Source organism: Lagopus leucura, unplaced genomic scaffold (genome assembly GCF_019238085.1).
Source record: "Lagopus leucura isolate 7727_CA_CO unplaced genomic scaffold, USGS_WTPT01 Super-Scaffold_100055, whole genome shotgun sequence".
Lineage (NCBI taxonomy): Eukaryota > Metazoa > Chordata > Aves > Galliformes > Phasianidae > Lagopus > Lagopus leucura.
Genome location: NW_024962301.1, coordinates 746,863 through 1,035,220, shown reverse-complemented (window position 1 = coordinate 1,035,220; position 288,358 = coordinate 746,863). Strand labels below are relative to the sequence as shown.

The 288,358-nt window shown below is 42.4% G+C and overlaps 1 protein-coding gene across 2 annotated transcripts; it reads left to right on the top strand.

Moving 5' to 3' along the window:
- Positions 1-59,448: 59,448 nt before the first annotated feature.
- On the top strand, positions 59,449-240,270 carry MED13L (mediator complex subunit 13L). 2 transcript variants are annotated; one of them, XM_042886174.1, is made up of 32 exons: positions 59,449-59,572; positions 76,233-76,261; positions 76,337-76,470; positions 145,184-145,268; positions 149,328-149,411; positions 187,447-187,592; positions 188,871-189,065; positions 189,443-189,634; positions 194,156-194,318; positions 195,128-195,232; positions 198,147-198,875; positions 200,965-201,187; positions 202,138-202,243; positions 202,443-202,567; positions 203,563-203,662; positions 206,288-206,508; positions 209,445-209,647; positions 211,732-212,678; positions 213,142-213,321; positions 214,673-214,896; positions 215,752-215,944; positions 217,624-218,068; positions 219,659-219,878; positions 221,730-221,918; positions 224,492-224,715; positions 225,183-225,325; positions 227,205-227,363; positions 228,398-228,574; positions 230,779-230,933; positions 233,805-233,966; positions 236,111-236,223; positions 237,414-240,270. In XM_042886174.1, exons 1-32 carry the CDS (start codon positions 59,501-59,503, stop codon positions 237,544-237,546), a joined length of 6,576 nt encoding a protein of 2,191 aa, XP_042742108.1. In that variant the 5' UTR covers positions 59,449-59,500; the 3' UTR covers positions 237,547-240,270. The 2 variants fall into 2 exon arrangements, with proteins under 2 accessions (XP_042742108.1, XP_042742107.1); XM_042886173.1 differs by having other exon boundaries at positions 76,233-76,470.
- Positions 240,271-288,358: the final 48,088 nt, after the last annotated feature.

Below are 288,358 nucleotides of genomic sequence, written 5' to 3'. Positions count from 1 at the left end.
GTAGAATCTCCTCCAGACCTGAAGTACCTTCTGTTTGCAATTGTTCACCAAAGCGTACTGCCTTTTTATAGAGTTTTCATATCTACTTGTAATAAAGAAGAGAGATGGCTAACAAGCAAAGATGAAGGAGCAGACCCTGTGTTCATGGTGGACAGACTAATTTGTCTACTATCAAGCTACACTTAGACAATTTTCAAAACAACAGCTTTTTGCTTTTAAGAGCTTTACTCATCAGTAGGGAAAGATGTGGAGAGTCTCAGCGCACCCTCTTGAAGTTATTTCTTTTCCAAGGAGACAGAGTAAATGTAGGTTATTTGTGTTCTGAAAGAAAATGACTTCTGCCCCTTTCTTTTCTATAGGAGACTTGCACCCACTCGTATTCCTCTATGTCTGTAACAACAGTGAAATTCCATAATCTTTATAAAATCCCGAGTTTCTCAGCTAAAGAAGGTTAGGACATAACTACAAAGATTCATTATAATCTGGGACGGTCTTCATTAGGAGATTGATATTAATTGCCTATTGATGCTGGCAAATGTTTTATATGTGGGTTTCTTTTCTCTCTAGTGTTGACTTGCTGGTGCATTCCTAGAGGCCACTAAGATCTCATGCCTGTGTGGCCAGCTCTACAGAGAATATACTGGCATTTTGTTCAGTAGAGAGAAATAATTTGAGGGTATTTTTGTACAAGAATTGTCATTATTGATCTGGCAAGGCAAAGAGAGAGCATCATGGCATGCTGCAAAGCACCAAGGAGCTGGAGGCTTACTCTCAATAAGTCGGGGGACAGACCAAGTGCATGGGCTGGCAACACCTTGAGTAACTGCAGACTGCCTTACCTATGGATCTGAGAGAATTCTTAGAGAGAAAGTAGTTTTCATTCAAGGAAAGCTTTGGCAATAAGCAGAATTGTGTTTTAATGGGGTTCATATTGATAGAATAGAAATCAAATTAGAGTCTAATTGGCATATGGAAGATGGAAAGAGAAAGCAGAAAGCACAGAGCTGCAATGGCTGTCTTGAGCTGAGCAGCTCAGCAAGCAGTGCGCATGCAGCCAGCATCCATTAAGATCCTATCCATAATGCATAAGATGTGGAAACCCAGGAGACCGTCCAACAGAAAGGGAAGAATCCTCCCAACTACCCTTCAGAAAGTGATGGGTATGCTGTCCCAGAAGGGCCCGTCTGCAGAGCACTTTGAGTAAGTAATGGCTCACTTTGGCAGTGGAGGTGATAGAGCACTAATGCACTGCCAGCCAAATGCTGGCTCTCCTTCCACTGTACTCTAACGCTCTGCTCTTCCAGGATTGCTATAGATTGTAGCATTTTCATCAAGATCACTGTTATATTTATTTCATTTTCAGGAGGCCATCCGTGCCTTACATTTTCTCTCACGTCAGGAATCCCAGTGTTCCCCGTTAATCGGTTAAGCCCTTAAGTGTTTATCTATCAAGTCTTTATTATTCTTTTGTATGTCTGAAAATAAAGGTGTTTAATTCAATAATTCTGTAGTTTAGAAGAATTGACACCTACAGTTGAGCAAGGAATTCTGAGTCAAGGTTTTGTGAAATCTTTTCTAATGACAGAGGTAATAAAGCACTGAAATAAACTCCTTAGGAAAGCTGGAGGACTTTAATTTGAATAAGCACCAATTGATCTTGCTGCAGAGCAAGGAAAGGACTGCATGATGACACTTTTCCAGGCCATGATCACATGATTTCAGACTGGCTTATACCTGTGAGCAAAGTCCTGGGATTCTGGTGGCTGTTCATAAGATGTTATGCTCCAACTCTGATCATCTACCATAGAGAGGGCAGGAGAATAGTGGAAAAGTTTATTTTTGTGCATCTTTCTTTCGTATTCCTATATATTTTTCCATTTAAATAGAAAAGGGATTCTTGCTCCATGCTGGGATCAAAAGCTCCGTGCACTGAGATTCAAAAGGCTGAAATCTAGAAAGAGCCATTTCTAAACTTCAAATTACATATTTGGCCTGTTCCCATGTTGGCACATGGATCCTATAAAGCCAAGGTAAACGCTGAGCAGGACTTTCTCAGCCTTTATGCCAATGCTTGGAAGTCTGGCAGTAGTCTTCAGTGGAACATCCATGCAACTCCATCAGATCACCAGGAGTGCCAGGTAAATCAAGCCGTACTCCTCACTGCACTTGTCAAGGGAAGTTAATGCACAAAGTAGTGGTGCACTTAATCATACTTTGTTTTAGGTATATTTTTCTTTCTTAGTGCACTGTTGTCAGTGCATAGATTCTATTCCATCCTACTCATAGATTCCTAAGTATGTATAACCTATGGATCTGTGTTCTGCCCATAGAAATTGTAGACTCTTTCTACGTGTTTACATACCCTTAGATTCTTATGTGACTGTTGGTCTGTCAGGGAGAGACTATTTTTTTTTTTAACCTCATGGGGGCTTCATTTGATATATTTAAGGAAAAGCCCCTAAAGCAGTTCTAACTCTCAGCTGTGCTGTGCATTTTTGCAGAGATCATGTTACTTGCAGTTCATGGGTGCAGAAGGTCACCTTGTAGGAGCAGCCAATGCAGCCAGTGGGCACTGACCTGCCAGGTAACACTAACATCAGGAAAGTTAATGACATTTCTAAACCATACTCTTACAACATGTGTGTTCCTCTTATGAAGCCACTCAGCCCAAGGATCAACCAACTGGACCATTCCCACATGTGTGTAGCACTTCTCTACAAATCTCTCTCTTTGAATATTATTGAGAGACCTGCAGTCAAATTATGTTTCTTTTTTTCAAGCCCAAAATATTTTCCAGAATTCCTGAGAAAAGCCTCAGAAATCCTGAGGAAAGCTATCCTCTGATGGCGTCACCTAATGCTCCTTCAGGTATTTTATTTCTTAATTGATAAACCTTTGCAATCTTCTTCATGCTGTCTTTGAAAATGCATACGTGTCAGGCCTGGAGTCTGCTTTGCTCAGAACAGAATGCCTTATGTCTATTTGTCATTCTCATAACCTTTGTCTCTAGATGTCTCTGCATGGCTCTTGGGTTCTGTAGCACTGGAAGCTTTTCTGTTGTTATTGATTGCTGTTGGCTGGCTGTGACCATGCTTTCAATGTGACTAAACAGTTTTTTCTTCCACCATCTCTGCATACTGCCAATTGGAAACAGACCACCTAGGAGAAACAGATGTGAATTAGGAGAGTTGAGCTTCTCAGGGTTGTGTGCAGGCAGACTTAGAGGAACTCGTCTCACTGTCTGAGATGGGAGCAGAAATTAAATCAGGCTTTTTGAAACTGGGTCCTTTGGTTGTTCTAGACATGATTTTGAAGAAAATCCAGTGTTCAGATTGCTTTGAAAGCAGATGCTCTTCAGCAATTATTGCTGAGCTGGGGAGATAAATTTGTTAGTATGTCAGTTGTGATGATGGAAGAGCAGAAAGGCCAGCTGTAAGGATGAGAAAGACCTTTGTATTTTAGATTCAGACAGTGAGGCTGTTGTTCCATAGTGATGCAGAATGGTTCACAGAACCATAGAATGGCTTGGGTTGGAGGGAACCTTAAAGATCATCTAGTTCCAACCCCCCTGCCTTGGGCTGGTTGCCAGCCACCAGATCAGGCTGCCCAGGGCCCCATCCAATACACCCTTGAATGCCTCCAGAATGTGTCAGTGGTTGAGAATATCCTTTCTATATGAACTGATGTCACTGTTTTTATGAAAGAGTGAGACACGTGAGCCAAATGTACACTGAATGTGTTTGCAGATGATACCAAATTAGGAGGGGGGACAGGGCCTGAGGGAACTGTGTCAGGGGAGGTCAGGTGAGTGTTGGGGAAAGGTCCTGCACCAGGGGGTGGTGAGCATGGCACAGCTCCCCAGAGCAGTGTGCAGGGTCCCAAGCTGCCAGAACTCAGCATTGTGAGGATGTAAGGACTTAAAAGGATTGGGGTTGTGTGTTCCTATGTGGGGCCAAGGGTTGACTCCAATATCCCTGTGGGTCCCTTCCAACTTGGGATATTCTGTTCCGTGATTCTACGTTAAAGATTGAGTATTGGGCTGCTAGGCTTTGGCTGTCACTGTGGCCAATTAGAATCACTGAAGAGTGAATTGGAAGGTCCACAGAGACTAAAACATGTGAAGAATTTGCAAAATGCATAAACACTGTGAACTCAGAACTGCTCTAATCTATAAGGAATTTCCTTTAAATGGTACCATCATATTCACATAAAACATACAGTAAACGCATCTCATTTTAGTAGGACCCATACAGAACAGCATCATCTGCTCTGATGCCTGAGAGCCAGCAGAGGGAGTGAAAGTTAACCACTAAACCACCTCGGGCAATGCTCAATTGAGACCAGGAAAAAGCCGGAGCACGAACAAATTTCACATCATATTCCTTTCAAGTCCCATTAGAAATGAAGACTGAGTAATCAGTCTGCCAAACAGAAAATATGATAGCAGTAACAGAAAGCATTTTAATTCCGTGCTTCTAAGTGGGTATTAGCAACAATAACACTAAACACAATTAAGCCATAGGAAAGTATTCCAGAGTATCCTATTTGCAGTCAGCATATAGAGTCTGATGAGACTTCTGCTGCACTCTCTCCATTACAGACGCTGGTATGAAGGAAGAGAAAAATCTCTGTGTTGCCCCTGGCTCGCTCAGGTCATCGCATTGTTTCTTTCTATGACATTACTCTGCCTCTCTCAATAGCTCATGGGTTTCAAACGCTGTTTTGCTCAGTCACAGTGAAAGATGCTTAATGAATCTTCATTAATATGCATGAAATGCTGTTACTGCTGGGGAGTTTGCTGTGGCTTTTCCATTGTGGGTCTCAGCACAGGAGCTGTGCGTGCAAGAGAGAGAGAAGGAAGCAGTGGAAGTGGAAAAGAGCTTTGTGCTGTGAGCATTCGTAGGTAGCTTTAAATAAAAGATCTGCCTTTGTCATTCTGGTAGAGTGTATTTTATATATTCAGAAGGCTCTAAGCAAAGACTTGTGTCAGGTGTGGTGGAGGAGAATGCTGGAATTCAGGTCCAGGAAATGAGTGGCAGCAAGGAAACTTATCCAAGTTTGTACCGAGACCATATTTTCCTCTACAACTTACAAATGTGTAGTAAATCATGAAGAATGGGGGATTTCTTGAAAATGTTAAATTTTAAGGGCTGCCAGTCAGCTCCTCATCAGTCTGGTGTATGTCATGTTGGCTTCTTAATAATAACTTCCTGCTATAGCAAATCAAATGTCTTCTCCAGCCATGAAGCTGGTGAAAGAGCTCCCTGCTCTTGGTTTGCATGGCACAGCTCACACTGGCATAGAAATCAGTGAGTGAGGTCAGTGCAGTAATACATCAGCAGAAGAGTAACAACAATAACAGGACATTACATACATTATTAATCATATAACCAGTGCAGTTAACCTACCTCTTGGTCACGTCTACTGCGTTTTTTATATCAATAAATGCTGAGATTTTTGGTATCCAAGTGAATTCTGCTGTTTCCTCTTCTCAAAACAGGCAGATGAGTACACCAGCAGGTTGGCTTTGAAGTTACAGCCATGTGGTGATGATAAATCATTTAATGAAATGAAAACATCTTTTTCAGTGTCAGGAACACCGACTTCTCTGGGTAAAGCTGATTTTCTCTTTCATTTGCATCTTTCCTCCCCAGAATTTGTGCCTTGCAGTCTATTTACAGGTCGCAGCGTAAGAAAGGTTTTTAGCAAGTAGGGGAAATTCTTATCAGCATCAGCTCAAAGGATGAAATATCTGAAGGTTTGATTCATGAAGGCAGATCCAAAGAGCTTTTTTATGTACGGCTCAGAAGAGGAACATAAGAGAGAAGTGGTTGGGTAATCTCAAACGTTTCAGAAAGTTTCAAATGCTGTGAGGCTGCAAAATGAAGCCCAGAACGTGCAGCGCAAAACCTGGGGAAAAACCATTAAGGACGGTGCAGAGGAGTGCAATTTCCAGAGGTGAAATGAGATGATGAAATTTGTTCTTGAGGATGAGTCAGTGTACGGAGCAGCACATTTCTAAGAAATGTTGTGGAGGCACAGTCACTGGCTAGGGCAGAGCAACGTTCTTGGAATACACTAATTGCTGCTCTGATCAGGACTACGGTCTAGGCAGTCTTTTCTATCTCTAATTTTTGCAATTCTATGGATTTGTTCACTCTTTCTGCCCACGCCATGTAATATTCCACATTCTTGCAGCCTCTTTCAAAAAATAGCTGTAATTAATACTTAGAATTCCCTACTGAGATCAACAAGTGCTCAGTTTGCTGCACGCAAACAGGTGAAAGGAGAGAGGCAGGAGGTGAAGCTCTGTGCAGGTGGGCACCTATGGGATCTGTGCACTGTGCTGCTGCTGGACTGAAGGTGTGAGAACAGCTGAGCTGCGTAACAGAATGGCCCAACCTGGCTAGGACATAGGAACAGTCCAGCCAGAGCTGTCAGTAGATCACAGACTGTGCAGTGAATGCTTGCAAATTGTTCCAATAAAGTGTCCATTCAACAATTTGGTATGCAGTACCTGAAGAAAGTCCAATTAATTGCAAGCTTATGCTGAGTTGTAAGAAATGTATTTGGGTGTAGTTGGTGGGGAGGGCTTTAGTGATGGCAGAGCATTATTTGGTGCTATTTTATGCATCCCAGGTAAAATCTGGAGTGCTGCTCTGAGGAACGCTATGATTTGATAGAAAAGTGAGGGATGTCAGAGTCTGAGTTAATGTTTGAAAAGAATCAAAGACTCTTTTATCTGTGCTGAAACCTGATACACAGAGTTCTGCACCCAAGATTTCCACTTCCAATGCATACAACTGCTGTAGGCTCTGTTTCCTGCACCAGCTATCGAGGGAGTAAACCTCTCCAATTGTTCCAAACTGCGTTGATGCATCATACCAGGAGGAATGTGCAGAGAATGGATAAAATGTGAAAAATCCACAAGGCTGAAAATAAAAACTAAACACCCCTCTGATCTGCACGCGTAATCCCGTGGTGCAGCTGACCCAGAATTGTAATGCAAATATTGTAGTTCAATCAGGCTATTTTAAGACAGGATAGGAATGAGGCTTCTACTTCCCCCAGAAGGAATGTAAACCATTGCCTCTTCTTTAATTTCCTTTTGATTAAAAAAATATCAGACTGTCTGAAGAGCAAGTGCTATCTTTTCTGTGCATTGGGAAAAAGAGAAAAATCAAAAGGAATGGGAAATACAGGTGAACTTGTTGATTCTGGTTCAGTGGGAAAAGCTTAGAACTTTTTGTGAGATGCTTTTTGTGGGATTTGGTGTGGCTGATTGCAGGATTCAATTTCTTTCCTTCCTTCTTTTTAAAATTCTGAAATCCACATCTGAGATTCCAGCTAAGGCACTGAATGAGGGGACAAGGGAACGAGGGTTACATTTCTGGGTATTTCTTCCCTTACTGATGGTTCAAGGCTTATCTACAATAGCTGTGAGTTCAATGGTTGGGTTGGATTTCTGGAAGAATTTCTCCCCTGAAATAGTGGTAATGAATTGGCACAGGCTGCCCAGGGAGTGGTGGAGTCACCATCCCTGGAGGTGTTCAAGGACAGGGTAGATATAGACTTAGGGACATGGCCAGTAGGTGATATTGGTGGTGGATGGATGGTTGGACTTGATGACCTTAGAGATCTTCTCCAACCTTAATGATTGTGATGCCTGAAGCATGCCAGAGCTGAGCTTTATTGTCACCTCGTTTACTTCAGCCAACAAAAACAAGTGGTGGCCAAACCTTTATTTTTGAACTTCAATTGTTGTTGATCTTTTTTGAGATTTGCACAATATTTGCAAAATGAAAGCTGATGGAAAAATTCTAAATGGTTTGTTTTTATTATTTAACTGACTGTGGTGACCATTTTCCATGTGTTCTTTGGTTTTGAGCCTATTGGTTTAGCTTACTGTGGTTGACATACGACTTTTGACCAGGTATAAGGATGGCTAAACCTATTCAGTCTGCTTCCAGCAGAAAGCATTTTTACACTTTTTGAAGTTCTCTACAAAGCATTTGGGAAATGTCAGTTGCAGAAAGCACTCTGTAGATGACCATCCAAGCTTTAAGCTTATTATGGGGAGAGTGGCTTTCCTGACAGCTTCATGGAATTACCAGAGAAAGAAAATAACATGTCAATGATTATATATATATAACAATGAGAATAATGAGAGGTTTCCCATTAAGAAGGCAGTATCAAAGAAGGGTGAAGAAAGAGAACTTCTGACACAGAAAGAGAGCTGTAGGCTTTATAAGACAAACCCTTAAAGAACCCAGTGTTGAACTTGCTGGAGCTGGTGACTTTCTATTCTTGTATCCAGATATACTGTCTCATTTTGCATTGCGTTGCTGCAGATTGACAGTGGAATGAATACGATGCTGATGTAATAACTTTATATCAATGAAAGTTTGAGTATGGTAAGTAGTGGAAAATCAGACCCTGTGTTGTGTGAGTATAGGCTTACACACAGGTAAAATGACATATAAAGCTTTTTAGTCCCTGACTTGAGAGAGCATTATTTTCCATTGACGTGGGTTTCTTCTGTTTTATATGCACCATTATGTAGCAGTTTCTATTACTCTCTTTGTGAATCTGTCAACCCCACACTTCTCTCCCAAAGCCAGGGAAGATGGCTGTCTTGCACACAAAGCTTTAAAATATGAAATCCCGATAAAACATGAAATCCTGATAAAATATGAAATCTTGATCTTGTCATGGCTTTCAGGAGCTGATCTCCCTCACCAGATACAATCGTTCCATTTGGTACAAGCTCTATACATTTTCAGGGATTTCAAAGTTTTGCACTGGTAGTTGGAGAATGGAGAAAGTCATTCTGGTGATTCTGCATGCTGGTTCACTGAAATCAAGGGAATATAATCTTTGTTCAGTGGAGCTCAGGCACACATAGTTGTTGTAACTCTGAGCACTACAGGACTGTCTGGTTAAATCATTGCTGTGAGTTGAAGTGGTTATATCCTAAGTGAGATGGTGCTGGTAGCTCTAGACTACTAGTGGCCATAAGGCTGTGCCTGCGTTCTTCCCATTATGGTTTTGTTTGGTTTTGAATTTTAATTTATTTTTAAAGACCCTTCCTTTGTTTAGTCTTAATCATTTTTTAGGATTTTTTTTTAAGTCTCTTTTTAGCTTCTTCTTCTCTTTTGCAATGCATTAGTTACTATAGTAACTATGCTGTGAATGGTATGGAAAGAGGCTAGTTCACCCCAGCAGTGAAGTATAAAGCCACTTTATATAATAGTTTGAAATTTATATAATGATTTAGAAAATACAGCAGTTTTTTGTGGTGGTTTCCATGACCACATATGTGATATAAGTATATATAGCACTCTTAGGTCATCGCTGGTAATTATCCTCTTCTGCCAACATCGAAAGGGTGATAACAGCCTTGCTTACATTCTGCTCCCTGGACAGAGCATTCTGAAATATGTGCCTGTGTGCTCCACCACCATCCCTATTCGCCTTCTGAATATGCTTAAGGTTGTTATGGGAGATCTGCACCTGTAGGCACAGCACTACACAGTGTTACAGCTGATTTAACTTACAGTTCTGAAATAGGCAGTTGGAGAGGGACTGTGTCTGGAGCAGTGTTTATTTGAGGTGTGCTGAAGTACTCTGTATTGCTTTATTGCAGCCCACAAGCACAGCAGCCGCTGTGTTTGCGCTGTGATCCTGTTATCTCCTAAGCTACCCTGCTCTGAGTCAGTATTTTCACAGCCGAATGCCAAACATTGCAGAAAGTATCACTGAAGCCAGCTCTGACCCCGGGCTTCAGCAGAGCTCTGGGAGACACTGAAGTATGGGCTGCGGGCTGATGGTGATGTATTGCACACCCGATAACTCTTGTTTCTTCTGGTCATTAAGAGATGTGGCAGGTTTTTGTCGTGTGACTTTTTTTCCCCCAGAGAGCATATTTAAGCAAAGCCTGGTATGAATCTGTACTTTCGTAATTGCGTTGTACCTAAATTCTCCCTGGAGCTCTGAATGAAAGCATTACCATTCATTGCTTCCTGTCCTAAAAGCAGTGCTGCCAACACTCATGATTTTATCGAGTCTCAGGATAGTTGTTGCATTTCTGAGAAGTTCCAGCTCCTGAAGTAATGCAAATATGGGAAATCCTTAAAGGGTGCACTTTTGGTTTTCTTAGTGGAGGGAAAACTTGAACTAGAAATTAAGTGCGCTGTTAAGGCTAGAAAAAAAATAATAATTTAAACACATTCTTTTTAATACAGTCTCTAATTTAAGCAAATGTCTTTTCAAGTTCCTGATTCATGAATTTTGGATGCTTGGACTTGCCTATAAAGCATTATCTGTCTACATCATAGAATCATAGATTCATTGATTCATTGAATCTTTGAATTGTGGAGCGGCTTGGGTTGGTGGGGATTTTACCTAAAAGTCATTGAGTTCCCCTGCCCTGGGCTGGTCGCCCCCATCAGCTCAGGCTGCCCAGGGCCCATCCATGGCCTGGAGCAGCACTGGAGATGGGGCACACACAGCTCTGTGCAGCCTGGGCCAGCGCCTCACTGCCATCTAAGTTATTAATTTCTTTCTAACATCTCTCTTAAATCTCCCTTCTTTTAGTCTAAATCCATTCCCCCTTATCCTATCAGACGGTGTGAATAATTGCTCCTCCTCTGCTTATAAGCTCCCTTCAAGTACTGGAAAGCCACAATGAGGTCTCCCTGGAGCCTTCTCTTCTCCAAATTGAACAAGCCCAACTCCCTCAACCTTTCCTCATGGGAGAGGTGCTCCATCCCTTGGATCATTTGCATGGCCCTATTTCTGCTGCTGTGCTTTATTCCAAAGACCGAGTATATCTCTTACTGAAAAATTTCCATTGCATTACCTAAGAAAAGAGCAAAGTCTACATCAGAAACCCTTTTAAAGATGTCTTGAGAAGGAAACTGTGAAACAAACCACCTGCACTCTTAAATACACATCAACATATAAAGCAAATTAAAAACTCAGTTCTTAAAACCTTCACATGATCTGAAAGCCCGTGGAGGTCTCTCTTTGGCTGGGCCAGCAGGTTCCTGAAGAGGTGGCTGGTTCCATGGTTAAGTTCTGCTCCATCTCTGCCTGACTTCCTTGGCTGGATGGGCCTGAGGAGCCAGGAAGGCTGTGTGTATGTGGGCTTCTGCTGCTGACACTCCTTTTTTGTTACCATACCTCGGGTTTTCATGGCATGCTGAGGAAAATGCAGTAGTTGTGAGAGAAAAACAGCTTGGTTCTACCAAGGTGTAGAGAGGAAAATGGAAACCAAAGTGTGTAAATATGCGTGCATACATAGGTGTGTGTTGACCATGGACTGCTAAAACTCATGAGCGTGTTGTTTGAGCACTACCTGCTTTCTGCAGGCTTTCTTGGCTCTTCCCTTTGAAATGCCTGGAACTGACTGCTGTTGGCTGACAGTCCCATCTCTCGTGCTCTGCTCTGCTCCGCTCTGTTGGCCGTACGCTGCATTTCGGGAAGCACTACAGCAGATGCAACCTCCTGTTTTTTCATTTCACAAAGCAAGTTGTTTAAAGCATTCCTCACCGTGCGGTAGTCGGATGTTTATTTCAATAACATGACCTGTTGGATTCCTCTGCCTTAAAGTCCAGAGGAGGGGGAAGGAGTAGAGCTGGAGCTGGAATGTTTCTTGCAGACTTCACAACATTTCCAAAGCTCTGTCAGATTCCAGCCAAGTTATAGGAGGGTTCGGAGGCTTGGAAGCTCCATGCAGGCTTAGGAGGAACTTGTCTTGTTCACATTATTGCTGGTATTCTGTTTTCTGGGCAGCAGCCAACAGGAAATTCCTGAGACAAATCTTTCCGCTGTTTCTTTCTTTCTTTCTTTTTTTCTTTTTCTTTTTTTTAATTTAAATAATGAAATTACTTATTTTAATATTAAAAAAAAAAAGAAAAAAAGAAAAAAAGAAAAGAGAGCGAAACTGTCAGAGAACAAAGAAGCCAACATTAACCCCAAATATGTATAGTTTTGGGCCTCCTTTGTGATTTTATTTTCCCCTCTGAAGGATTTATGACCTCATGTTCCCCGTTTCTGTGACATCCGATGGTGTTGCCACAGGAACCATTTTACTGCCAAAAACAAAAGAATTCTGAGGAGTTCCATAGCAGCACAGGACACACTGCACAGAATATATACATATGTATTTAGTCCAAATGATAAATCTGATTTATTAGGACCTTGATTTTTAAGTTCTGCCCACTACACACAGAATAAATCTGGCAAAAACAACAATTGCACCTGTTAATCCAGGTCTGCTTTTGTCTCTACACTTAAAATCTTGGGAATTTCCCTTCTTGTCTACCTCCTCCATTTGACTGATAGTTTCCAAATGCTTTAACATGAGAATAAACAACAATCTGCTCATATGAGCTGTACAGGAGCAAAACTGTGGTAATAGGAAGTTTGATTTGAATTAAAGTCATAAAGTACGAGCTATTGAGGAGTCGTATTTTGCTTCCGTAACACCTCCAAAATCAAAGGCCATGAGAGATTTCATTATACAAAGTACAGAACTCTCTAGCTGGTATCGGAGAAGGGTAAGACTTGCTGCTCTCAGCTGGGATGGTGGAATCCCCACCAGTGCACCCAGAGGTAACAAATGAGCAAAAAGCTGTGAGTGAGCACAGCTGAAGCATAGAAGAAAGCCTGACTCCTAGTTTAAGCAGCACGGGATAAACCTGCTGAAAACTGTCACTATGAATGGAGGAAGTCTTGAGTTTTTATGGCCATAAAAACAGCAAGTGTGTATGATATATATATATATATATATATATATATATACACACACCAATAAAAAGCACTGATAAGCCTTACAATCAAATCTATATGCATATCTACAAAGGGAGTTTATCGTGTAGTAGCAGGGAGAGAGCCTAACTTTCCTAAAAGAAAAATGAACGTGGGCTCCCGAAGAAAGTTGTTAGAGGAAATTTTAAGAATTCCTTCCACATATGCATCCTGCTCTAGTTAAGATTCTGCAGCTGCTGAACTGAGTGCCCCAGAACTGTTGCTGTATTCCAAAAGACGAGTGATCTCATTGCCGTGCATTTGCTAGAGTAAAAGTAATACACCCAAGGGGATGGGTAGGTTAAACGCCATATGCTTAACCCCAACATTTCTGCATGAAATGGTTCCCCGTGTTTGGCTGTTTATCAGCGTTTTGAAATGTTTTGCTGATCTTTTCTTTTCTAACAAGGTAACCTGGGGAGGGAGGGAATGGTAATAACTTTAATTACTACTGATTTTATCTGTTCCTTGTCCGATCCACCTCCAAAACGTACTCCCAGAGCCCCGAGCAGCTTAGAGGCAGATCTGAGGGAATATCGCGGATGCAGAAACCCGGCATGGGAAGGAGAAGCAGAGTGCTGCCTTAAACATTGACACATTGCCAGATGTAGTGCTTTTTAGCATTGGTGTGGGCTTGTTCACACTTGTCAAATCATACTGTGCTCGCTAATGTTGCGTTTTCCTCAAATACATTAGCTCTTTCTCTGTTCCCACTCTTCAGCAATTGTTTTCATTTATCTTTTTTTCCCCTCATTCCAGCAGCCTTTGTTCTCCCCCCCCCCCCCCCCCCCCCCCTTTTTTCCCCTTTTCCTGCGGCTCTTTTCTTTCGTTCTGCCCTTCTCACATGAAAAATCAGTCTGACCCAACCGACATTTTTTTCAGAACACGTAGGTTAAGCAGATGCCTGCCTGGAGGAATTTACAGCCTCATCCTGATGTACAACATGCGAGGAATAAATAGGCTGACATCCAAGAGGGGGAGTAGTTAGCTGTCAATTGGCGATTGAAGGATACGGGAAAGAAACATGTTAGGGATTTTCTCAAGAAAATGAGGAGCAGCAACGGAAGCCTGACCTGAAGAAAAGGGATGCTTTGTTTGGTGCACCAGGGGGGCAATGTGAATAAAGAAATCAAGTCCAGCATGCTGTACAGAGTGCCAAGATGAACAATAAATGGCAGATTACAGTAGGTGGGAGTTTCTTATAGGTGAAAAAAAAAAAAATAGGCTATTAGATTAGTGGAAAAATAGATGAGATTTATGACAGGATTAAGAAAAATTACATGATCAGAATAGCAGAACATCCCCTTTGTTTTAAATCTATGCAGCAGGAGTAAGCAGCCTGGTCCCCTCTGCTCTTCTTCGCCATTTCCCCTCAAACCGTGGAAGGATAAAAAGATACATCATGGATCTCAGAGCATTTGATTTGGTTGGACAGGAGGAATACTGAAGGGATGTTTGCTGAGGGCAAGTCTATAGGCAGAAACAAGGGTGAGGGAAAGGATCTGTCCTGAAAGGGTCTTATCCTGGATCTCATCTCACTTCCCCCAAGTGGGGGCTGTGCAATGAGTGCAGACAGTTCGGCAAGGCTGGCGTCAAACCAGACTGCTGCCCTTCAGTGCTTTGAGTGCTGCTGCTGGAAGGAGAGTGTTAAGCAGCACAGAATCCAGAGGGATCACTAAGATAGCCTGAGCTATGCAGGTTATGCTGTCTGGTTGGTACTGGATGCTTTTAGTGGCAGGTATCATATGATCATTTTTTTTTGGTCTAGGTTGGAAAAATGGTAACGGGTCTAAATCTTCTCTTCAGGTAGGTGATGTTATACAAAGCTTGAAAGAAGATTTTGCCAAGGAAGTATTTCACCTCGTTGTCCCCTAGTAATATGTCCCCTTGTTCAATATGAATGTGTACATTTGTCCAAGAAAACAACCCAACAATAAATGAGTTATTCTAGAAGCAAAGCCAGGACCCTGTCTGAGTTGTCCCATCTTCTTCATGGACCCAACACCTGTGCTGAGTGGGTCACAGCATTGGGTTTGGGCTTTGGTATTTTTCTGTGAATCGGTATGGTTAGCTCTTACTGCCCTATGGCTGTTCTCCCTCATATTGAGGAGCAGAAGCTGTGGGCTGGGATTGGATTCTGGTAGGTACTGCTGTACTGGAAGCCCTGGGAAAGCTCTGTCCAGACCAGTTTTCCTACGGGAACAGAGGAAGCTGCTCCACCAATATTGTGGAAGAAGAGCTTCAGTTCTCCTCTACCTTTCTCTCTTTCTGTCCTTGCGATGGATGATCACTGGTTTTGTTCCAGCTTATCGTGTCGTATCCTCACACGATGTGACATAGAATGTGATATTTATCAACCGCAGCCAGGACTGTATATCTTCGAGTCTTTATGTCCTATGCACAGCATGAGAATATAACTAACTACTTTTGAAAAATAAATATGTTTCTCCCCATTGTTCAGGCAAAGGATATGGTGCTCTTGGGGAAGGGATCAGGGATGGGCTTACCATAAGCCATCCATCTTTCCACCGTATGTAATCTGAGGCTTTCCTGTGTTTGGGGGAAGATTTGCTGGGGAGTTAAGTAAATTAAGGATAGCTACGTTTTATAAGACATAGAGCTTCTGGTATTCATTGTAATGGTTGTATGAATGACAACTAACCCTTATCAGAACCCCACTTGTCCAGGACCCTGTATCAGTGATTACTTTTCATCTGAAAGAAGCTTTGCCTCAATTAGTGTTTTGATTTGGAGCAGTAGTGCAGTTCTGAAGTGAGTGCCCTAATCACCTCTATTTGCCATGCAACAGCGTGGTTTGAGAATGCATTAACTGAGCTTCTCCTGGCAGTACTCAGAGCTCTGCTCTATAAGCACCACATCCCCCAGCTGGGATACAAAGACCCAAAAGAACGATTGGTCTCTGGGGTATCCCTGAGCCAAATATACATCAGGGGTACTCAGAGCACTTGGTGCATGCAGCCACGCTCAGTCTCGTCCAAAGCTGAACTCCAGGCCTGCATTTAGTGTTTGCTTTGAGTGGCTAACCTGCTCCCGTTGTACAAAGTTACTTGCAGGATGTGGTCAGAAGTGGCTGGGGTTTAAATATCAGAATTAAATGTAAAGATGAGAAACAGAAAAATCAAGAACACCAATGCCAATATATTGTTGCATCGCTCGTCCCAACAGTTCGCAGTCCGAGCAGCCCTGTACCTGCCACAGAGCTTCACTTTTGCATTAGCAGATGCAGCATGTTCTGGTCTTCTTTGCTTACCAAATCCATGCAGTGAAGACAACCACAACCCCTCTTTTCCCCAGAAGCAGTGTGACAGCCAGCAGAAGACTTGTGAAAATTCACATAGCGGAGAACTAAAACTAAAACTTTCTATCAAGTAGTGAAAGCAGTAGATTGCATGGTATGGGAAGTCAGTATGTCCTACAAGCTCATGCAGTGCACGGCAGATTGGTCTCCTTGCTCTTCAAAAGATGAAGATACCTGAGACAACCTCAGAGAACTTTAATTTTAGATTCCCTCCCTTCCCCACAAAAGGTTTTTTTCTATGAGGAATAAAGCTGGAGGTGAACATTCGTGCTTTTCATCTGTGGGGTGAGGCAGCAGCCCTCAGCCCAGGGCTGCGTACCATCATTTTTACCACTATTCTAAAACAGGAAAGATTTTAAAACTTTCAGCTTTGAATTAGAGAACAGCTGGGGTGACTCCAGCTCTGTGCCCGTGGCTGTCCGTAATTTCCTCTTTCTTCATGATGAGCACAAGCATAATTGTTTGGTTCTTTAGAGGAGGGAATGTCATAGTTGCTTCTCCTTAATCTTTAGTACACATCCCTCAGATCCTGTGGTGGATTTTTGGCCAGAGAGAAGAGAACCACAGATCAAGAGCAGCCCTCAGACATGGGCAGAGATGGAGCCATGGGCTGGAGCTGTACAGCAGACAGGAATCCTGTTAGAGGACAGGGGGTTCTGCTGTATGTGCCAGCTCATTTGGGGTGAGGAAACAAAGGAATTCTTACAGAAAAGCAGCGCTGACATTGTATTCAAGTTAAGTTTTTTGTTCCCATTAGTTCTATGAAATTTCATGATGTACCAGCCTGAATTATTACCTCCTAATGCTATTGTTATTTGGCTTGTTTTTGTGAGAATGCTATAAATCTTAATTGTTATGATGCTTTGCTTGATAATGCATGGTTGTTTGGCCAAATGATTTCCAATGCAAGGCGGTGCAACTGTTAATACTGTGTTATATATAATTAAAATGCATTAATATTGACCATGCATAGGTGTTTCTATATCCTTAGCTGAAATCTTGAACTCAATATGCACAGAAATAGAAGTTTTCTGCACCCTATGTGCATGTTGGAATAAACTGGAAAGTGCTGAACATTTTAGCTTAAAGCTGTTGCTGGAAAAACCTAAAACACTGGAGTTCCACTCCTTCATACCAATTTATAGCTCATATTTTTAAAGGAGAGGAGAATCTCCAGCTGACTTCATGTGTTTCTTTATACGACTATGGAACATTCGGAGTGCACGAAAGTCATAAATCAGATCCCAGAAACAAAGAGGTTGTCCTGGTTTCCTTTTGCTTATTAGATGGCTTTAAATGATTCAGTTTCCAGATCTTTCTATGCATTTCAGAAGCTCTCTCTTAATTGGCAGTATCGACTGCTATGTAATTCCCTGATTCCAGAGGTGGTGCTCTGTGGAAGATATGAGGCACGAGGAGCCCCAAATTCACATTGTTTGCATATAGTTGGGTTGCATCTTGGTTTTTGTAGTCTGATACATTCTGTACTCTCTTGAATTTATTCCACCTTAAATTCTCCTCTGTGATCTGGCTTATACGCATCTAAAATAATCATTTTCTCCCATCACAGTAATCAGGATGACATGGGTCTAGGGAGGAAGGCACAAGGACAGTGCGGTGGAAGCCCTGCCTTACATTTAATTTGGGTGAAATTCGTTCTGACATTTTCCTCCTTATCTCACTGCTTCTCTTCTCCTGTGAAAGGGGAATGAACGCTAGGATTTCCAGGTCAGAGTACAGGAACATGAATCACACCAGAAGCTGTGGGAAGCCTGCCAGTGCCTGCCTCCTCCTCGCTCCTGTCTGCTATGCTGTGATGCATGTGATCACTAGATACTACTTTAAAACAAGGAGTGGAATAGGACAGGTCTATCTCTGCCTGGAGAGGGGTGGGATGAGAATGAGAGTGGTAAAGAACACTCCCGAACGCTGTGCCTGAGAGATCCGGTGCTGGCTGCAGCTGCTTGCACGCACCCAGTTCAGCCCGTGGGGCAACATCAGGGTTTGGCCTTATTCCCTAACTCCATCAAACAAAGGATCCATCCATCTGTGGAAGTTTTCAAGGGATCTGCTCATAATAATTACTACTATGTGCAAGAGAAAAGAATGTGCAGGGCTGCCCAGCTGTCCCTTGCTGTATGCTGGCCCGGCAGAGCTAGCAGCCCCGATCTCCCTGATTAAAGCAAGAATAGCTCTGCATTGGCCTGCAAAGGAGTGAGATGGGTGTCAAGTCCACGAGCTGCTCCTTCCTCACCTGTTCTTAACAGGGGCTGTGCAGCAGGTAGACTCCCAGTTCCCATGCACCAAGAGCTCAGCAGTTGCTGTGGTGCTCTGTCCCCCTGCACTGCTGTTCTCATGCTGGCTCCACCAGCAGCCCCTCGTGCCTCCTTAGTTGAGGTTAGAGGCAGGAAAGTGTCCCCTTTCTGTCAGCAAATAGCACTCCTGTGTGTCTCTCAGCTGGTAGCCCCCATGCCCTGCAGCATCGCATTGATTCAGCGCAGTGCAAGAAGGGTAATTTCTGTTCAGGGGGTGCAGAGCCACGTGTGTTCCTGCAGCCTGGGAAGAGCCGGCTGCACATCAGCTGCCTGCTGCTCGCTCCTGCACAGGGCTGTCAGCTTGACTTTGCTTCAAATCTGCCTCCGTTTAACGAGTCTGTTTGTAGACTGCAAATTCAAGCACAAGTTTTTGAGCAGAAGAACACAGGCAGGTATGTTGTGTGTATGAGTGTTAGCAGAACACGATGCCTCTGGGCTTTTCTCAGAGCTCCCATTCACCTTCACCCTCATCCTGCTGTGTGAATGACCTCTCCAGAACCTGCCAGTGCCCAAAGGCATACTGAAGTATGGATGGAACATGTGTGTTAACAAGAGGAGCCCTCCAACGGGTTTTGCTGCAGCTCTGGCAGCCTGCCCCACGGTGCCTATAGCAGGCATTCAGGGCGAGAAGTGGAACATCAGCTTTCCTGCAAACACACAGAAAGAGCTTAAGCTTAGGGGACCATCAGCTCCTCTGACACAGAAAGGCAGGATATTTTGTTAGTAAGATTCTGTGCCGCCTTTCTGGAGCCTTTTCTGAAAGGAGCTCAGTGGGAAGTGGCTGGTGCACTCTGGAAATTGAAAGGTATAATATCCTTTTCAGAGGATCTCAGAACTACTGTAGTCGCATGCTGGGAATCCCATGAAGTCAACCATGCTGAGGCTGGGGTTGGCCTCTTCTGCCATGTAACAAGCAATAGGATGAGAGGAAATGGCCTCAAGCTGTGGCAGGAGAGGTTCAGGTTGGACATTAGAAAATACTCTGAGAGTGGTCAAGTGATGGAACAGGCTGCCCAGGGAGGGGATGGAGTCACCATCCCTGGAGGTGTTCAAGAAATGTTTAAATGTTGTACTGAGGGATGTGGTTTAATGGGAAATACTGGTGATAGGTGTACAGTTGGACTGGATGATCTTGGAGGTCTTTTCCAACCTTGGTGATAGTATAACATTATGTACTTCACTTTCCAAATGAGGAAACAAAGTCAGGCGTTGGACAGACTGTCAGGTTGTCCCACAAGGCTGCCCTCATACAGGCCAAGCAGAAGGATGTGTGGTGCCTTGTTTTCATTCTTCCCATCTGTAAACTGCTGGTACACAACCAAAGAGCCCGTCAGTAAGGAAACCTTGTTTCTTCTGAAGAAGAAGGTATGGTTTTCCAGAGTATCTGAGTCCACCTTTTTGGTGCCCACAGCTCACCAGCTGGGGCAGGTTTCCAGTTCTCAGCTCTACCATAGTTGGCCATAGTGATGGTCACCTGTCCTCAGTACTTCTTAGATGAGCAGGAGCTACCGCAGAGCTGCTCCACAAGTGCCCCAGTTTGCACACTGAGTTGCTACAGGTTTGCCTCTCCCTGAGAGTTATTTCCTGCTGTTGCATCTCCCTGTTCATTGGTCTGTGCCCAGAGCTTTTGGCATGGAGGCTGTTTGGTGAAATACTGGTTTGTTTTTACACTGCACTATGTTAGGCCACCTAAGGTACATCATATCTTGTCTGCTTCCCAAGTGGAATTTTCTGAACAGGATGATGGCAAACGTTGTCGTTTGGGTGTAAGCATTCGTATCCACCCTTATTTGAGTCAGACATGACCGTGCATAAACTAATGTCCTTATTACAAATTCCAGCAACCAAAAAACTTCAACCAGGACATTTAAAATATGAATTCAAACAAACAAACAAACAAACAAAGATGGAATTAATTAAACTGTGGTTCTTTGTTTGTTCATTTGCTCCACTTTTTACTGTTATCCAGAACTGGAAAAATCTAAGAAATGGACTTTTCTCTTCTTCTAAGGCAAAGTTGGCCCTGGGTTGTCCTGTGGCCTCAGAAACCTGGATGTTAAGAAACCTTTGTAAAAGCATGAGATCACTGCAAGATTTTAAGCATGGACAAGGCACTTATCCACATATAACAGCTCTGGCTGTAGGCAACAAGGACAAAAAGCCAAATACCTCATCCAATGGAAGGGAGAAAATTTTGTAATGTTTTTCACTCACATATGGAACTCAAAAAGCAGAATCCCAAATCAGTTATCTATATTATTGTTCCCCAGCTGCTTTCCCACTGGCTAATCCTTCTAAACTACTCTGAGGTTCTGGGGTCAAATGCAAAATGAGGAATAAATCATACAGAGTGTGGGGAAAGACAACGTTACTGTATATGAGAATAACTAATGGAAAATTGTGACAGTAAATGATTTATCTCTTTCACTGCTCTCCTGCTCATCTTAACATTGTGTCCCTCTTTCTTTTCAGAATCTGAATGGATTTATTATAATAAATGATGTGACTCTGAAGATAACCTTGCTAATGTGTTTTTACTTGTAAGAGAAAAGGAAGAGATCTTTCTCCATTGCAAGTGAGCTCGCAATGTTTCAGCTCTGTCCTGGCATGATTGATCCCATTCAGGTTCCCCAGGGCATCGTAGACACCCTTGGTCTCCAGCAGTGCAGCCACTGAAACCATGGAATCTGGGAACTGCTGCTGCCTGTCCCATGTAATTAGTAATTATAAAGCTCTGTTATGGTTCTAGCAACTGATGGCTCCTTCCTCCCCTTCTGTTTTTACTTCTTGCATCCCCCTTCACTTTTACTAACCTTCATTGGTTTTGTCTTTTTTTTTGAGTTTCCCTGTAGTGTGACACTGTCCTACAAATTTGCTGGTGCACCCTCAAGTCCCCAGCTGCAAAGCAAACTTGTGATGTTGTGTGAGGGTCACCTGAATTTGGGAGAGGTCTCATGTCTACATTGTGATTTTTTTCTTGTAGTTTTTCTACATAGGTTCATGAAAAATGAATTGAGATGTGAGTTTGCCTTCATCCCTTTGGTTGCCTTACCAGTGAAGCTGCCTTGCTGCTTCAAGTTTTGGGATGTGAGGGTGTCTGAGGGAAGAATGATCTCCATGTAGTGTTTGTACCCTGGGATGTGGAAGTTGCTCAGGCAGCTACACACGTCCTACTGAATGCCAAGGTAAATAATGACAGAAGACATGCATGCACTATTATTCTCATAATTTCCTGCTGCCCTCAGGCAGTAATATCTTACACACCCTATTCTCCAAATGTTTCTGATTTATTTCTCATGAGCAGAATTATCTCATATATAAAGGTCCTCCCCACTGCAACCAACCATGCCTCTTTTTTTAGACATCCACAAACGAGGTGACCAGTCTTGGGTCAAGACTGCAGATCTCATACTGTTAGCCAAGGCACAGGATGGCATGGCTGGAGCATGCTTTGGTCTCCGCATAACTCTGCTGGTTACTCTGCAGCTCTTTGGTTCTGTCTTTCCAGCATTATTTCTGCTTTTGCTGCAGTTCTGCAGACAGATTTCACTCCTCCTAATCCTGCATGATGGCTCTCATACAGCCTGTGCTTTGTACCTGAATCTCAGGCTGTGACATCCGTGTTATTCCAGTCCCACTTCTGTCATGTGCACCTTGAGCTTGATTTGCAACATGCCTTTTCTATCAGCTGCTGACCCTCTCTTGAGAAAGAACTGCATATGGAGGGAGTAGCCTTTTTTTAAGATTATTTTTATTTTTTTACATTAGGTCAATAGAACTACAGACCTTCAGCATTCCTGTGTGAAGGGGCATCTGTCAGTATCTAAAAGGAGGTCATAAGAAGGAGGGGGACAGGCTCTTTAGCAGGATGTGTTGTGGTAGGGAAAGGGGAAATGGTTTCTAACTTGAAGAGGGGAGAATTGGACTATATATAGGATATAAGGAAGAAGTTTATTACAATAATGGTGGTGAGGCACTGACACAGGCTGCCCAGAGAAGTGGTGGTGCCCCTTCCCTACAGACACCCAAGGTCAGGCTGAGTGGAGCTCTGAGCACTGATGGATCTATGGGTGTCCCTGTGCACTGCAGGAGAGTTGGATTAGGCCTCCAAGGGTCCCTTTGAACTCAAATGATTCTATGATTCTGTGATTATTTTTTTTTCCAATATTTTTTTCACTCTTACTGTCTTCTAAGTGGGCATCTGTGTTGGTTTTCAGAGTGCAGCAAAGAGGTACTAATGGTTATAAAATAATTGCAAAAGTAGTGGACTACGTGCCTCAAAATTAGATCCTGGAGATTGGTTAAGCAAATAAAATTACTCAAAAACACCATAAAACCATTCCAATGAACGCTCAGGTTAAATTGCACTTTGAGAAGGATGTTCCTCTCTAGGCTGTAAATCCCACTTTATGAGTCCACTTTCAGCTTGAAGGTCAGCAGTGATTTTCAAGCTCACGAATGAGAGAATCTATCCTGGGTAACACTGAAAGTATATATTTGCATCTTCAGTCTTTCTTTTTACATTTCTGTGGAACTCAAATAAAAAATACTATTTGCAGAACGTATCTTCACAAGTTAGTTCTGTACATTAGTTCTGAACTGTGGTGCATGAGCACTGCATCTCCATATGAGAGCACCATGGATGTGTCTTCACCCTCAGTTTGCAGCCGTCCTTGAAACAACAAAGTTTCTGTTCTTCCATCCCTGCAGAGGTCTGAGCAACCAGAAAGGTGCAGCGCTCAGAAATAGATACCGAACGTTCATTTTGATTTTAGGCAGTTGCTTCTGTGCTAAATAAAGCAGCAATTAATTATTAAAAGTATACCTTTTGTGGCTCAGCATTCCCTTTTACAGCTCCTAAACTCTGAGATATGTTTTGCTTTTTAATTATTCTATTTTGTGAGCATACAGTAAGTGCATGTCTTACAGTGCCAGGGTAAGCACAGGCACAGCTTGAGTGTACGGTGTGTGCAGGTATGAAAAGTTATGTGCTCTCCTTCTCTTTCCCCACTGACACCCTGTGAATCAGAGCAGTACAAACCCAACATTTTTGCATGAACTCAGCCACCGTAGCTTTACACTAAGAAAAACTGGTTTTGAATGACAAGAAAAATGGCCAATTTATTTGCTTAACATTTTAAAAGTGATTTATGAGTTTGGTAAGGAGGAAATTTCAGCTGTGAGCAAAGCCTTCTGCGCGGGGTGCTCTGTGACCAGCACTGCTCTGACTATCCCAAGCAGTTTTGTTGCTTTTTAATGCTACACTGGAACTTTGCACAACTACCATTTTCCACTCCAAAAAGGACTGCACTCCAGTGGTAAAAGCACCATTAGTTTCATGTGTATGGAAACAATGGATGGAATACTGGAGTTGATGGAGAGGGAAAATTCATCCTCCTTCAGTAGGGTTTGTGAGATCATTCCTTAGGGCTAGCTGTGGTTAAGAGATTTTATGAACTATTCACTGAGTGCTGTGGACTTGGAGAGCAGTGCTAGGAGCAGGGATGGGCGCCCAGGACTCCTGGCCATAACGACCAGGATGCACAAAGCAGACCTCTAGACAAACAAGTCTCCAACGATTCCCGCACAGAACTGCAGCTGTATGGAAGGTGAGTAAAGGTGAGCACTGCCTGTCAGCGCTTCAGAGCGCTGTTGTGAAATGAAAGTCAGCTCTGCCTCATCAAAAGAAGAAATGAAAACCTAAAAGAGCAGAGATTTAGGTGAGACCTTAGCAAGAATCTCTTCATGCAGAGGGGGTGAGGCCCAGCTGCACAGAGCTGTGTGCCCCCCCCTCCCCCCAGTGCTGCTCCAGGCCACTCCTGGGCCCTGGGCAGCCTGAGCCGGTGGGTCAGCCAACCCAGGGCAGGGGCTGGACTGAGATGAGTTTTAAGGTCCCTTCCAGCCCAAACCATTCTGTGACTCCGTGACTCTAAAAGAATATGGCTGGAAAAGCTTGAGATGGAAAAGCTCTGGATGAGGCCTTGCCAGGTTACAGATCCTTGAAGTGCCTTCTTTGGCTCTCAGTCTGAAGCTGGGCCATGAGTATTAGAAAAGGGAAGCGTCTTTGTCCTCACTGATCACACCTGATTGGCGTCAGGCAGGAGATTTCTTGGATAGCTTGGGGCCTTAGCATCCATCCAGAACAAAAATCCTGGGCTCCATCCGCATTCTGGGAAAGCTGGAGGGAAAGTCATCTAATCTAACACAGAGATTGTCTTTGGATCATTCTGACTTAGATCCTGGGCTACGATAAAAGAATCCCATCCTGGAAAGCTGAGACTTAGGGATTGTGAGCTGATTGCTGAGAAACAGAGGAAGGTTTTTTTTTATAGTTTTGGAAACAAAGAGTAAATAGGAAAAAGGTATTTTACATGGGAGGTAATAAATTACCAAAGAAGACGCTGAAGCAGAAAAAGCGAATATCTTCAGGAAATACCTGCAAAAGTATAAAAACATGGAAGTCGGAATAAGAGCAATCAAATCAGGCAGATCTGTAGTCAAGGATGGCCAAGATCTTTTCCTGAAATTTCAAAAGGATTTTCCTGTGTTGTTAACATTTGAAGTGCTGAAGTATTTAACTAACCAAACACACTCATTACAATGAAAAGGCACTGAGCGCTCCAAGGCTGAGCCCACCGAGGGACATCAAAATAGCAGTCTCTTTCCAGAGGAACCTATAGTTGATAAGAAGTCAAATGGTTAAAAATAAAATGAATAAGGAAGGTAAGGGCAGCAAAAATGATGCTTGTCGGTGATTTTTTTTGTTTGGATAGGAGACTCTGGAAGTGGATCAGAGGTAGAAAAAGGCAATAAACAGGAAAGGAAGGCAGGAACAAGTATGAAATGAACCTGAGGTGTAAACACTGAGAAAACCTGGGTGTGAAGAGTGACCAAACAGCAAAGCATGAAGCCTCTATCAAACATAGAAAATACTGTATTCATTGCTACATATACTTTTCTGTCCCTTTTCTACTTCTCTGCAGTTTCTCTACTAACACTTTTCTTCTGCATTGTGGTTAAGATGCATACTGCTAACTGATTAATTTTCTTTAATCATCAGAAAGAACAAAATGTCTCTATTCTCTCATCTAGCCCAACAGGGCATTTTTGATAACTGTAGGAAACTGCTGAGTCCCAGCCTGAAGCACTTATGGAGCAGCTGGGGAAAGGAGCCGGTCAGCCCTGGGAGCACAGGTGAAGGCAATTCAGCTGTGATAGGAAGGGATGGAGCCTGGCTGCACCTCTCTTAGGCCTCATTGAAGGGCTGGCTGCCCCTGGGGAAAGGTGTGTGGTTGGAGATCCCTTGCTGGTGATGCTTTCCCCTATGAACCTGGAATCTTCTAATATAGGTGAGCAATTTTCTTCCCTTCTTTTATAGCACAATTCTATCGTGCTGATCTTCCCATCGTGTCTGTCCAATTGCTACACTAACACAGTGGCATACCTGTGTGCTCATCTCCAAGTCTACTTGCCTTGAGCACAGGGTTTCTGTAGGCATGCTGAAAGCATTCTGCTCAGGCCATTGCTGGAGGTAATTCATTGCAAAATACTCTTCCTGTGCCGATGCTGAATCATGCTTGTACATTCCTAGGCTCATTAAGTGATATCTCAATAGAGGCAGAGAAAACATGAGAAGAAAACTCAGGGATTCTTTCATTTCATTATTTCATGACATCTGATTCAGGGTAGTCTTCGATACAAATAAACAATATTAAGAGTAATTACTTAGGTTCTTGCTGTAACAGGAAGGGTGGATGACACTGGCTGTTGGCAAACACCAAGGAAGAATTCACTGTGCAGGTTTCCCCAAGAGTTTATGTTGACGCAAATACTGTACTTGTCTTGTTACAACTCCCCTTCCAGATTCTGGTTTCCAGTTCAGGTCTTGTCTTGAGCAAGATTCAGTCCTTCACCACAAAGGGCTCTGTGCATGATGTGCACATAGGACAGTTAGGGTGAGGCTTCTGGATCAAGTTTTCTGTTCAAATATATAAAACACGTACTTCAATCTCTTTCTGGAGATGGAAAGCTAAAGAAATAAGTCACAGTGATGTGACAATAATGGCAGTGGTGGTATTATACCTCTACCTTCCAAACAACTGGGACAAATTTTGTGGAAGTCTTGAAAGCTGGAGATCAACACATTCCATGAGGACTCTTTATTTTTCCTTAGCTATATCTGCTTTCATGCATTCTTATAAAAAAAAAAAAAAAAAAAAAAAAAAAGCCTATTTCTGAGCCTGCTGGGAAAAACCTTCATTCAAGAGGACAGTTAAAAATGAACATGGATTCTTACAGTGCTGACTTCTGTTCTTGGTGTCACAGAATGGCTTAGGCTGGAAGGGACCTTAAAGGATCTGTTATCAGATTCTTTCAGTCCAACTTTGTTCTTCTGAATGCAGCGGGGTCTTTGGTTGGGCTGTACTTGGTTTTTCTAGCACCCGCTTTACCCAGCAGGCGTGGTCTTCCTATGGTAGCTGAGCTTTGAGTGCTGGAGCTTCATGTTGCCAACTCATCCCACACATCACGTGATGCCAGAATTTCAGAATCATTCTGACTTCCAGATCAATGTAGAGACACAAGATATATGTAGGGAGCTGCTGAGTCCCAGCCTGCAGCACTGATGGAGCACCTGGGGAAAGGAGCCGATCAGCCCTGGGAGCACAGGTGAAGGCAACTCAGCTGTGTGATAGGAAGGGATGGAGCCTGGCTGCACCTCTCTTAGGCCTCATTGAAGGACTGGCTGCCCCTGGAGAAGGGTCTGTTGTTGGAGATCACTCTAATGTGAAATTTTCCCTGTGAACTTCAGAGGCAGGTGAGCACTATTCCTTTTTTCCTTTTTATTTGTAACACCTTCTCATCATGCTAGTCCCTTTGTCTTGACACCTCCTGTACCACCATTCCGCTGTGTGATCTTTCTGATTGTTACACAAGGTAACTCAGTTTTGGATTATTATTTTTTTTTTGGATGCAGCCTTTGATATTTCCTTTGGTTCTTTCCGTCCTTTGGTAGAACCTCATCATGCAACAGAATTTCCACGTGTGCAATTTCACTGGCATGAGTGCTTTCCATTTCAGTGGTTTTATTTCTTGTTTGCATGTACTTGGCTTTTTTAATATCCTTCTCTTTGAGAAGACAGAAGACTTTCTCTATAGTAATTAGGAAATGCTTTTGAATGTGTATTCTAGAGACCAACTCTTGATGTAAATGATTATCCTACACTACATTCATTCAAAAGCAGTGATATTTCATGTTACAGGGGCAAGCGGAGACACGGGTTTAGTTAAAATAGCACACTGCATTTGGCAGGAACATACAGAGTAATGCTGATCAGACTGCTTATGAGAGCAGCCAGTCTGGAATGTATGCTGTGGAAGCAAGGAATATTTCAGCTATCTTCAGCCCAAATTAATTAGCATTATGTAAGCAAAGGGAAAAGCAAAAATTGACAGGGAATGGAGACATCTGTTATATCTTGGAGTTTTCAGGCTTGCCTGCAAATACAGGTCTCCTGGAAAGACAGGAGTATCTCTCTGCTTTTGCAGCAGTGAGGGGAGTAAGTGATGAGGAGTCACTGGCTGAAATCCAGCAGTGTGGTTAGTGCTAATCCCAGCTCTTTTTTACTAGGGCTGGTTTGCTCCTGCGACTCTGTCACTGTTTATTATTGTATCACGATAAGGATTATATAGGAACAAAATGTAAGGACAGGCTGTAACCCCCAAGCCCTCTCCCAAGAGATCCAAGCAGAGTGGCAGAGACCATCAAACTGGTGGATAAAATTCCCAAACACCCTTATCTATAGGAATAAGGAAGTTTTCTGTGATATCAGGAAACTGTTAGGCAGGAATGTGTTCTGTTTGCTCTGAGTTGCTGCTGGCAAAAGTTGGCAGCTCATGAATACTCTTGGAGATGTACCATGCAAAGGGCTGGTTACAGTGGCGAGGTGGGAGGTAATGTTCCAGCAATTTGGAAATCACTGTTGAGAGTTATAATGTTTAGCTAAGGAAACACTTCTCTGAAGTAAGATGTTGAGGCTTGCTGACTACTTCTCCCCCCACCGCTTTCCCCTGGTGGATTCTATTAAAGAGTGTTGGGAAGAATAAAAGGAGTGGGGTCAGGTCAGTCTGTGTGGCAGGGAAGGTCAGACAGGGTTAAGCAGGTCAGGTCACATTTTTGTGTCTTCTGTAGTTCTCCAAGAATTTGGGGTCACTGCTTAGAAACTGTGCTATTTGATCAGCTGTTGGTAATTTGAACATTACACAAGAGCAAGCAGAATCAAAGATGATTCTTGAAGGTGAATGATTAGAAGAGGAATGAATAGGACACTTACATTAAAAAAATTAAATATGCCAGCCTTTTATTTTATCCCTATTTCAGACAAGCAATAATGGCGAGTTGACCTAGAAACAAGCTCTGTCTGGCTTAGCGGCCAGAAGCATGTATTTCAGTGTGTGTAAGAAATAAAATCAGAAAGGGCTTTGTGTCTGGGAAAGGAGGACATGTGCACAAGGTGATGCTCTGCAGAGCAAATTAGCTTGTCATTCCAGAAGTGGCTGGGCAGCGGGCTGGGACAATAGGTACTTTGAATGTCTGGCAAGAGATGGAATCGTGTTGAAGGGCTAAAAATAATCATTACTCAGTAATTGCGGGGTATTTAATAACTTTTTTAAAGAAAGTGTGTTATCATGAAATAGTTTTCATCGCCATTCATCAGATGGGTGAACTGAGACTTCAGAGGTTAAATAACTTGCCTGAGGTCGCAGCAGACCAATAGCAGTGCTGGCAGCAGGACCTGCTTCTCGGCTGTGCCAGTTGAAATTACTGTCTCTGAAAGAAAGGAAATTCAGGGTTGATAAATTAACTTTTCTTGAATGATGGCCATGTCAGTGGGATCAAGTAAGGGGAGAAAAAGTATGATGTCGGTAGCTCAGAGAAAATAACTTCAGGATGGTTCCCTTGCTCACAGCAGAATGGAAGACAGAAAACTCTCTCAATACATCTATTTTTTTCCCCCAAAATGACATTTGAGTCCTAGACAAGGATTTGGCTCGGATGTTCTCAAACCTCCTGCTCTCTGTGGACAAGACTCCTTATAAAGTAGTATTTTCAGGCTGAAGAGTAGCAATGTACATAGAAAAACAGGCCCATCTGAGATCTAATTAGGAAGTTCTCTCCTAGTTGCTCTGGGCAATGAGGGATGCACATGGTTGTCTATCCCTGGCCTTCCTTGTCCCATCTCACTGTCTCAATTTCCTCAGCCTTGGGAACAGCTCTCCAGCTCACAATATAATGCTCTGAGAGAAATCACCTGGCTAGCAGCAAGAAGTGTCTAGCCCTTTATATTCAGTAAGGAAAAACCTGTTGGAGTTGGATTAGATGGCCTTCAGAGGTCTGTTTCAATTCTAAGGGTTCTATGATTCTATTGCAGACACGACAAATAATCATAGAATGACCTGGGTTGAAAAGGACCACAGTGATCATGTAGTTCCAACCCTTCTGCTGTGTGCAGGTCGCCAACCAGCAGCCCAGGCTGCCCAGAGCCACATCCAGCCTGGCCTTGAATGCCTGCAGGGCTGGGGCATCCATGACCTCCTTGGGCAACCTGTTCCAGTGCCTCACCACCCTGTGTGAAAAGAAGTTTGTTTGCAGCCAGGCAATAAAAGTCAGTTTCAAGGAGTCGCATTTTGTGGCCTTTTTACTGAAGGAAGAAAGACTTACTTGCACTCACTCATGCCACTCCAGAGTTGTGTAACACAGCATGGAGCTCATACTTCACCCTTTCCCCTCTGCCCGCTCCTGCTTGACAGCTTTAAGATCTGAGCACTCATTTTGGGCCCATGATAGCTTTCTGAACAAAACAGCAATCTCACTACACTGTGATTTCCACCACATTCTCTAGTGCTCAGATGCTCCTGCAGCCCCACAGGCTGAACATAGCATATCCTGCTATGCAGAAATGGATGCTTTTGAGTTAAAGTGCTGCTGGGGCAGGAGCAGAAACCCAGCTAACAGCCATGTGTTTATTGAAACAGGCAATGATGTTAGAGTGTATGTTGATTGTATGTATCATAAAAGTGAAACGCTGCAGTAGTTTTACTGTGACCAGGTGCTTTAAAATCATTAAAGCCTAAACACATGCAATTTGTGACATATTTCCCAGTTTCTGGGTCCTGAGAATACTCTTGTTGCTGGCAGTGGAGAACAAAGAATCACAAAGATGGCATGATGAGAACGTTAATAACTTTCCATTCCCTCTACGAATAATGTGTGGAAAATTGATGATGGAGAAGCTTAAAAGCAGGCTTGAAAAGAGAAGGCTTTCAAGAAGGGCAATGCTGCATTGTGTCCTGTGCTGCTGAGCCCCATGGGCACTTCTGCCTGCCCTTCTGTTGTCCCTTTGGCCCAAGGCCTGTGCTCAGACCACTCTCTACTTCCAGCAGATGCCTGCTGAATTCTCATTTCCGAACTTCCTGAGGAAGAACAGCCCAAGTCTAATGTGGAGACTAATTCTGGTGTTTACTAAGTGGCAATAAAAGGATTTCCCTTAGGGTTATAGGAAGTGTGAAATGGGGGTGCTCCAGATATGCCACCTCATTTTGTGTATAATCTGTGCTTCCGCTCTTCATCTGTAACACTACAAAAAAATGCCTTGTTTAGAAACAGTGCAGAGTGTCCCTCCTTTTTATAGCAGGGGGGAGAAGGATGAGTGTCAGTCAAGATGAGCTCCAAAGCTGTCTGTGCTGGGCCTCCTACAGGATAAGTGGTGTTGGCTGGCTGCCACCAGGATTACACAGGGCTTAGCTCCTTAGAGAGTGTTACTCATTTCTACAGCAGAGATGTTTACCACAGAGGAGCAAACTGATCCCGCTACTGTATTTCCTTGTGCTTTATAGAAGCGCTCTAAACTGTTTACAGCATTGCCTCACAGTGCCTGGGTTAGTTTCACTTTCTGGGTGTTTTTTTTTTTTCTTTTCAATCCTGCCCTGTGCCAATGTTTGTGTGGATGCAAACTAAACCGACTTGTGCCCCCGTTATTCTTGCAAAGTCTCACAGTCCCATCATAGCAAAGGGCCAGGTTGGGTAGCAGGGCTATGCAGAATCAGAGAATGAGAGAATGGCTTGGGTTGGAAGGGGCTTTAAAGCCCTGGGCTGGTTGCCTCTAGCTCAGGCTGCCCAGGACCCATCCATGGCCATGAGCACCACTGGGGATGGGGTACCCACAGCTCTCTGGGCATCCTGGACCAGAGCCTCACTGCCGTCTGTGTAATGAATTTCTGCCTAACACACCTTGCGCTTGAGTGGTACAGGAAACTAGAGGGGTGAATTCCACCTGATGAAATAATTAGCATTTTTATTTGTTGTTTGTTTGATCGTAATCCCAAGATGTTTGCCTTATTCAGAGATTTCTTGTATACTTTGTTCTTTGCTTCTCTCAAGGAATATTTCATACAGTTTTTTTCAACCTTTATGTAACCACATAGTGCCTCAAGCAATCTTTCTGCTCAGAACAGAGGTACAAAATGTTACTGACCATGAACAATACCAAATATTTTAATCACTTATAGTATTATTTTAACTGCATGTGTAATTATTCCTTCAGGCCTCTCCATGTGACGTTTGCAATCTTTAAATATACTATGATTTATTCTCATACAAAGCACAACTTACAGCTATTTTGGTTCCCAGGGGATGGAGATGGAGAGTGGCAGTAAAACAGGAATTGCAGGGACTGCATGAGTGCAGGAACTTTGGCAGAAGAAAGCAGGGGTTCAGCTGGAACGAGAGGGACTGCAGAGCAATGTGGAACTCTGGCTGGTAACACAGAGACTTTCTGCTGTTAGAAACCCTCTGCTGTTAGATACCCTCTCTCTGAGGTACCAGAGTGAAGTAATAGGCATTTCATGTAAAAGGATGCAAACAGAGTGACTGCACCCAGTGAGAAGACCCCCTTGCACGAGGGGTTCCTCTGAGGCCAGGACCACTGGCTTGGTGCTCAGCATTTGTTTTTCTTTTCCCTGTTATTAATTATTAAGGCGGTGGACTTCCTTTTGACTTTTATCTCTCCTTTTACAGCCCTGTCAAGCAGCAGTAATGCAGATAAGCTGCTGGGTGGTAGCAGTTCAGACAGTAATTAAAACTATACTCAAAATTAGAAGCGAAAACTCAGCTATCCTGGTATTGCAAAGAGACTTGAAATAGATGTCAGTTTAACACAGTCAGAAGGCAATGCTTAGCTCTCCTGAGGTAGCAACTGCCTGACTTGCTTATAGATTTAGACAGAGCCATAACAAAGATGCAGCTTTCAAGAAGCATCCACTCATTGCATAATGGCATCAAAGCAAGGCTCCTTGTGAAACAGTGGGTGCCTGATATACTTTTTATTTCTACTGCTGTATGTCTTGTGATTTTAGCAGAGATCAAGAGCACCATACTTTGTTATGGCTGTTTGGTGAAGTCCCCAGTTACTGGAAAAAGGGAAACATCACTCCCATTTTTAAGAAACAGAAAGGAAGACCTGGCAAACTACAGGCTGGTGTTCTTCATCTCTGTGACTGGGAGGATCGCAGAGTGGATCATCCTGGGAGCTACTTCTGCAAGGACTGTGACATGGTCCTGCAGCGCATCCTTATCTCTAAGTTGGAAAGGTATGGATTTGAAGGGTGGGCTGTTCAGTGGATAAGGAATTGGTTGGGCAGTCGTAGCCAGAGGGTTGTTGTCAACAGCTCTATGTGCAGGTGGGGATGACTGTCACAAATGGTGTCATCCAGGGGTCTGTCTTGAGACCAGTGCTCTTCAACATCTTCATCTATGACTTAGATGTTGGGTCCACATGAACCCAACGAGGTTCAAAAAGGCTAAGTGTAAGGTCTTGCACAATCCAAGGTAAGTCTACAGATCGGGAGAAGAATTCTTTGAAAGCAGTCCTGTGGAGAAATCCTTCACTAGAATGAGTTCTAGTGAAGAAAACTTGCTGTGAGCCAGCAGTGTGTGCCTGCAGCCCAGAAGGTCAGCTGTATCCTGGGCTGCACTAACAGCAGTGTGGCGGTGGGCAGGGAGGGGATTGCCCTCTGCTCTGCCCTCATGAACCTGGTGTCCCACTGGGGGTGGGTAGGAGGTGGTTGGGATGCAGCCTCCACCATGGTTAAACACCGAGGCCTCAGGAGAGGGGAGGAGAAAGAGGGGAGATAAGCTTGTTTTCGAGTTATGTTTCTGTGTTGTATTTTTTTCCCCTTTCTGACTCATTTTGGAGATCGGAATAGATTTACAGGGCTTTGGGGAATGTGATCCCATTGGGGTGTGAAGTCTGAGTCATCTTATTGGATTTTTATGGGGAAACTCCCCATAAGCTCCTGTTGCAGAGGAGGGCACCGAGATGCTGGAGGTCTTGAAGCATCTCTTTGTGAGGAGAGGCTGAGAGCTGAGTGCTCCAAGGACCCCATTTATGTTCCTAAACACCTGCAGGGTAGTGCAGAGAGGATTGATCTAGGTGAAAATGTTGCACTGCAGTTGGGATGATCCCCATTATGTCTGGGAGAACTCCCTTGAGAGTGTAGAAGAGCTTGGGGGCTCTGGTGGAGGAAAAACTGGACATGAGGCAGCAGTGTGCTCTTGTAGCCCAGAAGGCAAAAAATATCCTGGGCTGCACTGATAGAGGGCAGCAGCCGGGGGGGGGGATTGTCCTCCTGTGCTCTGCCCTCGCGAGGCCCCATCTGGAGTATTGCATGGGGCCCCAGCACAAGAAGGATGCAGATTTATAGGAGCTGCTCCAGAGAAAGGCCAGGAGGATGCTCAGAAGTTGGAGCATCTCTTCTATGAGGAAAGGCTGAGGGAGCTGGGGGTATTCAGCCTGCAGAAGAGGAGGCCCTAGGAGACCTCACTGCAAACTTCCAGTACTTGAAGGGAGATTATAAACAGGAGGGAGAGTGACTTTTTATATGGGTAGATAGTGATGGGGTAAGGAAGACTGGTTTTAAAATAAAAGAGGGAGATTTAGGTTAGATAGGAGGAGAAATTCATTACTCAGAGGGCAGTGAGGTGCTGGCCCAGGCTGCACAGAAAGCTGTAGGTGCCCCATCCCTAGTGGTGCTCATGGCCATGGATGGGCCCTGGGCATCTTGAGCTGGTGGAGGCAACCAGCCCAGGGCAGAGGTTGGGGCTGGGGGCTGTAAGGGCCCTTCTAACCCAAGTCATTCTACAGTTCTCTGCCTAAAAAGCAGTGCAGTGACATGCATGCTGTGCTTCCTAGCCTACAGTGTGAGTGGCAGTGAGTTGTGTGGTAAAGTGTCTACAGGCTCTCGCTGAATGGGTAATCTTTCACTGGGGATCTTGACACAATCCATTATTTACAGTCTGGTTTGTGAAAGGAATTCAGGAGTTGAGTCCAGCAGAAATAAAGCAGTCTAGATGGGTGGAAACATTGCCTTCCTTACAGGGTATCCATAAGACTGGGTAAGTCTTACAATGACTAAACAAACCGATTTCATACCTATGCATTGCCAAAGGTTCGACCACGGGGAGCAGCACCGCTTATTGGAGTATTTGATGTCTCAGAAATGAACTTCTAAGGCCAGGGCAATCTGAGGACAACAGAAATGTAAAAAGGACTATCAGCAGAGGGTGGGAAGGACTGGAGGTCACTGGGACAGGAGATAACCTGCATAGAGGCAGCCCTGGTTCTGGAAGCTGGATGCAGTGTAGGCATTACCTTGCTGTATATCGCAGGCAGAACATACGTTTGTTTTTGGAGGAGGGCATGCATGTACTGATCCCTCAGGAATATCTGTTTAATTAATAAAGCCATTAGGAGAATTCCCTTTGGCTTTGTCTCTCTATTTTTCTGATTTCAGGGTTGGTGAGCTTGAGGAACCATGCAAAAACTGTTTACTGCAATGTCTGGGGACCCTCCTGCAGCAGAAAGCTTGCTTTTTAATGAAAACTGTTTTCTTGAATGTAATAATCACATACCTGAGACTGTCACATTATGTGCCGGTTCTATTGTGGCAGTTGTGCAGCTCTGAGTACTTGGGTCATACCTCTGTGCAGCAGAAAAACATACTGGAAAAGTAGGTCGTGGAAATAATCCTGCTGATTTCAGCCATCAGAGGATACAATGGGGTCGAAAGTTCAGGCTGAGCTGGGGAATGCAGTCGGAGGGCTTCTTCTGCCTGAGCGCTGGGCACAGGACTGCGGGAAGGGCTTCCCTGCAGGGGACGCAGCCATCAGCTGGGCTCAGTGACAAGCACCAAGTGTTCAGGATCATCTCTCCCCGGGAACCTGATGTCTTCCTTCCTCTCTGAAGAGCAGCCAGTAGAGAGGGAAGACTTGCTATGCTGAGATGCAAGCTCTACAAACCAGGAGTTTGTCAAGGTTTCTGGACATCTCTGTGGCGATTCTTTATTCCTATGCAAAGAATATGGAACTTAAGACTAGGTGACTTAAGAGGAATTTTGGGCTAGAAGCTCCGTATACTTTTATTTAAGTGGTTATATCACCTTATTTCAGGCGGCTTATTGCTGTGTTATTTTGGCTGCTCCTGCCCCAGGACACAGAGTCCAAAGCTATCCCGAGGACTTGATTGAGAATCCAAACCTCCGTCTGAGCTTTTGTTAAATGCATCCCTGCCTATCCCCATGCTTTTAGTCAAAACTGTTTGAAAAGCTCTGAGAGTGTCTTCTGTGTATCTATGGCTCCTGAGTAATATAAAAGCAGTAAGAGTTGTGCTGGGGAAACTGGAGCTACATGTAGGTGATACACAGGGTAAAACCCATTGCTTCCTTGCAGCAGTTTGCTTACGGCGTGTTATTCTATGACTGACAAACTGAAGTCGTCATTTTCAATAACTACTGGTGGGTCAGTCCTCCATAAAATCTTTTAGGCCCTTTCAAATGCTGATGCATCCTGCACTGATGAATTCCACAGTTCCAGTTATGAAGCACCCAAAGTGTATCTTTGTTTCGTCTGTTTTTCAACTAATTTTTCACATTTCCTCGACCCTTGTAACGTGAGGAATGATACGCATGAATATTTCATCCCCTTTAGCCATCATAGTCAGGATTTGCATCTCTTTTCATTCTCTCTCTGTAGATAACTGCTTAATACAGCTTTTGTCACTGCTATGGAGTCCTTGCATGTGAAACATGCGTGTGAGACAAGGACAGTGCTCCCTACACCACAAGGTAGCTGGTGCTTATAAAGCTCTTAAGGACCATTATATAAAAAAGTGGCACAGAGTTCGTAAGTAGCTCACCAGTGCAGGTGACAGGGGTATAAATTTGGTCATTCTCGTTCACAAGTTGCTTTTCATACAGAGCACAAATATCAATTACAGGCATAAGTTTTTGCAAATGTGGCCGTTATTTACTAGAACACACTCCTAAAATTATCTTGAATATTGCTCTGTTGGAAAGGTAGACAGTGAGCCCATTCAAAGCATTAATTGCTATTAGCTGAAAGAAATGTCCCCACACCTCCTCACTCATTGCCTCCCTCATGAGTCGCAACGCGTATAATGCATCCATCATTCCTTGGCCGAGTGAAAGGGTAATACAAAATCCTATGTAAGTATTTCTTAAGTAATTTAGCTGTAATTAAATTTTGATTTGTCTCATTCAAACCTTTTCTTCCTTGCTCAATCTTTGAAAGAGAGATTACTGTGAGTAAAGAGTTTTAATGGCAGCTTTTAAAGTTCTACCAGGTTCTCCTCCCAGGGGTTTGATTATAGCTAAGTTCTTAATCTTTAAAGCTTGTTTTCACCCTTTCGGATTGTCTGCTCGGATCACTTTGTTTTCCTTAATGTAAACATTCCAGCACATTTCAGAACCAAACAGGGATGAACGTGATTAGAATCAGAGCTTTGTTAAACAGTGTGAAAATCTTTTATTTCAGCGAGGGAGATATAGCACCTCTGTTGCAAATTATGTCATGCTGACAGAGTGAAATGTACTGTAACCTGATGTGAAAAAAGAACACGATCTAGGAGTATTAATATGGGGGGGAAGAAATGCACACAGTGTTCAAAATAAGTATGGCAGGGAGATTTCTTTTATTCCTCATTTTCGATTTCTGAAGCGCAGTGAGGTGATGGTTTCCCTGGATAAAGATGTACAACTGGTGCCTGGCCCGTAGGTGAGTCTTATATTCATTTGCTCATCAGTTGCCAGTTTGTGGTGTAAGTAAGAGGGACAAAGGCTGTAAGAATATGAAGTGCTCAAGCAGAAAGCATTACAGGATCCCATCTCCTGAAATTACAGGCTGAGTCCTTTTAAAAACCTTTTTTTTTTTCTTTTTTCCAGGGAATGGATGGGTTGTTTACGGGCAATAATTAAGACCGTGTCCCTCTCCTAAAATGCTTTTGATGTCAAGGCCAATTTTCATTTAGTGTTACATCAAATCTCAGATTAAGTCATTATCTATTTTATCCAAACTAACAGAGATGGCCTGGATTAATGCAAGGGTTGCTGAGAGGTGTGTTTCCTTATAGCATGTAGAGCAAGGAAGACTGAATTACAGAAAGTGGTGGCATTGAGCACCAATGTGAAGCAGAATTCCTCAGCTCTGTGGTCTGGGTTCTTTGCTGGACACGCTACTTTGCTGAATGGAGCCCAGAGTGAGCTGCAGTTCACATACTCCACCACCTACCTGAAAACCCACTGAGATTTCATGAGGTCACGTAGAGGCACAGTGTTCACAAATGGCTGCTCACACGCGGGGTTTTACAAATATGTGAAAAATATCATCTACCAGGTGTCATTTGCAGGTAGCAGTTAAGGGCACCACCATATTCAAGCTAAAGATGAGCAGCAAGGGTGCCTGAAGCATTGCTATGATGCAAAACAGACCATCCTCTATTGCTGTTCTCAGAGACTGTTTGATATGGGAGCTGAGGCTGAAGATTCTCCAATGGAATGACTCCATTTCACTTTAAGAAGTGGCTTATCTCCGGAGTGAGTTCTTGTGTCCTGCAGTCACTGACACTGCTGAAGCTTCTATTTTCCTGCTCCATCACTGCACTCTTCACTCTAAGCCATTGCTACAGGAAACCCATTTCCACCTGGAGCTCCACACAAAGCTTCCACTACACTTACTACATGAGCATAAATGCCTATTTTTCAGATCTTTGGATGCGTCAGCAAATGTATCTATTATTTGTAAGTGTTAAAACTTACTCTTTGTAAGTCTTAAACCTACACTTCAGCTGGGCTGTAAAATAGCAGTTGGTTCTATCATTACCGGGGGCAAAGATTAGGAGAGAAGGAAAAAGCGTTTTCTGGTGCATGAATAGAAGAGCAAGGAAGCTTTCTATTTCCCCGCCACTCATTCAAACGTCTGAGCCTGCAAGAGAGATGGAACTGAAATGTCTCATAGCACTCATGACCAAATGGGCCAAGAATGAAATCTCTCCCCAAATTGGATGAGTGCTTACCCACATCTAACTTCTTGCCTGTGATTTCAACGTCTCCGTTCTATGTGGCATTCTTCTCTTTGTGTTCCAAGCTGCCACGAGACCTTGCTATACTGCTAGGACTGCCCACTGCTGCTATCAAAGCAAAACCTCTGCTGACTATTATGGTTATGGCTCGTTCCTTCACTGTTCTGTCTTTCACCACATCAGTAGAGAATAGTGAGCCCTGCACGTTAGCTGAAGTTTTCAAATCATCTTGAAATCTAGCAAGCAAATAAATATATACAGTGAGTCTTACAAACGTGCAGAAACAAAAATGTTATGATAAATGCTTTTTAAAAATTAAGTGTTTTTTTAAATACTTCCCCAAAAGACTGGAAGGTTGCTTCTTTTTTTTCTTTTACTTTTCAAGTCCTCGCTTCAATAATACCCAAGTGATCATTTTCTGCACTTGTATAAAACAAAAATAGTTTTGCTCTTGAAAGATGAGATTTGGCACTCCGGGCAAAATTCTCCTTTCCAATCTGCAATGCAGATGCCTTTGCTGCACAGTGGATTTCAGCTGCCTTTCTGCATTCATTTCATGCATAAAACTTCCACGGGCATCTGTGGAAGCTCTGTGCACGGGCTCTGCTCAGGCAACGCAGAACAGGCTGTGGGGAAGAGTATTCCCCTGGTTTACTTTGAATGCCCAGGCCCAAAATTGAGATGAAGACAGAAGTCAGGCTGCTGGTAGCTATTTTAAGATGGTCCTTACGTGAGGAGGAATTTTTTTGAGGGAAATGCCTGTTGGAGAAGTTGGAGGTTTGGCGATGGTTTGCGCGCTCCTATGGCTGTCTTCTGTTCTCTGTGTGCAGGGCTGTTCCCCTGAGCTCCTGTAGGGCTGCCTTATAGGAGCCCATGTCTCCTCCCTCTAGCAGCCAGCCTGGATCAGCTGGAGCTGCCACTGTCCCTCCAACCCATCCTGTCACACGGGTGAGAACACGTCCAAAGTATTCTGCAGGGAAGAGAGCCTCGGGGTGAGGAAGCTATGAATCCTGTCATTGGTACAGGGGAAGGGAAGTTCTTCCCTCGTGTAGGAAGAATATGCTAAAGCCAATGCCAATTGCTGTTTCTGTGTGCCTCGAGGCAATGCAAGCAGGATTTTCTCTTTACATCACAGCTAATTAGAATGAATACATCCGGTGAAATAGCAGCATTGAATATTAATTGAAATACCCTCCATCTCAGATTGTTTTTGAGATTTCTTCTGCCTGAAGAGTCAAACAAATAGATGCGTGTATGCACGTATGTCCGTGTGTCCATGCCTTAGTATGAAATAGAAATTAAAGATCACAGAGCCCAGTGGAAATGTATTTTGATAGTGATCAGCAGCAGAATTATTTATTCAGCCATTTTGAAATCTGTTTCCTCCCTAAAGCACTATATTTGAGGAAAGGTAGGGGGCAGACAAGGCATCTGGTTCAGATTTCTGTGCCAGATGTGGTAAATAATTAAAAATATAGGGGGAAAAATGGAAAAATATTAGGATCTGAGCACCTACCTGTCCTGAAAAGCAGTGGGGCTTGGAGAAATCTGGCATTTGTGGGAAAGGTACGTGAAATGTTATTTCTGCTCTTGCGAGGGCAGAAATCAGCTCAGAGAACCTTCAGTCTCCTTTGGGTTCGATGAGGCCGTGCACATGAACGTGGGTCTTCACAGGTCCGTTTGCTAGATATAGTAATCTTTGTGGTAAAACATAAAGAAAATAATACACATTAATAACTTTACTTAGGTTTTCTTGAGGCAGTAGAAGATTCTTTCACCTAATTTCAAACAGACAGGCAGTTTCCCATGGCAGTAATGCTGGTGGGATTAAGGAGAATAAAAATCTTTCTGAAAAACAGACGTAACATAAACCCATACAATTTCTATTATATAGGAAGAACAGGAATACAGATGTAACGTCTCACTGCTGGCTTACTACTGAAACAACTTGCTTATTGCCTGAAGTTCACCTCCTTACAGAACAGACAGTTTAAAACGCAGTGTCACATACACCTTTGTCTGGAGTTCTGTTCCTTGAAGAGATGCTATTTTTGCATTCCTTGGATGAAGACTTTCAGTGTAAGTGCCTGTCTTGGTCCTACAGTTCCTGTTTGGTTGTTTCTCTATCAATTTTCCATAGCACTGGGAAAGCCACTTAATAGCTCTGCTTTGTTCAAGCCCAGGCTGAATGCCGACAACTGGAAACTGCACACTGACTTTGCCCCTCTCATTGACTTGAAGAGAAGCCTCCGTAAGGAGGAAAAGGAACAATTGATTAGCATCACTTCTTCTGGCATCATCCATTCGATCCAAAAAATTGTATGTAAGGTGCAGTGGGATTGAATGATCAAGGTTGATTCAATATAGGAAGTGCACTTCTTTCAAAGAGGGGCTAGGTCAGCCTTAGAGAGGTTTGTGGTTATTCCACTTTGTTTACACAACTGATGTGGGTTTTGTTGTTGTCGTGTTGAGGTGTTGTTGGTCTCCTCTGTTCAATGAAAATGTGGAAGGAATCAACTTACCTTTTTCATTTACTAAATAACAGAGAAGGGGAATCGAGTGTTCTGTGCTTTACCCTTTTGAAGGTGTAATTGACACGAAAGCTAGAACGCATCACGGAAGACATTTTCTACTCTTTGCAAAGTTGCCAGTTCCAGTGCCCCCGGACAGCTCTGAGTTGCCCAGTACCCCTGGTCAACCCATCTCCTCTGCAATGAGATCAGTGGAGATCTCTGGGATCTTTCCCATCCGCAGCCTGTTACTGCATTACACAGAAATCTCCCATTTAGCCTCTAATCCTGGCAAGCATTTCTTGGACCATATCACTATCCTTTCATGTTGGCCAAGTTTAAAGGGGAAGAAGGAGGAGGAGAAAGATTAGCCAGCTGCTTTTAAAACCCATCAGTGCACACTGTGTTTACTGAGATGGGTAATAAAGACAAGCTTTGGTTCTATTGTTTTCATTTTGGATAAAGCCTGTGTTGTGTTTGGGGAACAGAGATCTTGCACTTGTGTCCTATGATCAGCGTGCTGCTCAAGGACTGTAAGGAATAATCTTGTGCTCCAAAGGAAGTTGGCAATAAAGTTTACTCTATAAAAAGAAGCAGGCAGTCAGGATACAGTTTCCTATTCTGAGTCGAAGCAGTCAGAAATTCCGACCTCGAGGGTCAGGAAAGATTCCAGGACTTCCTGAATCACGACTGGGATGTGCAGCCGCCCTCCTGCTCCCTTCCTTTCACCCTTTTGGCTCGAGTCCCACTGGGATCACTACCCTCAATTATTTTATTCAATCCACCATATGCTGGGTGCCTATTGAGAACACCTACCATGCTTTCCCCCTGCTGTAGTTTCTCCTCCTGTGGTAACCGAGCACTGCTGTTTCTGCTCTGTGTGCTGTGCACATCACCAGTTTCCCCCGTACTTAGAAGGCTTCTGAACCACAGCAGACACTGGATCCTCCCCTAAACTGATGAAGATAACAGCTCTTGTTGTTTCCCATGTCTTTGCTTGTGGCATTTCACCTGTGAAACAGAAGTGCTAATGAACCTATAAGCTGTTTGGGTGGTGATTTTATTCCACAGTTACATTTTCCTCAGAATTATTTTTAGAGCACAGTTTTTAAAGGATGGTTTTCTTTCTCCTTTAAAAGCCTTTGGACGCTTGAACAAAAGCACACACTTTGTTTCCATATGGCCACATTTGCAATAAAGGCAGCGCACAGTGCTGTCTTTATTACATGGCAGTGTGTTCTTTATTGACTGTGATTTTGCAGACACACTTGTGTTAGGAACTTTCCCTGCTTATTTTCCTGTTTGTCCAGATACATGCTTGGCAACTTAACCAGAGCATATGAGGTACCGCTCGTATTTTCAATCTCATGTGGTTCTCACCCCCCAGTATATGGTCACAAACGAATATAAAAATGCATGCATGCATACATACGTACACTATATGCTGTGCTTCCGAGACACTTTACGACGTGAAGAAGTGAAATTTCAAATCTGCCTGGAAGAAGGCAAAATGTAAAATGAATGAATCTCTTGTAATATAGAGCAGCTTAAATCTAGAGGAGTGGCTCTAGAAGGACTGACTTATCAGTTGGTTTTCCTGAGGTTGATCACTTATTGCATCTTATCCTCACAATTTTCTTCCTCCTGAGAGTACATTGAATGAATCATAGAATGGCTTGGGTTGGAAAGAACCTCAAGAGTCACCAAGCCCCAACATCCCAACCACACGCAGGGCTGCCAACCTCCATATCTAATACTAGACCAGGCTGCCAGGGTCCCATCCAACCTGGCCTTGAACACCTCCATGAACTTACGATGTGATTACTTTCTCTCCACTGTTACTCAAGCAGCACTTGCAAAGGATGAAATTTTCTCATGTGGAGATAATGCAGCAAATAGCAAAGAGAATTGGCACCTAAAAAAGGGAAGAAAATCTAAAAGGTGAACTGACAGAGTTAAAAGGGAAATTAACCTGTAGGTGAATTGGATACATAACACGACGAAATTCACTAAAGGGCTGAATAGGGATTCTGTGGTTCAAACAGCATCCTTTTCCAAAGGGCTGACCACGGTGTCATTAGGTACTGCAGTAAGTGGTGAAAAGAGGTGAAATAAGTGCCTCGATCGTGGTTTTAATAATTCTCCTTCTCTTCTGCTCCATGTGTCTTTCACTGCGCTGCATGCTGGACTATCATCAAAGGATGGGTGGGGAACCAATTCACCTGGAACACCTTGTAATTTAGCAGTTGGGAGTTTTCACGGGAGATGCGGGTTTGAACCTCTTCAGGCAGACGTCCCCCACTTCCTTGTTGCTGGGTTAAGTGGGACATTATCTCAGCATCTTAAGAAATTATTCTCTTGAGGAAAAACCTTAGGTTCCCAACTCGACAAGAATGTTCTTGGCTGGGTTGAGCAAAGGTGGCCATGAAGTTCAGTGTCTGAGGTTCACAGCCTTGCTGAAGGGAGAACTTCATAGCCACAGCTCTCCTCTGTGTTCCCACTGGAGGGCTGTGAGCCCATTCAGCAGCATGTTGTCTTCTGTGACTGCCGTGCTCCATGAGAGCATGTTGTGAATGTGCATGTGGCTGTGGGCGCCCTCCAGTGAGAAGTGTGCCCCTGAGACAGAGCCATACAACAGCCTAGGTTCATAGTATCCCTCAGGTTTTTTTCAGTTGGGTGATCTACACTGACAGCTCTCAGGTTTAGTTCAAATCAACTACCTGTGATGCCAGCACCTCATGCTCTTGATTCTTCTCTGCTAATTAACAGGAAGGTGTGAGGTGGTCCTGAATGCAAGACATGCTATTCTGTGTTGACTTGGCACTGCCTAGCCCTTATACTTCCTCAGCAGGAGAATACCTGCACCAGAAATCCAGAACCGTGCTGAGAAGACTATCCTGAGCTCCTTCCCCATCCCAGTGGTACTTGTTTATCTTTCTTGTTTCTCATTTGCCATGCAGTAGCCTACGAGGCTTCAAACTGTGAGAGCGAGCATGGAATGTCAGCCTTTTCTTTTCTGCATTTACTCCAGCAAATGCAGGTTATTTTAGATGATGATTCCTTTGCAGGAGAAACAATGAACTGTATGAATCAAATGTTTTCACAGCGGTTGAAAACTATAGCTTGGTAACAAATGGGAGCGGGAAAACATTCAAGCCAATGTAGTAATAACAGATGGGAAAGAAAGAGAGAGATGGGGTGGGAGATAACAAGGTGCTGGGTAGAACACGCAAGCTAAATGGGAGGAATTAGATGAGGAAAGGAATGTGAAAAAATGGGGAGGAAAAGACTGAGAAATCTGTCCTGCCAGGTGAGCAAGCTGCCGTGCCTTGCTTGGGGAAAAGGGAAGGTTAGAACTTTTGACTGACCTGAGACAAAATATAATATGTATTTTCACAGTGTCTCGATAATGGTGATAAAGTGATTGGATTGCAGAATGGTCTGGGAAATGAGTGCTTGCTACACTGATTTCCTGCAGCTCAGCCTGCTGCTGGGGCAGCTGTGTGCAATGGGATGCAGCTCAGTGCCATGGGGCAGCACATGCCTGAGCTCCAGGCTTCGTGGTGCTTCTTAGCTGGATCTCCACTTGAATCATAGGTGTCCTTTAAGTGCAGATTCCTTATGTCTTTGTCTGAGCTGCTCTTACGGAGGTGAGGGAAAAGGTTTGGGTCTAGCACTTGGAATAGAAAGGAAATGTTACAGACTGAGGTTTTCGTATAGCTTGTACAGGGAGTCTCAGGCATGTGGCCAAACACACAGCGGATTGGGTTTTGGTTCTGTGAATGTCCCTGTGTTGAAACCTGAAGAGATTATTTTTTTACTATTCTTATCCTGGAAGCTGTTCTTAAATGTGTCCAACAGCCATCTGCTACAGCCCCCATTGATCAGTGACAGGTTACAGCTGCTGGGAGCTGCGCTGGCTGTAACTCCAAGCCCAGGACATACTGTGTTCTTCCCAAAGGCAGAGACTGAGGACTCCGAGTCTGTGGGTCCCTTTTTGTGGTGTGCTCCCACGATGGGGGATCAGACCAACAGCATTAGCTTCCCAAGCAATACACACGGCTCAGCGCTGCCTTTCCCACCAAGCACTGCTTTCCTTTATTCCTCCTTCACACAGCATTTGCCTTTCTGTTGCCTGTTTGGGCACTGAGTCCTCCATACCCGCAGTCACCCCATAAATCCTGGAGAGGACAGCCTGTTTTTTTTCCCTTCCTGAGCTCAAAGGAAGAATGGAGCACGTTTGGCAGGTACAGCCCCTCTGATGTGAAAACCTGCTGGTGATGCTCACTGCACTTTGCCCAGGGGCTGTGCTCACCCAGGGCTGCAGGAGAAACCGCACACCTCGGGCTGCTCCGCATTTCCCTCTTGGTCTACCCAAGCAGCTTGAAAACACAGCAAATTTTTAGTGTGTGGTGTCATCTCACAGCCTCTGCCAACGAATGTAAATGGCATAAAGAGCATGTGGAACAGATGGAATGAGACATGCACGTAAAGAATTAAAGTATTTGTGAGGGAATTTGGCAAGGATGTTGGAATGCTTCAAGCACTGCGTATGGGGGTGGCGAGAGGGAGACCAGGATGCGTTGGGGGTGGGGCTGGATTCTGGTGATCCATTTCTTTCAGATACAAGATGTGACCTATTTCTGTAATCACCCTCAACACAGCAACACATATTCCTTTTCTCTCTGCTCCCGAGACCTTTTTGGGAGGCTTGGCAAATTCTTTACAAAACATTTCCTTGAGGAGGGGGCTGTGAGTTGCTTGTTGGTTTTTGGTGATTTGTTGTTTTAATTTTTTTTTTTTGTGTGTGTGTGTTGTAAATATTACAGCAAATGAAGGGTAGCAAAGAGCAAAATCATGGGTGGGAGAGGAGTGCAGTGTCTCACTGTCAGGAGAGCTCACTGACCTGTGCCGCATGCAGGAGAGTGATGTGAGCAGCGAAGAAAGTATTGTATTAACGCTGCTGTTAAATTTACTTAATGGAATGACTCCGCTTTTTAATTTATAAATGGCCTTATGCATTGACTTAATCTTATTTTTAAATGACTTTTTAGGAGATGTTGTGCACGCAGAAACAAGAGAGCTCTTGGGACCTAATTGAGGCACCTAATTGAGTCAGAAAGGAACGGGAAGCAGTGGTGTAACAAAAAGCCAGTGCAGAATGGAGCAAAAAGCAGCAGCTTCTACAGACCCACTCCTTCCATGCTGCATATAAGTAGATATGGGGACCAGCATTTCCAATGGGTTAATTGCCTCAGGAGGTACTTGTGGAAGCTCCTGGCTGCAGCATGGATTGCTGTGGGTGGAAAGATATTCGGTCAGCTCATACCTCTGGTCACACACCTGCACTGCCTTTGGTGCCCTCCCTGTCTGTGTTGCTTCAGGTTTTGGGATCTTCAATCTCCCTTTCTCAGGGTGACATAAACCCTAGATTTCATTAAATGTTCCAGTTTGCTGCCACACAGGTTTCTTCCAGGCACAGAAAAGCAGATGTGTTAACTGAAAAGATTTTTGAAAGAAAAAAAAAAAAAGATTTATTTCAGAAGTGCTGACTAGTGTCCTTGGAAAAGGTGTCACCCGATGGCTTTCATTAAATCCCCATCACAGCTTCCAGCAGCACTGCTGGGCTTTGAAGGCCTGCATCCACCCTACTCACCCCACAGAAAATCCTGAAACAATGATGTGAACAGAAGAGACAACTCAGGTTTCCCTTGGTAATAATCAAGGTCTCAAATTCCCTTCCTTTCCATCCCCAAGGGGGGCATAAAGACTTCATTTATGAGATTGTTTGCGCATGACTAATCTATTTCTACTTGCTAATTGTAATGACTAATGCATCTTACAAGCAAATATTAGCTTGTAATAATACCTGAACAAGGAGATTTATAAGCGTTAAGCAAAAATACAAATAATTAGCAGAAGCTGACTGGTGTTATCTTCTAATTAACTGTAAAGGCTCTTCCTATTTGGAAGAAAAAGCGTGAGGACTTCTCAGGGAGCTGTGGAGAGAGCTGGGCCAGGCTGAAAAAGAGGCAGTGGTCAGGTAACGTTTAATTTCATGGGAGCTGGGTTCAGTCATGCTTCTCCCACTGACGTCAGTGCAAGAAGAGCACTTTCAGCCAGTTCCTACCTGCTGAGCCCATATGTCCACTGGGAAGTTTTTGGCAGACATCTCCACGTAGAGGTAATTGTAAGAGACAGGAGTTATTCTGATAGCGCAGTTTGGGACGTATTTCTGCCCACTACTTACAGCCCTGTCTGAAGGAATGCTGTTGACCAGATACTGTGCAGTGCTTCTGACTCAGGCTGCTGTGCCTTTGTTTGACTTTGCAGTGATGTTCCCAGTACGTTATTGAAAGCGGCTTTCAAGTAAGGTGGAACATCAGAATCGGTACAGAATACTTCTATTTTTTGCAGATTTTTGACACACATAATGCAAAAGTGGTTTTCCAGTTGTTCAGACGTAAAGTTTGTACACAGATAAAGTGGCACAGCTCATATTATACCTGAAAGCTGAACCTAAAGGAATCCTGTTGATTTCAATACCTCCTGAATGCAGGCTGGAGCACTCACAGCCAACGCTTCCAGCAACTTGTGCCCTGGTTTCCTGAGGGGCAGAGTCTGAGTATTGATGCCCACCCTGTGCCAGGATGCCCCTGGCAGGAAGCTGGCTGTCTGAGCAGGCTACAGCCAGAGCACACAGCAGCACACAGTGGGTGCCTCATTGGAGAACTGGACCTGAGGAATGAGACTGTGGCAGAAGCAAGCTAGGCAGTGTAAGCACAGCCTCTGAAAACTGATGGATGAGGGTTCCTGGCTCCTCAGTTACAAATTGCATTTTGGCACACAAACAGAATCGTAGCTTCAAAAATAGAATTCTGGAATAACTTTTTACAGCACTAGTGCAATTCTTCACTTGAAATCTGCAAGTATTACCAAAAATATTTGGCCCATAGTGCAGACAGACATCCAGAAGCCAGCTGACTTCCCTAAAGCCATGAAGAGACTTGAGAATAACGCTACAAATGCTCTCCAGATTTCATGCTCCCAATTACTTTCTTCAATTTTGCTGTCTTATCATTGAAACGTAGAATACAGAATGGCCTAGGTTGGAGGGGACCTTAAAGGTCATCTAATTCCAACCCCCTGCCATGGGCAGTATTGCCAACACCAGACCAGGCTGCTATCCAACCTGGCCTTGAATGCCTCCAGGGATGGGGCATCCACAGACCCTGTGGACAACCTGTTCTAGTGTGCTACTACCCTCTGAGTGAAGAATTTCTTCCCAAAATCTAACCACAGTTTTTTAGTTTAAAGCCATTCCCCCTTGTCCTATCACTATCAGACCATGTAAAAATCAGTCCCACTCCTGCTCATAGGCTGCCTTCAAGTACTGGAAGGTCACAATATGGTCTCCCCAGACACTTCTCTGGGATGAACAAGTCCAGTTCCCTCAGCCTTTCTTCACAGGAGGTGTTCTGCAGCCTTCAGATCATTTTGTGTCCCTGTCTTCCGTGTTCTCAATACTTTGAGGAGTGATCACAATGCTGGGAATTGCTCAGCCTGCAGTTCAGGGCTCTGCATCTTCTTGAACTTTAATAAAGAGTTACTGTATTCACAACGTTAGCAGGAAGGACAGAGTGATCTGCATTCGCTCACTGTGCGCTAATATTGAAAGACGAGTTTAGAGATTCAGTGACATTTTTATATCTAACTTTCTCATTTTCCTCAAGTAAAGTAGCTGTGCTTTTACTTTAGATTTTATGTAAAAATATTTCTTCCAAATATGTTTTTGGAATACAAAATGTGTTTTGTCAAGCACTGTATTAGCTGGAGTGCAAGAGCAGATTTTAGACACCGCTGTGTACTTCTAGCTTTGTCAATCATTTAAAAAAATCTCTGTTAGTAACACTCATGGTACTTCTAACTGAAGAAAAATTATCCGAGAATAAAGCTGTATCCAAAAAGCCTGAATAAAGCAAGTACAAACACTGAGTGTTTCCTAACATCAGTTGAGGGGTTTGTTTGGATCAGCAGAGGCGATCTTTGCCCAAGTTGTGTCCATGTGCCAGGAAGCCAAAGGTCGTCCCGGATTAGATGAGAATATCACCTACAGCCTTCAGAAAATGCAGTTTCTAATGCAAACTTTTAGTCAACATGGATAGGGGGACAGGGGAAAGTGAAGCACAAGATGGAGGGCACCAGAAAGCAAATGCTGTTGTAGCCCAGTCTTTGTTACTCTTTCCATCTGGTTTTGCAAATCCATTCACATTTGAGACCTTTTCTGCATAAAATCTCCAAGAATTTTCAGCAAAAATTACCAATGGAGCTGATATGTAGGTATTAGTTTTATTATATGTCTTAAATGAGGCCAAAGGTCTTCAGTCTTCATATAGGGAAACAATAAATATTACTGTAAAATTCATTTCATCACATGTCAGGTAAGACAACTGTTTCAATTCCTTCCTGAGATAAGTGGCTTTCATCAGAAAAATCCATAAAAGCAGTATTCAGTGGCCTGCAGAGAAGCAGGGTGAACAGATATCTTGAAGCTTGCCTAGCAGACTGAAAGATGGGTTCCCATTAAACCATCACTGCAAGCCGTGGCTGGTTTCCTGGGCAATTAAATCAAAAGCAGTTGAAGTATTTTATCACCAATGAGTACAATTTCATCTAAGACTTGTCTTGTAATTTGTTGGTAGTAGGAGTGGTAGTAAAATAAGATTTCCTTTGTGATTCCTTTTCAATGTAGGGTTTGTGAAACCTTAAAATCAGAGAGGATTGAGTTGTTTCATTTGATAGGGCTTGGAAATAGGGAAGTCTGCACAGGGCATCTGTGCAAGTCGTGTGCCTCTAGTTCTTTTATTCATACTCCTAATTTCAGCAAAAGTTTTCAGCACGACGTTTATCTGCAGATGATGGATCACCAAATGCTTACAACCGAAGGAAATGAACATCAAAGATATCCAGCAAATTATTTTGGTAGTTGGATCTTTCACAGGGCAAGTCTCACTTTTTGCAAGTTTCGTTTTCTATTAAAAAAAGCAGTTTATGTATGGTTTGAAGGCAGAATTTAGCTGTCCTTTACAATGGGCTCTGGCTTGTTTGTCTGACAGCTGAGCTGTAAGTGAATGTGACAGCTTTGCAGCCAAAAGGACGTCCCGAGACTCAGGTTCCAGAACTCAGGTTCAGTGAGGTGAGAGATGTAAAAGAGCACAAATCAGTACATTTCTTCTTCTCTCAGTGTAACTCATGGGCCCCCAGTAGGTCCTGCCCAGTCGTTTTGGGTCGAGATGGAGGCAAGGAAGCACAAAGGGAAAGTAGGCATAAACTGAATAATACAGAGATCATTATAGATACTGCAATATATGTGTCTGCCAAGAGAAGTGTGTGGACATTGGCTTTGCATTTTTGTCAATACACCGCTGACAGACTGGCTTTGTCAGTGTTCAGATGAGCTGATGTTTGGGGATATAAATCAGAACCACAGTGTCTCATTAAATGCTGAAGTCTGTGACCACAACACCTACTTTAAACTGGTTCACCTCACCATGTTTTCAGCCACTTCGTTTTGTTCAGGAACAACTGCATGCTGCTTTGTAGATCCAAAACTTATTTCATGTTTTCTTCCCACATCAGTTTGCAACATAACCTCTTGGCCTGAGAAGCCTCCAGGTACCAAAGCTGGAGTGCTGTAGGAAGGTGTACTTTTAATAGCGAGACAAAGAACAAATCTACCGGGAAAAAAGAGGGAAGATTGCAATTCAGATGAAGTAATGACTTGAGTACGAGTGATGGACATATGTCTAATGAAATCCTAGGAGATGCTCCTTCCTTACAAATAATCTGGGTGCTGCTGAAGGCTGGAAGCTGCAGAGCTGTTGTCTAGAAGTGCTCGTGGTACGTTTTCAGTTTGTGGTGACTGTTTCCATATCTCCCCAAATAAAAGGGTTATGAAGTACTGAGTGGATACTCTGTTTTTTCTGTCTTCTAAAGGATCTTGCTTTTCTTTCTTGCATGTGAGTGGAAGTGTTTACACCAGAGTGCAATCAAAATAGCCAACTGCAAGGATGTGTTGAAGTCAAGCTCACAGCTGGTTTTATTCACAATTACACCTTTTGCAACAAGAGAGATGATATTTCTAGAAAAGGAGGAAAGTATATTGAAAGGAGAAGAGTTAGAAGGTAACTGGAGCCAAACGGTAGAAACCCACAAGAGCTGCACTGGTTCAGGCATTGTGTGGTCAGTGGTCACCGACCACAAGATATATATTTTTCATTCCACTTTATTGTAGCAGAATTTGAACATGACTTAAGGAAAAAACTAAGGTTTCTTGGGGCTTTAGGTACAAAACCTTTGTGTGGTCTTTTTCTGTAAGACAAAATGATTTTTAGAATTAAAGTTCAATTAAAAATGAATAAATAAATACCATTTGCTTCCTCCCTCCTTCTCTCCCTCCTCTCTTTCTTTCCTTGTTTCTTTTCCTTCCATCCTCCTTTCTTTTCTTCTTCCTTTTTATTTATTTATTTATTTAATTTAATTTCTAAGCTGTAGGATAAAACTTGTGTGCTTGGCAGAACAAATCCATATGTATTTCAGGGCAGTATTTTGCAATTTTTGCTTTAACAGCCCCAAGTATCTTCTGATGCCAAAGGGGAAGAGGACTTCAATCCAGATAAAATAAGATTCTTGAGCACAGAAAACTGTACTCAGATTTATGGGCCAGATCTAACGTTTGAGCTCCCATGCCAAAAGCTGTGCATTCCACATGTGCAGCATGGGGTGTTGCCTGACTGGCTGCTTCCAGGGTCAGAATGCTGAGCACCCACCCAGTTACCCTGCAATCTATTCCAGTAAATAAACTCGGAGTTTTGTTCTCAGAATGTGTTTGCCAAATGTTATTTCCATGTTTACTTTGCCTTTTAGCCTTAAATCTTTTTTAAAAAATATTCTCTGGTAGTATTTTTATCCTGTATCTTATTTCACACCTCTTAATAAGCTGAATTCTTACCAAGCGAGCACAACAACATCTGAAGATGAAATCTATCTCTTTGATGGCATGAAACCATGACCCAACAGGCCCACTCTTTGCCTGGAGGGCTCGCAGGAGATTCATGTTAGCTTATTCAATCCTTTAGAGACTCAGGTATATTTATTCATAATGCAAGGTATCTAGCAGACATCACAATTCTTTCCTCTTTGAGTTCGAAAGTAATTTGCAATTAAAAATATTTGCTATTTTGCTCCATTCCAGAATAGTTTCAGTTGTCATTTTCTTCTTTCTGTCTTTCCAAATAGCTCATTTGCTTCAATCCTACAGGATATTTAAATGAGGCTTTTCAGCTGTGTCTCACAGAAACCAGCAGGGCATGCTGGTGCACAGAACTGTTCTTTATCACCAACTAAAAATAAACACACTCCTTTGTCTTCCTTTGGTAGCTGCCTGTGTAAGGTCCTGTTGGCCAATTCACTTTCTGTGGAGATTTCTACCACTCACTCACATGTCAGGTTCTCAGAGGCTTCTATCGCATAGGAAGTGTTCTCATGATTTAAAAAAAAATGAAGTGAAAGAAGCGAAAAGTTGCTACCACGTCAGCAGTATCTTAACTCTCAAACAGGATGGCATGTATCGAGCTGCCTAAAGCTTTAATTATTAATCTTATTTATTACCATTTTTAACAACTTTCATTGTGAGCATCGCATTTTCTTGAGAGTAACGGTTTGCATTTGGCTGTGGTTTCAATTCGCCCCTTCCAGTTATACCTGAAATGTCATCTGAATACCGCTGTGGCATGGGAAAGAAGGCAGTTTACTGCTCTGCTCCTGAACTGGTTTTCTTCTTCCATCCAAAGCTGCATTTTAAAGAACTTCCTTGTACGTTCTGGAGTTGTTTGCTGGCCATTTAAACTTCACATGACCAAGTTAAGCAATTTTTTGTTCCTGCCCCCTCGCTTCTCTCCCTGCTAAGGGCACTATGCCAGGTAGAATTGCTCATTATAAGTCATCAGGCACCTTTGGTGCCATCCTTTCTTTCTCCATTCATTCCTCTGTTCATACACTGGTCACTGTTCTTTCTCTGCTTCTGCTGCTGTGTCATTCGTTGCAGTAAGAGATGGCCTCTTCCCCTTCTCAGCACTGTAAGACCTTATCTGGGCTCCTCTTGCCTGCCCTGCTTCCTTTGCTGCTTCTCTTCCAGCCCAGAAAACAAGGAGCTGCTAAGAAAATTCCTCTGGTTCTTGACAAAAATATATAAGCACTTTCTTTTAACTCCATGTACAGATTTCCTTCTGCTGCCTGAGTAAGTGTGATGTCTCATTCCTGCCAATATAACTCTCCTATTAATCCTTTTTTTTTTCTCTTTTCTATTTGCGAATGTCACGACCTTCTGTTAATCTGAGTTCTCCACAGCAGTTGGAAGATTTCTTTAAATATTATCTCGTAGGTGCAAAAATAATTCCCCAGACTGGCTTTCCAGGTCATTAATCCTTCCTCAAACTGCTCCTTGATAGGTAAATTTACTGCAATATTCCCACAAAGAAGTACATTCCTGGGAATTCCCATGTGCATAACTGTCAGAGATATGTCAAAACATTGGCCTCTGCCATGTGCATGCTTTTCAGAACTCCCCCCAAACCCTAACACCAACACAGCTGTGTGGGATGTTTAGTCACGGAGGTAATCCTGGTAGCATCAACAGATTGAGTCAAGTGAAGCCACCCCTATGTGGAGGAATTTCACTATTCCTGCAGTGTAGCTACCATGGGGCCTGGCAGCACATCTAGAGATGGGGAAAAGGAACAGAATCCCCTTGAAGTCCCAGCAGCTCATCCTTGCTTCTGTTGATTGCAGAAGGACAACGTGTAAATACTGGGGAGCTGTAACACTGTAAAAATCTCAGACAGTGTCAGCTGGAGAGGTTTGGAGTCATGTGGGATGCAGTTGTCTTTTGTGCGTGATAAAATAATCTGTTACTCATTTTGACTAAAAATATATTTAGTTTCTATAGCTATCGCTGTAGTTAGAGGTGGCTGTAAGCAGACTGCCTAGATTTATCCTGCAGTGTTTACTGATACTGGTGGAGAACAGAGATGGCTAATTCAAAGTCTACCGTCTAATCACTAATTTCTTAAACTATGGGCTTCACGAGTTACTTCTCTACACGCAATTCTTTCCCTGATGTATTTATTTTCCTTACAGGGAATTGCTTCAGAGGCACAATACCTTGTTGTAAAAGTGGGGTAACTTTTTGTCTTTACAAGGAGTTATTGATGTAGCCAGCCCTGTATCTTAATGCATTAAAAAGTTAGTTAATAGTCAATTTATAGATGATTAATGTTTTTTAAGTATCCAAAAGAACTATTTTGCAATGGATTTACTGTCTGATTTTTAAATGCTTTTTTTTTCTCGTTAAAATGCTGTTAATTTCCTTATGCCTATGATCTGTTTTCTTTCTTTTAAGACTTGAGTTTGTAGAAGCAAAGACATTTGGTTTAAAAACAAAACAATTATATGTTCTTATTCATAACCACTTGAACAAAAAAATGTAATTATTGGATGAATTAAATAACGCTCAAGAGATGCATGAACCTCATAAAAAGTAGACAATGAGCCTACTGGAATCATGTCCAAAATGAGCTGTGTGGCTGCCTCGTATTGCAAAACTATGCAATAACAGAATGCATGAATCATGGACAACAAACTCCTACAATTCTTTGAGTTTCAGTATTCCTCAATAAAATTACTAACTTGAGTAGAGTTTATTTAAGAGCATCTCATGGCAGGGTGGGGTACATTTGCTCGCATTATGTTCATAATTTGGGTCTCATCATTCTCTGCCATCCTATCCTCATTAATGGGTACTGTGGGGATCTGGAGAAGAAAATGTGAGAAAATGTGAAAATGACATTGGTTAAATTAAATATGAGACAATCATTGCTTACACTGCAAAGGCTAGAATTTATTCCAGTGAATAACAATGGTGTCTATCTCAGTATGAAAAATTAGGAACATTTACATAACATAAACACTAAAAATGATCACAGTTTACCTGAAACTTTTTCTCAGGACCCCCAGATAAAACGAGCAAGCTCTGATTTTATCCCATGGAGGTTAAGATACAAACACAAGGATACATGATTTTAAAATAAACTTTGAATTACCCATATGATAAGCTTGCAACCCTTCGTTTTTTACGTCCTTTAGATAAGCGAAGTCCTTATAGATTTATCTTTATTATGGTGTAAGACTAAAAAAATAGAATTTGAGCAGAGAAATACAAGATTATCTTTCTCTTATTGATTTTCATTGCCTTTCTGAAGTAATTTGTATTGATTGTGCCTTTGTAGTACCCGGATGTCAGGGAAGAAGCTAATTTCTAAGAAAACTGGAGAATGACAAGAGGTAGAATTACACAGAATCGTGAATATAGGCACCATTGCTGTATTTCAGTTTGGTTTAGGGCACTCTCTCCTTTAGAAACGTGTGCCTGCCTCTTGGCAATAATGATCGGAAAGAAAACAGCAACTGAGAGGTGAGTTCTTTTACAGCTTGCTCTTCTAAGCCTTTGTTTTACCTAGAAATAAGTTACATTTGAGCTGAAATGTCAAACACTTCTTCTTTTTGACACTGACAAAAGCTGGCTGACCTCCAGTTCTGCTTCTGTTGTAAGAAGTGCCAACCCCCCACAGCCAGTCAGGAGGGCCCTGCCTCAATGCAGTGCTCAGGACAGCTGGGTTCCTCAAGTAAATGTTCTTGTCGTGGATTGGAGGTACTTAAAAACACTGCAAAGTTGGCGTGCTTTAAGACAAAATAAAACCAAGTAATCGCTTGACAAATCTTAGCTTTGCTTTGGCCTCCTGACACCTCTGTCTCTTCCTTCATGTTTAGTTTGAAGCAGAAGCAACACCTGCTGGCGAAACCAAAGTCTGGGAATCTCTGTGCTGTCCTCCTGGAAGAACAGGTTTGATCATTACTGCGGGTCTAGGTAAACTGCTTTAGAATGAAACACTCCTGCCTAGCACTGTGATTCTGGAAGGTGTCTGTAAGGACAGGTGACTGGTTGTTCCATTCCCGAGTGCTTATGGAGTCTGTATGGCGAAGGCCAAGCTGAGCCCTGGAGCCTGGAAACTTCAGGGTTTAGTCCTGCAGCTTGCAAATGATTGCACCAGTAGAATTAATTACAAAGTTTCTGTATCTTGCTGTGACTGAAAAACAGTTATTTGGTTAAAGCGGAAAACCAGTTGTTAGAGTTTATGTTCATCGATGAGTTATTAAAAGGCACTAAAAGAAAAGAGGGAATAAAACTTGAATACCCTGAGCTGGGAAACACGTTTCACCACATACCATCCAGGATAATGACGCATGAGCAAGTGTCACTTGTACCTGTGTATGATATTTGCAAGTGGAACAATTTCTGTTTTAAGTAGCACTATTGTTTGAAGACAGCATGGGAGCTTTACTGATTGGGAGCTGTGGATGACTGGACGGTAAATATTTCTTGTCTGTGACAACTGAGCATAATATGAAGTCAAGTAACTGGTAAAATAGTAAGAGAGATGCTATCTCTTTTTTTTTTTTTTTTTTTTTTTTTTTTTTTTTTTTTTTTTTTTTTTCCCAGTTTAAAACAATGTAAGCTTTGCAATGCAAGCAGCAGATCTTCAACTTCACAACGTTCCCTCATTAACGGAATGCATCATTAATGCAGCTACACAAAAGGACTTGTAGTTTAAAGAGTTGCCAGCTTTCATAAGAAACCTGAAAAAAAAGGCCAAAGCAGCTGAGTGGGAGTACATTAAAATTTCTCCCCATGAAAATGGATTTGAATAATAGGTAAGGCTCCAGTGTGTGTTGTCTTGAGATCATGAGCAAATTAAGCATAATAAGTCATCTCTACCTGGAAGATCCAGAGCAGAAATGCTGACCAACGCTTGGAGGGTGAGCAGTACATGGAGAAACATGAATGCACTCTTCTGCAGTGTTTAATTCTGCACACTGTGGTTAGATTTCTGGGATAAGTAATAATGGGATCCTCAATTTCAAAGCGTTTTATAAGATTTTTAGAAAAAATATTATAAGGGATTTTATTTTATTCCTGAAATGTAACACTTTCTTTATAGAACTGTTTGTAGTACCCTAGGCGTTATTTAAGGATGGGTTGGATAACTGAAGCTGTAACTGCCGTTTTTCAGCCTTTCTTGGTTAACACACGTTGCTTAGTGTATTAATGAGTGTCACATTGTGTTCTCTGTTTACCAGAGTTGTTTCTAAAAGTAACAGAGGTAACATGGCCCCAAGTACTCTACTTTCCTGGTTTTGGATCCCAGGATGCAGGAAGCACTCACTCAAACATGGCAGTCTGAGTACTTTGTCAGCTTTGCTGCCTAACAGCTCAGGTCTTTCTCAACACCTCTTTGTCACACTGATTCTCCTAAACCAAAGGGAGGTGAAAGTCTCTCCTTACCATGAGTCTAGAGTTTGTGTGGCCATGTGGTAAGTTTGAAGAAATAAACAATTTTCATCTGTAATCCAACGTGAATATTGAAACGGTCTTTGGAAACCCTGATGTAGTGCGGTGCTTGTGACACGACATGAACGAGATGCGATGAACTGCACTTGTCCAGGGGTGGGTTGGGTGGGAATGTTGGGCCCAAAGTCTCTCACACTGCGTGCGCAATTTACATAAGCAGCAGTGATGTTTATGTCAGAGATCTGTTACTGTGAGGTAAATCCAAACTCCATTCCGTCATTAGAATAGATGCTAATCTTTTTAATTTATTGCAAAGCAAAGTGAATTGAAAAAAAAAAAAAAAAAAAAGATGCCTAGGTAAGATTGAAGCCACGATAAGGAAAGCTGCCACGAAGCACAGAGAGCTTTTTGCCCGTGAAGCAGATCTCAGTACGCGCACTGCCCCAAGCCAGGAGTGCCGCCCAACGTCGGGGCAGTCACGATGCCTCCGTGCCGGCCGGGTGCTCCCAGGTGCACGGGAAGGCAGCTCCCAAAGGGCCCGGATGAACCATTACAGCAGACCCGGCACACCGGGGCTGCCAATGCGTTCCTGTACTGGGAAACGGTTCGCGGAGTCCGCAGGTGCTGCGGAACCCCGCCGGCTGGAAGAGGCTGCATAGCGACGGCGCGGAATCCAGCCCGCAGCGCGCTCCGCCCGCCCGCCTCGCAGCCCTCTGAGGGCGGCGCCCACCAACTTCCCCCCGGCACCGCTGACGGCCGGCAGCGCGCAGCGCCCCCAGCGGCCCGGAGGTTCTTCGCGACGGAGGAGGGAGGGGCCGGGGGGAGCCCCGACGCCTTGCCCCCGCCCTCCGCCGCGAGTCACGTGGGGAAGCGCCGGCCAATGGCGAAGCGAGATGCGGCTGGCGGCCGCCATTGCTGTCAGAGTGGAGAGAGGCAGAGGCGAGTGTGTGAGGAGGAGCGGGTGAGCGGGGCCGCCGTGCGGGTAGCACCAGGCGGAGGGGGGCGAGGACGGGCACGGACAGCGCTCCGTCTCCGGGCCCGGGCCGCCGCCCGCCTCCCGCAGCACCGGGAGACCCGCACGGAGCGTAAACAAGGCGGCGGCGGCGGCGGCGGCGGCGGCGGCAGCAGCAGCAGGAGGAGGAGGAGGAGGAGGAGGAGGAGGAGGAAAACACCATCCACCCACCGCCAGCGGCGGCAGCAGCGAGGGGCGGCCGGGCGGGGCGGGGAGGGACACGGGCTCCGCACAGCGCCCCCCGCCCGCCGCCGCCACTGCCCTCGGCCCTCCCCCGCCCCGCAGGGACCGCCGCCGGACCGCAGGAGGAGCCCCGAGCCCCGCCGCGGCCGGGGGGGCCGGCGCTGGACGCGGAAGAAGGGCCCCGGGCCCCCCCGCCCCCCTCCTCCCCTTCTCCTCCTCCTCCTCCGCGGCGCTGAGGCGGCCTGGAGGCCCGCGGGAGGGCCGCCCCCCGCCGCCGCCGCCTGCTGAGCGGCCCCCGTCGGATCGAGCCCCCGCCGGAGCCGCCTGAGCGGCCGCCGCCCCCCGTCCGCGGAGCTCCCGGGGCAGCGGGCAGCGGCCGGCAGCGCCCGCAGCCTCCCCCCGTCGCCGGGCCCCGCTCCCCAGACATGCCCCGCGCTGGGGCTCGCCGAGGATCATGACTGCAGCGGCCAACTGGGTGGCGAACGGGGCCAGCCTGGAGGACTGCCACTCCAACCTCTTCTCGCTGGTGAGTGCCCGAGGAGGAGAGGGGGGAAGGGTGGGCCGGGACGACGGCTCGCACCGGGCGCTGCCGGTTTGGCGCCGGGTGCGGCTGCCGGGGGCTTTATAGCCCGGGCCGTGGGGCTGCTCCTCCGCTGGCCCCTCCCCCGGCGCGGCTCCCCGCGGCCGTGTCGCTCCGTGCGCGGCTCCGCTCGGTGCCCCCGGGCCGGTGCTGCTCTGTGCGCGATGACGGCGGGGCGGCAGCGGGCGGGCGCGGGGAGCTGCGCGGATCTCAGTCAGCTCCCGGTACGGCCACGCCTGGCACAGAGCCTGCCCCGAGACACGGCGAGTGCAGAAATAATCGTTCATTCCTTCTCTGGAGAGAAACAACCGAAGATGTTGTCTGCCGGATAGTGTTGCTGCTGTATTTCTGTATCGTTGGTAATTGGCAACTTTTGTACTTGGGCTGATTGTTTGGTTTAATGGTGCGGGAATTACGCTATCGGTTTTGGCCAGCACGGGGTGCATGGTCTAAATTTATCAAGACTCTTTCCACTCAGGGGCAGCGTCCATTAGAAGCCAGTTTACCAGCAGACTGTGCACCTGCTGCCCACAGCCCCTGCCCTGGCTGGGCATGTCCGTGCTGGGGGGCCTGGCAGCCGGGGGAGTTGGGAGGGACTTGGTGTGTGCATGGGAATGTGTAGTGTGGGGTGGGGATGGCGGGGATGTTGGGTCCTTCCCCATGTGAGCACTGGAGGTGGCTGCTGGTGGCATCTCTCATTTCCAGCAGAAAGGAGGAGGGTGCTGTTGGCTGTCTTGCAAGAAGGAAGGGGAAGAATAAAACGGACTGGAAATGTGAATGATCTTTTTGTTTGATGTCATTTTGCCTTTCTTTGCCCTGTGTTGATTGTTTTGCCTCCGTCTGCTTGCTTCTCTGTTATTTTGTTGCCTTTATTTGTTATTTTGTTCATACCTATGGAGAATGTGGGGCAGGAGCCCTCAGTGCTCAGCTGCTGGGAAACAAGCCCGGAGCTCCTTCTGTGCGAATGAATGCTAGACTAATTTTGGCTTTTTCGTGTACTGTTTCATCACCTGGCCTTGTGCATGGGTTTTTCCTTGGCGGTGCCCTCTGAGCAATAACTGTGTGTAGGAAGCAGTGCTGTGTGTGCAGAGGTGCAGGAGCTGTTGCAGTGACTTTGAATGTCCTGCTCTTGCATGTGAAGGAAAAATGGTGAGCGTGAGGGACGTACAGATGGACAGAGGAGCGGAGCGCTCTCTGCTTTGTGGAAGGAGCAGTGAGATCCCCCTTTATTCATGGAAAACTGATTATTTTTGATGTGTGTAACTTTATGTGGTTGCAAACTGCAGGTCTGCCTTTGGTTAAAAAAAATAGTGGCATGCAATTAGCATACATCACAATATGAGGCTACTTCGCAGTGACTGCAGCTTGGTCTGTCTGCTTTGTGTTTCTCCCTGCTGGGCAGGGGAATGGGAACTTTTGAAATAGGGCTGTGATTCCATCAGAATGCAGGTGGGCTTCATAATAATTATGAGTTTAATGTGTGATCTCTTCTTTTCTCAAGTAATTTTGTGGAAGGTATCCTTACTTGTAATGTGGTACTATGCATCCAACTGTAATGATTACATTATTTTCATGGTCTACTTGCAAAAAAAAATATATATCCATTTTATATATACTTGTATATACATATACAAATGCAGTAACTGTCAGTGTGATTTGTTTTCAGTTGAATTGGTACTTGTTATGGTGTATGTATCAGTGAAGGATACCAAGGAAGGAAGTAGGGACGGGGAGTCTGTGGCCAGCAGAACTGACCTTATAACCTCAAATTGTCACGTTCATGTAAAAACGTACAAAGTGTTAAAGGTACAGTAGTAGGGATTGCTAATTGGAGGAAGTTTTGCTCTTCATTTACTCTTGCAGTGCAACAGAACAGAAACATTGCACAAATGAATCAGCTGTTGATGGGAACTCATTCATCCCGTAGGAGTGAGGTGAATTACTGAGCTGCCTGAAACCCATTCTGCCATGAGTATTACAGTTCATTTTTAATCTCCAGCTTCGTTTTGGGCTTGAATCAAAAGGTGATGTTCTTGCCTGGAGAATGACAGCTCAGAAATAGTACTTCTGTTTGCTGGTGTTGGAGCAACGTTTCTTCCCACAAATGTTCCCTTTGTCTGAGGAGGAACAGCAGCTCCTGTGCCAGAGGAGCTGGACTGTGCTGTGTGCCTGAGGTTGGCAGTGGCTTCGGGGTGTTTGGCAACCCATCATTTCCAGCTTGTTTGTCTGTCAGCTGTAGACATTCTTTAGAGAGATGGTAGGCGCTGCTGTTTGTTTGGATTTTCTTGGGGAAATATTTTTGAAAGTATCTTGCTGTCGTGAAAAACATTTTCCAAAGCTTTCTAGTAACTGGTTATGTTTTGTCAGCGATGCCCTGAATGTGTAGAGGCTCTTAGTTTAAAATATGTCACCTGAGGGGACGGCATAGTCTTAAGGTTATAAAATGAGCTCTGATCATGCAGGTGCCAGAAGTGATGTCTGATACCTGCAGTGGTGTTCAGGCATGGCGTGAGGGGCTGCTCTCCGTGCTGTGCTGTGCTGACAGAGGAAGCAGAACCACTGTGGAAAGTGAGTTAATGTGTGTGCTTGGTCAGGCAGGCAGAATAGAACCTCAGTGTCTGCCCTGAACATAAAGCGTTTCTTAGTGAGGCATTATGAGGGTCACAACGTGCCTCGGATGGCAGCCTGTCTGTCCTGTGGTGCCTGGCAGGTCGGTGGCGTGCTCATTAAGAGCCCATGTTGTCTGAAATCTGTTGTCTCCCACAGAGCAATAGGAGGAGTTGTATTTGTCCTAACTCTGTTTTTGCAGCAGTAGTCAAAATGTCTGCTGCTGGAGAAGAACGCCTGTTTGTCAACAGTGCCTAATAAGCAATTGTTAAGGGGCAGTTTATTTAAATACCGAGTGTTGGCTAATAACTACTTAGGCCACATGTTCTGAAGTAATGCCCTTTGTACTGAAACTTCAGTCCAGCTGGCAGACAGTCTTCCTGTGTAAATCCTGTATCATAAAAGTAGTTGTACTGAAATTAATTTGATTTTATTTTTTTCCTGTGAGTAAGGGCTGACGGTATGGAGGTGAAGGTGTGTAGGGAACGTGGGGCTCTTAGCTTGCATGGCCAATTGAAACTAGTAATTATCAGGACAGTCAAAGACATTCTGGAAAATGTTGTGGATGCCCCATCCCTGGAGGCATCCAGGGCCAGGCTGGATGTGGCTCTGGGCAGCCTGGTCTGGAGGTTGATGACCCTGCACGTAGCAGGGGGTTGAAACTACATAATTGTGGTCCTTTTCAGCCCAGGCCATTCTGTGATGATAAAGGCTGTGATTCTGTGATTCTTTTGCCTGCCTGTACTGCAATGGTGGATCAGGAGACACAAGACAGCCCTGCAAAACTGGGCCGAGGTTGCATAATGTCTGCTGGGCCAGGAGGAAGAATGGAGCCAAGGGTGTCAGGAGTGACTGTGAATTTGGAACAGCTTTTGTGTGATGAAAGACTGGATGCTGTAGGAGTCTTCAGCCTGGAAAGGACTTGGTTTTGTGCTTGGAAAGTGATACGTATTTGTATAATGCTTTGTAGAATCTACTGTCAAAGAGGTTGTGAGCAGGTGTTTAAATGCATTCTCCCAGGATCCTGCTGCAGGAGAGCTCTGAGTGGCAGGAGTTTGTCTCTGCTCCACATCGCCTTCCAATGCGATTTACACACCCTGAGGGTCACTGGGGTTCTGCTTCTAGTTCCCAAGCAGAACAAGCTTCCATCAGCGAGACTTGCTGCCATTTTAGTAGTGAAACTGAAAGGAGCCAAGGGAGTCTGAAATGGCATTTGAAATATCTTCTTTAAGGGTTTTCAAGGCATCCTGAAATGAAGATCAGGAGTGCTGTAGAGGCACTCTTTGGTACCTTGCGTAATTGTCAGTAAAAGACTTCATAGTAAACAGTTGATTGCACAACCAAATCCATAGGCAGTAGTAAATTAACCTGGCCCTGCTCACCGGATTATCTGAGCAGCAGGCTGTTACTGTGGCTGTGTCACGTTGTGGTCAGGATATTGCTTCTTTCAGGCTTTATGTAGGTGTGAATTTACATAGATGTATTCACAGAATGGACTTAACCTGTCGAATTTTCCGTCAGTATTTGATTCTTTAGTTACCTTTTATCCTGAATTTTATTGGGTAATGGGATGGAAGTGGAAAAGTTCCCTTCAAGATCTTTTTGGAAAGCAGTCAGAGAACATTCAGGAGTTCCACGGAGCCTATTCAGGTATGAGTTTAAACAAGTGAATGCAGATTTCTAAAGAGATTGGGACAGAGCAGCATCCAAAGTGTGTCACATCCAACTTGCCCACCTTTGGGAGTGGAATTAATGACTGAGTTAGGTAAGTAACCTTTTCTGCATGCTGCACAAGGAAATTGAGTGTGTAGGAGTTACATTTGCAGCTCGGGACTGAAGACCTGGACTAGCTGGTGGGAAGTGTCTGAGTGAGGCTCTGTGAAATCCTGCTTAGTTCTGAACGTGCACATCTCCTGCAGCTGTGAGTCTTCCAGTGACCACGTTCTGCTGCTGGTGACAGCACTGTGCCTTGGGGAGGGAGCTGCCATGAATGTGGACATGAGACCCAACTATTAGGCTGACGTGTTTGTTATAAAACAAACAAAAACAACTGCTGATCAAAAATTGTAACTTTCACTTGCTTATCCGGCTGAAAAGATTCAGTATTTGTGGGGTGTTCTACATCATTGTGCAATACTGACATCACAACCCTAGTTAACAAGAACATTTTGATCTTGAGTCCTTTTTTTTTTTTTTTTTTTTCTTTTTTCCATTCTCTGCTTCTGAGAGCACTTCCTCATGTGGAAGCGTTAAAAGGAGGAACTTTTCAATGCTGCATGTGAAGCTTTCTGCTATTATTTTCCTTCTTTGCAATGCAATTGTCTTGAAGAAATCTATGGAAATGGAAATCTTTGAATTTTAGGGGAGAAACTTTTGTGAGCTGTATCTGCTGAGTGCTGAACTAATTGCCTTTGGTCACTGGATGGAGAGACTTTATGGATTTCTTTTTTTTAAGTATTCATAACTGTCCCTTTGGTGTGGTGTGTAGATTGCTCTTCTGTAAGTGCTTGGAGGTATCGGTGTGACCGGAATGGCATGCTTGTAAGAAGTTAAACACTTAGGCCTGTTTGATAAGCTTTCTGGTTATGGGGTGAGAACTCTCCACCTTGTTTCCCATCTCCCTTGCTCACTGCAGGGAACCCGCTCACCTCATGTGTACCTCCTTGGCCAGGACAGCATCCTTCTGCTGAACATCCCTGCTCATCTCAGGAGTGCTGCTGCAGTTTTCTCATCCTGTGACTGGGATCATTCTGCTCCTCTCCATTCTTCTCTTACTGCTCCATCTTCTCTGGTTACTGTGATTTTGCTTCCAGAGGCTTTGGTCCTGTGCCTTCTCTGCCTTTTATTTTTCATTCTGCATTGACTCAGTGGTATCTCCTGCAGTGCCATCCAATACTAACAACTAATTCTCATTGTGGTTTTGTTTTTTTTTCTAATTGTTTCTTCCTAATGCAGGAATGTTACCAATGTTACCACTCTATGCCTGCACGCTCAGAGGTTTGTAGAACTGCATGGCAGTTTTCTTAAACTTGTGAGTGTGCTCCTGCAGGCAGCCCAGTAACATGGGTAGGGGGGTGTCTTTGGGGCTGACCAGTATAGCATTACACTCTTTCAAATCTCTGTGTTCCTCTACTGCTCTGTGAGCTGTGAGCTGCTTCTGTACTCACTGCTAATTTGTGGCTTCATTCCCTTTCCTGAGCGGAATCGCAATAATGTGTATAGAAATGTGATTTGAGTGCTTGGTGGCATTCTCTCCTTTGTTTCTTTGAAACAGGAAGTTTTATGGTGCTGCTGCTACATAATGTGCCTCTAGGCAATATTTACATCAACGAGGTCAAACATGCAAATACCTCGTCCCTGTGCTAAGAATTAGATTTAATCATACAAAACTGGAGAAAAATGGACAGTCCTCACCAGTTAAGGCTTTTATTTAAAATAAGACACATTTCTATATCACTTTTCAGTAGGAACTTTCCTCTGCTTTCTTTTATCAGCCCCTGTGGCAGTGCTGTGTACTGCTCTTAGCTTTCTATGACAAGTCAAAAACATTATAGGAAGAAGGAGCGCTTTTTCCCCCCCAGTGTTCCTTTCCCTGCCCTATTGCCCATGGCAGGACTCAGCTCCCATGTACACCTGCATCAGGGAACTCCTGTCCCCTCTTATCCCCCCAGCACTGCACCCCTCATTCCCTTGCCCCCCCTGTTCAGGCAGCAGCACGGATTGAAGCTGGGTATGAGTGGCTGTGCAGGAGAGGAGACTGAAAGCTCATTCAGTACAACTTCATTTAATTCATCCTTTAGTTTTAAGAGACTTGTGCTGCAGACGTTGCCTTGTTGACTGTTCTTACGGCTCCATGTTTGCCCACAAAATACAGTATTTTGACAGAATGGCGGATTGAGAAGAAAATTTATAGGAAACTCTTCTGTGCTACTGATCCAGGCATTGAAAACCTCCTGCCTTTTGGTAATGTATTACTGTGTGACAGTATAAAACCATGTTTTTTTTCCTCTTTGGAGCCTTTGGTTTGCTAGGAAGTGCTGAGCCTGTTTTGTCCAGCTGCAGTCTCTTGCTGGTGGGTTCTTGTAAGTCTCAGCTCCTGCATGGCTGCTGTGTTCCACAACTTGTAGCTGATTCTGGGGAAGCTATAAAATCCTTTCCAGGAATGCCTTGTAGTAACTGTGCCAACACCTTTATACAGAAAACAATTTATTTGCTGACAGAGGAGGCTAATTGGTTAAGTTACCTTTTCCTGAGTTTGCCCAATGTTTCTCATGATCAAATTTTGTCTTTAAATAACATTTTGAGCTAGTGAATTTCCAGAATTTCCTTCTGGGAGGAGGTGCTGGGTTCATATGTGTGCAGGAGTGACAGTAAGAAAACTGGCAAAAGGAACCTGCATGACCAGTCATGTAGTGGATTTATTTGTACTTTCTATGTTAAGGAAGATTTGTATAAAAGAGTTCTTGAGAGAGGTGTGTTTTTTTTCTCCTCCTGGTTTTCCTTTTTTAAGGGGTTTTGGCAGGCAGCTCAACAAGCAGGGCTTTGCTTGGTGCTCCTGCTGGCGTTGGTGCCGTGCGGGTCGGGCTGTGGGTGCCGCTTGTGCGTGGAGCAATCCCTGAGCTGCTGTTCCCACAGCCGTGGTGCTTGGTGGTGGTGTGACAGTGTTCTGAGCTCCTGGTGCAGATTTATTTTTTTATTTTTTGCATAAAAGAAGGAAAGGAACTGCATTCCTGAACTCAGTGGGCCAAAGTTTACTCTACTTCAGTTGTTATTTCCTTTCCTCCTCCCCCTTCTTCTTCTTTTTTTTTTTTAACTGCTCGTGTGTTAGATTACTCTGTTTGGGAAACATCTGATAGTCCATTGTAAGACTCTGATGTTTGATGTTTGATATTTCCTTCCTTCAGTTAAAAATAAAAGGTTGAAGGAAGAGAGAAGAATCCTTCACTTTCATATTTGCTTGTAACTTGGCTCTCTTGTGGCTGCTGACATGTGTTCTGCTTTCTTTTTTGAATACGTTGGATAACTTCTCTGTAAGAGAGGTTTTATTTTTTAATTTGGAACATGGGCAGTTCCTTAGTGCTGGTGATGGCTTTTTGAAGGGAGCTGCAGACCTGATCATTCAGAGCGAGGGAAAGGATTCTTTGGCAGTCCGTTGCACGTGGGTTTGATTTCTGCGCTGTTAGAAGCGCTGGAAAAGCGCAGTGGTGGTTTTCATTTTCTCTGTTCTCAGCTATATAATCAGAAGTTAAAACACAGTTGATTCCCCGTGTGAAGGAGCTGGTCGGTGCTCTGTGGAACTGTGTGGTTCTTTAGCCTGCTCTGTGTAATTGCAGCCATAGCCTGCAGAAGTTCAGGGAACACAATATTAGGGAGAAGTTACCACAAGTTCTTGTTTAAGGACGTGAACCGCTAAAGGAGAATTTTACAAGCTGTCAGAGGAGCTGGATTACACATTAGTAAGTGCCTAACCCTAGGGTTGTTCAAGTTGAAATAGGGTTTTCAGTTCCTTCTGTCTCTTCTCAGAGGAGACATTTTGCTCGCAGACATTGCGGCATACAGCAGTGTATCTGTATTTATGCTCCTTGTTCAGTTCTGATATAGGTGATTGTTTCTCTTCTTCCTCTCTATTACATAAAAACACCCAAAACAGAAGCAAAACTCACCACAATTTGTTTTTGAGTGCTTTTGTCTGCTTTTATGTTTAGTGTGGGTCAGTAAGTTCTCTATAGATACGGGTAGATCTTGTCCAGTAGCATCCCATGAGAACTATCTTCCTACCCGTTCCGCACCTGTTTTGTTGTTGAAATGAGCTTTTCAATTTTCCTTTCTCGCACTGCTGATGACTCTAGTGTGGCTGCTTGCAATTCATGGATCTGTAAGGCCCCACGGAGCAGAGGGAACAGGTGTGTGCAGGTGTGTGCCCCCTGGGTTTCAGTAGCACGCTTACTTGAGAAGGTATTGCTGTCATATCTTTAGTATTTCTGACTTGAGAGCATCTTTTCAGGTAGTGGCTGAATCTCTGCCCTTTGGCCACTGGCTGGGTTTACACGTTATCCTTTCAGATCTGTCTGATGAACTTCGTGCAGCCCTTCCTGCAGAGAGGAGCTGGAGAGCCATGCTGAGAGCTGTGTGCTGAGTGCTGCTGGGTCTGCTCAGGGCTGGAGCTTTGTTAACCAAAGCCATTCACTGCACTGAGATCTTGATGGAGCCTGAAGGTTGTCTTGCACGAATTCCTTTTGTTCTGTTTTTCTTGTTTGTGTACCTACACCTTCGATTTATGTCGTGTTTATCTATGCTGAATTTCACATGCTGGCTTGATTTCTTCCACGGTGTGCAATTTTCTTTGCAATGGGCTCTTATCCTCCCATCTCAATTTTGTAAGCAGATTCTGTCAGTTTGCTAGTCTCCTCCTTCATTTTAGTATCTGTGGAAAATCTTGTGAAACACTTGCCTGTACACTGATTCCAGGTGTCCCCTTTTACAATAGCAAATGTGTTCTCTCCTTTTCCCTTTCGGTGGGTGTTAATCTGCAGCAGAACTTTTCTCACTTGACCCGTAGCTATTTGACTAGTAAAAATCTTCTTTAATGTTTATTAGCAATTAGTATGTGCTTTATTAGTCTTCCATTTTCACACATTTTTGCACTACAGCACAAGATCAGCAGATGCTGGGCTATAAGCTGTCTGAGAGATCGGACTCCAGGAAGGTGCTGTTGCTCTTCCTGTATGTCAGTGTGTGCCTGTTTGTCTTCCTTCTGCTGCCTTATTTTGGACTTTTATTTTGGTACTTAACCCAGAAATTGTGTGGCTCTTGGGATACAAATCAGCAATTTGGGCCTTTGTATCAGATTATTTTTTTATGCTTGCCGCTCAGAACTTCTTTGGTAGCTCCTACATCTGCCAGAACTGCTGAAACCTGAGCATTCGTACTGGGATCCTTTTATATTTTCCACCTCAAATTCCTTCTGAGACTGCTCTGACTTGTGTTTTCTGAAACAATCCCTTAATCTTCCTAGCTGCCTTCCTCTCCCTCGTACATGGGATTGTGCTGACAGCTGGGAGACAGAAAAAACCCTCCTTCCTGTCACTACTGTTTACTTCTTAAGCATGATAGCTCACTGTTGGTTTGTGGCTCTTAATAATGGTATGTGTGGATGTTTTTAGAAGTATTTTGGTTTCTCTGGTCTTAAGCACTAAGATGCAGTATCTCAAATGATCCCAGGTATGAACTCCATCGGGAATCCTTCTGATAATAGGACCTTGGTTACCTGGAGGAGATAAGAGCTGGCACACTGTCACACATGGCTCTGGGGCAGCTGTGTGCAGTGGGGTACAGAGAGCAGGGCTGCGTGCTGTGGGGCCAATGTGCTGTGCTGGCCTCTGGTGCTGCATGCGAGGGCACTCAGGTGCAGTCTGGCTTTAAGAACAGGTGGGCAGAGGGGCTGACACTTGTTTTTTCTGGGATTGTTGGTGGCTGTTCTGTGTCCTTTCTCCACTGGACTGTGCCCTCGGGGCAGGGCAGGAACCAAGTCAGACGTGTTGTTCTGCTGCCCAGCGGGTGCAAGTTGTAGGAAATGGCCCTCAGCTGAGTTCTGCTCTTCAGAGCACCGAGCATAACGTGGTATTCCTGTTGGCCATGTAGATGCCATTTTAGTATTGGACTATTATTTTTTTCTGATCTGCCGGTGTTTTTCCTTCTTTTGAATTCAAAGCATGACTAGGTTTGGTACAGATCGTTGCTTATGCGGTTCTTTTCAGGCTGGTCTGCCAGTCAGTGCCCAGCAGATGCCATTCTGGACTCAGTGCAGCCCATTGAGCACAGTGCACTTCCCTTGGGAAAGGAGCAGTGGGGATGAGCCCTGCAGGAAGGATGCACAAACCTGTCCTCTCTTCCCAAATGGAAGGGGAATGGTAATAAGTAGTTTTGTAAGTAGTCTGATTTTGAGAGACTGCATGGGGTGGAGGACGTTTGTTTTATTATTACTTTTTTTTTTTTTTTTTTTTAATTTTAACTGCAAGAGTTAAAAGCCCAGAAATAAAAAAGATGGGAGGGAATGTCTGCACACAGCTGTGTGCTGCTGCTTGGCTCCTTGCTGGAGGAGGTGCTGCTGCCCCAGTTGTTTCCTCTAGCAAAGCAGTCTCTGTTCCTCGGGGTGTACGTGTGTTTTCTTTGCCTTTGTTCTTCCTATTCACTTGACAGGGACTTAGGCAGATGTTACTAAATATTTTATTTAGGTGGGAATGGGGGATAGGAGTTGTTATCAGCGTGTGCTGTTCACCTCCCTGTAAGCACAGGTTGCTGCAGCCTTGTTTGGTCCTCCCTTCATAGTGGGGATGACATAAATGTTATCTGGTGTTTGAATGGCTGAGTACAGTGTGAAATGATATTTTGTTGCTGTGTGAGAATGATGTAGTGAAATGGAACACTCAGAACCAAAACAGATGGTGCTAATCTTGAATCTGTCTGCAAGATCTTATAGCATTTAATTAAAATGGTGGTGTAATTCCCATGGCACCTTTAACTACAGTTTAAATTCCTGGACTATGAACTAAGGGCTTTCTTATGCAGATTTCTCCTCCTGTGAGTAGTCCTTAGTATGAGTCTCCAGTGGCTTCAGCACAGCTACTTACTTGAATGGAGCTCTCTAAGATGCGGCTAATAAAATTGGCAAATATATTTGAGACACTTACATTTTCTGTGTTCCAATTCAAAGCATAAATTGTAGATTAAAAACACTCGTCAAGTACAGTTTGACATAAAAGTAAGCAAAAATCAAGACTAGAGAAATGGTTTAGATTTCAGCCACCTTGAGAGGCTGGGAAATAAATCAGGATTCTGAGACACCCTGGACACCTTAGCATCTTTCTTACAAAAAAGGATTTTCTTTCTTTATAGTCCCACGGGCTGACAGTAACTTGTTTGTAGAAGTGCCATTTAGACAGGTAGTTGAGAAGTATTTTAATGACCTTTTTTTTTCTCTTCTTTGAATTGGAGAATTGAGAGGGATGAAAATGACCTGAGCAGTGTCAGACTGAAGGCCTTTGAGGAGGTCAGGGCAGAGCTGAGGGCTGGGCTGTGTCTGCTTCTCTTTGAGGGCTTTCCCTGCCTGTTCTGTACCTCTTTGTCTCCATTTCTGTATGTCCCTCCTGCTTTGGAGGCTCTGGATTGCTGATCTCCCACACTCTAGGGCCTGAATCTGCCTTAGCTTTTTCCACCCATTTGTGCTATATGAAGCAGGAAAAAAAGCCACGTGGTTACATAACTTCATCTGAAAGCTCTGCTGTATGCTTAGTGTGCCCAAACACAAGGTTTTGCATGCCTGGTGCTTCTCTTGCTGTGTTCTGGTGCGATCTGTCCAAGCTCTGCGATAGAACAGGTGGACTTTCTTAAGTCTTCTGGGAGGTTAATTTAGAATTGGTTTATGGTTTGGACTATCTACATCTTGTGGGGAAAAAGCATTAGATGGCGATGAGCACAAGAAAGAGGTGGCAGAAGATCTGTTTTGTTTGTGTTCCATCTGCGAGGACTGCAGAAGAGGAAAATAGTCACAGTGGCTACACAGCACTAATTAAATCCTCAGGGTTGCTGGGAGCGTGCCAGAATCAAGTTGTGCCGTGTGAAATGTTGCTGGGGAATTGTGATTTTTTAGCAGCCGAAACTCTGCCAATCTGAGCACTGTGAGATCAGCAGAAGACCCTGCCTGCCTGTTGTTCTGATTTAAGCCTGAGGGGAGGGGAAGGAATCAGACCTTGGGTTTTATCTCTATTGGGGATTTACGGAGCTGAATGCTGTCTTGGAGTTAAAATGGCTCCAGCCCTCAGCTGCTGCAGATCGCGTGGAGGTGTTGTCTGTATTTAAGGCTGCAGAGTAATGGCTGCAAGAGAAGGTGCAAATTTGCTTTCTCTATCTCTTCTCCCTTGTGTATATAGGGGGTATCAGAGGGTTGAATCTTCTTAGGTCTTCTCTTTTTTTGTTCTATTTGAAGCTGTTCTGCCCTGCAGAGTGCAGTGATTAAGGCAGTCACCCACAAAAAGGGAAGCCTATGTTCTCCTGCTTTGCCAAGAGCCGTGTTGCACTTTTTGGCCATGTGAATGAAAGCATTGACATGGTTGTGTTCTCATTATTACCTATTTCTTGGGTATGTTTCGAATGCATTCAGCTGCCTCCATGGAGTACTGGGTTGGAATGCTGACACTTACCCAATAGCTGCCTATGGTTATATCAGAAGCAGATCTTCAGTGTCTTGGGAATTCTGTTGTTGCAAGCTGAATGTTGGAGATTTGGATGTTGTTGTTAGACAGAGGTCTGATTTCGTTGTTTCCTCACAGGCACATGCAGAACAGCCTTCTCACAAACTCTTCATTCTGTGTCCAACTGCTGTTGACAGAGAAGAATTACATATATTTTTTAATTTGGTTGAGTTGGACGCTTTGCAGCACAACCCTCCAAAATGTTTCCTTACAAAGCAAACAGTCTTCTGCATAACTTGTGATTTACTAACAATGTTGGTTAATTGTAAGTATTCCTAAGTTCCTTCTTCTGTCCTGATTTTTAGTGTTAAGAAAACTGTAACAACTGTAATAAGCTGAAACTGCATGTAGGAGAAGATGCAAGAAACACAATAGATTGCATCACCTGGCAGGACTTTTGCTTTATCCTGCACTCATTTCTAAACAGTTGTGAGCAAAAAGCTGCACGTTCACAGTTCTGTGCTCAGACAGAAACCAGGGCTGCTGGTGTCAGTGCCTGCCTTGGGCTGCTTGAAACCTGCAGCAGCGCTGCCCTCCCTGACCTGCTCTGCTGTCCTGTCTTAGTGGTGTAGGCATTTCCCTGGCTATTTAATGAACCTGGCTTAAGGACTGATCTGAGTGGAGGAAAAAAACTGTTCAATAAATGCTTCTGATTTTTAGTCAGCTCCCCCTGGTTATGGGTGCATGCAGACAGCAGCTCCACCGTAAAGCAGGATGGGGCGAAGCCAGGCGCAGGCTGATGGGAAGGCCAGGCCTGCTTTTGGCAGCTCTGCTCGTGTGTGCTGCCCCAAGGCGATCAGCAGCTTCTGCACAGAGTGTAATTCCTGTTCTGTGTGATGAGGGCTGTCCCTAAGGGGACCCCCTGCCGTGCTCAGCTGTGCCTTTCCCTCCTGCCCCATCTGCACTGCTGACCGCGGATGTTTTTCCATTCCATCTCCAGAGCCATGGGCGGTCTGGGTTGTAATGCCCAGCCTCAGATGGAGGGCTTAGAACTAAGGACTAATGCTGGTTTAAATAAGTGAATATGAAGAGCCTCAGTAAGGGTGCAGGTACCTCAGTGGTGTTAGTGTTAATAGAAAACTGCCTGCAGAGGCACAAGATTTATGCTGCCTGCTGCCATCTTCTCTTGTGTACTACTTCTGTATCTAGATTTTCTCTTGAATTCAGTTGTAATTAACAGGGGGCAAACTCTGGAGGTTCTGAAGGAGGAGTATCAGTGCTCACCTAGTACAGATTTAAACAGAGGGATACATCCAAAGAAATGAGCCAGACAGGCTTCCCTGCTTTGACCAGGACGTGAGATGTCTGAGATATTGCTTTAAGATGCCAGCCTCAGCACCCCCCAAACTTCTCTCCCTTTTCTTGGGACTTGTTGCTCATGCGAGCACTCACTGCCAGCCTAACTCAGCTTGGGTCATTGGCTGTACCTCTCAGCCTGTAGGATTGCTCCCAACGTATGTTGCTGTGATGTTAAATCAGTTGCGGCTCTGGTGGATTCTGTGCACTTTTCTTTCTAGAGATATTTCATCTCTGCTATGGATGGATTGTGCTGGGTGCTATTCTGGGTCTCTCTGGGCGCCCAGAAGCTGTGTATGTAAGAATGTGCCCACTACTTTGGCAGCTGATCTCTGGTTATTGCTGCGCTGACCAACGTGGTGCTATCGCGTATCTTGATTTTGGTTTTGTTTTTCTGTGTTCCTGGTGGATGGCAGCATAGAAACACTTAACGTGTTTTTTCCTTGGCTTCCCTGTGCTGGCACTGATCTCTGAGGCTTTGTGATCTGTGATAATATTTGCTGTGCTGTTTCAGAAACTCCACATGTTCCTTTTCTATGCTGTAGATAGGGATCCATGTAGAACAGATGTAGACGTTTTGGAGAAGCATGTGTAAGTGCTTTCTTTTAGAGTATTATGTCATGTGTGAAGTATTCCAGCACTACACTGCATCCTACTGTGGAAAAAGTAGATTTTTGCCCTTGCCTTTTCCTTGTCCTCCTGCTCTCCTATTTGCTTTCTTTGTGCCAGTAGCATGGTGTGTGTGTTGTGCATATCTTCTGACCTGCTCTCCCATTGCTCCCCAGCACTTTGAGGATGGGCAATGAAGTAGGTGCATGGATTTGAATATGGAGAGCCTTCCATATGCGGAATGTAGCGTGGCTTTTGTAGGAGTGCTGGAGGCAGTAGCCTGAACTTCCATGTGCAGAGTGAAAGGAGAAGCACTGCATTATTTGCAGTTTTTTGTTTTCTTTAGGAGTAAATCTTGGCCCCTCTTTGTGTTCAAGAAACATTTAGACATTGTATTGAGGGATGTGGTTTAGTGGGAAGCATTGGTGACAAGTGGATGGTTGGACTGGATGATCTTAGAAGTCCTTGGCGATTCTGTGAATTCTGTCTACATTCTTCATCGGTATTTCTGCCCACAGAATGCTTACTGTGCAGAGGTAGCTCAGTGCAGGGTCACCCCACTCCTGCAGGCAGTGCTTCCACTGCCGTGCCTTTCCTCTCCTGCCTGGTAGCAATGTGTCCTGTTGGAGGAGCAGTGGCTGGCTTGGAGCTCCTGCAGCTTGCTGTGTAGGCCAGCTGGCTTTTCCTGTAGGACCACTTGAGAGCTGAGTGCACCGGCTATTTCTGAGCCGCAGAGTGAAGGGTGTGAATGCTTTCAATGAAGCAGTAAAGGTAATAACAACAGTGAGAATGTGGTAACATGGTTAAGAACTAGAATACAAGCCCACTGTGAACATGGAGTGTGTATGTACTGCTCTTCTCCTTGGTAATGTGCTCGTGCTGGGGTGGCTGTGGGGGATGTGAGAGTCCTGCTTGTGCCTTGGACAGGCTCTGGGCCTGTGGTCTCGGAGGGGGAGAGAAGTCCAATGGGCAGGGCAGGAAACAGACGAACAGGTAGCACACAATGAATTCAGAAACAAGATATATGACAGCTTGGAGCCTCTGCTATTAAAAACAAAAAGGGGAAAAAAAGATTAAAAAAAAATGAGGACCTGCTCTGCTATCCTGGTTCCAGGTACCAGCTTTTCCATGGTTTGAGTACTCCAGATTCTTTCTCTTTAGCAGCTGTTTTCACTTTTCTGCGCAGTGCAATACCTGCATTCCTTCAGATTTTGCCCTCTGCAGAGCAACTTCTTCCCCAGAAGCCTGGGCAGCCATCTTCCTGTTCTTTTGTGGTTAATACAGTGCTCTCGGGTGGAGAAAAAGTAAATGGCAACAGTTCTTGCTTCACATCTGGTCACCTAAGCAAAATAAATGGCATATATATATTACACTTCCAACATCACCAAGTGAAAGTAATTTCTTTGCTATTTCCTGTAAGTCCGTTGTTTTCTGACATCTCATAGCACTTTCTGCTTATGGCTTTGATGCTTCCACTTCTGGGCTGAGGCTGGAATGGCTTCACCACTGACCAGCCAGAGGGCAATGGGCCTTACTTTCATCCTTGGCTTTTATTTTGTTTTTAACCTGTTGGATAACAATAAGATGACAGTAGGGCTAGAAACTCTGGAAATAAGTTTTTGTGGGAGAAACTTAAATGCAGGGATAAGCCAGGTTTCTATTCAGTACTGTTTCTAAAATTGTTTTGATTTTTTTCTTGGCAGAGAAAGTGGAAAATAGGAGTTTTTAGCTTTGGCTGCTTAGAGCTAAATTCTAGGAATTAACATCAGAAAAGAAACAATATTATAAATACAACCAAGCTCTGAAATGAGGTGATTTAACGGCTTTTTTTCTCCTTTCCCCAGGCTGAACTCACAGGCATCAAATGGCGTAGGTACAATTTTGAAGGTCATGGGGACTGTGGCCCTATCATCTCAGCCCCAGCGCAGGATGATCCAATTCTGCTCAGCTTCATCCGCTGCTTGCAGGCCAACTTGCTCTGTGTGTGGCGCCGAGACGTCAAACCGGATTGTAAGGAACTGTGGATATTCTGGTGGGGGGACGAACCAAACCTGGTAGATGTGATACATCGTGAGCTGCACAGTAAGTTGGTCTCTCTTTGTTTCTTGATTTTTTTTGCTTATACGTCTAGTGGTGAGAAAGGAGCGCTGTTGTTAAAGGCTTTAACTTGCTACCATTCTGTCACAACTTGTGCTTTGAGAACTAAAGAGAAAAAAGACACAGCAGGTACATTTGACTTTTCCAGTGCAACTGATCTGCAGATGAAGTGCAAAATAGCACTTGAACTTAGGGGAATAATAGAACAATACCTAACATCGTTATATGACTTTTCTTGAAATCTCAGGTATGCTTAAAATTGAGTGTTATTTGAGTGGGAATTTAACAGCAACAAAAAAAATTTGATATAAGGTAATAGTCAGTAGAGTGAAACACCTCTCCTGCAGTGTTAGGCAGACTCCATGACACCACAGGTAGGGGTTCCACAAGGCCCAAGCGTGATAAAGATCATGCAACAAGAGCTGAGCGTAAATGGAAGCTGCAATAATTGTGTGTAGTAAGTAAAAGGAAGAGGAAGGTAGAGTAAGTGACCATGATAAGTTTATGTGACTGTAAGTTTTATTCTTGATTGTCATTATTGACTCCAGAATGTCTAGCCATAAAATGATTGTACAATATTAACTTCACCTGATGTAATGCATTGTGGTTTTGACTCTACCCACTCGATCCATCCACCTCTGTCTTTTCATTAATGTATTGTTGCTGTGAGCAGACGTAGGTTGCCTGAAAACTCTTAACTTTGAAAATGTATTTTACTGGACTCCATAAACACTTTCTCTTATTCTTGTCTGAGATGAAAATGAGGAAAGTTGAGCGACCCTGGCGTAATAACAATGGTAAAACAGTAAGTTCAAGGGTCAGTACTTGAGTTATGCAATAAACTTTCATTGTTGTAGCCTATAATACTGTCTGGATGCCTGCTGATACAACTTGTGTGCCAGTTCAAATGTATACTGTATGGTGTTTGTCAAGTGTGCTTCAGCTGACTGTTATCTGCCCACCTCTGCCCCGTGCTGCTCTGGTTCTGGGTTAGGTAGTTTGTTCATATTCTTTTGTAACCACCTGTCTTTGGACAGTTACAGACTTCATGTTTTCATGAATACCAGGCTGTTTGATCGACAGTGCAGCCTATGAAATCAGGTATGAAATGCTCTCTGAGTATCTGTAGGAGTGTTTCATGCAGGTAGCCATGTGATCATGTATAATTAAAGAAGTGGCTCTGAAGTGCTGCACTAAGCCCTTTCACTGATGTGAATTTTTTATGAGGCTCCTGTTCTGAATGAATGCATAGATAATATTTCTGTGCACCCAGCAAAGCTTTAATAATATATGTTTTTTTCTTTTTGTGAAATATAATTTACTTAATATTTCAAATGTACTGTATGGGACCTAAATACCTTATTAAAGGGCAGTTTGGCAGTGGCTTCCATTTCTGTTGTAAAATGACAGCTTGTTTATATCGAACATTTTGGTTACAACAGTGTAATGCTGCATCCAGTGATAACTGTGATGAAACACTGAGATGGATGAAGAGCTGAACCTGCTGGAGCAGGAGGAGATGGAGTAGAGCAAGTAGTGAGTAGTGTCACTTCGATGTGCTTTGACCTGTCCAAAATATATGAAGCATCCAGGTTGGAGCCCTCAGTGCAATAGCTTCTAAGTGGAGTTAAATCTGCAAATTGGCTGCAGGAGCCCTGTTCAGGAAGTGTTAATAGCAGTAGCATCACGTAGATGAGAGAGCTCGGGGTATTTCTTGAACACTGCAGCTAGCTGTACAGAAAGGTATGTCTGCCCTTGCACAATAGCACTGTCATTGGTATTAATTTGTAATGTTCTCACAGATTAAAGTGAAGTAATGTCTCAGATAAAATGTAGTGGGATGTGAAAAGGTGCAAAGTTAACTTTAGAGATGGAGAAAGGAACGTTAATCATAACTCACTTGGGGGAATGGAAAATACATTATAATTGAAAGAAAGAAGAAATATTCTCCCACTAACTGTCGTGACCCCAAAGAATCTGGGAAGTAATTTTCTTTCTGCTCTTCCACTGCAGGCTTTGACAAAAATTCTTAATAATGTGTGTAAGTCATGTAATTGCTTTACTTTTTATTTATTGAAACTCTTGTACCCACTCACCAGGTAATAGTTCAAAGTGATGTAAATTGTAAGAAATGTTACCAATAGTGCTACTGATAGGGCTGTCTTGCTTCAGTGGCTCTTTATTGTTCAGACATCTGTATTGACAAATTATTGAACATCAGGTCCTGCCAGAATGAGACATTTATGTACATTGATTCCCTGAAATATGACAAAGGACACTGTTTAATGTTTCCTGTGGCAGCAAGGCATAGGAAACAAGGTTATTTTGGCTTCTGTTCAGTAGACAGCGGTACTGAAGTATTTGAAAGCTCAAATCACTTAGTTTGAAAATATAGTTTAGTTTCCTCAGCTCTTGAAAATAAAATGGACTTCTGCATGTGGGCATGCAAGCAGAAAATAAGTTGCTGAGGCACACTGATTTACTTGTCTGTCAGTTAAGCTGTGATAACAAACCATGTTTTTTACTATAGCCTTGAGATAAAGTAACCAGCAGTAGCTTTGAGTCCCATTCCTAGGGGTTGGGTTATCACTGTGGTCAGTAACTTGTTAGTTCAGCAAGCAGAGCTTTGTTTTGGGATCGTCCTCAAATGTGTAGGAGCCAGAAATGTGAAACTGCAAATGCAATTGGAAGAACATACTCTACCCGAAACATCTCTGCTTTACAAATCCTGCCTTTATTATGTATGATCTCCAGGATACACTGGCTGTAAATAAGATCATGAATTCTTGCTGAGTATGAAGTTGTTCGCAGTTCTGCATTTGTTCTTTTTTGCCTAGGGATTGTGTTTTGCAAGTGAATTTTTGGTTAGATGAATAAAAATGCAGCAGCAATTTGAATTCTGTGTTTATTCATTCAGGTCTAAATCAGAATTGGTTACCTGGAAAAGGCACTCACACGCTCAAGTATAAAATCATATTGCATTTAGTGCTTAAGTTAAACAAGTGAGTTGTCTAGACCACGATTTTTTTTCAGAGACGCGATTTAGTTCTGCATCTGAGCCATGTGGGTCGCCTTATCTTTGTAGCAGTCAAGATAGATAATTTTGGTGACAGCCTGCTTTTAATAAAAAGAGAATTTGAGGTAGTCATAGGGAGGACAACCTTAGAAGTTATGAACAGGACCTACTGCGAGCAATTGTTTATGCAGCAGCTTTCCAAAACTGTGTAAGTAATTAAATACTGTCCTGGGAAATTAACTAAAAGTAATGATTAGTAGAACAGCTATGGATGGAGTGAAGCAGCTGGATTGGGCACACAGCTCAGAACCTGGCATTTTTTGTGGTGTGCCTTGCACTCAGTGCTGAGCTTCTTATTCCTGCCAGCCTCAGCTGTTGTGTTCTGTGTTGTTTATTAAGTTTAATATTGGAAGAAAAAAGGTGAGAAGTCTTTATTTTGTCCCACGTGAAGGAAGCCGGTGGGTACAGGGTCTGGTGGGGGAAACACAGGGTGATCTCACAAGTCTGAAGAAGCTGGAGATGCTCAAACTGGAAGTGTTACTTTCCCAAGGACAAAATGCCGTTACTGATATTACTGCCTGCAGAGGCTTGGCAGGTGTTGGAGCTGCTGTTCCTTTTCACATGAATATTTTTTGTAAATTCTATGGAAGAAATAGAGTGGAGAAGAGGTCATGTCTTTTTGCAGGGTTTTTTTCTTTTTTGGCAGCAAAGATGTAGATTGGCAAGTCTCTCTGCTCTCACTTGCATGACCAAATACCTTCTGGAGCACTACACAGAATTAATACTTGACTTCTGTTGAGATATATATATATTTTATGTTACACTTGCGTTGTAAGCAGGTGATAAGTATTTCTTTGTTCATTGCTTGCTTTCTTTTTGCTAAGAGTACTTGTGTGACATTTTGAACTCTTTGTTTGACAGTTTAGTCAATACATTTGTCATGTGCACTTTGAGTTTATGGATACGCTCAGCTTTGTCTGTTCCATCTGTGACACAGAATGCTTGAGCTGTGAGGGATCAGGCGGAGATTAGGATGTGCTTCACTACTGAGAGTACAGTTCTGGTGGCTGTAAACATGACCCCTGGGGATGGACTCTGGAATTCTGTTGGAATGTTAGGCAGCATCATGAAAACGAATAGCGAAGCTGTTAGGCGTTTGGTAGGGCGCAGTTTCCTTTAAAGAACTTTCCAATTAATAGCTTGGTTGCCAACAATATGGATTCCTGCAGGTGTTTGGAATTGCCATCACTTGTTCCTCTGTGACAGACAGTAAGTCAGGGCTGAAGCAATGATTGAGCACCTGGTGTGAGGGCAGGGCCAACCAGGGGAGCTCAGCCGCATGCAGTGTACCTGAGTGATGGAAGGCTTGGAGCCAGGATGCAGCCCTTCCCACTCCTCATTTAAGGGTTGGCAGTAGAGGCAGTGGTGTCTTGTTGGAGATCCCTGTGTACCTGAGGCTTCCAAAGGTAAGCAGCGCTTTTCCTTCATTTCTGCATCTGAGGCTGCTGTATTTGGGCTCGTTCTCATTTGCTGTAACGGAGGAATTTTGCTATTGTCGTGGCACTTTCCATCCTATTGTATAGCATCATACAGACAGAGCAATGGGAGGAACTGGGGGCACTGGGAGGAGCCTTTGGGCAGTTCCTGCAGGCACAGCAGTGGGCTGAGCTGTCAGTGCTGCTGTACTCGCCTTCAAAACAGGCACTCAATCTTATCAAGTCCATTCAAAGGAAATATACGCAACATCAGCATTTTGCTGTCATTGTAGTATTTCTGTGATAGTAATTTTTTGAAGTTCTGGCAAAGTTGTAGTGCACTCTTTGCTTGCTCTCATTTACACCTTACTCAGACATCTTTGTCCTGTTAGGAATCCTTGCTCTGTTGGGCAGCCAGCTGTAACTGTGCTGATCAATGATGAGCCCAAAACCACCAGCTGTAGGGGGACAGTTTGTGGTGCACTCATTCCCAGGTTTTGAAGTTGATTTTATCAGCAAGCATGTACAGATCAAAGATTTACCTAATTTAGAGGATTTGAGTAGATGATGTTTTCCAGTACTTACTAGGATCTAGAAAAATGGGAGAACTTTAATTTTGTATTTTTGCTTCTGCAAAAGTAGAAGAGGACATAGAAGCAGTAACACGTCTCCTTTACTGTGTTTCCATCATACACTTAAGAATTCTTTCAAAGTGCTGTGATTTACTGCAGTTGTAAGGAACTGGGAGGACTCTTCAGGGAGGTACGAAATACGTTCTTCGCTGCTGTGTAGTGATAAATGTTAATCGTTGAATAAGATGTTCCTGTCTGTCTGAACATATGAAGTAATGGATAAAACCAAGAGTAAGCACTACTTCCTGTGAAATGGGTATACAAATTAATAATACTGCTTTTAATGAAAGTGCTCTTCAATCTTCCACTGTTTTATTAGCGTATAGTAACTGAAAGTGGGAAAGAAGGGAGTGTTGGCTGCTGGAATTGCATTATGGCTGGCTTTGATACTTTCCTGAAGGTATTGAGGGGTTATCTCCTTGTTTCCTGCTTTGGTGGGCTTAGCTGAACAACATACACGCATGAAATACACATTACAGTGCCTTGTTTTCTGTACGCTAGAAAACAGAAACCTCATAACCATTGTCACACAGTATTATTTGGAGTGAGAACAGCTAAGAAGTGGAAAGGCAGTTTACTAAGAGAGAATAAAAGGGATCTCACTGGAGCTGCCTTGGAAATATTTTTGAAGGTTTTCAATTTGAAAAGCAGTTATGAATATCAAGCAGCTGAGTACCACTTATTAATAATTTGAAATTAAATCTGAAAATGGTTAATTGCCAGTTCTTGAGTTGAGAGTGGAATTAACAAGTAGGTTCATATGACAGAGGACTTTGTTGGAATATTAAGCTACTGAGAAGTCTGTTTCTGGGCTGATGATTTTCAATGCGATAAACCATTTGCATTCCCTTAATTGCCTAGCATAGACTATTTGCAGAGGCGTGAAAACAAAGTTAAAATTGAAAAAAAAAAAAATGTTTTGGAGAAGAAGATGGGATTTAGAAGCGAATTCATACTTTATCTGCTTGCAGAATTGTTCTGTGACCCCTGTATTTGACACTGTTAATTGGTGTCTGGTGATCGCCAGTTGAAGTTTAGCTTAGACAAAACAAACTTGTTCTTTTAAGGAGGCATTTGAAGTGAGGTTATTATGCCATCGTTTGGGATTAAGGAATTGCTTCATGGGAAAGTGCCAACTCCTTTTATATACAAGAAATTGACGAGAGCCTTATTGTGTCTGAGCAAAATGTCTTCATTTTATTCTGTTATATTTTTTAAACAGCTATTCTTTCCAGCACCCCAACTCCTTCCCTCTCTCTGCTTTCAATTTGGTTTGTGACCACAGACGGCGTATGAGTTCTGTGCAGGAGTCAGATCCAGCTCTTCCACCTCGCTGTCAGATCATGCTTCATCCTTCTGCAGCATTTCTCCTCTCAAAACTAGCAGTGAATTGCAGTGTAGTATAGTACCAAATGAATGCATATGGCGGCCATGAATTCATTATCAGTTCTAATCCATGGCATATCACATGAGCAGTCCTCATTTTTCCTTTTTACACTCTGCAGTATCTTAAATAAGTCTTAAATGTATTGAGAATAATGAGATTACCTTGGGCCCTGAGTAAGTTAGCCTAACACTTCCTCCACTCCTGCTGTCCCAAGAATTAACTTCTTAAATCTTTCCATGTTTGGGAATTTGGAGGTTTTACTGTTAATTGCAAGAAATACCACAACAAGTAGCTTAAAGAACGGGTGCTGGTGATGGAAGGAAAAACCAATGAGTTCTCTATGGTACCACAATTTTCTTTCCTTAGTGCTCTGGCTTCCAAAATATAACCTCCACCTGACATGGTTGCAACTGAGAAACTAATCTTTAAGTTTCACTCGCTGTTACGCAGCCAGTAACTGCTGTGTGTGTTTTGTGGAACAGTGATTTAGCATTTCCTGTGGAACATGACCGGCTGCGTTCTGCACTGGCCGGCCGTGATTCGGGTGCAGAGCTGTCTCACTAAGGCTGGGGTTCATGGGGAATAGCACACTTCTAAGGTCGGAACGGAGTTGGTGCTGCAAATTTGTTAGTGCACGGTAAGTGCTGGCAATCCGATGCAGGATCGCAATAGCTCAGAACCCCTTTCATAAAAGCTGGCGTGAGGAATTACTATGGAACTGGGGAGAGCTGTTGTGTAAAATGTGCTTGGAATTAACAAGAGTGTTGGGACTGAACTGAAGTCCAACTTCTGAATGTAAATAAAATTGATGTGTTACCACAGGCAACTCAGTGAACCACGTAATTAGTTTTTTTCCACGAAAAATGAGACATTATACTGCAGCTGCAGCAAAGCAGTATGTAAAGGATTTATATTCTAGTTATATGAAAATTAAACAACCATTAAAGATTGTATTTTTAAAAGTGTTGCCTGAGGGAGGAAAATGGAAAAATGCAATCAGCAGAATTTATTTTTCAGCAATGTACTGGGCAATATCATCTTTTTTTTTTTTTTTTTTTTTCCTTCAGGGAATCTTTTTTCTTTTTGTTCCCTCCAGTGAAATGAAGTCACTTAACTGTATGAAGTAAATCTAAGTTAAGTTCTTGGAGAGAAATCTACGTTAACAGAGCTCATTACTGACGTTTGTATTTTCCTGTACTGAGTAATCCTGAGAACGCTGGGTAAACTTTACTGGAAAAAAATCACCTTTAAAAATAGATGAATTGCTGCCTTTAAAAAGAGGAAAAAAAAACCCAACAACAACAAAAAACCCAAACCCACCAGCCCAAAAACGTGTACTCATCCAATTCCATTATGGTAATGCAATGTATGGAATAATTAATGAACTTTTAGTGATTTATGCATGCTACTGCATTGCAGATAGAAACATAGGAACGCGACTCTTGTGAAGTTAACCCATACTTTCTCTTGAGGGAAGTATGGTTTCCATTACATAAGTTACTTACTTTAACGTTCCTATTAAAGGTTATAAATCTCGATGCAAAATTCTTCTCAAACTGGCGAGACTTGTTTCATTTTAAGTGAACTTAATTATACATGTGCACTCACTTACCTGTGGATTTGATGGTAATCTGTATTAAAGTGCATTGGATACCTGAACGTGTACATATAACAACTTTAAGGCAAGATTTGTTGCACGGTTCAGTGTGTCAGCAATCAGCCATGAAACGTGAGAAGCAGTGTGGTGCACTGGGGGGAAGCTTTGGAACATGAGGTCTGTTTCCTGAGGTTTATTTGAAACTACAGGGCATGGTATGTCTGTATAGTATACATCACTTCTGAAACAGCAAGCCATAAATATACAAAGCAAAAATACACTTACTTAGAAATAGAGAGAGGAGCAAATGCAAAGCAGTTGAGTTCAGTACTTGGAATAGTTGAAGAATGAGGCTGAATTCTTTGTTCCTTGCCCATGAGAGTTGTGGGTTTCAATAGGATGAGAAGTGGGTGGAGTTGTGTTGCTAGCTGAGTATTTGCTTCCTGTTGAACAACAAAAACAAACCAGAGAACTGTGGTGTGCTCATTCGTGTAGTGGCAATTAGAAGGTGAACTTCAGTGAAACAATATTAAATTGTTTTTCAGCACTTAACCTTTAAATAATTTGAAGGAAAAGTGTACAAAAGAGGAAAGGCACACTGCTGAAGTGTTCTTGCATTCATGTTGGTCTAAGCTGTGTGTTCTTACTGTTGCCCTCTTTCTCCTTCCTCCCACTTTTAGCTAAGCACTGCAAGGATAACTCGGAATGAAGGTACCTGTGCTCAGTTTCTCTGCTCTCAGAAGAGTGACTGTTGTGTACCTTACTGTTGTGGATTGCACTTGCCTTTGTACTCTGCTCAGGTACCGGCTGATGAGGGCAGGCACTGGAACTGTTTTTGTTGCAGCTCACGATGAGGTTTGGAGCATCACAGCCGTCAGCCAGCTTAGTGTGCTCATGCCTGTCCTCTACCACCCACGGTGCTGACATACTGAGAGCACTAGTGCTTATCCTGTGCTTTGGAACTCAGGTATTCTCTTATGGCCCACTGCCACCGTTGGGAGTAGTAAGCAGTGGATGAAAAAGCTATGGTCTTGTAGTAACCGTTCTTGCAAGAAGGCTTTCGCAGTCCTTAGCTGTGCTTTCTCTTTGTGTGCTGTGTGCCAGTCTTTTCCTGGGTTTTTACTAAGCCTTAGGGCACTCTTTGCTTGTGGGATAGTTATTGGGACAAAAGGATTGAATGGAAATAGTACGAATTTGTACATTAAGTTGGTAAGTAGTAACTAATAACCAGGCTAAGTTAGCACCTCACCTTTCTGGTAGCACAGAAAAGTCTCTCCTGTATGTGGCAAATTGATGAAAACTCTACTTAAGAATAGACTTCAGTTCCACAGTGAGAAGTGTTCTGCTGAAGGCCTGCCTGGGACCTTGTACATTTGAATGTTAGTCACAAACTATCTGAAAAATAAAAAAGGAGGAGAAACTAAGTGTTAAAAGTCCATAGTTGATGGAGTAGAAACAAGTCTAATGGTCCTAAAATGCGGTTTTTAAGGAATTTTAGTAGTTAGGACCAAAGCTTTGAACAGGCAAAGCTTCCACAAATTCTACAGAGGGGACAAACAGAACAGAACGGCTCTGAGGAGCTGCAGGGAAATGCCTAGTTCCATGGCTGCAGTCATCCTTAATGTGACTGTGCTGTGTCTTATCTCTGGAAACAGAAATGCAAGTACATTTCTATACTTGAAAATACTGCTCAAAGGTGTAGTGTTGGGAAGAAATAAAAAGTGGTTGGTAAGTGTCCTGACAGGAGTGCTGGGGCAGTGCGTTGGTGGAATAAGGCTGATGTCACCTTATAGAGAATTAAAAAGGTGTTCTGGGCCAGTATAGAGGCGTTTGTGACTGGGGCAGTGGGTTTTCAGAAGTATACCTGGGTTACTGCGTGCAGTCGTGGTAGCTGCAATCACAGCTGTGGGAATTTGGGTGGTGCACTCTGAACAGAGCTGTTGCCTTGTGAGTCTGAGAAAAAGGTACAGCTGAGCCTTTGCTGATTCTTGCAGGTGTGTTTTCACATGGAAAAGAAATTTGGGAATATGTTTCATGTAGCCTGAGCTTGACAGTGCTTGGCCGCAGTGTGAGTCGATGTGCAAGATAACAGCAGTTCTGTGAGCTGGGAATGGGATCCTCCTCTCCTGGGCTTCCAAGAGCTGTGCTTGTGGCCCAGTGCATCCTTGGGAATGCACCCTGTGTGCAGCAGGGCTGGCTTGGTGAGTGCAGGGAGCACAGCAGCAAAGGAGAAAGGGGGGAAAGCTTTTCTTTGGTTGGATGGTATCTTGTGACAAGCAGCAGAACAAAGATGGGACTGAAGGAACGCTTCTGTGTCGTTTACATGTGTTGCTGACATGCAGACAGTTATACAATGGCAATGCAGCTGCACAGAAATGTTCTTTTTTGGGGAGGTGAGTGCCTTTTTCCTGGAACTTTCTTTAAAAACAATTCAACTTTCTCTGACGGTGTTTGAGTTGGTCTGTTTTCTCTGGAACATAATTGAGTTCATAGTGTCGAGGGAGGCTTCAAATCCTAGATCATGAGAATATCATTGTATCTTGGCTTCTATTTTTCACTTGAAATTCTTAAAGAAATTCATATATATTCCATCATGCTTTCTGAAGAAATGGGAAGTATGAAGATTATTACTGTGTCTGTGGGGGAAACAGGAGAACACATAGTCTTATGTGTTTATGGTTCTGGGAGTTGGTTGGCCCACTGCACAATGGAAGTTCAATAAAATTTATTCTGTGCAGTGTTTTGTATCATACGTCAACAGCGTTTACCAGCATCTCCTTCATAAGGCAAAATGGGGAGCCAGTGCGTATTTTTTCCCATTGTTTTTTTCTGTCCTGTATGAAAATGATGTTATTTTGGATAATGTTGCGCAAATAAGCGGTGTGATTATAAAACAAGTACAGCTTTTGTATTTGATTGGAGATCTGTGCTGCAGGTAAGCAGTGAATATCATGTTGGCCTTTGCTGCATTGGGGTAATTAATGAAAAGCTTAATGTTATTCATGAATGGACCTGAGAGTTGTGCTGCTTTAAAAGGCTGCTTATCAAAAGGAATATCCCAGGGCTCTGTCTTGGGACTGGTGCTCTTCAACATCTTTATCAATGACATCGATGTAGGAATCGAGTGCACCCTCAGCAAGTTTGCTGATGACACCAAGCTGAGCGGTGCGGTCGACACGGTCGAAGGAAGGGATGCCATGCAGAGGGATCTCGACAGGCTGGAAGGTGGGCCCGGCTGAACCTGGTGAGGTTCAACACGGCAAAGTCCAGAGTTTTGCACTTGGGCCGGAGGAATCGCAGGCATCTGTACAGGTTGGAAGGAGCAGTCCTTGAGAGCAGCCCTGCAGAGAAGGACCTGGGGGTCCTGATAGATGAAAAACTTAATAGCCAGCAGTGTGCTCTTGCAGCTTGGAGGGCAAATGGTATCCTGGGGTCCAGCAAAAGAGGGGTGGGCAGCAGGGACAGGAAGGTGAGTGTCCCCCTCTACTCTGCTCTTGTGAGGCCCCATCTGGATTACTGTCCAAGTGTGGAGCCCACAGTACAAGAAAGACAGGGAGCTGTTGGAGAGGGTCCAGAGGAGGGTGACTAGGATGATCAGGGGACTGGAGCACCTTGCCTATGAGGACAGGCTGAGGGAGCTGGGCTTGTTCAGCCTGGAGAAAAGAAGGCTGCGGGGTGACCTCATTGCAACCTTCAGTACCTAAAGGGAGCGTACAAACAAGAGGGGAGTCAACTCTTTGAAAGGGTTGATATCTGCAGGACGAGGGGAAATGGTTTGAAGTTGAGGGAGGGGAGATTGAGGTCGGACATCAGGGGGAAATTCTTTACCCAGAGAGTGGTGAGGTGCTGGAACAGCTGCCCAGAGAGGTTGTGGATGCCCCGTCCTTGGAGGTGTTCAAAGCCAGGTTGGATGGGGCCCTGGGCAGCCTGGTTTAGCATTAAACGTGGAGGTTGGTGGCCCTGCATGTGGCAGGGGGGTTGGAGATTCATGATCCTTGAGGTCCCTTCCAACCCTGGCCATTCTGTGATTCTGTGACAGAAGTTATGTATGTTTGCTTGGACCCCTTGCTAAAGTGTTTACTGAAATATCATGTTTTCATGACTTGCTGGATGTGTTGTGTTTTTGTTTTTGTTTTTTTTTTTTTGTTACATTTTGTATAGATGGGGCCAGTGGCTCCTTATTGACATGAAAAGGATTGTACTGTTGGCTTTGCTCAAGTGTGACGTCCATTGAAGGCTGTCAGGTGTTTGTACTTGCATCTTCTGTGTTCTGGTCTAACTTCCATCTCTCAATCATTTCTAGTTAGTTTTTTTTTTAACCAGTAATTATGATTTCATTTCTAAACTATGTCCTTCAGGTGCACTGAAGAGGAGTGGCATTAGATTAATTCTCCCGGGGATAGTTGCCTGCTTTCAGGATGCTGAACTTTGTGTATTGCCAGCCCAGAGGTAGCAGTACTGTTGGAACAAGCTGGAGAGCTGTGCAGAACTCCTCAGGTGTTGGTTCTCTTGGTGATCTGGATTTTGTTGTGCTTGACCTTTGTATTGCATTGCATGACGCCATTGGCTTCGTGTGGAGGAGCTGTATTTCTTTATAGAGATCGCAGTAATGCATATGCAGAAAGTGTATATTTGAGGAGTGAGTTTTGTAATTATACAATGTTAAAAAAGATTTCAGTAAGTGAAATGCAAAGATATGTATCATGAGATGCTCCAAACACAGAGCAATACCTTGTTGAAGCATCTCTGCATCCTCGCTCTGTGTTGAGCTACCAGCCCTCGGGTCTGCCTTGCCTGCTTGTGCCCAGCAGAGCTCTGTCAGAACAGAGTAGTTTGCAGTCATCTGCTTTCTTCCCATTCCTTGGGAAGCAATTTGTTCAGGAGCTAGTAAACAGATGAGGTAATGCTGGGAGCACAAAGCAGCAGTGCATCACAGAGCACTGCAGGGATTTGGTTCCTGGGAGAAGCGATCCGTGGAAACGCGCAACTTGTAGGCAGCTGCCTGCTGTCCCACGTCTGTGGAGTTACTGCCAGTCCTCAGGCAGCTTGGAAACACTGATCAGTGCCCCTCCTGAAACTAAAGCAGGCCATACCAAGTGCTCTAGTGCTTTTCTTGGAAGCTGCAGTTAAAGCTTGGAAAGTGCAAAGAAAATGTCTTGCCTGTGAGACTGGTGCTGCTTAGTTTCAAAAGGAAAGCTCTGTAGTACTCAGCCTGGCGGCTCCTCCCTCCCTGCAGCTCCTGCCTGGGCTCTGAAAGCATCTCAGCCCTCAGAATGTGTACCATTCCCTGCAGGGAGTTTGCTTGCAGGTCCTGTTGGGGTGTGGGGCTGCTGTCTGGCTGACCCTGTGTTCTAGTGCCTTCTGAACCAAAAGGCTCAGGTTGTTTTATATTATGTAAGAGAAACATTGTAATGATTTTATTTATTGCCTGTATGAAAACAAATAATAATAATAATAAAAGCATGCTTTGGGAGGTAATTCTTGAGTTGAATGGGCATCTCTGTGGATTCAGCTTTCAGTTTTTTGTTTTTACAAGTATTTCTCTTTAATTTAATTATTCTCACTAGTTCCTGTTAGTAAGGTTACCTATGCAAACCTGTGTAATTCCTCTCAAAAATGTTTGTTTTCTTTCTGTGTCCAGTAACTGGGTGCAGTTTACTTTATCTGTTACCGTAATAACTGAATCGAAGTTGAAAATAAGTTCCTGAACTGAAAACTGGCCCGAACAAAAGATCTGTAGGAGGGCCTGGTAAATCAGGAAAGGAGAGCAGGAGAAGGGAAAGGGAAAGAAAGGCCGCCTGTGTGTGCTCCCCTCCCTCAACCTCATAAGAAGCAAATGACTTGTCAGTATTTTCGTCTGACTTCAGTGTTTAGTTTAACTGATGTGTGCTCATTACCAAGAAAGTAGAGACCTTGGATTACCCGTGCATTGGAAAATCTACGGTAGCTGTTTGTTATTAAAGGTATCACTTCATATGGCTGAACCGTATATGCAAGAAACATGGTGCTGATTTAGCTGGAATAACAGGAATGGGGAAGGAGCTGCACACTGATAAGGCTGCATGATTCATTATTATGTTAGTTCAGAATCTTTTGCTGCTCAAACTGCTGAGCTGTGTAGTTTTGTACTGTCGTTTGTCTTTGTTTTAATGGGATTAAGTAATTATGTGTGCATTTTCTTTCGACTAACTAGCTTGATAAAAGCATACAAAACTGAGCAGCCTATAAATCGTTAGCTCTTCTGTTCTAGAAAAAGTGCTTTGATTGCAGTGCAGTTTTTAAATCTTGGTGCATATATTTAGATGACCTACTGAGGTGAGTAAGACTACAGAAGTAGTTTATGTAACTAATGGGCTAAGAGTCTCCCCTTGGGACTGCGATGAGGGCAAAGCAGAGCTCAGCCTGCAGTAGGAACTTCTGAAATAGCAATCCCTGGGACTTCAAGTGGGGAGTAATGGATGTGTAGCCTAACGCAGTGGCATAAATGCTATTCAGCTGCTCTCCTGAACACTAGGATAATTTTATGCTTGTATCAATCATATTTAGCATGGACACTTGTACTGCTGGTACATAACTAGTAGTTTAAACACAGATTTTACTACAGCTTTGGAAACCTGTCCTGCAGGTGTTACGACCTTCAGTAGTGACCTGTGCTAGCACTAGCTTGATGCTCATCTGATTGTCAGGTGTTAGTTGTGCCCCAAGACTCCTACTGCTTGTTTCATGCTGCAGCAAACTTCTGTTAATTGCAGTGTGTGTGTGTGTGTGTGTGTGTGTGTTGGGGCTGTAGCTTCTTGTTCTCGTGGCTTGAAGCCCTGCTGTCAGCAGATACGTTGCTTCTTCTCTGGAGCTTGATTCATACACCGGACAACTCAATTTCTGGATTTTGTAGAACTGTCACTATTTAATCACAATAGCCATTTAAATTAACAAGTTAAAATGAATAGTGAATCAGTGCATGCTATGAATGTTTGACAAATTGTACAAGTAAAAAGGATAAAAGACACTATATCAGAATAGCACCTTAAGCAGTGCATAAGGTCTCCTGAATGATGGATCTCCTGTGTCTTTATCCTAACTCTCACCTGGTTCTTTCTGGTGGTTTATAAACCCTTTAGCTGATTGCTGTGACACCAGAAGATACAGGTGGTTGGTTGTGCTCTAGGACTTGTAGCTGCTGGGACCAGGAACCGTAAGGTACCTTAGCTGAGTCAAATTTTCTGGTTTCCCATTTAGCAATTTCCTCCTGCCACCCTTAAGCCCAACCTAAGTTTCCTCAGGGCTTGAACTTGAGGAGTTATCCCAGATGTGTGCCTGGGATGTGGTACCAAAGGGCAGGAGGGAGTTCTTGTCTATGGGTGCTTTTACGTGCTGTGATGGAAGAGGGCAGCGCCTGATGGATGAACGCTAGGGTGTGCTCACTTGGCACTTGGCTCTGTCTCTTTCTGTTCTGGTAGAAGGGTCAAACCAGGGTGGGGAGGGTTGCAGACAGTCAGTCCCGTTTTCTTGTGCTCACTGAGCCCAACTATAAGTCTTCATTCTAAATCCCATAGGATAAAACCATTGGGTGATGGCACAAAGACCCCTACAGAGTAATGCTTCAGAAAGCTGGCCTGCTGAGAGTGTTTGCCACATCTGGGTTGTGACTGTAAATGCAAATAATCTACCACCCTGACATCCCATGAACTGTATTTTTTTTTTTTTAAGCCAGTGACTGTATGGAGCTTGAAGAGAATCAAAGGAGTAGAGATACTTTGCATATATATATATACACACATGCACTAGAACAAAATGCAGTGCGGAAGATTCAAGTTTCATTTGGCACGATAGTTGTCATTATGTGTAGAAATAATTTGTAGTAATTCTTTTAATCTGTTGCTGTAATGCACTGTAATGTGTACCAGTTGTAAATCCCCATGGTAGGCCAGAAGTGAGAAATGTTGCAAGTTAATTAAAACATACAGAAACTGTGGACTTAGAAAAGCTCCTTCAGTTTGCAGTGACACTGTAGCTTCTGTTCAGTGTTGTGGCAGGCCATAGCATGAAGGAATTTCCACAAATGTATGTACTGTGAAATGTAACTGTGTTTATGTAATGATAATTTACTTAATGGATACTTAGAAAAGAATTTGACTGCTCTGTGCAGTGTCTGAGAGGATGAAGGCAGAGCACGTGCCAGGTGAAGGCACCTTCAGCAACCTTGTGCTCTGGTTCTTTGAGTGCTCAGTTTGTCAGAGGTGATGGAACTCAGTGGAGTGAAGGCAGCTCAGTGGATAATGCAAGGCGGATGGTTTTGGAGGTCCTGTAGTCCATGCTAATTGAAATTTGCTGTTTGAGTTCAGGTGGAGCAGAAGGCCTTACTGTGTGTGGATCTAAATCAGGCTCAGCAGACTCCCTGTCTATGGCAGCTGTGCTGTGTGGATGGCATTAGCTCCTGGTGGCCACTTTGCAGCGCTGGCCCTTGGGGTCACCCATGTCTGCAGGTGGCAGGGAGCCCTTATGTTTCAGGCACAGTTTCTAGGTATGAGAAGCAGACATGGCCATTGGGGGTTGGCAGTTCCTTGCTGTGGATGTCATGTCTTTGGTGGTGCCCTGTATGCTTGTGCTGTGAAGGCCAGTGTTGTGCTGTGTGTGAAGCAGTGCCTGTGCTCCCAGCCTTGCAGAGCAAACACACCCTAAGAACACACCTTCCCTTCTTTTTTAAAGTAACGTGTCTTCAATATCTGCTGAGTACTGCAAAAAAAAAAAAAGTGTGCTGCTGCAGAACTGAAATGTGGAGGGGGTTTAGCTGTCCTGTGGTCAGCTGGGGGTGGAGAAGGGCGAGAAAAGCCTCCATGTCAGCAGCTCTTGAATTTGGCCTTGCAGCTGATGTGGCAGTGGTCAGCTTCATGCTGTTCTGGGTTAAAGCTAGAACATGAGAGTGTATGATGTATGTAACTTTAAGCTCTTCTACTATTGTTGTATTTACATTTCTATTTCCTTGTATTTTTGTTCAGAAAATTAACAAGAAATAATTTCTTGTTAAATATTTGTGAAGAGAATTTCGAAATACTGTCATTAGTTCTTTTATTTTGAAAGAAGTAAATAGGAAAAAGCTTTTGGGAGTACTGAATTTCTGGCAAGTGCCAGCGGTACAGAGTGTACTGAACTGTAAATATTGCGGAGTTAGCACAAACTGTCTGATATAAAAAGCACGTTTTTGTTATAAACACTGCTTGGCTAGCAGAGCTGTTGGTCTTACAGAACAGCTTTAAGCAGTGACTGTTGCTTTTGAGTAATATTAAATATTTGTCTTCTGGTGAATGTTTTCTTAGGAAAAGTTGCTGCAGATAACAAACCGGTCTGTTCTACTATGCAGTGTAAATGCACGTGAACTTCCTTGTTTTATCTAGACTGTTCCAGCTAAACTTACATTTTTGAGAGGTTATTCTTTCCTTGAACAAATTAAAACTGAAGTTTATACAAGTCTTTTGTCACTTCCGAATCAGCTGTGTCCTATGAAAGCTTAGTCTTGTTTTCTTTCTGCGTGTGCTGAGACTGCAGCACCTTGCTTTCTGAATGCTGGGAGTGACAGGAGTCACAACAGTAATGGAAAATACCAACTTGAGTAAAAACGTGTAAGCCCTCCCAAACTAAAACTTGTTAAAAATGTTCTACGCAATTCTACCCCTTCGGTGCAGACTGAATTTCTGCAACTTCTTAATACTGAATGCCTAGAACATAGAGCATGTGACATATCTAGACACTCTTATCTTATGATTGATCTGGGCTTTGTTGACTTACAACCTGGATCAGCTGCCTTTCTTCTTAAGCAGCGTGATTTGTACGTGCTGAACTTCAGGCTTTGTGGCCATTCCTTAGTTCATCCTACAGCTTGTATTTCCTTTTCTCCAGCAGTCTCTGTGAACTCGGGTGGAATGGGGGGAGGGGATGATACATCTTAATTTTTTGCAGTAGTCCATACCAAGAACAGAAGGGAAAAACTGCCAGTTTCAAGATAAGTTGCGTTTTGTTAATTGCAACAGCTGGTTTACATTTGAGAATGGTGATTTATGAGCTGTATGCGAACTTCTTCCTGTTGGAAGAGGAGGACAGAATATTATGTGATCATATAAGTTTATTTTGGTTTAGATGAGTTCTCATACGTTGTCATGATTATGCTAGAATTTTTCTTGTAGGGCTGTAGATAGCCGAACTTAATCTTACTGATCTTTGCTGGATGTGATGTAATAGGTGTCTTCTGGGCCTTTAGGAAGAGAAGAGAAAAAAGAAAAGGAATTATAGGTTTTGTGTAAGGCATTTGGATACCTTTGGTACAGCAGTTTTTTCGGGGAAGGGATTATAGCCATCTTATCTCTGATTGAAGCTAGATGTCAAGGACATCCTTCTAGAGAGGCCTGCCTACACCTTAATGCATCTCATTACCTTGAAAAATCCCATCTTTATGCAGCAGCCTGTCTTAGGTCTAATGCAATACTAAAGGTTTGGCTTGAAGGTCACAAAGAAGGTGCACATTGAGTTGCATTCGAAATACCTGAGATGTTCTCACCCTGACACCTGGAGCTTTGGTTATTGGAAGAGGTTTCCACTACGAACCAGAGTCAGCACAACAGTCTGTGGAGTGATGACATGTGAATTCCCCCTTAAAGAAAAAGTTCAAGATTCAGCCTTCAGCACATGAAATGATGTGCGCTGTCTGTTGGGATAGGAAAGGAATTGTCCTGCTGGATTTCCTGGGACCTGGACAAATCATCAGCTCTGACTGCTGCATCACAGTGCTGGCTAAGCTGAACTTCAGAATCAGTCCAGAGAAGTTGGCAGCCTTTTTCTTACACCAGGCCCCACAGCAGTTTGAATGCCATGGAGAGCATCGTCAGTCTTGGCTGGACTTTTCTACCACGCTCTCAAAACAGACTGGATTTGGTGCCTTCTGGCTTCCATCTGTTCTGGCTGACAAATTTTGGGCTGTGTGGGCAGTGTCTTCCTAGCATGGTGCCATCATAGCCCTGTGGAACAGTGGGTCACCTGCACTGGGGCAGATTTTGAGGAGCATAGTATGCAGTTCTGCTTCATCACTGGTGAAACTGCATAACTAATGGTTGTGCTTGTGTTTTTTTTTTTAAAAAAAAAAAACAAAACAAAAAAAACCCAAACCAAAAAACTTTTATAGCTGAGAATTTGCTCTGTCAAATGGTGCTATTGTGCTTTTTGTAGCTGTTACGGCTTCCATGGAAATAAATAGGTGACATTTCTTTTGGAGCAATGTGTGTGTGTGTACATGCATGTAAGGCATTAACCCACAGAAACTGCAGTGTCACAGAAAGCGAGAACGATAAAGAATGACACCAATGTTGTAGATTTTTGTAATGACTGAGAACCTACTGGATGGTGTAATGCTGTAATGTGGTGGAGAACACAGCAGGAGCAGCGGGGTAGCGGAGTCCCAGGTTGCAGCAAGTGAGGATAAGCCCACATGCAGCAGTGGATGTAGGAGCAAAGGAAGAAAGCCGCTCACCTTCAGAAGGCTTCAGGTAGGCAGGGATCTCCAGCAAGATACCCTCGCCTGCACTGCCAGTCCTGAAATGAGGTCTGGGAGGGGGTGGTGGATCCTGGCTCCCTCCCATTTCTGGCCATTCAGGTGCATCGCATGCGTTTGAGCGCCTTTGGGTTGTTCCTGCCTTCCCATGAGGTGCAATCACCGCTTTAGGCTGTGACTCATAATTTCTGCTACAGATGATGTATTTGCTGTCCTTTTTCCTTCAATGCGATTTAGGTCTGTGGTGTAATTCATTAAGAGTACAATAGTGGGGAAAGGCCCTCTTCAGTCAGCAGTGCTGGAGGAGTGTCTACTTGTCAGCTTCTTCCACGCTTGGCAGTGGTACGAGTACACCTCTGTGAGAATGCAGTCTCTCCTGGTGTCCAGAGTGAATGATTTGGTGGGTGAAGAGTGTGCTTGTTGGGATCTGGCTTCAGATCACAAATGAGCAACCTGTTTATCCCTTCCCTAACAACAAGAAAAGTCTAATTGCTTAATGCTTAACAAATGAGTCAAAGCAAACCTTAATCCAGTCTGTTTCTTTTTAACAAATTAAGCGTGCATGTCATTATTTAAGTATCTAATGAGATTCTGGAAAATTAGATTAAGCCTACTAAGAAAACATTGTGAAATGTTGCAGAGATGAAGTAAGAATTGCACTGAGATTGAGCATATATAATTAGTTTTATCAGTCTGATGGTGTCTTTAAAGCTCACTAATGGTGTATGTGCTTTTGTTTGCCTGCTATTTTTTTTCCTTCTTCTTTGAGTGTCAATCTCTTGCTGTCTGTTCTGGGAATTCTGATGGAAGGGGATGCTGTACAGGTTTGAGAGTAAGGAAAGAAGGAACTGGTTTCTTGCTGATAACCTTTCCAGACATCAAGGAAAGAAAATATCCAAAAGAGGCTTTCTTGAGCCAAATGGATTTTGGTTGGAAATGTGAGGTTTGGAAATAGAAGGCCAGTCTGAGGGGAAGATGGAAGCTTGACAACCTTCCTACAAAACTTGGGCTTTTCTCCTTGTGTGCAAAGTTCCGAGAGCATCGATCTGCTCCTCTCATTGCTTGTTTGTTCTTGCACACTTACCATGCATAGTAAGTTCATGTGCTTTTAAAATACCTGAACTTGGTTTGTCATGGGGTAAATGTTTAGCAGTGGGAAAACGTTAAGCGAGGAATACTTGGAGATGCTGGTTGTGTTGAATGTAATGGCTTACTTTTAAAATGAACCTTATGTAAAATTCTGGCCCCTGTTATAAGGAAGAGAGAGATGTGGGATCATAAACTAGGTCAAGCTTGGAATAGTTGTAAGGGGATCTGAGCATAAAGGTGGCTTTCCATTGGTACTTCTAATGCATTTTGGTGGTACTTTGCAGCTTATGATGAGGCTGCTGTGTGGGATCAAGTTTCAGTCATTGTATTTCTCCTTAGATATGGCTTTAATCTCGGAGCTTGGTTGGGATAACAATACCTATTGGGAGAGTGCAGGTGGCACTGCGCAGTGCGGGGAGCTGCCATGCGGGCTTCAGTAGCTGCTCAGTTCTTGTTTGAGTGCCTGGAGTGCTGTGTGTGTGCTGAGAGCTGCTGATGGTAATGGGGATGAATAAGGATCGTCTTAATTGGGTTAGCAATCATTCCCGTCCACTCCCTTTAGCATTTGATATGTGAAAAGCAGACTGTGGACTATCTCTTTGCCCTCACACTTGGCCATTGCAAACAACAAGAGAAGTTGTCTGCAGTGAATGACACCTTCAGTTGCTTTCTTGTGAAATCCCTTTTATTTACAAGCTGTATAATCAGTTTGTCTTTTTGAAATAATGATCCTTTTATCTGCATTGCGTGTTTCCCTACGGCTGGTCCCTTATTTGTGGAAGTTTATTTTTGTAAGAGCTTTTTCCAGTTTTAGGAGCTGCATCTGATGACTCATAGTGGTCTTTCCTTTGCTTTATGCCAGGTATGAGCAGCTGTGTACTTGATAATTAGCTTACTCTGCCTTTGCTTAAACACAGCATTCTTTTCAGTGCGTTCTGGCTGAAGGGGGGAGAACGTGGAATTTTTCTCCTGTTAGCTTTTTGTGTTCTGCCTACAAAAGCCTGTTTAACTCAGCGGCTGAAGCAGCCAGAATATTTAAATAGAACATCTGACTAAAAGGAGGGCTGTAGAAGTGCTGTAAATAATCCTCCCCCGACCCCTGCGCTCGCTTTCTCTGAACATCATAGCTCTGAATAGTATTGTGTAAGTGCAGAGGCAACAAAAAGCAGATGGTTACTATAGCTTCAGTTAATTGAGGGCACAGTTTTACTTGGCTGAAGGCATTTTCTAATTTCTGCCAGCTTGCCTGATGTTCAAGAGAGGCTTTTATAAATGCATCGGGGCACCGACTGTTTTCATATTCGTTTGATCTTCCCCACCTATAAAAGCAGAAGTACTGTCTCTGAGGTTTTTAAGGCACATCCTTACGCTAACGGTTTTATTGCTGCTATGGTTTACTCATAACTGCCTTTCAGCCTTCTGGACAGCACAGGTCGTTCTGTTGCGCCGTGGCAGTGCTGTTCCTCCAAGAGCTGCTCCATTGGACCGGAGGTGGCTGTAACTTACGGCAGGTTTGTGTGCCTGGTCTTCATCAGCAACAAAACTTCTGGGTCTGAGCTGAGGTCCTGGTGGGGGAAGTCATCGGAATTAGAGCTGCAGAGGAAGCAATCAGATGATATCTTTATGAATCTGCAATATCTGTTTGTCTGCGGTCATATAGTGGATGATTTGGATGTTATACGTGAAATGTCTATGATAAGAGACATTCTAAAATATGGAAGGGATTCTGTTAGTTTGTTGTCGTATCGGTAAGCAGATGTCTGCCTTGTGGAAAATGTTTTGAAGTTGATGTCGCTGTGGCTCAATCCGGAAGCTCTTCACAAATTGCATAAAGCAGAACTGTCTCCTTGAAGGTGGATTCTTCTGTTGTCAGATCTTTCTGCTTTGCTCCGTGCTCCCAAAGTATTTTGTCACGGCTGCTTGGTAGCTGGAAGCAGCTGAAGCAGATCCCAAGATAAACTGAGTTCCCATCGCTAAGTGAGTTCATTAGGAAAATTATTCTGCAACAGGCTGATGGCCAAATAGAAATTGAAAAGAAAATCTCCCCCAAACCAAAAACCCCACCAAAACGTACACCAAACAAACTTTGCTGTGCATAATCTTTGCAGTGACAGTAACTGTTTTTGCATGCTATGTGAGATTGTCATTTGTTAAATGGGAAAAGTGCTCTCAGAAAAGGGAAGCATCAGCAGAAGCACCTTGAGGGGGCCTGTGTGTATGGCTGGTGTTGGACGCAGGCGTGCTTTGTTCTGATTTCATTTGTTATTGAGGGTAATTGGAGGGAAATGAGGGGTGGGTGTGAGGCACAGAGGTAGGAAGCACAGGGTGGCCCTGTGCTGTGTGAGCTGCTGGCTGCCTGCACACCGGCTCCCAATGCAGGAGCTCCTGCTGCTGAGGCTCATCTCTGTTGATCAGGCAGAAAAATTGAGTTGCTGGATGGAGTTGTAGAACTGTCAGCCAGCCTGATGGTATTCTTTTCAAAGCTGTCAGCAAATCAGTGTTGTTTTTATTTTTAGGCCTGAATTGTACAGTGTTTACTGTTGGTTTATACGGCTGGTAAGAATGCAACTTGCTGGTAAGAATGCAAGTATGTTCAGGGCTGAAGGTGGGCTTTTGAGAGCATTTAATGCAGCATGCTGTCATTCTTGTTCACAGTGAGGGACTGTTGAAGAGTTATAATGCATCACATCAGTGGCTGCTGATAACAGGTTGAAAGAGTTGGTGAAACCAGCAAAGATGTTGATAATGATAGCAAGTAATAGACAAGAAGGCAGGGAATGCCTATGGCAATCCAGCCAGGTAACCAATAGGAACCTAAAGTGTATCATCTTCCAAAGATTTGAGTAGTTTAGGGTTCTTGTAGACTTGCTTACAGAAATGTGCAGGATGAAATGTGCTGTAAGACTTGGCACTCCATGTGGCTCTGCAGTAGTTGGTGGGCCTTCAGGAAGGGGCCCTTTTTGCTCTGCTCAGAGAATGCTTTTCAACTTTTATGTAAAGATTTTATTATAAATTCAGGTGCTTTGATCAGAAATGATGCTTACTATGGCACCAGTGAAATGTATTTCCTCTATGGAAAGACTTGCAGTTTCTGCCTACATATACCTATGTTTGGGGAACCAGAAAACCTTAAGCTGATCTTTTTTCAGTTACTTTGGGTAATTAAACAGTGTGTGTTATGTTCTGTATAAAAATAAAGACTGCATTTGAATGGAATAAAATTGGTGACTATCTTCATAAACATACAGGACTGTTCACTTCTGATGATGATTTTAAGATGCACGCATGGTGTACATGTGGGCCTGTGAATCTGAAGCATGCCTGCAGATTGCTGTGTTATGAAGCAGCAGTCTTCATGTTTCTCTGTGCTGTGTTGTAACGCTGACATTTGTGAGGTGCTCGCCTTGGCAGCATTTCTGCTTCCATCGTTTGCTCAGGGTTTGAAATGGCAGCAGAGCTGAGGAGGAGCGAACAATCCCAGCTATTTTCAACTACAGATACCAGTAGTTTTTTTTTAAGTTTGGATGAAATTCAGCTTAAGGTTTTTGTGCCAATGGTGGAATAGCAAGTCAGGGAGGAACTACGGCTTAACAAAGTAGTAATATGGGGAAACTATGAGTGATTACTTGTGATTAATTGATTCTACCTTGAGCTGATGGCTTTTAAGTTCATCCCTTTTCGCAGGAGTTGTTTTCTTTGTATTTGAACAAGCAGATTCTTATTTTCACTTCGCTGCATGCTACAGCCTTCTCAGGCCAACTTCTTAAAACTCCATTACTTGCAGGCACTAGCAGTCAGCTGCCGTGAGATGGTGTGCATTGGAACTCCCACTTGGGAAGCCACCTCTGCTCTGAGCTCCAGATCTGCCTCTGCCTGTAGGCATCCTGGGGTCTCCCTGCTCCTGGGTGGCCTCAGCCACAGGTGGTTCTGTAGAGGAGATCAGTCCTGCCCCAAAGCCTGCTGGTTGCTTTGTGCTGGCACAAACACCTTGCAGTCATCCCTCGGTCTGGGCTGAGGATCTGCCTTCTGCCAATTCTGTAATGTCAGGAGCAAGGTCCCCAGTCAACGCAGGAGAGAAACAAGATGAGGACCAAACAAAGGTTTCTGAGCAAGGGAGAGGAAAAATCCTGGCGGTGCGTTGTTCAGTTTTTTACCTACAGACTTCGATTGCTGTCGTGAATTCTGCCCCTGCCTCTTCTTTCCCCATCCCTCACAATTTGGTTTCAGTTAAGGCCTTTTACAGCTTTGGCTATGAGCCAGGTGGATGATTCTAGGAGAAACTAATGCTGGGACAGGAAAATCTCAACTAGAATTCCTATTTCTGGTTAAAGGGCTGGTTAGGCCAAGAAGGCTTTGCGCAATCTGTTGCAAGGAAAAATGAATGATTGAACAGTGTTTCCATTTAAGAAATTTATTAAGTCTTTCTGGCACCATCCGTTCATCTTCAAGGAGCAGCTGTTCAAATTGGAACAGGCAAAACTTCAGCAGCTTATCTAAACCAGGTGACATAAAAGTAACTTCATTCTGTTTAAAAAACAAAACAAAACAAACGTAGGTTTTGTCTTTAGGCAAACAGATTGTTGCTGAATTTATCTGCAACTACGTGTTCCTGTAGAAACATATCAGGTGGGTTCACCTATCGTAACTATCAAAGCAAGTTGGAACCTAGTTGAGAAGCCTGTTGATAAAACAGAATAACAATGCTTTATTCCTGATGAAAATTTATGATATGGCTTTTGAGTAATAAGCCTCAATAGTTCAGCTTTAGCGACAGACCTTTGTTTTGAAGGAATTGTGTGTTGGTGGCGTTCAGAACTGGTTCTCTTATTTTGGAGATGTCTGGTTTATCCCTGGTAACCTGGGAGGGTGGACTGGGGATGGCTGGTGCAGCTGTGCCATGCTCTGTGTGAGCTGTGGAACTTGCTTTGGGTTTCCGTGGTCAGCTTTCTCTGCAAGGTCACCTGGTAAAACGGAAATGAAGGTAATTGGTGTTAACTAGATTCATGAAAAACAAAGGCCCTGAAATAATGTTTTTCATTCTGGGTGTCAGTGTTAAGAAGTCTGAGATCTTCAGGCACACCAGCTCTGTTCTATTTAGTTATGTGGTGGGGAGGTCTGAACCTTAAGCATTCTGATCTCTTAAAAGGTGTCGTAAGTGTTCTGGTAAAATCTGAGAGACGCAGTTTGTAAATACAAGGGGCTGATTGCAGGGCACTGTACTGTATGCAGAATTTTATCATAGGTGATAACAATACAGGTAAGTCCAGATGGGGACATAACTTGCTGTAGGAAGAATTCCCTGGGCTACCAAGTCATTCCCTGCATCTGCTGCTGCTGTTTACATTTGATGTTACAATGAGGGTGTCTGCACAATGATGTTGATTTCTGCTCCTGACTCTGTAAAGATTCATGATGTTAAAAAGAAAATGATTTACAAGCTGTTTTGCTTACCTATTTCACAGAATCCTCGAATGGCTGGGTTGCAAAGGAGCACAGTGCTCATCCAGCTCCAACCCCCTGCTGTGTGCAGGTCACCAACCAGCAGCCCAGGCTGCCCAGAGCCACATCCAGCCTGGCCTTGAATGCCTGCAGGGATGGGGCATCCACAGCCTCCTTGGGCAACCTGTGCCAGTGCCTCACCACCCTCTGAGTGAAAAACTTCCTCCTCATATCCAACCTAAACCCACCCTGTCTCAATTTAAAACCATTCCCCCTTTGTCCTATTGCTGTCCACCCTTGTAAACGGTCATGGTTTACAGAAGTCTGTAGTAGATCCAGGGATTGTGATGCTTGGTGGGTTGGCATTCTGTAATTTTCAGATATTTCTTAAGGAGAAAAATGGAATAATCTGTTTTCTTTACTTAATTTTATTTGAAATGCTTTTATATAATGAGTGTACTACTTGAATTTTTATATTTATCCACTAGAAACTAGAAAATCACTGGAATATCAGAAATGCAATCTGGAAAGCAGACTATAGGGTTCTTTCCTCTTCTTTACTCCATGGTCAAAATTCTGAAGTGTAACTTCTTGGACACAAAACCTAAATTGCCTAGAGATGTTCAGAAGTTCTGTTTTTAACATGGTAATACCATTTTTTGTAGAAAATACCCATGTAACACATGCAGCTGGAGGTATGTTGGGCTTCATATTTCTGAGCAATGCTGCCTTGGTTGCAGGAGGCACAACTGGGCTCCAGCTCTCTGCTTCCCACCCTCTGAACATGGGGCTTTCCTTCCTTAGTGCCCTGCATTCTGTATTGATGTAATGTACCCTGCCCTTTAGGATCACAGCCATAAGCCAACTCTTTCGTTTGCTGTTGCGTTTCCAGGTTTCTGTTAACATCCTCCTTCTTCAGATTGGTTTGCTGTCTTCATTTAATTATTTTGCTGTTGCTGCAGAATGCACTCAAACAAGTAGAGCTGAACAGTTGTTGAAAATGATCAAAGCCAAATGCAGCTATGCTGTTTTTAACCTTTTTTTTTTTTTAAAAAGCTTTTACTCTCTTTAATGAAAGCATGTATGAAGCATTAGGAAATTTTAAAATATAGATGGAGCTGCTTAAAACTTGGAATGCCTGAAATAACTTCAGACTTTCGGAATGTACTTTGCAGCTCCATCACTAGTGAGTTTGTTGCTGAAGATCTCAGTGCCTGCAGCAGTGTAACTGTTTTCTACAGAGATGGAGGAAAAAATGTTGAAGAAAAAGAGACATTGAAGTGTAGTAGCAGGGGATTTGTCAGGAGGCTGTAACGAGTGCTGACGTTTGGTTCTGGTAGCTGAAGGTCCTTGCTGCAGCCCAGGTTTTCCAGCTATGTTGCTGTGTGCTCTGTTCCAGGTGAGCTGTGCTCTATGCTCACACCTTGCAGAGGAGAAGGCAGTTGGGAGTTGCTTTGCACAGTGAAGCTGCTGCTCCATGGAGTCATGCCTGCATTGGAGCTTGCGGGCAGCTTCAGTCATCAGCCAGAATGGCACCGTGAAATATTCCCACTTCTGGGAGCAGACTGATGGATGTGTCCTCAGCCCACGCCAGAAGAGAGATGAGGGCTGGGTGGTGTTTGAGATGCTGCTTTCAAGTGCTGAGTCTGGCAGGCGATTATTTACAGTTGGGAAGCTGGGAGCACTTAATACCCCCATGCATTCCCACTGGTCCTTTTTTATTTGTGTTTGCGTGCTACAACATTGTTCAGCTTTTTTGACACTCCCGAAATTAAAAGGCATTCCTAGCGCAGCCTAAATATTGACCTCTCTGATGGTAAAGTACCGGTAAGTAAATGGGTTTTCCAGCTGATCCCCAGAGCTGGTAGGTGGGTGTGGTGGTGTGAGAGCAGCACTGCAGGGGTCGGGTCTGTGCAGTGCGTTGCCAGCGGATGCCCACTAAATAACCCCCAGTGCTTCTGGCCCTGCTCTGCTCTCCCAGAATGTGCTGGCAGCGTTCTGTGGAGCATTTGTGTTTTTTCTTCTTTCCATAAATTTGATCAATCTTCTTATGCTTCTTTAGAAAAAGCCTTCCCGGTCATTTTACTGCTTAGAGTTTCTTAAAGCAAATCTGGGTTTTGTCAGTCTGTTGTTCCCTACTGGCTTTTTTTTATGAGGTTATAGTCCTGTATGGTATTTAGCTTCATTTCTCACGGTGAGGGAGAGAAGCGCTCTATCAGCTGTGAAAATATTGACTATACTTTGGGAATATGTTTATGTTTTAACAAAGAAATACTGTTGCTAGACAGAAAAACGGAGTGGAAAACGATGAGTGTAAAGTGATACATGGCTGTGTTCTGTCCTGTCAGGGGCTGCTTGTACTGGTGTTGTAAGCTGCCGGGTTAACAGAGCTTGTAGATAGTGTTCCAAAAACCGTTTTTTAAAAACATGTCATGTTGATAATAAGATAAATGCATTGAAATAACCGTCTGAAGTCATTCAGCAGAGGGATAACATCTATTGCAAAGAGGCTGGCGTTTGTTTCTTTCTTAAAAGCAAGAAATAAAAATTCAGTGGGTTTTGCTGTGCTCTCTTCTTTCCTGTGCAGTAGAGGCCGTGCTCCTGCATTCTGTCTTTCAGTTGAACCCTTTGAGGCACGCTGCACCTCCAGCAGCTGCGTGGAGTGAACCACTGCTGTTCTCAAGTTTGTGTTTGCAGACAGGAGTTCTGTGCCTCATGAGGGGCTTTGGTGTATTTCTGGAGCAGGGGCTTGGCTGCTTTCTGAAGGATTTGTTTCATCTAAACGTACGGAGGTTCTGGCAGCCAGCTGCAGTGAAGCAGTGTGGGTCCTGCACCGGGGAGCAGGGATTGGTGCTGCCTCTGCAGTGCCTTCCAGGGAGGGACCTGCATTCCTCCTGAACTGAAACAGACGTGCTGCCATTGCTCTTCACAGATCTAAGGAACTTGTAAGAATCTCCGGGCTGTGTCGTCACTGTGGTTGTATTGAATGTGTTCAGGGTTCAAATTTCTGTAATTTCCAGTTAATTAAAGCCTTGAATCTGTGAGGTAGTAGGAATTCCTTATCCCCCTTATCTCCATTCCATTTCGCACTTTAAAGGAGAGAAGTAAGACAACTGATTCGTTGCATAGCATCCATTTTCCTGGGTTTTCCCTTACCGTGGCCTCATTCTGGTCTCATGGGGCTGCCAGAACTCACCTGTTGATTTCCAGCAAGCCAACATGCATGTGTTCGGCTTCAGCTGTCCTGCTCACACGGCACGATGGAGCTGTGGGCTGAGAGGCCTTGGTGTGAAATGCCAGCAGGGAGAGGTTTCTACTCATCTGTGTTTTAAATGGTAAAGCCTTAATCACAGCCATTTTGTGACAGAAACACACTTGTTTCAAGTTCTAGTCAGAGGAACAGAGGAAGGCCTGGACAGAAAGGGTTTGTTTTCCCTGCAGTGCTGACGGCAGTATTGTTTTGTGAGACTGTGTTTATTGAGTATATTATATTCATTACCTGCCTTTCAGGAGGTGTTCTGAGTTCAAACTGTTAGAAAATTAAGACGCAGTCAAAGTTGCAGCTTAAGTACCTCCAAGGAACATTCATTAGCTCAGACTCAGTAATGCCGACTAACTTGGGCTGAATTTGGCTCATAATTTTAAATGGAATCACTGAAGTTTGGAGTGTTCTTAGCCAAGGGCGATAAAGGTGAAAGCTAGATTTGATCACAACACCTGTTCAGGGATGTATCTTGCAGACAGTAAGCAATTGTTCGATTTAATGGGATCTGTTTAGTAGAGTGAACAGTAAGTGCAAACATATGGGAGTTATTCCCTTGACGGTCCGTGCCAGCTTTATTTGTATACATAATGAGCTGTGTGTAGCTTTGGAATTGCTTACATTGTAACCAGCGCTGTGACTTTGCTTTGGCTTTTTTTATTCTTCTTCTTTTGCTATTCTTCCTTTATTCCAGCCCGGCGTGGATAAGTGCGTCTATCAAAGTTGCAGAGCGTATTTTTAGATGACTGAGAGGCCGTAATGCTGGCTCTGATCCCTTGAAGCGTGGTGCTTTTCTTACTGCTTAATGCTGTTGCACGTATTTCCATGCTGGCCTAAGGCTCAGCATTACACGTGATGCTCTGGTTTATGGAGCTGTGTGTGACTGAGGAAGGTGCATTAAAACAGTAGGATTATTTATTTTCAAATTGATTACAGAAGTGCTCTCTTCTTAGAGGGAAGGCAGAGCCTCGTGATATTTTTGTTTGTGGGAAGAGGCATTTCCAGACACTAGCATGAGTCAAGTGGGTTTGATGAGGGGGGGGAAATAAATGAGAGCCCTTCGCAAAATTTCGTCTCTGTGGAGACAGTAGGTGTCTGTGAAAGAGGTTTTTCTTTTAATGGGGTAGATTAACAATCAAGAAACCACAATCTTTTGGAAGAATGATAGATTTCTTTGTTCTGAATACATGAGGTCGTTATCTCAGGTTGTTTTTGATTTCCTGAGCTATATGTCTGATTTGATGATGAAAACAGAAAATCACTGCAGGTTCTCTGCCTTCCTGAAGTCCCCTTTCTACTTGCATTAACAAATTCTTGGAAAAAAATAATGCTTAAACAATTTCACAATCTACAGTCACATTTAAGGGAGTTACCATCTAATAATAAATCAGAGCTCCTGCCTGTTTTCTGCTCGTCGAAGCCTTTCAGGCTCTGCAACATCTTTGTACCAGACGTCATTGTCCGCTCCAGCTGAAGAGTGCTGTGTTTAAAAGCTTGCTGTTCTCCTGAAAACCATTGCAACTGAAATCCTACTCTCTTGTGGTGGAGCTTTATGTATATCAGCATTGGAGGTACTGCTGATGTGAGCTTCATATCAACCCATGTTTGGGCTGGTGCAGGGCTAGTGATGTGCATTTGGCCTCAGTGCCAGGAGGGTTTGGCATTCAAGCCCTGTGGAGACAAGGGAATCTAAGCAGACAAACTCTTGTAAAGCAGTCCCTTGGGTTGAAAGCCTTCAGAGTCCAGTCTGGTCTCAGCTAACATGTCAGTGTCAGGGAGGAGTGACCCCCATCCTCTTGGAAAAGCCCTCCAGGAAATGCTTGGCTTTTCCTCTGGAAATGCAGTAGGTAGCTCAGTACCCCTTTGTCTTCTGTGCTGTAGGGGATTCAGAGTTGAAACTAATTATTTTATGCACCAATTACATTATTTCAATTTTTTGCCATCCTTTGGAGTACTAGAGGTTAATATGAACTTATATGAATTTAGGATTGATGAGAAGAAAGCGTGTGCAGAAGATCTTTAGTCTTGCATGAGCGTATGTAGTCTAGATCTGCTCATTGAGTAATGCTTGTGGAAAAAGTGGAACGGGTTACCTTTGGTAAATACAGTGATATAACTTATTAGGAATTTAAGTGCTCCTCGGTATTAAAATAGAAAAGACCAGTTTGAACAGGCACGCACTTGATTCAAACAGTTAGATCATCTTTCGGAGTTAGCAGATCCTGGTCATGTGTAGGTGGACTCTTTAAAATGTAAATCAGCAAGCTGTTAAAAGCACAGTGTGTGTAAGGGCTGCTGGGTGTGCCGGTGATCAAACAATGCAGGCAGAGAATTGGGAAGCAGAAGAAGCAAAAATTCCTTTTTTGTGGATAGCTTTTGATACTCAGCTGAAGAAGTAATACCTACTTGCTTCTCAAATTCTCCCTCCCTCGGCTTTTAATATTGTACACCTGTAGTTCTGTCATAGCTGTAATACAGCACAGTTGAAAGAAGGGATCCATGTGTTTACCTACCCTGTTTTTACTCTGGAGGGGAAAGAAACAAAGCAAAACTTGAAAGGGGGCCAGTTTAGTATTCTGATTATCTTTATGAAAACCCAGGTATCGTGCTCCTTGGTCCTGCTGTTAAGAAAGCCTAGTGCAGCCAGATGGGGTTTGCCTTCTACAATAAAGCCATTTAATGACCTAAGTTGCTCCTGCCCTCTCAAGCTCAAAATGTGGGGCTTCTAAGGGAAAGCATTAAGTAGTTTATGAGACACTTTCATTATTAGTGTTGCTGTATGGCAGGTGGTGCTTTTAAACTGAATTTTTGGTTTCATGTTAGGTGTGCTTAGTGCTTTAGAAGAGGGGAATAAGATGAAATGATGAATAAAATCTATTGCTTTCAGTAGTTGTAGAAATAACACCATCAGTTGGACAAGAAAAATAAGACTGTGTCCTGCTGAGCTGTAGTTCTTGGCATACAGGTACTCATGAAATCCTGTGTGTTGTGCTGAGCAGTAAACCAAAATGTTTGCTATAGTGCTGTTCCAAGGGGATTTCAGTGCTCAAATGGTGTGTGTCTAATATAACAATGGTGAAAGGATTGAGGAATAGGATAAAAGGAATAGGATATAAGGGTAGGAGTGTTAACAGTGTCCAGGTCCAAGGAGTTGTCTGCAATTTGCAGAGTAACACAAATAGTGTCATAGTTCTCTGAATCGTTTGAGAAATTAACCGAGAAATGTCTTAGAGCCTGTAATAATATAATGTTAACATACAGTGTAATTGTTTAATTCTTGAATTTAAATTCTGTGTTAGCAGGTGTTGCTTAGGGTGCCAGATTAATTGCTTCTTAATAATAATCTTCTCAAGCTGTAATGTTCTGATGAACAGCCTTTGGTGGTGCGTCAGGCACGCTGGTGCTGGGTTGCACTTGTTCGGACTGTGGCTCTAGCAGCAGTCACTGCTTGGGGCAGCCTGGGGAGCCGGGGGGGAGGTGCTGCTCAGTCACCCTGTGTGAGCAGGGTGCACAGCTGCCATCTCCCAGGAGTGCTTCCTTGGAGGTTTTTACTATTTTGCTTCAGCTGTGTCTTATAGCTTAGTGCTTCATGGTTTCAGAACTGCTTTTTTCCTCCCTCGACGAAATAATTAAGACGTGAGAAAGTGCGTTTGTATTTTGTTTCAAAAATAGGAAGGTGATCTGTTAACAGGTGTGGAAGTACTTGATGCATTTTACCTTTGCAGGGAGAACTGAGTAGAAATATTTGAAACTCTGCATTTCCTGCCAGTGCTGGTCTGTGTGTGATTCCTCTCCATGATGTAGGAGGTGGAAGATAAAGCGGTAGTTCCTGAGTTGTACAACGTGCAGTCGTTGTCCTGGCTGGCTTTGTCTGGTCATGCGTGTTTCTGAGCACAACCCCTTTCCTTCTCTTTCTCTCACAGTGGATGCTGTTCGGGCGTTTGTTACTGCCAGGCTGGCTTCCCTGTTCTCTGCTGCTTGCTTGGGGACCGGAGCCTGAGCTCATGGAAGAAGTGACTTAAGATCACTTACAGGAATCTTAGCAGGAGTGTAAGCTTTGTAGTGGTTAATCCAAAGGTCTTCTGCCTTTTTCAGGCAGTGGTGAACAGTTCTAGGCAATGCTTATTTTGCTCTCTTAAGGTTGGAGCTTCTCCTCCAGCAACCTCCAGAAGTCCTTCATTTCTCAAGAAGCAGAGACTGAGCATAGTGCACTGCAGCCCTCACGCTCTGTGCAATTACTCTATTTAAATAATTCTTTCTTGAAAGCTTAAAGCTTTATGTTAAGTGGTACAGCATCTGTGAGACGCAGTGAATAGCATGGTACTAATGAAACTTGGGAAGCAACGGGCTTTCCTGTATTGATTGAAACGTTCTCTGTCAGTTCTGTCACTCCACTGACTTCTGCAGATTTCAAGCTTAACTGAGGAGTTTCTGGTACTGACATTAACTTGCCTCAGTTGTAATCTTGAAAGTGATTTCTGAATGATTTCTAAGGATTTAGCTGTCGTACATTTATTTAAAAAAAAAAAAAAAAAAAAAGGCAGCAAAATGCAGGCTTTCAATAGGAGTGAAGGTGATTCCACTTGCCAGCCTGCAGTGGTGGCCTCCTCTGTCCTTGCCTCTGCTTTCCCTCTGCTGTGTCCTCTCACTGGATGACAAAGGAGCAGCTCAGAGTGCTATAACAACAATGTGAAACCCTGCAGGCATTCATTTAGTCATTCATGACTTGTGGGATTGGAAACAAAGGTCTTATCTTTCCTCAGAAGTGAAGGAAAGCAAAATGAGCAGAAGTGCCAGAAAATAAACAGTAGCATATTTCTGGTTTTAAATCAAGTTACAAATCAAGAAAGCAAAACATTCTGTACTGATCTGAAATGGAGTTTCAGCCGTTCTCAGATTCCTAATTTATTATGCTTTTATTATTATGCAGTGATTATTCCTCACTTATTGTGTATGTAGATTTCTGATGAAGCTTTTTACTGTTTTTTTTTTTTTTTTTTTTTTCTTTTGCTTCCAAAAGCTGGAATTACTGTTTACAAGAAAGCGAGTGAGACTTCTTCCAACTGTTGTTGATCTGGTTGCAGTTTGGCTCATTACAGATCGCTGCCTGCCAGCATTTCCAGGCCTCTTTGTGCTTGGTTTTCTTCAGGCGGTGCTTAAGAAAAGTAAAAATGCTATTGTTTGAAGCGTTTCAGCAAGGGATTCTTCTTGGTGCAGAGCAGACCTCTTGTCTGCCGTGTGCCCCACTGCTCCCTGTGTGCTTCCCTGGGGCTCTGCTCACAGGCCCGGAGATGCATGCAGGAGGCTGGGCCAGGCTGGCTCAGGCAGCAGCAGGATTCACCCATGCGCAGGCCTGATGCTTCCAGGAGGCAGGGCAGTGACAGTGCTGGGAGAGGGCACAAACCTTGCCTATTTCCATTTGGTAGCACTTGCGTGGCTACCTTGGCAGTGGGCAGCTGGGCTGCTGGTAGCTGGGTGCAGGAGTAGGGCTTTCCTATGAATGTCTCACATCCATTGGAGAATTGTCAAATCGCTTTGAACATCTGTGTTGCTGTCAGTGTTAAACAACAGTTTCGTACCTGATTGTCTTAATGGATCTCGCAGGGTTTTTTGCTTCCAAGTCAGGCTTTCATTTCTTCTGCGGAAGCATATGTTTTTAATACAAAGAATGAAGTTGAATGCTTCTTTAGGGCTATACTCTATTACAAATATCTTAAGATATTTTCTCTTGTTCTGTAGAAAGTTATTTCACTCTAGAAATTCCTTTACAATTTCTGTGTAATTGGATCCTGTAAGCTTATCTGACAGCCTGTCACTTTTGATTAGAGCTATTTTTATTGGTTATTCTTTAAAGAATTAACCAAAGATTATTTACTAGAATTTTTTCCCGCAACTACGGAACTTAAAGCATCAGAGAAAATCAGTTATTTTTTTCCTTCAATTCAGGCAGTTTGTGACAATCGCTGCATTAGTGGCTTTCAGCACAGTTGCACAGGCAGCACGGACACCTCCAGGAGCCCTCAGCAACCTGGTGCAGGCTGTGCCCCTCCAGGTGAGCAGCCCATAGCAGCTCTGGGCACTGAAGCCATTAAGTATGTGGGGAAGCAGGAGCTGCAGTCAGCACCTCCAGCCCCACAGAGCTGTGTGCAGGCCGTGCAAGTCCTTGCTACTTTCAAGGGGCTATTTGCTGTTTTTTGTCAAAGAAAAGCCTCCCTCCCAACTTTTTTTCTTTTTTTAATCTGAGGTTCTTTGTGCCCTGTGAGTTATTGAGATCTGTTAGCAGCCAGTTGCTCTTTCTTCTGGAAATTGGCTGTCAGAAGTAGCAAGAGAGCTCTTGCGAGTTTCTTTGCTTTTGATTAAGTGGAACAGTTGGATTGGTAACAGATTCCAGATTTTATATGACAGATAGTCATTTCTTCACAACCTCTGTGATTCGAATGAATTCCCAGAATTTTGTTTGCGTATCTGCATGCACATGCATATGTAAGGACAAGATTTTGTCCTAATACACACACAGAATGCAGTTTATGTTATGGTAGCATGCTCTCTGCGCTTCTTTGAGCACAAAGTGTGGAGAGGGATCTCATATAGATCTCTTATCGATGGCTTTCTTACCAAGTAGAATCTGCACTGATATAATAAGTGCTGTGCTGCTTGTAATGTGGCATAATTTCTATCTGCTACCTCTTAATGAAGGTTTAAGTAAGCACCATAAAATTTTAAGTGCTGATTTTGTTTTATCACCAATAATAGCATTGTCATAGCATTGTTGGAGTTGGAAGGAACCCCTAAAGCCCATCTGCTCCAGCTCCCCTGCTCTGAGCAGAGACACCCACAGCTCCATCAGGTGCTCAGAGCCCTGTCCTGCCTGGCCATCTTCTCCCTTTGCTGAGTACAGATGGATGCACTTTGTTCAGTTCTCTGTTGAGGCCATTTTCAATTGTGCTGTGGTACATTTAACTGTGTGAAGGTGGCGTGTATTTATGTGGGAAGCTGCTTTTGATTAATATTTTGAAGCATTTCTTTCCCTCTTGAAATAGGTCTGCAGCTCTGAGGGTTAGGTTACTGAGCTGTTTGTATTTCTATGGATATAGGGACAAACAGGGTGTGTTGTTTCACTGTGTTTTATAGTCCATCCCTACCTTTCACAGTTAGGAGATGAAACAACCCTTAACAAACTTGTCTGTGTTGATCCGTGGGTTTTACAAGGGCTAAGATGGCTTCCTGGAGCTTTGTCTGGACTTACTGTTTTGGTTGTCTGGTTAGTTTAGTTATGTTTTACAAACTTAGAGTGATCCTTGAGGTCGCCTGGCCATCTTCTGCTGAATCAGGTCACACTATCTCAAAGGAATGCCCAAAAATTTCCCATGGAACAGAAGAAACATAGAATAATACAGCAGCATTCTCTACTTCATTAGTTGTAAAGCAATTTGAATGGTTTCCTAAAGGCAAATTTAGAGCAAGTGCAGCAAACAAGTTGCTACGAACAGTGAAACTTCCGTGAGGGATCAGTCGTGTTATTTCCAGCAGGGGTGGTCAGACACCAGCACAGGTTGTCCGCAGGGCTGGGCACATTCCTGTTGCTGGAGATGCTCTGTGCCCTCCTGGAGCAAATCAGCCCAACCTCAGGTGTGGCTCTCGTGTGAGCAGGGGTACGGGTGGCCTCCAGAGCTCTGCAGCCTAAACTGTTCTGTGATCCCTTTGCTTAAGGGCACTGTTTGAAGCTTGTCTTTCTCGAGGAGTTGTGTCCCTGGATGGATGTCGATATAGCTCTTGTTTATGTGAGGAAGATTTCTCTTTAGTTTCTAGTTAGTGCTTCCTGCCGTGCAGCTTTTGCTCTATGGAAAACTCAGCCCCGTTTTTTTTCCCATCTTGATTTGTTTTGGGAGGTAGAAATGTTTTTTTATTTCTATTGTATTTCAGTCTTAAAGAAATAGAAGTTCTCTGAATGAAACATCTGTTTTGTTATTTAGATCAGTGCGAGCCTTCTGCCAGTGGTGGTGATGCATTGTGCTATGACCTTTTTTTTTTTTTTCCTATCCTGAAGAATATTTAGTTACCATTCCATAACACCTCCTCAAAAGAGTGTTCTCCATAAATGCAATCCTTTATTCTTGTTTCTCTCTTTTTTTTTTTTTTTTTTTTTATGGGTCAGTATTGCTTTCTATTTAAATTGACCACTTCTTGATAAATAGTAGTCAAGACTCGAGATGATGTGAGTTGAACAAAAAGTACTTTATGCCCAGTTGTACAAATGACATCTGAATGAAGACTCCAGAGCACTGACAGCCTTCCTTACAGAATCTCTCAAGTACTGAACTGCTATTCCACGGAATTTACCTGGCTGTTTGCCTCACAGGTGCACGTCTTTGTTGGAGCTCAGTGTCATTTTCTTCTGTTCTGTAAGAAAGTCTATTGCAGTTGGTTTCAGCTTCCAGCCACCTTCCTCCTCTTCATTGTGATTTGAATGTCAGGATGTTCTCAGGACGTACCTTCTTTACCCAAAGGCTTGCCTAGTGTGTACTTGGAGGGGTCTTGTCCTTAAGGGAAGGCAGGTGGACCCTGGCTGTGGGGAGTTCCTGTGTGAGATGCAGGGTGGCTGACATGCTGAGCAATCAGTTTTCCACTTAGAATTTCTGTTTTAGAAAATGAGAGGAAGTTGATAAGAGGGAGTGAATACTTTGTGAGATACAATCAAGCTATTTTTTAGCATGTTATCTACTTCCTCTCTTAGAAAATGTTTCCTCCAAACTATCATCGTAGAAAGGTCTGTCGTGCAATTTTATACTCTAAAGCCAGAGCCAGTTGCATGGGGAAGTGGCTAATTAGATACAAATGGGATTTAACCTGTCTTATCTCAGATGGCCAGTTCATCCTGTCATATTTATATTCAGATGTTGAAGTACAAGAGTAGCATGTGTTAATTCACAAAGTCAAACCCTGGCTTTGTTGTGCTGAACAACATTTTTGCTAATTTCTGCGAGCCAGAATTTGTTGCCTGTTACCAGACAACTTCTGGAGTATCCGAGGAGAAATGGTGTGCTGGTTACTGTAAGATCACTTGATACAGAGGTTTGCACTGAAAGTTAATGAAATGATGATGTGAGCTATCTGCCAATGTACGTAATTATTTCAGAATGCTTGTTGTCTCGTAATGTGAAATGCCTCCAGTGCATCTTCAGCATTTTCCCCTTGCCTTGTAGTCCTTTGTCCTGACAATACAGTTTTCTACATTCTCCTCTACAGAGCACAAAGTTGGTGCATGGCAACACCTGTGTTCCAGAAGGGTTGGGGGGGAACATTGCAGGGTGGCTGCTGTGGAGAAGGAGCGAGTTTGATTTCAAACAGCAAGCAGTCCCAAGCATCTTAGGCTCTGTATTGGTGTTGCGTGTTGACTGAAGTAGAATTGAAAGGATTCTCTGCTGTGAGAAGCCCGCTCTGGCTTGGAGGATACAGGCAATGTCCCAGTGCACACACTGAGGTTCCTGAAGTCCCCGGAGTGTCAGAGTTGTGTGTTTGCAGCTTGCTGGAGGGCATGGGCTAAAGGAGGGAGCAGTGAGCAAACAGCCTGCAGGTAGCGACAGCATCTTGTGGCTGCTTGAGTGGAAAACAGTGGCTTGAGATGGCTCTGAGGTTTTAAGTCATGCAGTGAAGCATGTAATATTCCAAATCACTTGTTTTACATGAGAGTAGTTTTGAACAGTAAGTTTAAAGAAATAAAAAGCTTCAAACGTGAGTGGCTGCTAAATATCTTTTGAGCTTGATCAAATGTTGGAAGTAGTAAGAGTGGGGTCAGGTCAATGTAATAGCAACTGCTGAGGCTGAGTGAAGATGAAATTAAATCCAGTTTTGTGTGTAAACTGTATCTATAGCTACTGAAAACACAAACATTTTGGAAGGACTGAGCAAAAGCTGCACCAGGCGAGGTGAAAGGTTTCCTGTAAAGTAACATGCAATTGCAAAAACAAGAGCACTGATTAGTGAGCTGTGTGTTTATTTTAGAGAGGCAAGAGAAAATACTGGAGAAGCTGGATCAGGAGTATTGGAGCCATGAGGAGGGTAAATTTTGGAGCAAAGCCTTAAGAAAACCTCAAACAGTTTGGGTCATTTGTTATGTGGAAGGAAACTTGGAGCTGCAACCAGAAGTGTGATTTCTTGTTGCTTGATTTCAACTCTGTTCAGGGACTGGGGAAGAATCTGAAGGTGCTGCCATCCTCTCTTTCAGTAACTAAAACCTCCTGAAGGTGGTGTGCCTAGGATTGATTTAATGAGGCAGTAGGTTTTCAAAGTGCAAAATGTGCAGATAAAACTGGATTCAAGTTTGGATCCATATCCATAAGTAGGTCTTAAAGCTTTTAAGATCTGTGATTGTGTGTACATCCTGTGGTGCCTTGGAGGACACTGGACTGGTACATTGAGTAAAGCACAAGGTTAAAAACCAGAGAGCTGTTGGGTTTTGTTGTCAGGTAACTTCCAGTGTGATCTGTGGCCTGCCATGTTCCTCTTCTCATGTATGTTACTCCTTGCGAGTAGAAATTAAAAGTGAATACACGCAGGAAGGATAAGGATCACATTTTTCCTGTCCTTCTAATGCCATTCAAAGGATGATGTGTTTGAAAATATTGCAATTAGTAACGTGAGTATGTAGTACGGGGAAGGGGTGGTGAGAAAATGGTCATGTAAATATAGGCCTATGTAGGTATAGTGCATTCAGTTTCAAATTAGATTGCTTGGTAGTTGGATGTGGGTGACAATTATTTTAAAAAAAAGAAGTTTCCTTTGTTGCTGTGACCCACAGAACATCTCCGAGACCTTCAGAATAATTACATGGTGTTTAGGAAGGGAAAGAAGTCCCCTTTCATCCACATTTATCAGTGTGTGTTGTCCTCCAAAAGACACTTGCAGGTGATGCTGTGGGTAGTGCTTACAGTGGTTTCCATTCCAGAAGTACAGAACACAGGCAGCACGCACAGTACTTGCAGTAGGACTTAGGATATTTTGTTCTTCCTCAGTTTCAGCCGTTCTGTTTTCACTAGAGCTGTAATGTAACATTACAAAACTGAGAAATAGTCAATGTGAAACAGCAGGCCTGATTTTGAGAACCTTAGGTAGGAAAAAGCTAGATGTGGAAGTTTGGGTAAAGATGCTTCTCAGTCTTATTCTGGAATTCTGAACATACATGGGGGTCTTGTGGGGGTGATTGGCTTTGTCCTTTCTGTAGGTCAGCTTTAGGTAGTGTTGCTCTTAAGGACTGAGATGCTTGTTGCACTTGGTTTTATGAACCATGGGATAGTTGAAGCATCTCTTCCTTGGATTACAGATGAGGCTGTAAAAACTGATGGTTAAGAGCAAGTAGACAGCACCAAAGAAACATGATAGCAAAACTTTGAAATAATACCCTGTAACCTTAAGCTAATTTGAATGGCACATGACTACACAAATGCTGGGTTTGAATGGTGGCACTAGTGACAGGGGAAGATTACATTTGAGGTATTTTCTTATTCTAGTTTAACGTCACTTGAAGCTTTCTTGAAACTGAATAACAACAGGAGCTGGGTGTACACTTGGCTGCAAGAATTGAGCAGCCTTTTGCTGTGAGTGTACATCTAATTGCTGCCTGTTTATTTGCCTGGCAGTCACCAAAATTAATTTCATAAATAAGTTTATTTTTAGATAGGAGTTTATCTGGAATGTGTAAATTGCTTCTGAGTTCATTGGTATTCTTTCAGTGGTGCAAAATAGATTAGATGACAACTTTAAGTATTGTATCAAGTCTTAATAGTAATGCAGGTATTTCTATAGGAAGGAAGCAACAACTGAATGACAAAGTTTACTTTTTGTTCTTCAGGAAAGGGTATATAGCAGCTAATAAACATCAGTTCTTAAGATCTTTGGATTTGGGGAATGGTTCTGAATTGGAGCCATGAGAAGGATTAATTTTAGAGCAATCATCTTGTAATTGCAAATGCTGGTTAGCTCTCAGAATGGAGGGCTGTTACAGAAGCAGTCAGTCAGTAGATCTGATGCTTTGTTTTCCAGCAAGTGAGACACTTGATAAGGCTAAAACAAATGAGGTTAAAAAAAAACAAACCCTACAGTAAAAAAAGCTCTTTATTAGATTAAGTATTTTGTTGTTAAATAAACAAAACAATCTCTGATCAGGTTGACACCGTATTCAGCTGCAATTGTAGTTTACCCAGCTTGTCATGTTTGCATGCATGTTGGAAGTGCTGTGCTGCACTCCTTTTGCTTTCAGTAATTAGTATTCTGTTAAGGATCAGGAGTCAAACTACATGGTTATAGAGGTGAAACCATGAAGTAGGATGCTGTGTTATCTAACAGGAGCGCTAATAGTGGTTGGGTGGGGTATGGTAAGAGCACAAAGGCAGACGGGCTGCCTCACAAGGAGTGTTTCCCAGCTCATGGCAGAAGATCAGGGCATTCACCCTTCATTTAGAGGCTTGTTTCTGTTTCATCCCTGAAACCTCTGAAGGATTAATGGATAACAAACAGCGTGGCTTCAGGTATCTGTCAGAAATAGTGTATGTTATAGCACATAGTGAATTTATTATTACATCAGCAGCGTGAAAATGTGAAATAACATGAAACCTCCGTTTCTCCAGCATAAAGTGGATAAAGGAACAAAGAGAACACAGGATTGTTGTGAGGTCACAGTGCTGCTTTGCCGATCGGAGTGTGTAGCTGCTGGCTGCTGCTGTCCTGGCAGTCTGTGCACAGCGCCCTGCTGCTGGGGGGCACTGGGAGCAGGCACGGGCACTGCTGCCTTGCTGAGTGCTGGCCTCTGCTGGCCTGTGGGATGGGGATGTTCTCTCAAAGAGCTATAAAACACTGTAATGTAAAATGGCCTCTTCAGGTCTCTGGGGATGTTTGGAGGAAAAGTTATTTATGCCTCATGGCCTTTTGCCACCAAAACAGATCTGCAATGCTGCTGTAGAATCGCAGAATGGCTTGTGTTTAAAGGGACCTTTAAGCTCATGTAGTTCCAACCCCCTGCTACAGGCAGGGACACTTCCCATAGCCCAGGTTGCTCACAGCTCCATCCAGCCTGGCCTTGAGTGCTTCCAGAGAGGGGGCATCCACAGCCTCACTGGGCAACCTGTTCCAGTGTCTCACCACCCTCACGGTAAGGAATTTCTTCCTAGTATCTGCCTTCTTCCAGTTTAAAGCGATTTTCCCTCATCCTGTTGCTATGTGCTCTTATAGATATTAATGCAATTGCTTTAAAGGACTAAAAAAGTCCTTTGGGCAACGGTGAAGCAGGATGCTATGTTTGTAATTATATGTGTTACATATGTAGCTACTTGAGACTTCTAGGCAGGACTGTGCTGTTCATGGTGTGTGAACCCTCGTGTACCACCATGAGCATTTCTGGAATTGTATAAACCGTAATTGATTATGTGATGTGTTGTTTCTGTAAAATGATTTCCCTGAAGTCTGTTCCCTCAGGTGGTCCTGCAAGTGTGTGGCTCCTGCAGGATGTGCTTCCAGCCCTCTGTGGGATCTCCTGCCAGGAGGCAATTCATCTCCTGTTGCCCCAGTGTGCTTCTCTGCCCCATCTGTCATTAGTGGCTGCCAGTCACTAGGTGGCCACGTGCTTGTGGATTCTGAGAGAAAGTGGAATTGACGGAATGGAGAAGAAATGGAGGAAAGTGGCATAGAGTGGGGTTATACAACACAAGGCAAAGGTGAATGCAGGGCAGTGTGGGGAACACGTGGGCCTTTGCTGTGGTACATAGCTGCACTGCTGCTGCCTCTAAACTGAGGAGAATGGGGCTTCAGGTGGTCGTGCAGCACTCACACAGCATCATCACTGTGTGTGTGCCTGCTGCTGAGCCACAGCTATAGCTCAGTACCTACAGCACTACTGGATCAAAGGTGTGTGCTGTCTGAGGAAAGCTGTCTCAAACCCAAACTGCTATAAACACGTTATGTGAAATTCTGAACAGTCCTGAAGCCATCTACATTTAGGGTTCCTAGGGTCTGAGCACAGTGTGATGTCCAGACAGCCTGCATGGCTGCCAGTGTCTGCTGCATGGGGCAGAGCTGCAGACGCAGCTCTGGGCTGCCCCAGTGGCTGCTGGCAGCTGTCTGAGCACACCTGGGATCTAGCCTGGAAGTATTCTTGGAAACTGGCTTCATAGAAGTATTTGCACTGATGTAGTTAAATCAGATTAGAGTCACAGCTGCTTTCTCCTACAGACAGTGCCTGGAAGGAAGGGATGCTTAGATGGAAAGGAAGGAAAATGGCGGAAGCCTGAGGAATTGATCTGAGCAATTTGTTTTATTTTGCATCTGTAAGAAACAAAGTTCTCAATTTTTCTTCTGCAAGATAAGCTTTTTTTTTTTTTTTTTTTTTTTTTCTTGTTGTGGTTCACTTCCTCTGCTATTTCTGAGCTTTATATAAAAATGTGATGAACACCTTGTTTGTAGTCTAGGAAGAATAATATGTCTGGTTAAAAATTAACTAAGGGACAAGAGCTTATAAAACAAAAACAAATACCCTGCAAAGCCCAAACTGCAGTCTTGAGTGCAGTTACAGATAAAAATTTTGTAATGGCTTGTTCTCTTTCACTTATTGCTTCTGTAGCATGTAACTTGTTTGCTTTTGTATGGAAGCTGAAATTATGCTGTTGAGGGAAGGCCTGCTTCCTAGTGATATTAATATAAAATGTTAGGAGAACATCACAATAGTAAAACTAGTTGATGGACTTTTTTGATAACCGTTTTAAATCAGCACTGCGTCAGAATGGTGCATCCACAAGTAGGTAATAATATCCCTGATTAAAGGTTAGAACTTCCAGTAGAGACCTCACCACCACCTCAAATAATGAAGTATAGATATGGCAACATGTGTACAGCCATTACTGAATCGCTGTTATGCAGTGAGGAAGGTGATATGAGCATGTTTATGCTCTTGCCTGCAATAGATTAAGTGCTGCCTGTCTGTTCAGGCATTGATACCATCTTAAATACTGCCTTGTCTTTTTCAGGGTGTTTACACAGAATGGCAGTAATGTTTTTCTGCCCTTTATTCCAGCGTTGATTTGGTGGGTTTCACCATCATTCCCCTTCCACCCTGCTGGTTTACTAACAGAATTTCAATCTGCATGTCTCAGGGAGCTTTAGTCAGAACTTTGGTGGGCCAGCATGCACATGACATCAAAGCAAATTGCAGTGTACGCCTCTTGCAAGGTACGTAATTGCTCCTGCTCTTGCAGGATGGCATTCAGAGAAGCCGTTGTCCCATAGTGTGTGCACACATGTGTTTGTTGATGACTTCAGCTCACTGGGGGTTTACTACTGCTCCTGATCCATGAGCTGTGTGTAGTTGCTTCTTACTGCTCCACAAAGAGCCCAAGCAGGAATTGCTGGCACAGGAGCCTGTAGCCATACAGCTGAACGTTGGCTTTCCCTTTGGCCTGGTGTTGCAGCTAGAATGTAGTTAGGCTTAGGGTGTGTCTGAATTCCTGTAAGGAACCTCATACAGTAAACATAAATCATTTTATGCCTGCTGACTTTAACTTTCATTTCATCCAAATATGGAAGTAATTGGTGGTGTTCTGTGCAAAAATATTACGGATCTGAATTCAGATACATTTTCACTTTGTTAAATGAGGACTCCTTACATTTGCTAAGAGGACAAATGATAGCTATGGACACTTACCTGGTTTGGAGCTGGCTGTCGTGAATTACAGAAATATGAAGCGTAGATTTAGATAGCTGTCCAGCCTAGCAGCTTGCTTGGTGGATGCTGTGTGCGGTGCTGTTGCTGATAGAACAGTGTGGAAGATGAACAGGGGTTCATTGTTCTTTAGTCCCTGTCACTTATTTCAGTCAGATTTGAATCTGTTATTTAAGGCCCAGACCCCATTCTAAGTGGTTCAATTAAAGCAGCTTTAATTGCCAGCCTCTTACATGATCTGTGCCAGTCTTACATCCTTAACGCTGGTTTGTTTTCAAGTGAGTGAAAGGGTCTTTGTAGGCAGTGGTGCTGACTTAGGAAGCTGAGTGTTTGTTGAACTCACAACTTTATGAACAAGAGGAAAACAAATAAAATAAAGGATTTCTCATTTTTATTTATTTACAGAGCTCTATGCAATGCTTCCTACCATTTTTTTTTCTTTCTTTTAAATCTGCCAGAGGAATAAGTCTGGAACCACAAGCTTTTTTTCTGAATTGTGTTTATTTGCTTGAACAAATACTCAGAGTAGAAAATATTCCATTGCTTTGTGGAAAAACAGAACAAACATGCTTAGTAAAAACAAAACCACCACCCTGCCCCCAAACAAAACAAAGCAAAGCAAACAAATGCAGAAAAAACTCACTCTCCTAAGTACAAGACAAAGGCAAGCAAAAATGTTTTCATTTCTATTTGAAGCATTAGTTTCTGTTTCCTTGTGGCTCTGGCTTAAAGATGTAGATAAAACAGGGTATCTAGTGCGACTTGAGGGGATTGCAGGATAAAACTGCAGTGCATTGCTTGAAACCTTATTTTCTGATCATGAATGTTATAAAATTATTTTTTAAATATTATAATAACTTACTCTGCTATTTTTTTTTTTTCTTCCAGATATGGTTATTGTGCTGCATGATAAATGGCAGCAAAGAAAGAAGGGTTTTTAATTCTAAAAAGTTAAAAAGCTCTTTTTGTTTTTTGAAAATCAAATCATTCTGGGTAATTTTTAACCTAGATATTTCATACTTGATTTGGTTTGATAGAAGCAGTTCTGGGAATGCTAACTAGAAAATATATCATCCCTCTGGGCAGATGCCATTAAATAAACATGTGTTCACTACTACATAAGAATATTATTTTTTCTAATGTGGCATATGCATGACAAGCACAGAAGGCTTAACTGTCAAACTTGAAAAAATATCTGTATAGCTAATTCTGTGCTTGCTCTCAAACTAGCTTTTGCATATGCTGTAAGTGTTGTTTTTCTGCATAAAATTCTTTACTTTTCCTTTTGAATATCCATTATGATACTGGGACTATCTATAATAAGCCACCAAGTAATAGAACAGCACTGAACTCCCTTTGGGGAGATTATTTAAAGTAGCATATATGCTGATGTAAATTGCATGGCATTGTAACACCTGACACTTGTCAGCATCATTCCTGAGTGTTTTGATTTTTATGGAATAATTCTGGAGATGTTTCTCTTCTCCAGCCATTTTGAATAGGATGAACAAAGTGGAGGAAGAAAATCTCCACCCACTTCTCTGAAAATGAGCTCAGTTGAACTGCATTTATCTAATGCAACTTCTCTTGGTTTTAACACATTTTGAGGAGAACGCCTTCTTGTTGGCACAAAATCCATTTCACTGGGCATCGTATTTTGTGAATAAAAAGAAACCTGACTTTTTAAAAATGAAAGGTATTCAGGGGTCTTTGCTTTTATGCACCTTCTGAATGTCCTGAATGAACAAGGTGGAAGAGATGCAAGGCTTGCTGAATATAAAGATGTTTAACTCTCCGCTGAAGAGTTGTAATTATCCTCTATTAGTATTACCAACAACCTGCCAGAGAGAGAACAGGGCAGAAATCCTCTGTGGTTAAATAATCAGATTCTCATTTCAGCTGTTGAAAATGGGCTGCTTCTAAATCAAAGTTACTGGATTATGATGTTGTGTTGTGTATGTTGATGAATGTATGCAGCAGTACTCTACTGGGATGTTATAATGTTAATTTTTCAAAAGTGCTGCAATTTACATTGAAATTAATGAGAAGAAGGAAAACATTTCTTTCATCTGTGTGGATCCAGGCAATTATAGATGGTGTTTTTCTTCTGTTAGATGTTGTTCTGTTCTGGGGTTTTCCTTGCACTGGTTCTTGAAATCAGAGGTTTTCTCCTTGTCCTCTCCCTTCTTCTCCCAATTGCTGCCCAAATAATTTCTCTAGAGAGGTTTGCTGCCTGCTGGAGGCCTGCACTCGGGGCAGCAGGAAGAGGCTCCTGGAAATGATGAAGCTGGAGGACTGCTATCCACCCCTGCTCTAAAAAGTCACCAAATATTGAAGACTTCATGTCCCTTGGAAAGATGGAATCGATGGTGTTCTCCTCAGTCCTCCTGGTTGGATACTGGGACCTGAGAAGGAAGAAGAGAACGGAGCAGCTGAACAAATGGCTGCATGGATGGCGTCAGGCTCAGGTTTTTGTGTTCTGTGGTCTAGAAGGCAGCTTTGATAGACTGAACGTGTGGACATCAAATGAAAACAACTGCCCAGAAAGGGTAAGGATGTTCTAGGCAGCAAGCTGGCTGGGCTGATCACCAGAGGTTTAAGCTATATGTGGTGGGGAAGGAGATGTACTTCTGAGTAACAGAAGAGCCAGGAAAGCAAGAGGGGGAAACCCCTCTTCCAAGGAGGTAAATCCCTCCCCACTGTAAGGGCAGAGCAAGTCCGAGAGTGCCTCCTTAGACTGAATGAATACAAGTCTATGGGGCCAGATGGCGTGCATCCCAGGGTCCTGAAGGAGCTGGCTGAGGTGGTTGCCGAGCCGCTCTCCATCATATTTGAGAAGTCGTGGCTGTCAGGTGAGGTCCCGAACGACTGGAGGAAGGGTCATGTCACTCCCATATACAAGAAGGGGAGCAGGGAGGACCCAGGGAACAACAGGCCGGTGAGTCTCACCTCCGTGCCTGGGAAGATCATGGAACAGATCCTCCTGGACAACATGCTCGGTCACATAAAGAATGAGCATGTGATCCGAGACAGCCAGCACGGCTTCACCAAAGGAAGGTCATGCCTAACTAATCTTGTGGCCTTCTATGATGGAGTGACGGCATTGGTGGACGAAGGGAAGGCGACCGATGTCATTTACCTGGACCTGAGCAAGGCCTTTGACATGGTCCCCCACCACATCCTCATCTCCAAATTGGAGGGAAGTGGATTTGATGGGTGGACGACCCGATGGATAAGCAATTGGTTGAAAGGCCGCAGACAGAGGGTGGTGGTCAATGGCTCTATGTCCAGGTGGAGGCCGGTAACAAGTGGTGTCCCCCAAGGGTCTGACTTGGGACCGGTGCTCTTTAACATCTTTATTAATGACACATCGATGAAGGAATTGAGTGCACCCTCAGCAAGTTTGCTGACGACACCGAGCGGAGTGGTGCGGTTGATACGGTGGAAGGAAGGGATGCCATTCAGAGGGACCTCGACAGGCTGGAGGGCTGGGCTCGGGTGAACCTGATGAGGTTCAACACGGCAAAGTGCAAGGTTTTGCATTTGGGCCGGAAGAACCCCAGGCACCTGTACAGGCTGGGAGGAGTGGTCCTTGAGAGCAGCTCGGCAGAGAAGGACCTGGGGGTCCTGATGGACGAGAGACTGAATATGAGCCAGCAGTGCGCTCTGGCAGCTCGAAAGGCAAATGGGATCCTGGGCTCCATCAGGAGAGGGGTGGCCAGCAGGGACAGGGAGGTGATTGTCCCTCTCTACTCGGCTCTTGTGAGGCCCCATCTGGAGTACTGTGTCCAGGTGTGGAGCCCTCAGTACAAGAAAGACATTGAGATTTTGGAAAGGGTCCAGAGGAGGGCGACTAGGATGATCAGGGGGCTGGAGCACCTCCCCTATGAGGACAGGCCGAGGGAGTTGGGCTTGTTCAGCCTGGAGAAGAGAAGGCTGCGGGGTGACCTCATTGCAGCCTATCAATACCTGAAGGGAACCTACACCCAGGAGGGGAGTAAACTCTTCAAAAGGGCTGACAACAGCAGGACGAGGGGAAATGGATCCAAGTTGAAGGAGGGAAGATTTAAGTTGGATGTTAGGGGGAAGTTCTTTACTAGGAGAGTGGTTAGGCCCTGGAACGGGCTGCCCAGGGAGGTTGTGGATGCGCCATCCTTGGATGTGTTTAAGGCCAGGTTGGACGGGGTCCTGGGCAACCTGATCTGAATGTGTATGTTTGGTGGCCCTGCTAGGCAGGGGGGTTGGAGCTACATGATCCTTGAGGTCCCTTCCAACCCGGGTGATTCTGTGATTCTGTGAAACCTCAGATGTGTCCGAAAGGAACGCAACTGATAGCCCAGATAAAGAGCGTCTACATAAATGCACGCAGCATGAGAAATCAGCAGGAGGAGATGGCAACTGTGATGCATATGGAAATCTGCAACCTGGTTGCTATTGCAGAAGCACAGTGTGGTGCATTGCAAAACTGGAGTAGTACAGTTGAAGGCTGTGAGCTTTTTAGAAGTGATAGGTGGGGCAAGGAGGATGGGGGAGTTGTCCTCTACGTTAAGACTGGGTGTATTGCAAAGAGCTACCTCTTAAAAAAAGGACTGCCATGATAAGGCTGAGAGCTTGTGGGTTAAAATTAGGGACCAGACCAACAAAGGGCTTCTCATGGTCAGTCTACTGTGAGCTGTTTGATCGAGGAAAGCCTGTTGATGAGTCCTTCTTGCTTCAGCTGCAGGAAGTTCACACTTGCAGGCTCTCATCCTGGTGGTGGTGAAGGCACTCTTAATCGTGTTTAAGAAGTCATGGCTGGCAGGCGAAGCCTCTTGTGACAGAAAAAAGGGAAACATCACTCATATTTTTAAGAGAGGAGAAGGCAAGAACTTGGGGAGCTGCAGGCCAGTGAGCCTTGCTGTGCCTGGGAAAATCATGGAGTGGATCCATCTGGAACAGATGTTAAGGCACGTGTGAGATGAGGAAATGATCTGAGACGTGCAGCGTGGCTTCAGCAAATTCAAGAAGGTTGAGGGAACTAGGCTGCTTCATCTTGAAGAAGGGAAGGCTCTGGGGAGACCTCATTATGGCCTTCCAGTACGCTTGAAGGGAGCTTGCAAGCAGGAGGGAGACGGACTTTTTACACAGACTGATAGTGAGAGGACAAGGAGGAATGGCTTCAAACTGAATAAGAGGAGATTGTGGTTAGAGCTTAAGAAGAAATTCTTTACTGTTTTTTTTTTTACTCTTTTACCCTCTTTTAGAGGGTGGCATTGGCATGGATTGCCCAGGAAAGGTTGAGAATACCCCATTTCAGGAGACAATCAAAGCCAGGTTGGATGGGATCCTGGGCAGCCTGATGTGGTTGTTGGCAGCCTTGCCCAAGGCAGAAGGGCTAGGACTAGATGATCGTTTAGATCCCTTCCAACCTAAGCCATTCTGAGATTCTCCAAGTTGGAATGTGCAGCCCTGTGGAGCATGGCATGAGTTTGTGTGCACAGCGTGCCTGCGGGGCAGTGGCTGGGTGCTGACCTCCTGCTCTCCTGTGATGAAGGAGCCCCTGGCAACTCCATTCTGCCTTTCCGTTCTGGTTTCAGATAAGAAGAAATTGTTCCTGCCGGCACGTGCCCATGAATGTCCTCTCCATGCAGAGGCTGGGAGCAGCAGGGAAGGCCCTGCTTAGGGCAGCCTTCTGGGGACAGCTGCTCCCATGGCAGGAACAAGACATTGGAAATCCAGATATAACTGTCAACAGAGGTTATGTTATTGTGTCTACCAAATGCGGAACACGAATAATCTAATTATTTTGTCTGCTTGGAACTGTTTAACTAAACAGTCCTGTAGTGTCTGGAGAGGAGGATGGGATGGTGGCTGGCTGTGGGCTGGGCTCTGTGTTCCTCATGACCTGGGTTTGTAAGGTGGTGTCTCCTGGGCCCCAAGTGAAATGGTTTTGGTCACAAATTCGTCTGGGGCTGAACGTTTGTCCATGTCGCAGAGCCAAAATGGGATTCAGCGCATTTAAATTGCTGGAAAGCTTTACTGAGGAGATGGACAGCAAGAGGAACTAGATTTGCAGGAGCTTGTGGTTAAGACAAGCTGCTGGGAGTGTGTGAATCATCTTAGCCATGTGTTTTGACCCTACTAAAGGCAACTGATTTCAGATTTTAAGTTAATTAGTTAAAAAGATGTTCAAAAATAAATATAGCCTGTCAGCTATATTTATTCTGGTCGCTTGTTGTGAGCCCTGCTTATAATCAGTTGCATCTCTTTAACACATTTTGAGAAGTCAGGGCCTTTTGACATTCGAGATATGGTTGATTACCTCTTGAGGCATTAAAAAAAGGAAAAAAGCAACTTTAGTAATCATAGAACTGAGAATTGTCTTCAATTGGTACACGTTGTAGATTTTTCTAAGTATTAATCCCAGGGCCTGCTTAACTAACTCCATATGGCCAAAAGCATGCAGTCAGCCTTTAAGTGGGACAAAGAGTGGTGGAGTCTTAATGAAATATGCAGTAATCATCAGGGCCGTGCCAGCTCTTTACATTATTTCACACTGCTGCCTTGAAACAAAGAACAGGATGTGGCACATTTAATGCTTTCCCCTTGAGAATTAGTTGGAGTAAAGTTCAATTTTTAATTCAAAAGGCAAGGAAAGCTGTTACGGAATTAAAGATGTGGATGCTGCCCAGATGAGCTATAAATAACTGATCCATGAACAGCAAAACCTTTCTAATGCTCGAGAAAAGATAAACGTATGCTGCTACAACAGCACTTGATTGTACAACAGTACAATCTTAAACCTGCTCTCTTAGTTCTGTTGCTTTTTTTCCTGCTAATTTAGCTATCAAAAAATGATAACTAGTTACACTGGGAGTTAAAAATAAGAATTGTTGCTTGTAAATACAATTGCAACAGCATTTAGTTTTATTGCTAAATGAACCTTTTCCTTGCAGTGTATTTTGCTGTTGGCACTTTGTGTGGTCTTGTGTGACAGCATCCAGTGCTTGTGCCCATTGGGGTGGCTTTCAGCATACGCTGCTGTGTTCTGCATGGAGAGCAGATACCAATATTCGATCCTCTGGATTGAGTAGCACTCCAGTTTACTGTTTAGCTTCAGGTGCTGAGTTTGTATGACTAGTGGATGTTAAATTGACTCCACTTGTTTCAAGGCAGGTGAGCTAGTGAGTGGGACTGTATTCTTACTCTAATTCTTGGGTCAATCTGGAGAATGGAATGGCAGAAGCTTTTTGGCTGGTGGAAGGATGCTTCTTGTTAGGGATCTGCAGGTGGGATCTTCCTGACATATTTGCTTATGGTTCTTGCAGATGCTGAATCTCCCTATTCTAGCTTCCATCTCTCACTGCTTAAAAGACAGCTCGCATCCATAAGGTATGTTAAAAATAACATACCAAAGAGCAATAGTTGCTGTAGGGCAACTATTCTTTTTTGGCAGAACTCCCAAAGTGAAAATGTTGTTATTGTATTGAGGTAATATTTCAATCTTGATAGATTTGAAATTGCTTTTGAGCTTCCTCACTCCCTCCCATTCTGTTGTTTGGATTAAAATGTATTCTGGTATCCACTGGGCAGGCAGCCAGTACTAAATTAACAGCTTCCACTGAAGAGCCTTTGTGCGTTCCAGGGTTCCAGCACACACGTTTGATGTGAATATCTCAGAGTTTTGAAGGTATCATTCCTAAGCAGTATGAGTACATCACGTATGTTTTCAGAATGTGTTTATAGAGCTTTCTGTAATACTTTTTTGAATCTATTTGGAAATTGACTCAGTAGCTTTAAAAGCGGTGAAGAGTAGGAGACCTTTCTTGCTTGGATGTGTGTGTATACAGACATACATACACCTTCTTTTGCAGCATGGCATTTAATGAAGAGCTACTGGATGATGTCTGTCACTTCTGCTTCTTTCTTGATTTATAGTGTAAAAATAAACAGAACTAAAAGGTGATTTGTTTTCCCTCTTAGTTAAGCTCATGTAAATCAGTTTCTGCAACTTGTACTAAAAAGCTCATTTGCAAACACCTGTACTTATACATCAGCATCTCGGGTACCTCTGCTTCCAAAGTATTCCTTTTAGAACATCTAGCAAAGCAGGTGAATAATGGTGCTGTAGCACATCACTTAAACTCAGACTTAATCCCTTTCTCATTTCATTATGACTTGTAATGGGGTTGGTCATCTCAAAGATACCCATGTCGCAGTGCAGATGGCGCTTGGCTGTGCTTGTTACAGAAATGTGTCGCTGCTGTTTTGAGTTGATGACTTGTAAGAGTTGCTGAGAATTAAGCAAGCAGTAAGTTCAAAGAAACTTGCATTAATCTTGTCAGGGCCTTGCTTTCAGCATCTATCCAGTCATCCATTTGGTGTCAGGGCAGTGTCTCCTGCTAACAGACATGGGCACTGTGTGCTGTTCTCAGTGGAACTCGTGCTGGAAGGCATGAATCTGGAATCCTGAAACAGAAATGGGGTACGTGAGGGCATTTTTAAAGGCTGAAGTGGGGATTTAAGCCATTTGTATTTCATAAGCACCTGCCACCTCAATTATCTTCCAAATATTACTGTTCATACAACTATGCTTTTTCCCCTGAATATCTCTGGTGTGAATTAACATCTCTATGTTGTGCTGGTGTAAGTTGTCCTCGGCTGGGGACGTGGGGCAGGAGAGGGCATGGCCTCATGCTTCTGAAAGGGTTGGGGAAGGGAGCTGCTACCCTAATTCTGTGATTAGGTCTTAGCATTTCCAGTGCAGTAAAGCCTGTGAGGATGGCTTACAAGGTTTCTGCATGCATGTATTTGCAAAGTGCATCTGCCAGAGGTGTCTTGAGCTGATGTTGGGAGTGTGCAGTGGAACAAACAGTGCAGCAACTTTTAAGTCTTTTGGGCTAATTTGTAACTGATGGTGTGCTAGAAGGCATTTTAAAATATATAGAGACCAAGAGTGAGATGAGTGGGGGAGATTTTTCTTAAATACAGAACAAATATATCATTCCTATGACACCTTGTCAAAAGAAAAGGCGCTCAAAGCAGTTCTTGTGAAATGCAAAAGATGACAGTAGTGAGAACATCAAGTATACACTGCCTTACAGATTTGCTGAGAACTCGTTGCAAATTTGTCAGGGATTAGGAGAATTTTGGGTATAAAATGCTGCTTTATCAAACTTGTTTTCCTATCGCAGCATGAGTCTTACTTTATGCTGAAAGTTATTCTAATGGAAATTAAGTTCTTGTTAAGTAATTTGTCTGTCTCTCTTACGGTATTGACTTGAAAGTGATCAGATTTGGTGAAATTACTTTTCATGCTTAAAGGCAGGAACTTCATGCGTTTTGTAGCACAGTTCTGGTAAGGTCAGTAATTTGGGTGACTTAAATACTACATGAATGTACATAACTGTCCAGAATGATCCCCACTGCCCTGATCTTAACTCCTTTCTGAAGTTGCTGATAAAGCCCACCACTGCTGGGGCTGAGAGTCGGTTTCAGGAATGCAGGGATAATGCTGGCAGTAGAGACTTTGTTTGCTTTCTTAACTCAGGTGGAAGTGGCGCAGTTATTTTAGATCTTTCCTCTATAGAGTTCCTCAATTTTAAGAAAAAGCTGCCTGTTGACCCTTTGAATGTGCTGATGTTTCTCTGTGATGATGATGATGATACTGATTAAAAACCTGTACCTTGGATATTGGTTATGTGTAAAATAAAGGTGGGGCTTCTCAATACCCTTTCTGCAAAATGATAGTACAGTCTTCATGCATTCGTAGAATTGAGTTTGTGGGAAGGAGTCACCACTGTGATGCAGAAATTTAAATGTGACTTGATTATTTTTTTCCAGCAGACTGCTATGTGGAATCATTGTAAGGTTCTCTGCTTAAAGACAAAGGCCTTCCAGTCTGTAGATCTCAGATATACAAGGAAGAAGGAGTAACAGAATAAGTGTAATTATCAGCGGTGTTAATCATTGATTGATCTGTTGGTTATGTTTGATAATTGCTTTGGACCAGAATAGACAGTATGTACTGTAGGAAATATCCAAGCAGGGTACGTTTCTGGTCCCTTTAGACTCTCCTTGGGGGAGAAAGAAGCAGAGCTTGGCCTCGCGGTGCTTTTCATCTGTCAGCCTCCATTGCTGTCATCTTGTTTAAATGTTACGAGGCAGTGCAGTGTGTTGGCCAAGGCGGATCCAGCTGAGCGGGGCTGCCAGCCTGACGTTGGGTTTCAGATGGGGACTTCTCCACGTAAATTTACAGTTAAACAGAGCTCTGCGAGTGTTATTTAGCAGAGATAGCAGCATGTACCTGGTAGGAGTTGCTCATTAGGTCTGTGGCAATGTCAGTTTGGGGGTGGCTTTTCTGCTGTAGGTGAGAATTTCAGATTGGCTGTAGGCATGTACTGGAGTGAATGATTTATCCTTTTTTTTTGACATAAACTCAGCTGAGTTTTCCCTATGTGAAGAGCAGGTATGGTTCGTGCCGGCAGTCTACTGGGTACGTAGCTGAAGATGTACTTGTTTCTTTGTCATTAAAATCTTTGACAGAAAAGAAAAATTACATCCGTTACAGTATCTAGATGTCAGTTAAGACATTCTGACAACAGATTATTCTTTTTATTTTTATTCTGTCCTGCATTTGGAAACGATCCCGCAGATTCCCTGTCTGAATTGCTTGTGAGATTCCTGGGGCACCCAGCAGGGTTGGGCTGATGCTCGTGAAAAGAGGCTGCAGCCCAGAAGCAAACACAGAAGGATGCAGCCCCGAGCTGCATTGTGAGCTGATGTGCAGCGACGTGGGCTGCATGGGCACGAAGGGACTGCTGGGACCACCGTATCAGCTCTGATGGCAGTGAAGTCTCTGCAAGCAGTGCTGTGCCTCGGTCCTTCTGCTTGACAGCTGAGGTCTTTCCTTGAGGACGCATAAATGCAGCGGTTGTTTATCAAAGTGCTGGGAGAACGTTAATGAGGTGGAAGGAATTATAGTCTCTGTATAGCTATGCTTTTGAAGTAGGAATGCATTTTTATTAATTAAAATAAAACTTTTTTTTTTAGTAACTTCTTCAGGGAAAAAAAAAAAAAGCATTTTGTGTTCATGTGTGCAGTGGGACCCTGGAGCACTGCTGTGAGCAGGGAGTGCCCTGACCCTCAGATGGCCACGCTCATCTTACTCAGATCCATTTACTTCTGGTGTTTCAGCCCAGTCTACATTGTGTTCCTATGAGCTTGGAGTCTGCCATGTAAGCCTGCCTGCTTTGTATTACCCTTTGACCTTGGACTTGAAGTATGTGGCATTACATGGGAATAGGCTTACCTTTGAGGGAGGATCCATTCTCATTCCCTGTTGCAGTAGCTGTTGCTGAGCTGTTTTGAGCTTGCCAGTGTGGCTGAGCTCTACCTGGGGTTGGTGGCACTACTTGAGTAATCACGTACAGCACCTAGGAATCCAAGTAAAAAGTCCTGATGCCCCAATGAAGAGTGGCTTGAAAGCAAGAAATTGATGTGCGTCTGCACCCTTGATTTTGCTGAACCAGGCTGGTGGGTGGAAGGCAGGGCTCCAAAAGCCAGCCCTCTTTTCCTTGGTTGTGTTCCTCTGTGGGGCACTTCGCATCTATCCATTGCTTTCAATTTCCAGAATGCTCCATCTACTAGAGATGGCAGTTCGTGGTGTTCTGCCCTCGAGCTACTGAATTAAAAACAGGAGCAGGAATACAGCATGCATTTGCCCCATTCAGAGCACTGCAGCAGGATCCATGCCTTGCTGCGTGGGCTGTGCTCCCTGTTGGATCCAAGAGTTTGCTGTTCTTTGTTGTTCTATTGGTAGCAAGTGACATGGCCAGGTAAGGTGAGGTGTTAAAATATCTTTGTGAGTTCAGGGAAGCCATAGCTATGGAATAACTTTCTCAGTTCCCAGTAAGATGTCAAGAAAAAAGATTGGTTAGTGCTTTCGTTCAGCTATTCAGTAGCCATTTGAGATTTACAGAGATCTGAATCGCGAGTGCTGCTTTATATATTACCCCTCTTTGCATGCTCTCCTTTCCCCATAAGTGCTGGGGGCATAGGAACAAAAAAGTACTTAAGAATGATGACAGAGAGCAAAGTGCACAGAGACTGTAGGGAAGAGGTTAAGGCTCCTCATTAGATTGAACAGGAACGCAGAACTACAGATAAGACTAGGGAAAATAATCTTAAATCATGAAGGATCAGATCTGTCCTGTTTTCTGAACCTGTATAAATATTGGATGGCCAATCTGAATGGAAGGGTGTGGGTTTTCATGTGGAATTCAAGTTTGAAGAGGGTGGGAGCACTTTAACGATTTACCAGAGTGTGTGTAAGATTTTCTCATATTGAATTCATAGGCTTGGTAAAAAATTCCATAAGACTTGAGAGAAATAGAGCTGTTCTGAGGCTTCTCTTGTCTGAGCTGAGGAGAGGAGCACTGAGGGGCCCTGGTTTTCCCAGCAGGGCAGGGAGCACTGTGTGTAGGCTTGGGCTGGCAGCTCAGCAACTCGATGTGCAGAAGTGCCAGCTGCATCCTTGGGTGGCTCTTCTCTGTCCTGGGGGCTGAGGTGGCACCAGAAGGGCTGTGGGCTGCATCCTGAGCCATGCAAGGGGCCTACATCCCAAGTGGAGTATTGCTGGCAGGTCTCCATGGGCAGAAGTGCCTGCTTGTTCGCCAGTTGCTGTATGCTTTGTCTTGGCTTAATCAAAACCACTTGGAGAAAAGCTAAACTGTTTGGGAAGAAGATTAAACGAGGGTTTGACTAATTGAAAATGAGAACAATCCTGGTTTCTCTTCATCCTAAAGGATGTAAATTGCCTGTGAAATCTGGGTGTGCTTCGTACTGCACTGTACTTCTCTCTCAGCTGAATTATTCTTTCCTTCTGTCTTTGCACGTATATACACATAAAGTAGATTAACTTCTAATCTTAACTGCGGTTTTAATAAAACAAAGACAAATTTTTCTCTCTGTTCCTGGAGTCCTTGAAGAGCAAGAACTTAAAAACGTGTGTATTAATGTAAGGGCAATGGGTAACCCTGATTTTTGCAAATGTGAAGTCCTTGCAATTTCCATATTTCATACTATAAGTGTAATGAGCGAACCACAAAGTAGCTTAAATAAAAGGAGGAGGAAGAGTTGCATAGGCATTGCTGGGTGGCTGACCACTACCTGCCAGTGAGGTGTGAGCTCAGGAACGTCTGAGGTATTCTTAGCCATGATGATAAGATGAGCTCAAATCCTGTTGTATTTGATGCTGGGAGGTCCCTCTATGCAAGTACCAGTCCAGTAAGATGAAATGGATGTAGTCTTTAATGAGGTAGTAGTCTTTAATGTAGAGAAGCATTCAACAATTCTCAGCTGAGGCATAAATTGATGCCTTTTTTCTGTTTGAGATTTGTATGGGAGTTGCTTGTTCTTAAGTGGGCTTTCTTTGACGAGTTCCTATTCTTCACAGCTCACAAGCCCGTTCGTGTTGTTTCTGCAGTGAAGATTTAACAATTTATGACATCACATTAATATCCATGGCAACAGACTGCAAAGTGAACAGCATCTTACATTTGCATTGCAGAATTGGCAGTGAGGAAGATGCCTCCAATGGAAACATGGGAAATAACTCCAGCTAGGAATACAGGAAATCCCTGTAAATTTTTTTTTTTTTTTTTTTTTTTTTTTTTTTTGGTAGATGCTTTCTCAAATTTAATGAAACTCACTTTTTAAAAGCAGTTCCAAGTATGAAGGTGAGTCAAAAGCTGCATCGTGTTTTTGGTTGAACCCAAAGTCATCCTTTCTCCTTCTCTGGCAGCTTCTGCCTGTACCTGCACTCACTGGGGCATCTTCCTCAACTGCTGTATGAGTTGCAGGGATGTTCGCAGGACAGGCCTGGCTATAAGTAAGTAATTGCTAAATAAGTTACCTGCTCAGTCAGGCTGTCAGTGACAATCTGGTGGGCTCGGGTGGTCTGTAAAATCTTGATGCTTAGTTTGTAACTGTGAGTATTTCAAAGGATCTGTGTGTTTCCAAAATGACTTCGATCGACAGTAACTTATTGGTTTTTTTTTCCTGTTATTCTGCATTGGAGCTAAGTTATGCCATCTTTTCTTTTGGTTGGTTTTGTTTTCCGATAATCTTTTCTGTTTAAGAACAGAAACGTGCACATTCACAGTTTGTTTTTCCATCTCCATCAGAAAGAGCATCTGTAGATTTCCCAGCTCAAGTGCTTGAAAAAGCAGATTGGAATGGATGAGGGCAGGGATGCAAGGCCCATTTCTCACTGGGGGTTATTGGCAGCTGTGGCTGGGGCAGTCCCTCCCCGCAGACGGCTGTGTTCTGCTCTGTGAGGCTGTGGAGGACTGGAGGAGCCTGGGCACAGCTGTGCAGAGGAGTTGAAGGGCAAAAGCTGGGACTCTGGAACCTTACAGTTGGTTCTGGAGCTTTGCTTCTTTAAACAAATGAACAAAACAGCTGCAGACAGTGCCAGCAGGGCTAAATTTGTTCTCACTTATCGTTTTCAGTTGCTTTCTACTGGTGTACTCGGGAGGGGCGGCAGTGTTCTGGAGATGTGCTGCTCTTGCTGTGCTTGGCTGTGCTTTTTAACATGAAATTGCTTCAACTTTTCCTTCAAGTTTTTCGGTAAACAAATTTGAAGGCCAATTTTGTACTTTGCTGTGTGGAGTATTATAGTGAGCTCCAGAAGCTAGGTAGGAGAAACAGCAAAATAAGTTTCAAAAGGCTGTTTTCAGATGGTGTGTAAGCAAGAATCAGATGTTTCAGAATCAGATGTTTCAGCATGTCGCTTTGAAAATAGGGGAGAGACTTAGCATGGATGTTCTGTGTATCATGGGATTCATGCTGCACTTTGCTCCTACAGCCACCAGTTACGTGTCTACATGACATGATTTGTCATTAAAATGGGAGAATACTCTGTAACAGCCTCCTGTATTCCTTAATTAAATAAAAATGTAGTTTTCTAATAGCATAGTGTTACAGAAAAGGCTTTCCAATGGAAGTTGTAAGTTCTATTAGCATCAGATTAAAAGTGTAAAGGAAAAGAAAGGAAGTAGTAATACAGTCTGTAAGCACTTCAGCTATTGCAGGAAGTGTGAAATGAGAAGAATGGGCCCAACTTCAAATTTTATGCAAAAGAGTGAACTCAGATTTTGGATAATTGAAATCCCCATACTGGCTGAATAACAGCAGCTGGGATGTGAATGTCACAGCATCTCCAGGTACAGACAGCAGTAGGGGCACCCAGCACTGATGGTTTCGTTGGGACTTCCCGTCTTTCTTTCCATAACTGTAAATTATCAGGTAAAAACTGTGGCTGCCTGTAAGCATATTGTAAAGCTGAAAACAAACGTAAGCAGCAAGCTGCCTTCCTTGAAGGTGATGATACATTTTCTGGTCTGCAAATGCAGTAGTGCAGCAGGAACGCATGAGCCCCAGCAATGTGTAAAACTGAAGGGCTGCACGAAGCGGCTGTTCTCTCCCCAACTGTGCCCAGCAGCTCATGCTTCTGTGTCCTCATGGCCACGTGTGCAGTGCCCTTAGCCAGGGGCAGCCCTGCATGGACCCCACGGGTGGCACTGGCTTCAGGGTGCCTGGGAACACTGATGGGGTTGTGCCCAGGGGAGCTGGATGGGGAGAGGTCTGGGTTTGACAGGGCTGTGGTTCCAAATGGCATACTGTGTGACTTGGGGATGGGCAGCCTTGTGGTTGCCTTCCCTTTCCAGGCAGGGATCAACATGAGCCATATATATATGGCATATATATATGCTTTTTTTTTTTTTTTTTTTTTTTTTTTTTTTTTTTTAGAATACCTTGGCATTCTTGTACAGGTGCTTGGCCCTTCTACAGCCCCTCTGCCCTCGTGCTCCCCTTGCATCCAGCAGAGCCTCTCTGCTGGGCGTATGGGCAGCGTAAAAATATCTTGAGAAAAGAGAAAGAAAGCCCCCCCCCCTCCCTTTCCCTTTGAACAGTGCAGGGAGGAAGGGTTCACTGATGCAGATATAATTTGGTAGTTTTATTTTCTTTGAACCTGGAAAGATCAAAAGGCAGACGTGGGGGAGTTGCAGCCAGTTTGGGGAATGAGGGCTGCTGGAAGTCACTGAAAACGGGAGCAAAGGAGGAGGAAAATGGGAGCAAAAAAAGGAAAAAATGAGAGATTTGGAGGGGGAAGAAGAGAGCAAATCGGATTTAGAGGGTGTAGAGATGACTTTCTGGGAGGTTCCTTTGGCTCACTTCTGGGATTCTCTAATAAACTGCTTTTTAATGATCTTATGTTGAAGCGCTGCAGAGGGAAATTAGATGTAATGGAAAGTGAAAAGTTCAGAGGTATGGGAGGAAATGTGGGAAGCTGCCCAGAACCAAGGAGTGGTCAGGGAGCGGAACGGGCTGCCCAGGCAGGGCAGTCACCATCCCTGGAGGTGTTCAAAGGACGTTTAGATGTTGTACTGAGGGATGTGGTTTAGTGGGAAACACTGGTGCTACGTTGGACTTACTGGTCTTAGAAATCTTTTCCAACCTAGATGATTCTCTGTGTGTATGACGTTCACAGCCAGGGCACCAGGCATCCCTCTGTCCTTGTAGGCCATCTTCACTAAGGTCACATTGGGAATTGGGGTTTTGGCCATTTGTGTCTAGAAAAGGGCCTTTATGACAAATATGAAGTAGTTTGAAAGTTAAACTACCAAAAAAAAAAAAGGGGGGGAAGAAGTAAACAAAACCTTTATATCAGGGATTTGTCGGAGTTTTATGGAGCATGAGAGCAGGTTTCACACTGAGCAGTGTAAACAGCTTAAAAACTGCCCTATTTATGTTCGTTGTACTCTTTCTTGGGACAGTGCTGGTGACTGTGAAAGGCATTCAAAGCCGAACCACACAGCAAATGGAACTGTTCTGTTCGGAAGCACTTCTCTGAAGTGAGCAGCACAGCTCGCTTTGCATTCCTACATGGAAAGCTGAAAGGTTTATACTGACTGCACGGATAATAATAATAATAATAATAATTCTTGGTTTTGGGGAAGTTCGATATTAGCCTTCATTTTTTACAATATTTAGAAATGACCATCTATAGAACCAGGAGGTACTGGGTGTTGTAGGAGTGCAGTTTGTTGCTGGGGCTTTGAAATGCTGCACTGGTAACCATGATGCTGAGCATCCCCTGAATATCTGATCTGTAATGTCTGACCAAACAAACAAACATAAACAGAGAAGCCCATGCAGGTGTGGAGGAACCATGAGAGCATGGGAGAAGAGGAGGGGATGATTTGAGATTCAATCAATAGCTTTTTTTTAAAAAAAAGAAAAGAAAAAAAAAGTGTGGAAATGAAGAAAGCATTGCTTTTAGTAGCACTAGCACAATCTAAGTGCAGATACTTACCTACCATCTGTTTTTTTCAATAGATAGTTAGTATGCTAATTTCTGTTTCAGTGTGCAACAACTAAAATGCCGTAATATTCCTATGATATCCAGCAGCTGTTGGCTGTTGTTTTGTGTCAATTTTCTTGTGATTGTTGGCTCTGCTAGAAAACTGTCATTTTTACATAGCAACCTGTGGGCCATTGCAGTGCAGATTTGGGCTGTGGTGAGCAGCAGCCCTCACTGGGTTTCCCATCTCCCTGGGCTGCAGGGCAGCGCTCGTGTGGTTGCGGATTCCTGACTGGTACCTCCAGTCTGAGCACTCCTTGGATGGACCCCGTGCATTCACAGTGCTACAGATAAGTTCTGTTTGTAAATAGATTAAGACAAATTGATCATTGTGGTGAGCACTTCATCTGCGCTGGTTCTCTTTGGCTGATGAATTGACTGCAGGCTGTGCCAAGATGGATTCCCCATCCTGGCGGAGTGAGCAGTACAATTTCCCTACGATTATAAGCAGTGCAAGGAAATTAGATCTCTAAGTGGGTTGAATCTGATTTAGCAATAAGTCAATTTAATCTCTAATGACTTCAGACACAGATTTTACAAGGTGATCAATGGCAGTGTAACAATAATCAATCAATAGCGTTGCATTTAATTGGATTTTTATGGGAGTAATATAGTTTTTCAAAATTAATGTACCGTTGCATCACTCTGTTACTCTTTCAACTCAATTCTTCAGAAGAAATGCTGGTTGCTCTCTGAAATATTGTTTGAAGACCACAGTTAATAAAAATTAAAATGAAAAATGAAATGCTTGGTTTTAGTAATTGAATTTCTGATTTTGTTTGAATTGTTTGGCAATGTGTTGTTAAAAACTGCGTCCGTGTGTGGCAGAAAAGCCGTGCTCTTCATATTTCATGGCGCACAGACAAAATACCAGAGAGTACCAAGGAACGTGCACTGCTCTGAATAGCAACCCCAAGTAGCTGAGTAGCTCCCCATCCTCAGCAGTTTGACACAGTAATCTTCCCTCCAAGTAATCTCCTTGTCCCATGCGTCCTGCTTTAATCTATCAGTATTTCTGCAGCGTGCAGCAAGAAATTGATTTTCAGTAATTTTAATGGCTGAATAACTGGCCCTGTCCCAGAGTGTTTTTTCATATTTGCAGTGGCCAATGTGGTTACCGAGCTCAGTGTTCTGGATAATAGGTTTCATTAGTTTTGATGCCTGAGGTAAAAAAGCAGTAGGTGGGAATAAAGACTGTTTTTGATGTCTAGACGTTCGTTTCAGCTGTTGCTGCAATACGATACATTAAAAGGAAATATGTAACATAGCTCTGAGGAAATATGTGTTCTTTGAAACTAATTCTACTTTTAAACTGCATAAGGCGGTGTGACCTGAATTATTAAAATGTGGGTGGCTGAGTTTCTTAAAGGTATAACTATCTGTGCCGTGCCAGCGCAGTCTCGACTTGCTTTCTCTCCTTCCTTCCTCTGTTTCTTTTAAGTAAAATATGTCAGTTTGGTCACTGAAGCAGAACAGAGTTCTTATTATCTTTGCAGTGTCTCTGCTGGGAGACCTAAAATTATTGAAGTATTTGCTTTGATATTTTGCTGTGACTTTTCTCCTTGAAATTTTTATAATGGCTCTTTTTTGAGAGCGTGGCTGACTTCAGAAAAGTCGCTGGACGCTTTGAAGACCTTAATGTCTGGAATCTGAAAATAAAAGGCTCCAAGTGCACTCAGTTGCTCATTAATATATGTTTAAGTTATATGTATTTACGGTACAAGTCTAAGTCACTGTGGTTGCTTTTAATTAGATATCTGAACTGCAAGGGTAAATTTAATAATCAGAACAAATGTCCTGTTCATTTTTGGAGCTGATGGAAACAAAATGATAAAAATGATAACAAACATATTTAAGAGCCTTATGTGAAGACTGCTGATGAGTTCCCATTCTGTTCCGAGTGGCAGATACTGAGCAGCTCAATCACCATCCATTATGATGAATGTCAAATGTGCCTTGTTGCTTTTGGGTTTTCTCGTTAATGATTTGGTAAGGAGAAAATGAGAAGTACGTTCTCTGTGGAAACTCTGTTTGCATTTGGGAAGCGGCGTATTGTATTTTCTTTCAGGTAGAGGAAGGAGAAGGTTTCTGACCTTCCTGTAAGCACTTGTGTCCTGGAGGATGGGGAGCAGCAGGTGCTCTGCTGGAGCTTTTCTTATTCTTCCGCAGTGCTCTGTCAGTTTACACAGAATTATTTTTTTGCCATTGTAACTGTTAACAAAACATCACAGAAAATTCAACTTTCATGTGAGAGTTCTAATGCCTGTTTACCTTTTCATTTTCATTGCTTTTATGGGTTGCAGCAATGAGGCCTCTTTGGATATGAACAGAATGTTCTCGTAGGAAACAGGCCATCTCAAATCACTTCTTTTAAGAAGCTGAAAAATTCACACTTCTCTTAGGATCCATATGCTTCTTCAGCTTTTTTATCTCCGCTGAATTTTAAGAGTGTATAGTGAGAATAATATAGTAGGGGCAGCTTATCAAGTAAATGGCAGAGATAGCATCGTAGTATCTTCTTTTTTCCTCAGAATCCAGATTTTTAGAGACTGAGTAATCATAGATTTAGTTATAGATTCAGTGGTTTATTTTGGGAACTGATTTCACTTCAACAAAACACATGCAGCAGTTGCTTGTCTGTATAACAGGCCAGCAGTGGCTTTATCTACCCAGGTCCTGGGTAGTGTAGACTCTGAAAACAATGTAGACATTTAATTCTGTAATAAGGAGGTAATTTTATGCTATTGTCGAGCTGGGCACTAGCTATTATTCTGATGCTCCAGAATTTTTAAAGTTATTGGAGAAATGAGACGTTTAAGGTGATGACAACGTTAGTCACTGGAGCTGGAAGGAGCAACACACAGAGTTGGAGACTGCTTGGTTCCAGCAGCCTGGCTCTGTGAGCACTGCCTTCTAAAGCAACTACTGGGCAGTTTGGTCCCACTGGATTTGCTACTTCTCCAAACTCTCGTTTCTGTGGCAGAAGCAGCAGGGCAGTAGGCACCTGCTCTCCTATGCTTTTTCCCTTATTCAGACTTTGTTTGGCTTCTGCCTTAATTTCTTTTCATATTTTTTTAATAAAATGGCTTTCACAGCTGTTGTGTAGTGCCTTTTTGGCTGCCTCTGAAGAGAAATGTTTCGGCTCTGGTAACAGAATGTACATTTAGGACAGGACCTGGGTGCTTGGTGCAGATTTGTTTCTGAACTGGTGCAGCATGTCTGTTCTGTTACCTGTGGGCCTGAGAGTGCTGCCAGGCAGTGCTGAGAGACTCCTGGGGGCTCAGGTTGAAAGCAGTGTCAAGAGCCTTACAAATCGTTGTGTAGACAGACTGCAACAATTATTTCCTAGTCTTCAATGTGCGTAAGGGACTAAAAATGTTCAGCTTCTAAAATCTAAAGATATTGTTACAGTGTGAGAAACCTTGCAAACGGTGCAGATAGTGGAAGCCAGAGCACTTTGCCAAGTTTATCTCTGCTCTCCATTCGCAATTTGGAGTTGTGATCTGTTGCAGTTATTTAAGGCCTTCTGTGATGAAGAGTGGATCAGGAAGCCGGAGAGCAGAGAGGAAATGCCATGCTGCAGATCTGATCCCACCAGCCCCTGTTTATATGGTGACAGACACGTGCAGCTCTCGTTGTGAGATGAACATTTTCAGTAGGTTGAGGAGGTATTAATTACAAGATGCACAATGTGTTAATGTGCCTGAGAATCAAAGGTAGGATTCATTAAAGCAAAATGTCTATAAAGACGACATGATATGCTTGGAGTGAAATTTACATGATTGGTCTGGAAAACAAAAGTGTTAAGGGATGATGCCATTTCCTCCTCGCCAGTGAACACTGTCCCACTCCATAGCTGCTTCCCAACCAGCCTCATTCATTGGAAAACTTGGCCTCTGGGCCTTCGTGGTGGTTGTCCTCATGGCATTGCTTTATCCTGCTGTTCCTAGGCTATGGGGTGTGCTGCCCTGCCTTCTCCTGACCATACTGTAGCAGGAGCACAGCCAGGTCACTGTGAAGAGATGCGGTAAAAGAGGAACAGGACTGCAGAGAAGCTGTAGCAATGGGGCAAAAGAGCACTGGTGATGTCTAGCACCTCATGAGTTGGTAGTGATGTTCTGTAGGGTTACATCAGTTTTGTCTTGGAAAGCACAAAGCAGTGCAATCTGATCTTATTACTTCTGAGGCAATGGCAGCATTCAGCTAGCAGAACGCAATTTTGAGAGGTGGAAAGAGCTATTCTTTGAGTCCCATTGAGTCTGTTGTGTGTACCTTGGACTGGGGGGAAAAAAAAGAGGGATAGTGATTGGGAACATCAGAACTGGCTGCAGGAAGCTCCCTGGGATGGTATGGAATAGATTCTTGTCTCTCATTTTGCATGAAGCTCTTAATGCAGATACAGAGCTTGTTCCTGGCACAGATGTTCTGAGGTGATCAGTGTCAAACTTGAGTACCGCTCAGTGCTATGTAATAGTAAGTTTATTTTGCCTGTTGTTACAGGTTCTATTAATTTCCTGATAATGTCTAAAAAAACAAACTTTATTGAAACATGGATTTGCATAGAAATGAAATCATATCGTGGTATCTCTCATACTTTACCATGTAACTTCTTAGATTGTTGACTTGAGAGCTGCTCAGTTTTGGAGTGCAGCTCCATACCAGTAGCTGTTCCAACTCAGTTTCTTGGATTTCAGGAGCTGTAATCAGTGGTTCTCAGAATGTGTGGACATTCTGAAGATCCTTAAGAATACTGTTTCAAAAGTGAAATGTGAAGATCTGTCTTGTAGACATCTCTGGCACGCTACATGTCTGATGTTAGTAAGCCTGTGTAGGAGGTAAAGAGGCTCTGAGGGAAAGAGGTTTGGCTGTGCTTTTGCCCAGAAGCCCAAGTCTGCCTCTGCTTTCTTCTGAGATAGCAACTGCAGAATTCAGTAGGGTGATATGGTGCTAAGGCCTTGGTCATACACTCTGTACAAGGAGAGAGATGCCCTTAGCAGCACACACTCATAACATCCCATGTTTGCAATCACCTGCCTATTCTTGTTTGAGCTGCGTGCCTCAGGGTTAGTGAGAAGCAGAATACTGAACACTGATGTGTTTTGGGGCTTTGAAGCTGCAGTTTGGAAACTGTTGGCAATAATAATAGCTTTTATAGAGAAAAAACTCCTTAGATACTTCATTTAAATACGAGTTTAGAGTAAGCTCTACTTAGATGATAATCTCTGCGAGGCAGACGTGCTGTTGGAAAGTTCCATCCTTTCAGTTGGCCGAGGAGGACTGTTAAGGATGCAGTCCTTAACACGTTGCTGAATTTTGTTTGCGTTTTGAAAGATCTGCAGAGTATTCCCATTCAGTTGAGATGACAGAACTCAAACAATTAACAAATCCATCTTCCTTGACAAGGTTATTTCATGGTTTACTCTGGCAGAGATGAAATCCTTTTGCAGTCAGGAGGTGCAGATTCTGGTACAGATTGCCCTTTACTCTTGGTAGTTCTAGAATTCAGCAGTAGTGCCACAAGAACAGCAGGTATTGCTGAGGTTTGTGTATCCTTCATGTTCTCATTCCAGTGAGCAGTTTGTGCTGCACTCGGCTGTGAGATATCAGTAGTGTTTTCTACTCCCATAAATCTCTGCAGTCGTGAGATGAAGCTTTCAGATTTTATTTTGGAAGAAAAAACTGCTGTGTGTTTTCACTGCAATATTATCAGTCACTGGAGTGGAGGAACTTCACCTGAGCGTGACTGTGAAAATTCAGTAGAGTTCTTCTATTTACACAACTTAAAAGCATTGATTTTTAAACCTTTAACGATTCACTTTGTTGTCTCTATCGGCACAGGAATTCTAAAGGATCTGTCAGCAGTTGTGGCAAAGTATGATCATGAATTCTTCACCCCCTGCTTTTAATATTGAATCCTTTCCTTCTGACAAATGCTTGCTTTATGCAGTTCTGTTGGCTTTGTTTTTCCCCTCTCACCATTTAAATTCAAAGTTGTTGTCTTTAGCTAGTAACATTTATATCTCTTTTGGTGTTATGCTCAATAGTTGAAATAACTTCACAAAACATGCTGCCATGGGGAATTAAAACTACTGGAGTTACGTTTAGTGCTGTCTGTTCTCTGTTCTGAGCGTGTTGATGTTTGTTTTTTTTTGTAGTGGTGGAAGAAGGACTGTGGGAGAATGGTCTTTCCTATGAGTGTAGGACCCTGCTCTTCAAAGCGATTCATAACCTTCTGGAAAGGTAAGAAACACTTTACTGCACTCAAATGTTTCATTTTTACATTGAACGAGATTCAGGATATTTATGTGCCATTTATATTATCGATCTTAAAATAGATTTTTAGAGGTAGAACTTCACCACAAAAATGTGAGAGAGAAATGGATTTCTGAAGTCATTTTATCTGGTAATGCATCATAAAGGACTGTGCAGACTAAATACTCGTACAGCAAGTAACATGGTGTGTTTTTCTGCTTGTGTTCGTGCTGGGGAGCTGTTTCAAGAAGGTTAAAAAGTTTAGGGAGTGGAGTGTTTGCAGAGTATAATTGTATCTGACCCCTAGCCCCTTTGAGATTAAATAGTAGGTCTCTTAACAGCTGTTACTGAAAGACCTTAACTCCATTCTTCCAATCACCTTAATGACATGCATGTTACAAGTTGGCTCAATTTGTACACATTATTCAGAGAGAAGCTTCACAATTCTGTCTCTGGCTGCCTTAATGTAATCTAGCATTGGTTCCTTTTGTCTTCCAAATATGTGTATAATTTGGCTGCAGAGTCACTGTATGATTAGTTAATACACTTGAAGCTTTTTCTTCTTAAGCCAGCTAGCAGCTCTTAAGCATGCTGAAGACAAGCTTCTTTGTTAGTCCTTCAGCATTTGACACTGCAGCCAGACTGGTGCATATCATTCCTTCTGTTGCTGCAGTTCTTCAGGTCTTCACCATCTTCCTGTGTTATATTTCATGTACTTTTATGTATTTTTAGATCTTCTCAGGATTGTGTCATTAAACTTTTCCCACATTTTTTGAATAATAAAATAGAATGCATCTTTCTTGTTCCACTGTGTTACAGTTTATTTGCAGGATGTAGCAAGACATATTTTTCTTGGAAAGTAAGCTAATTGAAAACACTTTCATCTTGTCTCATTTAGCATCCTGTTTGCTTTGATCTGCTTACTAGTAATCAAATTTGCATTATGTTCCTGAGGCTGAATTTCCATGAGCATAGTAACAGTGTCCCCTTGACAATCAGTACCTGTTTGTGCCCAGAGCGCGTTAACTCCTACATGCACACACAGGTACGGGGGCCAGACGTTGCACTTCTTATTTCCTGCTTCATTGCTCTTTTAGGGGATTTTAATATAAATAGCAGACTGCTCAAAGTGAATAAAAATGAGTGAGTAGAAACATTCTCAGCTTGGAATGGTCACTAGTTCTGTTGTCACTTTGCAGAGTGTAAGTGAAAAATGCATTTTACACATGCTTATTGATCTCTGGTACCCATCCAGCAGTCTTTAAAGTAGGCTCCTAATGGATATTCTTATTTCTTGGAACACTTGAAGCTCGTGAAGTAGAATTTACGAAGACAGCATCATCAACAGCAGCAAACTGTACTGGGATGGGGTGGCAGAGCTAGTAATATCGTTTCTGCCTTGGCTGAGCGAACATCCCAGGGACACTCTTTCTGTCAGCAGTGGTTGTTGGCATTCTGTTGGTCAGCATACACCTTTGGGTGCTACTGAGAGCATCTCTGGATGCCTTGGAGGCCCAGACTTGGCCTCTTACCCTATGGCTGAGGCTGCCTTGCTCCTCTCCCTGGGCCACAGGTGCTCACAGAAGCATGAGGGTTGGAAGGGACCTCGAGAGATCATCGAATCCACCTCTACTGCTAAAGCAGATCCCCTACAATAGGTCACACCAGTAGGTGTCCAGGTGGGTCTTGAATATCTCTGTGGAAGGACACTCTAGGGTGCACAGCATGGTGGCCTGCTCCTGGTGCAGCCTACTCTGGCTTGGAGGCCTTTAGCACTAAGGTTTATAATGCACATGTTGTCAGCGTGACCGAGAGGGCAGGTGACCAATTATCTATCACTATCAGCACTGCAGGCTGCTGTCACCATGGGCCTGAAGCTCCATGGCCCTGGGTAGCACAGTGGTGCTGCCTGCTGTCCCCAGCAGCTCATTGCCTTCCTGCTCAGAAAGCACTGAGAAGATCTGAGGAAATAATACTGATTAAAATAATACTATTTTATAATCATTTGTATGCCCTCATCGGATCACTTTATCTTAGAAAAGTAAAATCAGGAGTACAGGAGGTCAAGTGGCAGCGCGGTGTTTTAATAGCTGTGCTGCTTAAGAAGAAAACAGCACTCAATCTTAACGAGAGGAGCAAGCAGAAGAGTTCAGAGTATTTTATGTTTCCATGTGTTTAAATAACTGCTTTAAAGTGTCTACTCATCTGGGGTTTATGACCAGCGTTTTTTTTCGCTCAAGTTCATTGTTATGGCTTAGTGCTAAGGACTCCAATTTCTGCTGGATGCTTATAGAGCAAGACCTAATTCAGTGCTGTCATTAATTGCTCACTCGGCCAAATCTTTGAGACCTGTGCCTCTGCAGTCATGCTTTGCATTTCATATAGGATTATGTCTTGAGCGAGCTGAGATTCAGCTCAGCATGTGTGAGGGATGGCTCATTCCTAAGGCCAGCTCTGCTCACCAAGACTTCTTTCTGGGAAGTTAACATTTGTTTGAGGCAGTTAAGCCTGCTGTCCTGAGACATGATGATGTGGCATGAAATGTGCATGTGGGGGGAGTTTAAAATTGTACTTCTTGCTAGTACAGATTCTTTTCTTTAGGCATCTGATATAAACTCTACTTCCTTTGTTTTTATGAAGCGTGGTGACAATGAAGGGCTTTCAGACAGCAGCTCTTTCCTAGGGAACCACTTACTGAAGAATTCCTTCTTTTCTACCAGCACAAGAGCAGTGTCTTTAGATCCTTGGTGGCTTAGCTTCCAAATTCAGTTTAAGATATTGAAATACTCAATGAACTGGGTTATTTTAACTTGAATAGAGAAATGACGTGGTTAGAATATTCTTCAGCCTAGTTTTAATTTTGGAAAACCCTGCCAAGTTTATACAGAAGATCTATGAACACCCTGGTATCTACGTTGTCGTCCATTTCCTATCTGGTTTAGGTGTGCTTTTAAAGTATACAACACAAAGATTTTCTAAGTTTTAAAGAATGTGGTTTCTTAGAACATGAGGTGTGATTGTTTTTGGTTTGTCTGTAATTCTGCAAAAGAAATAAATGGTTGGAAAACTTGGAAGGATGGAGGAGTATCCTTTTTCCATCCAACGAATGAAATACTATTTAGATGTGAAACATAGAGAAAGCTTGCATATTGCCTTTCATTTGTAATCATATTGTAATATGAACCACTAGCAAAAATCAGTTTGTCATTGTTTTCAGAACTTAATATTTATCTTATTAAAAGATAAGCCTTCCTAACAAATCTGTGATCCCTCAGGCAGTTTGCTCAACTGCACATTTAATGTACAAAGTGTGTTTAAGTTGTGTTGACGTAATGCAAGTGGGATTTATTGGTACAGGTGGACGTAGGAAGTCATCCAGCACATCTTCAGCTTGTCAGCCCAAACTGATTATTGATCACTTTGGATTCTCCCTACTTTTTTCAAAGTCACAGAGCCCACCATTTCTGGAGTATGTTTTGCTGGAGAGAAAAATGCATGTTTTTCTGAGAGAAAAAGCTCTATCATAGTTACAACACCTGAAATAATGCTGTGGATCGTGTGAATAGAAAATGGTTCATTGTTAATTTTCATTGTTAATTTTGGGTTAATATAATTTCCTGTCGTTCATATTCTATTGTTAGTTTACACTGTCGTTTTCATGTGGCAAATAAGGAACGTGTGTTCTTTGTCATGAAGTGTCAGAGAAACACAGAACACATTCTGCAAATAATCTTTGTTCAAGAAGGGGGGCGTTAGAAAAACAAGGCAATGGATCATTCAGCAAAAAAAGTTGGTGTGGAAGAGGAGAGATTCAGTCAAAGAGGAGGGCAGAATGTGAATATCTGCAGTAGTGCCTGTGTGTGGAACTGGACGGTGACTGCTGTGATAGTGTGGGATTTACATGGAGCTCTGAACCCAGAGCTGCTGAGTTGGTTTCAGACGAGGAAAGACCAGCTGTTTAATCTCCTTCTATTTGCTGTCTTCAAAGACTGCTTTTAACTACATCCTAAGATGTAACTAGTAATTGTTGATGTAATTGTTTTCTAGGTGCTTGATGGATAAAAACTTCGTGAGAATTGGAAAATGGTTCATCAGACCCTATGACAAGGATGAGAAGCCTGTTAACAAAAGGTGAGGTGATGTTTATAACAAGTACTGTTCTTGTCAGTGTTTTGTTTCACATGCCAATAAGTTGATACTGCCTTTTGTGGATTGTTTTCCATTTTATTTATCATATAGCAAGTAAAAACATAGACACTGTTCATATCAGTAATACGTGGAAAGTAATTAAGTAATTTCAGAAGCATTGGTGATGATAATTTAAGATGAGAAGGTGAGCATGGTGTTTGACTCTTGATTTCACTTTTTCTGGCTATTTTTTTTAAGTGTCCACCTGTTACACTCATTATCCAACAGCATTCCAGGTATTTGCTACGAATGATTTGAATTTCTGGACACCTTCTCTCAACCTGAAATTGTAAGCAGAAAATTAAGTATAAGCTTATTGAAAGTTGCCACCCTTGATATATAGCTTTCAGTGATGGGGCAGGCTGACTTTGGCTGATGGATGTGCTTCTCTTGCAGCAGGACAAGCATGGGAAGGGGTAGCTGTCTGCACTTGCTCTCTGCTATTTCCTCTCCCAGCGTTAAAGGTTACAGTGTTCTCAGATCTTCTGGTACTTGCATTTATAGTGTCAAGAATAATCTGAGTTAAGCTGAAACACAGATTTTCTAACGGGAATCATTTTGACAGAACTGGGTTAGGAAGTGACTAAACATGCAGTTATGCTGGGAGGTTTGAAGGTAATGAGGAAGCGGAGATGAAGTGGGGTAGCAACTTCTTTCAGTGTAGCAAATCACAGCAGCGTGTCTGAGGACAGCTGTAGGTAAGGTGAAAATTGGTCTGGAGCTCATATACCCTCTGCCTGTCTCCTAGCTGTCTTACTGTTGCTATAGTGGAATATTACAAAGCATTGCCTGCGTTCTGTGACAGATTGTGTTAACCATGGACATGGAAACAGAAGCTGTTCTTAAGATACAGTGTAGTAATTAGACATGAATTTATCATCTTTGTAAAAAAGGAAAGCTTCAACTTAGTGTTGGGATGTCTCTTTTGTACTGCTTGGACTCTTTGTAGCTAAGCAGAGTTGTGCTTTAAGTGTAACTTCTGTGACTTTACTCAGCTAATGGCAAGAAGCCATTGAAATCTCCAGTTTTGCCCATGTCTTCCTGTGCCCTGGCTGGACATAACCCACTGCTCCCTCATGTTTTCTATGCTTGTTTTCTGATCACAGGAGTATCTAATTTTCTGGAAGATGGCAACGGTTTGGTACTGGATTGGTGCTAGGTACTTGGTTTGGTATTACTGGAAAAGTGAGAGGGCTCCTTTCAGCAAAAGCTGTTTGTTTTATCAACCTCACTGCAGCCTTAGAGCACAAATGAAATGCATCTGTGATTCTCGTGTTTATTCCTGGTGAGCAACAGTCTGAGAACTGAAGCATCTGATGCAGTAGACAACATCTGTCAAACAGCAGCAGCACTGACAGAGGGGAATGTTGCTTTAGAATTCTGGGAAGCTGGTAGGTTCTGTGCCTTATTTACATGCGACACCAAATTGCTCGTAAGTGAGGTGATCTGAGGGGATCTTCGTGTTGGTTTGGGATGTACGTACAGTATGCACGTGGCATCTTCTAGAGAAGGCAGAACTGCGGAAATTAATGTAGAACACCGAAGTGATATTTAAATTACTACTGTATATAAAACGGCATTTTTATGGGGAGTTTTAGGCTTAATGAGTGGACGCTTGATTTCAAGAACACAGTTGTTGTTGGGTTTTAATTAGTGAAACTAAATGTCGTTATCAATCCTATGGATATACAGAGCTGTGTTGTTTGTTTTTTTAAGAGCATTTATGGCCCAGTTGGAGATGGCTTTGGGGTTGTTTGAGGTTGGTCATTTCTCTGTTGCAACCATGTCATTGGAACTGTCTGATGGAGGTGGGGTGCAGGCTGCAGAAGATGACAGTAGGATCTGGTTCAGACAGTGGCAGTAGTAGCAGGAGGCTTTGAGGATGAATTTGTCCTGACTTTTAATTTAATCTCTTGTACTTTTCTTCTCTTTCTGTGTCTCAGTAAGCACAGTAAACTATCTTTACATAAAAGTATTAACGTTTATTCCACATAAATTCATTGTGAAACTCCTGCAAGCAGCAGCTTGCAGATAGCACAGTAAGGAGCAGTTGTAAGATGAGCAGGCCAGCTGCAGGGGGGTAGGTGTTCTAGCACTGCTGCTGGTAATGCCTTCATGGCTACAAAAAGTTGTAAAATACAGTAACTAAACCCATGTAAATGTGTGAAATACCAGAAATACATTGGGATCTGTACGCTGATTAGGTTGGAGTTTGGGACCATGTGATTACATTGAAAATGCATACAGTGTTGTCCTTGGCTGGAACAAGGTGTATGTACACACACATTTTAACCCTTTTTGAATGCATGGGAAGCTGCTCAGATGTCGTTCAGACAGAGAAATGCAGGCGGTTCTGCAGTCTGGTTTTATGCTTCAGGTGAAGTTAGTCGTCTCCAATTTTGGAAATCCTGGACCACCAAGTTCATCTCAGCAGAGCACTCACTGGGTGATGGCTGGCTTTGAGCACCCAGGGAAGGAGCAGAGCTCGTGCAGCTGGCGTTCACAGAGCAAATCCATTCAGGGCCTGTGATTTTTGTGAATGGCATTAAGGGAGAAGGGTGGGGAGATGTGTGAGTTTAGAATGAAGTCAAAGATGAAGTGGAGCGTGGCAGTGGCCGTGACCCGCTTAGTCCTGAGATGTGAAAAGGAGGCCTGGGAACAATGGGTGACCTTCTTGGGCAGCGTGAGGAACAATGTGCCAGATGAATTCTTCTGCTCTGCTCAGACATGAGGAAACAGCAGAGGGAGTTACAGATCCACATGCGATTGTTTTGCTTGCAGGGGGAACCAGATGCTTTTGACAGGAGATTTAGTGCGGTGTTGTGGGTTTTCTTTCCCAAGTATCCTTTTTGTTGGTAGCACTAGCTAATTAATAGTACGTGTTGCTTGCTGAACAACGCTGCATGCTTTATAGTCTGTTCTACAGCAGTGTGTGTCTGAAATATGTTTCCAAGCGACTGCTGAAGAATGCTAACCTTGCTTATTTATCATCACAAATGATAGAAGGAACTGATATGCTTTCCGCTGTGTTCGCAGTCACTTCCCAAGTTGTGTGTGGGGATTTTGCATTGTGGATGCACTGCTACAAATCTTGAGCATGCTATCGAAGGGGGAAAAAAACTCACCATCTTTTTTTGAGGTTTTAGCTAGAGTGATTTCAACGTTTGTTTTGTTGGTGTGTAGTAGAAAATTGAGAAAGAAATCAGTTTATGTGGAATTGCATGAGCAACTTAATGTAAGTTAAACTATTTTTTAAATGACTTACATAGCTGGTGGGTCCACTCCTCTTTTCCAAGTTTGAGTTTTCTTCTCTTTAAGAGGAAAAAAAAAGCAAGGAAAGTTCAGTCAGTAAAGTACTTGGAAGTACTTACCTCGTTACAAGAAGTACTTTTTCAGCTCTCTCCTAGTAATAAGAAAGGTTAGTGATGTTTCAGTAGCAACATTGCCTTTCATGCACTTGAAGCAGTGCAGGTGGAAGAGCAAAGTGCAGCTGGGCTGCTGTGAGACAATAGTTCTGCAATTTCAGTTTCCGGTCAAATTTTTGTTACTATTCCATGTAGCAGTTGATCCTCCTGTGGTGCTGGTAGAAGTCTCTCTAAATTACAAGCTTACAGTGTCCCAGTAAATAAACTATCCTAAGCTTTCACCTCAGCTCTTTCCCCTTTGGTCTGAGCTCTTGGAACTTCCATGGTTTAGCAGAGTTCAGTCAATACATCCGCACCTCTGCTTTTTGCAAGCATCGGAGTGGGGCACAGAGAAGTGCCTTGGAGGGCTGAGTGCTGCAGGCACTTCAAGCACTGCTTTGAGTTCTTGAAAATCGCCCGTTTTCTGGGAGTAGCTGTAGGACTTAGCCAAGGAATATCTGTCTGATCAGCGATGCCTCTGGTGGCATTGAGCATCGTTTCCAGGTAAGGCTGCAAGCTGCATTCTCTTCTTGCTGTGCAGTTCTTCATCTGAGGGCTTTAGTGGGCTCTGGGGGAAGCTGCAGTGCAGGGCCAGGAGGGCCTGGAAACGAGCAGCGCCGGGCTGTGGTGTGTGGCACTGAACAGATAATGTCTGCTGGCAAATGTTATCAAGGTGATTCATTAAATAATGGCATTGTTCAGTAGGAGCACGGCAGAACAAGTTTAACTGATCTAGTCACAGTTTTTTAATGGGATTTGAATTCCTCAGCTGAGGAATGGTAATTGATTGTGCACATGCAGTGCTGTGAGAGCACGAACCAAGCCATTTAAATTGTTTTGATTCTTATTTCTGATCTTGTATCAGAAATCTTATTTCTGTGCTTGTATTTTAGCAGTGTAAAAAAGATTTCAGTGATGTGATCGTATTCTTGAAAGCGGTGGTGCTGCAGTAATTTACAATGTATGGCAACACAATGTAGCCAACCAGTAGCTTCTGACTGAGGAAAGGCTTGCAAGGAGAACAATCTGATTTAATTCTAAATCAGGTATGATTTATTTCCAACTTCTTAAATAAAAACTGTAGAAATATTGAGTAGTGAGAAATACTGCATATTTTTCAAAAATTATTCCCATACTCAAAAAAGCAGGCTTTTCTATCGTAGTTGGAGAAGAAGCTTAGTTCCCAGCCAGAGGTTTTTATACCTCTCAGGTTTATATTCTGAAAAGTGATGTTAATCTGAGGTTCTTTCTCAGTCTTACGGTTTCAGCAGCAAGCTCTGGTGCGTGTTTGTTTCATTCAAACCAGCAGCCTTGTGTACTAAAGCTGATTTTACCTTCCAGCATTGGGGAATGCAGCCGTGGGAATGCAGTCTGTGTTCACGTTTAGCTGAAGGAGTTGGTGCAAAACACGGAGTGCAAACTTCAGTGTTTTTAATGCTTTCTCTTTTTGCAAGACCTGATATTGCTGATATCAGTGTGCTTAAACTTCTGATGTCTTAGAGCAATTTAATATAACTACACTAAAGTGCATTAATGTGATATAATTTGTAAATACAATAAATGCTTTTACAGAGACAGTAAAACATTAATAATTTAGGAGTACTTAAGAATGTTATTAAGATAATTTGGAAAAATTGTATTCAAACCTGTTTAAATTTGTACGACCTGCTATATGCTACTGGTAACCTTGGGGTGCTGGTGCCAAATTTCAGGAATCCTGTATGTATAACTCTTGAGGATGCCAGCACACACTGTGCAGGAAAAAGTGGGGACTGCAAGCCCTGAGGTGCTTTATTAGCACAGTAAATTCCTAGATGAGCTCTAAATTAAGTAGGGGTATTCTCTATTCAGTGGCTTAGTATTTTTTTCATTCAGTAATGAAAATAATAAAACAGTGTTTTAGAAAAGCTGGAAAGGACTGTCACCATGCTGTAAAATTTTCATAGAGCACATGAAATATCTGCTTGGCTTGTGCTCTCCGTGCTGCCGTATGCTGTGGCACGTAGCCACAGCTGGTAGGTTTTATGAATGTCCTGTAGTAAATGAAACCAGAGGCCAGATGGATGCACTTGTAGCAAGTATTGCTGAGGGCTGCTTCCTTCCCGGATTGACCCAACCTTTTCAACTCCCTTTCCTGGGGTAAGAGCATTAAAAAGACAGTGGCAAAGTAACCCCAGGCACCAATTCTTCAGATTTGTTGACCCTTGCCAGTGAAGATAAAGTCCCAGGAATATCAGAGGGGCTCCCTACGTGGGGTCACTGGAAGATGTCAGAGGAGCAGTGCTTCTAGTATGCTGTGTGTATCCACTTCAGCTAATTCAATTGATGCTGCAGAATGTCTTACACAATTGTTTGCTGAAGGCTTGGAGCTGAACCAGACAGCTGAGATAGAGTGGGTAGGCTTAGGTGTGCCATTTGTTCCACCTTTGCAAACTTACCCCTGTCTTGATAGCCAGGGTTATGCTATTGCACCGGCCTCTTTGTATGGATGCAGCATTATCTCAAAATGAGACTGCTGCTTGCCAAACAAAGTTTATTGTGCTCGCATACCACAGTGAGTCCTCTGTCCCTGAATTCATGCAGAAACTGTAAAAGGTGGGCATTTGGTGGGAGGGGTGGAGGGGAGGGGTGCAGGCAGCAGAAGTGGTGGAACCTCCAGAGAGGATTTTTGTAAGCTCCAGTGCCTTTCCAACACAGTGCACTGCTGGGCAGTGTTTGCCACTTCAAAATGAGACGTTAGTAGAGTTCTTTCTCACAACAGCAGAGGATAAGAACAACAAGTTCTTGTCTGTTAGGGTGGCCCCTCTCTTGGGCTGTACTCTGAGGAAGTTGAAAAATTCAAGGTGCTGTCACTAAGCATGATGGAGCGTGCATTTTCATACGTTTTCAACTGCTGTTGTAAGGATTTTGAGGAAGCCAGGAAATGGTTGGTGAGTGCCTGGGGAGGTATTTCCATCAGCAGCCACTTGCACACTCGAGGTCACTATTTTTGCTGTCTTTGGGTATATGGTGACATAAACTAGAACCCCCAGAAGTCTGTAATGAGTATCCGTTACATCTAGGATTTTTGAGATAAGGATCATTTTACTGACATAATGAATACAGATGAACAGACGTGTATAAAACTGCTCTTCTCATCTTTTGTTCTGGGATTCTGTACAGCTTTGTCTTGAGCTTCTTATTTGCAGGCAACGTTTATTTCATATTCAAATGCTTACACATATAAGGCTATTGGCATGCCTACATGTGCATCAACTATGTGCATAATTTAATATAATTGAGACACTGTACTATTTTTCACACTTGTTCGCTTTTCAAATAATTATTTGAAGATCAGAAATGTTTGTGTCTGGGATATACAAACAGCAAGTTGTTAAAGAAAAGCATGGTTGTGTACTTCTGTTTGCTGCTTCTTTGTAGTTATTTATGTTTATCTAGTTTAGAAGTGACTTTGTATCTTCATGAATTGTTTGCAACTTCAATAATTATGTATGAAGCCTGGCTTAATCAGGACTTGGTGACCAATTAGTGAAGTCCCACTAATGTTTAAGCTCCTTTTCTCATTATGCGTTTGCTATTGGCACTGTATATAAAGGATAAACCAAGTGCCCCTGATGTGCTGTTAATTAGATTTGTCAGGGCTCCCAGTTGTACTGTCTGCCAAACACAAGTGTTGTCACTTACTGTATCAGTAATGAATTGACTTAAGGGCTTTTGTAGATATTTAGAAGGCCTTAGTTTTGAATACTTATTTTGCTGTAACTCTCATTGTAGTTACTGCTACAGCTCTGCTTCCTGCATTCCAAAAACTTGCACTAGAGGCGTCAGCTTTCTTGAAGGTCTGAATATCAAGCTGCATTTTGTGCTTAGACTGATCTAAAATCCTTGCAGGCAGCAGGTGGCCTTTAGAGTTCTGGGAAAACAGTGGCACTGTATGGATTTGTATTGAGTCCAATTCAGAATGAAATACACTTCTTCGTCTTCCCAAATGGAGCTGATGACTAAAGCCAAAAATCTTCAATCCTTCCCCAAAAACAAGGAAGAAAAATTCAAACGAAGAAATTCCATTGAATTATTTCAGTCAGCAGTGTTACTTTTCATTTGTTCTGGTGATGTTTTCATACCTCTGTAAAATTAAGTTAATGTTGAACAACAGGTTTTGAAATACAGCTTTATTTCGGAAGGAAGTTATCTAGGTTATTCATTTCTGAAAGTGCTCTTTGAGACTTGCTTAGTTTTTTTTTTTTGCTAACCTTTAATGTCTGAAGACACAGACAGAAATGAAACTGAACTACTGTGGGTTTGATTGTTTGTTTGTTTTCCCCCTTATTGCCATCCCATTCTTAGTTAATCTATCTGCTAGCAGACCTCCAGCTATTAATGACACTTTTGCAGTCTTGCATGTTGCAGCTGGCCAAAATGACAATTTCAGTCTCTCTTCTCCGCTTCTTTCCCTAAATCTTTCCCCAAACCTCTCAGGTTTGCCTGTTTACAGCTCTGAGGAGTTCCCTTGCACACGCTCGGTGGCAGGCAGGGCGCCAGGCCATGCTGTGTGCTCTGTGCAGCCAGCATTCCAAATGCTGTCATCTGTGCTCAGTGCAAGGAAAACAGTGCAGAGGAAAGCTACCAGGCTGACACAGTGCAGTCACGTTGCTTGGCTAGGAAATCACGTGGCGATGCGATGTAAGTCTATTCTGTGACTGATGTTGCATCAAAAAAGTTATGGAAATGCTTGTCTTTTTGAAAAATAATTGGCTGGAGCCGTTTATAAAGAAACAAAAACTGAATTGTGCTCTTTGGAATCCCTTTAATGTTTTGGCTTATTGAATTTCCAGATTCAAGGTAGTGGTGCTCTTCTAAAGTAGCTTCTCTTTTAGTTTTAATTTACTGTTAGTTTGGGAGATGGGGAACTTGAATGAACACTGGCTATATCATAATATAAATAAGGCTCTATTATTCTTCTCTGTAAAACTAGTAATCTAAGTAAAGCTGTCCTTACTTCTAATAATGAGCTGGTGAGCTGTAGGCCATCCCTTTCATGATTAGAGCGAACATTGCACAGGACCAATCTGCTGATGTACAGTAATTAGAGTGGATGCTTCTTAAAATATATCATCACTAATGAGCTTTGTTAGCTTCCACTTCCCTGGCAACTGAGTAAAGCAGAATTGGAGTATGTCACCAGTCCATTGCTGTAAGTACAGAAATAATGCTTGCTGGGTGTTTTGAGTCCACTCTCCTCACCTCTCCCCTTATGTTTGCTTCTGAGGGTTGTTTTTGTCCTGTTGCTGTAGCTGAACTCTGTTCTGAGCTCAGTAATATGTATCTTTTAAACCCGTCCAGAAAGGGAAGAGCTGCAGCTGGAGCAGTTGTGCTCGGTGGGATGAGCTTGGTTAGCAGGTCAGTGTATTAAGAACCAACTGGTCATTATTTTTGGATGTTTTATCCAAGTGCATTGTAGCAGGTATTGACTGGGGAGTAGATTTTTACTTTCGTGTTCCATCAGTCACAAAGTGAAAGAGCGTTTCCTTCTGTAGAGTGGTGCAGATGGGTGGTGGGGAAGGTGTGGTTTCTGCAGGCAATACAATGAGCTGCCTACGTTGTACACCTACCTCAAATAGATTTGGGGTACGTTGTTGAGGAGTTTTGCCTTTTGAGGTTTTCAATCTGTCCTTTCCTGTGGAGAAGCTTCCTGTCATCCTGCTTGGAGGTTGTCTGTCTGTCTGAACTCCAGAGAAGTAAAACCAGTTCTCAGCCTAAGGCTGGAGGAAGGCAATGCGTGGAGCTGGTGGTTTCTCAAGCACAAATCCTGGGCAGCTTCCAAGTGCTCTTACTTTGATGAAGCAGCTTTGGATGTTCTGAGAGCGTTTGTTTACGGAATTGAGAAACCCTGAACAAGTGAGCAAACAGTGGATAGCTTTGAAGAAGGAAAGAGCTGCTGAGCTCTCTCTCTTTGGGTTGGGTAACTCCACCTGCATGGCATTCTTGCTTCTGACTTGCAGCATAGACGGTCCTCCTTTTCACTGTCAGTCGCAGCAGATGCTGTGTTTGTGTTGTTTTCTTTCCTAAAAATGAGTAAACAAAAATAGCTATAGTAAGTCAGACTGCATTTAGTCTCTCTGGATTTTACTCTTGATAATAAAGCTGAGAATGAGTTACCATGAAGGAAAAATGTTTTTTGCCAAGTGGCAAAGAGCTCAGCAAACTGATCCTCTTTACCCATAATATGCTTCATACTGCCATCTACTGACCTCATGTTTTGTCCTTGCAGCAGGGATCCAACCGTGGCTAACATTTGTGGTAAAGTGTGTGGTCCAAAAACTCCTTTGTCTCGGTTATACCTCTGCAGCTGTGTCATTACAATGCTTGGATCTGGGTACTGTTTTTCAGGATTTAATGTACTGCTTTTGGAAGTGCTGATGTCTGTTCCAAAGTGTTTGTATTGGACAGGAAGGAGTCACTCTAAATATTGAAACTAGAATCACAGAATGGCCAGGGTTGGAAGGATCTCAAGGATCGTGAATCTCCAGTCCCCCTGCCACATGCAGGGCCACCAACCTCCCCATTTAATACCAGACCAGGCTGCCCAGGGCCCCATGCAACCTGGCCTTGAACACCTCCAAGGATGGACAGGGGCATCCACAACCTCTCTGGGCAGCTGTTCCAGCACCTCACCACTCTCGTAGCAAAGAACTTCCCCCTGACATCCAACCTCAATCTGCCCTCCCTCAGCTTCAAACCATTTCCCCTTGTCCTGCTGTTATCTCCCTTTTCGAGGAGTTGACTCCCCTCCTGTTTGTAGGTTCCCTTTAGGTCCTGCAGGCTGCAATGAGGTCACCCCGCAGCCTTCTTTTCTCCAAGCTGAACAAGCCCAGCTCCCTCAGCCAGTCTTTGTAAGGAGGTGCTGCAGCCCCCTAATCATCTTTGTGGCTCCTCTGGACCCTCTTCAACAGCTCTTTGTCCTTCTTGTACTGGGGGCTCCAGACCTGGATGCAGTGCTGCAGGTGGGGCCTCACAAGAGCAGAGCAGAGGGAGACAATCACCTCCCTGTCCCTGCTGGCGACCCTTTTGATGGAGCCCAGGACATCATTTGTCTTCAAGCTGCAAGAGCACACTGCTGGCTCATGTTAAGCTTTTTGTCTATCAAGACCCCCAGGTCCTTCTCCAGAGGGTTGCTCTAGAAACTAGAGTTGTGTGGGTTTGCTTCAGCTGACGTTTTGGTCAGAGTTCATCTGTGCAGGGAACTGCAGGTGGAAGATACTGTGATCTCAAACACTCACGCAGCAATTCCTTTGGGTGTGTGGTAATTTATAAGAACAAAACCTCATGTGCTGTTGGATTTAATAACATCTGTGTGATCCTCCTCTGTGCCTGTTTTCTGAAGATATTTTCTTCCTGCACAAGTAGACCTCCTCCTTTTTTTCCCATCTCTTCTTGACTTCTGGCTTAAGCTCTCGGTGGATTTTGGAGAACAGACTCAGGTGCGTTCTACAACGATTGGCGCCTTTGAGTTCTGCGCTGTGTTACTAGACAGAGGAGCCAACAATACCAGGATGTTTAGGCATACGTTGAAACTTGCATGGAGAACACTTGCATAGCCTCTGCTTATTCAGTCTCAGTGTCACCATGGCAATTGATTTTTCAACTTTCATCTTCCTCTGTTGGTGGAGTGTTCCATGGGACGTGGGAGTTCCTGGCAGGAGGTGTGGGCTCCCAGGATTTGTGACATGGAAGGGCAAGTGGAAAGCTTAATGCCAGTGGCCCCAGCGGCACTCATTGGCAGAGCTCCTAGGAGAAGAATCCTGGAAGAACAAGATGGTACTGCAAGCTAGATGGAATTTCCCACCAGATAAGAAATTTTCTTTTTTTTTTTTTTTTTTAATTCCTCTTTTTAATCTCTTCTTGTTACCAACTGTTCATGACCAGAGGAGCAGCAAGCATTTTTGGATGATGATATCAATACATTTAATGATATAACTTCCATCTGTTGACTAGAGAGAAAATCCCCACTGAAGGTGATAGAGAAGATCTGAAGAAAGATCTTAAAATGAATCTGACAATCTAATTTATGGAATTGGATTTGTAATGCATGGAATTACCTTCTTATTACTCTTCATATTACGCAGAAGCGCGCAGCTCTGCCTAAGCTACATTTTGGATCTGATTTTTTGAAGAACGCTTCTCTATCACAGGGAGATGTAGTTGAATGATTTACTGTCCCATCCAATTCCTAGAAGAAGGTTTTAATTTAGGAGGGAGCGGAGATGCTGCCTGAAGTGTTTCAGGTCTTGCCTACGTTGGGCACAGCCATGAGACAGATGTGACATCCAACAGAGCGAGTTAACAAGCAGTGTAATGCAGTCACTCTGGATATTGCAGGGAGCTGCCTGCCATTATATGCTGTTAGTTTCTTCTAGAGAAATATGCCCAGCTCCTCTTCTTGAGCAATCCTTAATGTAAAAATCATCTTCAGCAGTTGTCAGAAGTGAAGCAGCTTAAGGAAGACCAGAAGGTCATGCTAGGGATGCAGTGATTTTTCTGTACGCTTGGTCAGCTTCCTGCTGATCTTGGCAGTACAACTTGACATATTTTTCTGTTTAGTAACTGCTGGTGGATTTTTCTTATGCGAGTTTAATTGAGTTTGAACACAGAAATTTAGCATGGACAAATATTTGTTGCTAATTAATACTGTAGTTAATCTGTGCAATCAATGGAAAAAAATCTGTTGGTTTGTTGGGTTTTTTTTTTTTTTAACGTTTTTTTTGTTCACCAGTGTAGTTTTGTCTCCTACTCAAAGCACCAAGTGGGCAGTGTAACCAGCTGGTTCCTTTCTGATCTGTCCCTTTGGTTTTCCATGCCTCTTCTCTCTCCTTCTTTAGTTATCACCTTTGCAGGGAGGACTCTTTCTGTATTTAGCTGCTTCTTGTGTGGATGCCATTCTGTACTTTTCTTTGTAATTAACTTCTGGTGCATTTCTTGTTTCTGATGGCATTTCTTTAGGTTGAGAAGATTCAGAACGATGCCTGTTGTTATAAGAGTGCTTTCTGGTTTCATGGGCTGCTGAAACAGTTTCTTCTGTTTGTTCTTTATACATATTCAAATTGTCAGTGTTGTGTTGGTGTTTTTGTTTGTTTTTTTTTTGGGGGGTGGATTTTTTTTCTAAACAGATATTTCTCTGTGGAAATGTTTTCCATGGATCTACTGGGTTCTTTCCTGGCCAGTAATATCTTGGTCAAAGCCAAAGTTCCTAAGAAAGAATATTTTATATATATAATCTAAATATAGATTATACAGAAGAATATCTATCTATAAACTTGTTTTGGACTCCTGCCTCTTTTCTATCTTTCTAATGAAGTTCCATTCACTCTGAACATGTTCTGTAGTTCTTTGCCTTAATCTACTTTTGCACGTTTTTCAGTGTCATTGCAGTAGCAGAATTTCTTACTGCTTTTTCTCATTCTTCCTGTTTTGCCCTAACAATTGTGATGTTTCTTTCTATATGCAAAATGAAGGCAGGGGCCACGTCTGAGTACCTGAAGCAGTGCCAGCAACAGAAGTGACCTCAGGAGTGGTGCTGATGTAGCTGTGCTGTGTGTGTAAATGAAGGAAGTAAAGGAGTGATCATAAAAAATAGAGAAATAAACATCTTGCTGATGGAAGCTGGGATAAAAAAAATTTCGTTCTAATTTAAGGAGTTAAATATTGTAAAACAGTTGATGAAGAAATTGTACTAGCAATGGGTTTAATTATCCCCACCCCCATTCAACACTTCTCTTTACAAGAGATGTCAGTGATACAGTTAATGGGACTACATTTATCTTCAGTTGCAGAGTGTTTTCTTAATATGCAAGTATGGCAATTTTCTGTTGTGCTTAATCTTCCTAAAAACAAACCCGTGTGAACATTCACAGCCGTGTCACGCTGCTCATTTCAGCTGTGTTCCATTTTCCCTTTGTGTAGCATTCGTGGTGTGTTTGAAGTTGCATTTTGGTTGTGTCAAATACAAGAATACTCAAAAGTGTTTCAAATTTCAAGTTGCTGTTTTGTGTGAGATGAGTTATTTAGAGTTTAAAATAAGCTAGTCAGTCCTTTCACAGTATGTTGTTGTAGCAGATGTGGGAGTAAGAGTGTTAGTTCAGTGATTCCATTTAATTAAATCTTTCAGTTGAAAACTAAAGCACTGTTGAGACCGACTGTCTTTGTGGAGTGGTGCATTTTCGTGGAAGTACTTTTGACTTAGGTATGTTTTTAAGAGTGGCTTGATACAGTGCAGCATCATTTGAGCAGCATTGCAGAAGGAAACTCCAGCATTCTTGGAGAACGGATGGGCTAACTTTATCAAACCTCAAACTTACTTTAGAATCTATTTCTGGTACACTGTGAGCAACAGCAGTGTAGAAGTTGCAGTGCTGCCCTGGGGCTTCCTGACAGCATGATGTGGCTGCTGCTGTCCTGTGTGCTTTGCTTCCCTCTCCCGGTTTTGTTGCAGGCTGTGTTAATGAAGCTGGGTGTGTGCTTCCCCTGATGCAGAGCTGAGGAGCTTGAACTGAAGAGTACTTGGTTTCACCTCTTCCTCCTTTTATAACTTCTTTGGGAAGCAGTACTTGATCGTGGAATCATAGAATGGCCTGGGTTGAGAAGAACCACAACGCTCACCCAGTTCCAACCCCCTGCTGTGTGCAGGTCACCAACCAGCAGCCCAGGCTGCCCAGAGCCACATCCAGCCTGGCCTTGAATGCCTGCAGGGCTGGGGCATCCACAGCCTCCTTGGGCAACCTGTAACAGTGCCTCACCACCCTCTGGGTGAAAAACTTCCTCCTAATATCCAACCTAAACCTCCCCTGTCTCAGTTTAAAACCATTCCCCCTTTGTCCTGTCACTTATCCACCCATGTCAGCAGTCTTTCTTCACGTTGTCTCACATTGAGTGTTTTGAACTGGTTGTTACACATTCAAAAAATTCAGGCTTCTTTTAGAGAACCAGGCCTTCCTTTCCTAATGGATTCTGAAGTTTGACCAAATTGTTTTTAAAGTAGCAGAGTTTGCTAAAAGCCCCAGTGAGCATCTACAGGAGCCCAGCTGGCTGTGGGTGCCTGGCTGCTTTGCAGTGCTCCAGCAGATTCCACCTGTCTTTGCACTTTGCAGATGCATACTTTGCTGAAATTCCAGCACTTGGTTTCCTCAAGTATGAAGTTAATTTTATTTGTGACTTTAACAGTAAAGTTTTAAATATTGCTGATTATACAAGCCTCTATAAATGCCAGTCAAATTAGTTGTTATATGCTGCATGGGTAGCATATTAAAGCAAATAGATTAAAGCATTTTATAGGAAAAAGTACAAATATATATTAAGAAAGAAAAGGTTAGGTGCATGAAACTACTGGAAGAGGGTGAGCCCTGTTTGTTAAGCAGCCTTATGGCCCTGCAAGCTGATGAGCTGAATGTCGAGCTGCTAAGAGTGAGCAGATCAGCTCTTCTGCCTCTAAATCCACAGGGTCATTTTTCCTTGTATTTAAAAACCTTGAGAAACTTGATTTGGGGGCAGTTATGGTATTTCCATGATTTAATAGGCAGGTAGCTGCCTGTAGGGTTTGCAGACGTGTTTGGACACCTACTCCATGCTCCTTCCAATTGGTATGAGGCATAAATGGATTCTTCAGGATGCTGCTCAGTGTTCTGTCTTAAAGCAACTTTGAGAAGCTTTTAAAACAGAGTTCCAAAGTGATTTGGTGCTCTAAGTTCCATGTTTAGCAGTGAGAGAAGGCTACTGAATGCAACCCAGGTTTGGGGAGGCTTAGTCCTCTCATTACCATTGAAAGAAGGACTTAGACATTTTGTGGAAAGCTTTATAGTAAAACATGAGTTTTGTCATTTATTCCTCTTATCTTGCTTTCTTTGACACAAACAATTTGTGTTAAAAGGGGAAGGTTCTTCAGTTCTTGAGAATGGCAATGTAAACAGACATTTGTTAGTTACTTATTGGCAGAGGCTTTTAAGTTTGCATGCATATGTGCGTATAATTTTGAACTAAAGTTTGTCTTTGTGTTCTGTCTGTATAGTGGAGAATATAGTCTGGGAGGAAGGGAAACCACCCTCAGCTGATCTTTAGGCTGCCTTTGTTTTGAAACAATTCTGGAGCATCTGTCATTGTTTCACACAATTTCCTGTAAAGCTGCCTGTGGCAGTTGCACTCATTCTTCATTACCCAGGGGCTTTGCTAGCTATAAAATAATGTATCTGACTGCCTAATAGCCTAATATTCAGCCTTCCCTGGAGAAGTGGAACTGGAAAGCTGTTTTTACTTTTCTTTTTGCTGACTGTGCAAAGCTGACCCTCAGTGAGCAGCTTTTATCTGTGCTGCCAGTGAAGTAGAAGGGATTTCCTGGGATCACGGTGTGTTCAGCTACTAGATGCACCAGAGAATGGCCGTGATCCTTGATCAAATTGAACTTCTGCCTGAGTACAGATGACACATCTGTGTGTGATCATTGTTCTTAGTAAGCCCTTGGTCTTTGGCTTTGTTTGTTTATTAGTTTAAAATAAACTGTAGAAATGGTTCAAAAATGATGCCTGGACACTGCTTGTAGGATCACTGCAATACGTGTGTTCTCCTCACATCCTTGCGTGTATCTGTAGGTACGTTTGTACCTCTGGTGTTCTTCACATAAAAACCTAAATCCGAGCAGTCAATTTAGAATTCCTAAGCCAAACAGCATCGCTTAAGGATCGAGCTGTGCTGAACAGTTGAGAATTATTTCTTTTCATGTGAACTGGGATTACCCATAAAATAAAGGTGCGTTTGAAGAATGACATTACGCCTGCATCTGGCAGTGCTGGGGAGGCAGTGTGAGCCTGCTGGACTAGTGTGCCCTGTAACAGTAATTCTGAGCTAGGGTAAACAGTGAGGTGAGAAAAGCACTTGGAGTACTTCAGTTACAGCAGCATGTAAAACACGGTCTGATGCATGCTGGTTCCACACCGCTCTGACTCCTCCATCGGCAGTTTGATTCCTTCAGGTTCTTATTAAAACACACTGGAGCTGCACAGAACTTCAGAGCATGGCATTCCATTGAGGCCATTGTAACCACATGATTGTAACGTCCTTACTTCCTTGTCTGGCTGAATTAGGATACGATCTGTATCCAACATTCCAAACTCATGAACAGCTTCAAAGAGATTCTTTTCCCAGCCAAGCAGGCTGCCAGGGCTACTTTCTGATCTGAATGTGGGACTGAATTCTCCATTTTAAATCGAGTAACTTTTTTGGACTATTTCCTAAAGTAGTTATTAGCTCGCTTTGGAGTATAAAATTATGTGAAGCACCAAAAATGCTTTGACTGGCGTATCAGCTGCCTGGTTCAGCTTTAGACTTCCATGTGCAGAGCAGTCCAGCTAATCTTGAAACTTCTCCAACATAAATGAGGTTTTGAAGCACACTGTGTGTTTGCCCTGCTCGGTCTCCCCTGTGAACCCTTAGATTTTGTACATAGCAAAAATGTGTGGCTGTATCTTTGTGTATGTATTAAAAACATCTCAATCTCCTCATCACTGTTCTATCACTCTTTCTCTACTTAAAATCCCATTTCATGTGATCATTTTGTTGGCAAAATGCACACGGTACAATTTGTCTTTCAAGAAACACTTCAAAAATGTCATATTTTTTAGGAGCCTAATTTTAGATTGGAATTTTTGTGGCTGGGTAATTTATAATTGAATTCAATACTTGGGTGTTTTTTGTTTGCAGCTCGGTCTGTCCTGTCTTGATAGTAGGTAGCAGCTTTTTTTAGATGCATTTAAAAACCTTTCTTGATACAATTTTGTCTTTCAACAGTAGCGTTATGAAAACATTTGCTAATGGCTGAAAAATGTTAGCTGAGCTGTTCTGCCCACATCGTTTTAATATTGGGAGGGCGTTTGTTGTTGCAACTCAGAAAGGAATGCAGGTGGTCTGATTTCTTTCCAGTGGAATAAGTTGTTCCCATGTGAAGCTCGTATTTTGTCTGCTTTTTCAAAAGCAGGTACACCACAGTGTTACTTCATCTGCTGCGATGCCCCTGTGCTGGGCTCATCCGTTGGATGCAGCCAACCTCTTGAGCATCTGCCTCTGAGATGATAGAAGAAGAAACACTGAAGCCTTACAGAAAACCCGCAGTGCTTCATTGCCCTGCTGCTAGGATCTGTGCTGGCTGCATCCCAGCAGCAGTGTAAGGCTTGCTGGGACCATGCATGTGATACTTTGCCCATATGTGTTACACTGAAATATAATGTAGGCAGGGAAAAGTGACATGGACTTCGTTCTGCTCCTACTTTGTAGTGCGTTCTCTCTTCTGCACTTCAATATGGCTGAGCACAAGGCAGCCCTGCGAGGCCCCTGCCATATGCAATGGCTAGAGCTGCTTCAGTCCTACAAGGTCCCAGTGCTGGGCACTGGTGAGATATACTTGTCATTAAAGAATTTTTCCTTGCCTCCGTCAAGAGGAGTTGGTTACAGGCACGTGCCTGCTGCAATCATCACAGGCAACATTTGCATTTGCTTGTCAAGTATTTGCAATGAAGCCAAATCCTGTAAAGCATTTCTTTGAATGTGACTGTATGTCTTTACGTAGGTATTTTTTTTTTTTCTGCTGAAAATCTGCTTAGAGTTCTGAAATTGGGTGTGGACCCCAACAAGAGAATTATTCATTCCTCAGCTTTGTATTCCTGGTTTGAGAAATGAAGTGCCGTGCCCTGAGGTACAGGATGGGAACACAGGAAGTGTAATCTTAAATCTTTTTCTTCCCGCTCCTAACGCATCTATGCTGTTGACCAGAGGAATTCTTTGTTCCTAAACTTGCCTGTGTGTTCCTCTGTGTGTGCAGCATTTGATAGGATCAGATAATATTGAAGACTTGTGGTTTGGTCATAATTATCTGTTTAACTTTGTGATTAAGAGTAATGCGTCACCTCCATTTGTTACCAGTGTAGCAGAAGTAAAACTGGTTTGTTTGGAGGCTGTTGGCTTAAATGCTGACGAATAACTGTGAGAAGCCATGAATAATGCAATTAATTGATTAATCATTTTTAAAGGTAAATGTGGTTTTTGGTGCAGGCCACCGGAATGAAGTCTAGGTCAGAAAGTTCAAAGCTTTCTTAATTCTGATGGATGTGTTTTAATCTACACATGTAATCGTATCATAATCAACGATATGTAATCGTTGTATGAAGGAATTTTGTAGATACTGTTTCAATTTCCATGTTCTGAAACTCATCACTGCACTTTGCGCTAATGAGCAGTCTGGGGAAAGAAGCCAGGGAATTAATGGACCATAGAAACTAAATTACCCTTTCAACCCTGAAGGAAGTCTTCTCTCATACTCAGCTCATGAATTGATCCAAACGCAAGGAAAGCAGAGCCTGCTAAAACCATTTGATGGCGGTCTCTTGTCTCAATATTAAAGTGACACAGTTTTCACAGAAACAGGCTGTCTTGTGTGTCTCTATTCTAACTAATTTTCTCAGATTTAGATTTCTTTCAAAATCTCACATGTTGAAATTTGGTGTCTATCCAAACAGACTTTTTTTTTGTCTGCACCTTTGAATTGCTGTGGCTGCTGGAAAATTGAAATCCTTTCTGCCTTACAAAGTGAGTTTTAGAAATGGAAATTATAGGGCTCACTTGGATCAGCCTTTGTTGTGTTATGGAAGCACAAACTGCAAGAGAAGGGGTGATTAATGGCAAAGTCCTCATGAGCTGTGTTTTAGGTACTTCAAGAATCTTGGCATTGTTTGCTTAAGAAAAAAATGAAGTAATAAGAAATCCGATCTGTATTGGTTCATGCATAGGCATCAATAATTACCTACAGAACTTGCTGTGAGGTGCTGTTTTTACTGTCACTGCCAATATTCCCACTGCCCATCCTTCCCTTAAGTCATTACATATCTTAGTGCAGAAATTTAGTATTGCAAGAAGATACTTTCCTCCTCTGAACATCCCAACAACCGTGTAACTGGCTGTGAAATACTGTCTGTTTTTATACTGAAATGACCTTATGCTTACAGTTCACGTGTACTCTGTATGATAACTGTATGTATGCTTTTACAGACGTTTTGTAGTAGATGTGCTTGGTTGCCTTGTTTCCAGCAGCTGCTACTCATATGTAATGGAAAAGATTGGCTTTCGGTGTGTGTGCCTCAGGATACTCAACACTAAATGTTGACTTCTGTTCTCAACCAGAACTGCTGGAAAAGTCTTTCTCTGCTCACTGTGTGAAGAAATGAGCCAGCAGGCCTTGCTGATCCTCATACAGCTGAAATGTGCAGGAGTTATTTCATTAAACTGGTGTAAGGCAGTTCTCGAGAGAAATGATTAATGCTAGCAGAGAGTAATGCCTTGCTTATGTAGATTTGTGTCCAGCGGGGTTTAGCCAGCATGGTGAGGTCTGAGGGGGATTGGAGCTTCCCTCTGTGTACCGGCAGATGCTTTGAAGTGTTTTTACACCTGGAAATCCTATCTCAAAAATCCTATCTCAATCTTCCGCACTCTTCAGCTTAAGATAAATAATCACATTCGTTCTCTTGGTTCTTTTTTACTTTCCCCCAAGAAGAAATCGGTGAAATGGATCAGGTGAGCTGACTAGATGTACTGGATGAGATGAGCTGTTTCCAATTCACAACTCTTTTCAGGGTGTTTATAGAAGTGCCAAAAAGATAAAGAACAGCTTTTATTTAATCACATGAATAGTCCTCCATTGAGCCTGAAATAAGAACAGTATCTTGTCCCATCACTGCATACAGAAACTCCTCCTGGAAGGGCACCTGTAGTTGCCTGTTTCCGGCCATAACTTCACCACCAACCTCTCAGCTTCCCCAGCACTTTTGCTGCAATAAAGCAGTAGAAGATCAATCCGGAATTTTCCATACAGGTCTCATTTTGAAACTGACTGCATGTGCAACAAAAGTAATTGTCATATATGAATATGTAAACATATATATTCGCAAACCTATTTTGGTTTTTATCTTTTTCTTCCTCTAAGCAGATACTTTCTGAAAGCTGTACTTATGTGAGGTACGAATGTGCAGCTTTTTTGCATAACGTTACTCATTTTGGTGTAATGCATGCACACTGACAAAACAAATTGTCTCATTACTGATACTCATTGCAAGTTGCTGAATAATAAGTCACAGTATAAGATGTTCACAATTCCTGTCGTATTCGCTGGTGCAGCAAAGGCTCTTGGAGCACTAATTTTCAACCTAATTTTAGGACAGAAGTATTCTTTTGTATCTCTGAAATCCTGTCTTAACTAACAGCATCTTAAAAATGGCCAAAGGAGCATGCAGAATGCGCAGGAAACTTGTGGCCTTGCATCCTTGTGCACTTAGCTCAGTTGGACCAAAAGGTTATATGGTGATGTGAATTGAGATTGCTGCCCTGCTCCAGGCTCTTGACTGTGCCGTCATCCTGCACGCCCTTCAAGTCTTTCACCCATTGAATTGTCAGTCCTCTGTCTTGCAGAAAGTTTGAATTCATTCATGTATTCACTGTTTTCTTTGTGATGGGTGGAAATTTGATTCGCAGCTCCAGCATTTCTTCAGCCAGTTGCTCAGGCGCTTTCTTTAACTTCATCAACCTTCAGCATCTTCCCTTGATCTGTGGTGTTATTTTTCATCATCATTTCATTCTGTCAGTTTATTGCAAAGTGTAGGAAACTAAGGGTACTAATAATGGTAAGTAATCATTCTCTGTTCCTTCTAGGTATGTGAGGAGATGTAATGTTGGGGTGTGTTGGAGTGAGATGTGAGATGTGTTTTCCTGCCAGCTCTGACACAGGGCATTGTGAAAGTTTTATTTAAAGTGGTGACGGGGTTACAGGGAGATAAAAACTGCTCTTAAAATAACATTCTATTTCTTCTACTCCTGTGTAGTTTAAAGTACAGAAAATGAATTTCTTCAGTGAGGTATTACACTAGAATTATTTCATCTCCCTTGTCAAAGAGGACAGGAGCAGTACCAGGGCAATGCTTAGCTTACTCTGCTCTTGTTGGAGAGTTAATGAAATAAGACATAAATGTCTGAACGCTGTGTCGAGCAAGCTGAGTCCTCATCAGGGATGCAGGAAAATCTTTTATCGCTTCTGATATCTCATCTGTTTTCTGCTCTTGGACATAAAATACCCGTGTGATTTTCTTTGGAAATACATTACCAATAAACAGTCAATCTGCTTGGAATCTGCATTCATTATATTCATAGCTAAAAATATTATCCATAAACATGGCTACCAATATTGCCCTGTGATGTAACAGTGCGTTTTCAATCTGTGCAATACACCACGAGTTCCTGATACTTCAGTCAGCCTGATTGCATTCCTATAGTAGGTGTGCACGTTTTGCGGCTCTCAGACAGCTTGCACTCAGCGTGCACACATGGACTGAGACACTTAGCAGGATTTCTGCCCTACACACACACAAACACTCAAGCCTTTCCTTCAGTAACATGGGAGTGCTTGGAGGGCAGGGGGATGTGGTGGGAAGTTTAAAAAAAATAAATAAATAAATAAAAATCCTTTTTTTTTTCCATCTAGAGAGGGGAAGATCCAATCTGTATTGAAACAACATTAAAAGTTCATTGTTCTGTTTTGCACTCCAATATTATTGAGGTGGGAAGAAGGAAGGAATGCAGTAAGGTGATCTTCTCAGAATCTACTTGTAACTAATTCTGATGCTAGGAAGATCTGGTTGCATTAAAATAAAGGAATAATATATTTTAAAATTCAACCCAAAGATTAAAGATATTTAAAGCTATTTAAGTCTAATGATGTCTGTCTGCACTCTGCTAATGCATTAAAAAAATAATAGAAGGTAATGTTTTGGGTGGAATTAAAGAGTGTAGGACCTCTGCACAAGTGAAGTCCACACTGTGCTCTGTGTTTGACCAGATGAATGGTTGGCTCCTGTCTTCTCTGCACAACTGAATTCTGTTTGTATCTCACATGCAAAGCGATCTTTTAAGCGCAGATGATAAATGTGTTGGATTTGTTCTGACAGGATGCAGGGTGAGGGCAGGAAGAGAATTCCAGGGCTTCGAGCAGTAATTCTCTGTGGAGACCTGCCAGGCTAGCCTTAGAGTCAAGGTCTCAGAAACCACTGTACAGAATAAGAAATTAGAATTGTATCTTAAATACTTATTATTTTCCTGTTCTTTCTGATTAATACATTTAATTAAGAAAAATGGGGAAAAAATAAGAAAGATAAAATTTAAATAAATGAAAATATTTTTTTAATTCAGAGTGCTGTTCAGAGCACTCCCCAAGGGTTTGTGTTGAATTTCAGTTGTTCTGAAGGTTATTGCTCTTCTGTGAAATCAGCTTGTGCTTCCCAGCTGTTTTGTAAAAGAACGTAAAGCCCAATCTTTATTAAGTGTATGTTATTATTATGCGTTGCTAATACAAAAACATTAAAAAGAGCAATCAGCCATTTGGAGGAGTCTGTTAATTATGTGCACGAGACAAATACCTATAGCCCAATCCTGAAAAGCACCCAGTGTGACAATTTCCAACAGCTTTAGCCTTGGTCGGATGCCCACTGCCCTCATTCAGGTAGGTTGTACATCTGACTGCATCACCCAGAAAATTACGACAGTTCCTTGCTAACGTATTTTGTGCAGGCCATCCCAAATCCATTTCCTTCAGTGAACTACTTTAAATTTGAAGCACGCACACAGATCTCATTTTAATATCAGAGTCATTTCATGAGTGGATACATAGATTTTGGATGAGGAGAGTTTGCTGAGTATTTTCCAGTCACTGGTGTTTCCATCTCTGGACTGAATGCTTCTAGGAGATTTGTACGAGGGTGTTTGGTAAGCTTTTAATCTCTCCTGAGGAAAAGATTCACATGGGCAGGAGTACCTCTGTTACCCTTCAGGGTGAGAGCAGAGGGAACTTGCAGTATTGTTAAGCAGCACTTTATAGCTTCATCCTGTGCCGATTTAGGACAAACCATTACCTCTTACTCTAGAATTTAAATCTAAAGCATGAAGTGCCAGTTAGGACTTGTTTTCAGCCTTCCTACACATGAGGATTCTTCTACGGGCTGGTTCTGTCATTGCCACAGCAATAAGGTCGGAGAAATTAGGATGCAACAAAGAAGTGCATTAGAACTTTTGATGCAGTGTGTCCATTGCCATCCTTAAATATTTCCAGTTTTCAAGCCCCCATGTTTGCTCTGACTTCGCCCCTCCTGCCCACAAGTATTTGCGTGCCCTTACTGCTAGAATATTTGAGTGTATCTCATGCAGTGGGTGATTGTGCTGGAAGAAGGGAGCTTGATAAAGGTGTTTGTGCAGACAGGTATTCAAGTGTGTGATGGAAGCTCGGGGTCTCTGTGGAAACAGCACTATTGTGCTTATTCTTCAAAAGCTTTCTTGTGTGCCTTGTTTTTCCTGATAGAAATCAGATTCATGAACATCACTACCACTGACCAGGATATTTTCAAAAGAAAGCGACTTGTCTCTTTCATAAAGCATGTGAGCACGGTATTGCACTGACTGCCTGCAGATGCGAGGGGTGAAAAAGAGCAGCTGAATGTTACTGAGAAATTTCTGTTTTCCACTGCATGGATGTGGAGGGAGGTGTGGGGCTGGGCTGATTCCAGTGTGCAGGGCATGGAGCAGCTCTGCACCCCAAACAACTACAGGAATTCTGGATGAGGAGCAAAGAGGTATTCCTGAGCTGTAGAGTACTAACAAGCAATAGGGCTACAGTTAGGGCCAGCCAGCCCCACGCTGCAGCTCTGTGAGTTCCTTTAGAGGGGCCTCTGGGGAGCAAAACCTTTGTGTCTGTCAGAGTAAGCGTGGCTTCTTCACTTCGTAGGCGGTGAGGCTCTGGGAGTTGCAAAAGCCAGAAGCTTAAAAAACAAGAGTCGAGGATCTCGGATCCCGAAGCCACAAATTATACTGAGGGGGATGGATGTGATTTCAGTCTAACTCAATTCCCTTCTCCCACGTTTACTGGTGACAGCTGTGTTCTCTGGGCTTGGATTCTTCCGGAACAGGATGGCAATGGTAATAGCTCTAACAGGGACTTGAGTTGAAATGGTCAGAGATTTTGGCAGGCTGTCAAGTTGTACCTGGGGGATGGGGAGACAGGAAGGTGGAAAGAGGAATCGGAATTGGGAAGCAGTTATTTATTTTTTCTTCACCCTGTAATTCAGTCAGAATTCAGCAGGATTTAATTGAATGCATGAAATGAATGTTTTGACCTTGAGAAAGTCTTGACAAATTTCAGTGACTTGTTGGAAATAATGAAGTCCTTGGGGTTTTCAGAAAGCTTTCATAAACTTTGTGCAATCTAAGTGCTTCATAGGTCTGTGGCAGTGTAGCTACTTTTCCTTCCAATAACACGCACATCCAGCGTGTGGATGTCAGCCTTTCTATTTGGATTGCTTTTCAGGGTGCTACCTGAGGCTGGTTTGGAGATCAGGGCAAACTCTGTCTTTTCTCCATGCGTGCTGCTCTGTGAGGATCTCAGAGCTGCAGCTGTGCACATCTGCACACGATGCCTGTGTCTGTGCAAGAGCAGAGCTTCCTGCATGGTAAATGATGGGTGAGGATGGCTCTTCCAGTTGGTGTTTTACCTTCATTGCCCTTTTTGGACTGTAGTCAATACTGCCATCCTCAGCCAGCAGCATGGAGGCAATGAGGAAGCCTGCTTAGGGCTTGCACAGAGGTTTGCATTTCAGAACGGGAGGTTCAGAACCTGTTTGCTCCTCCTTTATCATAGCTGAAGGCTGAGGGTCCATACATAGTACGGGGCTCCTCTGGGGTCACTGCTTCACTGTGCTGTCCACCAGAGCCCTGCTTTGATCAAGCACTCTGCAGCTCTGTCCGTACTTCTTGTAAGGCTAATAGCTGCTATGCCTGGCATGCATGTAAAATATCACCGCAGAAGTTTTCTGTGTTGCTGTGCTGCTTGTTTTTTCACAGAAAGTTGTTCTTTGTACAAGGGAGAAACTAAGGGGGAAGTAATTGGCGCTATGAGATTACCTGGTGCAACAGAGAGCAGCAAGTGTAGCAGTTAATGCAGCAGAACAGCAATTTTTCCTTCTTGCGTTATTTCCTTGCGTTCATAGAACAATTTTCAGATGATCTGTTTGTCACACATCTGTGTAGCTGCTAAAAATGTTATAAATCTTGGACTGATGTACAGAAATGATATCTTTAATCTGCTTAAGTTCTGTTCGTTTGACCTTTGCATACTTCTAGGAGGTGTTTTTAACGGTGGTTTGTTTGAAATATTTCTCCTTTTCAAATTCTTGGCCTGCCTGGGCAGCTGATAGCACTGGTGAAAACTTTGACCCATTTTTAAATGTACTTCTCTGGTGTAGCAGAGAAATCCCATGTTAATTCTGTTACCGTTTATTGTGTTATATTCAGAGAAAGCCAACATCCTGTCCAGTTCTTATATGAGTGAGATTTTGAGTCATTTTAATAGGCAAAAAACCCTACGTATATATATGTATACATTTACCCTCTCCAAAACCAACTTACAGGATACAGGTGCTGTCTCTAGTGGTTACCTGTCTGCGTAATGATGTCCTTGGATGACAGATCCAACTCTTCTTAATATCATCTTAATATCAACTATCTTAATACCAAATGATTCTCAAGTTGTGATGTTTGTGAAGCACTGTGGAGTGAAGTGGTGGGACTGATTTTGTTAAGCTAGGGGTGTGTGCTTGGCAAGAAGAAAAGCAATTCTGATTACGGAAGGGTAATTCTTGAAGGAAGTTGGTTATTAAAGGACTTGAAATCAGGGGGCTTTTAAGTTAAGAAATGAGATGGCAAGGAAGGTGTTACCTTCTGGAGATAATGCAAGCCAATTTAGCAGTAGTTTAAATGTACAAAAGAGGAAGAGGGGAAGACCAGGTGCCATGGAGAAAAACACTAGAACTAATGAAATTGTCACTTCAGAAAGAAAAAATGAGGGATTTGATTGGGAGTGAGAGAGGTAGAAACCGGGCAGGGAATACGGTTGACTAAATTCTAAGGCTTTCGTTTTAATGCTTTGTATCCCTGTTAATGCGGTTCTTTCTCTATTGCTAAACATGATTTGTGTGCCACCTGTTTCAGCTGCATTCACTCCCCAGGGACATTGAGTGGGAGAGAGCATGGAGAAGCTAAATTATTTGGAGAGGATTCAGTGATTGACTTAAATATAACGGGATTAATTGGTCTCTAAACTAGTCAATTAAAATGTACTCTGAAAGCGGAAAGATCACAGGCACGTGGCAATGAACAAATTAAATGCATTTCTCATGGCTTTAGTATTTTCTGCTTGTTGTTTAATATGGTTTTGGATCATAAAATTTATTCCATGAATTGTGAGCATACTGCATCATGGTTGCATATGAAATAATTTTGCACAACTGTCTTCTTGAAGGTCAGCTAGTAGCAGGCTGCCAGCACTGAGCCTCATGTATGTCAGTAGGTGTTTACATCCCGTGCAGCCCCTTTTACAGGTAATGCAGTGAAGGACGATCAGTTTCTCTGAAACCGTGTTGGGAACTGAGTGGGGGTTCAGCCCTCCCCAAACCTCGGGCCCCTTTTGTGCAGCTCATTAAGCCTCGTGCTCTTCAGCAGCAGTGTGAAGGGCATCGCATCCTTCTTCGAGAGAGCACTGAGCTCCTTGCTCCTTGATGAGGTGTGCTAAGAAGAGCAGAGGGATTTAAGTACTTTGCTGGGGATTTTTTTTTTGTTGGTTCAGTTCATCAGGGTATAGTTGGGTTTTTTTCTTCCTTGTTAGGGGACAAAAAAGGCATTCATTCTCTAGCAATGCTGTCCTCTGGCGAAATTTAAGAGGTTAGCTGCAATTCCTAGGAATATTAAAGCTCTCTGTCAAGTTTCATATTGCTTCATGCTCTGTAATTTAAAACGCAGGCTTAGCATTGTAGCTTTATAATTATGTAAAGGTATCAGCAAATTTGTTTAGGGAGAGAAACCACCACAGAGGGGAGTCACGTCTTCCCACGTTTGCAAATCCTATTTCCAGTTGTCACTGCTAAATTGCTTGGAGGTGGTCAAGAGGAGCTGGGCTGAGTGTGTGGAGCTCAGTGCCAGCATTCCCCTGCTGGAAGAGCAGCAGCAGCCGGCACTGGGAAGTGGGTGCATGGATTTAATAGCAGATGGCTTCATTGTTGGTTTTGTTTTTTGTGTGAATGTGGTGCAAAAGTGATAATGCCGTTCATTTACTTCCGCCTCGTACTGTTGAAGTGAGAAATCAGAAGTGCATTGGTCATTGTTAGATTTTAAGAATAACTTTTTTTCCTGTGTTTTTTTTTTTTGTTGTTGTTGTTGTTGTTTTGTTTGTTTTTTGTTGGTTTTTTTTTTTTTTTTTTTTTTTTTGTAGAGGGAACCAACTAGCCTTGCTTGATGTACTTTTGTCAATGAGACTGATAAATGTAATTTCATCTTTGGTGACATTGATGACAACCAAGTGCGGGCTCATGTCCCTTCTTTCCCTTCCAGTTTGCCATATTTGTTCAAGAATCCTTTCTGAATGGCCTTAATCTAATATAATGCTACTTTGGATAATAGCATTCAGCTTTCCTGGGGGTGAAGGCAGGAAGGGTGCATTAACCTACATTAGCAGGCAGCAAAAAGAAGCGTCTGCTCAGGAGCCTTGCTGCAAGGGGCAGCAGTGCCTGATGCTGTGTTTGTGTTGGAACTCAGACATCGCGACGAGCTGCATTTCTGTGCTCTGCTGTCCTCACTGGGGGCACAGCCTGCGTGCAAGTCTGGAGAGCGTATCTGTGACTGATTGAAAAAGTAATTTAAACTGAGATACAGCAAATTAATTGTAGCGTCTATTAGCTTGTAAAATACTATGGATTGATATTACTGTGCCAGCGCTGCTTAAATTAGTCCAAAAGCAATGACAAAGAAGAGAATGTGCTTTTTAGAAAATTAGTTTCCATTATTATTGGGAACATTTGTCTTCTTTTATGAGATCTCAGATTTCATTATTTTGAGGCCTACTTTTAGGATTTATGTATAACATTCTTATCTTTTTGAAGATATGGAAAACAGTCCATTTGCAGCTGGACACGTCTGTCTCTTGAAACACGTGCCGAAGTGGCAGTGCTTCCAGTCTGCTTCACATCGCCCTCGTGCTGACAGCAAGCTGAGCATCACCTGCTCTTTGGGTGTTATTGCCCCCCACACGGCGTGCATTATGCTGAGGTGTGTTTTGGAGTGGTTGACAGCTGCTTTTGTTCTTTCTTTTTGACTTTGTGGCCTGCTCTGAACAGTACTGGGCTGGGTGTTCGCACGCTGAGAAATGTTTTCTTGGGTAGTGAAAAACAGAGGACTGTTACTTGTATGAAGAGGGCCGTGTATTGATATGAGAAATAACGTGGAATTTCAGTCTTTACATTCAAGGCCAGGATGAATGGGTCTGTGAGCAGCCTGGTCTGGTGGGAGGTGACCCTGCCTGTAGCGGGGGATTCGAGCTACCTGATCTTAAAGGACCCTTCCAACCCCAACCATTCTGTGATTCTATGATAATTGTACAGTACCCCCCTAATATACATGCAGTAGTGTTTATTAGCATCACAGTATTTTTTCCTATTACAGAAGCATTGTGAGTGATCATTTTGTAACAAATTGCTGTTAAGATAAATGTTGGACACCTGAAATTTGCAGCTTTCAAAGCAAACTTTGACATAACCATTGAGATACAAAAAATCACTCAAATTCTATGTATCTATGCACATGCATGTATGTACTTATATATATATATAAACCTTTTGGTTGATATTTGGAAGACATTCTGTATTCTCCCATATAATAAAAACTATTTCAGAAACGTGAACCTTGTGGAATAAAGAGCAAAACATGGTGGCAGATGTACGTGTGCCTTGGGGTGAGTCTGTGCAACAAGGATGTGTTTAACAAAAAAAGAGTAACCCAGGGCTTTACTCCCAGAGTAGCAGGAATACTGCTGGTCCTAGGCAGCGTGAGGCCGTTGTGGAGGTGAAGGACACCGCTTCTGTACAGCTGTGGGCAGCACCTTTGTGGGGGATGGAGGGCAGCCACCTCTTCTCAAGGTTTCAGCTTCCCTGTGGCTCTGGGACACCACGATGAATCCTGTTACAAATGTGCTGGTTGATGATTCTAATGCTGCTTGCTTGGTGAGACCGAGTGATTGAGAGCTGCATGGTATGTGATAAAATCAGCAAGGAAAGAGTAATTTAGGGAGATCCAGGGTTTAAACTTTGCAGTCCTGAGCTGCTGAGAAAAGGTCAGTTTATGCCTTAGGCTGAAAAAGGACGGAGCAGTTGGTTGGCCGGTCTCCATCAGCATTAGTCAGGCTTGTTCTTGATTTTAGGTTATTAATACTCAGAAGGATGTTTTTCAGTCCTGGTCTGCAGAGCAGAACTGCTCATAACCATTCGGAGGTGATTTTATGCCCACTTTTATTGGATGAAATTCCAAGAGCACGACACAGATTGCTTTTTTGAGTCACGTGTAACCTAACGTGTAGCTCAGTACCTCGGTACTGTGTGTCATTTTGGATATATGTGCTTGTCCAGCTGCAGTCCCACTATATGGAGCATTAGTTCTGCTGTGGAAATGAATTTTCCAGTGGAATCTGTTTCATGCTCTGTCTCTAAATCCAGTGAATCATGAGGGAGGTGAGGTGCTAATGAGACTCGTCAGAAGGATGATGGCAGCAGCAATTTTGGAAATTTTCAGTGCAGTTTTTCCTGTTGTTGTTCTTTGAGTGTGCTAGGGCAAAAAGATCGTGTCCTTTCTGACAACTCTCTGGTTAACATAGTTCATTTTGTAGCTGTTAACAACTGTGCTTTTGTTTTCAAAATATCTGCTGAGAGTGGTACAGTTAAGAGCAAATTCCTGACATTGTTAAGGGCGTACACATTTTTTCCTAAGGAAGTTTATAATTTCCATTGAAAATGAGCACCAGCGTGGATATCTCTTTAATCACCTTGGTGGCTTTTTTTTTTTTTTTTTTTTTTTTTTTTTTGTATTTTGCTCTACAGACTGTATTCTTTCCTGCAGTGGAAGTGTTGGAAGAGTTGGAAGAGACCCTTGAAGGTCATCTAGCCCTCTGCACTGAGCAGGGACACCTACGGCTCAGTAGGTGCTTAGAGCCCCATCCGGCCTGACCTTGAGTGTCTCCAAGATGGGGCATCCACTGCCTCTCTGGGCAGCCTATGCCAGTACCTCATCACCTCAGTGCCAGACACTGAGCCACTGACCACCACTCCCTGGTTATGGTCTTAAAACCAGTTTCTCATCCACTGACCAGTCCAGCTGTCAAATCCGTATCTTTCCAATTTGGAGAGAAGGATATTATGGGGTACCACATGAAAGGCCTTTCTGAAATCCAGAGAGATTGCATCACTGGCTCTTCCCTTGTCCTTCCCTTGTCCACAGATGCAATTAACCATCATAAAACGTGACAAAGTTGGTCGCTATGAGTTGGTATTCATAATGAACGTGATAACTAACAAGATCATTTTTTGATATTGCAATATTAAATACTTGAAAACAGTTTTGGTTTGAAGTCAGCCCTATTCTGAACTGCTACACGAATAAAAACAAAATGCCTTCAGTAGTCACCAGAGCCTGAAGCTTGAATGAAAGGTGGATTTAGGTGAAATATGAGCTGTAGTGAAACTGTTTCTCTGACTTCTAACAGGTTGGTGTCTGCCAGCAGGCGCACTGACCTTCTCCTACTGCCTGTCGTTGCCCTGTATTCCCATGTACATGGCACAAGTGCTCAATTTATTAGTAGTATTTATTTATTAGTAGTATTATTTTAATAATTAATTAATAATTTAATTATTAGTAGTATAATTTATTATTAGTATTATGCTGTTTCATCCTTCATTGGATGAAAGGAGTAACTCTGCTACTTCGGCTGTGCATGGCCCCAGTGCAGCAGGCTGGGCATGCTACTTAGAGAGGCTAAGCAATCCATTCATAATAAGCAAGATTAATGATAAACTGTTTTAATGCACTGTTAAAAATTTGCTTATTTCTATATAAGTATAGTTTTAAGGGAGAACTACTGTGGCAGAACAAGTTCCTCTGTGCACAGTTTGTATGGCAAAAGCCTGGTGATTTTCTGTCCAAAAGGGTGAAAGCTTCCCTCCTGAGCTGCTGTAGTGTCGCAGTACAGTGCTCATAGGGCGTGGAAGCGCTGCTCTGTGTGTAGCTCAGTCCATCCTTATTAAGGGCATAAAAAAAAGAAGAAAAGAATGGGACTGTCTTAATCTGAGACCTCATAACCAGCCAGCGTGGAGAGCACAGAGCAGTTTATGCTGTGTATAGAAAAGGTTATGTGCGTTGGACATGACCTTTCCTCCAGCAGAGACTTGAAGTACATCTTGTACGTAAAGACTGCAATATAATTACTCCTCCAAGTGTTGGCTAATGGGATGTGCAGCAGTTCCCCCGACGTGGGCCAGCACTCGTACCGCCGTAGCCTTGTCGTGCTGCAGATTGATGTTGTCATTCGGAGTACAAACTGCAGATCCCCTGTGTCCCCCCATGTGTTGTGGGAGGAGGGAGCAGGGGCTGGTGAGAGGATGAGGGTGGAGAGTGAGGGGTGTGAGCCTTGCTGAGAGGTGCTGGAGACAACCGAGGAGGTGTTGAGATAGTGAATCTGTAATGCAAACAATAAATATATCTCAGGCATTAAAAAAAAGAAAAAAAGCAACAGAACATGTGAGACAACATAATGATGTCTGAAGTCCAATCATGAGAAGGCCTGGGCAGTTCTGGGAATTGCAGTACTCTGGATGCTCCTCCTGCCTCAAGAGAGAAAGCAGAGAGAGAGCAGCTGCCTGAGCAGCATGACCCAATCTGCAAGTTGGCCTCCTGTGTTCTTACTCTTTGCAATATGAAGACTGGTGACTTTGGGCAGAAGCAGCTAAAACAGCTACAGACATGTTCATAGTTTTCCCTGTATATCCAGAATTCTCTCAATGTCAGTTTCCCTTCTTCCAGGAGAGCATAAAACACGCTGTGGGCTGCAGCTGAGCAGCACTCAAGGCCATGGCGTGCAGCAGCTGCGTGAGTCTCGTGCCTGCTGCAGAGGCTCTGTGCTGCCAGCCGCTCACTGGGAGCTGCTGCGTCTGAAAACTCAGCTTGTTTCATGGCTAGGAGTGCTTTCTGTTCTGGTTTGATTGTGGTTTTTGCAAAAAAAACCTGATGCTAATTCTACTACATTTCTTAAATGTTTGCATGTTGCAAACTACTCATGCTGTACTTCCAAATAACATACTTGATCTTATTTCAGATGTGCAACATCCACAGTCCAGCTGGTAGGCAGAATATGTCACGGGTTGTTTGTGAGCACAAGGAGTGCCATGTGCATGCTGTGCCCCACACTGGAGCAGCCAGATGGCAGTCCCAAGCACTGGCCCACAGTCAGCCAACCCTGATGGCAGCAGAAGGGGTTCTTGGGCAGCCCTATGGCTGTTGCCAGCCCATCTGTGTGGGTAACATTAGCTTTCTGCTGCCCTTCGGTGGTTGTTGCAGGCTGTGGAGTGTCGGGGTGCTGCCATCTCCTGCCCACACCACCTCTGTAACTCACCTACTGCATGAGCAGATCTAAAGCAACCAGTGGCACTATGTTCTCCCTGCTATGCATATTGGTGCAGAGTATGTTCATGCCCTCCTTTTTTTATAGTCCACTTGAAGCAAGTGATTAGTCTCATTGTGATGGCATGTTTTCCTAACATGTGGGGCTTATTGCTGTTTCTTTCCAAGATCAGACTTTATTATGTGATTTTAAGGGGTACTGGAAAAGCAATAGAGATTATTCTTCATATATTTAATTATACACAGACAGTGATTTTAATAATGGCTTACAAATGAAAGAAGAGAACCAGGAGGCTGCTGACAGCATGAAAGGAGCTCAAGCTCAGTGTGCTGGTGGCTGTTGTAGGAAGGGAAAGTTTTAAGTATACTCCAAGAAAGCAAAAGCAAAATACCAAAGTCTGAGATTACGTTTATGATGATGAACAACAATTTCAAGAACTGTACTGGTGACAAGAGGACTTTGGAACAGTAATATGTGCAGTCTTAATTTATAGTGAGAGAGATAATAACATTTGTCAGAGTGCTTGATCTGTTCCTCATGTACATGTTCCCGTTGGGTACGTGCATTCAGAACTCAGTTATAAAATGCAATTCTTTAGCATTTTCTTCCCTGAGATTAATTGTGTGGAAATAAGCTCTCTAAAGTTTGAATGCAGACCAGCTGAGCTTCCATGGGTATTTATATAAACCTACAACATAGAGGAAGAGTAAGACAATAAATCCGTCAGATGTTCTTTCTCTGCCAACGTTGTGTAGTTTAAACCTGGTTGTGTTTTCATGGTTCTTGTCTGATTTTTATACGTACATAAATTTAACTTCATGTATTTCCCTTTAAGTCCTTTATAGTAACCTAGGGATTGCTGCTCAGAAAGATTATGGGAGGTCCTAAATATTACATGAACAAGCAACTCGGTTACCTTTCTGGCTATCTCCAAGGTTATTTAAGGTAATGAAGGCCCAGAGGAAAAAATCTGAAAGACAGTTGTCAGTTACGGTGATGTGGTGCCAGGTTGAAGGTCTGATTCATGCAAATGCTCCTTATTGAAAGGATTTTCTGTGTTACGCATCTTGTTTCCTTTGTATGACAAATTGAGGAAAAAAACACAGAAGAGCTGATAACAGTGAGGAGAAGAGCGCAGGCATTTGCTTGTGTTACAAGAGATTACATGGCTTCGCTGTTTCTCTTTGGGGCTTTTGCTTATCAACTTCCTTGCTCTTAAATGTTAGAAACTAAACGTAGAGGACAGGTTTGAAGTACAATTAAGTGAACTGACGTGGAATAGCTGTCACTGTGGAACTTGTATTTCTATTAATAGAAGCCTCCTATTTAACTGATTATTTTAATTTTAGCGAGTCTCTCCCTCAGTAAATATAATAGAAATAGTCCTTAAAGTGTATGCTGAAGAATTTGCTGGCTCAAGGCTGCAGTGCTCAGCGTTTTTAGAGCTTGATCTAAATGCAGCTCTGGCTGGAAATAACACCAAGCACACGTAGCCGTGGAGGCTGTCAGTCAGCTGTAAAGGAGGGAGAAGTTTCTGCAGGGAGACCACAGAGCCTGCATAGGGTAACACAGGCACTACTGGCATTCCTTTAAGATGCGTTTGTTACAAAGGTAGAATAAAAAACAGGTCTTGTAGAAACCTGTATTGAAATTCTGTGCTGGAGGACTACAGCAATGACTGCTGTCTCTGGTGGCACTGACTGTGCCTAAGCAAAGCCAGCAGGAATTACACCTCGCACCCTCAGTGGTGGTTAGCTGAACGCTTCCTGCCAAAGTGTGCTAAGCTCACGGGTATGTCACTAAGCATTTTGACTTCACGCTATGCCCAGGGCTTAAATAAGTTTAAGTACTTCCAACTGTGTGTTTTTTTTAATCCATCAGATGCTTAAGTGGTTGTCAGCTTTCTGTTTTGGACCCTGGGGGAATGGGCCTCGGGCAGGCTGCTCACATAGCCACAGCATGGAGACCTTCATCCTTTCATCTGGACAGCAGCTCAGGCTCACAAACAGTTCTAAAGCCTGTCACCGTCCTCCTGCCATTGTTAATTCATGCAAAGAACATGTTTGGTGCAGCAGTTCAGGTTTCATAGCACGTCTATGACTGTGCTTGCTGTGAGCAGGCACCATGTGGGGCCCTGCAGGCTTTGTGGAGCAGGAACCGCTGGGAAGCCATCTCACGTGCCTCTGGTGGTTTCTGATGCTCGGAGTGTCAGGGAGATAAGAAAGAAAATGTACAGGAATGAGTAAGTTCAAAAATCTGTTGAGATAGTAGAGTGGGTTTTCAGCAGCCTCTCGGCTTTGGGTTTTGAACAGGGTTGAGATAGCTTTAAATAAAACATAGAATATCTATCTGAACATCGTGCTGCCTGGTGTCGGAGCAGTCTGATCTGCATCTCACGTTCAGCCACTCCTCCGTGCCTCTGCCGGCTCCGTGAGAGCTCGAGCTCTGCCACAGGCGCAGGGCATTGTAACACAGTGCTGTAGGGCCCCGCTGAGCTCCAGAGCCACTCGTGCAGCTCTGATGTGCGATGCATCTGAAGAGCTGCCACTGCTCCCAAAGGCTGTGTGTAGCTGTGTGTAGCTCATGAGCTTTGTGTGAATCCTGCTCAGCGACGTCTCACATCTGCAGCAGGAGTGATTTCTGCAGCTTGGCATTTCAGGAATTGTGTGAGACGCGCTGAAGCCAGGAATGTCACTGGCTGGAGCGCGCGTTCCTGACTGGAGGACATCACAGCGCTCTGATGCTGTTTTCTTGAAATAAAATCTGTAGTTGTTACTAAAGTAAATGTTTTACTCAGAGTCTGCCAGAAGCTTACTGGGAATGTAGGAAGTCCCCAGGCCTTGATCATTATTACTTTTGGTCCTGAAAGCAGAGCTTAAAGCCTTCACACTGAGGGAGCACAGCATCCCATAACTCTGCGTTCTCCTGCAGCCCAGGGGCAGGAAGGTTGGGGGGCACAGGAAGGCACGGACCGTGAGGGCTTCAGTGTGCAGAGGGGCTGGTGATCGTCCTCCTGCACTGGTCAAGTATTTAATGCTGGTCATGGTCATTGCAATTGTATGTAATGCTGGTCATGATCATTGCAATTATTCTTGGGTCATATTTTCAGGAAGTTAAAACGGACTTAACACTCTTTTTTTATTTTATTTTCCCCTTTGATTTTCTAAACGTAACGATTAACTTAGCGTTAGCTGATCTCTGCAGGAAAAGTCACTGGGATGCAAAAACTTCCCTGCAAAAGCAAACGTCTTTTGTCTTTTAAACTCTTGATGTTGTCCGACTCTTACTCTGGCAGCATTTGTGGTTAGCTGTGAATTTTGTGTAGGACTGCATGTGATTTGTTCACACCAGACCACTTGAAAGGGTCCTGTGTGTTCCCAGAAGATCTTTTCCTTCTGTTCTGTGGAAGACAGGCAGGAATCTTACAGCCCAGTACTGCAGAAAGCTTGCAGAATCGGGAGGATTTCTGTGCAATATCCTAAAGACGAGAGCTGAAAATGACAACAAACAGCTTTGCTCTCTCCTTTAGAGAGGCTGACGTGCTGCACACAGATTTCTCTGCTGGGATTAGCCCCGCTTGATCTTAGACCAGATTTCTCATCCCTGTTTTTTTTTTTATTTTATTAGAGTCTTCTTTATATTTGTCCTATGTCAAGGAAGTAATGGATTTTGATTAAATAGTTGATTGTTTTTTGTTTGTGTCATGGATGCTCACAATCTGTTCTCATTTTTGTTTTTCCTTTTACGTGGGGCAAGAAAGGTAGATGGACAGAAACACCTGTAGCCATTCTGTTCCTCACCTGCCACTTGCTGTGTAAATTAACGAGCAATTTACTTCTACAATACTGATGACAGAGCTCAACGACCTGAAATTTCTTTCCCTTGTGAAAATGAAAATCTAATAAAACCTTTCATTTCACAGTGTTAATTGATTGCTACAAAGTAGTTCTAAGGACAGAATGATAGCACCCATCTGTAATATAGGTGACCTTTTCTCTCTGGATTTTCTCAGCTGACCATTTTCTGTCTCTCTGTGGCAGTGTTGGAGGCTCACAGTTGAGGGCAATATCTTGTTCTACATGACGCGTGGAATCATTCAGAGATTTAGTGAGATTAATACAGCTTCCTGTTCTCGACCATCAGTGCCTTTGTTTAAACATAACTGACAGTAGTTGAGCACGTGGTTGTCTTAAACACTCCAGTGGAATTGCTGCAGCTGGCTGTGTATCTTTCTGGTGAGGGTAGTTAATGCAGGCTGCATCATGGCCGGCCCAGTGCCAAAGCCAGCAGCAACTGCACGCTGTGTGCAGCTCTGTACTGGGCCGAAAAGTCACTGCATAATTGCCTCTTCAGCTTTGGCAAGTTTTAGGTGATTAAAATGATACATAAAAAACATTAAATGTGTTTTATTTCTTTGTGACTTTGTGGCAAGGGATTCGCCAACAAATGGTTAACAGTGATGGGAGGTTATTTTGTAAATAGAATGAAGTCAAAAGTTTTAAATGCCATCCACTTAAAATCAAGTGCAATTGTCAGTGACAAAACCACAGTTCATCTTAAACCATTCTCAGCTTCTTGTAATATGTGCTCTTATTTTCTCTACAGTAGGGTCTCATAAGGTGTTGATCAGGCACCTTTCCTGTTCCTTTGCTGGTTGGTGAAATACTGAATGCTGAATCTTACTGGATGCCCTTCATCTCTTGAGGCCCAGATAACCCCTTTTGTTTGTAGAGATCTTACTAATTGAAACAAGCAGGGAAACAAATCTTTGAGATAGGTGCCAGCCCTGCTAAATAGCTGTTTAGCAACAGGTGCTGCAATTGTACCTGGTCATCAGATGAACCTGTACTCGGTGGCCACAAGTGACAAGAGTGTATTTTAGCTTCTTAAAGCTATGAAATCACTGACACCTATGAGTTCGCTAACGTTAATAAATTCCTTTCTCTTTTGTCTCCCCCATCTCCAGTGAGCATTTGTCGTGTGCCTTCACATTCTTTCTTCATGGGGAAAGCAATGTGTGCACCAGTGTGGAGATTGCTCAGCACCAGCCAATCTACCTGATCAATGAAGAGCATATCCATATGGCCCAGTCCTCCCCATCGCCGTTCCAAGGTAAGGGAGGTGGTTTGGGAATGTGGTCCATTTAAACCTCACTCCTGCATGGGAGGAACCTGCTCCTGGTGATGTTATCTTCAGAGATGAATTAAAATAAGTAACTCTTCCAACAGCTCCGTTTCTGTTCGGGAAGGTAGAAACATAAAGGAAAAGGTTGATAGGACCTCAAAGCTATAGCTAGACATAAATGATGTGCAAATTTTCTAGAGCTTTCTGTTTATGAGCGTTATCTCTGGAAGCATGCACGTGTGGCAATTCATTTTTTTTAAGGTGAATTACGTGCTATTTTAAAAAATGAATGTAATTCTTGAGTGGTGTCTGCATCAGTGACTTCAGACCTGTAACTCAAACAGTAAAGGTATACAAATATTAAGTAGGGTTGAAAATGCACCAGAAAGAATGAAATGTTGAAGCATCTGTGACTATATATTGCCCACGTAAGCAGTTCGAACTGTAGAATCATAGAATCAGGGTTTTACAGAATTAAGTGAAAGCTGCTAAAATGATGCAATTGCAGTGCAATGCTCTACCTCTAAAATTCAGAGTATTTCAGTCATTGAGTCATTACAGACTGAAATTATGATTTCAAAGTAATTAAAGCAAGAGATCTTTATAAAATTAAGCACTGAAATGAAGCAACACCCAGAGACTAGAAAATGAGTGTTTGAAGAAACTTGGTTGAAAAATATTTCACTACAAGATATGAAGTTTTGACAGAACATAGACTCGTAGACCACTTAAGATTTTATTCCAGCAAACTAAGTTCCTTGCTGTCTTAAATCAAATATAACTAAAAGCAAAACGAAGTTCAAATGGAAATACTTGTGCTGAGCAACTCGTTATCCTTATTTGTCACAACTGTAGTCTTCTTCAGGTTCTCTATCCTTTCTAACACTGAGTAGGCTGTAGTACCACGTGTTGCTGGTAAAAGCTATTGTTAAATGTCTGTCTCCTATTACTTCCGTGTATGGGCATCCCTTCACCAGTGAGTGTTGTTCCAGAACACGTAGATAAATTTACTATAGATATTATTAATCTAAACTGCAAAAAGGACTGTTTTTAGCTCAGTAAGGACAGCCATAGAAGAAGCTAGTGCAGTGTAATGAGGTCTTAAATTCCCACCCTTGGCTGATTTTCCAGTGTTTTTTCCTTGAAGACAGCATACAAAATCCTTAAATCAGCATACAAACAGAATAGTGAGCCAAGCCAGGCAGGGAATGGCTGACAGATAATTGAAATGTACGTACTGTAAGCACTGTTATTCTTATTTTGCAGTTTTGGTCAGTCCTTATGGTTTGAATGGTACACTCACGGGTCAGTCATATAAGATGTCAGACCCAGCAACGCGTAAGCTGATGGAGGAATGGCAGTATTTTTACCCTATGGTGCTGAAGAAAAAAGAAGGGATGAAAGAGGAAGAAGAGCTGGGATATGACAACGATTTCCCTGTGGCAGTTGAAGTCATTGTTGGTAAGTTTCAGTATCCTGCCTGAAGCATTATTTTCTTCCTCATCCTTTAAAAAAAAATCTAATTAATCAGAAACAGCTATTATAATTTTCCTATCTTCTCTTGTAGCTCTCTTGACGCTGGAACATCTGACTAGTTATCTTGCCTCAAGCTTCTTTACTCCCTGTATCCCATATGCTATTATTCACATTATCAAGCTCCTTGTTTCATCCCTGTACTGGTTATAGAGGGTTGAATGTTTATTAGTATGTAAAATTCCTTAGCTCTTTGTATTTCAGACAAGTTTTACCTAATTGACATTGAAAACGAGTGGAAGCAGCTAGGGCTGCTGAATATTATATGTTATGGTTAAGACTTCTGTTTTTCCGTTTCGTTGTAGGTGGTGTAAGGATGGTGTATCCTTCAGCCTTTGTTCTCATCTCCCAGAGTGACATCCCCATGTCACAGAACGCTGCCAGTGCTGGAGGCCATATAAATGTGGGTCAGCAGGGGCTTGGAAGCGTGAAAGATCCTTCTAGTACCTGTGGAATGCCTCTCACTCCACCCACTTCTCCAGAGCAGGCTGTTATGGGTAAGCAATAACCCTAATAGCCTGGAATTGCTATTTCATCTTTGCGTATGTGAAGATAAGTGTGTGAACAGTAGCAGATTAAAGACAGGAAGTAGACTGAGATTTAAGAGAGAGCTTTTTCCATAGGTCTGTGATAAATGACGACTGATCTTCTAAACACTCCTGAAGAAGACACACTTTTAAATGAAACTTTGGAAATTCTGTCCAGCTTTATTTTCTGTTCACTGTAGCACCACTGAAGTGGTGGGTTTTTTTGCATTGAGATGAGTGTGTTGACTTATTGTTGTACAAGGGTATAGTGAACATACAGCAGTATGTAGTTCTTTTTGTACAAAGCTGGAAATACTGCGTTTAATTAATTAGTCATGTTTGTATAACAATAATAATATGCTAATACAAGCTACTCTTTCTACCTGCCACCATTGGGTTTACTTAGGGGCCATTCAAAAGAAATGCGTAGTCTCCAGACATGGTGATGAGGAGCTGGCCTCTCACATGAGGGCTAACGTGAGCTTCCTTGCTCTGTGCCCAGCACGCAGGGTGCTGCACAGTGCCTGCTGCTCCACTGCCTCTTCTGTCTGCACAGAATGTGCCCTGGTGTGCGACTGCATCCATGGTGATTCTTAGCTCAGAAGTCTTCTTCATGCTTGATGGATGGGACTCAAGGTCATAGAATCTAGAATGGCCTGGGTTGCAAAGGAGCACAATGCTCATCAGTTCCAACCCCCTGCTATGTGCAGTCACCAACCAGCAGCCCAGGCTGCCCAGAGCCACATCCAGCCTGGCCTTGAATGCCTGCAGGGCTGGGGCATCCACAGCCTCCTTGGGCAACCTGTGCCAGTGCTTCACCACCCTCTGGGTGAAAAACCGCCTCCTCATATCCAACCTAAACCTCCCGTCTCAGTTTAAAACCATTCCCCCTTGTCCTATCACTGTCCACCCTCATAAACAGCTGCACCCCCTCCTGTTTATACACTCCCTTCAAATATTGGAAGGCCATGATGCGATCCTCAATACCTCACCTCTTCAGAAATAAATGTGTGTATTGCGTTGCTCCTCAGAAATTAAATGTATATATATTGTCTGTTGTCATCTAGAATATGAATGAGACCTTGCCATTGTTGGAGGGGTTATATTGTAACTAATTGTGGATCAGTCTCAGGTGAGGATGGAGGAACAGAGGAGTCTTAGCCATAGAGGAGTGAAATGCATGTTTGTGTGCAGGGGTCTAAGATGGTAAAGGGGGAAAAGAAGTGAATTATCAGATACAGCAAAAAGAACTCAGTGAATATTGTTCAAAGAAACATTTTGAAGGCATGTGAAAAATTGCCATTGTATTTTTAAAGTTTTCAGATCCCTGTTAAATTTGTATAATATCACAAGGGAATTCTGTTTTACAGTGTTCATAACTATTAAAGTCTAAAAAAATGTTAATATTGTTCAATCTGGCAGCCACAATTTCTATTTGATCTCTGCTGTTGTTTAAGAGAGCAGTATGAAACTGGTGCTTCCCCAGAGAATAATGAAAGGATTCCATTGTTTTGTATCATTTACCATTTTAAAAGATCTTGACAAATTGGAGAAATGGATCAGAAAAACATGTCATGCTGCGCAGAACTGGTAAATGGGTACATAAACTGGGTTAATCTGAAGCATGTGAATAATCCTTCAGTTCTGCTCCATGCTGGTAAAAACATGGGTGTAGTTCCACATCCAGTTCTGAGCACTGTTATTAAGCAAATATGTGGACAAATTGAATGGAGTCCAGAAAAGCGCAGTATAAATGATGATAGATTTTTGCAAACAGGGCCCACAGGGAAAGATGGAAAGAATTGAGGCTGTTTAGTCTAGAGAAGAGAAATCTGAAGGAGAGACAGTCTAACAGTCTTCAGAGACATGAAAGAGGAAAAGTAATAACCTTTCCTCTGCAACCAGTACATAATGAATCTAAACTAGAGCGAAGCAAATCTAGGTTAAACATTGGGAAAAAACTTCCTCTGAGTGAAGATAATGAAGTGTTGGAATAATTGGCTGGTGGGAAGCTACCATTAGCAGAGAGGTGGGTGGGTTATTTTTCTTTTTTTTTTCTTTCCTTCTCTCTCCTTCTCTCTCCTCTCTCTTTCTCTCTCCTCTCTCCTTCTTTCCTCCCTCCCTTACCTCTCTCCTTTCCTACCTTCCTCCCTCTGTCCATCCCTCTCTCTCTCTCTTTCAGAGTGGGTTAGTCAAATATTTTTTCTGAAATAAGATTGCAGTTAATCAGGGACAAAGGAGTGGATGGGCTTCATGATCTCTTCAGATCTCTTCCAACCACACTTTCTGTGGTTATCTCTAATTGTATGTAAAGAAACAATTTTGCTGGAACTATAGAATGGGATTTTTTCAGGTGTAGAACCAGAGTGTAGTATAGAAGGTATCAATTTGGGAAAAAGTAGTTAATGCACTCAAAGGCAGTGTCAAAGCTCTGGTAGGCCTTTGGTTATCCTCCCTTACCTCCAATTCTTCCCTCTCCGTCACTTCTTTCACACTGACGGTTACATCCATCCTGCTGTTAGCTTATGGAGCGTGTACGTGTGTGCATGACGTTTGTTTACTTACACACATCTCCCTCTGAAAAGGAGCACGTGTGATGATTCCAGAAGTTTTGATCTGATTTTTATGGTTTTTGTTACCAAGACATTGAATTCACGAGCAATGTTGAACATTTGAAAGCCAGTTACATAGATCGTTAGTCACTGACCTCAGTATGTGTAGGAATATCCTTTTGATTGCCTCTTTTTTGTTGAAATTCTATGTGAAAAGAGAAGCAGGAAGGTTCTAAGTGGAGAAAGTAACTGTAAGTGTGAAAAATGGAAGAAGATACGGGTTAGGCAGCTTGTGTACAATTGTAGAAGCTGGGTTTTGAACGTCACCTAATAGAAGTCAGCAGAACTGCCTTGTTGGATGTAGCAATGTATGGCAGTGAAACTTCCAGCGTTTCATTCTTAAGGCTTTCTAAATTGTGTCAGGCAGAAGGACAAAGTGTTCTGTACACTGATTTGACCTTGTTAAGATGCAGCATATCCTTACTTAGGTTTCCATCCAGAGCGCAGCAGTGCTCAGCGACTCAGCCAAATGAGCCTAAAGCTCCCTCTGCTGTTCCAGGTTCTGCTTTTAAAGATGACTCTTGGATTTCCATTAATCTGAACAAAACCCTACTGCGTAGTAGAAAAAGAAACGTCTGCTTATAAACAGCTGATAAGGTTTCTGTTTCACAGACAGAAAGAAGTGAAGTGCAGAATATAAATAGGAATTTTCAGATTATTAGTGTGTTGAATAATATTTTCATTTCTATGAAATATGATGCTAATCACACAGAATTGCAGAATGGCCAGGGCTGGGAGGGACCTCAACGATCATGAATCTCCAACCCCCTGCCACAGGCAGGGCCACCAACCTCCACATTTAATACAGCCCAGGCTGCCCAGGGCCCCATGCAACCTGGCCTTGAACACCTCCAGGGATGGATGGGGCATCACAGCCTCCCTGGGCAGCTGTTCCAGCACCTCACCACTCTCGTAGCAAAGAACTTCCCCCTGACATCCAACCTCAATCTTCCCTCCCTCAACTTCAAACCATTTCCCCTAGTCCTGCTGTTATCAACCCTTTCAAAGACTTGACTCCCCTCCTGTCTGCAGGCTCCCTTTAGGTACTGAAAGGCTGCAATGAGGTCACCCTGCAGCCTTCTTTTCTCCAAGCTGAACAAGCCCAGCTCCCTCAGCCAGTCTTTGTAAGGAGGTGCTGCAGCCTCCTGATCATCTTTGTGGCTTCTCTGGACCCTCTCCAACAGCTCCCTGTCTTTTTTGTACTGGGGGCTCCAGACCTGGACGCAGTGCTGCAGGTGGGGCCTCACAAGAGCAGAGCAGAGGGAGACAATCACCTCCCTGTCCCTGTTGGCCACTCCTCTTTTGATGAAGCTCAGGATACCATTTGTTTTCCGAGCTGCAAGAGCGCACTGCTGGCTCACATTCAGTTTTTCATCCATCAGCACCCCCAGGTCCTTCTCTGCCAGGCTGCTCTCAAGGGACCGCTCCTTCCAGTCTGTATGGATGCCTGGGATTCCTCCAGCCCAAGTGCAAAACTTTGCACTTAGCTGTGTTGAACCTCATTAGATTCACCTAGGCCCACCTTTCCAGCCTGTTGAGGTCCCTCAATGGCATCCCTTCCTTCCACCATGTCAACTGCACCACTCAGCTTGGTGTCATCAGCAAACTTGCTGAGGGTGCACTCAATTCTGTTGTACCTGGTACAGCTAAGAACCTCACGTTATGTTAATTGTATATATGAATAATCAGCTGTTAAACCGGTCTGTAATAGTGTACATTTAAACTGTAAGACTTCACTGAAGCAAGTTTTGATTTTGGTAATTCAGTTCAGGTGTAATGTAAAGAAGTCATGTTCCATTCATTTCTTCATTGAGGTTTTATCTTGAGTATAAAAAATGATTCGTGCTTTCAAATAACAACTGCTTGATTTATCTTGTAGGAGAAAGTGGATGCTCTCAGAGCAGTGTCAGCCATTCAGCTATACAGGAGGGAACAGTTAGTGTACACAGTCCAAAGAAATCAAGCAAGATTACTCCAAAATTTCACAATCGTATGGTTCACCGTGTCTGGAAGGAATGCATTCTCAACAGGTCACAGTCCAAGTAAGGCAGCAGTTCTTATTAATACCATGTAATACATAGTAAAAATATTAATAGTTTTGCCTTTAGATATTATTCCTGATAGAATTATTTTTGCCACTAATCAAAGCTAATATTGCAATGCAGCATTATCAAAGAAAATTTGTTACTGTATTCAGCGGAAAACTCTTTAGCACTGTTCATGTTGCATTTGCAGTCGTGTATCTTAACGGTGTGAGACTTTGAGGTTAAAAATCTTACAAGGTGCCTTTAGCAAGGTGTTTTCAGATTCAGTGACTGCAGTTTCTAGTTCCACTTGTAGTTACCGAAAGTTGGGCGACTGAAGATCCGAGAGGGTGTATTTGATATTTAGAATTCCAAGAGTAATCTTCAAGGAACTGGACTGAAATTCCCAGTGATAAGGATATGGGTTGTTTTTAGCATTGCAGGTCTTTATGACTTAAATTTTTACTTTATTACTTAAAATACATTCATGGCACGAGATGCCCTGAAATCCATATTTTTTTATTGTTTCCATGCAGTTTCATATCTGAATATGTCAGATGAATTTTCAGATTCAATCTAAATTGCTTGAATCTTATTTTCTGTTCTCAAATGTCTATCTGATGTGGAGCTGGTACCATCCTCCCATAAAAGGTTTTAGATGTATTAGAAGGAAATACTGTTAAAAAAAGAATTATATTTCAAAGGGGAAGCAGTAATAGAAAGGAATTTTACTTGAGATTAACAGATGTGAATTTACACATGCTTGTTTATTTAAGGTTTTGTTTTACACAGCGTAATAATTACTAAAGCAATTGTTTATTCTTTAGGAGGAGTCAAATTACAACTGCAAATCTGGAAGAGGAACTTCCTAACAATACTGTTTCTTGGGATTTTGTGGATCCAGTCCAAAGAGTCAGTTGTTCTTGTTCCAGGTGAGCTTCAAAGACAGGAAGCGTTTCTCATGATGAAAGAGCACTGTTCAGTTAGATAGAGGTACCCTTTAAGAAGTGAGTTATGTTTTAGCTGAGAAAAGAGGAAGCTCTAAAACTGTGCACATCAATCACATTCAGGTGATTAACAAGCATCTCTTATCATTGTCTACTTGTCGCAGGCAACTTAAGTGGAAAAATGATCCCAGATTAGAGAGCGAGGTCTAGAATCACTCAAACATTTCTCATTTGCAATCAACCCATCCTTCAGGCTTTTTGGAGATGTGAGCTTCAAAGCTCCAAAATTTGGAGTGCTAAAATTATGGTGAAGAGGAGCAGAAACTCATATGGCAACTTATGCAGAATTGGCTCAGAATTAATAAACATTTGTTACAGATCAGTGAATGAATTTGCATCTTGCCTGAGTTTCAGTGCATCCTGATTTGAGGAACTCCTTTGGAGAAAGATGAAAAATTTCCCAGAGAATTGCTTTCTCTCTGTATACCCTCCAGTCAGTCTGCCATGACTCACCAGACACCAAAAAGGCACCAAGGCAATGGAGCAGCTTTGCAGCACTGCTGTGAATGGATGAAAAATAAATCACAACAAGTAAAGGAGCACTTTAGAGGTTTATTCAATTATCTGTCATTTTTGGACACTGGAAGTTCCAGTGCTACTCACACAGGAGAGGCAAACCAGCAGCACCACTTGTACTAAACGTTTTATAGAATTGCCAGAGGTGATTTTCTGTGCCTGAGATGGCCAGAAGGCCAGCTTCTGGTAGAACATTCGTGTGAAACAGTTTCAACTGAAATTCCTAATTCCTGGGATCACCATCTATTTATTAGGCTTGTAAAAATGTTTGTATGACCTAATGAAGTTATTTTTAAGTATTCAAACATGTAAATGACATTCATGTGCTCAAATAGAAACGCTGCCATGCTAACCAAGCCCCTGTGGTATCGTGCTTGGGTTTTTTTCTGTTTTTTTTTTTTTTTGTTTTTTTTTTTTTCTGTTTTTGTTGTTGTTGTTGTGTTTGTTTGTTTGTTTGCTTGTTTGTTTTGTTTTAATACTACAAGAAGGGTTTTTTCCAGAATTTACGGTCAACAGCTGATGATATGGCTGAAATGATTCTCCACTCTTTTGGCTGATGGAGGCGTAGCTGATTTTCTTTTTTCCTTTTCTTTCAAAAGTGAGGCAAGCTGGAGAATAATGCTGTAGTTAATGATAAGAGTTGTCTAACCAAATTCTGAAATCTCTGACCTGTCACAGTACTCTGTGCAGGGCTTTCTGTGCAGATTTGGCCGCACAGAGAAATTTAGGAATACAGCACTCCATTGATCACTGGAAGGTTGTTGTTTAGAAAATGAGAAAGCCTGATTGCGTCCCTGTGCCTTGTGCTTGACTTCTTACAAAGTAGTTTCTTGTTTGTGTATTTGGGAGACAAAGGAATACAAAGGGGTTGTGTGTCACAGAACAGCCTGTGCTGTCTGAAGTGAAAATATTGGTCCTCTGCAGCCTTACTCTTACTCTGATTATTTGTTGGCTGTATGTATTATGTATACTCAGGAATGTGGAACAAATGAATGTTTTGTCAGGATGCCAAGTGTTCTGTATAGAAAACTGAAGTCAAGCCTTGCCTGGAAAGCTTAGGGAACCAATAGTGGAAAAAGGAGATCTGAATCTGTAAAGACATTGAGCTGCATTTGCAATTTCAAGCAGTTTCAAACAACAATAAATGTGTGCCATGCAACTTCTGTGTAGGTGAAGAAGCTGGACAGATACTGTGATATCAGTATAATTGCCTTAGTCATCACTGTGCCCTTTGTGAGCACTGCGCAAATGTGGGTAAAAATGTGAAGATAAGATCTCATATATGGGGTTCTTTGATACTCAGCATCAAATTCAATCTTCTATAGACCCAACTTTCTTTCTTGGAAAACAGACTGTCTGGTGTCAGTCAAGTTCTGTAGTCGTGTTGGTGTGGTGAATGATGGAGAATGAGTGCAATGAAATGTTTAAGCCATGCTTAAGGCACACCTGCAGTTACAAGGGCATTAGGTCCACATGGATGCTGTGCTAAGGATGATTTGTGGTGGCAAAGAACTTGTAATATTTCCTAGTAACACCAATAAAACAAACACAAATAAAGCCAGGACAACAGCACGCAGTGTAAGATGGTTATAGGAAAAAGATGCAGTACCAGTAGTTATATTTGTACTGTTTGACAGCTGCTCTGCAAAACTTGGGTGTTTTCCTAACTAAGTCAGAGAAGCAGAATTAGTTTTCCCCAGTCCAGTAGTCCACTTTATTTCAGATAATATAGTTTCTCTTAACATTGTAATAAGTTTTCATGTTAGTGGATTTCTGGTTTGAATGCTTTCAAATATTTATTCATACATCAATTCTTAGTTGCTTATTCTTTGGACTAATTATGCCTCTTTTTTTTTTTCTTTTTTTTTTAACCATATCTGGAGGAAATTGACATGAAAGCATTTTGCTGTATTTTGCCTCAGTGAACATAGCCAAACCAATTCAGATCTGTATTTTGGAAGCGTACAAGAGTAGTGGTTCAGTTCCCCAGCAGTCATTTCACTTGAAAGGCTGTACTTCTTCAGGGTAATGAAAACAACAATAGCCTGATTTATTTTATTTTGTTACATTAAATTCCATATAAGCAGTGTTCAGCTTTATATAAACATTAGATCTTGTTTGCTTTGAATTCTGTTTCTCCCATTCTCCATTTTATAGGTCAGACATACGCAGTCATGTTGGGCTCTGCCTAGTGCAGATCATGTGGCATTTCCAGAATCTCTTAAAAGACCGACAATAGACATAAGATTTCTTTGGGATTCTTTCCATTAGAGCAGATAATAGGATGAACCATGCAGTGACTTGCTTTTGTCTCTGTTTTCAGGCACAAGGTTTTCAAACAGCGTTGTGCTGCTGGTTCCAGCCGCCCCCCGACGATAAATCAGCCAGGATTCAGTGTGGGAACATCATCATCTTCATCGTTGCCACCTCCTGCCTCTTCAAAGCACAAAGCAACAGAAAGACAGGACAAGGGAGAGAAACTGCAAAAAAGGCCCATGATGCCATTTCACCATCGGCCCTCTGTGACTGAAGAGCTATGCATGGAGCAGGACACATCAGGGCAGAAGCTGGGATTAGCAGGCATGGAACCCTCTTTAGAAGTCCCAAATTCCAGAAAATATGAGAAGCCGCTATCTATACCTGCTAGAAATCCAAGCAAGCAAATTAATATGAATCCTATGGATTCACCCCATTCCCCTTCTTCCCCTCTGCCTCCCACACTTAGCCCCCAGCCGAGAGGTCAGGAAGCAGAGAATCTGGACCCACCTTCTGTACCTGTAAACCCAGCGCTCTATGGCAGTGGGCTGGAGCTTCAGCCGTTGCCCAGCTTAGATGAGAGGACAGTTCTTGTTGGACAGAGGTTACCTCTGATGGCAGAGGTTAGTGAAACAGCATTATATTGTGGGATAATTCAGAACAATGAGTCACTAGATATGTGGAGGACCTATAGTGTCCCATCAAGTGATGATCCAGAATTCAGACCACCAGGTCTTCCATGTGAGAGAGATGACGCCAAGATGGAAGTGAACTCAGACAGCACTGCACTGAAAAGGTAAGAACGCAAATTGGCCTGAATGGTGCTTTTATTAAATTCTAACCATGATTAAATTCTAATTTCAGTAGTAAGCTTTGAATTCAGTTGTGGTATCAAAACCTGAGGGATGATGTGAGTGTAGAAGACAGAACTTGTCTCTGGTAGTTTTGTTTAATGGGGATTTTTGTGGGAAGGTGACTAACAAAGAGAGATTTTTAACAGCAGTTTTCTCATGTAATTCATGCGCTCCCCCAAAAAATTATGCAACGAGTAGAAGGCTTCCCTGCAGCATTAAAGATGGTATATGCTGGAGTTAGCATTGCTTAAGTAGGAATGGGCTGTTGTAGTATGCTTTATTTTTTTCTCATCTGGATTTCTGCTGGACGTTGTAACAACCGATGCATCTTTTTAAAAACCTTCATCAAAGTAAATGAACAAATATAAGAGTTCTATTATGCTTATGTCTTTTGATCATTTTAAAAAACAAAAGTTGTGTTCAGTTATGCACCCTTACAGCTACGTAAGTATTTGGTTATAGCAAGTGAGATGCACTTTATTGCACTGTAGAGGCAATTTGGTGTGGTTTGTCCAATTGTATGGTTTTAAAATTGCACTTTCTAGACATAATAACAGATATAGTATTATAGAATGATCCTGTTTTGTTTTGTTTTTATAATGGCATCAGTGTTGTGAAGCCAGTACCTGGTCTTTGCACTTGATAGGAGTTTACTATTTACGGAATTACAAGGTTGAGGAGGGACCTCTGGAGATCATCAAGTCCTACCCCGCTGCTAAAGCAGGTCCCTACAGGGGGTTGAGCAGGAGGACAGTGTCCACGCAGGTCTTGAATATCTCCAGAGGAGGAAACTCCACCACCTCTCTGGGCAGCTTGTTCCAGCGCTCTGTTGCCTCATAGTAAAAAAGTTCTTCTTTGTGTTTGTATGGAACTTCCTGTGCTCCAGTTTGTACCCGTTGCCCTGTGACTGGGTACCACCAAAAAGAACCTTGGCCCCATCCTCTTGACACTGCCCTTCAGATATTTATAAGCACTGATCAGATCCCCTCTCAGCCTTCTCTTCTCCAGGCTGAACTGCCCCAGGGCTCTCAGCCTTTCCTCATTAGGAAGATGCTCCATGCATGCCTCTCATCATCTTTGTGGCCCTCTGCTGGGCCAGATCCCTGCCTTTTTTGAACCGGGGAGCCCAGAACACAGTGCTGCAGATGTGGCCTCCCCAGGGCAGAGCAGAGGTGAGGAAAACCTCCCTTGACCTGCTGGCAATGCACCACAGGACACCATTGGCCCCCAAGGCACACTGCTGGCTCCTGGTCACTCTGCTGTCCACTCAGGTCCTTCTCTGCAGAGCTCCTTTCCAGCAGCTCACCTCTAACCTGTACTGATGTGTGCAGTTATTCCTCCCCAGGTGTGGGGGACGGTGACATCTCCCAGCAGCCTTATCTACTCCAAGCTAAACAAGCCCTGTTCCCTCAGCCTTTCTTCATAGGAGAGGTGCTCCAGCCCTCTGATCATCTTAGTGCCCTCCTCTGGACCCGCTCCAAGAGCTCTGCATCTTTCTTGTGCTGGGGGCCCCAGGCCTGGATGCAGTATGTAAAGATATGTGAAGATATTTCATGTCAACTTTAGCCTGAGAATCTGAATTGATTTTGTGCAGGCTTAAAATTACTTCTGCATTTTGACAATGGAAAAAAAGCGCAGCAAAGAGGATTTAGTGAAAACGGTTAAGCTAAAGTTGATTGAGGCAATCTTTTTGAATTATGACAGTGTTAATTTTGGTAATTACTGTGGAGCTCCCTAGGCTGAAAAGGTCATGTGTACTTCAAAGTATTCTGATTTAGTGACAGATTTTACTCCTTTCTCGTTGTCCTGAAGTAAATGTTCTTGATACAGTGCTGGGTTTAATACTGAACTTAGGCAAATGCATCCCTTATTTGAGGAAGAAGGTATTCTTTCTCTGTCAAGGAGTGAGACATGGGCTGTATTTGTGTGTGACTCCTACAGATCTTAAGAGCTGCTATTTTTGTCTGCTGTAAAAGATATGCATGTTTTGTTTTGTGATGGATTTGTTTACTTGCTTATTTTTGCTTTCAGGCTCTTAGCACAACCTAATAAACGGTTTAAGATTTTGGAAGAACAGAAACCAGTGCAGACACTGAGCTATCTTGACCCCTTGCCTCTAATACAACAACCAGGAGAAGGTTTAGGAGATGCTAGTGATCCTTACACTTTTGAAGATGGTGATATAAAGTACAGCTTCACTGGCAATAAAAAATGCAAACTTGTGGCTGAAAAAGATCTGCTGAAAAAGAACAAGGTAACATGGAAATCCAGTCTTTATCATTAACGTTGTAATGATCACATAGCCCAGTATTTGTCGTGCAGCTCTCAGGAGGACACAGACCCATTGCACAGGTCAAACTTAAAGGAGTTATGCATTTCTTTCATGTACAGGTGCACAGGAAAGAAAGTTCATTTAAGTATGGTATTTTTGAACCTCTGTTTGGCTGCCATCCCTCTGAACCTTTTTCTGTATGAAAACTGCTGCTGCAGGGAACACATCCTCTTTGTATATATTCAGCTTGACCAGCGGTGTGTTCCAGATTTAAGGCAAGAAGTAAAATAATTCAAGCCTTATATTCACTTGTAGAGACAAAAAGACTTGCTGGGCATTTTTCTTAGTTTCTTCAGCTTGACATATAACCTCGCTGCAAAGCTTAGATCTCTTCAGCCCAAATCCATCTTTCTTCCCTTGCCCAAAATTAGTTTAGCTTTTTACTTTGTGATGGGGATGTGGTTTGAACGTTTCCTTAGAGGTCATCTTCCAAAACAATTTGATCACCATTCACTGTCCATCACTTGCCCCATAAAGATGGTATTTCTTACATATCTTATCCATTACGGAGCTGTTTCATTCTCAGGCTATGCACTCATTTGTACTTGTAGGTAGTGACTGTGCTTAACATTGTAGAAGATGTATTGTCTAGAGAAATTGAGGTGGCTAAATGTCTGTACAGCCTGTTGAAGTTAACTGCTGTGTATGGAGTCCTTTGTACATCACGATCAATACTACATCGTGTTTTTCCTGGTATGCAGATAAACAGCAGACCAATGTGTTCTCTTCCCTCTTAAAACATTCTGTGCTTCATAAAATATTGAATCGAGAGCTCTGGGTTTAGCTTGACATAGGAAAACCAATAGTGCAACATTTCCTCTTACATAGATTAAATTAACGTCCATTAAAAAAATCTGTGCATTTTTGTATAGTCAGAAGATGGAATTGGAACCAAGGAAATCCCCACAACAGGTCATTCTACACCAGTTCCTGATGGAAAAGATGCCATGTCTATTTTCAGTTCTGCTCCTAAGGCTGGTGAGTAAAAGCACTCTGTAAAGCAAAAATACTCAAGGGTATTCCCAATTGACTCTTTGTCACTGCTTAAAACTTGCTGCCAGGCTATTTGTAGGCTACGTCGTAGAAAAGGGTCGTCAGTGATTCTTGATTCTTTCTTTAGAGTGAGATTTAAAATTTGCTCCTGTTTTTCACTGATTATTTCCTCTCTTCCTGATAGATACCCGGCAAGACAATGCTGCGGGCCGAGTAGGCTCTGGTAGCCTCACACAGGTGACAGATCTTGCACCATCACTCCATGATCTGGATAACATCTTTGATAATTCAGATGAAGATGAGCTTGGTGTAAGTCTTTGTTTGATTGAGCATTCTGCAGACTTAAATCCTGACAAAAGGAAAAATAAAAAGGCAGAAGGATGCTGCAATCATAGCATGGAGCAATTGCCCCTAATAGATAGGACAAACTGTTTCCAGGCAGGCAAGCTTGTTTTGTTTTGTTTTGTTTTTTAATAAGGAAGAATTGAAAGCAAGCGGAGGAATCCTTTAAGGAGATTCTATAAGGAAGATAAATGGTTGTATACAGTTTGGGAATATTAGAAGATCTCTTAGGTAACATCAAAGCTTGTCTCATCTGATGGTTTTTCAGTCACTTGGGGAACCAGTACACTCTGAGGAAAATGCAGCTAACTTGCTGTCATAGTCATGCAGAGACAAGCTGTAAGATTGCTTCCTGAGGTAAAGCAGTGCAGTTGCCTCTTAACTGTATTAAATCTAATTTAGTGTCTTCAATTTTTGTCAGTATTTTCTGTTTCTTAGAGCTATGGAAAAGATCCTAGTTTCATTATCCGATGATTTGTTCTTTTACCTTGTTTGAGAATGTGCCCAAATCAAAATAAATTCAGCTCTATGTAAGTAACTCTTGGAAGCATGTTCCTTTCTATGCCTGTAAGCAGCTTATGCTTTGCAAAGAGGAAGGAAATCAGCAGATACAAAAGGAAATCAGGAAATATAGAGGGAAAAGCAGATTTACATCAATTACCAGAAGAAAGTAATCAGGATTCTTTGTAAGCTTAATCTAATATAGGCATAATGTTACAAAGCAGGATCCTAAATGGACTGATAGTAGATAACATGGCTTAAATCTCTAACGTCTGGTTCTTGGCAGTACTTTCCAAGTACACCAGTTTATTTACATTTCTTCCTGTTCTGTGGTTTCACAGAAACTGCACTTAAGCTGTTTTTTGTTAAATCTCATTCAGAGTGTTTTCAGTTTCTGATAGCTTTTGATTTCTACTATTTCGTATGGTTTTTAGTATGGTATGTAATTGTTCTGCCTTTAGGCTGTATCACCAGCTCTTCGGTCATCAAAAATGCCTGCGGTGGGATCTGAGGAGCGCCCAGTGGGGAAGGATGGTAGAACAGCAGTACCTTACCCACCAAGTAAGTAGCTGCAACTGATTTCCACTTTTTTGACAGTTAAAATCTTCTGGTTAGCTACCGAGCTGCCTTTTTTGTAGAAGGTTTGCAGTGTCACTTACTCACAACTCAAAGCCAGTGTGCTTATTTTGTTCTGTGATTGCTAGATGCTAACAGTAAAATAGGGTAGGAGTATTTTAATGGAAACACTGGGTGGTAATATAGACATACATTTTTAATGTGCCTACAGAGATTTGAGATGCTCTGCTTCCGACAATGTGGTCTTATAATACAATCACAGAAGGGAGCTGTTAAAAATCTTCATTTAGAAACTACCCTTGTATTCTCAAACCAATGTTTAATCTCATTTGTTCATTCATTGCAGTACCTCATCTTTTAGTGTAAATCATTCCTTAAACAATTATTCAGAATGTAAGGTATGGGATGCATTTGATGTAGAATGAATTCAGGCTAAAATCACCTTCAGGATTTAATTTAGGTGTGGAGGAACCTAGAGTACAGTAGAAGTACTGGCTTCTAACTGAGGACACATTGTAAACCTCTTGGGGATGTTAATGGTAGAAATGGTGCTTGTGCAGGTGTTACATATGTAGCACAAACCAGGGTAAGTGCAGGGAATGCAGAAATAGAACTGTATACTGAAATATATTATGCAGATTAAAACAATAGGACTCTTTTGTAAGGACTGTGCCAACAGGTTTTGAAAATTATAGCTTTTACTCTCTTGAGATGTATGGGTTTTCTTGCATTATTTACGTAGTAGCATTTCTCCTGAGATTTTTATATGTATAAGTGTTTGCATGTGTGGGAAGAGGAAGATGAGAATTTCAGTGTGATACCAGCCAGTCAGATAATGAATTACAGATTGCTTAGCAGTGAGAAGGAAGAATGCTTGATTATTGTGTCCTCTACAAGCAGAAATCAAATCTCCCTGCAAATCATTCTTTAATGCTTTCTCATTAACTTTATCTGGTAATGAGGACAAATTGAGGGGAAAAAAAAAATAACAGTGTGAAGAAGATGAGTCAGAGTTTTATGCACCCATAAAAGCTGTGCTGATTTACTCAAGTGTACAAGTCTGGAGTACACAGAGATTGGATTTTGACAGGTTTAGTTGATCCATAGCTTTTTAAAATATGCAAATCTTTTTCAAGCATGACACATAAAAATGAATAATGAGAGTTAGCCTGTTGCTGTCGGGTTTGGGAATTTTCTGTAATTAAACTTTTTTATGACTCTGCACTGCAGAATTTTGCTAACTGGGGCTCAAATATGAGCGAAACATATACTGTAGAGCTGCATGAAATAAGTTAGATAGATATACTCCACTTCTGTTCTGTAGCCCTGCCCCCTGACACCAGCTGTCCAGGCACAGCAGTATCTGCAGGGAAATGAAATGCGTTATACACCATAATAAAGTCCTACTGACTACATTGTGTTCTAACCCTTTTTCCTGTCCCATTTCTCTGCTTCCTGAAGCACACTTCTCTTTGAGAAGCAGAGGCAACACTTCATCCAAGTGGCATCCTGAAGATTATACTTTGTACTAGCATTGGATGGAAAATGTTTTTTTCCATTCCACTGAAGCTGTTTTCAACATTTACTAATCCTTTATCAGGATAACACTAAGTTGTTTTCAAGTCTTCATTCACAGTAAGACTGAGAAAGAAAAAAGGAACCGAGTACGAACAAGCCATTGCCAATTAATTTACTCTGCTGCTCCAGGCTGTGGAACAGTTGGGTTCAGCATTCACTGCTGTTTCCATCAGAACTCTATTTCTGGGGGCACTTCACCCATTCAAACTGTTCCATATTGTCTGAAGAATTAAATAGGAGGCTGGCTGTCTCATCTCTTTGCACAAAAGAACAAAATTAAGATTTTTTGGTTCTGTTAAGAGCGGAGACAGGACATCTGGTTGTAGCATCCTACAAAAACACAGTTTGCTCCTTATGTATGTACTCATATACTCTATCTAATTTTAATTTCATTACTTTATTTGTTATTTCCAATTAGTTTTTGCGACTATGTTTCACTGGTTTTGATTTCCACAATTGACTATTTTCCAGTCCGAAACGTTTGTGTTAGCAACAGTAGCCTATCTTTTTTGTCAGGAGTTTTGTTGCTATGGACCAAATGAGACTGCAGTGACTGTATGTCAGTGGAAAAACACAGCTAAGTGCATGCTTATTCTAAAAGGCACTGCTTTGAGATTCAGTGTCAGCCCTAAAGGGAGAAGAAACTATTCTGTCTCCTTAGTAGCAGTTCTTAGGATGAACTTTCCATTCACATCACTTAATCTTTTCTGCTAAAAATATATGTATATATATTTGTGGGTTTTTTTTTGTTAAAAAACCTGTATGTTTAAAGTTGTGTGTCTACCAATTTGCTGTTTCTGCTGAACATCAAGTTTGTAGAGCAACCCTAGGAATTTTTGGAATGCATCCCTAGGAATTAACTTCTAAGCCTAGAGTTATACAGGTGTCAGAACTGTACTGAGTTTGTGGAGTCTTTACTAGGTTTTAACCCACAGATCAAGAGCTAGTAGTGAGTAACCCCTTCTGTTTTATTGGGCTTTCTTGAGAATTGGTATTGTAATGATTAACAATGCATTTTTTCATCCTATTTAGCTGTGGCAGATCTCCAAAGGATGTTCCCAACACCACCTTCTTTAGAACAACACCCTGCCTTCTCCCCAGTAATGAGTTATAAAGATGGAATAAGTTCAGAGACAGTAACCACCTTGGGAATGATGGAAAGTCCCATGGTCAGCATGGTTCCAACACAGCTTGCTGAGTTCAAAATGGAGGTGGAAGATGGATTAGGTAGCCCTAAACCTGAAGAAATTAAGGTAACATACCACACATAGGGTGTTTTCATAATCTCACCTTCATATGTTCAGATTTTTATAAAGAAATCACCTGTAGTGTGCCTAGCAGGCTACTTTAACAAGTGGGAATTAGAGCCATATAAAGTTTGTATTGGTCTTTAGTTGGAAAAAAACCCAAAAACTTCTCTAGTAAAAGAGCTTGTAATTGTTTCTCTGATTTTAACTGTAGGTACTTTTCTGTTCATATAATAGGTGTAATTTTAAGTCTGTAATGCTTTTGGGTGCTCTCAGGAAACAAACAGTATTGTATGTGAAATGAGCCCTATGCCTAACAGAAAGAGTGCACTTATTTGAAAAACATGGTACTTGTGACTACATAGCTTTTAAATGGTTTGTTTCTTCAGATAATTTTTCTGTATCTTTTATGTATAGCCACTCCTTGCTGCCAGTCTCTGGGGATGCAGCTGGGATAAAATCATGCATGTAGAAAGGCTGCCTTTTTCTCTCTGAAATGTTGCCTTTTTTGGTTAGGGTTGAAAATCACTGAGAAAGCCCAGGGGTTGAACTTGCTCTGTTTCTTCTTCAGCTGATGTTACTTCACAAGTTTTAAGGCCAGATGGGACCATTCTTATCTGACTTTCTGTATAACACAGGTCAGGTAATGTCACATAGTTACTCCTCTATTGAGTCCTATAGTATATCTGAGTAAAGAAGTATTTTTAAATGGGGACTCTGCTGTGGGGTACTAGTACTCACCTCCCCTGCTTTACATATCCAGATGTATCCATTTTTCCATAGCATCACATGAAAAGACTTAACATAAGCACCTGGTCTACATTGATTTGTATTTCATTGTTCCATCCTTAGCGCAGGTCAACAGGTAGGTTAAAATCATTCTGCCTGATTGTGTGCATTCTGCATTTCTTAACTTCTTTGGCCAATTTTTTATCAGAAGTTATCTTTATCATATTTCCATACGTACAGGCTGAGAGTTTTTTAATTTAGAAGTGTGCTTTTCCTTGTTCTGCAGCAGTGCAAGCTTGTTTGTTCACAGATATTCAATAGGGAGATACACACAAGAACTGTCTTCCTGGTATTCCCTAACCTTTGATTTTAAAACTTGATTCCTCTCCCTCAGACCCAGCCAGTCCCAAATCTCCTACTCTTTCTGCATCCATTTCTTTCCTCAGCAGCAGCTCCCCCTGAGTGCTGGCAGTAGCTGAGGACTTGCTTTAGTTATTGGCACTGCTGAGTGAGGTATACACACACAGAGCTTGTAGTTGCATGGACTAGAAGTGGCTATAAACTCAAAGTGAGAACACTGAAACAAAATCTTCCTAAGTGTATATGATTTAGTCAGCTGTGAATGAGAAATTTTTCTTGCATGGCACCTCTGGCATAACTTAGACAGACTGAAAATAAAGCACAGGTGAACCACAGGGTGACTTTCTGCATTCAGGTATGTCCTTGTTTGGAAGTAAGATTGCTGTATTCGAGGATTATTTCTGTGTATAGAAACAAATTGTGACCAGTCAGAAGTGTGAGAAAGTTAGTTGTAGTGTCCCCCTTGTGAAGACAGCAAGCCACCTGGAAAGTCTGCTTTGTTACTGCAAGACCTCTTCTTCTTCCTGTCCTGACTTGATAACTTGAAGGCATGATGAGAAAAAGCTTGTTCCTAAAGGCTTTGCTGTTGTCCACTATCTTTGTGTAGTTCGGGTGTCTACAGATTTGTATACAATTATAGAAGTTTAAAGTTTATAGCAGGGTTTGTAACAGACCTTGCTTTGTTTTATTCTGTTTTCCAAACAAACTACTTTCTAAAACTAGAATAATTTGGCCCTGGAAATAAAATCTGTATTTTGACTTGGACAGCTGAAAGCTTTTGAGTGGGAACAGATTTTAGGGTGTCATTGCTGTTGGAAGTGCTTCAGTCTCCCTCACAAAGTTTTAGGAGTATTGAACTATACATTTTATTTCTGCCTGATAACATCTCCAACAAACACAGTTTACTCTGCTTTTAAGTGTGTCACACCTGCTCATATACACCAGTGGGGGAAACAAGCACCTAAACCCATTGCTGATCATTTTGAGAACATGTAAGTAGATTTCTTCTGCTGAGTATTCAGCAGCTGGAGATAGTAATCCACACATTTCTCATCTCTCAACGCTGTACAAGGTGTAAGGGAAAAATGGAAATATCTAATGAGGTGTTAAATGCTGCAATTCTGAGAGACTGCTGTTACTTCAATAATTATTTTTACTTTGCAGTAGTGCGTCAAAAGGACTAGTTCTTTTCTTCTGAAGGAAACATGGCATAGCTTTAGAAACTCTGGCTCAAGTTCTTGTCATCATTGTCTGCAAACAAGCATAACAGTCACTGGAAGTCCAGTTTGACTGAACTTCATTTATATTCATACTTAATATAATGTTTAGTTGATTATTTCTGACCAATACTAGGAGTGGTGCTAGTGTAAAGAGTGCACTGTTACTGGTTGGATTATCTTAATTCCCCATGTGGGGGTTGTTCCAAGAGGCTGACTTAAAGGCTGACTTAAAATTTTCTTCACAATGTGACTCAACCTCTCCATTGTGAGTGTGGAAGTCTTGAAAAGATCAACCTCTTAAGTGCACAAAGTAGATGCCTTAAATTAGATAATGTGAATATTTCAGTGCCTTTCAAATGTATCTCATCCTTAATGAGTGTAGTCCAACTGGGAAATGTGCTGGCGTTAGTTAAAGCCATACAGTATCTTAGTGTACCAAGGAGCCTCAGCTGAGTTTCCTTGAAGGATCAGCTCTTGAATGTTTCGTAGAATGAATAAATATACTTAATGATGGGGAAAAATGCAATTATAGAGGGTTCAAACAGTACAGCAAGTTTTAAGGAAAAATAGTTGTGTAAACGTAAAGTTCAACCTTACCGTGGTGTTGTAAACAGTGTCACTTGGATGTTACAGGATTTTTCGTATGTGCACAAAGTTCCATCATTTCAACCTTTTGTGGGCTCCTCTGTATTTGCTCCACTGAAGATACTGCCAAGTCAGTGCCTCTTACCTCTGAAGATACCAGATGCCTGCGTTTTCAGGCCTTCTTGGGCTGTTCCTCCTAAAATTGAACAACTTCCTTTGCCACCAGCCACTTTCATTAGAGATGGCTACAAGTAAGTACTGTGTTGTTGAGACTTACAGAGTTTGTCATCCCCACATTTCAAATAGTTTGTTATTGAAATCTCTTGAGTATATTAATGAGTATTTAGCTAAGCACCAGAACCATAAAACAGCCTGCAGTTGCATTTTAAACTTTCAAATCTGTTATTCTTTCAGATCAAAAAATTGTGATTGTGTGAACATTTGAATTAAGAACATTTTCTGGAAATTGTTAGGACAGTATGTGTTCAGTGCACTCTTACAAATGAACAAGAATTAACTGCAATTTCTGGGACAGGAAAATACTGTAATGCAGTGTAAAGCTAGGAAATAAAATGATCAGATGCAGTTCATCTTCCTCTTTCTAAATACCAAAAGACAAGATACCACATCTTTCCAGAGTGCTATGACCTATAAGCAGTCACTGTTATTTAACATAAAAGCTTGTGTTCCTTACTCAGTTCTCAGAAATTAGTAATGTTTGTGGAAGAAATTATTTGCTGGAGATCTTCAAAGCTATGAAGGATTTCCACTGTTAGGTTTATAAAATCTTTTAAAAGGCACGCTGTGGTACAAAGGTCTCCTTGCTTGCACTGCGCTGCTTTCTAGAGGAAGTAGCCTGTGTCTTTAAATCAGTCTATAAATCTTTAAATCAGTTCTTTTCCAGCTCCAAAGGATCCTTCAGTGTTCTCAAAAGAACTGCAAAAAAGAAATTGTAAAGTCTTGGTAGTGCCTAGGGAGCAATCTAATTCTCAGGGTTTTTTCGTAATAGTGACTGATTCACCAGCCTGAGCAAGTTATTAATTTCAGGTATTTGTTGAGGGAAAAAACCTTTCGTTTTCAATAAATCCAATTAGAGCGAAAATTTTTACTGCAGGCTTCCAACAGAGTGGTGATTGCCAATCAAGGTTTCTAGGTCATCTTTTTTTGTTAGTCTGAGGCATGCAGTATACTTCAGATTCAGAGCTCCTTCAAACCTTCGTTCATTTTTTTTTTCCTCTTGCTTGGAGTTGGACATGCACCAGTTCAAGGTAATGAAATGATCTAAGAAATCTGGTCTTTACTGTTTTCCTTTTCAAGTTGCTAATGACATGAGAACATTACAGTGGTACTCCTTTTAAATAACTCATAAAATACCACTGAAAACAGACGTGAAAGATCTGTTTTCATTCTTCTATCAAGAGACATACTGCATCCTTAGAATTTTTCCTTGCCCTAATATGTAACGAAGATGTTACAAGAAAAATGAACAAATTTTTAGGAACTTGGGAAGAGCTAAGTGAAGATTTTTGTTCTGATTGGCTCAGTGTTACCTGTTAGTTGATATAAAGAGTCACTGCAGAGAGAAGGTGGATGTCAGGGGAATATACAAACTGTGCTTTGGTCACTTAAGTTTGGCAGCAAATGACAAAAGTAATAAAAATCATTGATGACAAGAGGTAACCCGAAAACACGATTCTTAGCTTTACTGGATTGAAGGTTTGTAATGGAATGTGTCATTTTGTGCTGTAGGCTGTGTATTTCTGAATGGGCATTTGTATCTGTAGTACCTGAAATGCTATTATCAGTTACATACTAGGCAATACCTTATATAAATGCCACATGCTGCATTACTTCTGAAAACTATTTCAAAGATAAGGTAACATTTCCATTACTCTGAAATACTTCCTTAATTTCCACTGCTGTACATCTTTTTACATATAATTGTGCTTAAAACAATAACAAAAAGTATTATTTTTTCTCTTTTTCCCTAGAGGAATAAATGAATATCCTGGAAACTTAGTAATTTATCTACAGGTTCTATTAAAGAGCGTTTGAGTTTTATCCCACGAGAATAATCTTTAAGAGGGTTAAGTGCCTGAGGTGATCCCATTTTATCATACTGATAAGAAACAGGCGAGGATTACAGTTTTAGTCGAAAGAGACATGAGTATGAAAAGTTATGAGCACAACATCTGACGGTGTTCCGTTCCTGCAGTTACGGTGAATCCTTCGGGTTTTCATCGACTTTCTGTATGTAAAAATAAGTTTTGATGAAATCAGTCTTCACAACCAACCAGATCGTTGCGTATGACTGTTTTTCTTGTATTCCTTGTAGCAATGTGCCTAGTGTTGGGAGTCTGGCTGACCAAGACTATCTTCAGATGAACACTCCTCAGATGAACACACCAGTGACGCTGAATAGCACTGCTCCGGCCAGCAACAGTGGAGCAGGAGTTCTGCCATCACCAGCAACTCCCCGCTTCTCTGTCCCTACCCCACGCACTCCCAGGACCCCAAGGACTCCCAGAGGTGGGGGGACTGCGAGCGGTCAAGGATCTGTAAAATATGACAGCACAGATCAAGGTTCGCCTGCTTCTACCCCTTCTACAACACGACCACTCAATTCTGTGGAACCAGCCACTGTTCAGCCCATCCCAGAAGCCCACAGCCTCTACGTGACGTTGATTCTTTCAGACTCCGTGCTGAACATCTTCAAAGATCGTAACTTTGATAGTTGTTGTATATGCGCCTGCAACATGAATATTAAAGGGGCAGATGTCGGGTTATACATCCCAGATTCATCTAATGAGGATCAGTACCGTTGCACCTGTGGCTTTAGTGCTATTATGAACCGTAAACTAGGCTACAACTCTGGGCTCTTCATTGAGGATGAGTTGGATATTTTTGGCAAGACCTCGGACATTGGCCAAGCCGCAGAGAGACGACTGATGATATGTCAAAGTAATTTGATCTCTCAGATGGGAGAGGGAGCTAGAAGGACCCAGGAACCTCCAATGAGTCTCCTTCTCCTCCTCCAGAATCAGCACACACAGCCTTTCACATCTCTGAGCTGCTTGGATTACATGTCCTCCAATAATCGTCAGACGCTCCCATGTATGAACTGGAGTTATGACAGACTGCAGGCAGACAGTAACGATTCCTGGATAGAATGCTTCAATGCCCTTGAGCAAGGCAGGCAGTACGTTGATAACCCCACTGGTGGGAAAGTGGATGAAGCCCTAGTAAGAAGTGCCACTGTGCATTCTTGGCCTCACAGCAATGGTATGGATCCAAACAGATTTCTTTGAACTTTAGAAGTGTGTTTGACAATAGGGATTTAACTTTATGTGGGAAACAAAGTGGGAAAACATTCTAGAATCAAAGTAGGTTTTTGAAAGCTTTACAAATGACTTAGAAAACCACAGTGGTCCACTTGTCCTTAGCATTTAGAGACAGTGATCTAAATCTCAGAACTTGCATCAGTTCACAAAGCTAAAGTGGAGACAGCCAGTGTTAACTAACATTGAAAGGTATGTGAAAAGGACTGTTAGGACAGCTTTATTTCCATAATGGCTTCATAAAGCACCGCATTAAATTCCATTAAGCTAATTAGAGTTATTCAGCTTTTATGGGCACTGTGAAGAGCAGTACAAAGGAACAATAAGTGAAAAAAAAATGCTGTCACCTCAAAAGGAATCTTTCTGTACCTTGCTGGAAATTATGGGTGCTCCGTTGTCTTTTGTAGTGTTGGACATCAGCATGCTCTCCTCCCAGGATGTGGTGCGTATGCTGCTGTCACTGCAGCCCTTTCTCCAGGATGCCATCCAGAAGAAGCGAACAGGAAGGACCTGGGAGAACATCCAGCACGTGCAGGGACCACTCACATGGCAGCAGTTCCACAAGATGGCGGGACGAGGAACCTATGGTATGAATGCTGTGTGATATGCATAACAAATAAAATGAAAGTATAGTTTTCTAGAAATGGATGTACACTTTGTTCTGGAAAAAACATTATGAACAGCAGGCTCTTTGGTTAGATTTTAATGGTCTTAAATGCCATCTGCAGCATTGAATACTGCAGTGGAGGTTTTGTCCTTCAAGACAATAAACATTTACACTGTGCAGAGCTGCTGGATGAGAGCTGAGTCTGTATTTTGGCTTGCACTGTATATACGTAACACAAAGAGAGGAAGCTGTTAAAATTGCACCAGATAATAAAGGAAGAGGAGGTTCCTGAGCCAATGCTCAAACCCTCCAAATACTAAAAATGCATAGTTTCTCCATAGAGGTATGCTCATTCTAAGGTTTCCTGTTTACTAAGGTATGGCAGTTTCCAAGTTGTAATTCATACTTCTCAAAAATAGGCATTACAAAATAGGTTTTGTATGTGCATGTTTGGATAACAATGACTGACCTTTAGATGGGCATTTCTTGCTTGCAGCTTATTTCAGTTTTGACACAGTCTTGCTTAGGTGTTTTTTTTCCTCTGTTCTGTTGTCTCATGTTCCCTCTGCTAGTGTTTGTTGTATTGCTACTTCCCTTTGAGGCTACGACAATTTTGTGTAACTGCAGTTCTCGTCTTAAGCTGTTTTGCTTTATGAGAAGTATTTCTAATCTAATGTTTTGTCCAGCATTTGTAAATTTAAGAGTTAGTTAGGATCTGCCAGCTATTATCAGAGTACAAAACTAGAATTGCTATGTAGTAAGTAGCAGAGCCTTTGATGCAGATTCAGCAATTTTTATTGAATGTTGACTTTTTAATAAAGTTATTTTATAGCAGAAACTATCAGCTTATTTTTGTTTGGGTTTTTTCAATGGTATCTTTTCTCATGAGCAGTGACTGGAGGATAGTATGCTGAACTCGATGGTAGATCTCTGAGCTCTGACAGCAGAGTGCCTCAGTAGGGAGAGGAGCAGAAGGCAATTTTTTAAATTAGGAGAACTTTGATTACTAATATATGTCCTAGGAATAATTTTTGGCTAACCGTTTTGTTCGGTAGTATTGCACCTCCAGCTGGAGACTGCTCCATAAAATCAGATTTTATTGTATTCGTGTTACTGCTGTTGGTTGAAGAGGCACTGGTGAAGTGTGGTTATGGTTGTGACAAAGTGAAAATTCTTCCAAGTCGGCAATATTAAGACTCAGGAGGGGCATTTAGAGTATGGTATAAAATGTAGCAAGGGATTAGGGATTTCCAGTATTTCATCAGAGAACCCACTGCAGTTAAACCAGTTGTTTTAACATCGTCTTCTCTTTCTCTTTTTTTGTTCCTAAGGCTCCGAGGAATCTCCTGAGCCTCTTCCAATCCCAACTTTACTGGTGGGATATGACAAGGACTTCCTGACAATCTCTCCATTCTCCTTGCCATTCTGGGAGAGGCTGTTGCTCGACCCATACGGGGGCCATCGGGATGTCGCCTATATTGTGGTGTGTCCAGAAAATGAGGCCTTGCTCGATGGAGCCAAAACTTTCTTCAGGGACTTGAGTGCTGTATATGAGGTTGGAAAGAAAAGCTTTGTTGAGTTATTTCTTATTTATGCATCATTTCTGCTTTGCTGAATGTTCCTTGCGAAACATCCTCAGTTGTTGAACAATTATTTGTATACAGATTTGTTTTCTTTGAGGACTTTCTGCACTTTCAGAGTCAAGAATGCCTAATTGAGTTATACTGTTAGGATTTTAATTCCATTATGAAAAGGAAATTCAATCTTGTAATACAGCCATGTGCAGTGGTGGTTGGTGTTTCAGTAGTATCAACTGAATGTTTTTGTGTGGCTTGTCTGGATAAGCTAAATCTGCTTAAGACATTCCTCAAATATCATTGAGATGAACAAACTATAAAAAGCTAAAACCACTGTTTCATACAGGGTGCTGGAATATCAGTGCAGCAAGAACTCACTGTATTTAGCAGTAGCTCATTATAATCAGCAGAAGAATATTTTCTATGTAATGTATTAATCTCTTTGCTGGCCTCTTGACCATTGCAGTAAATGGGATGGGGAGCATGGCTTGGGAACATACTTTATTTGATTGAAATTTTCAGAGGGTGCAGTACCAGTATTGATACCATTGCAACCTAACACACTGAGACCCAATCAAATTACAGAGTAAGGGATGGATGAAAGCAGCTGTTTTCTTTTTCTTTGTTTAATCACGGTCGCTGCATACTATTGAATGACAAGATTGCTTTGTAACCTTCCTTTGTAACCTTTGTTGAATTATCTTTGGGTTTTATGTTTAATAGGACGTCACCATAAGTGTGCTGGTCATACAGAGCTTAAGCTACAAAGCACTCTGCATAACTCCTTCGGGTGCTCAGCATGCACTGACAAGTATTTCTTCTTTCCTCACCAGATGTGTAGGCTTGGCCAACACAAACCAATCTGCAAAGTGTTACGCGATGGGATTATGCGGGTGGGAAAGACTGTGGCACAAAAGCTGACAGATGAGCTGGTGAGCGAATGGTTTAACCAGCCCTGGGGCACTGAGGAGTGCGACAATCATTCCAGGCTCAAACTTTACGCTCAAGTTTGCCGGCATCACCTAGGTAAGTGTGCCAGCATGCCAGCAAGGCTCTTCTGGTTGGCTGAAGGTGTTTTAGAGGGTACCTGCAGCTATTGGAAGGGAGTTTCTCTTAAGATATGGATTAAGATCTGCTTAGAAATAGCATATGATCTTCCCTTAATCGCTTCTTGGTTAAATTTGCCTATTTAGAAAGTTGGCTTTTATTTATTAGTCTGGTGGTCATGTTAAAGATTCAAAAGCAAATTATTACTTTTTCTAAGAAGTCAGTTTGGTGTAAGACATTGTGTGTCAAAGATGTTCCATAGCTGACTGAATTGATCTCAGTTATATGCTATTCATATGGGATATATCACTGTAGAGGGATGTGCCTGGTGTCTTCAAACATAAGATTTATTTAAATTAAAGATGAAATCACTAAAACTGCAAAGGAAGAATGAGTTAATGCAGGTGGAAAAAAAAAAAAAAAGAGCCTACAGTATCCTTTATAAATGAGACACTTTGAACAGCTTTGTGGGAAGGCATTGTCTCCTCTGGACCACATGTAGGCTTATTTCCTTCCTGAAACATACTGGTACATTCTAAAAGACTAAAAAGGAGGTGTTTTATGGCTACCTGCTCTGGTTGTGCTTTTATAACATATCAAAATTGCTTGTTGGGTGACAGATTGTGGAATGAAGTAGAAAGAATGTAGAAGTTTGCTGGGTTATCAGAAAACAGGTCCTGACTGAGCAGTCCCTGGCATCATCTAACATCTGTATTGCTCCCAGTTTTTGTCTTCTTCCATTCCAGATAGTTCTGCTGAGACAGTGCTGGTTAGCAAGATAGGCAGTGATCACAGAGCACCAGGAACACTTAAACTTGAGCTGAAATGCACAAACCACCTTTTGTTTTAAAAAACTGGGAATTGTGAATGGTTTTTGGAACAGCTCTTACTCCCTTCGTTCTGGGAAAGGACTCACTGTGCTTAAGTCTGCTTACTGAGAGCTCTGGTGACCTGGTGTTGGAAAAAGGAAGTTTGTGAAAGCGTACGGAGATGAGAACTGTCTGCTCAGTTCCACAGACTGCTGAATGCCTCATCCCATCCTTTGAGAAAAGTTTGGCAGAGCATGATAGGGCTTGTTTATCTCAAATAATCAAGTTTCTATATCCATTCTGCTTTTAGTTTTAATTTACCACAAAACTGAGAGGGAGAAGTTACTCTTTAACATAAGAACTCGAGGCTTACATGTAGAAATATATAGTGTGTGCACAGCAGAGTGATCACTCTGATATCTTTTTCTGATGCTCAGGAGCAGAAATAACTATACTAAAATTTATTATTGTAGCTCAAGTAAAAAGGTCTGTTAGATCTTCAGTCTGATGAAAATAACGTGTGATAGATGGCAGAGCCAAACACCAAGTAGGGTGTTATCCTAACGTGGTCAAAGCGGAGGTAATAACATGTCAGTACCAACTTTGATCCACAGAGCTTTGCAAAGTCAGTCCTGTTTCTACGGACATCTGATTCACATCAGTTGAACTGAACTCTGAAGAATGGACTCCAAACTAAATATTTATAATGGAGATTATACTCACTTAGCTTTTGTACATTCTTAGAATACTCTGAAGACATAGAAAAAGTTGTATAACTTTATGGTTAATCCAGCTCACTTTTATCTAAGACTGTCATTAATCTCCTTTCCTTTTTATATGCCATTTCAGCACCTTACTTAGCCACTCTGCAGCTTGACAGCAGCCTGTTGCTACCACCGAAGTACCAAACCCCAGCGCCAGCAAGCCAGACTCAGACAATACCTGGAAACACTGGACCTGTACCCTCAAACTCAACATGTCTTTCCACTTCTGGGGCACCACCGACAGGCAGTTCTTTTAACTCCACACCCAATGGTGGGACCACTAGCCTTCCTGCAGGAAGTAGCTCATCCTCTGGATCCTCTGTGCCACAGCTGTCAGCATCTTCTGCAACACCTGGTGTTAACCAGATGAGCGCTACCCCTACCCCAGGGTTTAGTGGGAACATTGGTTCAGGGCAAAACACCAGCACTGGGGGAAATGCAGCAGATCGCTCACAAGGAAGCACGGGTCCTGGGGGAGACACAGAAGCAGGTCAAAACTTATCACAACAGCAACAAGAAGGACAGGAAGGGTAAGTGCTCAAATTGCTCAAAATACAAATAAAACCAATGTTTTCCTGCTTTCATACATCTCATAATCTTTATCTCAGTCCTTGAAAGAGCCTTGGATGTGTGCAGTACTGCTGTCCAGATGTAAATGAAACAGGGCTCTTTTTTATTCATTTCTAGTCATAGCACCATAGAATCTTCAGGGTTGGAAGGGACTTCTAATCCAACTCCCCCGAAGTGAGCAGGGACACCTACAGATCAATCTGGTGCTCAGAGCCCTGTCCAGCCTGACCTTGGGTGTCTGCAGGAACGGGGCATGCGCCGCCTCTCTGGACAGCCTGTGCCAGCGCCTCACCACCCTCACTGTAAAGGGCTTTTTCCTTATACCCAACCTAAACCTACCCTCGTTTCTGATGAGAGAAGTTGGAAAAAATAACTTCCTTTTTTCAATATAAGAAATTAAGCTTGAGTCAGCTACATGAAAATGGCTCTTGTGGTTCTGTTTGAGATGCCCCAGGGTACCCTACCTGGACTGTGTTTGCACTTCAAGAAAAACACAAGGTGTCTTAAGTTCTGTGCCGTATCTGCTAGCTCCATTTCTCTGCTGTCTGGTACTGCAGGATATCTCATGTTGCACCTAACACCTCTTAGATGGGCAACTCTAGCATGCCTATAATATTAACAGAAACAAAATAAGATTCATAGTGTTGTTTTCTTTCCCTGAATATCTTGTATTGCAAGTGCTTTATGCATTGCAAAACCCATCTGAAATAAGGGTTGTATTCCTGTTACTTGAAAATGAGGGCCTTATTATAGTCATCCATCAAACATAAAAATTAGGAAAATGTTTCTTAACATCTTATGTGACTTCCTGAGTGAACATGTTTTTCATTACTCATGTAATAATGCATATTACTAATAGTTATGATGAATGTTGTGCAGTTCCTGAATCTTAAATGAAAAGCCCACATCCTGTACTAGTTTGGGTTATTCTTAAGACATCTGTTCACTAGATCTATGCAAAATACCTCTATCAATTGCAGTGGGGTTTCTGACAGAATGAGTCTGAGCTGCTTTTATCACTTACAGATGTTGAGCCTCCCCGTCATGGTTGAGGCATGGAGGAGTATTTTACAAAGTTAAAAACGTTCAGTTGCTCCCTCCATTGCCAAGGGAACCTTTTCTGTAACGAATTAGAGGACTTCAGTCTCCATGAATATTTCTGTGGTACTCAGTTCTCAATGTCTTCTCTCACAAAAGAAAACCCCAAACCAACACCAAAACCGAGGCGAGCACAAACATGAGATAACTCACAGACTTAATACTTAGTCAGCTTTTCCATTTTCCTCAGACCTAAACTACAGTAATTGCATTCAGTGATTTTGTATTAGAATCCATGGTGTCTTTAATGCATCATTTCCAAAGGGCGCTTTGAATTAAGTGTCTGTGAGTACAAGTCATCCTTCCTCAATCACTGTTGCTGTTTTTAGTTTTGCTTCTGAACACAAGAATCACTTGCTACTCCCCTGCTTCGACCTCACAAGCTTTTACTCCAAAAACAATACTTAGCAACTCTAATTTACCTCTGAATGTAACAACACACATCTCTCTAGTGTTACAGAGAGAGAGAGAATAGGGATTCCCACTGAACCGGAGTCTGCAGACAGCAATGCCTATCCTCCAGCAGTTGTCATCTACATGGTGGATCCGTTTACCTACACTGCAGATGAAGAATCGGCCTCAACCAACTTTTGGCTATTGAGTTTGATGAGATGCTACACAGAAATGCTGGATAACTTGCCTGAGAATATGAGGAATTCTTTCATTCTCCAGGTAATTCTACCTCATTCTGCATCTTCATATGTGGGAGTCATTCTATCACAGCATTTTTGTTGTTGTACTGAGGGAGACAAAATGCAAGATAATATATAAAATCTCAGAACTGGTTACAAATTACATAGTTAGAAGCACAAAGCTTGTACTTGTTCTGGTGATGAGATTAATTTAAAGCAGCCACTGTATCCTCGCAACAAATGTGTTGCGTGGCTCCAGCAATCACGTGCAGTAGATGCTTTCTGAAGAGGGATGTCTGTTATTTAACTTGCAACTTGAGTAGCCATGGCCAAGGGAAAAAAGTCCATTTTCTCCTTTAATTTCTTTGCATGTTAAATTGTTTGCTTTTTATATTCACTCTGAATTATATTGTTTAATCCAAAAGAAGTATGTGCAACCAGACATTTAATGCATAATTTAACTGTAGTATTGTTATTATCTGCTTCTTAAAAATAATTTACCATGTAACTTGGCGTATAATAATAATTACTTACTGTGGAATTACTCAAGAATTGAATTTGCATAGTCAGAAACAGAGCTTGGCCTATTGCCCAGACTGGCTACATTTTGCCATGCCTCTTCTTTCAGGGCTAGAAGTTCAGCCTGAATAACTGCAGAGGAGAGTGGGAAGCTAGAAATTATGAGCGGTGCATGCATGTGTGCTGCATATGCAAGAAGCAGCATGTGAAGAAGTTTTGAATGCCTTTTTCACTTATGCTCAACTTGCCTTAAAAATATTTCTTTGTAATTAAAGGATGAATCAGGAGCTTTTGTAGCATCTCAAATTGGGCATAATATTGGGCACATATTTGTCATTTTTGACTGTTTTGGTTGTGATGAGGGAAAACTGTCACCAAAACACTCTGTGTGTGGGAATGAACTGAAAATCAGTCACAGTTGCAAGTTGTGGCAGTCTTTTGGCAATTTAATTGATGCAGAGATGAAGATGCTAAAAACATGGATAGCTATTGACACTGCAATAGCTGAAAAAAACCAATAGCCTGCATTCTGCAGTTGTATCTTAGTCTGTGCAGGACAGTGCTGAATGGGCTTGCAGACTTCTGAGACGCGCTGTTCATTGTCTGGGCACCTACAGTTTGCTTCCCAAAATATGTGGCGTTTTACAAATCTGAAGTCAAAACAGTAGGCAATTTTTACTAAGGGATGTATTCACCAGCCCAATATTCTCACAGCTGTACGTGGTATGTACTTACATCGCTCCAAAAGTAATGCCTCCTACTTACTTCTATGGAAACTGCAGAAGATACAAAGAGCACAATAATGGTATTTGATACAGCACATTCTCAGCTGCAGAACACTCTTTTTCAACACAGTCACTGCCATTAGCTTTGCATTTTCACCAGCAATGAACAAGAGCTGCATGCTGTTTCAAAATTTCTTTCAAAATATACCAAAACAAATTATGTATACGTATGTATGACAGTTCACAGTGTTGGAAAAGCCCAGCTACTGAAAAGTTCTCAAACCACAGAAAACCTTGTAATTTAAGTTCTGCTCTCTACAGTAGTAAGAATGATGCTGTAGTGCTGATTCACGTATGAACAGCAAACAAATCTTGGTTCTTAGTTAATATTTCCCAACCTTAAAATGTATCACTGTAATGGAAACAGCACTTCTGCATGGCAGAATATAGCCAGTGACTGGTGCCATCATTCATGCAAAAAGGTGGCAGCCCTGGTGGGAAACAACTGGCACAATAATGAAAATAGATGAATGTAACAGGCCAAGCATCGTGGACTGATGGATGTGTTAGTCTGGTTGAGGTTGGTATTAATGAACAGCTCTTTGAAGACGTTTAATCGTGTTTCATTGTTTATATGAATTACATAGATTGTGCCTTGCCAGTACATGCTGCAGACAATGAAGGACGAACAGGTTTTCTACATTCAGCACTTGAAGTCTTTGGCATTTTCAGTGTACTGCCAATGCAGGAGGCCATTGCCCACGCAGATTCACATCAAGTCTCTCACAGGCTTTGGGCCAGCTGCCAGCATCGAGATGACCCTCAAAAATCCAGAGGTCAGTATTAGTGTCAAGAGAATAAAAGCTTGCTAATAAAATGTAACCACTTAATAAGAAAAAAGTATTTTTTCAAAGGGAAAAGGTAAGGTGATGCTAAATAGAAATTAGTAAGAAATATCCCAGACTGCTAGCTTTCAAAAAATGTCAAGCTTAAGGTCTTGAATTAAAGAGGTTGAATTTACACTTTGAGTAAAGAAAGAGAAAACATATGTTCTTTAGGATTCTGAGATAGTTTGTAATTTTTGTCTGTATCAGACCTACAAGAAAGCATTTATGTCTATTGTTTGTATATGTGTGCATATATATGAAATAATTTGCTGTGCATAATTATGTATATTTTACTAATTCTCTGAGGTAATGGAGAAATCCCCCTACTTCAGCAGGCTTATCTTTCATCTGCTTTCTTAAACTGTAAATATTCAAGCCCTGTTTGTGGAATATCAGGGATTTCAAAAGGTTAATAACCCATCCTACTTTCTGTGAATGTTTCTCATTCTTCGAAAGATAACGATGACTGATTCATCTAATTTAATGAGCCAGCACAACACTTAAGCACTTACCTTGGGGTCAAGATGTGCTTGTTAGAGTTTAAAAACCTCGTTTCAAAATAATCATAAAACCAAAATATGAGTATGTTTCATTACTGATATCTCCCTTGACTGCTTCTGGTTTCATGTCTGAAAGCAGCAGCACCCCAGGCATATCCTCTTTGCACTCTGACCTCATTCGTCCATCAAGGATGGATTTTGCATCCACAGGATGAATTTTGCAGCAAGTTGCAGTGGTCAGACATCAGTGTAGCTGAGTGTAAGGAGAAGAGCAATATACTTGCAAGACCCCTGCAAGTGTCTCCCTCCATTTAATGAATGCTCCTACACTGTTGCCAAGGTATACTTCTACAAAATGACATAAGCAGAAATGATACCCTACAATGTGTCCAGGAAAGCAGTGTAAACTTTATTTTTATGAGCTGATTACCTTGCACTTTGCATTTTGCATTTCATATTTAAATTTCTGAAGGTCTCTTCAGGAAAAAAAAAAAAAAAAAAAAAAGCCAGAGGAATAGGAGGATAATGTTTTCATGAGCAGCTGCTTGCATTTAGCATCATTAATGAATGTCTCCTCTCTCCATTTTCCATGTGCTTGCTCTCTATCTGCACTGCAAACTCCAAACTTTGCCTGAAAATTTAGGAAAATACCCTGGCTATTTCTATATAGTTAATTATGTCTTGTCAGGCCCATGGTGTTTTTTCTCCAGAGAGGTGTTATAAAGCAAAGGCAGATTCGGGGCTCAGCATCTGGAAAGCAACTGTGCAGAAGATGACCTGGGGCCAAGTTTATTTAAGTTGAATATAAGCCAGCAATGTGCCCTTACAGCAAAGCAAGCCAGCAGCACCCCGTTCTACATTAGCAAGGGTGCTGGCAGCTGAGCCAGGGAGGTGGTTATTCCCCTCTCCTCAGTACTGCTGGGACCACACCTGTAGTACTGGATCTGAAGCCAATCCAGCAAAAGGCCACAGAGATGATGAAAGGACTGGAGCATCTGACATGAGGGGGGCTGAGAAGGCTGAAGTGGCAGCACAAACTGAAATACAGGAAATTCAGTTTAAATAAAAACCCTAACCCTAAAATGCTCAGTCATTGCATTGGTGATCCAACACTGCAGCAGGTTGCTCAGGCAATTTGCCTGGCCAGAGCCCTGGTAATCTTATCTAATTGTCCCTGCTTTGAGCAGGAGGTCCCATCTAGTCTAAGCCTTCTATGATTTGGTGAAAAAAAAAAAGGAAGATTTAATGATTTACTGCTATCAGGGTCAGTAGGAGAACTGTATGTGGTATTATTTACAATACTAATTTGCTTCCTTATATCATTAAACATTATGAAATGGCCTTGATTTCTTACAGACTCCTACAGGTTAGTTTTTTGAGGGGCTGCTGGTGGCTTATTTCTTAAAGATAAGCAGTTAATGCATACAGAGGATCTGATTAATTAGCAGGCCAATGTTCAGCTGTATCAAAGACCAAAGTGTTTCTGAAAGGAAACTGTGAGATAAAAGAGACAGAATTTCAGACATCATGCCTAACGTTCATGAAAGTATGATATACCTCATGCCCAGATAGAAGGAAGTAGTTTGAGCTCTGCCTTTACTGTTTTTAACTCCCTGATACCTCACATCAAATTGCATCCATAGTTCTGCAGTTAGTATGTGAATGGACAAAAGTGAGAAGATGCCATCAATTTTAGCAAATAATATATAGAAGTACAGGTCTCAGGTCCTCCTTGTCTTGGTGATTGATAGCAGCTTGTGCAAAGGCTGCTTTATTCCATCGTTTCCCTATATATAAAAAGAAATCCTTAGATAAGTAAGTTTTGAACTACATCAGTTTAAACTAGCAGGAATGATTTGTCTACATCACCCCTTTTTCCAGAATCTCTTTTGACTATGAATGTCTTCAACCTATACATTGTTTCAAACTCATATTTTTCTGTCCTTGCTGCCAGTCTATGTTGTATACTTCTTGCACGAAATAGTTATATATCTGCTGATTGTTATGTTGACTTTATTGCAGAGGCCCAGCCCAATCCAGCTATACTCACCTCCTTTCATACTGGCACCAATCAAGGACAAACAGACAGAGCTGGGAGAAACATTTGGAGAGGCCAGTCAGAAATACAACGTGCTTTTTGTTGGCTATTGTTTGTCCCATGATCAGCGCTGGCTTCTGGCATCCTGCACGGATCTTCATGGTGAATTGCTGGAAACCTGCATCGTTAATATTGATTTACCAAACAGGTAGAAACCTTGATTTTTTTGCATTAAATCTAGTTCTGTAGTTATCAAACCTCACCATCATCCCTCACTGCATTTCTTTCTTGCACATCTCATTCTAATTGTATTTCCTGCTGTGATCATGATAATGTTAGCAGTGATCATGTTTAAATTGACATTTTATAGTATAAACTTACAAATCAGAGAGAGAGAAGTTGTTGTTGTATTACACTTGTTTCACAAATGCTACTTACAAATCTTACCTTCAAGAACAACTTGTATGTTGCTCAGCATACTGACACCTCTCATTACCATTGCAATACCAGTACTGAAAGCAGACAGATTCATATGAGGAAGGTAAGGTAGACACTACAGAGCTGCAAGAGCTCCTATAGATGTTAAGCAGTGACATAACTGTGTACAGTAGAAATCTGGATATTATCCTTGATTCTCTGTAACTCGTATTGTTTTTTTTCTCTGTTATTCTACAGGTCAAGGAGGAGCAAGTTGTCTGCACGTAAAATCGGTCTGCAGAAGCTGTGGGAATGGTGTATTGGTATTGTACAGATGACATCACTGCCTTGGAGAGTTGTCATAGGGCGGCTCGGCCGCCTCGGCCATGGGGAGTTAAAAGGTCTGTGATGCCAGCACTGTCACTGCCAGTGGTCTTGGTTGTTTTGCAAAGCAGGGTGTTTTACAGAGTTGATCACCAACCTTTAAAGCTGGGAAAATTAGATTGATAATCCAATCCTGGCACTGGATTTTTGTAGTGCTTTTTATAAGCATTTGCTGCAATCTGTTCATGTTTTATACGCTGGGCCTGATGCTACTCTCACACATCTTGTAGATGTTGTGTAGATTAACATAGAATCATAGAATCACAAGGTTGGAAACGACCTGCAAGATCATCTAGTCCAACTGTCCTCCCATCACCATCACTGCCACAAGCACTAAACCACATCTCACAGCTCCTCATCCTCTTGAACACTGCCAGGGATGGCGACTTCACCACCTCCCTGTGCAGCCATTCCAGCACCTGACCACTCTCTGAGAGAAAAAGTTCTTCCTTGTGTCCAACCTAAACCTCCACTGGTACAACTTGCAGCCATTTCCTCACGTCCTGTTTGTTGCCTGGGAGAAGAGGCCAAACCCTTCCTCATCACAACCTCCCTTCAGGAAGCTGTAGAGTGCTAACGTAACTAACATTTGCAGAGGATATTTCCAACTGGAAGTCAGCACTGGGTTTGGTCGTGTTAGGAATAGATTTCACAGAATCATAGAGTTGCTCAGGTTGGAAAAGATCTTAAAGATCATCAAGTCCAACCACAGCCTAGCAATAGTTGCCCTGTCACAGAAACAGGATTCAGTTGTGATTCTTCACTTTCAAACAGAAATACTTGGAAATGAGGTTAATGAATCAAAAAAAATCTTTTTTTTCTGTGGTATACAAAACTAAGTGATGATGGGCATTAGCCAGCAACAAGGCTCCCTGCAGTCCGCAAAGAGTTCCCAAGATTTAGCATTCCTAACAGCTCAGATGGAACAGCAACCTCTGGAGTGCTTTAGGTTCAGAACTTTGAACTTTTAACTGATCTTAGATCAGATCATTGCTTAATGCAGCAAGGGAAGGAAGTGCCTTGCTTCATTTCAGCAGTGATTCCTCTCACTAGTAGATGCATTTGGCAGCTCCTCTTTCTTCTCTAATGACTGTGGCCACTAGTCAGCTCTTGGCTGGTTGGTCAAAAAATGGGGTTCTGAGAAGGTGCTCTGCACCTTCATTTGTCTCCTTATTTCAAACATGAAGAGAAATTAGGCAGGCAAACACAGACATGAGTGAATGTCCTTTTGTCGTGATAAATGAATGTGATGTAAATTCCTCTACTTAGCTTATTGTAAGAGGTTCTGTATTTCATAAGACAGGAAAAAAATAGAAAAACAGTGCATAATAAATAACAGTTCAGTCTAAAAGCACAAAGAATTACTCCGGGGGCAAGAAGCACCAATTCAATGCCTTCTCCCATCCAGTACATGTAGGGAAGAAGGGATGTTGCCTGCCCTGTTAAGGGAATTCGTTATCCCTCATCTACCTGGGAGTTAATTGGAATGAAGGTAGGATGGCAAACTCGGAGTTTAGTAAGCAGCTCCCTTCCTTTCTTTTCTGAAAGTCAGTTCAGTGACTAAATGTAGTTTCTTAAAGGTATATCCACAGCATTGAAAGACTAACAAAGCTTTCACTTTGTTTTGTTTAGTGTATTTTATTCATTACAAGGCTTAACAAAATTCCTTTTGTGTTCAGTGTGTGAATTCATACCTATTTGCTTACATTTCAAGAGTTATGGTTATGCAGCATGCCAGATGAGAACAGATGTGCTTTTTCAAAAAAGAATCAGTGCAGTTCCTAAAAGATTTCCATGTAAATGAAAACACTGGGAAAAAAAAGAAACATTATGCAAGCAAGTTCTGGATTTTTAGAAACCTCCTTATCTGTTCTGTCTAAATTTGCTTCATTTCAGACTGGAGTATCCTCCTTGGGGAATGCTCCCTGCAGACAATCAGCAAACAGCTGAAGGAGGTGTGCCGCATGTGTGGCATCTCATCAGCAGACTCTCCTTCTATCCTCAGTGCCTGCTTAGTTGCCATGGAGCCACAGGGGTCATTTGTCGTCATGCCAGGTGAATTTTATTCAGCTGTTCTAACTTCTTTTATCTTACGTAGCGCATAAGAAGCATGTCAATTCTGGGAGACTTTTGAGCCCAACAAGACTAGCATGGCTGAATGTGGTAGAACATAAGCTGAGCCAGCAGAATTCCCAAAATATCAGGAAGGGTTACGTTGTCTGGTGCCTTAACTCCTAGGAGAAGAGATTACTTCGTGCCACTGGTAATCTGATGACCTTTTCCTTGGGGAGGTCATGTTTCCAAATCGCCCAGTGCTCATTAGCTGAAATGTAGTGTTGTAGAAACCATTATGCAAGGAGGAATGCAGACACTGTTACAGTCTATCATATGAAAGAGTTGGAGGCTAGGGAAGTGGGAGTAAGGATAAACCTGCTTATATTTAAGAATGTTTTTAGATAATTCTTCTGTAAGCATCGATCTATAGGCTTCAGTTGAAAGGTTTTGAAGCTTGAGGCCCTTTCGTGCTGCATTTTTTCCCTTTTCCTTATTTTGTGTACTTCTTAAGCACATATTTTTTGTGTATATGTTGAGATATCCTTACAAACTACTCTGGCTTTTAGTTTATATAGAAAAGTGTACTACATGGAACAGAAAGTAAATGAGCTTGAAAAGTTGAACAACTTTCAAAACAGAGGTTTTGTAATGTGAGAAAGTAGATGGCAAGTTGTGTCTCTTTCAGTGCCAATCAAAGTGGGGTGTATTGCATAATTTGGAGTTCTATAGGTGTGCCTGTCCAAAATAAATTTGCCTTGCTCATTTAACAAGCAAATCTTTGATTAAGGGGCAGCAAAATGGAAAGGAAAGGTGGGGTATTGTATGGGAATTCACATAGCTAAATGTTATCTATGTGACTTGTGATCTTAATTTCAGGCTTTTCTGGTAATTTATTCTTTTTAAGATAAGAACCTTTAAACATTTTTATTAGCATGCAAATCAAGATTAGATTCTTAGAAATGTAATAAGACATTGAAAGCATATTTTGAAGATGATGCAAATTAATGCCTCTGCCATTGCTTCTTTTCTGGAAGATGCTGTCACTATGGGATCAGTGTTTGGACGAAGTACTGCGCTGAACCTGCAGTCATCTCAGCTGAATACCCCTCAGGATGCCTCCTGTACACACATCCTGGTTTTCCCAACCTCTGCTACTATCCAGGTAGCACCAGCAAATTACCCCAATGAGGATGGGTTCAGCCCAACTAATGGTAAGTTAGCCTGTGTCTGGTGTCCTGTTCAAAACACAAGCAGAGCTGTTCCCGTTAGCAGTAAGATCTGAATGGATCTGTCTTCTCCTATGGACCCCATACCACTCTAATTTAATGTAGAGAGCACAAACAATACCTACGTGATAAAGAATAGTATAGTATGTTTTTATAGTGTGTGTTCAGAGAATCCTACTGGTTTATTCCAAAAGCAATATTGGCCAATCAATACACAAAATGGCACAGACTACGAAATGCTTTTTCTTGTCATTGTGATTAACTTGTGACTCAGTCAGGCCAAGTTGATCTGTAGCAGTTGTTTGCTTCGTGGTCTGTGGAGTTGAAAGGAGGGAGGAGGGAAGGTGTTTGTTCTAGAATTTTTTTCTTCCTGTAAAAGAATGCAAAATAGACCAACCAAACTGTGAAATCTCTATTATTAACAATGTGGATTTTTAAGCATACTTAACTCTATAATTTATATCTCCAAGACTCAGCTTAATACTTCATAATAAGTATTTTCCTAACTGTTTTGCCATAGGTTTATAAAAATGATTGTAAAATAATTCAAACTTACCAGTCACTTAGAATAAAGACGTTTCACTCAGGCAAATTACAGTAGAGAGGGGTAGAAAGGCTCACTATTTTTAATGAAAGAATCTGCTTTGATCTCTTCCTCCGGGAATTTCAGTGGGCCTCAAAGAAGGGAAGTTACCCCTCTTAATACTTAAGCAGCTGTCCTTTCAAAGCCCCAGAATCCTGACTGAATGCTGTGCTAAGGAATATTTAACCTGCATTAACCTGCCCTTTAGTGCTTCTGATGCTAATTAGAATCAGGTACAAGAACTGGCGTTTTCCAAAATGGTGTTAAATTTAATTTTCTTAACTCTGTTCTACTTAATGATTAAACTGCTTCCTATGCTATTAGGCATCTCATTTATGTTTTGGAGGCTAAGCAGAGCATGACATTAGTTCTGTTTTGTTCAATGAGGTTGTAGGACAGAAGTTAATAAACTGAGTTAATTCATTGCTTTTGAAATCCAGTCTTTCTCTTCAGAAGATGAAGAAAAACAACCACCTGCCTGTTCCAGCACTAGAGCTTCAGGTTGAAATAAATTAATTCAAGACACACATTCCTTTCCATTTTCATGTCAAGCAAATTCTTTTTCAAGAGAAATTATTTATTGTATGGCACTTCTTAAATTACGTAGAAATGTACTACTCGTATTTAAGGTCTCTGCATTTTACTATAAATCTGGTAGCAATTCTAATTCAGACAGCTCCCAGTGTCTCTTTCTGTCCCCCCAGAAGGTACTTCAGATGTCATTATTACTGTTTAAACATCTTTGCTGAAAAAATCTGGATGAGGAAAAAACGTTTAAACTGTACTGTGATGTTTGTAGTTTTCTGCTCTGTGTTCCCCACATCCTCGCTTTCCGTCATGTAAATTGCCCATATTATCATAACTTGTGTTCCAAATGACTGAGCAATGGAATGTACTTCTCATAGAATGCAAACACATTTTCTGTGTATCTTTACTGCCTTCCCACAAATTAACATAAGGCAAATTAAAATAGCAAGCTATGATAATAAAACCGCATTTAATTTCTGAGATGAAAGTAAAACGTTAAAAGCTGAATTGTAGGAAATTTGAAATGATCCTGAAAGTACATTGCATGTGAACGTGGAGCTGGCCTTGCTGCCCTTCTGCTGGATGCTACCTGATGCTGTGAGCAGCTGCCTTGAAACTGCTGAGACTGCTCCTGGAATACTTGGGGCAAATGTGCCAAGCTGTGTAGCACAGGTCTGGAGAGCAGCACCTGCTATGGGTAACAAATGTAGGTTTGTTTAACCTATTTCAGCTATATTTTTAAATGGATTTCTGTGAGCGACTGCAGAGAGGTGACATTTTGTCTCAGTTTGGATTGTTGTTAGATTGGCATGACAGGAGCTTTGTTCACTCTCTGAGTGTTGGTAAAATCCGTGATTTTGATAGATGTCAGCCAGCTTCTGCTTCCAAGTCCATGTGGTTGCAGTCAGAGGAACGAGGAAGGATTCAACAGTAAAATAGTAAAATGTTTATCACTGCTTTCATCTATCTCAAGGGTCTATTAAAAAAAAAAAAAAAAAAAGACAATAAATTACAACAGTATTGTAATAGAAATGGACACCGCAGATTGAAATTGATTTTTTCTTTCTTTCCTTTCCAGATGATATGTTTGACCTCCCATTCCCAGATGACATGGACAATGACATCAGAATTTTAATAACAGGGAACCTTCACTCTTCACCAAATTCTTCCCCAGTTCCTTCCCCTGGATCCCCATCTGGTATTGGGGTGGGATCTCACTACCAACACAGTAGGGTAAGGCTGGGACACTTCTGAGCTACTTAAAATAAAACAGAAAGACCCAAACTTTCCAACAAAATCTTTTTTCCCACTGTTAATTTTCAAGCATTGTTCGGTCAAAATTAATTAAATTAATGAAATTAATTAAGCTGAAAGTAACGTTAAAATTGGAGAGACTGGCTAAATACTATTGTAAAAGATGCCAAGACCATTTACATCTCCAACTTTAAAGTTAATTGTTGCATACAAGATAACTGAGAGAAAGAGAGGAGGCTTTGCTTCGTTGTGGCAGAGCTGTATTTAATCCACTTGTATAAAATTAATTTCAATTAATCCATTTTCCTCTGGAGGATGGGAAATCCCTGCCACAAGGTGACAAGTCTGTGGCATAGAGGTGACACGACAGCGCTGATCGCATGAATTTCTAGGGGAGGGAGAAGGGAGATAATTGTCCTATTAATAAAACCCTATCAGTTTAAACTTCACAGGTGCTGCATGTTTATGCAAATGTTGTTTTCTTAGTAAAAATTAGCCCAGAGCATATAGTGCTTGTAACTTACTTTTGTTTGAAGTGGCTTTTATAAAGTTGGTTCCAACATCAGTGGTTACTTAAAATGCAAATCGTTTTTGGTAAATCAAGGTACTTCTTGAATCAGCCTTAGTTTGATGGAACTCTTACTCATGCCATTTAGCTGTGGAAGAGAATTAGTTCTTCTTCAGTTTTCCATTAAAAATATGGCGAAATTTAAGGTGCTTCATAATTTCCTGCAGAGGAATTTTACTCTAGAAGCAGTGCATTCACAGCAGCATGTCACTTCTGTTATAAATAACACAATATTTTAATAAAGAAATAGGCTTTTGTGGAAAAACTGGATAAACTTCATGCATTTAAAAGTTCTCTTTTAGCAATCTGCAGTAACTTAAGCAACTGGATCTGTATCTGTGACTGTCACTGGTGGCTCAAAACAGTCTCATCAAGATAAATCATACATCTGGTATGGAAGGAATTACAAAAAGGTGTACATGCAGCTAACATATTTGACAGTGAATAATGATGTTCCTAATGATGCTTTCTGTTTAAAAAAAGAAAAAAAGGTCATTTTTCTAAATTTAAATATCCTATATCCTCTTAAGAATTCTCACTCCCTGAAGATGACTGATTTTCAGGATTACAAAATGTCACTTTCACTGCCTGGAAGGAGAAAGTCCTCCCTGTGTTTTCCTTGTAATCTCTGCCAAAGTGCTTCAGTGGTCAGCTTAATAGTGGATTGTGAGTGAGAGATCACTTTTGCATCAGCCACAAAAATGCCAGTACTGTATTTTGTGATCACAGTATACAACCACCTTGCTTTTTGTTAATGCACCAATCCACTTTTCAAAGGGTAACTAATTTCTGTCTCTGGTTACTCCAACCTGGTATGTGGGCAAATTAAAAGTTTTGAATTCTGGGTTACCAAACCCTCCAACCGTAAATCACAGCTCAGCGCTCATTGCATTATTTAGCTTGTTCAGTAATCTCTATTCTCTGCCACATAGAGAAAAATGCATTTAAAAAACTTATTCTCCGTGGAACTCCATCCAAGTGCCTTAAGAAAAGCACTGAAAGGTTAATGACCAAAGGGCTCAGAAACTTGGACGAGCCATTTCTAGATGAACCTGTCACAGTAATTCGGTTTAACCATTAACGACTGCCTGGTAATTGACGTGTAATTTTTGGTTTTAAAAAAGCAACAGTGTGTGATCATTACCTCGTGGGGCAGGGAAGGTCGAGCCTTCGTCCATGTAACCCATAATTGATTGCTGCACTTGAACAGTGTAAGCCCTGACTGCTCAGCAGCCAGTTTCAAGGTCTGCTGTTACGCTTTCCAACCACCCACAGCCAGGTGAGCTGCAACCTTCTCTGGGCTTTATGGACTGTTTAACTTCCTCTGATTACTGAGCAAGATACTACTGGTGGAGAAGGACCTGCTTGAAAGGCTAGCATTGAAGGCTTTGTGATTAAGCCAGTTTCTGTTCAGTGAAATCTTCTTTACCTGTTGACTTAAAATGGATTAAATGGACTGCCACCTCAGTTCTTCTGAGATATGTTTCTAGCTAAAATACACAACAGGCTTTTTTTTTTTTTCCTCCCTCTCTGTGAAATAAAAAATGAAAGCAAAATAATAAAGGTTGATTTTAGGAATGTACTTTATTGTGCAAAGGCAGTCACATTTTATTTCTGATACCCAAGGAGCCCTTTGTAGGTTTGGTAATGGAGTTCATGATACATAAGGCTTTATGTCTTTCTCTACAGAGGTAAATAAGTTCATACCCAAGTGTTCATATTCAGCAGCCTCAGGTATGGAAGGTTCATCTGTCATGCTTTTAGACTGCAGGAATACAATCACAGATGTATATCCTGACAGGCAGCAACCCAAAGTTTGATAAAATTGGTATTAAAGCCTTTTAAAATTGCTTAGCTCCTGTCTCTTAGTAACTGTTTTGTCTCTATGCAAGAATATGAGTAGCTAATACTACAAAATACAGTATATAAATAAATGATGCAAATAGGAAGGCAGGACAGCTGTGTTTTGTTTTTTTTTTTCCTACACTTCATCTCTACTTGGCAATACAAATATAAAACAGTTTCTACTGTCCAATACCTCTAAGTTGCTCTGTAGCAGCCAGCTCCCCAAAGCTCAACACAACTTGCTGTTGGGTGATCTTGCAACACCAGCCTGGAGAGCCCAAGTGCAAGGGAGAAAGGAAAGCACAAAGATTCACAATAATTACAGTGTAGCTCCTTAATACCAAGACAGAACCTGATGATTAGTAAGCAAGATGAAAGTCATTGGAGGGAGATGTCATGACATGAAGCGACAAATGTGCCTTGAATTCTTATTTCAGAGCCAAGGGGAACGTCTCCTCTCCAGAGAAGCCCCTGAAGAACTGAAGCAGCAGCCTCTTGCTCTTGGATACTTCGTGTCAACTGCCAAAGCTGAGAATCTTCCACAGTGGTTCTGGTCATCCTGTCCTCAGGCACAAAACCAGTGTCCTCTCTTCCTGAAGGTCTGTCTTGCTGTTCTTTCTTGGTGGAAGGGGAGGAAAAATTGTGTTTAGATCCTATATGTTTCCTTTGAAAATGACAGCTTTGTTTACCTCTACTGACAGTACTGGAAATAACTAAGAAATCCAGGATGTAAATTCACTGAAGACAGCTGGCTATTAGCATTTAATCTCTATTACCTGAAAATCGAATAGTTTGGCATCTGCTAAATACAGAATCATCAAAGCTGTATCCAGTCTTTCCCAATTTTAATTTCCTGAATTTCAGTCAGCCCAAGACAGGAGAGGCATACCTCTTATCCTGCCATGATCCAGTCATAATACAGAGATTAAAAAGTTAGAGAGTAGCACTCCTGACAGAGCATCTACTGTCTTCTGGTCCTGTTTCCATAGATGTAGAATTTGCATGGTGTTGTCTGTGGTGTCAGAGTGTATGTAGAATTTACCAATCCAGAAGGTTGCTATTTCTTGCAAGAAGTACTGGTGTATTGCTTGCAGGAGCTGAACTGGTTCAACTACTACAGATTCATTCATCCCAGTAGAGTGACATGTAGTTTCTTACTGGGATGTCAGGTAGTGAGTTTGGAAAAAAGGTGAAAAATCTGCCTTGAATAGAATCATGTAGATACTCAAGCAAGCAAAATATAAACTAATTAAGATAGTAGATTTTCTTCATCCATTCTCAGCTTAATTAACAAATACAAAGCATTTCTTGAAGTCTTGTAGCTAAATTCTCTCATACGTGTCTATCAGGCAGTTATCAGAATAAAGTTGTTCAATATTTCTCAATTCTTATGCCAAAAAGCCATTTTAGGACTGATTTAGGATGATTGTTGCAGTCTGTATGGTGGGCTTTATGTTCAGTATAGCATCCACTGGCAAAGTGCTGCAGTACTCAGTTAAATGAGATCACCTACCAAATTCCCCATGTTTTCATGGTGACTTTCCAGAATTATGTGCTTTGCTCCAAACATGTGGAATAGACCTCTCAAACTGACATGAAAAAGAAGCCACCGTATTTTTGGAGCTAGAGATGAAGTTTTACCCTAAACTTAAAACTACCTTTCTTTGTGAGTGAGTAATAATACAAAAACTATGTTTTGATTCCAGCTCTAAAAACACAGCAGAGCTCTAGGCAACTCCATGAATTCCTTCTGTAAGCCTGTGCTAGATTTTTGTACTGCAGAGAAGGAGCCACCACCCTTCCCCCTTAACCCAATGCAATTGCTTTCTCAGATCCAAGCTGAATTAAATGTTTAATTTGACTTGGAACGTACTGTTTTGGTTTGGACAATTTTTTAATAAAAGCAAGGGGCTGAATTCGTGCAGTAACTTGTAACAGCTCAGAGAGCAGCTGGTGCTGTCTCCTTTGTGCTGCATGGCGCTGCAGTTAGGAAACCTGCACAGCATGTGAGAAGTACACATTTAAGTCATCTCTGTCTGATTTGGATTAAGCCTTTTTGAGCTGAAGCATTCCAGCTCTGAGGTGCATGCCATAACTGGAGGAGCACAAACTCGAGGTTTTGCCCCAGCAGGCCGTGTGGCCTATTGAGCTACCCACTTGAAAGGCTTGCATGGTTGCCTCTGCCCCTGGCACGTGATCAATATGAAATCCCTTTTCTGCTCCTGTGTAAACTAATGCACAAACCTCACCCCAGAAGGAAAGACGAGAGCTATTCAGAAAGCACGGCAGCAGAGAGCAAGAGGAAGGCTGTGCTGTGTTCTGGTTGGGCATCTCAGTGCGTGATGGGTCCGGAACTCTGGGGTGGGTCTCCTAAATGGGAGAGTTTGAAGAATTAGAATGCTATGTTGTTGAAATGCAAAAAGAAACACTGACATACTCCAGGTGTTTTCCTTCATCACTCCTTCCCTGACTGAAATTAAGAGTGGAATTCAGCATGCTTTTGAAAGATCCTTAATTCCAATCAGACAAAGCAGTCATTTTATTCGAAGTTTTGAAGTCATTTTATTCATTTATCCATCATTACAGGACTTCAAAATACACTTGATCCTGGTAGGTTCCGCAGAGAATTGCCAGCTGACAGTTCACAATATATTTGTTCGCTGTGAATTTTCCTATATGTTTACTATGTGAAGAGTTAAATTGTTTTTTTGTTGTTAATTTGTTGTTTTTTTTACTTTCACAGGCCTCGTTACATCATCACATCTCCATAGCGCAGACAGATGAACTACTGCCTGCCAGAAATTCTCAGCGAGTTCCTCACCCCCTTGACTCTAAAACTACATCAGATGTCTTGAGGTAATGCCTTCTTGCTTTTGCATTTCATTCCTTGGCTCGTGGGGGACTCAAGAATGAAATTTCAGAGGGACGTTTTTTTGGGCTTATCAACAGTTTACACCTCTATTATGCCCTACAGTGTGTTTTTTAATGAACAAAACAACATATACCACAGATCCCAAGGCCACAACAAAAGAACTGGTCTTTGAGGGTTACTTAATCACTCTTCTGTCCTACTCTGCAAAGCAGTGGAGTAATTTCTGCCTTACAAAGAGGGCACCTTGGTTTGCCTCCCAAAGATGATTTGGTTTAGCTGGCAGTCTGAGCTGGCCTGTGTAAATAATTATTTTTACTCACCAAATCAAACCAACTTATCAAAGGAGGTAGAGGTACTCTCCTGATACTCACTATCTTAGAAGGTGGAGTGTAAAGGAGACACTTCCTGAATCAATACAGCACTATATATCTATCCTAGTGCAGAAGATAAGTAGAGGGCTGTTTGCCTCTATGTCACCTGTCAGGCACTGAAAATAAACTTTTATGAGGCAGAACATAAGGTCAGACCCACCAGTGGACAAACGTGTACATTGCTACCAAGCAGAGAATACCAGTAGGAACCATGAAAAACAACCTATTTAACTCAAGTTGGGGGTATTATGTAGTATTCTAGATCTCAGTTTGCATCCTCTTAAATAAAAAGGTGATGCTTTGGGAGATGCACAAGGAAAGAATGAGATGCAACAAACACAAGTTCAGACATAGGAAATTCAAGTCCGACATAAGGAAAAGTAATTTTGGTTTTTTTCTAAATTGTAATCAAACACTGGAACTGTCTGTGGAGCCTCCATCCTCAGAGATGTACAAGAATCAGGTTTTTTAATACAGCAGTAGAATAAACTTCCAGAGGTTCAGTCCAATGTAAATTTCTCTGAAGATTCTGTAATCTCTGCTGTTTAATGGGAAAGGGCCTGGAATCAAACTGTGGGTCGAGTACAAATAAACTGAGAACACAACTTACCCCCCACCCCTACCTGGCACGCATTTTGTGCTCAGTTTCCTACTTTGCATGCACCACGAGCATTAATGTAGTCCCTTCCACAATGCATCACCAGGAAAAACAGAGATAAGTTTCAGTCAAATCTTCCAGAAAAAAAAAAAAAAAGAGAGAAATAAAATTCCAGGTTCATTTTCCCTGCATTTCTCTTCCACAGGTTCGTTTTGGAGCAGTATAATGCACTGTCCTGGCTTACGTGTAACCCTGCCACTCAGGATCGCAGCTCCTGCCTTCCTGTCCACTTTGTGGTGCTCACTCAATTGTACAATGCCATCATGAACATACTTTAATAGATAGAAAAGCACTTGTTCTTCTGGCTTATTCTCCCCTCAACCTGAGAAACGTGCCACAGTCTGCAAAGATCACAGTTTTGCTTCTCTTCAGACCAGTCCTGTGCTGTGCTTCTGTTCCTCCAAAAGCACATGTGAATTCTGCAGTGTTGAAAAGTCAAACACCCATTAACATCTCTGGCAGCTTCAGTCCAATTCTGGGAACATCCAAGAACAGTGAACACAGAGTAACCTCAAGTCGGCGTTAGTTTGGCAGCCCAGTAACTACTGGTCAGTCTGATTATTATTTTTTTTAAGATTATTTTATTTTTTTTTTAAGGAAGACTCCAATATCTTTTTGGATTAGGAACTCTGCTGAACAACCGTAAGCAGTTTCAGCCCCACAAGTGAAACCATCGTGTAGTGACTGCTTTGGGCTGCCCAGAAGTTCTTTGTTCTTTGGTCATCATTAACTGGGACTTGGCAGGAAAAGAAAATGCACACCGTCGTGGTCTTGTATGAATATTGCAATTTTCAGTCTACCTGGAGTTCCTGTCAGAGTGGATTGGGATGGATGCATGCATTTGTTACCTGTCCATGTAGATATGAATGGTCTGGAGATATTTATTTTATTGTTAGGTTTGGGGAGGGGAGGGATTAAATTATAAAGGACCAGGAACAGTAGGATATCTTAAAAACCCAGCTCCGTTCCACCATTTATCTACATAAAGGGTTATTTATCTACATACCTCTCGCTCTTCTGACCTAGAAATCAAAAAGCTAATAACAATCAAAGTCCCACGTGGGAAGGGGAGCATGTCCTGATAAGGATACACTTGTGTTTTAAGGAATTCTCACCTGTGTTTAGCCTGGTTAAAGCAAGGAAAGGCCAGCATTTAATGAAGGATAACACTACCTAACAGAAGAAGAGAAGTAGGGAGGAAAAATACTTTAAAGCCCTTTAAAGGGTGAATGGAAAAGTGGTAAATTAATCTATTGTAGAGCTATGATTGAAATATATATCCAGTAAATTTAGTGATGCTAGAAAGCTATTTACTGAAACCCAAGTCGCCCTGTAATTCTGGGCCGACTCGTCCATGTACATATCCAAAAATGTGCTTTTTGTTTACACGAAATCAGTGACAAATCTGGTGTATTTTTTCTGACTATAGGAATATTATTTCAAAGAAATAATTTTAAAAAGAAAATTATATCATTAAATTAGTACTTGAAGTTCTACCGCTGCGGTGGAAGAGTTACTTTGTGGAGTAAAGTGATCGCCGTTCGAAAGGTCAATGGCTAATTGAAGTATTTTTACGACTCCTTCATTCCAGGCTCCGAGGGGTTTATATTTAAGCTCCGTTTTCTGATGTTTGCTGTTGCAGTGTGCAGCAGGCAAGGGCTGCTGTGGGCGAGGGGTCGGGCACTTTGATCAGGCGCTGTGACCCATAGCTGTCTATGGCGGGGGAAAAACCGACACGTTGTTAAAAGTTCTTCCAAAAGACTTTCATGTTCTGGTGGGGAAAAAAAATAATAATAATAATTAAAAAAAAAAAAAAAGAAATTCTATGATTTTACAAAGTATTTTTCTTGAGATAATGTAAACATTTAAAGCAAATGATATAAGTATCGCTTGTGTCATGGAAGGGTGAAGTCAGAGAAGTAACCTGTAAATGGATGATGTCGTTCTCTGCACCGAACCTCCCGTGTGGGCATCCTCTTTGCAATGTATAGGTTTAAAAAAAAAAAAAAAAAAAAAAAAAATCTGATATCAAACCATTTGTATCTAATGTGTGTACAGTGTAAAATTGACTTTAAAATATTGCAGTACTATTTTTTCTTAATCAGAAGAGAAAATTCTCAAGGCCTTTTGAAGAGCATAAAAAGATGAAGATTGTAAACTTGTATAAAAAAAAAAAATTTAACTTGGGGAGGAAAAATGTAAAGTAGACATTTGTAATCTTTTACCATTTGGGGGTTATTTGTTCCCAGGATTCATCGGGACTTTGGATTATGATTGAGTTTGTTCTTTTTAAATGGGCCGTTTTTATCCGGGGGCATTTCTTCCCCAGAAACCTGGTTCTGTGCAGACATGGAAAATCCAAAAGGGCAGCGAGGAGTAGTTTTCATCTGGTGTCTTTTATTTAATTTTTTTTAAGTTAAGAGAAGCTGGTGACATATTTATACGTTTTTGTGCAAAATAAATGAATGGCAATAGATTTTAAAGAAAAATCTTATGTACTTCAGTGTGAAAAGTTCTGTATAATATTTCCCTTAAATATGCATTATTTTACTTGTGAGTTTTTTACTGAATTAATCTGAAATGTACAAGCCCTGGCTTTCCTACAGAGTGAAGAAAGTTATTTTATTTTTCTTTTTATTTCTAACTTTGGAAATTCATGCCTAAATCAGAACTATTATTACAGTTGTTTGAGCTAAAGGGAGAGGGAGGGGGGCGGGGAATGTCCAGCATGCTTGTATGTATATTTCAGAACCTTTTTTAAATGTAAAAGCTGTACATTTCTGGGGGAGTTCTGAATTTCTTTTTTGTTTTGTTTTTTTGGGGGTTTTGTTTTGTTTTGTTTTTTTGTTTTTCCTCTGAGCATTTTGCAGTGAGCTTCTTTTATATATAGCCGACAATTTGAAAGAAAACAACAAAAAAAAAAAGTGAAGTTCATTTTAAATCTACAGTATATCGCTGGTACAATACACTAAAAAAAAAAAAAAAAAAGACTTTGATAAAAAGAAACAATAATAATAAAGACCTCCATTTTAAATGTCATTCATATATACCTTGTGGATGAGAGCTATATACTTTTACACACTTTTTTAGATGAATAAATTATTGAATTACTGAAACTACTGGTGGAGTTTCATTCTTGTGTTTTCTGTAGCTCCTAATTTAAAGCATTGCTGGCGCAGAGGGATTTGCTTTACCAGGTATTGGATCCATGTGATACAGATGGAACTGAAATGCATTCGAAGGCTCCTCAGTGCTGGTTTGCTTTGAGCACTTGCTCTGTACTCCTGGGTTGGCTGCGTGTCCATACAGCCATGGCTTCGTCAGTTGCCTTTTCACTGCATTGAGGCTCATGTTAGTGTCTAAAGGTTCACAGTGCAACAGTGCTGCTAGACTGGTATCTTGCCAAATAGAATGCTTCTTCTGCTGAAAACTTTGCCTGTGGTAGAAAGAAACTGGTGCCACCGATGTCAGTGTTGGGATAAAGAGCTGTAAGTCCGGCCAGCTGGAGGGGGGTTGCTTTGGTAATCTGGTGTCACAGTAGCAGCAGGTGGAATTACAGGCAAAACAGGAGAAGCACCTCGAACTCATGTAACCTCCTCCCCCTGTGATAGGATTGCAAATAAGTGACGAGCTGGCAGCCCCAGATGAGACAATACAAAACCAGATCAGATCTGCCACAGCAGGCTGTGCAGAGAAGCAGTAGAATCCCCATCCTGGAAGTGCTGAGGTCTGCACTGAATATGGCAGCCTGGTCTTGTTATACCCAGGACGTGGCTGGACAGCCTTCAGGAGGTCCCTTCAGTCCTAGACATTCTGTGTTCAGCAGGTTCAGAAGTGCAAAATCTGACCAGCTTACAACTAGAACCCAAGCCTTCTGTGGTGCTACCCCTCAACAAGCCTTTATATAAAATGAGAAGTCTTTCGTGTCATCTCCTGTAGGAGCAGGTCTGGGAAAAACTTGAATGGAATCTTCAGATAATCCATAATTGCCTATACTTCAAATTACAGATCTGTGACCTCCTGAGGTACTTTTTAGATGCCATGACCGTTGCTTTGCTTTTAAGTTAGAACAAAAACAGGCTAGCACCCGCCCCGTACCTCATTGCCAGTTCTGGCTGCACCACTGCCCACAGCCAGGCTGTACTGCTGCTGGGTACAACCATCATCAAAATCAGGTAAGACCACTTCCAGAGGACCAGAATGCTTTTAAAATGCTTTTAAAAACTGGTCTTGTGGCTCTTCCTTGTGAAATACACTTCAGAAGTTCATTTTCCATGGGGAAAATTGATGCCACGCTCACAGCTCTGTGACTGTATCGAGGAATTACCACTCAGTTTCACGGCTGCTGTAGTGACCAACAGGGATTTCATAAGTTTCCAGTCTACTTTAATTGTTGATGCACCTAATTTCTAAATTTAAAGTCCTACGCAAAAATAGTTTGTTAGATTGATAACTTTCAGAAAAACTTCTGGAAGTTTGTGTCTTTTAGTTCACTTTGCTGTTGGTTCACTTAAAAAGCTACGTTGAGTGAACTCATGTGGATTCTCATGGAATCTCTCTGCTTCCACCTTCCCTGGAGTGCTGTGAATAGGGGAGGGGCTGCTGTGGAGCAGTGTCTTTAAAAATGGAGACTGCTTTGTGACCAATTCATTGGCTTTAGCAAAAATAAGACAGCAAAGAACTACCAGTCCACTGTGCTGTTCCATGGGGAAGAACTGAATAAAAGGCAGTGATGGATGGGTATGTTACTGTGGGAACAGACTTTGGGATACCAATGAAGGAAAGATTTCTAAACATAAGGCTGAAATTGAATTTTTTTTTTCCCAATCACCATTTCTATTCTTAGCAAATATCATGGCCACCTGACAACAGCTTAAGCACGTGTAGAAAGCATCAGAAGCCATGGAAGTAAACATTTGGTTTATGTTCTGTCTCTTTATTTATAGTGGAAATAGAAACAGCCCAAACAGGAAATCTTTGGTCTTTAGCAACAAAGCTGTATTTATAAAATGATGCTGCTTCCACTTCCCTGTTTTGAAACTGAACCTTAACACAGTAACAAATGTTTATGTGGGCAGACCCCATTTTAGTGCTCATCTACCAGGTATCAAAGCAGCAATCCCCATTGGGTTTTCCAGAGGATATATAAACCTCAGTGTTATTTTAACAAAACCTGCAATGATCTTCAGAACCATGGAGCAAGAAGACATCCACTTCCATGGCAGGGCAGCTCTGAAGGCAGAGCAGTGCCCTTCCTGGTACCTCCCTGGCCAGGGGTCAGGGCTCTTGCTTTGTTTCTGGATGGGTACTGGTCAACCAGTGGGCTAACCAAGCTGTAAGAGCATGTCTTACATGATACAGTGAGCATGCCTTGCAAGATACATGTCATGTATCACTTTGATAAGCATATAAAATATGTTCTTATGTCTGTGTTAGTCTTTTTTTTTCTTCTTTAAGAATTGGTTGTTCAGAGAATTGGTCGTTTCAGAAATGAATGGCACTATCTATAACAGCCACAGCTCACTGCGTAGACTTTGAACAAGCATTTATCTCTCACTGTCCTGCAACCAAGAATCTGGGGAAACACCTGCTTGAATTCACAGGCTACCTTTGCTTGCATCACATAGGCTGGCTTACATCTAGGGTTATCACTGCTAGGCTCCAGCACAGATGTGGGGGCACACAGCTCTGCTGTTACCACCTGTTCCACACCAGGCGTCTCATTTTGCAGCTCTTACGACACCACCACCACTTCCAGCTGCACTTCCCAGGAATGGGTGGATGCACAGGTTCTGTGCATACATACAGGTTCAGCAGACAATTCATTTCAGAAATACCTTCTTCCATGAGATATTTGTCAGCTTCACAACCTCTATATCAGCAGGCAGTGATGCTTGTTCCAGCTGGCTTCTTTTAACCAACGCACACCAGCAGAAAGCTGCTCCAACCCACCTGGCCCAGATAGCAGGCCCAGATCCTTCACAAATGAAATCTATTTTCCTTACAAAGCAGATAAGACATAGGTTGAAATCCTCCCAGCCCTTGCCAACCTACCAGTTCTACCTACTGATTGTTTTTATTTAAATATAACTCTAACAAGGCAATGTCAAATGGTGGTGCAGCTCTGGGCATGAGCAGTGTTGGGAAATGCATCACAGCCACCTCAGGTTTTGGAGAACTCCCCACCATTGGCTTCTAACCTCTTGACCCCAGCTTTACAGAGCAACACATACACAAGAAAAAGAAACTGTATTTATAAACTTTGTAGCTGGGGCAATACTTTACACAGCCTTGGTAAGCCAACCATTTGGGTGGTTTTTTTTTTTTCATTCCCTGTGCTTTCCTGCAGTGACAGCTGTGGGCTGGTCCCATTCATCACATCTATAATGTTCTCTGCACCAAGCGGTGTTGTCCCCAGCATTAAAAAGCGAAAGTCATGCCCTCTTTCTTCCAGCAGGGGTCACGTTTTGATGGCAAATAAAACTCCGGATTGCTAACGGCGCCGGCTCAAACAACCCTGAATGAAGCCGGGCGCTTAGCGAGCTGCTCATTAAAGGTCAACCACGCGAACAGGTGCGGGTTCAGTGGTCAGAGCGTTCCACCCCTCCTTGTAATCGGTTTCAGTGGTAATTTCATTAGTGCCTGGGGAAAAGACAAGCGCGAGAGAAGCAGGTGATGGGGTGAGGGACGTCTGGTGGGGAGAGAGAGGCTGTTAATCCCGGCGGGGTAATGACCCATGGAAGTGCTAAAAGAAAGGTGCAGTGCACGGCGCTCTTGGCTGCTGGGTTAAGCAGCGCTTTGGAGTTAGGAGTAATTGCCCTTGTGTTTCTTTCCTGCTTCAAAAGCTGAGAGTGCATAGAGAAGACGTTCTGCTGCAACAACACACACCAGTGTGCAGCTGGATTGTCCAGCAACGGGTGCTGGGCAGAAAAAGAACATGCAGGGGAGCACTGGTGAAGCAGGGCTGGGTCTGCTCTCAGGCTGACTTTAGGCATAAATAACAGGGAGCCCAGGTGGAAGGCAATGCATAGTTTGGAGTGGGCTCGTCTCATAAGGGCTGGTGCTGTTCTCTAGTGCAGAGCTATAGCAGAGGCAGACTGGACATCCCTCCTGCTGCTGGCAGTGGCACTGGAGGTTTCCCCATCACTTCGAATCACAGAATGCTTTGGGTCAGAAGGGGTCGTTAAGATCATCTGCTTCCAACTCCCAGCTGTAGGTAGGGGCACCTCCCAGCACACCAGGTTGCTCGCAGCCCCATCCAGCCTGGATTCACCGTTCTGTTGGTGCTTTGTACTGGCTTTTGTTTTGATGCTGGGACTTTTTAGGTAGTGAAATGTTGCTTCCACTTGAAAGAATCATTCTTCCTCTGGCTCTCTTACCTAAACATGCAGCATTTTTTCCACCGGTGCATTTTTGCACTGAGGTGGCAAAACGTTACCTCTCTAAACAATTTTAACCACAAGAGGAGAGAATATTGAAGGGAAGAAAAGAAAAAAATACCCCCCAAAAAAGCATATTCCATTAAAATGTTTCAATTTGAGAATACTCCTGCTGGGGAGTGGGAGATAAGTTTCATTGTCCCAGAACACCACTGGGTTTCTTTATGAAAGCAACCCCAATCACGGAGTCATCTGTCCATCTAGGCAACATAAACACTTTGCTGTACTCTACAGGCTCTTGATCAGTAAAACTTAGGGTGTCCTCTGTTACATTTGCAATATCCGTAGAGTCTTCCACAGAAATTCTTTTCTCATTGCTTTTGATCAACACTTGTTGATGTCTGTTCTTTCTAAATACCACAGTATAAGAACCAAGGCCCAGATGAAGAACATTCACTATTTCTAGCCAATTCATTGCAAAGGAAAACCTGAAAGCAAAATCTTGGTACAACTGAGAAACTCTGAAACTGCCCTTTTTTTCTTATTTATATGTATTGAGAACACAGTGGTTCGGTACACAAATGCTTAGCTGTCAAGTTGCTATGCCAAGTAGTATCTTCATCTTGTTCACTGCAGTTATCGGACAAGATAAGACAAGACAGAGCACTGGGCCACACATCCACCATTCCTTTCTTTCACATCATACAGAACACATCCTGCTTCTGTCCTGCAGTCCCATGCAGCTCTCTGCCCTCTCCTGCCTCTCTCTTTGACATTTAGCAAGCGGCAGGGCAAATGATGCTATCTCAGTTCCATGGGCACCACCACCAGCACAGCTAGTGAGGCACAAGCATGAGGCACCAAAGTACTGATGGAGATGAGGGGCATGAAGCATTAATGTGTAATCCCAGTGTGCCTGAGGCAAGCAGCTGTGGAATGGAACTGCTGTTCCAAGTTTCTGTGCAAATGCGATCCACCATTTCAGTCCCCTAAACAATGTGTTTCCAGTTATTAAGTCCACAGTGAGACAGAAGAACAGCTCTAGATTTAATAAGCAAATAAGCAAGGCAGAGAGGAAAGATCTCAACTCTATTTCTAAGCCTGCCAAAACAGATGTATGGTACTGGGCAAATTGTTGGCTTAGTTACGCTTTATCTGTGTAAGTCACACTGCTATCGATACAGCTGTCTGCATCCCAGATTCATTGTAAGTGAAAGACTCCAAGGCAGAAGAATGCAGAGCGTTAGTCTGCAAGCTTCAGTCAGTATAGTAAGCTGATATAAAATTATTCAGGACGATGAAATCTAAAGCATCCTGCAAAGATTTACTAAAAGATCCCAGAATGCTGAGCAAGTGGTCAATAAAATGGCAGCAGTAATTCAGATCTAGGAAACACACGGCATGACAAGAAAAGCTGACAAAAAAATAATGCCAAATGCATGCTCTAAACTACAGTGTAACCTAACATATAACACAAACTGGGATGAAACATTCAAAAGATCTCAAAGTTGCAGTAGATATTTCATGGGGGAAAAAAAGCAGCACAGTGCCTGTGAGACAGCATGAAACAGCTGATAGGATGGGATGTGAGGGCATGGCTATGGGATAGAGGGCTCAGCTGCTGGGATGGGAGGCACAACCTTTGGGATGGGAAGAGCGACCACAGGGGCATGAGGCTCAGGTGCTTGTGGAACTGAACAAATGTGTTGGTACCAAATGAGAACCTTGCTTATTCATGATGGTAAAGGCCTTCCTGCCCAAACAGCTTCATCCTGGACACTCCAAGCAAAGGTCTTGTGAAATACAGAGAGCCACCACTGTGCTTATAGGGTGGCAGTGGGCAGGTGCTCCTCCTTTACTTCCCCCTTTCAGGGGAAAGTTCCTCTGGCCGTGCTGCATGTAGAAGTGTCTATTGTACATCGGGTCCTGATTAACAAATGAGTTCTCCCCATTCCCAGTTCAGACTAAGAAGGTTGGCTGAAATTTCACCATCATTAACACCCCATCAATCCCATGTGAAACATGCCTGTAGGCCAACAGTGGGGAGGTGTCCATCTGGAATCCAGCCCTGGCATGGATCAATGTCACCCGGCCATTCAGGGGCTGTGCTGTGGGGCGAGCAGACCTGGGCTAATGCAGAGCATCAGGGAACTCCAGGCAGGTCTTGTGAACTGTAGCCCAGTCCTAACCATAACCATTACCATAACCATAACTCAGGTCTTGTGCTCTGTAGCCCAACTCATCCCATGGGCCATGCACTGGCTGGGAGAGGGAACTGGGAGCAGAACAATCCACTGCAGTGGGAGCTTACTCATCACTGACCAGAGCAAAAGTGGTAAGCTCTCATTGCATGACATAATGGTACAGAGCAGAAGCTTCCAGCAATAAGCAAATATGAACTGATGAGGGGAAGTCTGAGCTCTTGCTGCTAATCTGAAGAGGAAGCAGAATGGGCATTCAGGAGCTGGCCAAACAGACAGAAGCCATACAGACATAGGGCAGGAAGGAAGGCTTTCATTTACCAAAATGTGATGTGTTCTTCCCTTACCTTGTAGAAAGGAACACGAGAAAGACATGTAAAACTTAGGGTATTTTCCTTGCAGCCCCAAGCCCTGCTTGAGTGCTTGAAAAAAAATGCAGGCCATGACCATATTACATCCATAATACCATGACCATATTACATCCGTAATACCATGACCATATTGCATCCATAATACATCTGTAGTGCACTCAGGGCCTACACAAAAGTGAACAGCCATGCTTATCCAGCCGGGAACATCATAGCTGCAGTGCACGATTTCCATTATTAGCCTGAACCAAATTCTGAACTTCTCCAAAAAGAGATGTGGGGTTTCCTCTGACCAGGGCAGCACAGAAGGAAGGGAGTCTCTTTGAAGATAAGTGCCACATGGGCTCCCACACAGCGAGCTGGCTGAAATTTAAACTGTCTACTTCAGAGCGGTGAAAGAATGATGTGCCTGAAGTCTCTGAGGTTAGAACTGCTCACACTCTCTCTGACTTCAAGACTTTGCAAATAAATCAGAGGGGGGCTGGTTAATGCTAGCCTCTCAGCCACTCCGGCTGCAGGCCGAAAGGTGAAGCATTTCTGGTCCAAAGGAAGACCTTGCAGTTGTCTCTTGTGCTGTCTCTCAACAAACAGCCTGGTCTTCCCAGAGATTTTCACTCAGGCAGCTCTTGGCCCCAAAGATCCATATCAATGGATACATAGCAGTTATTTGGACACATTTGGACCAGTTCTGGTTCTCTGCCTCTTTCTTCTCTCCCCTGCCTTCCAAACAGCCTTCCAGGACTGTTTACTTTGGCGATGCCTGCAATAAAAAAAAAAAAAAAAGTAACAGTCTCAATGAAAAGGAAAAATCCATTAGGAAAAGCCAGCTGAGTGCTAAAAGGCCCCTAATCAGTGGAAAGTTTAAAGAGCACCGCTCCGAGAGAGGCTGCGGTGCCTTTCCAACACCTTTGCAGCAATGTGTGAAGCTATGGCATGTCAAAGCGAAGCCCCAAACACAGGCCCTGTGCCAAAAGAGCAGGCTTTGTTGGGGCTGAGCAGAGCATGGATGTCCGTGGAAAGTGGTGGGCAGGCACTTGCTGCTGTAGAAATTACTGCAAACAGAGCAAACGACTGCAGATTCATAGGACTTCTGGCTGGTTTCAGCACATGGATTTGGCTTTTCTTCTCAGCTGATGTGCAGGCAAGGGCTGCAAACTGCACTCTGCACTGTGTGAAGCAGGAATCCCCATTAGAAGTACCAGTGCAGTGAAAGCTGAGAGATGGCAGCAAAGCGAGCTGGGGCGGGAGGGCAATGCTATTGAGGGATGTGGTGCTGTGGAGGGAGAAATGCCTTCAGAACTGCTGTCTTCCTTGATGACTGTAGAAACGAATTCAGCCAATGGCTGGAGAAAGCAGGAAATAGAATTCAAGCTAAACTGCAGAGGCTCAACAACACTGCCAGCTGCTGATCCCAGAGTGAGAGCGACTGTTTCCTCAAGCTGTTCCCACTGTCTGGGCTCTGGTTTCTCAGTAGACGCACTGCAATGAGGCTGCAGAACCCTCTATTTCAGACCTCTTTTCAAATCCATCATCTAACATTTCACAAGCCCACCAAATTACAGGTCTCGAAGCATCACATGGAAGTCAGTGAACCGTTCCTTTCAGTTCCCACCTGAGGAGAGAAGCACATTCTTCTTTCAGGGAGTAATTGAAATACCTGTAATGAATCTGCTGTTCTGCAACCTGTTTTTTTTTAAAGCTTTACGAACTCACTGCACTGTGATGGCAACAGGCAGAGTTAGATTTGCTCCCATTCCCTTCACCTTCTGCTGTTCTTAATCCAATATGTAAAGAAACTCAGGCACACATTTAGCTTCTAGAGAGTATGTCTTTGCCATGTGTTGCAATCCAAAGGTGAGCTTACAGCTCAGGAGGATGTACACCAGGTAACCATATGTTGTTAGTTCAGCCTCTTGTATGCAATGCACAAGCTGGTTCACAGGCAAACACCTGTATTTATAGCCTGAAACACTGCCTGGACAGCTTTCAGAATCTGTGCAGTGTTGCTGAAGGTGCCTCAGTAGATCCATGTAACACCCAAACATGGGCCATAGCACAGTGGTGTGACAAAACAAGCCCAGAAGTTCCAATTGCCACCAGTGAAATATACAACTTGGAAAGTGCTCTGACTATTGAAACCAATACCTTTTGTTTTCCACAGAAGACAAAAAGGGTTGGGTGAAGGGTTTGGATTGGTGGTATAGTGCAGTATTGCAGCAAAGGGGATTTCTTCTGCTTCTCCAGATGGAGAAAGGATGATCAAACGTTAGTGCTTGAGGTAGAGCCAAAAAGAAGGGTGTTTTGACACAGCTCAGAGCTATTCTTTCACATACAGTGGGCTCTGTATAAAGCCATATGAGAGACAGAAGCCCTGTTGTGTTAGGGGCATTGCAAGTCAGATTTGTTTAGAATGGCAAAAACCTTGTGTCCTTCTATGACCTACCTGGAAACTTTCAACAAATGTAGACACTGTCTGGGGGCATTTAAAATGCCTTGTTCAATGCAAACTTAAAAAAATAAAAATAATTAAAAAAAAAATTATTTATGCTGAAAAGGAAAAAGAGTAGTCACATCATTTTTGTTGTTGTCTTCACATAATCTCAATTTTTGTTACAGAGCAAATGCTTTGGAGCGGAATCCTAAACTGGGAACCACAGAATTTCAAAAATGCATCTGATACTACAAAAATTTCATGATCAAACTCTAAATAAGATTCGTATCATTCAAGACAATTCAAGCTCAAAAAGTGCAGTGAAAACAGAGTTTCCTTTCTAGCAAATAGAAGATACGCTATTATGGAAGTTACATCTTGAATGCTTTTATTATTGATAGCAGCTGTAGAAAGAGCCATTACACTCAGCCAGGCAGACCCAGCAGATAGAGATGAAGTGCCTTTGGGCTAACAACTGATTAAACTTTTTGGAACAACAAGATACATGCACACACCTACATAAGCTATATATGCATTCTGTGAGACCTTCTTGTTTGGGCTGTTGGTATTGGATGTGTTGGTGTTATTTTATTTAAAAATAAAGCAAAAAAAAAAAAAAAAAAAAAAAAAAAAAAAAATCTGCTTGGGGTTTGTAAGTAGTCCTTGTGTAAGTAACTGTGATCCATGGAGTTCGTTTTCAGCCACAATAGCTTGTAAAGGAAGAAAAATTCTCCTATGCTGATAAACTTTCCTGTTCTCTTGGCATTCTTTTTCGCTGTTCTGCAGTGAGGCATTACTCAGTGGGCCGTGTGCCAAAGATGCACCAGGCTTGCTCTCTCACAGGGACCTGTACAAGGATTGTAAAACTGTATCAGATTGCTAATAGCTTGTTGTTTTCCTTGTTAAGAGCCTGTTTTAGTTGGGGCAACTACTGCACACATCTTAGCCTGCCTACAATTCTTCTGATGTAAAACCAAATCAGAGGTATCTGTAGGGCAAGTCTTGGGCTCCTGTTGGCTTGTAGAAATTGTATTTGTTGACAAATGTGCAGAAGGAAACAGGTGGCTCCTGCGCCCTCCACATTGCTTTGCCTGCAACACTGTAAAAGTACTTGACAATCTCCTGGATTGGCAAATGGAATTACTTAGGAAACCTCTCTCTGAATTCTGATGGAGGAATCAAGAAAATAGCTGAAGCAAAGGTATGTGAAATCACTGATTTGCTGCCTGATCGTTTTTTCTAAATCCCTGCATAGGAGACATCTTGCACATCCATCTTGGATGCTCATACCCTGTTCTTTGTGTGTTCTTTCTTTGTTAACTCTCTACAACTTCTCTTTAGCTACCATAAATCTATTCTTTCTCTTCCTTCTCCAGACTGACAAGCCTTCTGTTTACTTGCATTTCAGTACCAGTGGTCCTGCTACCTCACTTCTTCAAGTACTTTCTTTTACTCCATGTCCATTTCTAGGACACACATGATCTGAGTTGCAATTCTTTGACTGAATATGTAGGTTGGGCTTGAATTTGACTGCAAATGTAGTCAGATTTCAAGTTGTGTTGTGTTTTTATAACAGGCTGTGGTAGATGCTTTTAATCTTCTGGAAGAAATATGAAAACATTTGGAAAAAGAAGAGGTCATCATGGATCTGTATAGAATGGGAAATATCTTGGGTTACACAATGTTCTATGTGACGAGCATTTCAGTCCTCATAATACCTTCCAGTCAGGCTTGTGAAAATCTGAAATCAGAGAATGATTATCACAGGCTTCAATTCTAATCCAGCAATATTTTCAACCTCCCTCAACGTAGAAATCAAGGCACAAAAAAATGGAACTGACTTCTTGTAGTGGCAGTGCTAAGTCGTGGCCTGAAGCAGCCATTGAGCACCTGGTGGGAAGGCAGGGCCAACCCAGGGGAGCTCAGCTGCATGCAATGGACCTGAGTGACTGGAACAGTCAGACCTCATTTAAGGGCTGGCAGTGGAAGTGAGGGTGTTTCTTGCTGGAGATTCCTATGTACCTGAGACCTTCCAAAGATAGGAAGCAGCTCCTTTTTCTTCATTTCTGCAACAGTGGCTGCTGCATTTGGCCTTGTTCTTATTTGCTGTAGCTGAAGACTTTGCCACCCTGCTGTTATCGAGGTGCTTTCCATCCCATTATAGCATTACACTTCTTAAGGAACTCTGGAAGGCCTCATGCGTGGTGGCAACCTAAATTTCTGAATAACAGACGGCTTATGCTTCCTTTCTTACCTTCATCTATAACAAAACCAAAGTAAGGGTAAGCATTTGTTCTTCACCTTCCACAGACTGAAACTTCAGTCTAGTAAGAAAAACCCCTTCTTGCTGTGAAGAATTATTTGCTAAAGAACTGTTGATGTTCTCAATGGCACAGAACTGAGGAAGACCAGCTATAAATTCCATGACAAGATGCTTTCTTTCTTTATTGACACCTCTTCTGTAGTCCTACTTTGCCTTCAAGTGCCAAGTATGGACATTCTAACCACTGGAAATCTGCAGAGTCAAATTTTAATTGTTTTATAGACTTACTGAAAAACCTACACCAGGATGGTACAAAAGGAGCAATGGTTCTCATGTAGAAGTGAAGGGGGACAGAAGGAGAAGAGAAGCCAGAAAGCAGGTGTCTTACTCTTTTTTTCCCTAATTTTTAGGGAGCCTCACCACCTTTAAACTCATTACTTGTCTCCTACCAGGACCAAGGTTTTGCGTTTTCTCACCAATTGGGGGTGAAACATCAGAGAACCACAACCCCAGCCGCAAGCTGGTCTCTCAGCCAAGTTCAAATGAGAATCTGTCACTTTGCAGCAGCAAGAGTCTGGGAGACTGAACAATTTGTGGCTCGTGTACATCTTGGGAAGACCGAGGGTCATAAATGCAATTCTAAATGGGCACTTTACCGACAGCGCTCACCTTTAATGGCCTTTTTGTGAAGTTACAGCTTGGCTTTTAGGCTCTTTTTGCAATTCATCACTTAATCCATACACACTACCTTGGCCAAGAATTGGACAATGGGGCCCACTGTGTCTGGTTTTGTTATGGAGCAGCCAGAGTGGCTTTTAACTAAAACAATGTATCTGAAGGAGAAAAATGTAATCACCTTGAATTCCCAACTGAGTCAACTTACTTAAGGCAGCTTTGCAGACGTTGGTGTGCGTAATCGATGAAATCAGAACTGAGGCTACATAACTATGGCAGAAAGGGGTAAGAATGTTTCTGCATGTATAAAATTTGGGGGGAGAAAATCTGCAAGGAAGAAGGAAATGACTGCACACAGCTAGGTCTGTGAAAAGACTATTTTTTTTCTATGACACAAAATCTTTCTGGATTGACTGCTGAGGGTACCTTATACTGGCAAGAAAATTGTGTTATGTGGTCCTGAGATTAGAAAGGGGCCCTTCTGAAGGGCTTTTCAAAAATCGTGCATCTCTTGGGACTTGATCAATCCTGCAATCCATCTGTCGGTTTCTTTTAGGAACTGGAGCTGAAGAAAGTAAAAGTGACAACTCAGCCCCTGTCAGGTCTCCTAATGCTGCTGCACAGAAGAGATGTGCTTTTCCTAGGAATGTGTAAGTCCTTTGACACACACACACACACAAACAAACAAACAAAAAAGCAACCCAACAATTGTATACAAATACAACAGGTGTATGCACACCCTTATTTTGAGGAAGGTGGAAGAATTCCTTTCCAGGGCACCAAGAAGAGAAGTAACTTGCCTTTTAGCACTACTGTCAACCTTGAGAGAAATGCTATATACAGGAGCAAGTGCTTCACAGAAATCTACCATGATCTTGGGTGTACTTTCTCTTCCCGAAGCGCCCACTGCTGTAGGGTAATGGCAGCTGGCACACAGCTAGATTTGTAGATGTCTGTGATTGTGAATGAATAACTGCATTACCACCATTTGGCTCAGGAAAGCCTGTAACTTGCCACTCCCAGGTGGAAAACTCAAACTTGAGACCACTTCTGACAGAGGTAATCTTCACTTTCCTAAAACTTGAGTTGTCAAATTAAGATTTATTTTGTCAAAATGAGATGGCATTTTTGGCATAGGTTCCAGTTAAACTACAGTAGAAAGCTATGCATCTGTAGAAGCTTCTAGAGGCAATTCAAAAGATGAAAGTAAGCCTTTTGAAAGCAAGCAGGGAACATTATGCCCTTCCTTGGAATTTATTTGACTTTAATTTGTCTCTAAGTACGTATAGAAAAGCTCTAAATTTGGCAACCAAATAAGTGAGAGGGCCAGTGCAATGCTTCATAGTGACAACGATTGACTTCAGTTAATTTTCTCTCATCAGCTGATTCCTTTCTACACTTGGTCATTCCAGCTATGTTCCGATCCTATTGAGCCTGCAGTCTCCCAGAGAATCTCTCACAAAGGGAAACAGGACTCCTCAATGCACCTTAACTTAAATGTATCACAGAAACCAAAGAAGGCAAGAAGAATTTGGCTGCAGTGATGTTTTCCTGTTTGGAGTGAAGCTCCAATGACTGTGCGGCATGATGAAGCATTAGCTCCATTTGCTTTCTGTCTCTTAGACCCCCACACCTGCCTGCCATTTAGCTGCCTCTGAAGGCCGGCCAAGGGACATCAGATCAAATAATAAAAGCCACATTGAAGCAGTGTTTCAGCTGAAACGCTGTGAGTGGAGGCGAGATGAGGATTGGAAAAGGCTCCCTATAAAAGAGCCCACACATACATGCGAGAAGGTCATTAACTTGTGCCTTGTGCTATCTTTGCAGTCTCTGCTCCCTCTCTCAATTATTACATCAGAAGGAAATGAGAGAGCACTTTGCCAAATACTAATGGACTTGATGTTTTCATAATCTCAAGTGTGCAACAATCAGAGCTGTTTATTTTCCAAAGATGGGAACCAGGGGAGGAGGCTGAAGACTGTGAAGAGGTTCCAGAAAGCTCAAGCCAGTTCTATATTCATCTCTTGCTCCATCTTTAGCTGCCAGGCTGATATTTATCTGAATCATTTGCTAGATGAGGCCTTGTGCTTCCTGAGGAATGTGTCAAAAGCCTGTAGAATCACAAAGAGGCCTCAAAAGCTGTTCTGTTGTTCTGTTAAGTCACGTGTGCTGTTCTATTAAGGTGGGGGGAAGAGGGGTGGAGGGGGGAAACTTACAGAGAAGAACTGAGACTGAAAAACAAAAATCTAGCAGTTCTTAATTTTTTGCGGGGGGGGGGGGGGGGGGGGGAGGGGGGGGAGGGAATATAGATATTGCTCTATAGCTAGGTATTATTCTATATAACAACATCAGCATGGACTGAAAGATGTGCAGAGCATGGGGTCTCTGAGTTGTTGTAATCACCTGGCTGTTCCACCTGGTGGGCTCAAACAGAAAAGACTCATCCCAGTCTGTTTCAGGGCTGTGGAAGGTGCTGCTCACACTTCGGAAGATTTCATCTTTGACAGGGGCCTCTAATGCTTCCCTGCCATTAAGGTGCAACTGGCACAGGGAATGGGGATGTGTGCGTAAGGGATTCAGATGGAAATGACTTAGTTGCAACACAGAGAATGCTCAAAGGATCGCCAAACAGCATCTTACCCTCCCATGTATCACCATATATCAAAGTTCTTAACAAGAAAAAAAGGCTTTGCACTATTTGGGAGAGTTTGGGGGCTGACCTGAGACTTAACTTTCTTGTGTGTGTTCTTATACTTACGTGTATCTACAGTCACTTCCCAGGAACTGCCCACATTCATCTATATGAGCATGCAGCTGTCTTGTACAGAAAAGATCTTACCATGAACACATATTAAAAAACTGTGGCCAGCAGGTCAAGGGGGGTGTTCCTTTCCTTCTACTCTGCTGTGGGAAGGCCACATCTGCACCACTGTGTTCAGTTCTGCCACTTAAAAAATGACAGGGATCTCCTGGAAAGAGCCCAATGGAGGGCCACAAAGATGATGAGAAGCATGGAGCGTCTCCCCGATGAGGAAAGGCTGAGAGCCCTGGGGCTGTTCAGCTTGGAGAAGAGAAGGCTGAGAGGGGATCTGATCAATAATGCCTATAAATATCTGAGGGGTGGTGTCAAGAGGATGGGGTCAGGGCTCTTTTTGGTTGTGCTGTGTATCAGGACAAGGGGCAACAGGCACAGAGTGGAACACAGGAAGTTATATCTGAATATGAGAAAGAGCTTCTAGACTTCCAGGGCGACAAGCTTCCCAGAGGAGGCAGAATCTCCTTCTATGGAGGTATCCAAGACCCATCTGGATGCTTTTCTGTTTAACCTGCAGCAGGGACCTGCTTTAGCAGTGGAGATAGACTCGATGATCTCCAGCCCCTACGACTCTATGATTCTCTGCTCTTCTATCCTGCTAGGAAAACAAAACCTTGCCTACCCTGCTTCGCCAAAAAATCGAATAAAGCAGATTCGAAGCAGGAACGAAACTCTCGCACCCTGTGTTAATAACAGAAGCTGTCGGAGGAGCGGCCCGGCAGTGGCGGCAGAGGAGGGGAGGCTCAGCGCCCGCAGTGCACCGCGCACCGCCGGCAGGTGGCGCCACAGACCGCGGATGCGCAGCGCCGGCGGTGGGAGCGCTGCTGCGGAGCGCGTTCTGTGCCCCGCCGTGAGTCCCGCTTTCTGACGGCAAACCCACGCGGGGCCTGAACTTCGGATGCTGGAACTCGGCTCCCTGAGGTGCCTCCTCGGTGCTGCTCGCAGCTGCGGGATGAAATTTCACGCGTAAATCTTACAGGCGTGCATCCAAAGGGGTTCGTGCTGCCTGTGCGCCTGCAGGGTCTAACCTGCAAGTCCGTAGGCCGAGGTTGAAGGTGGGCACGTGGGTCTCTATCTGCTGACTGCCAAACCTACTGCCTCTTGTGGGAACCCTTGTGTTAAAGCCTAACGAGCTCTCGGATAAGGATGGACTTGGCATTCAATCTGACAAGGGATTGCAATTTTGCACGCAGATGAGATTTGAGAAAGGTCTGTGGTACTTATATTGAAGCAGACAGAAAATTAAAGGACTCTTTCACTGAGGACGCAGCTGTCTTAGAATCATGGGATCGCATCATGAGTGCAGAAGGCACGATTGTGCATCTTGTGGAGCATCTCTGTAATTCCTGGATTTTAATGAATCAAAGAATTATTCAGGTTGGAAAAGACCTCTAAGATCATCTACTACAGCCATGCACTACCAGTGATGTTGCCCACTAAACCATGCCCCTAAGTACTACATTTACCCCTTCCTTAAATACCTCCTGGGATGGTGACTCCACCACTCCCTGGGCAGCCTCTGCCAATTCATTACTGCTCTTTGGGAGAAGAAATTCTTTGTAATATCCAACCTGAACCTCCCCAGCACACCTTGAGGACATCTCCTTTCATCTTATTGCTATTACCTGGGAGCAGATCTAAACCCCAACCTTACGACAGCCTCCTTTCAGGGAGTTTTAGGGGGTGACATTGCACTTCAATAAGAATTTGCTACCTGTGCCTTCCTTTTGTTGTACTTGAAATGCAGCACCCAGAGCTGGGTGGCATTTTCCAAGTGCAATCTGGGCAACAGCAAATAACCAAGGGTGGAGGTGATTTAAAATCATGCACATCATATTGAGAGGTTTTTCTTACAGCTCTTTGATGGTGGCATTACAATGGTATAGCAGACAACGATTATTTAAACATCAAGTCTTAAACATGCTTTAAATCCCAAACAGTAATCATAGGTTGCTGGCATACAGGAAGAGACAAATATATAGGAAGAGATAAATATAGCTGAGATAGGAAATGATGATTACCCCCTGCCTAATGTTGAACTGTGTATAGGAATACTGAATATGGGGGAACTGTGTCACTTTCAGAAAAAGGAAACATCCTAGACTGCAAAGGCTGCACTTGGAGGAAAGGAGATTAAGTAGAAAAAGCAACAAAGCAAACAACGAAAAAAAAAGGGAGTGGGGGTGGGGTTGGTAATCAGTCTAATCCTATGAAGCTGCCAGTAGCAAACTATCACATCATGAGTAGAAAGTCCGTTCTCCAAGACAGAGCAGATGGGGATGCTTGGTGCCCCCCAATGGGTCTTCCTTGTGTGTTTACTTCTTAAGTGCTATAGGAATCTAGTGGCAATCTTTAATCCAACGAGATAAACCTTGTCCTGCTCCTCGGTGCAGAGCTCTTTCAACCAGAACTGAGGATGTCTTCATTTCTGCAAAAAACACACGTCAACGAAAGGGGGGCATTGCAGCACCGCTGAGGCATCGGCAGCAGAAGCAGTGACTGCACCAGCAGGCATGCTTGTATGCAGGCTGGGGGCTGGTCCTGCATCGTGCCTGCTGCTGGTGTGCAGCACCGTTGTACCATCACTCCGTGTTCTTTTCTCGAGCAATCCTGCAAGGATACATCTGATTTTCCCACAAATATGTAACGGTGCACTTCAGTCCTTGGTATCTGTGCAGCCCCACTGAGACAGCAAAGAACCTTTTACTCTGTTTTTAGATTCTTTCTCCTAATTCTTTCTGGATGCAACGTGCAGAAGTTCTTCTGTGTGTTTTTCTTGCATCTTCTTTGCTTGCTCTCTGAGGATTCTCTTAACTTTTCCCCCTTTGTTTCCTCACTTAAGAATTTAAGTACATAGTTCAGGCTGGTACTTGCCTCACTATAAGCAGTGGCCAAGGGCTATTTAATTTATACAAATCACACCGTCTGCCTAAGGAGATAAGTACCTTTTATACATGGTAAAAGCATAGATTTTTGTTTGTTTTTTTTTTTTTTCTTTCCTCTTAGGAAAAGGTTTGTGTTTAAAACACACAAATGTACACCAGGTATTTCCTCAAAGGTGGCCACACAAAAGCTATCCATCCCACGTGAACCAGCTCCAGGCTGTCAGAGCTCTGCTTCTCCTTCAGGCAGTTGTTCTCACAGAGTATGTGTGTGTTCGTATGGAGAGGTGGGGGTGTTAGTTTTTATATCAATATTTTGTCACATTCAACAGTGAGGGAAAGGAGTGATGTTATTCCTAGCTGTTTGGTCTCCAGCTACTTGAGATCATAGTGGGTTTTATGTATTGGAGTTTGTGTGCTTAAGACTCCCATAGCCAGAACGTTCCTCACCCATATTACCATGATCAGAATAAATTCCTGAAAGAATACTGAATGGTTGCTGTCACTCAGGACAGTTATGCCACCCTTCAAATCTTTATTGCACCTTTTCTTATTGCATCACAGGGGAAGATGCCCCAGAACCGGAACAAGTGTATAGATTTTAATGCTGGTGACAAAATGAGGTCAGTATTTGCAAGCAGTGTCCTTTCTCTCGGCACTTCACCATTCTAGTGGCAAAGTTTAACTCTTTCATTAGGGGTTACGGGATTCTTTTGTCTGAACGTTCCTGAAGGGATAAATAAAGGTGCCCATGCTGCCTGCTAGGGCTCACGCTGTCTTCTGTGCTTCCACTCGTGGTCCTCCTGCACCACAGGGCTGGATACAAGCTTGTATCCGCAGAGGAATCCTGGGAAAAGAAGGGAAGGTGACCCAGATGTGAGATGCTGGAGCTGTGGTAGGCTGCTCCTGGCTGGGAAGCTGAGGCTGTGCTGTCTTCCAGCAGGACCAGCTGGTTAGATGCCTGTTAGTACATCTTACTCCCATGTGGGAGTCTAAAGAGTCTAAAGATTCTAAAGAGTCATCCCTCCCTTTGCACATTTCAGAACCAACCCAATGTTTCTTGTCAGCTACTTTCAATGAAATGATAATTCTGCCTTAAAGTGACTCACAGACTGTGGTTCCACTTAAGAAGCATAATAAGTGGAAAAAGTGAAAAATGCGTAATAGAAGACACACGGGTTATACATTCTGCACCGTTCTGCCCACTTTGGTACAGGGTTGACCAAATGAGCTTCACCCCACGACAACAGAGCGTTCTGAATGTCACATTTTCAGCTCCTCAGAGCCCTTGAATCCAGGGCGAGCTGTGGGGACAGCTCCAGCTCCAGCTCTGCCCTCCGCAAGGCGTTCTTCCTTTTGTGCATCACCATGGTAAACAGTCAGGGTTGCCAGGAGCTTGGGTGCATTGTTTGTCTCACTCCCTCATCCACTCTCCCCCTCCTTCACCAAATGCTTTCTCAGTGATTAGTTACTGAGTAGAAGGGGCTCCAGTTACCGTGCCGCCTGCCATCTCCCCTCATTTTATTGGAACTAATATCCCACCTGCGATGATAAGGTTTAAACTTGTTTAATCTCCCAGCTTAGCTGTGGCGTTTTAATATTTTTAAAATGGTTGTTTAGGGAAGAAAAAAAAAAAAAATGGGGGAGGGGGGATTTAAACAGGTTTTGAATGAATAATAAAAGCCCTTCTCACAGGTTGCAGTGCAGGCCGGGAGGCATGAGCCATTTTCATCAGGTCAGATTTCACATTGGGTTATCCCAAGGTGGCCTGACTTTGTGGTGATGGATTTAAAATGAAACAGTCAGATGCAAAGCAGTTTATGGAGGAGAAACTGCTTTAATAATGCATTTCCTGCTCAGCAAACAGCAGATACAGTGACATTCATGGGGAATGAGAAAGGGAACAAAATCTCTCCAAAAAGAAACCGGTTTCTCCCTGGAGTTCAATAACTTTTTTCCTCCTATAGAGTATTTGGGGAGATAAAGGCTGGCTTGAGAGACATCAGAATGCAGTTTTTAGGTGAGAAATGAGAGACAGGTCTGTAACATCTTCGTCCTGATAAGCTGAAGCCCTTTCTGTATTTTTTCAAAATGATGGGAAGGCAAACAGGTTCTCATTTTTGTAAGGAAACGTCCCTGTCATAAACGAGACCCCCTTCACAGCAGGCTAGATAAAGCACATTGTGCTGATTTGCAGAGCACCTTGGTTTGCTTTTCACTCCATGCTCCCTGGGTTGGAAATGCTACATTTCTCCTTCAGAGGCAGAGTGCTCCTGATTTCTGAGCAAGAGCAAAGCCATAATACCAGAAGTGTCTTGCCCTTTTAGCCTAAGGCACTAAAAGGCACTTTGCAGCCTTACCAGTGTCTATGATTGAGATTGTAAAGCCTGTAAAATGAGGCAAGACTTCTAGAGCATCATTCAAGGCACTTCCCACTTCTGCTTATTTAGGCACCATTTTTGGTTGGAATTTGAGTAGAGTGAATAGGATGGAGGTGGCCCATCCTCTTTTAAGGCAAAAGTGTGACAGAAAGCAACCAGCTAAGCTACAGCTTGGTTTCAGGAGAGTCCAAGCAGCATCAACTCCCATGCAATTCTTTTCTTACAGCTTTCATATGGTGGAAATACAAATGCTATCAGTTAATATTATTTCTGTTTGGGGAGAAAGTCCTGGCAAATGTTGTTCTCCTGTGTCCTGTCTCTTGTACCAGCAGAGAACTTGACTGCAGTCAATGTAAAGTGGAAAGAGAACCATTGTTTCTCCAAGGCAGATGTTACCTGGTGGATCTTCCAAGCTTTGAGTTCATGTTTTCACATATGAATGAACAAAACCAGCCATAACAGTATGAGTTAGCCCTGTCACTGCAGATTAACCCCTCATTTAACTTAAGAAGAGGTGGACACACAAGTCATACTGGGGGGTCATGAAGACTCTGAAGAGGATAGAATCTTTGTGCATAAAATCTTTTTTGCAATTCTTAAAATTACCTTTGTGCTTCTCCAGAAAGCTTTCATGGACAAAAGAGCAAACATTTCACAGCTTATAGTCATATTTCCAGTGTTTGTATCTACTCAACATAAACATATAAAATCCTGATGAGTCTGAGTAAATAGACAGCACTGATGCACCAATGCCTCCGTTGCACTTCAATTTGAGGGGAAAGAGGCTGTTTCAGCATGCTTTAAAAAGCACTACTTTAGTTTTTGCTTTGGCTTGAAATATTGAAGTATTATTCCTATCTTTTTTAGCAGTGCCACAGAAGTCAAGTAGTGACTTGCTACATAAACTGCTAAAACTTTATAAAAAGCCCTATGGGCAGAGCCTAAATACCCTGACCTGCAGGTGTCTGCCTCAACATAAAAGCATCCTTCTTCACCAAAGCTGAGCAAAACCCACACCTAAATTCTTCATGGAAAAGAAGTGGTACTGCAGGCTGAAGGGAGTGCATGGAATGGGAAACATATTTTTTTAATGGGGGGATGACAATAGAATTGTGACGTGTTTTTATAGGAAAGGAAAGGAGGAAAGGAGGAAAGGAGGAAAGGAGGAGAGGAGGAGAGGAGGAAAGGAGGAAAGGAGGAAAGAAGAGAGGAGAGAGGAGAGGAGAGGAGAGGAGAGGAGAGGAGAGGAGAGGAGAGGAGAGGAGAGGAGAGGAGAGGAGAGGAGAGGAGAGGAGAGGAGCTGAATAGCGTATGTCAATGAAAAATGGGCAGTTTACTCTGAGGATCATAAAATATGAAGAAAGGACTTAGGACATGAATATGAGGGTGGAACTTGAACTGCAGATCAACTAACTACTCTCCCAAATGCTCACAGTATTAAGTAAGAGGTACGTCCATTCCTTTAGTGGTCTCACATTTATGGAAGAGGTAATTTCCTCTAACCAAAAAAACTTGTTTTTCAGTTTCTTGGATTTTCAGGAGAAAAAACAGCATATAGAAGGGCAAGCATACAGGTAGTTGGAAATTCAGTTGTTGAAGAATGAGGTGGAGCTTAATTTCAGTATAAGCATCCAGTTAAGCTCTATAATTACTCTGTCACTAGATATCTATTTGAATACTGATTATTTCCACTAATCACAAATAAAGCAAAAATCTAACTAATCTAACACAAAATTTCAGGCAAGTGAAGCACTTCTAAAGCCCCTGTTTTTCTATCAGTAACAGTTTTTCAGAATGCACCTGTTCATAGAATCACAGAATGCTTTGGGTCAGAAGGGGCCTTTAAGATCATCTAGTTTCAAATCCCTGCTATAGGCAGGGACACCTCCCAGCAGACCAGGTTGCTCACAGCCCCATACTTGAGTGCTTCCAGAGAGAAGGCATTCACAACCTCTCTGGGCAATCTGTTCCTCCACAGGGTTTTATATCCTGGTTTCAGAGTATACTAATTGCAATTCTTTGGTTTCAGGTGTATAAGGAAAGACTGTGGGATGAGTTCAGAAAGAGCTTCTCTGGGCTTTGTACTCATATGTGCACCTGGTTAAATGAGCTGTACGCCAAACTGTTCAAGGCCTTTTTGCCCCTTTCAACACTTAGTAGAGTACAGTAAGATTTCTCTCTTCTTTGCTCTTCTTAGCACATTTTGTCCAGAAGAAAATTTCAAAAAACTGGCCTTCCAATGAAGCCCTATTTCCAGCCTCAGGTTTACTGTATCAAGGAGGAACTTTGGCACTGAAGAAAAAACAATAAACTTACTACCACCATGAAGAATTTTTAGAAGCAGCAAAAAAGTTATCCTCTTTCTCTACAAAGGCTTAAAGTACAAGATAAGCAACGCAGAAAGCCCTGAGAGAGACTGAGTACAAACTGAGGTCTCCAGGGAATAATTTAATGATCAGGACCAATAAAGTTTCTTTGGAGGAAGCACAAAATTTCTCCATTATGCCTAATTGGGATAAAATTCACATAATAACCAAATTATTGGTTTTTACTGAAGGATTTGTCAAATACCACACCATAGGTGTTAGAGACAGGGAGAGCAGTGCTTAATACAGGTGTGCTTAATGTATTAATGTGTTCTCTGAGTGACAGTAACATAAACACACAGAATAATTTGCAGGCCTTTAAGGTTCTGGTACACTCCAAGGTTCCATGAAGTAATACTAACAGACATGCTTTGTGTGATAGGGAGCAACACTTGATGAGATGCCAAATGTAGGCTTGCTGGTCCTATATGATGGAATGGTCTGAGAATGCCATCCATGGAGAGAGTTTTTGGTTTCTGTTTAAATGAATCCCTACTGAGATTGGTGGTCAGCACAGTGTCACTACAGGACAGTCTCACTTCTGATACCTGCCATGCTCATGTATTTGGTTTCATGGGGATGAATTTTGTTTTGTCATGAACAGAGGAGGGCTGTACACCGAGGAGATGAGTCTTGTGTGCAAAGTACAGTTGGCAAGTGGTAAAGAACACGCACAGCAATTCCACTTTTTGGAACTGTAAAGAAAAAGGATTTTTCCATGTCAAATGCATGTCAAACCCCTCAATATAGGAGCAGTCCTGTGGGGCTTGAGGGCATTAATTATATACAATGAACCCCATTGCAGTTATTGGGTAGTGATCACTGCCAGCCCTGATTCAATAGGAGATGACCAGAGAAGAGAACACAACTCAGTGCCAGGATAAGAAACACAATTCCATTCTGATCCTTTTCTCCTTGCTGCCAGCAAACTGCACATGGCTCCAAACAGGAAAGAGGAAAAACCAAAGGAAACAGACATTTGTGAAGCAGTAATTATTCTTTATAATTCCTTTATTTAAAAGAAAAAAAAGCCAATGGTCTGGAAGGTGGTAAGTTGCATGTTCTATTCAGTGAAGTAATAGGCTGCGCTGTCTTTGGTGGTGAATCTGATCTAGTAGCATCTTATGCCATGGGTGGACATCCCTTGCAATCATGCTGATTAACTGTTTCTGGGGCAGCAGAAGAAACTGAATCACTGAAATATTCCCCTGTAAAGGTTACTTTCAACCAGAAAACTTACCTGCTTCAGCTGATCACCCAGCCCCGTGAATTGTAGTACTGCTATGATGGTCTATTTCCAGCAGCTCAGATAAGCAAGCAGGAGCAGAGGGAGCTAAGGAAAGACCAGTCCTTTCCCATCTTTAGGATTCTGATCTGTTAAATCTCATACTGTAAACCCTATGTGCAAAAAGATCTTGTTGACTTCAAACATCTCTCTGGGAATGCAATTTTTAATAAAAATGGAAGAGACTTAAACGTCAGCATCAGAGCACTTCTCTCTTCAGGCTTTGCATTTTAAAATTATCACAAAACTATATCTTTTCATAAAACTAGCCCATTGCCTTTCCTGTCATAACATCTGCATTATATTCGTGAAGAAAGCATCTAGCATCTCCCTGCCAACCCCTGATGTCCTCAGGTGCAGGACATGAATATAAATTGCTCTTGCAATCAGTGAGCAAACAGAAAAATAGAGGAAATTAATTTCTCTCGTTCCTTTTCCCCGTGTCCTATTTTATTCAAGAGCCTTTTAAAAACATTGCTTACTATATGATTATGCACAACAGGGGTTTGAAACAACCTCATCTTAACTCTACCTCTGCCCTTGCTGTGGAATGAACGGTTGCCTTGGCAATTTCCACATGCAGTGCTCAGGAGCTACAATTACAGTGCTCTTCTCAATAGTGATCCTCTTAGTTCCTTTACTTAGAAGTTCATGACAAGGAGATATAAAAGTACAGGTATAATGGATTGTATTGCCCCAGTGGTCTTTCTCCTCCATCCCTGAAGGAAGCAAATTTACATTATCTAAACTTGCTTGTTCTGCAACAAGAAGAAAAGCCCATTTGTGAAGTATTGCATTCCCTGAATGTTTCAACCAGATAAATTAAGCCGCCTGAGGTGGCAACACTGAGTTCCATATAAACCCTATGGACTAGAACAAGGGCCTCTAGGGCCATTCTACATTAAAAGAAATGGAAGGAAACCTTGTCTTGTATCATGCAGCAAAGACACTGGATGAAGCCTGTTTACTTCGCAAGTACTATTATCTTACTTCTGACTGCTGGCTCTGCAAAACTGGAAGAAGGGTTTAAGCAGTGATTTATATGGGAGGGTTTGTTGCATCAGCTCCTTATCAGCTTAGGCAGTTTATAGGCCAAACCTTGTGGCAAACTGCATCAGTTGCATTTGCTCTACATGCAGTAGCAATGGACAAATTTAAGACAGCTAACGTCAGCTCTGTGTTGTGAGCAGGAAACACTCAGATCCAGTTCAGCTTCCTGACTGCACTAGCTCTGCTGGGTGATCACAGTAAAAACAAACTCCTTGTCTATGAAGCCGATTAAGACCGGTAAGTGGGGAAGCAATGCTGAAGTAAACTCCTCTGACATGGTAGATTACTATTTCAGAGAGAAATCTGAGGACAGGAATGAGATGAGTTGCATCTCTGCCCCCAGTAAGCAGTGGATGGATGCACAATAGGGTCACACGTTGTTTAAATCTACGTGTGGTTCTCCGTAATTCATACTTACATCTGTAGAAAGTATGAGTACCTGGAAGCAAAACTATCCTTGGAAAAGGAGGGAAAAACAGCTGTTTTTCTTACTGCTGGGAAGGGAAGGCTATTGCATTGAGGGAGGTTGTTCTGACCATGCTCAAACTGTGGGACTTCATAACAGAAATGCTTAATTTCAGCTGGCATTTTGGACACTTCAGTGCCTGTGCCTGCAGGCACTTGGCTGGTGAGAGACATCATTTCTGACACGGGCAACGTGAAAGCTGCAGAGGAGACTAAAATGTTGAAGTGCTTGTTCAACAATTAAGAGGCTAAAAAATTAAGTGGCCCTGAAGCTTGAAGAGTTCAGTTCTAACAGATAAAAGAGGTTTTAAAATGGAACACGGGTTTGTAATTTTGTGAACATGGGCTTTCTCTCTCTTTCCTTCCCTGCTGTCAAGTAGGACCAGAAATACTGGTTTTGAACCAAGATGGCAGTCACCAGTCACCATGGCTGAGAGATGCCATTGTTAATTAAGGCTACATTCTCTAATGCTGCTTAGATTTAGGAAAGGGTGAGAAATATCACATCTGAGAACAGTACCCTCAAACACAATTACTAATGCTGAACACTTCCAGGCAGATTACAAATACTTAGCATTTACAGAACAAATTCAAATTTGGCTTGGAGGAATGAAACTATGCATACCATAAACATTCTTGCCTATCAACTGAGAAGCATTATGAAGAACATAAGAGTCAATTCTTCGTATAATAAATGCTCTCCCAATGCCGTTTTGAAATGTCACTTCTCCGAAATAGATGTGCAGGTTTTGAGAAGGAAAGCAGCAGACCCTTCAGTGCTAGAATGCAGTGATCACTCTCTGAGAGAAATCACAAATCACACCACCCATTAAAATGTTGACTCCATCTCTGTATGCAGCATTCAGTACAGTGGGACAACTTCTGAAGCTCAGCTGCATCCTGATTTGAACCTGGCCGTCTGCAGCTGAGGACTTTTCAACTCTACAGCTACTAGATTTGAGCAGTTGAAAAACTGTTGCCTTCTTGTGTATTTTAAGGGCTTTTTTTTTTATTTTTTTCTTCCCGCCTTGCTACACATATCAAATAAAGAACTGTATTTTTGTTTGATTTACAGTAGAATTTATTCAAAATCTTCATAAGTATCAGCACACTATCCAAATGCCATACAAAAAAATCCCTGTCAGTCTTGTCTTTGATGTCTTTTCAGTATCAGTAGCTCTTGCGGTGGAAGTTTAAATCTTTTAGTTTGAACGTGAGTTTGTTACACAGGTGTATGGGAACTGTTGAATCATGGCCTGAAGCACTGATGGAGCACCTGGGGAAAGGACCAGGTCAGCTCCGGGAGCACAGATGAAGGCAGTTCAGCTGTGTGACAGGAAGGGATGGAGCCTGGCTGCACTTCTCTTAGACCTCACTGAAGGGCTGACTACCGCTGGGGAAGGATCTCTTATTGGAGATCCCTCCTTGGTGTAGCTTTCCCCTGTAAACCTGGAATCTTCTGATACAGGTAAGCAATCTTCTTCCTTTTCTTTACAGCACCTTTCTTTCATGCTGGTACTTCCATCATCACACCTCTGCTGTAACACCCTTTCCATCGTAGTGATCTGTCTAATTGCTGTAACAATCTTCCTTGTGCTTGGCTGGTAGTAGCATTTATCTAACGCCGTTCCCCTGTGCATCACTTCACAAGGGGTGTCTTCATTCCTGGCCTTGCATCTTGGGAAACCAAGTCACTCATCCAAGTCAAAGCATTTCAGATATAAGCATTTTAGATGGTGTTTTGTTCCTTTGTACTGCTAGGCATCTCACTGATCTTATACACAACAACAGTGAGTGCTCGTTCTTGCTTCAGCCTTAAACTAGATTGAAGGTATTACAACTGAATGAGACAGACCAAATTTGTACGGGAAGCTAGGGAATACAAGCCGAAATTCACTGAAATAACTTTGAAAGAGATTTTAACTCTTGCCAATTTCAAATGACGTGATGGCCTTCAGTCAAAGAGCAAATGCCATGGATAGGTAATCTTGATTTTCTTGGTACTATACCACTGTAACCAGTTGGGGAAGTCCAAGTTTATTTTTCCTTCTAAGAGCTAAACAGCGCAATAGAGTATTTGAAACAAGTTTGTTTCAGCAGGGACCTAAGCTTTGTTTTGGTCAAACAAGGAGTGTTACTAATCCACCACTTAAATAAAGCCACCTTCAGGGCAGAAACTGGCAGCCATTCAATGTGATGAGCTGGTGCTGCACAATAGCTTAGTATCCTTTGAAAATTCAATGATGTATTAAGGAAGATAATATAACTACAGCTGGAATTTGGATGTAATGTCCAGATTAGCACCTCTACACTTGCAAGGAGTCTGCAGGGTGTTTGGAAACCATGTCACACAATGAACTGCATGATCTACGTCATTTACTGCAATGCTGCATTTACTTAAAACTCTTATCATTGAAAGCCCTGTAATTCTGCTTAAATGTCTGGAATTTGACAAAATCTTGAGATGGCATGCAATCTACAACTGCACTTAACTGAATTTCGAAGAATCCATGCATCTTTATCTTTTGCCCTTTGCTCTGTGTGTGTGTTGTTGCACAGTCAAAGGAAACAGCTTTTTATGTGAATGATGATTAATAAGCAGCCCTGTTGAAGGGTGAATGGAGTTGGTGTTAAGAACAGGCTCTTTTAATAGACATTTTAAAATGTGTTCTAACATGTGAAAATGATAGGCTGTCAAATGGCTGTTCAGGTGTACACCAAGATAATAACATGCATTTGAGAAAAATGATAAGGTAAAATACACGTTTTTACTGTATGAAGATAAATAGTGAAATGCACACTTGCATTCCCCAATGTAGAACAAGGAGGTGGGGGGAGGGGGGAAGAATTCATCTAGAGTGGAACTGTGAGTAGCACAGACATCTCCATCGCCTTGTGCTTGAAATATCATCAGCTGAAAGTGTCAGATCTGCAGTTGTGTGTTTGAATTAAAGATATAAAGCATTTACAGTTTCCATATATCTGCTGTTAAAAAAATCTTTCTACAAAACTGAAGGAATTTTAAGACAAGATACTTTTTATTTGTTTGTATTTTCAATATGTGATTTTTCTAGGTAGAAACAGAATGGGATCTTTTTGCAAACAGTGCAGTGAGTGAGAAACTTAATGAAAACAAAGTATTAAGTCTTCTGGTTTCCTTGAGATCAATGTCAAAACATCACCTTTCTTATTCATGTGAGACTTTGACAGGTAGTAATTCAAGCTGTGGGCTAGTGAGAGGATAGCTGTCTTTTCTTATTTTTTTGTAAGTATACCACAGTCCAGAATCCCCTTCCCTGATTGCTGTGTTGACCTCTAAAGAACAAAGTGCCCAACTATTTGAAGTTTAACCTGAGATACGTGCAGTGAGCTATAGGCATTTCCCCATTCCCACTGATGTTGCTGTTTCCTAGTATTGGATAAATGTTAAGTCCTCTCCCTTTACAAAATGTTTTGATATTCAGTTCAGTTCTTATTTCAGCCTTTAATCTTTGTTGTGTGCCTGTGTGCTCTGAAACAAAAAAGGTATTCAAAACAGTTCCCTAAACCGCGTGGAAGCCCAAATACTGGATAGAGTACTTGGAGTAGTACGAAGAGTAGTTGGAAGGATTTAGACTGGATTTTAGACCAAAAGTTAAGCACGTGATTAAGGGCGTTATTCAAATTCATTGAGAATACTCCCATGTATGGAGCATCAACCTCTCTTAAGGTGATGATGGATTGAAAAATCTAGTGAAAATTCCTGATTGTTTTCCAGGTTTTCGTAGTTAACAAGGTAATCTGAAAGTATTTCTCATAGAATCCTTTGGTTAACCAAGTTCCTATGAGAAGAATATAGAGTCCTGTGACATTCATGCTGCTAAGAGCTACTGCATCTATCAGAGAAACTAAGTGTCAAACCAGGTTAAGGATTTACATGTACTGATAGTACTCGAATTAACTAGAGCGCAAATGAAACAAGTCCTTGGAGGTGTAATTCAGGTGTGTGCTAGACTTTCACATAACTCTTGAACTGATGATCCAGCAGTTATGGCTTTCTCCTTTTTTTTCTTTTTTTAGGTTACTCTAATTCCCCAGCTTTCTAGACTTAGAACAAAATGAAATTTAGAAACAGGTCCCAGTGTTATGAATAGCATTTATCTGTGTTAATCGATCTAAACCAGGGCTAGACTGGCATACTTCCAGCTGAGTTTAGAGACAGCAATCCAAGTCTGAACCCCAACCCTGAGTTTACAGCTAAGAAGCAGAAATCCTGAGAGTTACTTTAAAATAAGCTGATGGGAATTCTGATTATGACTTCAGCTACTAGTTTAATTAAGTACAGAATTGATCACTGGTAGGGAGATCTGTCATATTGTCCTTTTTGGGGATAACTCCTTTTAGTTTAAAAGATTGCACGAATTCTCAACTGCATTCATTTAGGACTTAAATAATCAGGGTTTTTCCTGTTCTTTCCAGAAACGCTGCTTTCCTTGCTTTGGGTAGGTCCAGAATCTTCATATAGATTTGTTCCAAAATGCAAGGCTCAAGTCCTTTTGTTTCAATTGGAGGAAAAAAAAAACAAACAAAAACCCAGCCAAGAATGCCAGTTCGAACCATGTAGGACACTTTCCTCAGAGGAGTAGATTGCTCAGGGGAGATAGGGTAGAATACCCTAAGTGGAGTCTTTCCAAGCTTTTCAAACCAAGCGTCAGAGAAGCAACCCTTTGGCTTGGTGGTGAGAAAATGATGCCCTGAGGTGCAGCTTCTGTGTATTCTGTGCAGATAGCAAGCAACAGGCTCGTAAAACAATATTTGAAAAAAGACAAAAATGAGGGAAAGGGGAAGAGGTTCTTATTAGCTGCAAAGTAAGGCTTTTCAATCACAATCTCTGACAAAGAACAGAACTATTCGGACAGTAAATCACTGTGGCCCACTGAGAAACCTGTGCTGATAAAAGAGAGTCTGACAGACAGGCCAGAGAAGAGGTTCAGGGTGGCTTGCAGGGAAAATCTTTCATTCCAAACACACACACCAGACCAGCAGAGACAGGAAGAGCAGGTACAGGCAGGCAGTCCTGATCAGGAGGGTGAAATGGGATTTCAGTTCTTTATTTCTACACAGAGTATAGGAAAGCCCCTCTCTGTTCTTATTTGTGGGGAAAAGAACTGGCTGCCCTCCTGAGATTTTTTTTTTTTTTTTTTTAACCTATGTATTTTAATTTCTGTCAAACAAGCTGTAGTTTCAAACTCAGTTGGTTGTACTCCCATCAGCTCCTGGGTTTAGGGACAGAGCCCTAAGTGACAGGGCAGCAAGGCAGATCTTCCCGTTTTCTGGAGCAAACCTGAGCAAGCACCACTCGTTTGGCAGCTGAGTATGGCTGGGGAAGGTATTTGCAAATCACACGGAAGGATGCTTGTTAAAAAGCCTTTGAGATTGAAAATAAAGTATGTAGGAGCTGGATTGACTTAAACAAGATAAGCGAGCTCAGTCACAACACAATGACCACAAAGTGCATTCACAGAGATTGCTCTGTATCATGTACACAGCTAGCAGGATATGAGTGACTCAGAACATTGTGCTTTGTTTGTAAAACCTGCAGTGCTTTGAACCTGCTTCCTTTTTAATGACAAGAATATCATATTCTTTCCCTTCCTTCTTCCTTCCCATTTTCTGCCTTATGCACTTCAGTTTTACTCCCAGAGCAACAGGGAGTATAATGTGGTGTAATGTATATATCTCTTAGAGTTAGAATGAGGGAGATAAGAGGAAAAGCAGCAGACTGAACAGTTTAAACTGTATGTTCCCTTCTGTCTTTTCTCTTGAGTCTGCAGCACTGCAGGTATAAAATTTCACTTTTCTGCAGAATTTGTGGAAGATATCTGTAAGATCTGAATTAAAGAGACAATTGGAAAGGAAAATAACAGGGAAAGTTTTAAGATTAGCTTAGGTAAACTTTTTGTTCTTTTGGTAATGGAGAGGATGGATATGGAATACTACACAGTGCCCGTGATGTTAGATACTGATCTTGATACCAATATTCACATTATTCCATTTTAGCTGTACCTGCTTGTTAAAGCCCCCTTCATACCACTAGTGTAAAACCAGCCCAGTACTTTCACATCATCCTTTCTAGTGTTGTGCTTATGTTCCATGTCTCTTATATTTCAGTGAGCTAATTTTAGGGACTGGGTGATGTGGAAAAAGACCTCTCAAGCAGCAGTTTCTTTCTGGGCTCTTTCTGCCAGTTCTGCAAGTATGTTTTATACCAGGAAAGCAGCAGAAATGGCTTAAAATGCAACGGAGATTCTACAAGGGTTGCTCCAAAAGTAATGTTTCTCACTTTATTATATTGGCCCATGACCTCAGGGGGAGATGTTGGTGATATGGCAATGGAGCTTAAACCAATATTCCACTACATTTTGTTGCTGCGTGACAGACTGGCATCTGACACACATGGAGTGTATTAGCATCATAGAATCATGGAACCACTAAGGCTGGAAAAGACTTCTAAGACCTCCAAGTCCAAATGTCACTCCATCCACGATGGCTATATCATATCCTTCAGTTCCATATCTCCATCTGTAGGCTCCCTGGGCAGCTTAGTCCATTGTCCAAAAAAAGCAGTTCTGAGATTTTTCTCTTTTTCAGGCTTACTTTCCACCATCATAACATCCTCTCTGTAATCAACAATTGAGCAGAAAATCTTGCAGTGTCCTGGTTTTGGAATTTTACTGTTGGTCCGTCTGGCTCGACATGCACGTAGTAAGTTACAGCTTGTGAACGTTTTTTGTACATTTGTGGAAATGGGAAGGGAGAAAATGTAAATAGTTGTTAAAATACGAGATTGCTACAAGTAAGCAAATGTACATTTAGAAAGTGTTAAACAGTATTGGGAGGGGGGAGTTTTCCTTTCCTACTATGGAAAGCTTGAAAGGGGAATTCCGGCATCTGCCATTGTGAATAAATCACCAAAAGCAAGGAGGTACTAACTAGTTAGACACGGTACTTTCCCCAGGAGAAGAGTATCCTGTTATATCACTGAGAAACATTCTAACCTGAGGCAACTGATCTTAACAGTTCAGTGTCTTAAATTTAGAGAGTGAGAGAGAAAAAGAACCATAGCACTTGCATTGGAAGAGAGGCCTCCTGATTTCACTTTAGATGAACAAAGTCACTGTCTTTCTGTGGAGAGGTTTCATGCAACCCAGCCCAATAACTTCCATGATCAAAACTAAATTTGGTAAGTGTTTTAAACCCTCTCACTGGAGATATGGGGATTTGGACACAAATGGAGGCAAGCTTGATCACAGTTGCATCTGTTCCAGCATCCTGTCTGTTACAACGGTTGTTAGTGGATGGTAATCATAGAATCATGGCTCAGGTTATGATAGAATCATAGAATCATTTAGGTTGGAAAAGGCCTCTAAGATCATCAAGTGCAACTGTTAACCTAGCACTGCCAAGTCTACCATTCAACCATGCCTCTAAGTATAACATGGCTTACACTCTTAAATAATCCCATGGATGGTGACTTAAATGGAAAGGTGATAAGAAAAAAGATAAGCATAAAAGAATCTCATTGCAACTCATTCCCTTTGGGAACTGATGTTACAAATAGATGACAAAAGCTTCTATTACAGGCTTTTACCTGAATGAAAGCCACTTCTCCCACTTCCCCTGTGTCTAAGTTGATACTGAAGTATTACATTCAAGATGTGTGCAGCAAAACGTATCTATAAATAGTTAAAATTGGGTTACTTTCACTAGAAAGTTCCTATGTGTTGACAAAATATAATTATGAAATAATAAAATAACATCAGCTGAAGGGAGGCTTTGAAATAGAGTTGGCCACCTGATGAATTCTTTATCCTTAAGACAATAATGTGGCTTAAAGGCATTCATTCACTTCTTAAGCCTGTATTATTTTTTTTTTTTTATCTTTCTTATGAAAGCACTGAGACAAAGCTATTGAATGTTTGGGATTAGAGATGCTCTTGGTCATTCTGGTTTGGTTCTGTTCTTTAAATACAGATGTGTGTATTTGTATACACATAAATATATGTGAATTCAGCCTATGCACAAGAAAATCTAGCTTAGCCCACCGTTCAAACCATTCAGTTGAGTGAGATCAGATGTGGGTTCAGATTACTTCAGATAGAAAGGGATAATGAAAGTGGGCCTTCTAAACCCTTGGTGGATGCATTCTGTAAGAAGCAAACAAATAAATGAGCAATGGCAATAACTTTTTATGCATGTAACTTCTGGTTTCTTTGTTTCTCCTATGAACGTCCACTTTCTTTCTCCTCCAAGAAACTGTGAGATCTGTTTTTGAGTTGAATGTGTTTTTTCTTACTGCACAGAACTTTCTGCCTTGTATTAGTAGCAAAACGAGTAACTTATTTAATGTAGTCTGAACCTACTTTTTTGTTTGGATTTAGCTGTCAGACCAAAAAAAAATATAAATTAATTACTGAAGGATTTAATTGTTGGAGATACTGTGTTTTCTAGTGGGAGCTAGAGGCTATGAAAATCTCCTCTCAATTGGTAGTTTAGCGTTTTTCAGTCAAGAAGTACTGAATGGTGAACTGTTTCTCTATGCTAATACTCAGCAATGAGCTTTCAGTTACTGATCCCAGCAGTAATGACCACGGAGAGAACCCAAATCTGAATGCATCCTCGCAGGTAGTTAGCAAAATGTTCAGATGGGATCTTTCCATTTTCATAGGACACTGAGGCTGGAAGAGGACATGTTGAGAAATTTCTGAAGTATCCATGTGCTGCTTTTATGTGTGTGGTGTTGTGTAGAGCAGTATTCCAGAGCTCATGTTCCAGAGACCTCTTGGAAGTAGCTCAATTAAAAGTATATGACCATTCTCAGTGGCTGCATCTGCTGGAGCTAATTGTTTCATTCTGTTTCAACTAAAAACATTTTGTGTGAGTGTTTTGAGTGTTTTTTTTTTTTTTCTTCCTTATTTAGAAGGTGCTGAGTTGCAGCCATGTATAATAACAAAAACAATTTCTTAATATTAATTCTTGGCCTTGGATAATGAAGGGTGAAGTATTTAATATGGGTATGTGTTTTGCTTCCAGCAGGTTGCAGCTCTGTTCTTTTGTCTTGCTAACTATACAAGTGTGCTACTAAAGAATAGAGGCTTAAAAATGAGAAGTGATATCCTTTTGATTGAGGGTAATCAGAAAATGCTAGTTTCAGCCAGGTTGTTTTAAAGTGCATACAGCTGCTTAAAACTACAGACGGAGGACACTTCTGAAAGACTTGCTAATCCATTGTCTAAAAATCTCAGTACTGTGCATCTCATTGGTTTCTAAATCTGGTCTAAGATTTCCTCATTTTCAACTCGTGTAAATTGCACAAGCAATTTATTCTGATCTAGAACAAGAACTAGAACAAGTCCCTTTTTAATGGAAGTGGTGAATGCAGCTAGGCAGACTGTGAATTATTCCTCACATTCTAAATTTAGATGGAGGTAATGGACAAAATGAATTGTTAGCCACAATACTGAGATCATGAAAAAAATGTTGCAACGATGCAGTGATTTAAAAAAAAATATATAGTGCTCTTACTCCCCTCTCTTACTGCTACCATCTTTCCCCTACTCACTCTTCTACTTGCTCCAATAAATGTTTCAAGAGCAACAAGCTGTAATCTAGAACCAAGTGTGTGGTTATCTGGGTCACTGTGCTGAGGGCAATTAGTGCAGGAGAAAGCAGATGGACAACATTACCTGAAATAAAAAGTCAAGAACTTTCTGTTACTCCCTCTCATCATGGGGCAGTACCTAGCAGAGAAATTTCTTTTAATATCACTATTGCGCGTAGGGAGGCAGAGCCAGGCTGAAGAACCCAAGATGCCACTGTTGATCTTTCTAAAGCAAACAACTACAAATTGATCAAATTAGGCTGGGTAAAAACAGTAGGTAAATAATACCATGCTCTAGGCTTCATGCTTAGCTACTTGAAGACCTAATTTTACATGTAATTACCTCATTATCAGTTTCTAGAACTTATTTGCCAATTAATCATCCACTGTGGGAGGCCCGCATTTGAGAAATGAAGGTTGATCGTCTCAACCTCTCTAAGATTCTCCAACCCATGTGTGCACTGTAGGATGTAGACTTCTGGTTATCAGTACATTCACGTTTCTCACAGGAACGCGCATATTTACTGCCCTATAGGCCCTGAGAGTTGAGAGCAGGTACAGCTGAAAGTCCTCCTCAAACCCTTCCAAGGTCAGAATGCGGAGACCCCCTACGGCGGCTCTGACCTGTCTCAGCACAGTACAGATCCTCCACCGTTCTGACAGGCTGGCAGTTCATCATCCAGATGAAAGGCTCTGATCTCCCCTGTTTGTCAGCAGAGCTGTCACAGGTGAGATTTTGCAGATTTCCAAATGCAGGTGAATTACAGAGTCAGATGTGACTTGGGGGCAAAGGCAGATAGGAGGGCAGGGAGTATGCAGTTACAATTTCTTTATGTCTTCAAGATGTCTTAGACATGGTGCTTGGTGCTTCTGTCTGGCTCTTGCCCATGACTGTGTTGGAAGAGGCCTAAGGGACAGTTCTTGGAATTCTTCAGGTCGTCAGGGACCTGCTGCTCAGGCAATGGGTTACGTGGGGATTTCTCACCTCTAGGAAGTAAAGATTTAAGCTCTGTATTCATTCATCTTCAAGACTTTCAGACTTCCAGTAGTCACATAAAGAAGAGCCTTCTGGGGCCCCAGAACTTTGCTTTCTCATGTATGAAACTTATTTTATTTTTCCTTAAATCTTACATTTTGAAGTAGGATTATGGATGCACAAATCCTGCGCGTCCTGTAGAGCCCTGATGCTCCACAGGGCTCTGTCTGAACCTGAAGATTGGGCCAGTGCTACAAATCAAAGCTTTCTTAGTCAGGACACAGAATGAGACTTTCTTTTTGATACTGAGCTTTGAATAACAGTAGTGAACATCAGCCAGTCTTGTAAATTTTATGTAGTTTAAATGTGGAATTGGCCATAGACAAACTATCATTTGAAGGATGTCTCGCAGAGAAGCAGTAGACTAGTCAGAAAAAGCCTAACCGTGACTGATGGCAGAGAAAGGAAATAGATAAGTTACAGGTTTATCAAGCAGGAAAAGTAATCATACTAAAAATGAGAAGTACAGTAAGCAGAACTGAGGGATCTATACATCACTTATGTATTACCCAAATAATATCTTGGATATTCCAATACTATTATGACAGTTTTATTTTCTCTTCAAAAGAGCAAGCATTTAGCAAATAAACTACACAGCAGATAGCAGTGAGTTTCATTAAATAACGCTTTTTTCTCCCCTTCCCACTGGCATTCAACCAGCACAGTGGCAAATTATGTTCTGGAGTGGGGGAGGGTGGCTAGAAGGATTTATTAACACAAAGCTGACTGGCAGCGTGTGAGGGCTGAGTTCAGTTCATACTAAGCAGATCATTTAGTGATAGCATGAGTGGTGAGGAGGTCAGTATTCTCTACAGAGGAAGTCAAGGGTCAAAATGCCCTGCTCTGAGTATTTCCATTTTCCTAAATGTAATATATGCTGTGTATAGACATGTTTCTCACTGTCCTCCCCCTATGCTCTTCTTTCTCTTCTCAGTACTTAAGCACACTTTCCTCACAAGTTAAACAAAAAATGGTGGAAGTGGTCAAAATACATTTAGAAACCTACAGCAAATATCAGTACAGGAACTGTCTCATAATTAAGCCACGGTCTTAACTCTATGAAACAATTTTATTTAAACATATTTACTATTCAAAGCATTTCCTAGGTGTTACCTGCATATATACTGCTTTGGTCAGTCAAACACCACGAATTTAGGTTTCCCTCCTTTGCACCTGGCACATCCCAATTACTTGCCTGAGAGCAAGGCAGAAAATTCTCAGTGACAACTCTATTCATAACTTCATGTGAACACAACCTCTACATTACTGATGTCATCCTAGTGTCTCAGAGGAAAATAAATCATAACAGAGGTGGCTCAGGTTTGTATCATGCACTGCTAAAAATAATGGGGAACGTATGATACTATGCATACAACTGCTTCCTTCTTCAAGTTTATTCTCTGCTGTCTACTGAACTGCCCAACTGGAATATCTATAAATGATAGTTGTGATGTTTGTGTGAGTGGGTACAGTGCAAAATACCGTCTTCAGAGATTCTGTTTTCCTGGTGTGCTCCATTTGGGCACATGATATATCCTCAAGGTGAAAATAAATGCTGTTCTTATATAAAAGAATTGGCACACAGAAATTCATTTCTAGTTTAGCTAAGCCAAGATTCTTTATCTGAGAAGGACTAGTATTAAATGCGAAGATGAAGGGGAAATAAGCTCAAAACTAAAAGCTGAGGCCAGCTAATGCTGATGAAAGTTCTTCCTAACTGTAGAAAGTTAAAGAATGATTGGGAAATGAGTTCAGGCAATACAAAGTGAAATCAATATATTTATTAAAAAAGAAAAAAAAAAAAAAAAAAAAAAAGCGTATGCAGGGAGAGATTATGCCAGTCATACAACTGCATGTAAGGTGATTATTTTTCATACAGTTGGAATAAGCTTCCTTACTGTTTGTGCAATGGCTTTTTTGACACAGTAACAAACCACATGCTTGGTTCTGAGAGAACGCAGTAGAGAGCTGTGGTCTCATGATTATGAGATTGTATAGGGTGAAAACTTTCTGAAGGAGTCCCCAGTTTTCATAGCACAGCCTATCAGCAGGATCACAATGGAGCCTCATGATGAGCAGCCACAGTGCATCTGGAAAAGGTGTCTGGTTTCTGAGCTAAGAGGAAGAAGCGGGACCCCAAGGGAAGGCTCTGTCCCTGACCCCCTTTGCCCTCCCTTGTTCTGATCTTTATTGGGCCGTCTGCCTTGTAGCATCAAAGGCAAAAGCAGGCCCGTGATTTGTCCTACAACAGCTCTATAAAAAACATAATTGCCCAATAACCCTCTGTCTGCAAACCAAGCCATCTTCCTGTTTCTTCTCTCATAAAGACTATTTGACAAGCCTCTTCCATCAGCTTATAAAAACCTAGAAATAGTTGCCTTCCCTGGAAAGAAAATTTGGAGAAAAGCAGAAAAGAAACTCATTTGTGAAACTCATTTGTTTTTCTTATATGTGCGTGTACACATGAACACACGTGCCCTAAGATTTCTATGGCAAGTAAATAGTGCAAGCCACTCAAGATATCCAAATCGCCCATGGTGTGACAAGAAAAAAACCCAAAACTACTTAAAATAAAGATATAAAGCACTCTATTGAATTTATAGAGTCAGAAATGTTCTAGCCTTTAACTGAACAAAATTAGAGGGGAATATGTGCTGCTAGACTGAAAAGAAAGCATTCTGAAAGTATTGCATTAAAAATTATTCTGAATATCCTAGCATTTTTTCTGAAATTCCATGTGAGGAGAGATAATTTAATATTATTTTGCATTTCAGCTGCTGAAAACTGAAATAACTGTGAATCTCTTGTTTCCTCTTCACTCTCCTTTATTCTTCATAAAGAGTTTGTTTTCCTCCACGACAACATTGCAGCAAGACTAACTAAAAAGATTTACCAGTTTTGCCTTCCAGAAGGATGCTCGTGTCAATTGCCCAATCACCTTCTGGATAGTGTATGGAGTAGCTCATTCAGGAGGCATTCTGTCTTCAGGCTTTGAGAAAATACAGAGAAACTCCAAACTGAAACCCTGTTGTAACTAAGATTTAAATCTAAATCACGTTGTGTTTCAGCCACTAAAAAGTAATTTTAGGTAATTTGACTGAGCAGTCTTGCTTCTGAAAAGTTTGAAAAGATCAGTTATTCACCAACTTGTCTGATTGTCCCAGGTCTCACTTGGAATATTTAATGCAAATAGCATTTGATCTGTGATGCTGAGATTTACAGCCCTGGCAAACATAAGGATACTGCATTTTAATTCACTTACAATACAAAATAGTTGCTTTGATATTCCTGAGAACAAGCGCCTTGGGATCTGCTCCTCCCAAATGACGTCAAATAAGAATTTCTCTATTAACACTAGTGGATGAAGGATCAGACTCTTCAAAAATGAACAGTAAAAATTTATGACTACTGCTATGGGCCAAAGCTTGAAGTGCTTATTACGCAGTCAAGACTGTCCTTGAAATCAGTGAAGGCTTTGCTGAGAAAGAAGGATGTCATTAATAGTATGGGAAGATTTCAGATTCCAGATTCCAGTACTGTGCATCGTTGGATGTTTCAGAATAACCCATGTCACACTGGTGAACCTATGACCCGGGATTTGATTTTCACAGATCTGTTTAAACAAAAATACCCCAGTGATGAAACTAGGAACTGTGAGGAGTCATTGTAACAAAAGGCCATCCGAGAAGATATCGGAAGATAAAACCTTGCAGCTCTTTTTGCAGCTGAGGCCTTTCTAAATGGTCTGAACTCAGGAGATAGTGGGCACTGTATCCATTTTTTCTTGCCCTCTAACTCTATGACAAATAACAGTCAGAACAGGACTGAATAACTTTCTATCTGAGTGCCAACCACTTCCAGCTCTACAGGCAATCTGTATGTTCAAGATATTTATCAAAGGCATACCTAGATTTCCAAGTCACAGCATGCAGCACTATTTACTATTTATCACTAAGCTGGTGTCCTAAACCAACTGTATCACACCTTAGCTACAGGGAAGCCAGGACTGGAACTGTTTCAACTACTTTGAATATGCCAGTTCCCACTTAGTTTTACCATCAGCCTTGAGACGATTTCTTCAGTATCTCAAATTCAATCATGGCATAGCTTCAACACTGCTGTCATACTGAACAAAACGCGTCAGCTAGATTTATTTTGAGGAATGCTGTGGATGAGTAAGAACTAATGGTTTCTTGGACTACTGTTCAAGTTCCCTTGTCTGAAGTCAGTTAAGCTCATGTGATTCAACTTTCTTAAAGCAGAGTGGCAAAGTGGGATCATCCTTCAGTCCCAATTAGCTCCCATACCTATAACACTGAATAGTGTAACTTAAAACTTTTAGGTAATATATTATTTCATCCTTAGTTTATAGGAAGTATCTTCATATATTTTTCTAGCTTTTCAAGTTAGCAATCTCTGTTCTCTAATTTGCATCCACATAACTGTTGCTGTGGGACTGAATCTCAATTACAATTATCTGTCTCCAAGTTTTACACATTTGCCTGTTGCTGCTGGCAAATAATCAAGCTCCGCCATCCACTCTTGATTTTTATCATGCATTGATTCATCTGTGTTTGGTGACTTCCTGTGATTAGACAACTGAGTTGGTAAAAAAAAAAAAAAAGGATTATTTCCCAAGTCTCCTCTGCATTCTTTCAGTTCACTACAAGGTCAGTATCTTCATGTGGCACTGTGCTCTACACATCTCTAGCAGATACCTCTGCCACTTCTCAGTGGTTACACTTCTGAAATACCTTTTAACTTTCTGCTTCGGGCTTTTTCTTTCTTTCTTTTTTCTTTTTTTTTGTCCAGTGGAGATTCAACACTTCTCCATCTTTTCACAAGTTGAATGTTGAATGAACTAATCTGCAAGGTGAGCTACATAGTGTGACCTCCCTACTACAGGCATTGAAAGTATGTGTGCCAAAGCACTCTAACTGGATTGTCCTACAAATTGAGATGATAAAAGAGTCCCTACTTGTATGAGCCACTGTAAATCCAGGCTTAAACAAATAAGCCAACTTTAAAAATTGAAAAGAAGCCAATCACCTAAGGCCTTTTGTTGCCTCTTCTCTGATGTTCCAAGTCTTCTCACCAGTCCCATTAGTTTCTCTCTCTCTTTGAATAATTTGTTCTCTGAGTTCATCTAAGTGGTGAAGACAGTCTTAAGACTCTTTCAGAAATAATGTGTACCTACACTGAGATAATGCTGAGCTCATCCTGTGTTGAGAAGGTAGCATTTTTTGGTCCATGTAGACCAGGTTGTCTCCAGCTCATACAGGATAACAGACAGATTGTGTCAATTCCATATCTTGGTCATTCCAATCTTATTCTACCTCTTACACAATTTAAGAATTCCCACATACTTGCCTCCACCTGTACTCCTGTCTTCTGTTCAGGGGCCAATTTATTTTCCATATATTGTCTCAGTGACTACCCATAGTGATTTATGCCCTTCTTTGCCAAGGAAAATCATCAGCAACATTTTTCCTATTCTGTTTCTGTAAAACTGAGAGCCTAAGTGTCTTAGAATCATAGAATCATAGAATCACCAAGGTTGGAAAAGACCTAAAAGATCACCCAGTCCAACCGTTCACCTATTCCCAATAGCTCCTACTAAACCATGTCCCTCAACACAACATCCAGTCTTTCCTTGAACACCCCCAGGGTCGGTGATTCCACCACCTCCCTGGGCAGTCCATTCCAGTGCCTGACCACCCTTTCTGAAAAGTAATACTTCCTCATGTCCAGCCTGAATCTCCCCTGCCGTAGCTTGAAACCATTCCCCCTGGTCCTATCACTAATGACACGAGAGAAGAGGCTGACCCCCAGCTCACTACAACCTCCCTTCAGGAAGTTATAGAGAGCAATAAGGTCTCCCCTGAGCCTCCTCTTCTCCAGGCTGAACATTCCCAGCTCCTTCAGCCTCTCCTCATATGGCCTGTGTTCCAGACCCCTCACCAGCTTTGTTGCCCTTCTTTGAACACGTTCCAGGGCCTCAATATCTTTCTTGCAGTGAGGGGCCCAAAACTGGACACAGTACTCGAGGTGCGGCCTCACCAGTGCTGAATATAGGGGAATAATCACCTCTCTGCTCCTGCTTGCAACACTGTTTCTGATGCAAGCCAGGATGCCATTGGCCTTCTTGGCCACCTGGGCACACTGTCGGCTCATGTTCAGCCGAGCATCAATCAATACCCCCAGGTCCATTTCCTCTACGCAGTCCTCCAGCCACACCGCCCCAAGCCTGTAGCGTCGCCTGGGGTTGTTGTGGCCGAAGTGCAGGACCCGGCATTTGGCCTTGTTGAAACTCATCCCATTGGCTCCAGCCCAGCTCTCCAGCCTGTCCAGATCCCTCTGCAGGACCTCGCTACCCCCAGGCAGATCCACACTTCCAGCCAATTTGGTGTCATCTGCGAATTTACTGAGGGTGCACTCGATGCCCTCATCCAGGTCATCAATAAAGATATTGAAGAGGACAGGCCCCAGCACCGACCCCTGGAGAACACCACTCACGACTGGTCGCCAGCTGGATTTGACTCCATTCACCACCACTCTCTGTGCCCGGCCCTCCAGCCAGCTCCTTACCCAGCCAAGAGTGTACCCATCCAAGCCTCTGGCTGCCAGCTTCTGCAGGAGAATGCTGTGGGAGACAGTGTCAAAGGCTTTGCTGAAGTCTAGGTAGACCACATCAACAGCCTTTCCTTCATCCACCAGATGCTCTTGCTCTTAGCCCTACGTGCCCTCTCGATCACAGAGGCTGTGCCAGTCTTAAAGTCCAATTGCTAGCACAGATACCTCCACCTGCCTCCACCTGGGGGAAGCAGAGAACCACAAAGCTCCTTCCTTTTGGAATGGTACTGGAGTACTCTTCTGCTTCAGACAGGAATAGCAGGAAGCCAGATGCAAAATAAGCATAAACAAAATTCAGGCTTAACAGCTGTGCCAGGTTCAACACCAGTGTTGAAAAACCAGAATTTGCTCTGAAACCTGCTACAGGTGGGAGCTCTCATCTAATAGCCGCACTGTGTTGGTTTGTGTTATCCTGAAGAACTGGATGGGCCTTATCCCTGCGGGACTGATGAACCTATGACTGTGAGCACTTTCTCTAAAAGAAAGTTACCACACAAGCACCAAATTCTGATTCTTGTCAACCTCCACTTCTTATCTATCAACCTTGATGGTTTCTCCCAAGGAAGATTAGGACCCAAAGGTTGCAGTTTCACCTTTGGCTTTAAGATTGATGCAATAGGGTAAGATTATAAAAAGCCAATGGCATGATGCTAAATAAATTTCTCCTAAAGTTGGAATGGTAAACTTGTCTGGGCCACCATGCTGTAGTGCCTGTATTCCCTTAATGAAAGTTGCACAGTAGTAATTTTTAATTATAGAGTATCGGAGGGAAAAAAAAATGTTATTTTTAATAATACAAAGTATTAGTATGAAGTACATATAAAGTAAGCTGTACTGAGCTCTATGAAGAAAGCAGAATGTTACTGGATACAGCACTCAGCGTGGCAGACTGAATTTTGAGCACGAAAGTAGAATTAATGCCAGTTCCTATAAAAATGAACAAATTTGTCAATGGTGGAAAAAGTCCATTTGAAGCAGCAAGAACCTGATTTTTTTTTTTTTTCCCCAGTCTCCTCCAAATATACAAATGTAGTAAAACAACAAAACCTAAAATAATAATAATAAAATCACTGCTACCTTGAAACATTATAAAAACTTGGTCGGCCCATCTGATATTAAGATCTGTTGCCTAAGGCTTTCAAACCCAGTGCTTAACCTGTAAGATTCCTTGCCCAGCAACTGTTCCACAAAGTTGTTTAAAATTAAGGTCTCAGTCCTTCTTAGCAAATCTGTGTGGTAGAAAGCTGAGCTAAACCAGAGCCTTGTTAAACAGAATAAGCCTCAGTGCTGGCTTGAACTGTGCTCGTGCTGCACAGAAAGGACTTAAGCTCAGAGTTAATGCAGCAGGCTATGAGGAAACTCACTAAACTGTTAAGTAGGAACCTTTGGAAATATTTTATTGACACTCATCTCCCCGGCAGGAAAGAAAGCACTGGGAAGAGACATCTTTAACAAATAAATAAGAGTTTATTTATTGTCTCCACTTGTCTCCACAACAGGAAATAAACCAGGAGGTGGGGAAGGAGGGTGATAGGTGAAAAAAGAAGGGAAACAACGTTACTCTCACAATCCCTATGCTTCAAGAAGCTGTATTTATTTAAAACACTCTTCCACTAATACAGATGGAAAAAATAATTAAACCAGCCACCCACCCCTTTTATTAAACTCTTTTGTGGCCACCAGGGATACGATTAACATGGCCACTATAAAAACTCAGTCCCCTACCCTCAAAATAAGTGAAAAATATAAAAAAGAGTAAGACGGTGCAGAGCAGGAAGCAAATTAGGATCTTGCCTCTAGGGTAGTGAATATATTTTTTAGAGTGCCTACTGGAAAATTAGACAGGAGAATCATAAGAAAGGGATAAGCATTCACTTTATCTCAGCTAGGCCTTGAGGGCTCACTCAAAAGAACTTCCCTGTAGGCAATCACCTCAGCATGGAGACCCTGTAGAACAGCCCAGCTCAGTGGCAAAGTAAGCATGGATGTCACAGCCCCTTCTGAGGAAAGAAAGGTGAGGTACTAGCTGTCCCAAATTTGCCAAATTTTGAGGCTTGCCCAGATCCGCTGATGTTCCACACCTGGTGCTTGGCATCTCCTTCAGTCTTCTCTATGCTTTCCCATTGTACTTCTACTGCTGCTTTAGGGCTTTCCATGCCTACAGCTAGGCGAGATTTCCCTATAATTATTTTCCTTATTTATACAATGCAATAGAAGTCTGTATTTCTCCAGCTGATATCATGCCAAGTTTAGGTACATGGAACACATGTGACAGATATTTTTCCCCCCTACTAATGCCACTGTAGTCACTGGCACCTCAACCTCCAGTCCAAACCAGCCCTCCTTCCATGAAACCAGAAATACTTAGGACAAGCAACTTTCATCCCTTTGTAATGAGTCTTCTGTCCTCTCTTAAAGTCTGCTATCCTATCTGTCCTCAAGATATTGGAAAACCAGGAGATCTTAAAGCTATCTGTGGATATTCACATGCATTCTTATTGGCACAGTAGCCTCAAAAAAAAAAATTGAAGAATACAGAATAGTTAATATAAGGTTATAAGAGGTTTTAGTGTAGGAGAAATCAGTACTGAAGGTGTCAGGGTACTTAGATACAGAGTTTACTGTGTCATTTCCATGTTATCTTTAGTAATACACCTACCCTTTCTGAATGTGTGTATACCAACATCTGCTCCCGACTGCAGCACTTCATTTGTTAGGATTACCCTGGAGCAAAAGGAGATCAGCCAGAATATGTATGTAGAAGGCTTTTCATCACAGCAACCTGGCTAGAAAATGTTATGCACAGTGTCTATTAGCACATAATGGTAATCAGAAGCCATGCCAAATGTGGCAGCCTAGAACAAGAAGCTGCCAGGATAAAATGATAGTCATCTCTATGGTAGAAGATCTGACAGCTTCCCAAACCAAGGATTACTTTATTGTGATTGCCAAGGAACCTCTTTGCACACTGTCGTTATTAAATAAGGAAATGTTGAAAAAATTTTGAATATCTTCTGAGATGTTCTCAGAAAACAAGAATACAAAATATCCCCTGTTCCAAGCTGACCAGGGAAGCATTTTGTTCGTCTTCTTTCAATCCCAGACCTGGATGTTTTGTTCTTCTTCATTTCAGAAAAATAGGAGGCTTAATGGCTTAGTTGTTAATTTGTTAATATGGAGCAGGCTTGTGATTAGTATCCCCTGTGATGTGGTAGATGTTAACTGTAGGAGGGCAAAAGGATGCCAGCTCAAGTACAGAACGAAAAAAGCAGTGACAAGTGTTCACAGTTTTCTATGAATACAGAAAAGAACCACACCTGGCGTGCATGTAAAGGGAAGAAGTGGCTCAGACTAACAACTTGCTATAAGGAAAAAGTCTGGAATAGATGACGTTCCTACTTTAATAAAGCACTTTGAAGAAAATAAAAGGGAAATAAAATAAAATAAAAGAGAATAGAACAAGAAAGATAACACTCCCTTCTTTTTCCTTTTTTTTTTTCTTCTTAGTGAATAATAAAACAATGTGGATAATTTAAACCAGCTTGTACTAACCAATAACAGAATCATAAGGATTAGCATAGAGAAAACTGCTTATCATTACTGCTAAAATGGCCATCTTCAGCAAGATAGGGTTCAGAGTTGTGTTGCCATAGACATTCTGTCACTAGAATTGGTCTCTAGCTACTGAGAGGTGATAGTCTACATAAGAAAATCACCTAAGTCATTTCTTCACAAAATTTAGGTTAAAGATCTCAAAAAGCAGATAATTATAGAACTGTGAATTTATATATGTTTTTGTTCCCAATGTCATTTTAAAAATTATTTTGTTCTTATGAGTTTTTTAACTTATGTCTCAAATTAAGGTAGTTCACTTCTACATAGGCAGGCCTGCTACTTTGTGCAAATGTGACTTCCTCTCTTAACTGGTATATCTAATTTTTTTTCTTAATTTTAGTTTCTTAATTTTAATTTCAAGGAGCTGGTTCAACTACATCAAGAAATCATGCTTCTAGGAACAGATACTTAACCAAAATTAGTTGAGCCCATCAACCAACCATTTGCCAGAGAAACATTGACAAGTTTTCACAACACGCATAAATTTAAATTTAACATTATTTTCTCTTGATTTTTGTATCACCATGTACAATCAATGCATATACAGATAATATAGTATATCCGAGAACATATCTGTTCTTAAGGGAAAGCACGATAAGCACCAATATCATATTTCTCATGAAGATTCCTATGACAGAAAGCAAAAGTAGGGTGAGCCAGTTATGTTCGTACCTCAACACTGCCTCTGACAGCAAAAGAAGAAAGGTAATTGACATAGAGGAATCCTTTCTGAAGGAAGCTGGTAGAAGTCACACAATCATTAGCCCTTGTACTTATGGGGCACTTCAAGTTGACCTGACAATTGCTGGAAATACAATCCAGCAGGAGGAAGCAGTCTAGGAGTGTGTGGAAGATAACTTCTACACACAGCTAGTAAGAGAGGCTACAAGGGAATGCACCCCATAAGGTCTGCTGTTTATGAACAGGAAAGGACTGGTGGGAGGCGTGGTGGTCAGAAGCTGTCTTGGGCAGTTTGACCACAGAATAGTAGATATCGCTACTCTTGGTGAAGTCAGGAGGGGGGTTAGCAAAACGGTTACCTCGGACTTTGGCAGAGTGGACTTTATTATTTAGGACACTGGTAGGGAGAATCCTTGAGAGTCTGTTCTGAAATGCAAAAGGGTCCAAGAAGGCTGGACGTTCATCAGGAAGGAAATCTTAAAGGTGCAAAAACAGGCGGTCTTGTACAGTAAGATGAGCTGCTGTTGGGAGTAGGCTGTCTTTGCTTAACAGAGAATTGTGCTGGGATTCTGGGAAGTTTACTGTCTTTGGAAGAGGAGTCAGGAACTTGGGAAGAGTACAAGATTGCCTGGATATGCAGAGAGAAAATTAGTAAGGCAAAAGCCCAGAAAGAGCTCAATTTGGCCACTACTTTTAAAGATAATAAAAAACATTTTTACAAATCTCTTAACAGAAAGAGAAGGACCAAGGAGAATCTCCATCCTTTATTGGATGCAGCAGGTAATATTACCACAGAGAATGAGGAAGAGGCTAAGATTCTCAATGCCTTCTTTACTGCTCTCTTAAATAGTTAGAAGAGTTATCTTCAGAATAACTCAGCTCCGTGGATTGGAAGATGGAAGTGGAGAGCAGAATAAAAGCTCC

Excerpts from the sequence above, each read along its gene's own strand:
- MED13L (XM_042886173.1), top strand. The coding sequence starts at position 59,501 with ATGACTGCAGCGGCCAACTGGGTGGCGAACGGGGCCAGCCTGGAGGAC. Across the intron at positions 189,635-194,155 it reads TCCAGAGCAGGCTGTTATGG|GAGAAAGTGGATGCTCTCAG; the intron begins GTAAGCAATAAC and ends TTTATCTTGTAG. Across the intron at positions 198,876-200,964 it reads GACAGCACTGCACTGAAAAG|GCTCTTAGCACAACCTAATA; the intron begins GTAAGAACGCAA and ends TTTTGCTTTCAG.